General features: G+C 42.8%; 2 protein-coding genes and 1 pseudogene across 2 annotated transcripts; 1 reads left to right on the forward strand and 2 right to left on the reverse strand.

Annotated features, from left to right (window-relative positions):
* Nucleotides 1–754: 754 nt before the first annotated feature.
* On the reverse strand, nt 755–88,178 carry POU2F3 (POU class 2 homeobox 3). Its single transcript, XM_036744055.1, has 15 exons — nt 88,169–88,178; nt 84,988–85,194; nt 84,099–84,215; nt 73,269–73,337; nt 50,331–50,365; nt 20,135–20,239; nt 18,559–18,661; nt 16,005–16,087; nt 11,695–11,877; nt 10,939–11,080; nt 9,670–9,806; nt 9,207–9,368; nt 3,035–3,101; nt 1,982–2,111; nt 755–794 (listed from the first exon to the last, which is right to left on the reverse strand). The coding sequence occupies exons 1-15, from the start codon at nt 88,176–88,178 to the stop codon at nt 755–757; spliced, it is 1,590 nt and encodes a 529-aa protein (XP_036599950.1).
* Nucleotides 88,179–104,147: 15,969 nt separating this feature from the next.
* On the reverse strand, nt 104,148–130,083 carry OAF (out at first homolog). The gene is made up of 4 exons (XM_036745942.1): nt 129,371–130,083; nt 107,456–107,590; nt 106,408–106,588; nt 104,148–105,305 (listed from the first exon to the last, which is right to left on the reverse strand). Exons 1-4 carry the CDS (start codon nt 129,614–129,616, stop codon nt 105,028–105,030), a joined length of 840 nt encoding a protein of 279 aa, XP_036601837.1. The 5' UTR covers nt 129,617–130,083; the 3' UTR covers nt 104,148–105,027.
* A 25,847-nt stretch (nt 130,084–155,930) lies between these two features.
* LOC118838130 lies at nt 155,931–156,829 on the forward strand (annotated as a pseudogene).
* Nucleotides 156,830–214,773: the final 57,944 nt, after the last annotated feature.

Raw genomic sequence — 214,773 nt, forward strand, 5'->3', positions numbered from 1 at the left:
AGGGAAGGAGGGAAAGAACGAAACAACATTCTCAGAGTCTGGGCAAGGGAAAGAGATTGCTTTTGAGGGCACTAAGGATAGGTCAGTCTTCTGCAGACAGGAAGAGGGTGGCTAGCAGTGGGGAAGCACACACATGCAGGTAGATTTGGATGTTTATAAAAGAAAGAGAAAGAGAAAGGAAAAAGAGTGTACAGACCTAAAACCTTTGTTGAACAGATAAAAGAAGGAAGTAGAGGGGCTTTGTAGACAGCACCAGGTTCAAATTTTGATATAATTCTCTATTGAAATGAATTTGGTGACCACGGCTCAGTTTATAGTTCTCATATTGGTATAGCCCCATCAGTATTTGTGGTGTGGTATGCTAGGCAGACTGTTCTCATGGGAAACCCTCCTTTGAGCCTTGAAGGAATGACCAAGGCCTCCTTCCTCTGAAAGACCCTAGGCATGAGAAGTCATCTCAGGTATTTGGAACTACAAGAGAAAGTCCCAGGCATGGAAGGTGAAGTTGGCAAACTCCTAGAGAGAGGGGGGAATTTATATTTCAAGAGCATTAAGAGTCAACACATGGTGCAATCACAGTTTGAATCTCTTGAGCCTCTTGCTGCTGAAGAAGGCAAGAATTTGAGCTTGTTGATGGTGGAGTCTCCTCTCCTCTTCTTAGAGAAGTTGGTCCATAACCCAAAGACAAGAGAGTGACTTTCCTCCATGCAACGAGGGAAACGAAGTCAGATGCAGCGGCAGAGATCCTCTGGCTTCAATGGAGGTAGGTGGGGTGGTTCCATCGGTACCAAGATCTAGAGGATAGAAAAAAAAACACGTTAGAAAGAGATACAGATAACTATATGTGCATATATGTGTATATTTATATCCATATTGATGATGATACATATTTCTATAGATATATATAGTACTACCTGTACATACGTGCATATACATATACATGCATATATATGCATTGTGTGGGTATGCATATATACATATATGTATTTATACATACACACACATATATGTGTATATATATATATATATTTAGGTAGGTGAAACCTATAACCTATAACTATCATGCAAACAAATGCATGCCTAAGTAATATAGCATAGTAGAAATAGCGCTGGATTTGCGATGAGAGGAACTGGGTTTAAATCTTTGCTCGGCCACTTTGGATAAGCTGATTCTCCTGTCTGGGACTCAGTCTCCTCCTCTGTAAAACAAGATATTGGATGAGATGACCTCCAAGAGTCCCCTCCTGCTCTAGATGCCATATGGTCAGTTAGGAGGGTGGGCTCGCCTTTTACCAGGCTTCGCTAGTTGCCTTGCTTATCTATATCAGACAAAATTATCTGGACAGTTTTGGGTCCCTAACGGCTCTAGATCTTAAAACTGTCACAGGCCTTTGAACTTGGACAAAACCTCCCAGTCTGGGAATTATGTTTCTAAGCTGATCCTTTGGTTCATGAGCAAAGGAGTCCATGATTCCTTGATGAAAAGCCTCTCTCCTCTGGTGTATATGCTGGGAGAGGGGAAATTGAAGTTTAGAGGGGTAGGAAGAGGAAAGGGAGAGTCTGGCACCGTCCTGCTCCAAATTCAGTGTTTTCTTTGTGCCTAAACAGTGGGCCCATTTCAGAACAGCTTGGAGAATCCAGGGTTTGGCTTGAAATGAGCAGTACACTTGCAGAGCCCAGCACATGACCTAATCCTTTCTAATGAGAGTGTTTGGAAATTTCCATCACAGAACAGAGGAAAGTGTTGGCGAATCTGTTGACTTCAGCTACTAGCCAGAAACAGTGACTACGACTTCCCCTTGAATTCCCACCCTCCACAGGAGAAGCTCCTGAGAGTGACTGTTCAATCCTATACTGTGGCTACCTCCCTCATCTATTTTTTTCCAACACTTATGGTTTGAACTCTTTCTCACAGCATTGACCCCAGCTTCTCACCCTTTCTTGGCCCGATGTGGGGCATGCTGGGAATCTCCCACCTTACCCAGAAGTGTTAAAACTGGAATTCACTGATGCTTTTGAGTGAGTCTGAGATACACTGGGGCTGCTGGCATGGAGTCCTGAGCCAGGAGAAGAAGGTCTGCTGTTGTTCCCGGGGGAACAGGATGACGTTACTACAAAGAAAGGCAAGAACAAAGGTGAAATCTTTCCTGTAGATCCTAGGGAGCTCTTTTTCCTCCCATCAACTCACTTCTCCACTTGCCTCTCCCAGAAGGGATCTCATTCAGTGACAGCTGGTGTGTTAACAACCTTCCTTCCCACTCCCCAGCTCCTAGCACATTTATACCAACACCACCCTGAGCAGCCCCGAACATGGTGCTCTTTGCATCCTAGGGCTCGGAGAGTGGAAGAGCTGGTTCTGCAAGCCTAAGACTTGGCAAAGATGGATGCTCAAGTCAGCCTATTCCAGGAGGACACACCCAGGGCTGGGCATGTACAGCATTAGCCCCTCCACTCCCACCAGCCAAAGAGATGAAAAGGGATCTTTTGCTTAAGGACTAGCAGGCCATGAGAGAAAGGGAAAAAGAAAAGAGTCTGTAAGAACGGGAGGCCAGACTGTGGGGGTCTCCTTTAAGGCTTTTTGAACAAAATTAAGCCAGCCAACCTGTCCAGTTTTTCCACCCCAAAGATAAAAAAACAAAACAAAACAAGCACTGGGTTCGGTATAGTGCTGACTCTTGCTATTTGCTACTGTGTGACTGGGGACAAGTTCCTTCACCCCTCTAGGCCTAACTTTGCTCATTTATAAGATAAGAGTTGGACTGGATCACAGTTTTAGAACTGAGATGGAATCTAATCCAAACCCCTCATTTTACAGATGATGAATCAAGGCCCAGAGAGGTTAGATTATTTATCTGAAATCCCACAACTAATAGTTAACAGAGCCAGGGTTTGAACTCAGGACGTACTAACTCAAACTTCTGTTCTCTTTCCGCCATCACATGTGCCACTATTGCAGTCAGGATCCCTTTTCAGCTCAGATTCTATGATTCTCAGGATTCCTCAGTCTCTTTTGAAGCATCCTCCTAAAACTTACCTGCTCCAGGCATGGTGCTGTGAACAGGAGTAACAGAGAGGGGGCCAAGGGACCCTGTAGTAGAAACCTGAAAAGCAACAGAGTTTTGTTATATTCTAGCTCCTTTGTCTCCTTCCCAGAGATGTCCCTTGGCACTCAGCCACAGAGTGGGACCAGTTTGTGGTCCCATATAGACAGTTTGTTATTTCTCTCCCAGAAGGTCTTCCTCACTGAACGTGTATGAGCCCCCAGCCCGCATATCTGTCCATTCCCACAAACTGGGGCTACAGCAGACCTTTGCTCCACATACACACTACCCTAGTGTATTGATGAATGCAATGCCACAGTGCCTCTGGTGCCAAGGCAGGGACAGAAAGCTGGGTACCTCAATCCAGTGCAGCTCTTTCCTGGAAATGAGATGAGCCAAAAGAGGCTGAACCAAAGAGAGGGCAAGAGAACCAACACCCAGCTTCTAAAAGAAACACTTGGAAGACTTGAAATCAGACCACAAACCATCTCCAAACTGCCCTGAAGACTTCAAAGAAGCATAGATTCATACTTGTTGGAGCTGGAAGGGACTTGAGAAATCAGGCAATAAGTAGCAGAGCTTAAGGGGCTAAGTGGCATGGGGGATAGGGTAGCAGTCCTGGAATCAGAGGACTTGAATTCAAATCTGGCCTTAGACATTTACTAGCTGTGTGATGCTGGTAAAGTTGTTTAGCCCAAACTGCCTCCAAAAAATAAAAGAATAAAATAAGTAGCAGAGCTGAGATTAAAACTAAAATCCATAGCTCTTTAATCACAGACTCAAAGAGTTAAAAGGCTCATCAGTGTTCTACTTCTGTCTTCTACTCAATGCAAGATTTTTTCCCCCCTGAATACTGAATAAAGAACTGGACTTGGAGTCAGGAAAACCTGAGTTGAAAGCCTATCTCAGACCTACCGGTTATGTCACCCTGTGAAAGTCACTTAAATTTTATCTGCCTTAGCTCTGTCATTTGTAAAATGGGAAAACTGTAGCAATAATCTCACAGGCTTATCATGAGGATAAAATGAGATAATAAATGTAAAATGCTTCGCAAACACTGAAGTGACGTAAAAGTTGTCATTTTTGTTAGCGCCCTCCCCCATAAAATGCAGATAGTAATGGCATCTGTCTCCTTTTGTTGTTGTTCTGCCGTTTTTAGCTGTGTCTGACTCTTCCTGACCCCATTTGGGTTTTCTTGGCAAAGATACCAGAGTGATTTGCCATTTCCTCCTCTAGCTCATTTTAAAGATGAGGAAACTTAGATAAAGAGCATTAAGTGACCTGCCCAGGGTCACTCGGCTAGGAAGTGTCTGAGTCCTGCAGGCCTGGCACTGTTCACTATGCCACCTAGCTGCCCTTCCCCATTTCATTGTCAGACATTGTCACTGTCTTTAGTTGCTTCAAAGTCTGTCTTTATTCTGAGCTGAATCCTATGTAATGTTCCTTCCCTTCCCTTGTTCTTCTTTCTAGCCTGCCAGATGGGTCCCTAGTTGTCTAGATGGGATAGTGGACAGTGTTTTGGCTTTGGAATAAGGAAGCATTGGGTCCAAGCTCTGCCTCGTGCATTATTACCTGTGTGTCTGTGTGCATATCAATTAACCTCTCTCAGATTCCTTATCTGTAAAATGAAGATAATAATAATGAAGATAATAACAGCTACCTTAGAGGAAGATGACATATGTAAAGTGCCTTGTAAACCTTCAAATGCCAAATCAATGCTATTTATTATTTTGTTACTATTATTATCATTGGGTTTTGGAGACAATGGGTTAAGTGACTTGCTTAGGGTCATACAACTAGTAAGTGTCTGAGGTCAAATTTGAACTCAGGTCCTCCTAACCCCAGGGCTGGTGCTCTATCCACTGCACTATCTGGCTGCCCCTATTATTGTTATGGGTAAGAGACGGTGTGGTGTAGTGGAGAGAGAGCCAGTCTAGAAACCAAGAAGACCTGGGTTCAAATTCTGCCTTTGACTGTGGCTGACTGTGTGACTCTCGGCAAGTCGCTTAACTTCTTAGTACTCTAGGCAATTCTTTCCGACTACAAGTAGTACAGAAGGTGGCAATCTGCATTGGTAGAGGGAGTTTTCTCACCTGAGAGTTCCCTTTATTAATTAAATCGCAGGTCTAGTCCCTATGTCTTTCATTGGAATAGATCACTATTGATTGATTCTGTCTACAGACCTTTGAAGGGTCTATATGGACAGGGAACTATGATTTCTCCACCCCCACCCCCCATTCTATGATCCACAATTCAAATATTCCATTTCAGCAGGATGCAGCATGCTCTTGTTTTCTAATTTATTAGACCCAGTTCCAACTGTGGTTGTTCCCTTTTTCTTTTATTATAAGGCTCATCAGTAGGCTAAGAATGCACAGACATGGGAGTGGGGCCAGGGTAGGGGGAAAAGGTCCCAGTGGCTCCTTTGTGACATCCTAAGAACTTCTGCCAGATACTTCCAGACTTGTCATCCCAAGCATCTCTGATTCCTCTTATCTTCTTTGTCAAATCCCAACTCTGCCCCTAAAGAATTGTGTGACCTTGGGCAAATCATGTCCCATCTCTAGAGCCCAGTGTCTTCTTCTCTAAAGTGAGGATGTTGGATTCTTCTGGCTCAGACATTCTGTGATTCTGCCATTCCCTTCTCTCTCTCTCTGCCTCTGTCACAAGAGTAACCCACTTAGAGCAAAATGTCTTATGCCCTACAAAGTACAGAAAAATCAGGCCTGGCATGAAGACAAAGGGGAGCGAGGACAAAGGAACTAGCAAAAAAGGACCCTTTCCTCCAAGAAAGCAGGATAGGTTATCTTGGTCAAGTAGCAGTAAGAGAGGAGCTGGTGACATTGTCAAACATTGGGGAAGGGTGAAGGGAGAAATTAGATTTCCTTCTCCCTTTTCTGCTCCTCCCCCTTTCTGGCAGTCAAACCCAATAATATCATGTGCTGGGAGAGAACCAAAACTAGAACCTGCCTGGCATTTGCTCTAAGCAAAGTCTGACCCTGAGCTGCAGGCAGGGACCCTCAGACTGGCCACTTAGAAGCCAGTTACTTCTAAAGCACAGCCAAACCACAGGTACTGAAACAGAAGGAAATGGAAAGTGGTACTGTAGCTCTAAACAGAGACCCATTTGGGGGCTGGGAGAAGAGTTCCCACCCTCCTTTTGAGTCCTTTTTCTGTTTCCCAGAGGGCACAAAATTTAGGGGAGTCTAAAGGTCTAAAGCAAGACCATCTTACTTCCCTTTTCTCTTCTTTCCTCTCTCTCTCTCTCTCTCTCTCTCTCTCTGGTGAAAAAGTAGGCTATTGCCACCCTTATGACAGGAGTTGTTGTTTGTCCTTTGTACTCAAAGAGGACCAATGACATCAGAAGGGTGGTACCACGACTTGCAAGTGAATTGGATTTAAGTGAGGCAGGGCTGTGCAAAGTCATCAGCCTCACTCTGTCCTCCAGAGTCACTGGAGTCCAGTGGCAAGATATAGATCAGGACAGCTGGTGATGGCCCCAGATGCAGTGGGAGACGTTGGCCTTTTAAAGCTAAGATCTTTCCCAGGTCTCAGTTTATCTGACAGCACCCATTCAGCAAGTAAAGGCTAGTTAAGAGTAGAAGCAAAAGACAGTCTAGTTTGCCTTCACAAGTGAATCAGCCTGGGAGGGAAAGACCCTCAGAGTTTATAGGAATAATAGGCCAGGTAATGGTAGTAACCACAGAAGGGACAAATCTTGTGCCAGGTGCAAGGTAGATTAACTAGTCATCCCTGCCCAGAAGAGTGAGAAGGAAACTGGAGCAGATATGGGTTGACTTAATGGTCTTTCTTTCAGTGATCTCATCATCTCTAATTAATTGAATGACTATTTCTATACGAAGGACTCTTAAATCAATATCCAGCCCTAGTTTGTCTCCTAAATGGCAGTCTCTACCTCTAACTCAACATGTTTATGATGTAACTTGTTAGCTTCCTCATTCAACCTATCCCTAATGAAAATCTCCCTGTTTTTGGTAAGGGTCTCACCATCCTTCTAGGTACTCAGATTCATAACCTTTCCCTCACTACCAGACTTGTCATCCCGAATTGTGTGACCTTGGGCAAATCATGTCCCATCTCTAGAGCCCAGTTTCTTCTTCTTTAAAGTGAAGATGTTGGATTCCTCCCTTCCCCCCACTACCTAGATCCAATCAGATGACAAATCGTTAAGATTTTACCTGCACAATATCTCTTCCGTCTCTACCCTTATCTCCATTCACATGATCCCTACCATCATTTGGGCCCTAATCATACCTCACTATTGCAGCAGTTCCTTAATTGGTCCCCCAGATTACTGTCTCTCCTTTCTCAAATCTCTCTTCCACCAAAATACTTTTCTTAGAGCACTGTTCTGATCATGTCACTTTCTTTCTCAAAAACTCTTAGTGGTTCCCTATTATCTCTAGGATAAAATACCAACTCCTTAATCTAATATTTAAAGCTCAGCACAATATACCGCCAACCTGCCTTTTCAGACAGTCCATATTCTACATATACTCACTTTTCCAGCCAGATGGTACCCCAAACTTGACATTCCATCTTCAATCTCCATGCATTTTCACAAACTATCCCCCATGCCTGGAATATGCTTCTTTCTTATCACTACCATTTACTTTACTTCTCCTCCTTAAAGGCTTGGTTCAGGAATCACTTCCCAGCCAACACTTTCCCTGATCCAACCAATTGTGAGGGCTCTCTTTCTCCTCCAATCATCTTTTATTTCCTGTCTACGTACATGTTGAAAATCCACAGTCAAAGGCAAGTTCATGGAAGACAATGACTGTCTCTCATGTTTATGTCTCTATTTTCAGCCCCGTTAGAGGTCCTGTGCATGCATAGCACATGCCATGATGATGGAAATGAATGAATTTCCATTGACCCTAGGGAGAGGAACATGGAGAAAAGAAAGAAAACAAAGAGCAGAGAGGATAAAGTGGATTGCTCATGGCAGGGTCATGAACAATCAGCAGCTCTTCAATAGAGCTGAGCTTCCTAGGCTTTTTTTTTTTAAGCGGCTTGCCTTTAGGCCTTGGAGACAGAGAAGGTAGGAAGAGCTCCAAAGATGGGAGCTTCACAGATTCCTTTGCTGGGAGGCGCCACCTTGTGTTTCTTACTTTCTCTCTCTTTTTTTCCCCTTGGGAATAGCAGATTGTATTAGAAAAGCACTAGACCTGGAGTCAGTAGTACAAAGTTCACATTTTGGATCTTACTGCCACTTAATATGTGTATGACCGTGAACAAATCACTTAACTTTGTTATGCCTCAGTTTCTTCATCTGTAAAACAAGGGATTTGGACTAGATAACTTCTGAGGTGCTCTAAATCCTATGATTCTGCGGTCTCAGATTGTGGGTATTCACCCACACCCTCAAGAGACCAATAGAAATAGACTCGATGGTCCCTTCCATCCCCTAAAGGCTCTAGTATGTACCCTGGGTGGTCAAGGGGGAAGAGCACTGAATCTGGAGTCAGATGGCCTGGCTTCGGTTCTTGATGATGATACTCTCTACGTAGATGAGTCAGTCATATAGCGTTTTGAGTCTCAGCTTATTCCTCTATTAAATTATGAGGTTATACTCGGTGATCAGCTAAGTCTAAATTATGATTGTACCTTGTCCTCTCTTACCCTTGCCGCTTCATCGCAGGATCAGATTGAGAGCCAGAAGGGATCCTAGAGGTCATTGAGTTCAGCCTCCTCATTTTATGAATGAGAAAACTGAGGCACAGAGAGGTTAAATGGTTTGTCAGGGTCTCACAATTACTATGTATATGAATTTAGGTCTCCCTGACTTTAATTCAGGGCCATATCCAATATGTCATGCTGCCTCTCAGGAAAAAGAACAACAACTCCCTCTGTTGTTACCTTGAGAAGTTAGTTTTCAGCATTTATTGCTTATGTTCCCCACCCCTATATAGTAGGGTTGGGGGAGCACTGAGGCACCATATTGTAGGGCACCCCGATACCCAGCATCTTGTGTGCCTGGCTGTATTTCTCCTTAGAGGAGGCTACACTTTACCAGTCCCCGAATCCTCAGGAATTCAGGACCAGAACTGGACCAGAAGGTGATGTTTTCCCCCATCCTGTTACCCTGCAGGCATTATTCCCCTCAGACTTGTGTAGGCTGCCAGGCTTGGGGCCTCGTACCAGCCTCGAGTTGTAGATGGGCGACTTCATGGGGGTGGCCATGGGGCAGTTGATTCTCTTTTCTTTCTGGCGCCGATTGCAGAACCATACCCGAACCACCTCCTTCTCCATGGAGAGTTGTTCAGCAATTAAGGAGATCTCCTCTGAGCTGGGCTTGGGGTTCTACAAGGGAGAGGAAGGCCAGGAAAAGGCAGTATAAGTGGAGGGTCAGGACTGGGGGAATAGTCATCTCCCACTCAGTCCTGAAGAGGGGAGGCTAGGACTTCCATGGGGGTGGGAGGAGGGGAGATGGCATGGCAATAAGATACTTGGCTGGTGGTCTTAGGAGGGAAACTGAACTTATATTCTCTGCATTTTTCTAAATTGGGGAGGAATGAGCTTCTGAACACCCTTCCTATATGGATTGATATTCTGGAGATGGTTCACTCAAGGTGGTCCCGACCTAAATGAGAAGTGAACTTACATCTTGAAACCTCTTTTCCAGAGTCAGACGGATATTAGTCTCGATGCTGGTCCTCTTCTTCCTTTTCCGACCAAAAACCTCACTGAGGGAGGGGTAAGGGCTGGGGGTGCTCACTGTGGAGTCTGAAGGAGAGGATTCTGTAGGGAATAAAAAGGAAGCACAAGAAAAGTTCCATGAAGGAAAGAAGGGGTCAGTAGAGATCCCAACTCCAATAGTCTTATCATGTTACTCCTTGGCTCAAAAGCCTTCCGTGACTCCCCATTGCCTCTAGGATAAAATACAAACTCCCCAAACTGGCACTTAAAACTCTCCACCATTTCGACCCACCTTGCCTGTCTTAGCTCATATCACTCCCTCACTCCCAAACTCTGTATTCCAGCCAAACGGGACTTCTAGTTATTGCCTTTTCTTGCCTTCACACAAGCTAGTGTCCAGACTTGAAATGTACTCTCTCCTCCGTTTCTCAGAATCCTTGGTTTTTGTCAAGGCACATCTCAGGTATTACTGCCGAAGTGAATCCTTCCCTGATTCCTCTAGTTAGCACTTTCTCCCTCAATTTTCTTTACATTTTGTTTGTTTGGGCATATAATGCTCACCCCACCCTCAGGAGTCCTTGAAGGCAGAGCCTGTTCCATTTTTGTCCTTGTACCTCCAATTTTGCACAGTAGAAAGTGCTTAATAAATAGCAGTTGAATTGAATTGACTTAAGGCCAGATATCGCTGAATAGGTCCTGTGTGAACATGTAGCATCATTACCATTGCCAGGGCTGCCCAGCAGGGAGGAAAGGACATATTCAGGAAGAGTCTGCCAGATTCAGATTTTTCCTGGTTGGGTTGGGCCAAGGCTATCCCTGCTTCCTAATAGCAGTGGATCTCAGATTTGTAGTTCATGGTGCAAGGATGCTTCAGAAAGTGAGGGAAGGTATATATGTACACATGTGCACAAACATGCATGCACATGAGTATGTTTGCAATAGGCTAAACTAATTAATTTATTTTATTTAACACGCCTGGAAGTTTAACTAAAGGTAAAATGCAAACTGGCATTTCAAGCTAAGAAACCTAACACTTTGGAAGCTGCTGTTGTTGTTTTGCAAGATGACAACACTAGCATCACCTCCTCACTCTCCCAAATAACTCACTGAAACCTCCCCAAGGTATAGTCAAAGCTGTCAGACTCGAGTAACCATATTTATCAGGGTATCAAGGGCCGGGCACCACCCTCTTTGGGCCTCTGAAATTCCCATGTATGCCATCCGTGCCACCCACCTGCGTCATTGAGCCACTTTTCCAGGAGTGGCTTGAGCTTGCACATGTTCTTGAAGCTCAGATTGAGGGCCTCAAATCGAGAGATCGTGGTCTGGCTGAAGTCATTGCCATACAGCTTCCCCATGGCCAGCCCTACATCACCCTACCCGTTGGAACAAAATGGAGAACTATAAAAGAGACCGTCTTCTTCTTCATCTTTCACTTCTCCCAGCACCCCACCAGCTGCCCTCACAAGCCACCCATGATCCCATCTCACCACCCATATTGCTACGTTTCTTTACAAGCCAGAACATTAGTTAATCTCTGTTCACTCTGAGTAGACCTGTCCCCATCTATTCTGGAACCAGTGCCCACATGGTACACCTGCCTGGATCTGTCATCTCTATACATTTGAAGTCCAGCTTTTTCCTTATTAGTATAGCATTTGCTTGTTTGCTTTTTGTCAAGCCTTGAGCTAGTGGCATTTCCTTTGGCTGCCTGGGGAGGCAGAGCGGGAAATATATATGATGTAGAGGACCCGTAGGAAGAGGAGTAAACATGACTTTTTCATATGGCAAAAGGGATGAGGAAGGTAAAAAAGTCTTAGACCTTAAATGGGACAAAGGCAGAACCAATGATGATGCTTCCCCAAACAGCCCAGATGTCAACCCCTAAGCTGGCCACCCCTACTAAAATGTCTTCAAGGAGAGAAGTAACCTATCCACGTCCTTCCCTTTCTCAAAATTCCCTCTTCTCCTCTCTTCCCCAAATCCTGACCTGAGTGAAGCCGAGCTTGATGCGTCTCTGCTTGAAGGTCTTGGCAAATTTTTCTAATTCCTCCAGGTCACTGGGTTCATCTGGCCCTCCAGAGTTGGGCAAATGTTTGGAGACCTGAATATGTTGTGACACATCCAGATGGGAGTCTAAGGATGATCCTGGCAGCCCAGGGCGACCAACTGCCTGTTGGGGAAAGAAAATGAACCCAAACCCACAAATACTCTGAATTGCAGGAAGTATTTTGTCTGACACTTCTAAACAGACGGGTCCTGATGGAGTGTGTTAGCCTACTTGTATTTCAGGGGCAATAACGTTGCGGGATTTAGAATTAGAAGAGACCCCTCGGCCCTCTCACTTTACAGATCTGGAAACTGAGACACAGGTAAGCTAAGTGACCTACCCAAAGTCTCATGGGTAGTAACTAGCAGAACTGAGATCCAAACCTAGGTCCTCTGACTCCAAATCCAGTATTCCTCTCATTTCCCCATGCTGCTTCTTCCTGGCTGCAACTCAGACTCCAATTTTGATCAATAATTAACCAATCAATAAAGATTTATTAAGCACCTACCATGTGCTAGCCACTGTGCTAAGGGCTGAGTTACAAAAAGAGGCAAAAGACAACTCTCCAGGATCTCGCAATCCAATGGGAGAGACAACAATTTTCAAAGGAGGAGAAAAGGAATGTGGACGTCTGTAAGAAGCAGTGTGTTATCATGGGCAGAGCACTGGGGTCACAAAACCTCAGCCCTACAGACCAGCACCTCAACGGGTAATAATAATTCTTATAGCTAGCATTTACAAAGTGGTTTTTTTAAGGTTTACAAGGCTCTTTGCAAATACTATTTCATATTTCATTTGCTCCTCACAACAATCCTGGAAAGTAAGTGCTATTATCATCTCCATTTTATAGCTGAGGGGGCTGAGGCAGACCACCCTTCTTAAGTGACTTGTCCAAGGCCACACGTCTTTCTGATTCCAGATCCAGCACTCTATCTGCAGGGTGTCCCTAAAGTCTGGACACATAGGCAGAAATGCCTATTCTCAGGAAGTGAAATGAATGAAATTTTCAACCACATTTTGTTTAATTGGGATATTAACAAATGACATCTTTAATATGATTTCTATCATTTGTGATGCAAAGGTGGATGTGCTTTGCAAGATTCATGTGAACTCGATGCAATAACTCCATGTTTCCTACGTGTACTGTATCACCTAGCCACATAATAATAGCTAAGCATATAATCATTTAAGGTTTGCAAAACACTTTTCAAATTTTATCACATTTGATCCTCCTGACAATCCGGGAGGGGGGGGGTGCTCTTATGATGCCCATTTTACAGATGAGGAAATTGAGGCAAACAGAGGGTAAGTAACTTGCCCAGGGTCATGCAGCTAAGTGTCTGAGGTCACATTTGAACTCAGGTCTTAATTCCATCTGTTTCTTCAGGGCAGACTGAAGGTGTCCAATAAGTATTAATGGATGATGACAGAGGGAGGTAAGCCAGCCTGAGAGGTATCATTAGGTTTAATACTCAATTATCCTATTAGAAGCTCCAGGCTTCAGTGAAGACATTCTCAAACCATGACTACTCTTTTTATTTCCCAAACCACCACCCTCTTTTTCAGGTAGAGTCGATTTTATTGGTTTTGTCTTTCTACCGACCTTGTACCATCATATCATCACTTGCACATATAATATCTTTTTTCCCCTTGATTTAACCTAATATTAGCACAGAGGTGCGGCTAGAAGTTTGAACTTGAAGTCAGTAAGACTTGAGTTCAAATCCTGCCCCAGATGCTCACTTGCTGTGTGACAATGGGCAAGTCACTTAATGTTCCTAAGCCTCATTTTCCTTGTCTATAAAATAGGGATGATAATACCTCTAATACCTACATTTTAGGGTTCCTGTTAAGTTTAAATGATGTGATGATGTATGTAAAGTGCCTTGTACACTTTGATTTACCACATAAATTCATCATAAGATTTGTAATAATAATAATAATGATGATGAATAATGAATATAGCATTTACCATGTACCAGGCACTGTGCCATTATGATCTTATTTAATCGTTACAACAATCCTGAGAGGTAAGTACTAATATTATCCCCAATTTACAGGTGAGGAAACTGAGGCAAATAGAAATTAAGTGACTTGGCCAGGGTCAGACAGTTAGGAAGTGTCTGAAGCTAAATCTGAACTCAGGACTTCCTGATTTCAGGTCTAATGTTCTGTCCACTGTGTTACCTAAATCCCCTATATTATTATTACATTAAGATGTACCTTATACTTTACATGATACCGATGTTGGGGGGGAAGGAGGGGTCCGTGATATTGGTTCAACTTTGCAAAGTGTTTTTCATTCCCCAAATGATGCAAAACCCCATTGGCTCAGGATTCTAGAGTGGGAATCTATGGATTCCTAAAAAATTGAATAATCTGGGACAAGCCTCTTCCCTTTGACATTGAGGTAGGCGATACTTCTTTAGAAGAGACTTTGTGATTTAGTCAAAAAGGCACTTGATTTGGAGTCAGACAGTCTAGTTTTGAATCCTGGCTCTGCCCTTTAGAATCTACGTGACATTGGCCAACCAATTTTCCTTCTCTGTGCCTCAGTTTCTATATGTAAAATGATCACTAGGTGATCTCTAAGAATCTTTCCAACTTTTAAAAGTAGACTGAAGGTGTCCCATAAGTATTAATTGATGTCGATGACAGAAGAAGTTAAGTCAGCTAGAGAGCTATCATTAGGCTTAACATTCAATTATCCTAATAAAAGTTCCAGGCTTCAGTACCTCTGAATATGAGACTCAAGTTCCATTATTCCTTCACTGGAAGTTCTTTAAAATGGAATGGATTGGTACCTGTCTGGTCAGATTTAGATAAATGCCTGCTTAAGGATATAGGACGGACAAGATGGCTTCTCATGGTTCTCATGAATTTTATTTGGTGACTTGTGGGGGTCGACTAAGATCCCTTCTAGCTCTGGCATTTTGTGATTCTAGGATTCTACTTAAGATGAGCTAGAACCCAGTGTCCCCACTTTTTATTTAACCACCAGGTGGCACTCTTTGCTCTTGAAGGCTCAATCAAGGGGCAGGCTTCATAGAACTCATGTCTTACTTAAACCCTGACTTGGCTTGATTCCTAGAGCCTAAGGTCAGGAATAGGGCTCTTATTTTCCATATGCATGAGAATCCTAGGGAATAGACATTATGCTCTTTCTCTATTATATTATTTCTAACTGTTTTCCCCATCCATCTCAGGGTCCTCCACCAAGATCTAGTGGAAAGAACCTTAAATTTGGATTCAGAAGACTTCCTTTTTAATTCTAGTTCTGTTACTACCTATGTGACCCCAAGCATTCACTTTGGGCTTCAGTTTTACTACTTGTAAAAAGAGGGGGTTGGACTAAGTGATTTCTAAAGTCTCAGCTCTGGTTCCCATGATCCTTCTTTCTTGTGCAGCACCATCGGAGGATCAAGCCTAGGACAGTCTCTTTTCTGGCCTCGAAGGGGTTCCAGAGCTTAAATGAGACCCTAATACATTCCCACCTCCTGTGGCCTCGTGACTTGCCACACCACCATAGCTTCTAACATCCTTCAGCACAAATAGAAATGCGGAAAGCTGAGCTGGTGGTCACCAAGCAGGTCCCAACTTAGGGAGTCTGGGAAATTGAAACCTAGTTCCCAAGGGTGTGATACCAGTTCCAGATGTTCTTCCCAGAGGAATGGGACTCAATTATAGGCAGCTAGGTGGTGTAGGGGACAAAGCATTGAATTTTTAAGTCAGGATGATCTGAGTTTGAGTCCTGCCTCAGATACCTATTAATTGTGTGACCATGGATAAGTCACTTAACCATGTTTGCTTCGTTTCCTCATCTGTAAGGCAGGGTTAATAATAGCAGCTACCTCCCAAGGTTGTTGGGAGGGTTCGATGAGATAATATTTGGAAAGTGTTTTGCAAACCTGAAAGTGCTCACGCTAGCCATTACAATCTGAGCAGGTATGTGACTTAATGGGGAGAGTGCCAACCTGGAAGTAAAGTGTTTAGGTTCTGGGTCTAGATCTCCTATTGATGTTAGATAAGCCATTGCCTCCTTAATGTAGCTCTGGTTTTCCTATCTAGGACAGTAAGATCACAGAATTGAAAGGAACCCCAGAAGTCTTTTGGTTCACCCTCTTCCCCTTCGTTTTATAGAGAAAAACTGATGAAGAGAATGTTTCTGGCTGCTTTCTCTACTCATGAGGTATCAGGGTGAGGGCAGGACAACTGGGCTTCCTAGAGGAAATATGGAGAATGCTGATTACCTGAGATGCTAGGCCAGGTCCAGTCTGTGGGAGGAGGAAACTGCTTTGTTGTTGAGGAAATGGGAGAAGATTGGACTGTAGACCTGGTGGAAAACAGAGAGGGAGAAACGTAGTGAAGATAGGAAGGAGAGAGACAAGGAGAGAGAAAGAATGAAATATGTGCTTTGTGAGTTCTAAAGAACCTCTCTCATACCAGATCCCTTAGTGCATTTCACACCCCCTGGAGAGCCTGCCCCCGAGTGCTACCAGGCATTGATTGCCACATGCAGGCGGTGGTGAATTGATGAATCAGACAGGGGGACAAACAGGGATGGGAACAGCAGTCCCCAAACCAGTCCTGCTAGGCAGGGAGAGGTGTGCATAAGAGTGAGGGAGGGCTGAGTTGATAACTCTGGGAGTTATAAACAAGATGGGAATCAGATAACCCAGAGACTGTTCACTAAGAAACCTAAGGGGGTGGAGGCCTGAGGGCCCAGTCCTAGGGGTTTCTTCTGAGAATTCAAATGTGAGCCTAGGGATTTTGGCTTATCCCACAAGAAAACACAACTGGGCTAGTTATGAAGATGCTGCCTGTGCCTCAGGAAGCTTCTAAGCCTATACCTAATTGGTCCCTTGTATCACATCCTGAATGATAAATGTCATCTCAGACTCCTCTTTTTCCCTTTCCCCTCTAATGAGATTAACTATGAGGGGGCCGTTCTGACAATAGTGCTTTGGGATCCAGGCTGTCCCAGAAAATTGAAGCAATGGTCTCCTATGGCCTGCTTCAGGAACAGGGCCATGGAAGTCAAAATGTATCCCTGTCAATTGTCATAGGATCATTTTTAGAGCTGGAAGGAAATTTTGAAGTTATATAAGCCAACTTCTTTATTTGCCACATATAGAAGCTGAGACACAGGGAGGTTGATCCAGCATTAATTAAATACCTGCTTCTATGTGCCGGGCAAGAGGCAACATGGCACAGTGGGTAAGGAGCTGGTCTTGGAGCTAATGAGACCTCAGTTCAAATCTTAACTGCTATATACTCGCTGCATGACCCTCAGCAAGTCACTTAACCTCAGTGGTATAGGCCAGAGACGGAAGCATGAAGCCTGAAACACTCCCAGAATGAGGCCTAATGGATAAAATGTAATTGGGAAATATTTAACAAAATGAATAAAAATACAATAGGTAATATGTGGTTTTCTAAGTCACTATGCCTCCACAGAATGTATGGTTTTCTATTTGAGTCTGACACCACTGGTCTAGGCAACTCTCTAAAAAGGTAAATTACACCTGCCTTGGTAGAGAAAGCTTCCTTGCATGAGTATTCCTGAACTGATAGGTTGGGTCCCTATCCCCTAGCCCCTATCCACTATCCACTATGTGCCAGGTACCAAGTTAAGCACTGGTGAGGTAGTTTGTGTGATTCCAATTACCCTATAGAGGATGGTACCAGTGGCTGTCCTTACTGTCTACACTAAGTAGAAAATTGTTGATACTATAAAAACAAAAACAAAACAAAACAAAAAGGTAGGCAAAGATCACAAGAAGCAAGCAGTCAGGAACGCCAGCTGGGTTCCAGCCTCACAGATGCCGCTGAACTGGGGCAGGGGGGTGGGGGTGGGGGGTGGCAGGAGCTCACTTTTCCAGGCCCGTTTTCCCCTGTTGTCAGGAATAACAAGAACTAGCTGTCCCTATAGCCTATCTCAGCAAAGGGGTGAGGAATAGCTAAATAAACCCATGAAAGGAAGGTTCAGGGCATTGTCATTTTTCTTAGAAGCTTGGAAATGGAGTCTAGGTGGTATCCTCCTGACAGGTATGGGCAACCAAAGGGAACGATGAGTGAATACTTTTTTTCTTTGATTTTGGTTTCCAACACAGTCCTTTGGGATTTTCAGGAAGTGAAGGTAGAGGTAGGGGGCTAGGTAGTCAGAATATATTTATGGGACTGTGCTTTGCCTGTGTGCTTTCTGGCTACCCAGTGTGGGAGGAGGGGTGTGAGTGGGTGGAGGAGAGAGGGAGGGATCCAGGAAGTGAGAAGGCTGGACACAATGCTCAGGAACATTCTTCCAAATGACCCAGGACAGTCAAGTGTGGCAGTTTTCTCCACCCACCCCAGACCTCCCGGCAGACCTCCATGCTGCCCCTGGGTGGCACCATTGCTCTGCCCAAACACAACCATAGTCATTTTTTTCTCCCACCCTGGGGCAGTAAGGCTTGGAACAGCCTTCGTTCCCACTGTAGCCACAAGGAGGTCGAGATAGATTTCCGCAGAACTGGGATTTCCTGGTGCTGCAGTTGCTGATCTGCTCTTGGAGAAGCTTCTCTTTTCCCCTTTGCCCCTGGGGCTGGGGCCTAGAGAAGAGAGATATTGAAACCGATCTGGCAGGAGATGGGAAATGGGAACAGAATAGAACAGCCAGAATGAGGAATTCTAGAGCCCTTTTCTTGGGAATAGGCTTTGCTCCCCACTGGGGGGCAGGTGGCTAACAAGTGGGCACTCCACAAATATTTGTCCCTAGTTTGATAAAATGACATTTGGGTTCAGGGAGAGAACCTCAGGGCATCTTACCTTGTTGCCCAGACTGTGACTGAGACAGCAGGAACTGTGACACGGATTGTAGGTGGCTGGGAACCAGGACAAGTTGCTGGAGAGGATGGAGGGAAGCCATGTCCTATATGTGGGGAGACATAGTTTACAGAACGAATGAACTGGGGTAAACTGGCCCATCCATCTGCATCTAATCTCTAGCTTAACCACTCTTTTCTCTCCCTAGTGCTTAATCACACAGATCTTTGTGAAACCTTTTGTACTGTTCACCTCTGTTATTTGCCTTGTCATTTACTTTTTTTTAATAGGTGTTAGGTTTATCTGCCTAAACTCCATTATGCTCTTCCAGGGCACTGGAGGCTCAGAAGCATTCCCAAACATCTAAATTGATTCAGCCAGAGTCCAAAGATTAGGCCAGAAGCCTTGCTAGGAGTTAGTTATATGACATTAAACCCAGCAATGAGTAGCAATTTGGAGACATTAACTTTGGCTAGATCAGGGGTGAGATCATAGACCTGGGGTCTGTGAACTCCTTTAAAACATAAAAACAAACACATTTTGATCATTGTGCTTCAATATAATTGGTCTCCTTTGTAGTCTTGTATATTTTATTTTATGCATTTAAAAACATCATTCTGACAAGGGGTCAATAGGCTTCATTAGACTCCCCCACCAAAAAAAAATTTTTAAACTCTGGGCTAAATAGATGAGGGAATCTCATGGTGTACTGGACAGTGTCCTGAATTTGAAGTCAAAGGACTCAAGTTCAAATTCTAGCTCTTCTACTTACTATTTGGGTGACACTGGTCAAGTTACTTATTATTTGGGTCTCAGTTTCCTCATCTGTCAAATCCAGTTCTAATCCTATGATCTCTTTAAATAGGACCAAGTAATGAGTTATTGGCCTAGATCAGACTGATACTCCTTTCCATGGTCCCCTTTCCACCTTGCCATAAGATATTTGGGAAGCTCAGTGAATCTAGACTTCTCTGGTGCCATGTAGCTCTCAGAATATAGCAGGGTGCTATGCCTATAGCCAAGCGTTCAATAAATATTTGTTTAACAAACAAATGAAAGGCCTCCAGGAAAGGAGACTCCTATCTCCCCTAGTCACCAATACAAAGAATAGTACATTCCCTTCTGGTCCTCCCCCAACTTGAGTTAATTCTGAGGTAAGCTATGACTCTGACTTGAAAAACAAACAAACAACTGACTTAAAACCATAAAGGAAGCCACTGGGACTGTCAGATCATGCAGAAGTAACCCTTGATGGACATTGATGGTAGGCCCTCCTGAAGACATGGGCCATTTCTGAAATGGCTTTCCATTTACCATCTTTGTCTTTTAACTTTCCAAGAGAACCAGACTACTTCCTCCCCAACTTCTTAGCCAAGCTGATTCTTTGAAAAATCTCCTTCTCTCTCAATTTTCTAACCCCTTCCTAACACTCACTGCTTGGGGCTTCTTCAGACAAAGTATGGGTTGACTTCGGAGGGAGTGGGTCACTGGGTGCCAGGCTCTGACTTCAAGTCCCCTCTGAGGAATGCCACCTTCCCATTGAGAAGATCCAGGCTTCCTGAAACTGGCTGATAGTTACCCCAGGCATCTGGTTTCCTGACATCATGGCAGGTCCTTGAGACAGATGGCAGGGCCTGTGTGATAGTGGTGGCTGCAAGGAATCACTGAGATCTTCAGTTTTGATCTACAAGAAGAAATACGAGAAGAGTAAAAGTAAGCTTCTTCCAAAGGGGGAGGTCTAGAGTAAGCCAAGAAGGGGTGGGGGAAGAGGAGAGTAGAAAGTTATCAGGCTTTGTAAATAACTACTTGCTTTGCTACTCTGAAAAAAACATGATGAGCACTTGGTATGTGGCAAATTACCTTGCTTTGACTGTGTTTCCTACCTTATGCAGGCAGGGTGGTGGAGTGTTAAGAGGGTCAGACTTGGAGTGGATAGAGCGTGAGATTTAGAGAAAAGATTGCCTGTATTCATATCCCTCTGATGCTTTCTGTGTGACCATGTCTCTTCTGCAAAATGTAAGCTTCTTGGAGGCAGGGCTATTTAATTTTTTTTGTTTGTTTGTATATCTATCACAGTTCCTAGGGCATAGTAACTAGCTTGTCTCTTCTGAGGATATAAGCTCCTTGAGGGCAGGATTATTTCTTTCTTTCTTTTTTTTTTCTTTTTTATTTTTTTAGAACCAGCACAGTTCCTAGAGCAAAGTAACTATCTTGTTGATTTATATGAGTTAATTTTTAATGATTGTGTCTCCCTATCTTGCCCAGGCTGGAAGTGTAGCAACTACTCGTCGTGTGACCCAAAACAGATCTTCACAAGCTTTGACCCACTCCATTTCCCACCTGGGCCAGTTTGTCCCTCATTAGTCAGCCTGATGACTCCCAGCTCAGAAGAGCTGACCAATACTCACAAGAGTATTGGTGCCAGAATTAGTGTGGACATCAATTCAGCTTTAGTGGCGGTACAACTCAAAACACGCCAACTCAAGTGATCCACTACACTCAGCCTCCTCCCTCAGCAGAGCCTATAAGCATGGGCCAGGAGGCCCAATTCGTCGATGATTGCTTGATCAATCAAAGACAAATCATTTGATTTCTCTCAGACTCAGTTTCTTTATCAGATAAATGGAGATACAAAATTGGTAAACCCTCCCTCAAATGAGATGGTATATGCAAAGCCACATATAGATCATTATTGTTACGTGTGTGGGCCTCCCTCAGGCTAAGCAAGCCCATAGAAAAGGTGAGGGGGCTAAACACTGTGAGTACTTCTTTACAAGGCAAAGGAACGAGACTGAGATTCCCCGCCCCCAAAGGGTTTGTGTTCTGGTACATTTCTTGGTGTCCCTCTCCTCCCCAGCTTCCTTTCCCTCCCCAGCTTCTTGAGCTTTCTCCTTCTAAACTTCCCTTCAATCTACTCTGTATACATATTCTGCATGTATCTGATATGAAGTTATTTATTTACACATCTCTGTCTCTCTCATTAGAATGTAAGCTCCTTGAGGGCAAGGCCCGTCTTATGCCTTTCTTGGTATCCCCAGTGCCTCAAACTATTTAAAACTTAGGGAATGCTGGTTAATCCATCAATTGTCTAGGTCAGACTAGATTTAGACCTATGAAGCTCCTTCTAACTCTGATATTCTGCAAGTCCGTGACACTGTTATTTCCACTGCTGCTTGCCCTTCACATGTGAAGCTGCCACCACACCCCAATGAGTTTGGTAACAATCCCTACCATCCCATCCAGCCACCATCTTAGCCCCCTCCACCCTATTGCCTAATAGGCCTGCAAATGCAGGCATCAATGCATCTACTGACCACAGCAAGTGCCCCAGCAGCGGCCAAAAAGGTCTTTTTTTGTTTCTTGATCCCACCTCCTACCCTGACCCTACAATCAACATGACAGATTGGCTCCTAGGGGGTCTATCTCCCCATCCCATCAGAAGTTAGCCATGCTACTCCTTTAATTGCTGTCCACAGAATCAGCTTATGAAGTCCTACTTCAGACCATCACTTTGTTATATGGCCCTCTAGCACTCTGGGCTAGACCTGGGGACCCAAGATGTCTTGAAATTGGCTTTTGAGTCTACATAGGGTGTTAGCCCTCCCTTGCCTCTCCCAGTAATTACTTTGTCTTCATTTTCTATTTATTCATCTATGTTCATGCTAATCCTCCCAGCAGGGACTATTTCAATTTGTCTTTGTATCTCTAACACCTAGTACAACTCCTGGTCAATAGTAGATGCTTAATATACATGTATTGAAAGAACGAATGAATGAGGATCTCTTAAAAATAAAAAAGTACCTTGACACACTTCTAAGTGTGTCATTATTATATTTAATAAACATTATTTATATTTCTCTGTCTCTTAAGTCTAGACAATCAACAAAAATGATAAATGGAGACTTGATTTGTGGCATTTGCCATGTGAATACTCACACTGAAAATTTAATGATGGTGTGCCAGAGAGCCCACAGGCTGGCTCCAGGATACCTCTGTCTCCCTTCACACACACACACACACACACACACACACACACACACACACACACACACACGCACACGCACACGCACGCACGCACACCCCTTTCCAGTCCTCTTACATTTTACTTCCCCTCCATCCTCCCTCCCCCCAATATACTCTTTGATCTAATGACATTGTCCTCCATGCTGTTCCTTGCACAGGACATTACATCACCTGACTTGGGGCATTTTCACCAACTGTCCTCCATGCCCGGAATTCTCTCTCTCTCCTCATCTCTGCCTCCTCTGCCTCCAGTTTCCTCCAAGTCTCAGCTAAAATCCCACCTTCTACACAAAGCCTTTCCAGAACCCCCTTAATACTCTTGCCTTCTTTCTGTTGATGTATGGCTTGTTTGTTCAAAGTTGTTTACATGCTGATTAGAATGTCAGATCCTTGAGAAGAGGACTATCTTTTGCCTTTCTTTGTATTCCCAGTGCTTAGAACAGTTCCTGGCCCATAGTAGCCTCTATACAAATGTTTATTGACTGACTGATTGACAACTCCATCATTTATTAAGCACCTACTATATGCTGAGCACTCTCAGCATAGGTATTGGGGAAGCTATATAATTTAGCTGCAGTCAGATAAAATATGTTCACTTCCCCTCCCTCCCCTAGTGGAGCTTATACTAGATATTCATGGGAAGTTCCTATGTGAATAAGATTGGGCTAGGGCCAAGGCTGTTTTCTCTAAAACAAAATACACTTTGGCTGGAGAGACATGAAGATCTACCAGGTGACTTGGGTGTCTGAGAAGTGAATTACAGAGGTTCAAATTTCTCATCGTCTCCAGCATGGCACAATAAACTCGACTTGGAATTAGTACACCTGAGATCTAGTCCCAACTTTGCCACAGACTAGCTATGTGCACCTAGGTGAGTTAATTAACTTTTTAGGCCTCAGTTTCTTCAGTAACTCCATAGACTATTAGAGATGGGAGTTTAAGTATCATCCAGTCTACCCTGCCTTTCCCTTCATTATTCTGATGAGGAAACTGGGGAGCAGAGAGGTTAGAAGACTTTCTCAAAGTCACACATCAAAGTCTAGGATCCCTTCTTGCTAAAATTCTATGATTTTTAAGGACTTTTCCAGTGCTAATATTCCACCTTATTATTCCTTCCCATCAGCCTATGAAACAAAGATGGCAATCCTTAAGACACAGGAGACTGAAGGACTTGGTAAATGCAGGCTTTACCTGTGCTCTGGGGTTGTTGGGTAAAATTATAGAGTACAAAGGAGACCTGTCTTCACAGACAGCCTCTTTCTGGAATGGTCTTACTAATTTGCTTCTCCCTTTCCCCCTCCTCCTGCCACAGTGGACTATTCTTGGGTCCTGCCAATAAGGGTCAAGAACAGAGGGTGAACCTCATCCAGAGAAGAAAAGCAAGGCTTCAGGAACCATATGTTACTTTGTGTTGGCCCACTAAAAGAGTGTCTGAGACTCTTAGTCCAGTTATCCCTTCACCTTTTCCAACCCCGCCTTGGATGGCACCACCATCTTATCAGCTTGGAGTAATTTCTAAGTGTCCTACTGTTGCCCCAAGAATTTTAGATTTTTTACATGACAGATTCCAAGAAGACATTTGGTGGCTGGTTTTTTAAAAAAAATGAGTGAGAAATGGAGGGTTTTAAAAAAAAAAACTTAAGCCTTGCTCTGAAATTGGGGGGAGGTGATGGTATTGTTACTCAATCTAAGTGAAATCTTTCTGGTTGGGTAGTCAAGGTTCCATAGAGTTCTACGCTAGGATCTTTTTCGATCCCCCTACTCCTTGCTACTGTTGGTAACATTGGGAGTTTGAGCATTAGGATTGGGGGTGGGGGGAGGAAGGGAATTAAGGGAGGATATGGAAAATGGAGAGCCAGAATCTCTCCAGTGGAACCACCTAAGGCAGCTTGGCAAGGCTCCAATTTAGAAGGCAAGTAGTAGGGTTCCTTTATAGACTCATTATGCGCAATGAGAAGATAAGGAGGAGCAGCTATGACAAAGCCCCAAAACATGTGCTCTGCGTCCAAACTGGGTGCTATCTGTTAGAAACAGTGCCAGGTCTTCCTGCAACACTTTCAGCACCCAATCCCATCATGAAAGCAAACTCACCCTTTCTTCTGTTCCCTGGATCAACTGACCTCCAAACTCTTTCTAGGGGTCTACCAAGCCCCCAGTTGATTCCCTTCTGAAAGTGATGTCTACAGCATGCTGGGAAACATGCTTTTGATGTTAATGTGGGGGCTTTCTGACAGCAGTGTCTAATGCTCTTCTGATTCCCTTGCTTCATAGGGACTCTCTCAACCCTCATTATTTCATATTGATGTCTTGATCATCCGCTAGGCATGGGGTGGGGAAAGTCCCCCTAAAGAACAAAATCCCTATTCTCAAACAATCTGAATTTAAAAATTAAAGTGGTGGATGCTTTCTTCAGTTTCCCAATCAAGGTTGAGAACTGTGGCTATCTGGATTTTGTGGGTCTTTGACACTCCATAGCTGGAAAGGAAGGAGGGGTAGGGGGGATTAACAGCTTCCATTGCTGACTTCTTGAGTGTTCTCAAGGTGGTATCCGAAGAAGGAGCCAAGTGTTCAAGAAACAAAGTCCTTTCCAATGGGGGTCGAGGGGGGAGCTCGAGAAACGTTTTCACAGCTGCTGAGGGGAAAAGGCTGGATTCCTTCCAGGCAACTGGGTGTTGCTGTGGATTTGGGAGACAAGATAGAGACTTCAATTGGATCCCATAACTTCATAACATGAGAACCTGAGGCAAATTGGATGAAAACCTGATTCCTGCACCCACCCACCCCTTGCCATACATATTTGTGAAAACTAAACCAAACCCACAGTCTTACTGGAAACATAGAGGTTGTCCCCTGGCTCTGGCTCTGTCTTTGTTTCTGTCTATCTGTCCATCTCTCTTTTTTGCTCTCTCTTTAAGACTATACACACAGTGTAAAGTACTTCTTTAGGCTCTAATTAAGATTCGCTGAAGGCTAGGGACATGAACTGTGACATAGGGTCCAATCTTGCTATTTAGTCACTTGAGCCTGGTCACCCACCTACCAAGTCTCAGCTAAAATCCCACCCTTCTACCAAAAATCTTTCCTGGTTCCCCTTAATATTAACGCCTTACTTCTGTTGATTATGCCACCAAATAAGATGGATATTCTGGTACTCTATATCTTCAGCGGTGATCAGGATGGTTAAAATGGCATCATGTTTTATTTTCTTCCCTAATCCCAATGAATTCCCTGGCACCACTCATCAGAAAACAGTGAGCTCATCTTGGAAGGAGATTACCCCTTGAAAGGACCTGAAAACATTTTACATAACACTTGGCTTCACAGTCCAAAGGGAAGATAGAGAATGGGTGTTACCAGTCCCATTTTACAGATGAAGAAACCAAGGCCTGGAAATATTAAGAGAGTGATGTAAAATTTCTCTTCCAAATAGTTGGCTCAGCCACATCAATAACCCAGTCTCCAGACTTCCACGTTTAGTGTCTTCTCTACAAAACAACAATAACAACAAACAACAACAAAAACCAACCCTCCCCCCCCACCCCACCCCAAACTGAGAGAAATAAGATTGGTCTTGGAAATCAATTCAGGATCTTCTAGGAGTAGGAGGGAGAAGTTAAGGAGAGGAATGAATATTTCTACTAAGATTGTTCCCCATCCCTCACCCCCTGACATGCTTCGCCGGGCAGAGCCTAGCAGGTAGTCAGTCACTTTCCACAGGAAGAGTCCAATGACATTTTCACATGACCCACGCGGGGAAAACAACCAAACACTAATGAATATATCACTGGCGATGAAAGTGATCAAAGCTGTTGCCCTAGTTGCATAACTCGTTTGTGGAAAGTGTTTCATAAACATTTCACAAGAAGGAGAATTTCAAAGCGTGAACATCTCCCAACCTGCCTTCAATTACTGCCCAGTTTTTTTTTTCCCCTTCCCTCTCCCCCTTCTCTACTTCTCCCTACCAGTGAAGAACAGTTTCTGTTTTGTAAGTGATCTATAAAGGTTTGGCAAAGGTGCTGCTCACGAAAACATCCTGCAGACATATTGCAAGTGGTGGAATCCAGCTTCAAGGAGGTAGATAACTCATCATAGGTGAGCAAAGCCCCAAATGCCCGCAGTGACCGGCGCTTGTGCCCTAGTTCAGGGCACTCTCTCTCTGCTTCTTGCTCCACCCCACAGGCCCATTGTCCCGATCTCTTTAGATATCTGTGCAAACCTTGGCAAGTATAGGATATGGAGAAGCCCCCTTTTCAGTCCCTTCAGCTTGTATTGAAACCACCCTGAGCAGGAGAGACTCCTCTAATCATACAGATTTCTGATTTGTTGGAGTGGGAAGGGCAATGAATTGAGAACCAGGAACATTGGCATCTGGTCCTGTTTCTGCCACTAATCAACTACATGACCTTGGGAAGGTCACTTAACTAACCTCCCCTATAAAATGAAAGGACTAGATTCTATGATGTCTGAAGTTCTTTCCAGATCTAGAACTTTATGACCTTTAGTAATGCATGGTCTAGTGGCAATAATAGGGTAGCTAGGTGGTACAGTGGGTAGAGTGCTGAGCCTGGAGTCAAATCTGGCCTCAAACACTTATTAGCTGTGTGACCCTGAGCAAGTCACTTAACCCTGTTTGCCTCAGTTTCCTTATTTGTAAAGTGAGCTGGAGAAGAAAATGGGAAACCACTCCAGTATCTTTGCCAAGAAAACTCCAACTGGGGTCATGAAGAGTCGGACACAATTGAACACATAGTGGCAATAATTCTGTACCTGGAATCAGAGGACCTGGGTTCAAGAAGACTTGCTACTTTTACTGGCCACGTGACAGCTCTTCTCCACAAACTCTACAACTCAACTACACTGGCCTCCTCAAAGCTCTTCAAAAATGACAGGATACCCCGTTTCCTGTCTCTGTCCCTTTCTACTGGCTCTCCTCCATGCCTATGTGGTTCAATGCTTTGCTTCCTCTCCTGTAATTCCCTCTTGGTTCCCTTGTGTCCTTTAAGACACAGATCAAATCCTGCTTTCTACAAGAGGTCTTTCCGCTGCTTGATATGGTGCCTGGCACACAGTAGGTATTAATAAGTGTTTATTGATTGCTGGATTGATTTTCTGGCTCCTGCCCCCCGCCCCTGCCCAAATCTTTCAGATTATCTTTTGTCTTCTTTGTTTATATCTTATATGTATTAGTTTTTACATATCGTGGTCCCCCCTACATGCTTTTAGAATGTCCCCTCCTTGAGGGCAGGGACTGTTTTTGCTTTTCTTTGTATCCTCAGTGATGACTGTACCCAGATTTAGTATAGTGACAAAGCTTAAGTGACAACTTCTCTGAGATTTGGTTTACCCATCTGTAAAATGAAAGGATTGGATAATATCTCTGAAAAGCTTGATTCTGTGGAGCCTATAACTCTCATTACTTCTCCATCTTACACTTGAAGTTGACACCTCCAGGAATGAGATTCTCAAAATAAGAGACATCTTTATGTTATTTTTTCTGCTCGTAGTTATTCTGGAAATGCTACAAGCTTATTAGTCACAACATTTTAACACTTTTTCATTCTCTCCTTTGCACAAAGGGAGATTTGCGACAGCTGGCACAAGCATGAAAAATACCGCCATCTTATGTCTATGAGACTATACTACCTCCTAGAAAAAAAATACAGAAATCCACTAAATTGCATTCAGAGACCATAGGAGACCTCAACAATGGCCTATAGAAATGTTTCTTTCTTGCCTAAACCCAAGGTACAAAATCATAACCTGCATTGTTTTTTTTTAACTATTTCTGCATTTCAGGACTTCCATAATCCCCATGTCTGATTTTCCAGGAGTTGTAGGCAAGTGGTTCCATTATTCTAAGATGGGGATTCTTCTTGTTGATTCTTGTCCTCAGGGAAAGGAGGGAGACCCCTGGGTTCATTCCACAGTTTACTTGCCTGGAATAAGTGATATAAGAGAAATAAAGGAGTACAATGGAAAGAGGAACTGGATTTCTACCCTTATTCTGTTATTTACATGCTTGTGTGACCTTGGGCTAGTCCTTTTTCCCTTTGATATCATTTTTCTGATCTGGAAAGTGTAGAAATGTAGAAAATTTGCAAGACTACTTTCAGCTCTGAATCCTATGAACTGTTGGGTTACAGCTGCTTTTCCTGCAGAAAGAAATGACTTCCACCTTCTCTAGGGGCAGTACAGTGGACTGTATAATGATTATGGTAGCCATCAACCTCTGAAGACCATCCCCAAGACTTTTCTTGGATATACTTTGGTCAGAAATCTTCACCATTGCATCATGTCCATTGTCATGTTCCTATACTGCCTCTCACTGCAGAATCTTGACTTTCTTCTCTGAGTTGGGAATGATTAAGAGAAACATGGGAAAGGAAGAAAGGGAGAAAGAGACAAAAAAAGACAGGGAGACAGAGACAAAGACCAAAGGACAGAGAGACAGAGGGAGACAGAGGCAGAGAGACATAGAGACAGAAAGGGACAGTGAAAGATCCCTCCTTTTCTATTACCTAGCCTGGAGGGGGCCATCTCCAGTCATGGCTCCAGAGGAGAAAGTGAGGCTGGTGACCTTGCACAGCCCTCTCTTACTTAAATCCAATTCACTTGCAAATCATGGCATCACCTTCCCGATATCATGGTCCTCTTTGAGAACGAAGGACAACAGTAACAACAATAACCTAGCCTGGAAACTCTGCCCATAGTCTGCTTTTGCAATGTGCTATTCTCAACAGTCACACATGGTGATTCTAGTTTGAACTTGGTTTTGCTTTTTTTGCTCTTCTGGTCCCTAGTTTTAAGGGGGAAATATCAAAAAGAGGAGAATAAAATATGACCTTGAAAGAAATGCCTATCCTAGCATTTATCCCAGAGGGTTTTAAATGAAACTAATAAAAGGCAGAGCAAATTCACCACCTGATGCAGGAAAAAGGGGGGGGGCATAAAGGAATGGTCCCATATGTTTACAAAGCCACCACTCCCTCTTCTTACCACCCTGGCAGGCAGGTAGAGAAAGGGGAAGGAGTATGTCATTTAGAGCTGGATAGAACTTTGATGATCATCTAGTCTAGGGAGTTCTTAACCTTTGTGTTCATAGACCCCTTTTGACAGTCTAGTGAAGCCTATAGACTCCTAAGAATAATGTTTTTAAAGGCATAAAAATACAATCTGTAAGTTTACCCCCAAAAGATGATTATATTGAAATTCAGGTATCTATCTGTCTATCTGTCTGTCTGTCTGTCTACTTATCTATCTATCTATCTTTCTATCTGTCTACTTTAATTTTACAGGTCCTAGAATATGAAGCCCTGTTCTAGTCTGACCCTTTCATTTTACAGGTCAAGAAACAGAGGTCAAGAGAAAGGACGTGATGTCCCAAAGTCACTTAGATAACAGGGCCAGGATTAAAATCCATGTCTCTAACTACAATTCATCTTCCATAACCCCATGGTTGAAACCCCTGGAATGAGACCATTCCACCTAAAGAGACCCTTGGGTCTGTGTGTCACTCTGTGTAGCTTTTATCAGCATCCAGCACAGGCAGCTGCTTCAGAGGACAGTGTCACGTGGGTCTCTGAATGGACTCTTACTTTGCATTTCCCTGCTAACCCAGAGTTAGCAACAATTTGGGGTGTAGGGTTTTGTGATATTAAGACATGGCTATGCCAGGTAAATCTTTAAATATAGAAAACAAGGGAATCTTTCTCTTGTATGACATCTAGAGTTGTCACCTGCCTGAGGGATTTGAGGCCTTGGACCACTTGAAGATACTTAGGTCCCAGCAGGAGCCCCTCTCACATCTCCAGACCCATCCAGTGGTATGCTGATAAGAGTTTAACAACACACTCTCCAGGAAAAAAAAATAACACTTTTAGTTTCATCTGTGTTATTACCATTTCCTCCAACACGTTTTTAAGTCTAGATGATCAACAATAAATCAAGCCCTGATTTGTAGCATTTGTTGTTTTCTGAGGTGTAAATGCTCACAATGAAACTTTTTCTGTTTGATTTTTTGGATGATTCTAGCACACTAGTGGATATCCAGGGTTTGATCAACATATCCTTGCAAATGGCCCCATGAGGTCCAAAGAAAATAAAGGTACAATTCATACAGCTATCTTAAAAAAAAATCATGGGATCTTAGACTCAGAACTGGAAGGAAACACGTAGGTCATCATATTCAACCCCTTCATTTTATATGTGAAGAAACTGAGGGTTAGTAGAGGCTAATTGACTTTCCAGAAAGTTTAAAGGAAGGAACTAGGTATCACAGTAGATGAACCTGGAATCAGGAAGATCTGAGTTCAAATGTTAACTCAGATACTTAGTAGCAAATCACAACCTCTGATTTCCTCTGTTTCCCTATCTATTAAATAAGGATGATAATGGCACCACCCTTCCAGGGTTTTTGTGAGGATCAAATGAGACATTGCCAGGATCCCACTCATAGTAAGAGGCAGAACTCAGACTCAAACCCTGGTTCTCTAACTCCAAATCCAGTGCTTTTCCACCTTACCAGAGTTGGGGACTTAGAGGTAGATATCACCAGAGTGACTCAATAAAGGAGAAGTAGATCAAAGGTCTCTTTCCCTAAAACTAACTCCTACACAGTCTGGCCACAATGTTTAGGGTTCTCCCATTAGATATTTATTTAAAACGTTTTCATTTTAAAGAATCTTTTATTAAAATGAAAATAATGCTAGTAGGGATTAAGTCAACTGAATTCAGTAAGTATTTTAAGCACCTGCTATGTATAAGGATCTGTGCTAAGAGCCTTAGAAAAACAACAGTCCATCTCCTCAAGGATTTTTACTGGGTGTTGGGGGGTGTATAATAGGGATGGGGTGGGGAGCAATATGAAGACATAAGTAAAATCAAGGTAATTGAAGCAGGAAGAAACGAATAACCAGAGAAATCCAGAAAGGCCTTGAGCTGAATCTTGGAGGGAGTTAGGACTGCTAGAGGCAGCCAAAGAAGTAACCACATTAGCACACAGAGGGCTGGCCTTGTGGTTAGAAAGACCCAGGTCTGAGTCCTGCTTCTGATGCCTTAATGGCTGGCTGTCCACAGCCAAGTCCCTTAACCTGCCAGTGCCCCAAGCCACTCTCCAAGGCTAAAGTTAAATGATGCATTGCCAATCTGCCTGAAGGGAGTTTCCATGCTCATGAAATCACAGGCCCAGACAGAAAAAAAAAAGGAAGCCAGTATCCAATATTATCACTTTGTAGAGAGGCAACCTGGGTAGTACCTCACGCTGATGATTCACGTTGAGCTTGAAGTCCACTAAAACCCCCAGATCTTTTTTTAGATAAACTCCTGTCTAACTCTGCCTCCTCCATCTTGTTCATGTGAAGTTGGTTGTTTGAATCCAAGTCTAAGACTTTACGCTCATCCCCAATGAATTTCATCTTATTACACTCATCATATTGCTTTAATTTGTAAAGGTCCTTTGGAATCCTGACTGTCAGTTAGTATGTTAGCTGTCCCTCTCAGCTTGGTGATATTGGCACATTAAAAGAGCACTCTGTTCATTTATCCAAGTCACCGGTCAAAATGTGAAGAAGCACAGAGCAAGCTCAGGTTGCTGGGGACCTCCACTGGTGTCTTCCCGAAAAGGTGAACTTGAATCATTAATGATTACTCTTTGACTCCAGCTATTCAAACTCTTCCAAGTCCACCTAACTGTATTTCCATCTAGTCGGTATCGCTCTATTTTCCCTTTGAGACTATTGTAAGATACATTATCCAATGCTTTGTTAAAATCTAATAAATCTTATGTACTTTATTGCCTTGATCTACCATTTTAGCAGCCTGTCAAAAAAAAGGGGTTATGCTTTAGTCTGGTATGGCTTGTCCTGGTAGAAAAAGAAACTGCTTTCTTTGCTAAATGTTCACTAACTTTCTCTTCAATAAGGAAGGAAGAAGCATTTATTAAGTACTTACTATATGCCAAGTATTATGCTAATAAGCTATTTACAAATAGTATTTCATTTGATCCTCACAACAACTCTGGGAGGCTCTGGGTGGTGATTGAGCTGAGCCTCATTGGTCGGGAGCTAGGACTTCCAAAAAGCAGAAGTGAGGAGGGAGAGCATTATTGTTTGTCCTTCCTTCTTGAAGAGGACCATGTTTTCTAATGCTCAGGGACAGTTAATTCTAGCAAGTAGCTCCTGGAACTGGTTATTGTGTCTCTGTTTTGTTTCTCTCTTACTAAAAAACCGGGTGAATTTGAGTCAGATTGAGCGTCCAACCTTTGTGCCTCAGTTTCCTTATCTGTAAAAAGGAAGGAATAATCTCTACCCCATTTCTAGCCCTCAAGGATGCTCTGAGGACAAATGGGAAGATGCCTGTAAAACTTGTTAAAGATGGTGCTTATTTAAGTATAGTTATTATCAGCATTATTTTTACGGCCATGATACCAGCCAGACATTTTGAAGATCTACAGTGTGTTGATTGATCGACTGACACACAATCCTATAAGGTAAGTGCTAATTCAGATGATGTCAGACAGTCAGTCAACAAGCATTTATTGAGTAGCTATTATGTGCCAAGGAATGGGGACACAAAGAAAGGCAAAAACAGTCCCTGACATTAAGAAGCCCACATTCTAATGCAGGAGACAATATGTAAATAAGTAGGTATATATAAGATTTAAAGAGAACAGATTATGATACTTCAAAAGTTCTGTCATATAACAAGAAGATTCCTATCTAGCAATAGAAACTTGTAGGAGACTTAGCCATATTGTTACTCTGTGTCAAGACGAGGTGAATCCAAACCATAAAAATAAAATTAATTCATCAGGATGCCAGAGGAACCTGCAGAGGTCACCTTAACTATAATTGTTTTCAATTTGAGTCATTAAAATTGGCCAAGAAAGGCTGGCCCAGAAGCAACATTAAAACAACCTTCCTTTTTAGCTGGCAGGGCTACCATCAGCTCTTCGAAGGTCTTCCAAGGACCCCTCTGATCTGAGCCCTGCTAGGTCTGTGTGCCCTGCTCATTTGCTAACCTCAAGACATTGGAAAATGGCACCAAACAGCTTTTCCTCACACAACACTTTCTCTTCCCCTTTCTTTCCTACTCTATTGAATTCTCTGACCAGGCGCCATTCCCTCATTCTCACAGACCAAACAGCTGGGATGCTTCAGCAAACAGTTGCCAGGGCCAGGGCCAGTGGCTATAATGAATTGGAAAATATTTACCAATGGCTGGCTGGATTGAGTCCTTTCCACACCTCTCTTTGCATAGAGCCAACCTGATCCCCTCCTGGTAAATAAACGCTACGTTTTTGTGGCACCCCCCTGGATGGGTGTGGGCGTGGTCATAGGCCCGAGCAAAGGAGAAGTTCCATAGCAGACAATGGAAAGCAGAGGCAACATCAGTTTGGGACACTTGGGCAAGGTGGCCTAAGGCTGTATGTTGGGAATAGGGAATGTAGGTCCACCGTTTCAAATTGGACTCCTTTCTCTTATATTGTTTCAGTTCTTCGTGCCTTTCAAATAACCCATATCTCTATGATGCTTTGAGGTTGACAGAGCACATTCCTCACAAACCACTAAAGTAGCGCAAAGGTTATTATTGCCATTTTCCAAGGGAATAAAGTAAGTCTAAGTGGAAAGATTTAGAGACTCAGGATTTGTCGTGAGGAGGGACCTAAGAGCCCACCTAGTTTTTACAACTCATTTTACAGATAATAAGCTTGGGACTGGAAGAATGGTGCTATCCTCAACAGAAATAGGGGAGTTAGGAGGAAGACTGGATTTAGGGGGAAAGATGGCAGCAACAACATTTACATAGCATTTTAAAGTTTGCAAAGCACTTTACAATTCAGCAAACATTTAAAAGTGCCTCTTATTTACTGAGAGACAACAGTGGCATAGTAGATAAAGAACTGACCTCAGAGCCAGGAAGACCTGGTTTCGAGTTCCTCCTCTGATACAAATTGGCTATCGCTTAATATTTTTGTGCTTTTTGCTGTTATTCAGTTGTATCTGACTCTTCCTGAACCTGTTTGGGGTTTTCTTGATCCTTACAACAATCCTGTAAGATTATAATCCTATTATTATCCCCATTTAACAGATAAAAAAAACCGAGGCTGAGATTAAGTGATTTACCAAAGATCCCAGCCACCATTAACGTCTCAAGCTTGATTCAAACTCCTGGTCTTCCTAACTAGTTCTGCTCTCCAACCATTGCACCAATTAGCTGCCTCAGATCGAGAAACAGGCTCAGAATTGTTAAGTGGCTTCCAAAAAGTTGAACAGAGACAGACAAGGCAGGATGCAAACCCCAAACATCTGATTCCAAATCCAAGGTTCTGTCCTTTAGTCCTCTGATTCTTGACTTTGCCATGCTGGGAATGAAATCCAGATCTTCAGTATTCTGAATCTGGCACCTTTTCTATTAATATCTTTCCAAAGGGGGAGATTCTTCTCACCCCCTTAAATGGAGGTCATTGAGATAGAAGGAAAAAGCAGCTAGGAGATATTTGGTATTCCTAAGAGTATAAGGCCATGGAACAGGGGTGGAGGGATGGGTTGGGGAGAAAAGGGGAATTCCCCCAGAGCAATTAGGTATTTTTCCTCATAGCCTGTCGAGGAAACTACACTTTGGAAAAGAAGAAACAGTGGTACTAAACCTTAATACCTCCCAGGGACCAAGCCTTGCCAATGTGATTGGCCTCTTTGACAGAGCTCATCCAACTTGGTCAACCTCCATTCTCTCAGTAGTTCCATTCCGTCTGGGAGCCAGGAAAGACAGGCCCGAGTATACGTTTCGGATAGGATTAAGTAAATCTTCTTTTTCACCTTTGTATCTCCAGCACCTAGAGCAATGTCTTGCACATAATAGGGATATAGGGACCGAACTCCTGGGTGAGAAAGTTTCCTCTACTAGTGCAGGTCAGTGCTTTCCCTGAAACTTAGGTCTTAAAGAGTCACTGACCAGAGCAGCTAGGTGGTGCAGTGGATAGAGCACTGGACCTGGACCTGTTCATGAGTTCAAATCTGGTCTTAGACACTTCCTAGCTGGGTGACCCTGGGGAAGTCACTTAACCCTGTTTGCCTTAGTTTCCTCATCTGTAAAATGAACTGGAGAAGGACATGGCAAACCACTCCAGTATCTTTGCCAAGAAAACCCCAAACAGAATCAGGAAGAGTCAATCACAACTGGATAACGAAAAGGTTAAGTGATAGCCAGTATGTATCAGAGGAGGAGCTTGAAACCAGGTCTTCCTGGCTCTGAGGTCAGTTCTTTATCTACCATGCCGCTGTTGTCTCTCAGTAAATAAGAGGCACTTTTAAATGTTTGCTGAATTTGTTTGCTGCTACAATGATTCACATTCACATAGGACTTTTAAATTTACAAAGCACTTTCCCATTGGTAGCTGTATTATGAAGCACGTAGGTGGTACAGTGGTGGGACTGGTATAAGAAAGACCTGAGTTCAAATCCAGCCTCAGACATGTACTACTTATATGACCTTGGGCAAGTCACTTAATCTCTGCTTCAGGTTTGTCATTAATGAAATGGGGATAATAATAGCACCTACGTCCCAGGGTTGTAGCGAGGATAAAATAAGATTTGCAAAGTACTTTGCAAGTTTGAAGGCATTAAATACTAGCAATATTATTATTGTTATTGTGATTATGATTTCCATTTTACACACCATTAAGAAGTTATAGACTTATCCAGGATCACAGAGACAGAAAGTGTCACCTCCATATTTTATCAAATTTTCATATCAAATTTTATCAAAAGGCCTTTGATCCTGGATGAGGTGATAAATGATGGGCATGAGAGAATTAGGACATCTTAAACCTAAATCTTGGTTCTTTTGGATCAAATTTTCCCTTTCATGAACTTTACAGCAAAAGTATCTAACACATGGCCTATTTATTACTCCAGAGCGGAGCCTGAATCAGACTAAAATGTAGTTGGGAAATATTTAACAAAATAAATAAAAATACAATAAAACAGAGATAGCATTATATTTTAAAAATAAGCCAAGATATGGCCAGCAGGGATCTTTATTTTTGGTTGAATGATCTCTTTTTTTTTATTTGGGTCTGATGTCATTGCTCTATGACAAAGTAGTAGGTCGGGAGTGCTCAGAGTATCAGGTCATACTGGGTACAGGATCTACCTCTACTTCCTCTCTACCCTGGGAAAAACACAAAGAAGTGAATGTTCCCCCATGGCCACAGGGCATTTTCCTGACTCTTGGGGAGTGCCTTCTCTTGCCACATTGCCTAGGAATCCCAACTCAAGGCACTGCTGGTCCTACTGAGGGTGGTGGTGGTGGTGGCGGCGCCAAATGCTCATTCAGATGGTTGGTTCTGATTTGAAAATGGGACTTAGCCCAGACTTCATAGAACCTTAGCTTCCTCTCAGGTCCACTTGACAGGTCCTACATTAGGAGGTCTTCACTTGTGTTTTGTTCCAAACCATTTTAATCACCTATGTTAGAAATGCTTTTCTGGCATGAGGGCTCAAATCCTCAGAAATGAGTCCTTCAAAGTGCCTCTCCCCACCACCTTGACCAGGCATCCCCCTTTGGAGGGCATCACCATCAGTTAATAATGTCTATGCTCTCCAGAAATCACTCACCTTCCTGGGCAACTAGTTGAGTAGTTGTTTCCAAGGCTGGACTCCTCAGTTACCATGTTTGGACAAGAAATCATATCCAAAACTCCAATGACTGAAGCTGTATACTATGCCTGAATCCCACACCAGAAGGCTTGAGCTACTGTATTGAATAGACCCTGTTAGGGGTTTATGCTTTCTTTCAAAAGGTCAAATTAATTTTTTTAAGTGGGAATATAGGTGTACATTCCCACCCACCCCTGCCCCCATTTAGGGAATTCTGATGCGAAAATTCAATTTATTAAACAGATAACTTAAGAATACAAATTCATTCATTATTTTATATTAGGATTCACTGCAGAATTCCTTTAATTATCAAGTTCCCTTGGTGCATTGAAAATATGCTCTCATAGAAATTTAGTTTCCACACGACTTTTCAGGAATACCTATTATATAAAGTGAATTATGCTTTCAATTGTCTAGAAATACACCATTTCAGTAAATTCCTCTGTTGTTCTATTAATAGGCTATTAGGAATGGATATTTGGGCACAAGCTGGCAAGGGCGAGCATCATTTCAGGGAAGTTCATAGCACACCAAGCTAGAAGAGGCATCAGATCTGAGTCATCCACTCTAGTCCCCTCATTTTACAGATGAGGGAATTGAGGTCCAGAGAGATGGGGCAACTTGTCCAAGGTCACATGGGTAGTGAATAGAAAAGCTGGGATCTCATCTCAGGGCCTGGGACTCCCAACTTGGCACTCCTTCTGCTCTAGCATGCAGGCCCAGGACTGCACCCCCACTTAGCAGGAGACAGCTCAGTGGTAGGACTAAAGAATCTGAGCATAGCCCGTTTCTTCAATCTGGTAGTAAGGAACAAAGAGCAAACTGGACACAGGCCAATGTGAACTGGCAACTGGCATGCTGGAGAGGACACCAGGGACAGTGAGGAAAAGCAAAGCAGGATATGAATGAAAGTCCCCCAGGGTAGGGATCAGAAGCAAACTGGGTATTGACAGCTCCTTGGAGGTGAAAGGAGTATGACTGTAGGGTTCTAGCACTGGTGGCAGAGACCAGAGGCTGAAATCAGAACCAAGGGGCTATTGGCATAATAAGAAGAGGGAGACTGTAGAACAATATGAAATGAGATGGGAACTAATATCAAGAGAGGGAGAATGTTTGTGGAATTTTAATCAACAGGCAGCATAGACTCCTGATTGGAATACAGATGGGAAAGGGACAATTTATAATAGCTGGCATCAATAGAGCTCGTTGAGATTTTCAAAGCATTTTATATATTATTTCATTAGATGTTCATATCAATAGGGAAGGGGGGCCCAGTAGATATAGCAGGCAAGTTTTAAAGGTAGAATCCAAGGCCCTTGTGGGGCCAGGAGAGGGAGAGAAATCTGAACGAAAAATTGCAATGGTGAATGAAGCCTGTGATGCTGGGGAGGAGTTAATCTGTTCGATGTTGAAATTGCTTCCATAGACATTTCTGATGGAGAACAGAGGGAGCTCTGTGTACCCTCTCTGCCTTCCCCTTCCACTTCCCTCTCTCCACCCTTTACTATTCACACATACACACCCAAACATCTAGACTCCTTATCTCAGGCATCTGCCCCAGGGAGACTGGGTTGATGCTTGCCCCAAGGGCCAGGGGCACCCAAACCCTCCTTAACCCTACTCAAACCATTCCGTGTTTATTAAGTGCCTACCAAGTGTCAGACAGACATTATACTGTGCTAGGCTCTGGGGGTACTAAAATGAAAGTCCATGCCCTAAAGAGTTTATATTCTTTAAGGGGAGAAAACATATTCATGAATAAGTCTGTACAACCTCTGCACAAAATAAATGCAAAAGTGGGAGAAAGGTGGAAACTAGCAACTGAGATCATAATCTTTATGTAGGGCACTTGGGTCTAGTTTTCTTCCTGACACACTTTCCTGAACCTGTCCCCAATCTAAAGATGCTCTACCAGCCCCAGATGAATGAGGGGAATCACCCCTTGGAAAACCTCCCATTTGGGGTTGAATCAAATTGTCATTCAGAAATACAATCATCAAGGAATTTAAGTGCATTCCCACCCTGAAAGGATTGGGGGAGGGCTCAAGCCTTCAGTCTCATGAGTGTCCATCTACCAAAGGGATCTGCAGGTGACTCTGGGGAAAACCAGATTTTTTTTTCATTTCAGAAAGATGGGGGAAGGGCTCCATTTGCTTTCCTCTTTCAAGTTAAGTCTACATGATCTCCCCACCCTCACACCTGGTCCTAGAGGAAAATTCTATCTTTAGCCTAGGCTTGGAAACTCCCATTGCCTGGGGAACACGGCGGGGGGGGGGGGGGGGGGGGGGGGGGGGGGGGGTAGGGGGAAGGAAGCAGAAGTGTTGCTGGAACCAGGCTGGGTTTGGCCAGTAGTCTTGGGATCAGGGGAGTGGTTGGAATCCATAGGGGTTGTCTGTTGCACCAGGGATATATCTCATGAACAGCCAGGTTATCTCTCTCTTTCTCTCTGTATGGGTATATCTGTCTCTTTTTTGTTCCTCCTGCTTGCCCCTCCATTGCTCAGCTCTGGGAAGGCCCCTGTCCCTCCTCCTGACACTGTAGCTACTGCCTTAGCCACAAACAGGAAGCCACAGAGGTAGCACCTGAGCCTCAGGCCAAGGGGTTGGACCCAACTGGCAGAAGAAGGGCCCAGACTCCCACCTCTTCACATGCAATCACACTTATCAACAATTGCTTTCCCATGAAAGTAATGGTGGAGTTTAGGGAAGGAACATAGGTGTGCTAAAAAGACATCAGAGAAAGAGAAACTCTTATTATGACTCCTCAGTTTTTTGACGCCAACAGCTCAATTGAACAGAACAGGGTGGGATAATAGAATTGAGGGCTGAGAGATCATTTAGCCCAGACACCTAATTTTACAGAGGGGGAAATAATTTATCCCAGATCATAGAGACTGTAAGTAACCAAGGTTTTTGGACTACAAATCTAGGGCACTTTCCATTCCCCTAAAGTAACACTTAAGGGAATAATGTATAATAGAGTGGTAATTTGTATTGTAAGCGATCTTGGTGGAAGAGTGGGAAATTGGGGTATCATCTAATCCAACTTGTAACTAAACAGGAATCGATTTTGTGCCATCACTGATGGTGTCTTCCTCAAGACCTACACTTGAAGAATACAAATAGAAACAGGGGAGAGCTACCAACAAGCTACTTTATCAAGCTAGACAAAATATTGAATGTATTTGGAGAAAAAAATTCTAGAATATCAAAGGAAATACTCTTTAAAATTAGGAATAAGGTGAGAATAGTACATCTAGACCTCAAACTATAAAACATATATGTATGCATATTATATATATATATATTTACACACATATGTATGAGTAATCATTGAAACTCTGTAGTACTTGGTCAAAAATATTAAAATGGCTCAATGAAGCAGACTAGACAAGGAAGAATCAGAAATAATTGGATTTAATAACACAATATATAATACACCTGAAAAGATAAGTTAGGTAAGAATTCCCTATTTGATAAAAATTCAAGAAAAATTGGAAAGCAGTCTGGTGGAAAGTAATTTTAGACTAGAGATTCAAAAGTCTTTTTTTTGGGTCATAGATCCTTTGGGCAGCCTGGTGAAGACTAAGGGCCCCTCCTCAGAATAGGGTTTTTGAATGCATAAAGTAATATTGTATATTTGAAATAATGTATATTTGTTGCATATTCGAAAGGAATAGCAAGTTGTGCATAGCAGATTTGCAGTCCATGGATGATCATCTTTTTTATTGTATTATGTTATGGAAATGCTTGTTTTATTCTATAAATTAAAAATAAAATAAACTAGATACTGAATTTAAAGATGGATAGATTTTTAAAAATAAAGTAAAATACATAGAATTACAAAGAAAAGCAATTCTATTGAAGTACAGTTATTTAAAAAAAAAAGTTCTCATATCCTAAGTAAAAAAAAAAAACCAAACCACTGGTTAGACCAACATTTTGTACCATATACCACAACAAACACAAAATGGATATTAATTAATAAAAGTCATATCATAAAAACATTAGAATAGAGGCAGGTCAGGTATGTTTCACAGTTATGATGAAGTGAATTCTTAACCCCACAAGGAACAGAGGCAATTACAAAAGATAAAATATTTTGATTATATGGAACTGGGATAAGAAGAGAAGTGGTTGAGTGGGAAAAATCTTTATCTCAAATATCTCTGATAAAGGTTGAAGACATAAATAGGCAACATAAAGAAATATACAAGACCAAAAGCAGTTCCCCACGAGTTAAGTGGTTAAAGGATATGAAGAAAGAGCCCTTAAAAGAAGAGTTGCAAATTATGATCAACCATATGAAAGACTTCCCTGAATCAAGGAAAAGAAGAGAAATGTAAATGTAAATCCAAACAACTCAGAGGTTTTACCTCACACCCAACAAATTGGCAAAGATGATAAAAGGTGGCAATAGTCAATATTGGACAACTTGTGGAAAGACAGACAGTGTTTATGGAGCTCTGAAAGGTCCAGCCATTTGGGAAAGCAATTTGGAACTATGGGAAAAGGGATAGGGCAGTGACTAAAATATCTCTTTGTACCCTTTGATGTAGAGATTCCACTGCTAGGTATATACCCCAAGGAAGTCAGTGATGAAAAAGAAGGGCTCCTTATACACCCAAATATTTATGGTGGTGCCTTTTTGCATTAGCAAAAACTGAAAGCAAAAGTAGTTTTCCATTGACTGGGAAATGACTACACCAGCTGTAGTCCATAATGTAATGGAATATTACTATGCTGTTAAAAAATGAATACAGAGAAACATGGGAGAACATATGAACTGATATCAAGTGATGTAGTAAGCAGAAGGCAAACAATAAACATGATTACAACAATGTAAATGAAAAGAAAAACATCAACAAAATATTTGAAATGGAATGCTGTAAAATTATAATGACTAATCTTGGCCAAAAGAAGTCATATGAGAAGTCATCTCATTCCCTTCTTTCCAGAAGTACAGATTATGAGTCTGGAACATGGAGAGAATTTCATATCTTTTTTTTTTGATGTGTGAGTTTTTCCAAAGAAATTTCTCTCTCTCTCTCTCTCTCTCTCTCTCTCTCTCTCTCTCTCTCTCTCTCTCTCTCCCCCTCTTCCTTGTGATAAACTAAGGGTGGCTGTCTGGGAGAGGGTTGGGAGAGTACTATATTGGGAAATTAAATGGTGTAAAAATAAAACATATCAATATAAACTATTTTAAAAAGAAATAGTGGGGGTGGGCAGCTAGCTGTCAAAGTGGATAGATCACCAGCCCTAGAGCCAGGAGGACCTGAGTTCAAATTTGACTTCAGACACTTACTAGATGTGTGACCCTGAGCAAGTCACTCAGCCCAATTGTCTCCCCTACCCCCTACCCCCTCACCCCCACCTGAAAAAAAAAACTAGTAAAGATAGAGTCTTGTTCTCATTTTACCGGAAGAACATTCAGTTAAAATAAATAGGGGACCTCAGGGAAAGGAGCCATTACTGTCTACCAACCCCTTTTTCTCCCTCAAATGAAGTCTTTTAAAATTTCCTTCAAAAGCTACCACCTCCAGGAAGCTTCCCTGACAAACCCCATCCAGCTCAGGTCTCTCAAATCATTCTTTAACTCCTCAATATATGTAGTTAATACCAATTATGGTAACAGTCTTGTACTCATTTGTCTATTTCTTAAACTGTGTTCTTTTGCTTGCTTTATGTATTTTGTGCCTTTCTCCCTTACTAGGTTCTGAACAGGGATTATATTTTGTGTTGTTTCTTGATGTAGTGGGAAGAGGCCTGAATTTAGAGTCAGGAGGGATGTGGATTAAAATTCTACCTTCCAAATTTGCTTCCTGTGTGATCACAGGTAACTCACTTAAACTTTGTGAGCCTCAGTTTTCACATCTGTAAAGGAGAGATAATAATACCTATAGTACTTGTATGTTACAGGGTTGTTACGTGGATCAAATTAGATAATGCATATAAAATGTCTTGCAAACCCCCAAGCCCTTCATAAGTGTGAGCTACACTACACAAGGGTGATTGTTTTTCATGATGTCTGGGGAAGGACTGAGTTCATGGGATTTGGAGCAAGAGAGAACTCAGAGATCATCTCATCCAACTCCCTAATTTTGTATATTCAGAAAATGGAATTCCAGAGGGCTTCTGACTTCTCTAAGGCCACACAGGTAGTAAATAGAAGGACCAGGATTTGAACCTAGATTATCAGAATTTAGCTTCAGTGCTCTTTCCATTGCATCGCACTGTTGTTGGTGATTGAGTCTTCCTACTTTCAAGAACAGGAGAGAAGTACAGCTGGAATCAAGCTGTTCCCAATTAGAGGGCAGATGGAAAGCACCTTGAAGGAGCACAAACCTCTTGGAATCTTTAATTTCCATTTTCTGATGTCTTCATTTTTTTTTCCCACAGGAAAAATTTCCCTCTTTCTCACTCACTTCTCATCCCTTTTCATTCTGACTTAACTCTGCCTCCCCCCTCAGCCCTAATTGGAATTGCTCTCTTCTCAGCTATTATATCATCAACCCTTTCTTGGTTTTTCCAAGATATAAGACTTCTCCTCTGCAGGCTTAGCTTCTTCACCCCAACAGTGATCCTCCGTCCCATTACACACAGGAGAATCTTAGCTTTTCTCTACCTGGGTTGTTCTTGGGGGTGAAGGAGAGTGTTTCCTGAGACTGTGAACAGGATCATGGGATCATAGATGCTTAGAGGTAGAAGGGACCTTAGAGATAGATCATCTAGTCCAAGCCCCTCATTTTACAAACTGAGGTCCATAGGCAATGAATGATTTGCCCAGAGTCAACAAGAATCAGATAGCAGAGCTTAGATTTTAATCTAGACTCCAAATCTAGTGCTTTTTCCACTCCACTGTATTAGAATCTGGCATGGTGACTGATGCTATGCAAGTTTTGGTTTGCCTTCCTGACCTGAGCTCTCTACCATCTAAATAGCTTGATGACTTTCAATTTTCCAGGGGACTAGTCAAATCCTTACCATATACTTATAGACATTCCTCACCACTGAAGGTAATTTCCTCATTGTAGATCTACTGGGGCTGAGACTACTTTCCTGTGGTGTGATTTCTATGATTTTCTGAGACTTCCCCTTCCACACTATAGTCTGAGGCCTCTATGGAAAATAGAAGACTTCTTGACAATTGTTCAACCCTATCCAAGAAAGCCACATATGCAAATCTACTTCATTTGAAAGCTAAGTCAAAATGACAGAAACAGAGTAGCGTTGGACTAGTGCCAACTGGTATAACTGCACTAGGTGTAAGCCCAGGTTGAGGCTCAAAGAGAAACAGAGAGCCTTTAAGGATTCTTGAGTTTCTGTGCCCCAGAGATAGATTGTTTTGTCCTCATAGATTTCCTAGCTTTGGCCAATCAAGAGGACACACGATTTGCCAATTAATCAATCAATAAACATTTATGAAGGGCTCAGTGCCAGGCACTGTGCTAAGCACTAAGAACCAAAGGAAAACTGAGGTGTTAGGATCCTTAGAAGTCCTGTGGAGTATGAATCATAAAATCTAAACACTTTGTAAAACTGTTATTATTATGATTATAGAATCATAAAATGCCAGAATTGGCAGTGACATTAGAGATCTAGCCCACCCCCCTCCCCTACTTGACAGATGAAGAGAATGACTCACTATAGGTCACAGATTTCTTGTGTAACAGAGCTAGGGCTAGGCACCAAGTGCTCCTTGCTCTCAGTCTGGTATTATTTCCACATTAATATACTTTGTCTCACGAGGACCCCACAGCACTTATCATCTGTGATTCTCTACTCACCCTCCCAGTTACCTCACAAGGTCCAGAGAATCTTAATGGAATCATGGATTTAGAGATGGAAAAAATCTAAGGGGTCCTCTAGTCCAAATCTTTCATTTTATAGTTGAAGAAACTGAGGCCCTTCCCATTTTCTAGTGAGGAAACTGAGGCCAAGGAGATTAAGTGACTTGCCCAAAGTCACCTAGGTAGTAAGTGGCACAGCTGGGGTTCAAACCCAGAACGCTTGATTCCAAGTCTAGTAGTCTTTCCAATGCTTCTCAAGTAGTCAGTACAAAATGAAACTGGTATGGAGAGAATTGGATGGGTCTAATAAAATCTAAGTTCCCAGCCTTTGAAGACCTCTTGTCTTGTCCCTGTTCGTAATCCCTCTTTGCACCAGAGAAAACTTCAGATCTCAGGAAAGAAATTCCTGTTGCTTGTCACCCCCCTGCACTGTCAACATGGCAGAGGTCCTTTTGAAAAACAGCTGAGACTCTTCAACCTCGGGGAGCAGGAGGAATTCCCACCCATCCTATAAAGACCAATTCACATGTCACCTCCTCATGAAGCCCTCTGTTGAGTGGCTCACTTAGTAATGACCTCTATCCTCAAACCTTGCCTAACACTCTAGTGCATGCCTGAGTAATAGCTACAATTCATATGACACTTTAAGGCTTGCAAAGCGCTTTACAAGTATCTCATTTTATCCTAACAATGACCCTAGGAAGTAGGAATTATTATTATCACCCCCATTTTATAGATGGGGAAACTAAGGCAGACAGGTGGGGGTGAGGTTAGTGACTTGTCCAGGGTCACACAGTTAGTTTCTGATGCTTGATTTGAACTAAGCTTTTCCTGGCTCCAAGCCTAGCCCTGTTATCCATTGTGATGCCTAGCTGCTTCAATTCTTTAGTAAGTCATTGATTATTTGTTATTTTGATTGTGTCCCATCCCCCTACCAGACAGCAGGAGCTGTCTCTTATTGAAACTTTGTATCTCCCCCAGTTTCTAACACAGAGCTACTTCACGCAGAGCTTAATAAATATGTGTTGAATTAAACGCAACAGGTAGCATAGCATCCTGGTTGGAAAAGAGAATGGGAAAGTAGAAATTAATAATAGCTGACATTTATATAGGGTGTCTCAAAAGTCTTAGATTTTGGCACACCTTGTATATGGTTTTAAGGTGTTCAAAGCTCTTTATGTACATTGTTTCATTTGATTTTTGAAACAAGTTTGTCAGGTAGCTACTACATAGATTGTTATCCCCATTTTACAGAAAACCAAAACTCATCGAGATTGAATGACTTGCCCATGGTCACACGGCTACAAAATCTCTGAGGCAGAATCTGAACCCAGGCCTTTCTTGACTCAAAGTTCAGTGCTCTTTCTACTATGACATGTTGCTTCTCTGGGATGAAAGTCATTGAGAAAGTTTGAGACCAAAAAACCTTTCCCAGCCCCTACCATCTCCTCACACTGGCTTTCTACAGCTTCTGCTTTTCACTGCTGAAGTAGAAAGATTCATACATAATCACAGTCCTCACTTCCTTACCATCTATTCACTCCTCCTCCCTTTCCAGGCCTATTAAAAACCCCAATGCTCAACTGAAACTGTTTCCTCTCTTGCCGATGATATTTTAACTGTTACATCCGATATTCTTTTCTCCATCTCCTTCCTTCATCATGTTGAATCATTTGACAATATCAGTCACCCCCCTCCGCTTGGATATTCTCTTCCCATTTGGCTTTCGTAACGTTGCTCTCTCTTGGCTGTCTTCCTACTTTTCTTACTGTTCCTTCTCAATATCCTTTGTTGGATCACCACCCATCTCCTACCCCCTAAGCATGGGTGTCTACCAAGACTTTGATCTCATTTACCTTGTTGGTTAAATTATCTTTTTTATGTAGATACTTTCCCCATCAATAAAGCCAACTTTAATCAATCTTCTGAGCTCTAGTTCTGCATCTCAAACTGACTCCTGCATATATCCACCTGTATGTTCCATCTGAAGCTGAGTCCCACCCTTGAGCCCACCTCTTCTCCAAACTACCCTAATTCTGTGGAAGGTATCATCGATTTTCCAATAACCCAAGATCAAAGTCTTGTAACAATCCTCAACTCTTCTCTCTATCACCCCCTATATCCAATTGGTTGCTAAATCTTGTTGATTCTCTCTCTACATCTTCTCTCACATTCACACCCTTCTTTTCTACTCACACAGCCTCTCCCCATGTTCAGATTCACCTTATTTCTCTCCTGGACTATTGTAATAATCTCCTATCTTATCTCCTTGCTTCTAGGCTCTTCTAGCTCCAATTCATCGTTCACAAAGCTGCCAAAATAATTTTCTAAAGCCTAGGTATGACCATGTCACTTTTTTCCTTAAAACTCCTCAGTGGCTCTGTACTGCACCCAGCCTAAAATACATACTCCTCAGCCTGGCATTTGAGAAGCTTGGAGGTCAGGATCCAATATAGCTATCATTTCACATTACTCCTCATGATACACCCTTATATTCTTGCAAAGTCCGACTGTGTGCTCTCAGCAGATGGTAAACTCCTCGAGGACAGGGACATTTTTGTCTTTGAATCCTTTGTTCCAGTGCCTTGCACACAGTAGGTGATTAATAAAATATTTTTGAATTGAATTACTGAAGGAATTAGAGACAGTGGCCTCTCTGAACCTAGGCATTTAATGTTTGTAAAGCATAACACTTTCTAATGATCCAGCTCTCCTAATCTAGCCATCTGTACCTCCTGCTGCTTACCAAGGGCCTCATCTATTAACTCCCAATTATACCAGCTAACTTCCAAATTGTCCTGAGCTGAGGACTGAAGCTATCACTTTGCTGTGAGGTTTTTGCTGACACCTTCACTGTCTCATAGATTGAAACACCTTACACAATCACTCCCTGTTTTTTTCCCCTCCCTATTCTCTCTTCCCTTTCCACCTAGTTAGTAATGGTGAGGTCACACTCAGCCTCCCCAACTCCCATGTCTCACCTTACAGAAAGACTGATGATTTTCAGAGGTGAAACACAGACTTTACGTTTATTGGTAGGAGAGAGGGGAGCCAGGATAAGGGAGGAGAAAGATGGAGAGAGAAAATAAGAGTGTATATGAACAAGTGAGAACATGAGTGTGAAAGTGTCAGCATGAGACAGCTCAGGTTCATATTAATATAGAACCGGAATATGTGTAATGTGTGTGTGTGTGTGTGTGTGTGTGTGTGTGTGTGGTGTGTGTATGTGTGTGTGCATGCATGTGTTTGAGGGGAGTGGTGTTGAGAGGACTATGAGAAGTGTGGTACCATGCAAAGAGTGCTGTATTTGGAGTCAGGGGACCTGGGGACTAGTGTCTGCTACTTACTATTTGTGTGACCCAGGGCAAATCAGGTCCCTTCTTTGGGCTTCAGCTTCCTCTTCTATAAATGGGGAGGGCTCCTCTAAATCTATGATCCTAGAGCACAGCTCCAACTCTGAGAGTGTACTTATATGTGACAGTCCCACTGGGAGAGGAGGATAGAATTGGAAAGAGTATGAACATCTTTGTTGTTACACAGTGAGACTGTGTGTGAAGGGACAAGCATGAGAGCGAGTGTGGCAGTGCTAGCTAAATGTGTTTTCCAAACCCTCCCTTCCCCACTTCTTTTAGGGAGGATGAGACTGGTTGACGCTTGTCAAGAGTGATGAAAAATCCAAAAACCCCTCCCATAGGAGGGAGAGAGGGAGGGAGGAATCTAGGGAGGGAAAGACCTTTCCCTCAGGGCTTCTCTAAAGGAAATAAATGTAATCTCAGCACACTCAAGACAGAGAGGAGATACCTTTTTCAAGAATCCAGAGAACTGGGGTTTTAGAACCCGTGTGGGTCAGAGAGCCAAGGGCATCCAACCAAGGCTGGTCATAGAGTGGTGGAAGATGCCATTACCAGTCTCCTGCCATCAGGGTGAAGGTTTCGAAAGGCCTCAGTCAGACCACACAGGCAGTGAAACCTGCACAGCCTGTGGAGTGAGCTGGTTTCCCAGTGCTGCTGGCAGAGCCTTGGCTTGGTGTGGGACTGGTTCAACATTCTGTCTAGGCTGAGGGCCGGGAGGACATGGGGCCAGCAGACCTCCGGGCCTCAGGGTAGAAAGCACTGTGGCCAGGGCTCCTCCCAACCTGCTCAAGGCTCCCTTCTGGAATCCCAGAGCTCGTGGGAAGTCATTGAGCTTGTTGTTCATTTCCTAGGAAGGCTAGCAGTCAAGTCATACTTCACAGACACATCTGTTTTGCATTCAAACACTTTGAGTAAGAAGATGAGTCTGTAAACTCCCCCCAACTCCCCTAATAGTATTTAATAACCTTCACTGTTGGGAATTCCTTTATCACATTTCACCTAAACCTTTCCAGCTATAGTTGAAGATTCCTTATTTAGTGTAGAGTGAATGTGGAGGACTTTTCTATGAAACTCAGCAGACTCCTCAGATCTAACATGCTCCTTTCACCTCCATCCCTGTAAGTCAGTTGATGATAGTTAGGGGGAACCCAGAGGTGTTTGCTATGGGGTGTTTGCTATGAGGTGTTTGCTCAAGGCTTGAAATTTCCCCTGTTCCTATGTCAGAAGGCCTGACACTGCAGGGGATTTCCAAGATTAGGACTATGCTGAGAGGTGTCTATAGCCTCGTCAAGCCACACTGAAGACAAATGGGAAGAGGAATTGTCTACAGGCTCTTTACCAATTGTCTGCTCGTACCCAGGCTCCCAACTAACTACCCTTCTTGCTTACCATATAATTTATATTCTTCCCTCCAACCAAGTTAACTGGCTTCTCCTTTCTCCAAGCCTTCATAGAGGCTCATAGTTCTATGGGGAAGCCTTGCTCCATCTAATATCTCTCAAGAAAACCACAGCCCCTACTTGCTCCATCTTGACCCTGCTTAGAGAAATGATTTTCCCTATTAGATAAGTATTCCCTGAGCAAGATCAACCCTACCTGCCTCAGTTGCCTTCAGACACTAAAGACCTTATATTGGCACCATTGTTGAGTTGCTCCCTCAGGGCAGCTATCCTTCTCTGGGGCTTCTCCACAAAGCCAAGTATCAAGCATTAAAGGAGGCCAATGAGGCATAACTGTATTATATTGACTGAATGTCCTACAAATTTCCTCTGTTCTAAGCATGTTGGTTTGGGGAGAGTAGGAGCATATCTTTTTTATATTTTCTATTATACATGATTTACATTTGGTCTTAAGTTGATGCTCCATCTGTCTATTTTTCTTTGAGTGAACTAAGCTCTTCCTGCAACCTAAGCTTCATAGAATTACTTTTGACCTAGATAGGAAAGTCCTTACCTGTCTGTTGAAGTCCAGGCCATTTCGATCACTTCCTGGAATGGAAAGAAAACAATTAGTCACTTGAATAGCACCAGGAGAGACAGAAAGCTAGATGAGAAACAAAACATTATGGAGGAAGATTGTCTTCACTTTCAAAGAGAAATAAAAATCCATTTCTTTTTTACCCAGGTGCTTTCAACTTACCTCATTCCCCCAAACACAGAAACCCTGGAAGTCTCATCAATCTATCATATAATCAGTGAAAGAGAGGAGAAGGAAAGTGATTTTACCAAGGTCACATATTAGATTTGGGATTTGAATTTGAAACAACAGTTTCTTTTCTGTGGCACAGCCTACTGACCTATCTACTGCTACTCAGGAACCACTCTAAAACCTTTCTTCCATGCATGAGCAAGAACAAATTAATTGTAGGATCCTTTGGCTCAAAGGGATTTCTGTAAGTCATCTTGTCCCTCCTCCTCCAGGCGGGACTCTGCTGAAGCCACACCAGAGGGATGGATGTCAGTTCTGTTCTTACACATCTCCAGGGAAGGAGATTCTGTAACCTCCCTGTAGAATCAGATACAGTATTTCAGGATCTTTGCCATTAGGAAGTTTTTCTTTTCTTTTCTGGGATCTAACTGTAAATTATTCCTGTTTCAACTTAAATTCACTTTTGAATCCTGACTCTGCCATCTACTCTCTAAGTGACTATTGGACAAGTCACTTAACATCTCTGGGCCTCAGTTTCCTCATCTATAGGTAAGGTTGGGAGTGTATGGTTGATATCAGGAAGAGCACACTTTCTCTACTTCAAGGGCTAGGCTCTCTTTGGCCAATCTCCTCTTTCTCTCTCCCTTATGTAAAATGACAGATTGGATTAGATCATCTCCAAGATCCCTTCCATTCCTAAATCTATCGTTCTATACAGACAACAGTCTTGGAGATGCCCTTCCCCCCCTTTTTTGGTCTGTGTAAGAGTGATTTACAGAACAGTTAGGCCATCAAGCTGAAAATTGAAAATGGGCTCTATTGGGGCAGCTAGGTGGCACAGTGAGTAGAGCACTGGCCCTGGAGTCAGGAGGACCTGAGTTCAAATCCACCCTCAGATACTTGTCACACTTACTAGCTGTGTAACCTTGGGTAAGTCACTTAACCCAATTGCCTTGCTTTCCCCCCCCCCAAAAAAAGAATGAAAATGGGCTCTGTTACTCCTGAGAAAACTTCAGTGTGCAGAAGGAGCCCTGGAGTTTAGAGGTAGGAGAGCTGAAATTCTGCCTCTGATATTGACTGGGTAACACTAGGCAGTTCATTCAAATTACTCTGAGCCTTTGTTTCCTCATTAACAATAATAGGGACAATAATCCCGATAATACCTCCCTCATAAGGTTGTAAGTTGTAAAGAGCAAATGAGGTAACATATGTGAAGGGCTTTGCAAACCTTAAAACACTCTATCTAAATATCAGTAGTGGAGTCACAGAACATGGGCTTTGTCTCTGGCTTGAGCATTTACTAACTATATGTATGACCTTGGGCAAGACACAGTCTCCCTAAGCCTTCATTTTCTTTTCTATAAACAGAGGATAATAAAACTTTTCCTCCCTGCTTCATAGGGGCTTTGTAAGAAAAGTGCTTTATAAACCTCAAACACTAAATAAATATGAGCTGTTATTATTATTACTAATTGGTCGGTGTGGAAGATTGATCCCAAAAGCTAGTAGAAAAGTAAGTGGGCTTTGAAGATAATTAAGATGGTTTCCATCTGGCACCACTTCTCCAACCTACCTAGAAGACAAGGCCCCAGAGGGTAGAACTAAAATTTTGGACGGTGGGGCTTAAGCTTTAGAGGAATCTAGGTTAGTTATTTCCAGATCTCAGTTTACTCCTCTAGAAAACATTTTGTCCCAGAACAGGAGTAGGGAACCTGTGACCTCAAGGCCACATGTAGCCTTTTAGGTCCTTGAGTCAGGTCTTTTGACTGAGTCCAAGTTTTACAGAACAAATCCTTTTATTAAGGAGATTTGTTCTATGAAGTTTGGATTCAGTCAAAGAGCCATACTTGAAGACCTGGAGAGCTACATGTGGCTTTGAGGCCAAGGTTCCCTACCCCCATCCTAGAACTTTGAGGACAGACAATTACCATATTGTTCCAAATGTGAATCAACCTCTACTATAAAACGACCCATCTCTTTGTGATGCCTCTGAAAGGAGTTGGGAAGCTTCTTATTTGATTTTGCTTAGAAATAAAGTTGTCTTCAAACTTTAACAGATTTGGACAGACAAGTTTGATTATCAGTGCTCATGGGAAGGTGTGAACATTACACGTCACCTAGAGATCACACTTGTGTCTTTTCTTCAAATCTTTTCTTCCACTAATTCTTTCCCCAAGGGCGTCCACAAGTACTGCCATGAAAGTCCTAGCCCAATGTCTTCTAGTGGAGGTGACCTTGATTCTTAAAGGCTCTTTCACTGAAATGTAAACTCTGGTAAGGCCTACCAAGCTGGACAAGTTTTCAGCATGGGCCCAGAGATAATATGTACTCTTTCTGGGTTTAAAATTATTAGTTTGGGTGAGTAGAGCACCGGCCCTGGAGTCAGGAGGACCTGAGTTCAAATCTGGCCTCAGACACTTGACACACTTACTAGCTGTGTGACCTTGGGCAAGTCACTCAACCCCAATTGCCCTGCCTTCTACCCTCCAAAAAAAAATTATTAGCTTGGGTAATAATGCAAAAGACATAGGCTCATGGGATTAGATTTGGAAGGGACCTTAGAGGTCATGTAAAGCAATGTGGTAGAGTGGAGAGAATAGGATAGGGAATCAGAAGATCTGGATTAGATTTCCTATAGTAGAACATAAGCTTTTGGAAGGCAGGGACTGCTTCATTTTTGTCTTTATTTCTTCAGGGTCTGACCCAGTACCTTCCGTGTTTGTTGTCCAGTCATTTACAGTTATGTCCAACTCTTCATAAACCCATTTGGGATTTTCTTGTCAAAGACACTAGAGTGGTTTGCCATTTCTTTCTGCAGCTCATTTTACAAATGAGGAAACTGAGGCAAACAGGGTTAAGTGACTTGCCCAGGGTCACCCAGCTAGGAAGTGTCTGAGGCCAGATTTGAACTCAGGAAGATGCATCTTCCTTACTTCAGGCACTCTATCCACTGTACCACTTAGCTGTCCCACCTTACATATAGTAAGTATGTAATAAATCTTCATTGACTTTGTTGTTAAATTCCTGATGCAATCTTAGGGAAGACATGGTGGCTTTCAGAGCTCTAGTTTCCTCATCTGTAAAATGGAAGTGATAATATTTGCATTCACTCCTTCATGGAGTTGTTGAGGTTCAAAATTGAGAACACATATGATGCATTTTGTAAACTATGCTCCAAAAATGTCAGATTTATTATCTAGTCCAACCCAGCCTCCTTTTACGGATATGGAAGCTGAGTCCCAGGGAGTTGAAGCAATTTGCCTGTGGTCACATAGCTGGCTAGTAGACTCAACCTGGGTCTCTTGATTCCCATTCTCCCCCTCTTTCCATTACACTGAGTTACCTCCAATGTCTAACACAAAGCCAGTGAGTAATAAACATCAGTAGCAATGTTTTTGGGAAGAGATAGAAGACAAGCTTATTAAACTTGCTAAGGGCACAAAGGTTGGAAGGATTGACTGATATATTGAATGAGAGAGTCAGAATTTCAAAATATATATGAATTGAAACTAAGATCAAATTGTATAGAAAAAAAGGTTCTACTTTTAGATCCAAAAAAACACTTGCACAAGTACAGGACAAGGATTCGAGTCAATTTGGAAAAAGAAAACAGCCCCTTGGTTTTCGTGGACTACAGACACAATATGAATCTGCAGTATGATGCAGCAGCCCCAAATGCTAATTAAGTCTTAGGCTGCCGTGTCACAAGTATTGTGTTGAATTCTAGATGCCATATATTTACAAATGGAGTCCTTCCAGAAGAGAGTTCCTGGGATCTTGAGGACACTAGAAATCAGTCAACCAACTTAATACGTACCCTCTTTTGTACCAGGTACTGTGCTAGGCATTAGAGACACAAAGACAAAATTGCAACAGTCCCAGCTCTCTAGGAGCTTACATAGTAATGGGAGAGAATATATATTCTATATGTACATTATGGCATGCACATATAGAACACATAGAAGGCAGATATAAGATACCTTGGAAGGGAAGGCACATAGTTCAGGAGACTAGTGGTACAAAAACTGTGCTTGTACTGAGCCTTGAAGGAAAGCAGGGATTCTAAGAGGCAGAGGGGAGGAAGAACATTCCAACATTGGTCGGAGTCAGTACCAAGTTATGGAGATAGGTGATGGAGTCTTGTGTTGTGAGGAAGAGCCAAAAACCCTTGTGACTGGACCATAGAGTACATGAAGGGGAGTGAGAAGGCTAGAAAAGTTGCTGTTATTTGTCCTTCATTCCCGAAGAGGACCATGGTGTCAGGGAGGTGATGCCATGACATGCAAGTGAACTGGATTTAAGTGAAAGAGGGCTGTGCAAAGTCACCAGCCTCACTTTCTCCTTTGGGACACCCATCTGGGTTCAGTGGCCAGATATAGATCAGAAGGATGGGTGATAGCCTCCAAGAGGAGAGGGGGACAAAGTACTGAAGAGCTTTAAATATTAAACAGAAAAATTCATTGTTGATCCTAGACATAAGAGGGAACCCCTAGAGTTTATTGAGTGGGGAAGGGAGACATGGTCCAAACCGTTCTTTGGAAAAATAACTTTGGTGGCTGCATGGAGGATATTGGAGTGGTGGGAACCTAGAGGCAGGGAGGCCAATTAGGAGGCTAAGGCAATAGTCTAGGTGCTGAGGTGATGAGGGCTTGAATAAAGGCAGTGGCTATTTGAGCGGAGGGAAAGGGACATGAGCAAGAATGAAAGAAAGAAAATTTGGCAACTGATGCCATATGAGGAATGGTTGACTGGGAACATCCAGCCTAGAACAGAGAAGACTTGGAAGTACAAACCTTTGAAAGGTTGTCATGTATAAAGGAGATTAGACTTATTCTGCTTAATCTTAGAGGGCAGAAAGAAATAGGACTAATAGCAGGATGAAACAGAGACAATCATCAACTTAACATAAGGAAAAATGAAATTCTTCTTTTGATGTCTTAGTGTGGTGTGGAGCTGCCCTAAACCAAAATGTGCTACCTTGGGGATTCCCCATCACTGGAGGTCCTCAAGAAGACCTCTTATTAATGACTACTTCTGGTGGACATTCTAGAGAGGAGTCATGATTTCAGTAAGAGTTGGACTATATGTCCTTAAAATTTCCTTCTCCTGTCCAGTCTATGCATTTGTGATTGAAAGATTCTTCTTATGGCTTTGAACTATCTCACTATCCTGGTTGCCCTCCAGTGTAACTCTAGTTTATCAATGCTCCTTTTAGTGGAGGGTACCCAGAATTAAACAAAGTACAGCAATAGGATGATCACTTACCTTGTTCTGGATATTAAGCTTACAATTTTCTATTTTGAACCTCAACAATTCCATGAAGTAGTGAGTGCAAATTTACAGATGAGGAAAATGGGACTCTGAAAGCCAACATGTCTTCTCTAAGACAAAATCAGGAATTTAACAACAAAGTCAATGAAGATTTATTAAACACTCATTATATGTGAGTTGGGACAGGTAAGTGGTAGAGTGGATAGAGTGCCTAAAGTAAGGAGAGGAGTCCATTACACAGAATAGGTGCTTGATAAATGTTAATTGTTTACCCCAAAAATTGGAATGGCTTTTGGGGAGCAATTGCTATAATCATTTTTTATCATTGTCTAGGCACATCTCAAACATTCTTTTTCTTGTGTAATTTAATATTTGAACCTAAAAGTAGGACTTTACATTTATCTCTGTAAAATGTAATTTTTAAAAATTGTTATTTGGATCCTGATTCTGTCCTCTAATTCTTGTACATTGAAAATATATCACATGATTTTCTACCTCCATTCCTTTGCTTTAAACTATTCCCTATACCTGGAATGTCCTTTTTACCATCCTTGCCTTTTGATATTCTATTTATCCTTCAATATCCAACTCAAATGCCACCTCCCCCAAGAAAATGTCTCTTCTTCCAGCTGGAAGTGAATTCTCCTCCGTTTGAGTTGGTGGAAGCAGTATGTTATACGAAAATTCTAACTAGGTCTAGACTCTAATATTTCTTTGTGTTAACCTCCTTTAGCCTCAGTTTCTTCACCTGTAAAATTGGTAGATGGTGTTAGCTGACATAGTTCCTCAGGTGCCTCTCAGCTCTAACATTCTATGATCCCATATAACTTCATACTCCTTTATTGTACTTGTAGTCCTATATGTCTTAGATAATATGTAGCAGGGCTAAGATATTATGTAAAAGTTAATTATTATGAATGCTTATCTATGTACATGTTTCTTCTCTTTCACTAATAAATAAGTAAGTTAGTAAATGAGGAGCAGCTAGATAGCACAGTGGATAAACCTCTGGACCTAGTGTCAGGAACAAATTCAAATATGGCCTCAGACATTAACTAGCTATGTGACCCTGGGCAAGCCACTTAATTACTATCTGCCTCAGTTTCCTCAACTGTAAAATGGAAGTAAGAATAGCACCACCCACCTCTCAGGGTTGTTGTGAGGATCAAATATTTGTAAAGTATTTTGCAAACTTTGAAGTGTTATATAAAGGTTAGCTATTGTTAATAAATGATAAGCATCTTGTGTGGGGGGGACTCCATTTTATGTACTTTTGTAACACTGTCAGTCTTCTTCACTAAAGGACTGGAGAACCACTTGTAGAAAGGATTCTTGCTCAGGTATGGCTTGGATTAGATGCTCTTTGTGGTCTCTTCTAGCTGGGAGGGCTCTACATCAAGTTTTAAGGTTTTTCAAGTTTTTCTCACTAATATTCCTGCTGGGATTTTTTCCCCTTGTAGGAGGTACTGAGATGGAGTAGAAACCTTTGATGACTTAACACTTGGAGAGAAATGGGCCAATGTCAGCAAGTGAACAGGAAGGATGGAACAATTTGGTTTCTCCTCTCTTCCAGCTCCCCCAAAGTAAATAATGTGAACTTTAAAAAGCACCTCAAACAAGTCTCTCGTTTAACAGCAGACAAGGGAAACTTTTACTCAGGAAAGGGAAGAGACTTGTCCAAGGTCCCACAAATGGTAAGTGGCAGAAATAGGGCTTGAACCTAGATCCTGTGTGACTCTAGAATGTGAACTCTTTCCCTGAAAGTCAATCATTATGGGCAGGAGAGGACCACCTCCAGTAAGGGAGGTGAAGGAATTCCTGCTTCCAAAGAGCTAGACTAGAGGGTATTAATGGAAAGGGTGGACATCTTCCTGGGAGGCTCAACAGCTTGAGATTCCTGCTAGTTCTTTACATCTTCCTTGGGAAATAATAGGTAATTCCAAGTTTAAGAGGCTCCATGGCCTCCGCTGAATGGGGAGCTGAAAGACTCAGAAGCACCAGGGCCAAATGAAAACGACAGATCTCAAAGCTGAATGGAATCTTTACAGCCCCCTCACTTTATAGGCAAGAGAAGTAAGGCTCAGAAAGGATCTGTGCCTTGCCCATGATCACACACAACTCTTGGTTATGGAACCAGGGTGAGAGGAGAGAAATGATTATTCCACCTACCTTACAAATGAAACAACTGAATCCTAGATTAGTTAAGTGACTTGTCAAAGATCTTGTAACCAATAAGGAGTAGCAAGAAGTTTTACTGCAGAAGTTTGCAAATTTATTTGGCCTACTGCCCCCTTTTTTGGAAAAAAAATTACTCTGCTGAGCCCCCCACCCCCACCCCAATCTACTTGCTTTAACCCTTAACCATTTTTTTTACTTTGCATCATTTCAAGTTACTACACCCCCCATCATTCCAGCACCCCCCAGGGGGCTGTACCCCCTATTTTGGGAACCTATATAAAATTTAGAGGGACATCTGCTGCCTTTTGACTATAGTGCTTTCTCCTAACAATACCATGTGATGCTCAGAATCTTTTGAAATTCATGTGAGTTTCCAAAATAAAAGAAGATTTTTCATGTCTCAATTTTGGTTTTCCACCCTGCCCACCCTATTTCAGCTCCAAATGTTTCACTGACTGTAGCATATTAAGGATAACTGGCCTCCATCTGAAAAGTCAGCGAAGAGCTAGAATAGGCTTATGCTGCTGGTGTGAGAGATTTAGATTAGAACTAAGTAAAGACTTTCTAACCTGTGAGAAACTGGAATGAGGTAATTGAGAGTGGACATGGAAGAGTCCGAGGCTGAATCTCCTTCTCAAGGTGTTTCTTGGATTTTTTTAAAGCATCAGTGAATTCCCTTGGACCAGGATAGCTGCAGAAGGTAGTAGGTCACTGGCCAGTGTAGCAAGGCGTGGGGGAGGGTCAGTAAAGAAATGAGAGGATTCTTAAAGAATAGTTTCTACCACCATCCTGCCTCAGAGAGGCCTATCTAGTGGGAGCGTATCCAGGGAGCTAGCAAGATAGCTGTATCCCTTCACAAAGGGATAGGCTTCCAGACAACCCGGAGTGGAGGGAGTGGGGAGCCCCTTTGGGAGAGCCTCCTACCTTCCTAGCTCTTGGGTCTAGGAGCCTGCAGGCCCTGACTGATTTGCATAGCTCTGGCAGCTGCTGGGATTCAAGTTTGCCTAGGGACTTTTTTCTGGGTGAGGGAGGTGGAAGCAGGAAAACTGTTCGAGCCGGAATTTTTACTTTTGCTGGTAAACAAAATGCAGAGAGCACCCAGCAACTGAGGCCATTTCCCTCCCGGTGGTTCTCGGCTGCTTTCTTTTCTCACCAGGATTCTGCAGCTCCCCAGAACAATGTGGCATGATTTCTAGTTTAGTCTTAAAGTTGGAAACTGACTGGGACTTCTTGGAATTGCTTTTATTAAAAGAGAATAAGACCTTGAAGTTCTCTAGGGCACTCGCTAGAATGATCAAGAGAAAAACATTTCGGAAAGGCTGTAAGCTCCTAGAGGGCAGGGGTCATTTCGGTGTTGTTTTTGTTATCTCCAGTCCTGAACACAGTACCTGGCATTTAGCAGGCACGTAATCCAAGCTTAACGATTGCTTGGTTCTTACTAGCAAAGAACTTTGGGCATAAAGGCAGGACACCTGGGTTAAAATCCCGATTTGGACACTTACTAATGATAGCTGACATTTGTAGAGCGCTTTACATATATGAGCTCATCTAGGTCTTTGGACTCCAAAGCTAGTGTTAATTTCAGTATACTACTCAGATGTTGTTGATGATAATCCTTCATTTTTTGAAGAGGACTGACAACATTGAAGGATGATGTCTTGACTCCTGTGAACAGTATTTAAGTGAGGCAGAGTTGCGCAAAGTCATCAGTCTCACTGTCTTTTCCAGATTCATCAAAGTCCAGTAGCAGGACAAAAGTCACTATGACTGGCAATAGCCTAGGATGAAGTGCATAGCACTTGGACTAAGTGATCTCAAAGTCACTTTTCAACTCAGAGATTCCACAGGATTTGGGGTGTTTTTATGGTTTCAAAGGGGGCAGCTAGGTGGTGCAGAGGTTACAGTCCTGGGCCTGGAATTAGGAAGACTCATCTTTCTGAGTTGAAATCCAGCTTCAGATACTTATTTATACACACACACACACACACACACACACACACACACACACACACACACACATTTAGTTATAGGACCCTGGGCAAGTCACTTAACCCTGTTTACCTCAGTTTCCTTATTTGTAAAATAAGCTGGAGAAGGAGATGGCAAATCACTCCAGTTTCTCTGCCAAGAAAATCCTAAATGGGGTCACAAAGAGTTGGATGTAACCAAAATGAAAAACAACACAATGGTTTCAAAGATGCCAGGGACAGGAAAGTGTCAGCTTGGGACACAGCGTGCATCAAAGTGTCTACCAATGTTAATAGCAAATTATGAGGATTGAAAACATAAGGATGAAACGTATTTCCTTTCCTCACAAATTTCAGGGACTGAGGCCCTATAATCAGGAACAAAGGATGCTTCCAACTCTCCCAATTCTACTTTTTCTCAACCCATTCCCGAGGCAATGCACATCTCTCCATTTGTCAGTCAATAGTTATAAAACACCTACAACGTGTCAGGTACTATGCTAAGTGTTAGGGATACAAAAAAAAAAAACCACACACACAACAGTCCCCACTCTCAAGGAGCTCACAGTCTAATGATTGAGACAGCATGCAAACAACTACGTACAAACAAGATGTATAAAAGAAATATAATCAAAAGAAAGCAATTGAGAAAGGCTTCTTAAAGAAGGTACCTGTTCTTTCCTACTTTAAATTGTTTGGAAAATAAAGCACAGCAAAGTTTACACTGTGAGTAATTGGTTTTATTCTTTATCTCCAGCTCTGTTTCTGTATCCCCTGGCTCATGTCAGTCCTCTCTTGTCTTCTCTCCTAGGAAGCATGGGGCAGGACATCATGAGACAGAATGGTATGGTACAAAGAACGCTAGGATTGGAATGAAAGACTGAGTTTGGAATCCTGTCCTGCTACTATGTGCACCTGTGTATCCTTGAGAAAATCACTCAATCTCTTTGGCCTCAGTTTCCTTGCCTGTAAAATTAGGAGCGTGGCTTAGATGATCTCTAAGTTTCCTTACAATTCTAATCCTGTAATCCTATGACAACATCCTTGAAGTGGGCCAGGCATGTTTCCAAGGTGCCGGGTCCTGGGGAGAGTGTCTAGTGGCTAAGGCCGTAGCTACAGTACAATGGGAAAAGTGTTCCATTTGGGGGCAGAGGATGTGAGTTTTAATCCAAGCTCTGCCATTTATGAGCTATGGGACCATGGACAAGTCATTTAATCTCTCTGAGCCTCAGTTTCTTCTCCTGAAAACTGAAGGATAATGACATCTACTTAATGAAGTTGTTGTAAGAATCAAATGAGATCCAAGAAAAGGGTCATCAGTGCAGGTCCCCCTTTTGCCTCCATTCCTGGGCATAGTGTCCCACTCTTTCGGGAAGGCATGCAGAGAATTAAACAAACTGTGGCAAAGGTGGTCACCTCAGAACAATACAACAGCTTTTTAGGGTTCCTCTCAAACTTTACAGGCTACCTCTTTTCAGAGAAAGGTCATAGCATCTCCTTCATACTCAGCAGAATAGCCCAAGTAACTCTCATTCTATAGACTTAGGGACCAGAGGATTTCAAAATATAAGATAACAATGCTAGAAATAAAGAGGGAAGAGATGGTAAAGCTCTCCTAAATCTAACCTTCTTATTTTACAGACGAGGAAAGTGAGTTTCAGAAAGGTTACATGACTTAAGCAACCAGGATGGTGGAGGGAAGTAGAAAAGACTTAGGTGAGATATGGTGGCTGTCTTTAAGTAGTTGAAGGATAGTCATATTGACGAAATACTAAATTTGTTCTATTTGGCTTTGGAAGACAAAACTAGGGCAGATGAGTGGCACTAAGCGAGGTAGATCTGGGCTCAACAAAAGGGGGAAATACTTTTGATAACCATAGAGCTGTCTACAAGTTTAATGGGTTGTCTCAGGAGGGAACATATCCCCCACCCCTTGGAGAGTCTTAAGGAAGGCCCAGTGGCTACTTACTGGAGATGTTTCAGAACAATTTCTAGATGTTATTTGAAGTTCCTTCCAGCACTAAGATGCTGTGATTCTGACAATGTGACCCACTCACTGGGAAGGAGGTATCTTAGACACTTCACCAAGACATGGCATAGTGTAGCAGAAAGAGTAATGGATTTAAGAGTCTAGAGACTTCTTGTCTCGACTCTGGCACTTGCTAGCTATGTGACCCTGAGCAAGTCACTCTGTTTCCCCTGAGACTCAGTTTCCTCATCTGCAAAATGAGGATAATAATAGTCACATGATTTATCTCGACAGGTTACTGTGAACAAAATGCTTTGCTGATATTGAATGCTATTTAAATGCACAAGGATGTTATTATCACTAGACAGATGGGGACTTTTAGAAAGAGCCATTTGCCCAAGGTCACACAATGGGAAAAAATTAGGACTCAATGTCAATTCCCCTGTTTCTCATTTTGTATCTCTGAAAACATAAGGGTAATTTGATCATGGGAGTTACTTTTGGGGTCTTAAGAAGAGAGATGGGCCTTGGATGAAGAAGAAATAGAGACCGAAGTTAAAAGTAGAGAAACCATCATGTGCTGCTGGGGTGGGGCTTTTTGTTTAATGTTGGAGTGCCACCCTCCCCCAACCATCCCCAGGGAGTCTGCAGGGTGTGCCGGGCGTCACAGAGACCTCTTGCTCCAGTCTTGGAGAGCCCAGCCCTGACAAAGCTGAGATAAGCCTCAGCCCAGCCCTCCTCCCACCCTGCCTGCCACCCATGAGCGATTCGTTGGCAAAGGCTCTGCCATCCCTGGTGGGAGACAGCTCCTAGACAGGGCTGTGGCCAAAGCAGTCTTTTGATGAAGTCCCCTCCCTTGCTAGTTGATACTCCCATCAGCTTAAAAATGAGAAAGTCTTTAAAGGAGGTTAGGAGAGTCCAATGTAGAGTTAAAGAGACCTTATTCTTCCTTTCGAACCTAAGATCCTTGAGGGCAGGGATCATTTTTTGGTTTTGTTTCCTTGTATCCCCAGCACCTAGCTCAGCTCCTGACACAGAAAAAGCAATTAATAAATGTCTGGATGAATGGCATTGAAAGCATCAACCTTGTTTTCAGACGAGGCCAAGAAAAGGCCTCCCATTTGCTGTGTCCTTGGAAATGGGGTAAGGGCAAAAGCCTCTTCTGGGAGCTTGGGGACAAATGGCAGCATGGAAGAGAGACAATAGGACTCCAAGAGGCAAATTTTGAAGTCCTACAGTGGGACCTTCATGCCTGTGAGGGGATGAGCAAGATTTATTCTCTCCACTGGATAGTTGTCCATGCCTGTGGGACCCTGAAGAAGAAGGGTTCTGGTAGAGCTGGGGGAAGATGACGGGTGAGGTGTAGACATAATATGTAGGAACATGTTTACCAAAAGGGGTCAGAAGATGTGGGGCACTATGCCAGGAGTCACAAAGATGCCCTAGGAGATGATAGCCAAAGGGTATAGGTGCCCATGGGTGCCCAGGTGCTAGATACATTTGAGTTGGCAGCTGCTACTATCTAGCTGTGGCGCCTTGGGAGCACTGTTGTATAGGGGTAAGAACCCTTGGTTTAGCATCAGAGTATCAAAGTTCACAGGATCATGTGATCAAAAGTTTAGATAGAAAAGGGCCCTCAGAGATCATTTAGTCCAACCTTTTATTTTACAGAGAAGGAAACTAAGGTCCAGGGATTTTAACTGACTTTCCCAAGGTCATACAGCTAGTATGTCTTAGAGCTGGAATTTCAGCCCAGTTCTCTTTACTCCAGATGCAGTGAACTCTTCATTATACTTGTACTACTGACTTCACAGGACAGGTATGAAGAAAAGCCCTGTCAGCTAGAAAGCTCTACATAAATACAAACTTCCTTAAGGTTTTCACTCACCAGCTTCAGGACCTTTGTTCCTTATCTCTAAATGGAGGCAGTTGCATTAAATGATCTCCAAGGTCCCTTCTAGCTCTAATAAAGGATCCTTTACCCTTTCCCTATGCAGGCCAGGCTCTTCTCAGTGTCAAACCCTGGATCTTCCTCCCCTTCCTCATTTTCTTTATGACAATGACTTTATGTAAACAACAGCTACTTTAAGATGGAATCAATTCTTGACACAGATCATAGACTGAAGAGATTTTGAGAAGTCTAGAGCCTAAACTAAGGACGTAAGGCATTGAATATAGACTGGACAGTCTCTTATGTTTTAGGAGCTGATTGATAGATCATGGGACTTTCTGATCATAAATTTCTGAATCAATAATTTCTTTCTCACAGATCAGGAAACTGAGGCCCGGAGATGTGAAGCATATTGTTTAAAGTCATAGTAGAAGTGTTGTGATTTGAATCCAGAGTACACGTCGGTAGGGGAGCATAGCTATTGGACTCTTCAATGCCAGCTCTGCAGGATTACCCTTCTGGGAACATTTCTAGACCCTCTCTGCAGCAAAAAGAGATTCAGGAACTTTCTTACAAAGTCCCTATACCCACTCTTGGGACATGGATCTTTTATCCCTCAGAGTCTATACATCAGTGAATTGTAGGGCAGAGATCCCGTTCCTACCATATCTGGGGTTCTCTGGGGACCCAATCTTACAAACATAAAAAAAAATTCTTACGGGTGTCATTCTATTTGTTCTGGTACCATCATGGAGACAGGGAAGAGTCAGGGTTTTTCTCACAGAATGTCAGTGCTGGAGAGGACACTGAGATGAGTCAGTTCATTGCTACTGACCTCCCATTTTATAGATGAGAACCTTGAGGCCCCAGAGGTGAAGTGACTTACTTGTCATCACTCAGTAGCAAAACGATGATTCTGAGCTAGCTCTCTGACTCCCACTCTAGTGTCCAGCCCACTGTTGCCTACAGCATGTCTTTTTCAGATGGTGAAACTGAGACCCAGAGAGGCAAAGTGACTTGCCCACCCATGGTCACAAAGTAAGGCAGGGGCCAGAGCTTAAACCTGGACTCAGGGGCCCTAACTCCCAATGTTACCTGCTTTCTAATCACCTGACAATCCAGGCTTGTTTCTTTTAGAGGTTCAACATCTATTAATTCACAAAACCATAGGCTTTCGATCCAGAAAGACCTTTAGACAGAATTTAGCCCAGTTCCTGAGGGTTTACAAGACACTAAGGCCTGGAAACATGGGACTTGCCCAAGGCTGTTCAAGTAGAAAGTAGCTAACCCAGGTCCTTTGACTCCTGATGCAGAGCATTTTTCACTCCAGCACATGGCCTCTCCCATGATCACAAACCCCTCCGTGATACTGGTGAAGATACTAAGTCCATTACACCGACAGGTAAACTTAGGCATTCAGACCGTAGAGAGAATGGCTTGACCCTGTTTTCTTGGAGGGTCAGAGGCAGTGTCAGAAACAGGTTTCAGCTGATCGGTGTTCTGTCCAGAGAAGTTTCTGTATAGAAATATCTGTCTCAGAAAGATTGTGCAGAGATGGGGTATCGAGGGAGTTGGGGTGTCCTGGCCCTGACGGTAGGAGGGATGGCTGGCATGGGAGCGTGGGGCTTGGGAGACGAGCCAGCCAGGTGCACTCCTCCCATAGATAACTTTCGGTTATGGAGACTGGCATTTGCCAGGCGGCTTAACCCCTTTTGTCCTCGCTTCCCTCCTCGAGAAAACCTTAATCATCCTCATTTGAATTTCAAATGACCTCTCTCCTCTCTCCTCACACCCCCGGCAGGCTCTGAGGCAGGGATATGGAAATTTGCAGGGCCTCGCACTGGGCTGCAGTAGGGAAATCAGCGCCCTATGCAAATCGGGGCTGAAGCCCCGTCGTCATAGCAACCGCCAGGTCCCCTTCTCCGCCGCCTTGCGCTGCTCTGCGCTGCCCTGCGCGCTGCTGCTCTCGGTCCTCCCTGCGACCTCGCCTGCATCCTTCCTCTGTTGCTCCCCAAGCTGCGCTGGGCCTCGTGGTCTCCATCCTTGTCATGTGGGGGCTTCTCTTGAGCTGGCCTCGGAAGACGAACCCACAGCGCAGACCTAGGCTAGCCAAACAGGGCAGTGGAGTGAAGGCTGTGCTTAGGTCTGGACTTTGGAAGGCTTGGGTTCGGATCAGCTGCTCTGCTCTTCACTATGTGTGACCGTGAATCAGTTTATCCCTTCTGGGCCTCGGTTTCCTCATCTGTAAAATGAGGGGGTTGTACTTTGTGATCGATAAGGTCCCATCCGGCTCAAATGGCTACCAACCTAATATAATCAAATGAGGTGCTAACCTTTAATTTCTGCAACCTGGAACCAACCAGGGACATGGAGAGCAAAGAACCAGGAGCTGGCAGATGTAGTTCCGACGTGGAAGGCAGGCATGGGGATTTTTATTTTATTTTTTACAGAATGTGTAGGATGTTAGGGTTGAAAGGCACCTTAAGTAATCTTGTAGTCCAACCCCCTCATTTTACGGATGAAGAAACCGAGGCAGAAAAGAAAGGAAGGCCAGGATTGCAGAGCCAGTGATTCTTTGAGCTGGGTGTTGAACTCAGTTTTTTTGACTCCAACTTTAGGGCTCTTGCAGTCTAACATAAAAGGAACTATGGAAATTAGATGCAAACCAGTATACAAATTAACACCTATTATTTTTTTGAGTCAACAGCACCGACGCTTTTTGGGAGAGGCCCACAACGCTGTTTCCCATGCTCAGGACTTGGCAAGAGGGGCTTCTCTCTCCTGGGCCCCTAACTTCTTAGCAAACTTCCCTTTTTCACCCTGGAGGGCAATGGGACCATAGCCCAGGAGAGGGAAACCTGCATTTATACTTTTCTAAGGAGGAGGAGGAAAGGAAGCAGGAGGGGCTTTAGTCCCAGAAAATCACCCCTAGGGTGAGGAGGTCACTCCTCCCTCATTCTGGGGGTGATTTCTTCCAGGCAGAAGCTGGCCCAGCATCTGCAAGATGAGGCCGAATTAGACAACTTCAGGAAGGAGTTAGGTCGTCATCTTATTTGATGACTTCAAGATTCCCTCTTAGCCCACTAGCTTCTCCAGAGCCTTGGGCTAATATTGGAGGTAGGTGGTCCAGGCCTAGGTGACCTCAGCAGAAAGGAGGGAAAAGGGCTGAACAGAATATAGGACCATAGATTTGTATCTAAAAGAGACCTTATAGGCTATTTAATGAAATCCTCTCATTTTACAGATAAACTGAGAAATGTGAAATGACTAGAACTAACTAGGTAACACAGATACCATGCAGAAGAGTTTGGGTAGGAACCCAGGTTTTCTGACCCCAAATTCTGTGCTCTCTGTCTCTGTCTCTGTCTCTCTGTCTCTGTCTCTCTCTTTCCTTCTCTCTCTCTTCTCTCTCTCCTTCTCTCTCTCTCTCTCTCTCTCTCTCTCCTCTCTCTCTCTCTCTCTCTCTCTCTCTCTCTCTCTCTCTCTCTCTCTCTCTCTCTCTCCTTCTCTCTCTCTCTCTCTCTCTCTCTCTCTCTCTCTCTCTCTCTCTCTCTCTCTCTCTCTCTCTATCTCTCTCTCTCTGCCTCTCTGCCTCTCTGTCTCTCTGTCTCTGTCTCTCACTACCTCACATCTCTTCTCCCATGATTGAAAATCCTTTCAAGATACCAGTCTAAAGGGAATGGAGATACTAAGTATATTACACAGCATATTAACTGTATAATATAAACATATGTAATGTTAAAGCTGGAGGGAACCTTAGAAAGCATCAGTGCAATCCTCTTATTTTCGAAGAAAGAAATGGGAAGGTTCAGAGAGGTGGAAAGACCCAGGCCTTGAGGGTCCAGCTTTCCAATCTCCCAGGCTGATGCTCTTTCTAGAACATCAAAAGAATCATCTTTATCCATGTCTTTTCTGTGAGAGGGTCTATTTTTCAATATGCTGTCACAAAATGATCCCATCTCAGTAGGAGGTCAGGAAGAGAACCTGTCCATCCCTAATTCATTCATATCATTACTTCTTTCCCAAATCTCACTGCTTTTTAGCTCGTCATCTCCAGCTTTCTCTTTCCTTGAATGGATAATATACATAGTATAAATACCCAAACCCACATTCATTGGTTTTCATGGATCCTCCCCTTCCCCCTTGGCGCAATGTTTACTTCTTGTTACTGCAATCTCACTCTGAGCCAAGGTCAGGGGTTAGGCAAGGTAGGCATCCACTTAGGGCACAACACAAAGATGGTCTCTGAGACATAATACTTCTTATAAATGTGAATTTTTTAGTACTGTATATTTGTAAATTTATATTCTTCACTCTATATTCTATATGTGATAGATGAAATTTTCTTATCCATAAAATGAGAAGATTGGATTAGGAGATTCCTAAGGTTCCTTCTAGCTCTAAACTGTACAGTCTGAATTTCATTATTTTGGAAAACAAGCTTACAATTGAAGAATGATAAGATCTTCCTTCAGAAGATCCCAAACATCTTGAGGGGAAGTTATCATTTCACAGATGGAGAAGTTGAGGCTAGAGTATAATAGCTACAAGAAGGGGAGGTCAATTTGCCACCACTTCCCTCCTGTGATCTGCACTTAACTGTTTGCCTCTATCTTGGAACCATTTACCTTCTGGGATCTCCAAACACTTTGGAAAAGCCTGGGGTGAGGGGAAAGGTTGAGATGAGGAGGTAGAATCCTTTCCAAGTTCCAGGGGAGTATAAGAGAGAAATGAAACTACTGGCTCCACATTCAACTGCATTTAGAAAAATCGACCTGGCTGGGTCACCCTGACAAAGGACCACAGAGACTAGGTGTTGTGGGGGGTAGGGAGAGAGAATGTTGCCTTAACATCATTTCTTTCTATCCTCCATGACTCTGAAGATGGAAAAGGAAAGTGTGAGAGACCACTCCTAGATCTTTTTCCTTTCTTTTCAGGCAGTCTCAGTTAAAGACAGATAAAGCTTTCCATCTCCTAGCCTAGGCCAGCTCATATTTTCTCAAATCACCATAGATTTGACTCTTTAACCATCTACTCTCTACCACTACTGCCTTTTGCCCAAGCATGCCAACTGTCTGGCTTTCTGAGGTCCTCTCCCTCCCTGTCTCCTGACTCCACTTCCTTGCCTTGCTCTGCCTTCTCTCAGCTTCCCAAACATTCTGTTGGACCAGTGAAGAGGAGTGAAAGAGGAAGAAAGCAGGGGGAGGGAAACAAGGAAAGGGTGAGATGGAGAGCTGGGAGAAAACTTGGAGAAGGAAGGCAAGAGGAATGGTGCCAAGGAAAGGAGGGGAGAGAGAAGGCAATAATGTATTCAGAAAAGTTAAAAGAAATTCCTATAAATATGAGCTTTTCTTATTAGAATCTTAGCATGTTTGAACTAGAAGAAAATTTAGAGATTATCCAGTCCAGCAATGATTTCTGCCAGAGCACAAAGGCATTGTCAGAGCTGGGACTAGAAATCAAGTCTCCTAACTCCTAATCCAGTGTTTTGTCATTACACCACTCTGCTATTATTATTTTAATATTATTTTAACATGTTAATATTTAATAATATTATTATTTTAATATTTAGTAAATAATGTTGTCAAGACTATGCTGAAAGCATGGCCCATATAGGCAAGTAAATCCCTAACCTGACAATGTGCCTAACCTCTGTGCCTCAATTTCCTTGTCTAGAAAATGGGGGTAATAATACATGTACCCTACTACCCCAAAATGGAAAGACAATATAAAAGTTGGTGACAGACTTCGCCCTACTCTTTACCCTAACTTCTCTATTTCTGGCGAGGACACCAGTATCATTCCACTCATGCAGGTTCACAATCTTTGCATCAGCCGCCAACCTTCCCTTTCTCTTGCACTGTCCTTCTACCAGTCCTCTCATTCGCCAGGCCTTGTCCATTAGCATTCCACGTCTTTCCCTTCTATGCCCTCTGTGTCTACTCGCACAGTCCCCGCTCTTGTACAGGCCTTCATTTCTGCTCTTCTAGATGTTTGCAATGGCTTCCTAATTGGTCTCCCTGCTTCCAAACTTTCCCCTCTCTAATCCATCCTTCTTACCACTGCCACCTTGATATTCATAAAGGACACTTGTGACACTGTCACTCCTCTGCTCATGAAGCTTCAGTGTCTCTAAGATAAAATGCAAACTCCTCTGTCTGGTATTTAAAACTTTGAAGGTTTGGTTCCAGCCTCTCTTTGCATATTACCACAAGTTCCTCCTCTTCATGCACACCTCAATCTATTCCCAGGGTCTGCTTGCCTTCCCAGGTCATAACACATCATCTCCCACTTTTGTGCCTTTGCATAGGCAGTACCTCACGCCTGGAATGCACTTACTCCTCACCTCTGCCTCTTGGAATCCCTAGTTCCCTTTAAGACTCAATTCAAGTGCCACTCCCTATTCCAAGCCTTTTCAGATAACACTAATTTTTAGTCATTTCTCTGAAATTACTTTGCATTTTTGTTGTTCAGCCATTTCCAGTCTTCTCTGACTCTTTGTGACTCCATTTGGGGTTTTCTTTGCAAAGATCCTGGAGTGGTTTGCCATTTCCTTCTCCAGCTCCTTTTACAGAGGAAGAACTGAGGCAAACAGGGTTAAGTGACTTGCCCAAGGTCACACAGCTAGGAAGTGTCTGAGGCTATAAGATGAGTTTTCCTGATTCCAGTCCCAGCATTTGATCCACTGTGCCACCAAGCTACTTTGTATTTACTTTTTATATATTATGTCTTGACTTAGCTGCCTAACATGTCGGCTCCCCTAAGTAGAACATAAGCTTGTTGAGGGCAGGCACTGTTTTGTTTTGTCTTTGTATTCTCAACTCCTAGCACAATGCCTGACATATATTAGGTGATTAATAAATGCCTGTTGAATCACTTGAATGAACTGTGATTAATATTTACAGGTACAGCTACTCATGAAGCCCTCTGCTCAGCCACAGAGAGGTGCACCCATCTGGGTGAAACCACAAATCCTCGAAGTAATAATTACCCTAGCTCCCTTCTGGGATTGTTGTGAGGAAAGATCTTTGCTTACATCCGTAGCACTTAAACATGAACAGTTGTTGCAACTCTACTGTAGGTTCTATGGGTCTGGGGTGAGGGGACAAATGGGGGGGGGCGTGGAGTGGGGAACTTGCGGGGGTTAGAGTTTATTCTTAGATATTAACTATGCTGAGAACACCATAAAATATCCCTATTCCTCTCTCAGCCATCTAGGGAAAAGAAATGCCAGTAATTGGATAGGGTCTGAGAGTCAGGGAGGAAGGCGGAAGGAATAGATTCAGGAAACTTTGGCACTAAAAATGGAAAAACTCGGTTCCCTTTCCTCACTCCTTCCTCTAGGTGCCCCTTGGGCATTTCAGTGAGCACAGAAGTTGTTCTCAGGGAGTGCTGGGGCTTTCTAGGTTGTCTTTGTTTATAGTTCCTTTAAAACCACCCCTTAATTCATGAATTGCTGGGAAGGTGATTCGGTCTTTTAAAAACCCAAAGGAAGCCTTTAAACCAAATCAGTAACCATTGTGACTCATAATAAGCCTTCCTCTGTTAAAAAAAAAAAAAAAGGTCAGAATGACTTTCCAGGAAGTTTGGTTATTTAATTAGCCACCTCTTTTTTCAACCCTCCAAAACATGCTGTTAATTGGATGATCACCTCGTTTTGATCCAGGTCTGCCCTGGAGAGAAAAATCCTGGGTCCTTGAGGACCCTACCAAGTTTACTTTCATTGACACCTTGGTTTCTTAGACAATACAAATGATACACCCCCCTAACAGGAAAGGAGAATCTCAGAATCACAGAATTTTGAGAACTGGAAGGCACCTCTAAGGCCATCTAGTTTAACTCCTTAGGGTCCTGTAATAGAATGCTGACCCCTCTAAGGAGGACGGGATGAATAAAGAAGAGAACTGCTGTGTAGCTAATAGCAGAGGATCCCTGCGTAGCTTCTGAAATTCCACACCTGAGTCCCTAATGGCCACACATTGCAGGTTACACATAACATCTACTGATGCAATTGCATCAGAGAATGAGACCTTTCCCTTTTATTCCTTAGCTAAACTCCCGCAGATTCTAAAGCCCTGTTTGGGTTTTCTTCTCAAATAAGAGCTAGAGTAGATATTTTCTCTGAAGAAAGACTAGTTCTGGAAAGGGGACAAGGGCAACCAACAGATTAAGAACTCTGCAAGTCTATTAGAAAAAACACTGCCCTATTACGGTTCCCCACTTTGCCCAAGTACAGAAAGCTAAATCAAAAAGACTGCAAATGTCTATCCCTCAATCCTCCTAGCCTTCCCCCACTCCACTAAAAAAAAAGAATTAGAACACAAGGCCATTTCAACATTTGGATGGCGAGCAGGAAGGTTCATTTTTCTTCTAGGTGTATCTGACCCCCTGATGCTGAGAGATGAACTCTCGGAATGAAACTTTATGTTCAGAAAAAAAGGGAGGGGGGTGGGGAGTAACTCCTGGAGAAAATGAGAAAAGATCTTAGGCCTAGGGACACCCAGGGGATTTAATAAACCTTTTTGGCTTCTTATTTCTCTGGGCCCTAATGATCCAGATGAAAGGCTAATTGTAGTGTCTTTGAGATGCTCTAATGGTCCCATTACTTTACACCTACCATTTCAATCCATTTTAATAAACATTTATTAAGCACTTACCACCTGCAAGGCACCGTGCTAGGCTCTGGGAAGCAAAGACAAAAAAGAAAAAAAAAGCCAGTCTTCACCTCACCCTTAAGGAGTTTACATTCTACTTTCGTTAGACTTAAAAAAAATTCTGTAGGAGTTTTGCAAATAAAATTTCTACTACAAGTAAAAAGCTATCAAGCTAGGAAAATTTATTCTCATTTCTTAGACACCTTTTGACTGTCTTGATTCTATTTCATTCTAACACTGCCGAGATGACTCTCCTATGTCCTATGTGTCACCCTGAGCACATTCGGCTCACTCGAGAAACAAACACTCAGATGACAGTCTCTCTTTGGAGCTCCCCTTGAGTTGGACCATCAAGCGATCCCTCTTCTGCTAAGCCTGGATTTTCTTTCTTTGGCTTATTGCAGGCTGCCTGGTGTTAGTGATGTCAAAAGCACCAACTGAGTGTGAACCTCATCTTTAAGCTGTTTTTCCCAAATTCTGGCCTCTTTCTAGGACTAACAAGCATTCCCTAACTCCCAAGTGACTGCCTTCCTATTCAGAGCAGTGAAGAATCACTGAGACACTTTAGTGTTCTAGCATGGATTTCTCTTTCTCCTTTTCTAGTAGGCTCCATTTACCAAGATGTAGCAGGTCTATGTGACTGGGTGGGGGGTGGGGGTGGGGGAAGAGCAAGCAAGGAAAGGGGATACAATCCATGCATTGTATGTTTTCTGTAACTTCCAACTACCCTGTTCTTCCCCAGGCCTCATTGTCCCTTGTCCTCCACCCAGGCTGCTTAGGAATGATGGTGCAGGAGACCAAGAATCCCCTTACCTGTCTCCACCTGGCTAAGGGCATTTCGAGTGTCCGTGGAATCTGCTACATCCCCATTCATCTTGATATCTGCAAAGAACACACAGCTGATTTTAATGACAGGTCACAACTTGTCATGCAATGACATGTGTGGCTTTAACTAAACAGAAAAAATGAATGTGTAATTACAAGAACCATCAGACTTTCAAATGCCCTATTCCTGCATATACAACCATTAGAATATTCATAAGCTTGGGGTACAGCTCCCCTCCACAGTGGGTGAGCTGTGTTCTCTCCTCTCTCTCTGTTTTTTGTTTTCCCCTTTCTGCAGAGCCGCTTTTGGGTCTCTCACCTTTTGTAACATTCATTTTTCTATAACTCTCCATCACCAGGGCTCAGTTGGTAAATATTTTAAAAGGAGAGAGGGGTATGGAAGAAGAAGGATGCCCTTTTTCTTCACAATCTAATTCATCCTGTCCTCTTCTGGGATGGAGGGGTAGGGATTGATTTTGTTTTTGAAAAAGGGTTAGAAAACATTCCCAAGCTTTTGAACCCCAGCCATATAACCCTAGGTTGGAAAGTGAGTGTCTTATAGCCTAAACCCAAGTGCCCCATCATCTCACCTCTCTGCCCATGCCAATTCCTCCCTTGCCAGAGGAGGGTGGCTAACATGCTAGAGACTAAGCTCCCAATTCTCACCTTGGTCCTCTCCCAGGAGACTCCTGTCCCCTAGGAGCATTCTGCCCTCTCATTGTCCTATTCCTTCATTGTGTGTGTGTGTGTGTGTGTGTGGTGTGAGGCCCCCAACCCCATCTGAATGCCCATAGAATAGCCATAAACTGCCACGCCAGCTCTCTTCTCACTCCTCTCCTTCCATTCTCTCTCTGTCTCTGTCTCTGTCTCTGTCTCTCTCTCTCTCTCTCTCTGTCTCTCTCTGTCTCTCTCTCTCTCTGTCTCTCTGTCTCTCTGTCTCTCTCTCTCTCTCTCTCTCTCTCTCTCTCTCTCTCTCCAATAAATTAAACATTTACCCATAACTGACAGCTACCACCACCTATGAGACCCAAAGTCTCCTCCAAGGATCAGCAGAGTGATGGGGAGAAACAACTTTGAACTAACTCACTGTGTCTCCTGGCTCCTCTCCTTATTAAACCACCCAAATATTGAATCAGTTAAAGACAGAAGAATATTTTATTCAAATTATGCTGACCCCCCCCTTCCCTGGCCCCCACCCTTTTCTCAGGGGCAGCATTTTAACTCTTTCCAACCAGGTAAACTGTGGGTGAGCTGATTTGCATATACTAGGCAGCCAATCCTAGTTGAGCAGACAGGCCTTATTTGCATCTTGTAATCAGGCAGTTAGCAGTCTGGATGTCTGTGATCTGGAGAGTGCTGGGACAGAGGGAGCAGTATGGGACAAAGGCATCAGAAAGAACATGGAGAAAACGTAGCCTAGCTAGCTTCATGGGGGAAAGGCAGTGCCTAGCCAAGTCAGCCACTGGAATGCACCATCTCTGGGGTGCATGAGGTAGGGGTGAGTGTAAAAATTGATCAGCTACTAGGGTAAGAGGGATCCCTGGAGAATCAAACCTGTATAAGGAACTCCCAGGCAGGAAATGAAGTAGCTAAGTGGGGTAAGGGACCCTTGGATGTCAGAGTGGTGGCTTGAGAGCTTTTAGAGCAAACAAATCATAGAAACCCAGGCATGGATTTTTACAATGCCATCACCCTAACTTTGAGCAAGAACACAACAAAATTCCCTCCTGGACACATAGGAGAACAAGGCAGAGAAGACTACAATTTTAGAAGCAGCATGGAAACAGAGCTCTTATAGTCATGAGATCTAACTCTAAAAATGAGCAACCTCAGGCAAGTCAAAGTCACTTGACCTCTCTGTACCTCAGTTTCCTCAACTGTAAAATAGATATTAGTAATGCTTGTACTCTTCACAGGGTTGTTTTGAGGAAAGTACTTTGTAGCATTATTATAAATTTTCTCACTCCCTTCCCCCTTTTAAAGTTTTATATTCAGGAAATTCTTCCTATCCTAAGAGAACGTGAAGAATAGGTGATCTTATTTCTCTGTACCCTTTGGAAAGATATCTCCTTCTACTGCTCTGCTCCTTCTGCATGAGGCCAAGACCTCCTCAGACAATGAAATTAGCTATATTTCTTTTTTGGCCCTTTACCCAAACTTGAAGACTTGATATATTCCCCAACCCCTGCCCCTTTAGCTGATGTTTCCCTATCAGAAACCCCATGCAGCAGAGATGAAGCAATAGGAGGGGGGTGGTCCTTTTACATGGGGAAGAAGAAACCACAGGTTAAAATTTAGAGAAAATTATGATGCCAACAAGACCCTAAGGCCACATCATAATTTTCTCTAAAGGAAATCGGGACACCCTCAAACAGAGACTTTCAAATGAAAAGCACTGTGAATTATTCCTTGTCATAAATTTATGTCAAGCTCCTAGCTTAAGAAGGGTATAATGTAATCTTGTGCTTGTGATTATGTACCCTCACCTAGGTACTTTTCTTCAACCTCTATTCAACTTGGAGTGAAGAGATTTGTATTCAAATCCCTGTTCTATGTGATGCAATACTACTGTGCTGTAAGAAGTTATGAGCAGGTTGATTTTAGAAAAACATGGAAAGACTTGCATGAAATAATAAAGAGTGAAATGGGCAGAACCAAGAGAATATTGTATACAGTAACAGCAGTATTGTTCGAAGAAGAACTGTGAACAACTAAGTTATTCTTAGTATTATAAATACTGAAATCAACTACAAGGGACCTATGAAGGAAGATGCTATCCATCTCCAGAGAAAGAACTGATTAATAGAATAATAGAAGTATGCATAGTATGGTTTTACACATATATGTACATATATGTAAATGAATATCTATCTGTCTGTCTGTCTATCATTATCTATCTATATCTGTGTCAAATAGTGGCCTTCTCTACTGCAGGGGAGGGAGGGAGACAGTTTGGAATTTAAAATGTAACAAAAAAATTAAATTAATAAATTAATAAATCCTGGTTCTGATACTTTATAAGCGAGGTGACTTTGAAAAAAGCTTCTCTGAGGCTCAGTGTTACCATGGGCAAGACTGGGAAGAATCATATGTCATGCCATCATTGGGAGGGACTTTTGAGATCTGGTCCAACAATTTCATTTTAGAGATGAAGAAATTGAGAGACAGAATGGCTTGCTCCAGGTCATATAGCATAAGAACCAGGAATAGAATCTAGGTCTCCTGATTCCAACCATTCCCACTATGCCACATTGTCTTCTAAGAAAGTGCTACCTATCTCCTAAGGAAGGACTCTGTGAACCTTAAAACATTATAGAAACATAGCTCTTTTTCTTCTCTTTTTCTTTTTTTAACCTACATCCACTATATCGTCAAGAAACTAGGATTAGCAACATTGCATCACATTCATTCTCTGGATTGGCTTAACATTCAGTCCTAGCTTAGCTATGGCTAAGAAGACCTTTTGATGTGGTATCAGACACGCTTAACCATGACAAGGAAATGAGATTTTATAGACATAGGATCAATGATAGGTGTGAAATAACTGTAGAACCAGCCCCTACTGGGGAAGGGCCCAAAGTTAGTTAATGAAACAACTCGTGTAGTCTTAGTCTGTGAAGGCGCTGCTGCTATATTCTTAACTCTTTGCATGCGGGACAGAATTTGCCAGGCATGAATTTAAGAAGGGTTCAGGTGGCCTAGTCCTAACTCTTTTCTTATCACAGTCATCTCTTGAGTGGGTGTCCCCAATAACTCCTTTCCTTAGTCATGGTTAGGGAGAGATGACAAGGTAGAGAGGGTAGAGTTAGTTTCTTGACACAACAGATCTTCTGAAATGCTAGATGCTAGATATAACCCTCTCCCCCAGCTACCATTTTAGCCATCTTGGGGACATATTGGAGGATAGTCACACATATGAGCTGTTCTGAGATCAGATATTCACATTAGCCTTATTCAAAGCCCTCAAGAAGAGTTCTCTCGGGACAGCTAAGTGGCACAGTGAATAGGGCACTGACCCTAGAGCCAGGAGGACCTGAGTTCAAATCTGGCTTCAGACACTTGACACACTTACTAGCTGTGTGACCTTGGGCAAGTCACTTAATCCCAATTGCCATGCCTTCCCCACTCCAAAAAAAAAGAGTTCTCTCTTCTTACATATCTGTAAGCATACATATGCATGCTCTTACCAACACACAAACCTAATGAGCCCCTGCCCCACTTCCCACCTCCTTGGTATACTACGGAAAGCTCCTTTTCCAGTCTTTCCCTAAGGGGCAAGTGCCACCTGAGGTCTGACCTGCCCCTCCTTCTGCAGACTATGTGGCCTGTTTCTCCAGGATGCCTTGTCAAGCCTGTTTGGTTTCAGGGACAACTAGAAGTAGTGAAAAGACCAGTGGACCAGGGAGCCTGATTTCAAATATGAGATCTGCTTCATAGTACAGTGTGATCTTGGGTAAGTCATTAACAAAGCCTCCATTTTCTTAACTGAAAAATGAGGGAAGGGAAGATGCTAGAGTATAGGCAGCAACCCAGCTGAACTCTCCTAATATTTCCCTACAAACAACTCTAAAATAGTGCCTCAGATCAAATTCTGGAGTAGCAGAGCCATCAAAAGGTCAAGGTGAGACATTTTTCCAGCCTAAGATGACCTAGGAGTTTGGCAGGAGAGGTCTGTGACACTGGGGTGGAGGCCCATCTAGAGCATGCGCACATGGTAGCAGCACCAGTTTCAGGCCTTAGAGACAGCAGCAGTAGCTCCAGGAACTCTCAGCCCAGAGATGGTAAGGGGGTCAGACAGCCGGTCAGAAAGAGACTACAGGCAACCCATTCCTTGCACTGGGTGCAGCTGGTGTTGATTGGCCGCTGTATTGGGTTAAGCAGTTCTGGGTTGTGGTGCCAGAGTGGAGAGAAGCACTAGTACTTTTGGCTGCAGGAAAGTACGGTACCTGGTCACGATTCCAGGACCAAGAGGAACACTAGTGCTTGTGTCAGCAGGGGAGCAGGGACCCTTCTTGGGTAAACACTAGAGTACAGACCAAGAGGGTGGTGATCACACCTCTCCCTGGATCACACCATCTTGGAAGCACCGAAAACTTGCAGACCCCCAGAACTGGCTCTGAAACCAGCAGCATGAAAAAGCCTAAAGTTTGATACGGTGCCTCCCCAGTCCCAGGTGAGCAGAGCCCAACTTTAGCACAAAGTTCAAAGTCAAGAAATAGGCTGGAAAAGTGAGCAAACAACAACAACAAAAAGAACTTGTCCATAAAAAGCTACTATGATGGCAGGGAAGACCAAGACACAAACTCAGAAAAAGATAACAACATGAAACCAGCTACAACCAAAGCCTCAAAGAAAAATTCTCATTAGACCCAAGCCCAACAACAATTCCTGGAAGCATTAAAGAAAGTGATAAGAGTGATAAAGGGAAAATTTGGAAAAGAAATGAGAGTGACACAAGAAAATTATGAAAAAAGAATCAACAGGTCAGTCATAAAATCAAAGCAGATAGTAGAATGGATTAGAAACTAGAATCCAACAATATGTTGTCCATAAGACATACTTGAAATGAAAAGATACACAGAAAGTTAAAATAAGGGACTGCAGCAGAATCTATTATATTTCAGTTGAAATAAAAAAGGCAGAGGTAGTAATCATAATCTCAGGCAAAGCAAAAGGAAAAATAAACCTAATTAAAAGAGATAATCAGGGAAACTACATTTTGCTAAAAAGTACCATAGACAATGAAGTAAAATCAAAAAATTTTATAGCAAGTTTCTCTGATAAAGTCCTTGTTTCTCAAATATATAAGGAACTGAGTTGAATTTATTTTTTTAAAAATAGTCATTCCCCAATTGGTTGGTGGTCAAAGGATATGAACAGGCAGCTTTCGGAAGAAGAAATCAAAGTCATTTATAGTCATATGAAAAAAATGATTTAAGTCACTATTGATTAGAGAAATGCAAATTAAAATGGCTTTGGAGTATCACTTCATACCTATCAGCAATGAAAAATGTTAAAGGGGGTGAGGGAAAATAGGTATGCTAATAAACTGATGATAGAGTTATAAACTAGTCTAATTATTCTGGAGAACAATTTGGAGCTGTCAAAGAGCTGTAAAACTGTGCATATCCTTTGACCCAGCAATGTCACTGCTAGGTCTGTGCCCCAAAGAGATCAAAGAAAAAGAAAAAGGACTTATATGTACACAAATATTTATAGCAGCTATTTTTGTAGTGGTAAAGAATTGGAAATTGAGGGGATGCTCATTAATTGGGGAATGGCTGAACAAGTTGTGGTTTATGATTGTGACAGAATCCTACTGTGAAATGATGAGCAGGGTGGTTTCAGAAAAAACATGGGAAGACCTATATGAAAGTGAGAAGAACCAGGAGATCATTGTGTATAATGATAGTAATGTCATAATGATGACCAACTGTGAAAAACCTGGCTACTCTGATCAGTACAATGATCCAAGACAATTCTAAAGGACTCGTGATGAAAAAATGCTGTCCACTTCCAGAGAGAGAACTGATGAACTCTGAGTGCAAACTGAAGTATAACTTTCTAACTTTATTTTTTGTTACTTGGAGGGGGGGCAATGTGGCTAATATGGAGATGTTTTACATATGTATATTTGATATCATTTTGCTTGTCTTCTTAGTGGGTGGGAAAGGGGGTAGGAGGAAGGGAGAAAATTTGGAACTTAACATTTAAAAAATGTTAAAATAAATAATAATTTTTTTAAAAAGAGAGCCCATTACAGTCGTAACTCAAAATGGAGATCTGTCCAGTTGAGCACACTGATATATCCACTGTGGCTAGACTGGGGGAATGAGTCCTTTGCTCTTCAATATTTTATTTCAAAAGGATTTATATTGGTTAGGTATTTCCAACTTGTCTTCTTCTCGCTGGAATTTTATATGTGTATATATGTATCATATATATCTTCACTGTTTTGATGTGGTAAGGTTTAGAAATTGTGCCGTGAACCACTCTTTAGTCTTCATATTTAAAGTGAAGGCCCAATATAAGAGGTATTGTGCTTCAACTAAAAATTAAAAATACAGTATTTCCAATCAGGATTTTGGAACAAGACAAGGGTAAAAATGGATGCCAGCAGGAGATAAAACATTATGCTTGAAATATTAGGGGTAAAGAAATAATATCAAATAATTTGACTGATTAAATAGTGTAATTCTTCTAAAAAACAATGAGAGGTTGGTCTGAGATGATCTCTAAAATCCTTCCTAGCTCTAAATCTTATGACCCTGTGGCCAGAGATCTTAAGACCTCATCCTCTTCTGGCCTTTCCTTCAGAAGGGAATTCCCTTCTTTCATCTCCCTGAGAAAAGCTCACTCCCTAGTTGAAGAGGATAGGTGAGGGGGCACTTCTATAGGAAGGGACCTTAAAAGTTTTGCTCTTCTATCATCCATCACCTTCCTCTGAGAGCATTCTCTAAACCTCCCAGGAGGAGAGCTGGGCAATGAAAAGAGAGACGACCTGGGTGTCTGGAGACCCGAGGTTTTGTCCCAGCTTCTCTGCTTGCTACTTGTGTGACCTTGGGGCACATCATTTAACTTTTCCATGCCTTAGTTTCCTTACGTGTAAATAACATAAGTGCTTTGTAAACCATAACCAGAGATATGAATGTGAGCTGTTATTAGAAGGGATTCTACACCCTTTTATGGTGAGTGTTGCCTTTCAGTCCAAAAGGCATTTTTTGAGGTCTAACTGGCATCCCTCTGCTGAGACAACTGCTCATCCTCTTTTGTCTGAGTTTTGATGGAAACAGAATAGTTCACAGTTTCAAGACTGAACAGGGGAGCTGGGGGCAGCTGGGAAGGTCTCTCTGAAAGCAGTGGAGGAAATATTGAACTGGGAGTCTAGAGACCTGAGTTCTGCTCTCAACCCTGCTGCTAATTAGTTGTGTACCTTTGATCAAATCGTCCTACTCTGGGGCCTCGATTTTCTTATTTGTGTAATAAGATTAGACTAGATCAATTTTAGGATTCTTGTGGCTCTAAGACTATGCAGTCTTCTCTGTTCTTTATCTACCTTGTCTGTGATTAGTTGTTTGGCGCCTGCTTTTCTCTGACTGGGAGAGAGGAGCCCCCTTCCTTTGCCAGGGATGCTCCCAGGGCAGGTGACCTCATGCCTGCTCAGGCTTTAGGGATCCTTTGGTGAGAGATATTCTATAAAGTACAAAGTCCCTAGGCCAGCCAAGGCTGCCAGGCTGGAGTGAATCATGGCTTTAACACTAGACTATCAGACAGAGCTGGGAGACTTTCTAGAAATGAGAAAAGAGAATGATGATATAGCATGAGCTGACTCAGGGGTTACAGTTCGTTGAGTGGGGGATGGTCTCATGCCAACCCACTTCCAAGTCTTTCTGCCCCTGCCCTCCTGGTCATTTTCAAGACAGAAAAACAAAAAAGCAAACAAACTAAACATGACTTTTCAAAGTTGGCTGGAGCTTTGATGGAGAATGATCTTGGGTGGGCATGGGAGCAGGGCAATATAAAGCGAAATTAATATTTACCTGGCACATAATAAGGCCTTAATCAATGCTCTTTTGACTCACCAACTGCTTGCCAGGAATAGTAGGATACAAGACTAGTAAAAGCAAAGGAGAATTTCAACCTGATTACAGTCCTTGAGAAGGCTCAGGAGCTCATCAATTGACTTGAGAGTGGGATAGATCACATTGAATGTCCCAGCCAAGGGCCCTTTATAATTACAGAGACCTTACAGAAAAGACCCCAAAAGTGAGGCAAACCCCACAGAAGACCCCATACTGAGGGGGACTCTGAAGAAGAGTCCACCCATAGGAAAATATCACAAAGAACCTCAGATTGTGAGAAACTTCCCCAAAAAGGAGTTTGTTCATACAAAGCAAGAGACCCAACAAAGTCCAAAAGACTTTCCAGAGGAATTCAGATCAAGGAGTACCTCACAGCAGTCATAAGACAGCAACCCTTCAGAGGACTCTAGATAACTGTAACAAAATCTAACCAATTCCACAATGCCACAATTCACAAATTTATGAAATATCTACTAGACTCGAGACTTTGGAAGGGGCCTAGAATGTGAGAGGCCCCTCTAGAAGATCTTGACCCAAGGGAAATCTCATAGAGGGCTCAGACAAAAAGTAACTCTATCAGGAAGGTCAGTACTGAAGGAGATCTCATGGAGGGGCTTCCAACTGAGAGAAACTCCTCAGGGAGGAAACTCTGGACAAAGAAACTCTATGGAGGAGCCTAGACAGAAAGAGAGATCTCACAGAGAGGTAGGTCCTACATTGAGAGATCCCACAGAGAAGATTTCATGCATATGTAGCAAGAATTATCTGGGAATTCAACACCAATCCACGCTGCCTTTCACTTAGCCCCATTTCTCCTCCCTTCTCCCTGTCCCCTACCCTCTTTGCTACCAAAAACTATGGCTTGCAAATGCATGTGGCAAGAATAATGAGGTGAGTTTTCCTCAGGAGTTATAAGATGCCCTGAATGGGAATGCTATCCTTCATGTGTCCTCACCCGAACCCTCAATCTCCCCAGAATTCAAAGTTGACCACAGCCCTCTAATTCCTGATATGAAATGCTCCCAGTGCCGGCCTTGGCTCCAAGTTCGTGAGGATTCTCCTATGCTCAGTCTTGGCTCTCCCTCCACCTCCACTCAAGGGTTAAAGAGTTATATGAATACTACAATTAGTGATCAATAGTATGAGGAAAGCCCTATTTGCTCTCTGATCCTCACATTGAAGATCCCTAGAGGGATTTCCCTGGCCATCACCACCCACCCCATCTGCCATCGTGATAGCAATACCTGAAGAGAATCCCAGCTGCCATTCCAAACAGAGGGCTCTTCATTTTGAGGGAGGTAGGGGGAGACCTGCCTGCTTGCCCAAAGCTTACCTTCCCAGATCAAGTGGAATCAGCCCCCAAACATTCCCAGCCATATGTTTGTAAACAAATGCTATAAAGTATACGGAAGTACCTTGTAGACATTACGTGGAGAACTCTACATAGGCTGATAGGAATATTACTATGGTCATGTTTATTCTTTAAGGTCTAGGAACCACCCCCCAACAGCCCTCTGTCCTGGTCCTTGCTCACACTCAAGTTCTACAAGCCAGCTCTCTGGAAGAGAAAATGATTTCCCAGCTCGAATTATGCTTTTGTCCTTGGGAGCTGACCTTGACTCCTTGGCAGTCCTGACTAGTTTGGCTTCTGGAATTCATTTACTATCCATACCTCGCAAATGGTTCTGAGTCTCCCTCCCCTTTGCTTCTTTGGAGTTGTAGAATCCAGATGCTTTAATAACTTCCCTATTCCTATGGCTTGTATGAAGAGGGCAAATGTCTTTTGCCTACTCTAATTTTCTGCGTTGGGACTGAAGAACTGCCCTCTCTGTACTCTTTGGGGCAGGAACAGACATATCAAGAAGTTAGCTGCTCAAGCCCTGGAATCTAAAAGGTCATATAGTCCGGTTCTCAGCCTCCCAAGTCAATGGCATTGGAGAATCGAAGAGGAAAATAGCTTGTCTGAGGTGGGATCCAGCTCAGCGCCAACTCACAGTAAGATCTCTTATCTCCTTGGCACTTTTGTCTTCCTGCCTCTAGCCTCGACTGAGAAGTGGGGAGGGAATCAAGGTGAATGGATTTGGGCTTGATCTCTCCAGATCTCAGTCACTGTTTACCCAGCAAAATCCAACTCCAGGCTAAGTGTTCCCATTGACCCTCTGCCCCTGCCCAAGTCACAGGGACCCTGGGAATATGGTGGCCACCCTAGGACAGACAGATGGACACAAGTACCTACCCCACAGACCCATGTGCATGTTCTCCCCTAATCCGTGGCTCCGATCAGCTCCCACAAAGGACACAGACCCAGGCCAGAATATGCACACAGGCTCGTCGGCACCGCCATGCACTGAGCCTATCAAGCCAGCCAAGATCCCCACGGCACGTGGGCGGACACACCTCCCAACACATGCAGACACACCTCACACACATGTGCAGGCATCTTCAACCCCCGCAACCCACCACCTGACATATGGGCAAGCTCTTCAAGCCTTTGCCCCAGGACACACATGTGGATGTATAGTCCTCTGATATGTATGTGTAAGAAGGGGCTGCAATCCAGTGCACATGCCTCGCATCCACACATGCAGATGCTTTACCCCCTCCTATGCCCTTTTCCAGGGAGCCCTAATAGACACCTTCATCTTAGAAATGAGCACACATCTTCAATCCCACCCTGACATATGTGCCCATAACCTTATGAGTCAGAGGGGGTAGGTGGATTTCATATGTGTGCATTGGCTCCCAGCTTCTGAATCCCCTGAATCGTGTGAATACAGACACACCTCACAGAGAGATACCATCCCTACCACTATCCCACACATCCTAAATCAGCCCATACAAATGCTCACATCATTTCCCACCCCCTTTCCTCCTGCAGCATTCCCTCCACATTCTTCTTCCTGGTTCCCTTATCTCTTTCTCTTAGTCTGTCCCTTTCTCTTTGTACAGTGTGCTCCATTCCCCAGTGTAAGTCACCAAAGGCCGGATGACACCATTACCCCAACTGGTGGAAGGATAAGCCTTTGGGAAATCAAGCTGTCTTTATACCCACCCCCAGCCCTAGAGGGCTGCCCAGAACCAACAGAGGTGACACCTGTCACATCCCATTCTCTTAGTCCCCTCACCTGTGTGCATGGATTCCAAATTCACCATCCTGCCTGAGATAGGGCCAAAGCCAGTACCCACCCAGGCCCCGTTTGTTCGCCCCAGCTGGTCCCCTTGGGCAGCCAGGATCCCTTTACCCTCCCAGCAACCCTTACAATCCGCTGCCGACCAACCGCTGCTACCAGCCCAGAACTGCTCAGGATTCTTCTCTAGGTGAGCATGAGACACTGCAGAAGGAGCCGCCTTCCGGGACTGACTGGGGCCACACCCTCCCTGGCAGGGTCTCCTGGCCTGGCAGATGGCCCATGCAAATTGATCATTTGCATACAGGGAGCTGGGGGACCAGGTATGGGGATGAGGGCAAGGAGCTACAATGGTGGAAGTTCAGATGCTCTGGGCCAAAACCCAAGGCTAGAAACTTGCTCTGTCTTCACTCTAAGATTCATTCCTCATCTCTCTAATTCAGAAACTCTGGGTAGGAGAGCTTTTGGTCGAAGGTGAAGCCAATATAGTAGCGAAAAAAAACCCCATCGAATTGGGAGTCAGAGGACCTGGGTTCAAATTCCTGCTTTGTACTTACTACTTGTGGCATGTTGGACAAAATTGATTCCTCTGCCTGGGGCTTAGTTTATCTAAAATTGGGAGATGGTGCTGGACTTGATCAGAGGTCCTTAACCTTTTTATGTGTCATGGTCCCCTTTGTCAGTGCAGTGAAACCTAGGGGCCCCTCCTTAGAATCATATTTTTAAATGCATAAAATAAAATATGTAGGGTTATAGAGGAAGCCAATTATACTGAAATACAGTTATCTATTTTTTTTAACCGCAAGTTCATGTAACCCATGTTAAAGACTTCTGGACTAAATCAGGTCCAAAGACCCATTCAGCTTTGGATCTTGTGGAAAACAACAATTCAGCTCTTCTCCAAATCCCTGCTCTGATTCCATCTTCTTCTTTCCTAAAAGCTGAGCTGGAAGTGGCCCTGGGACAGCTGGGCCTCCTTTCTGCCCAGAGTGGAAATCTGGGCTCCCAATGACATTGCTAAGTACTGCTTATATGTTTCTATTATAGCCTTTCCCAGGATCAAGCATATTATAATAATAATAGATGAGAATTGTCTATTGCTTTAGTTTGGAAAGCATTTTACCTTCATCATTATTTTATCTCATCTGATTCTCACTTCTTGGGGAAACTGATAGAGTGCTAGACTTAGAGTCAGGAAGACCTGGGGTTGAATTCTGCCTTGAGTTACCTGTGTGACCCTAGACAAGTCATTTAACCTCTCCTGGTCTCAGTTTCCCCACCTATGGGGATTCACTTCAATGACTTCTGCCAGTTCTAAATCTATGATCCTATGGCCCCTGTGATGTTGGTAGTGCAAGTACAATTATTACTGTTTGATAGATTTAAAAACCAGACTGAAGCTCAGCAAGGTTATGTAACTTATTCAAGATCATACAGCTAGCACATGGTGGTCTCTTTGGCACCCTTAGAAGTCGCCTTCTTGCCAATTGCCTAGAGTCATGATATCTTTACTTCCCATTCACTTGGGAGTGGGAGGTGAAGGGAAGAGAGAAGAATTCTCCCATTAGTTAGGAGACAGAGGATTAAAAAAAAAAAACACAGCCAAAGATCATATGGAAGCATAGGGGGTTCATCATATTTTGTTTCAGAGGCATAGAGGACCCAAAAGCCTTGGTTTCCCAGTCAAAACGCTAGCTATTGCTCAATTCCTTTTCTCCTTTTCTCCTCCTACCCTTCCAAATGCAGGCTCCCTTCCCCTGGGCTGGCCTCTCTTACAGGACTACTGCCTTACAATTGTTACCTTAGAAAAATACCTAAGTTCCTGACTATGGCACTAATTTGCATATCACTTAAACTTGCATGTCATTTGCATATCAGCATTCATTGAGTGGCAACAAGTTCAGAAAATACTACTCTTGGCTCCAGAGCCTGACCCCTTTCTCCAATGCCCCCACCTCCTACTGGGTCAGCAGTGCTTTGGAAAAAACAATAGATGGGTTGGGCTCTGTCTGGGCGGGGCTGGCCTCGCTTGCAGGTGAGAGGGGCGAAGTCACTAGATGCAGTCTTCCAGCCTGCAGACTGTTTTCTTGCCAATTTGGAAAACCTGATGCCCCAGGGCCATCCTGACCAAGGTAGAGTTAAGTTGGGACAGAGGTCACGGTGGCGTGTTCCCCCTACCTCAAATCTCATTCTTCTCCCACAGCTATACACTTAGACAGAGAGGCAACCTTGTATAGTGAAGAGCAATGATTTCAAATCAGAAGACCTAGGCTGAAATCCAGGTTCTACTATCTCTGTGACTTTGGGCAAATCGCTTCACTTGTCTGGGGCTCAGTTTCCTCATCTGAAAAAAGGGGGGTGTGAACTAGATTATTTTCAAGGACCCTTTTAACTCTAGGTCAGTCATAGTATCAGAGTGCTTGAGGCACATCCCACTACTCAAGGTTAGGAATGCTTTATGCACAGGGGAAGGAGATGGGTATCTATCCTGGGTCTGGGGGCTTTGGACAAATCACTTCCTTTTTTGGCCTTTAGTTTCCTCCTATGTGAAATGAGGGATTTAGAACAGATATCTCCAAGTCTGTTTCAGCTTAATGCTAACTGTTAGCTATTCAGCTCCAAGATTCTCTGACCTTGTAATTCTGCTTGATACAACATAATGGCAGTCATCCCATTCCCACCATCCCCACATTTTCCTGGCCTGGAATTGCCGAGATTAAGACCCCTGTTAAAATGGACAAGTGCTCCCTGACAGGGGGAGGCAAGAAAGATCTTCTAACCCCGAGTAGTGTATAATAATAGCTAATATTTATATAACCCTTACTATGTGCCAGGTACTGTACAATGATTGTTTCATTATTTCATTAGATCAACTAGTTGACAGCTAGGGCCCTATGCTCTGGTCAAGCTGGACTGTTAGCCGATTCCTAATGATGCCCTGCCCTCTCCCACCTACCTCGATGCAGTCACATAGGCTGTCTTCGAGGCTGTCATATACTTCATTCTACATCTGAATCTGTTGAAGTTTTTTCCTTCTCCCAACACCCAGCTCAACGGCCAACCGCCATTATGAAGGTTCCCAACCCTCCAGTCCCCCTCCAAGGTGCTTTATACCCTCTAATTTCCCTTGTCTCTTTCCACGCTTTCTCTTTCACAGACTACCTTGTATTATACTTACCTGTGTTCATGTTATGTTCTCCCCAATAGATTGTAAGCCCCTTAAGGGCAGGAGCCATTCTACTCTCATTTTTATTCTCCAGTGCCTGATATAGTGCCTTAAATATAGTAGCCATTGAATTTTTTTTCCCCTTTGGATTGGAATGTGAAGGAAGGAAGAAAGGATAGAAGAAATAGGGGCAGGACTCTCTAAATCCCCTTTCTTGGGTCAGGATTTGTAGGAGTAGGTGAGGCACCCCCGTCAAAGCAATGGGCATTGAACATAGCGATGGAGAAAATAGGAGATGTAAGGGAGACAGGGGGCTGCACCAGATCTTCTCTGGGCAGCCTTAATACTGGTCTCCCATTTCTGAATGTCAAGGCCTACCTCCTCCTACTCTTCCTCTTCCCAGAATCACAGGATCTCAGCTTTGGAAAGATCCTTAGAACCTGTCTGGTCCAACCCACATTTGAACAAGAATCCCCTGATATCCTCAACACATGGTCATGCAATCTCTGCTTGAAGACCTCCAGGGAAGGGGAGCCCCCCCCACCTCCAGATACAGCTAATTCCATCTTTAGATGGCTCTAAAATTTAGAGTCTAAATGTTAGTAACTTTTCCCTTACATCTTCCTCTTCTCAGCTTCCACTCATTGTACCTGGTTCTGTCTTTGTAGGCTAAGCAGAAAAAAAACCCCTTCAAATATTTGAAGACAGTGATAATGTCCTCACTTGAATCTTCTCTTCCTCACCTTCAGTTCCTTCAAGGGATACTCATTTGCCCCAATCTCAAGGTTCTTTATTATTCTTATGGCCCTCTTATGGATAACTTTTCAGCTTACAAGTGTCTTTTCTAAATTGTGACTCTCTGACCTGGATGCAGTAATCCAGATGTGGTCTGGCCAGAGCAAAGGCAGAGGGAGCAGCACTTGCCCAGTGTTTGCTGCTAGGCCTGTCCTAATGCAGCCTAAAATTGCATTTTACCATTTACCGTTTTACACTGTTGACTCGTTTTGAGTTTCCATTTCACCAAAACCCTTAATTCTCTTTTTGGCCTTTTTAGCTGTGTTTCCCTCATCATTTACTTCCCAAGCTAATTTCTGAAACCAAGTGCAAGAGTTTGCCTTTGTTCCTATTGTTATCTTATGAGATCTAACCCAATATTACAGCCTGGGGAAGTTTTTTCGAATCTGCAAATTTTGATAAGTATAAGATTTATGCCTTTAACTAAGTCATTAATTAGAATCTTAAACAGCATATGACCAAATATAGACCTTTTTCTTTTATCCTCATGCCCAAAGTGGCAGATTGTGGTTAAGAGTGGGCTAGGGGAATCAGGGTTTGAGTGGGCCTTATAGAATCTTATAAGACTTTAGAGTTGGGTAGGTAGCTAGGTGGTACAGTGGAGTTCTGAGTCTGAAGCCAGTAAGACTCATCTTCCTGAGTTCAAATCTGGTGTCAGACACTTACTAGCTGTGTGACCTTGGACAAGTCACTTAATCCTGTTTACCTCAGTTTTCTCATCTGTCAAATAAGCTGGAGAAGGAAATGGCAAACCACTCCAGTATCTTTACCAAGAAACCCAAATGGGGTTACAAAGAGTTGGACACGACTTAAAACACTGAAAAGTTAAATGACTTGGACAAATTATGCAGCCCATAATAGGAGAGATTGAATTCAAACTCAGGTGTTGGTACTCCAAAGTCTGTGTTCTTTCCACTACTTCCAGCGCTTTCTTCCTGAACCACTAGTTCAGGTCAGGGTCTCAATCAGGACGAAGAGTATAGTCAGGATTTGGAGGTGTTTCTGTATCATTTTCCCCAAAGTTAAATTTGGCAATCTGTTTCCCTGGCTGTCAACAAGAAGTTCCTAGTTCTTTCTCCTTCTCTTTCCTCCTCCCTCCTCCCTCCTCCCTACCACTTTCTGAGATGACTCTAACTTTTGATCTAGATTGGAGAGATATTTGGGGCCAGATATCTAATGGTAGGGATATGTAAGGTTTGGAACCTCTTTTTCACTAGAGATATTTGGGAGGGGAAAAAATGGCTGGAAAAGGAGCAGAGGCTGGGGAATTTTCAGTGCTTTTAGACATCAAAAGAGCCTTATGCAAATGACAATGCAAATGAACATGCAAATTAGCCAGTATAGTTTTTTTATTTTTTTTGTCAACAGCTGGAGGACTTTTTTCAGAAAGGAACAGCAGCTCTGGCTCCAAGACATTACTGGTCAGAATTGTGATGATGTTTGACCCCTCAACAGCTTTCTCTGGTTCCTCTTTGGGACTATTAGTTCCCCCAACTCCATTCCTTCCCTTTCTACCTCTGCTTCATCCCTTGCTGGCTAATGGCCTCAGAAAAGGAAATTCCAAGAGACTGATTATCTCGCCCTCTGAGGCACATTTACTGGGGAGGCAGCTGTCTTTTAAGACAAGGGCAAAGCAAGTTCCCAGAAATTTCTCTCTCTCTCTCTCTCTCTCTCTCTCTCTCTCTCTCTCTCTCTCTCTCTCCCCCTCCCTACCTGTGTGTCTTGGCCACTGGCCCCTGCCACTCATTCCCGTTTCCTGTCATGTCAAGTCGATTGAGTTGTCAGACCAGGGAGGGAGTGAGCCGGGAAGGGCCCTGGAAGGCTGCCCAAGCAACAAGTCCCCTCTAGCTCTGCCAGTCTGCCAGCCAAGCCCTAAGGTTGGCAAGTATGGAGGTGGCAGGAAGGGGAATCAGCTCCAGAGTAGGCAGGAGATTTGGGAGAGAGAGTCAGGCCAACGTGATTACCTTCTTGTAAAGGTGGTAAAAGTAAGTTTGGATGACAAAAAAGACTTCCTATTTGGGAAGACTGAGTGATTGGGGATTGTAGGTTCTAGCTCATGTTCTAATGGAAAGAATGTAGGATTTAGAATCAGAAGACCTCAGTTCCAATCCTGGCTTTATCATTTATGTGCCTTTGGATGAGTGGTGTTGCTCCTTTGGGCTACACTGGATAAAAGACAATGGATGTAGTAAATCAAATGATGGACCTGAGTTCAGGAAGGCCAGAGTTCAAATCTCTGTCTCTTGCTAGCTGTGTGACCTTAGAGTCCCAGGTAATTCTCTAAGGCAATGGTTCTGAAAGTGTGATTTGAAGTTTACTGGGGTGGGGGTGGGGTGTCTCTGAGACTCTTTGGGTAGGGGCACGAGGTCAAAATTATTTGTATAATTTTTATATAATATTTTTGTAATAATGCTAAGATATTATTTGTCTATTAAAATGCTCCTCTCTTTTTTCAGGTACATGTCTGTGTTAGTTTGAATTTTCTTCATATGCCCCACCAAAACAATATATCACAACAAATCAAATGCTCAAACAATTTGAGTGTCCAACCATCTTCAAAACCAGATATGAAAGAGATTTACAAAATTATGGAGAACAATATCACTCTTCTCACTAAATTTTTTTTATTTAGAAAATAGTTTTCAAAAAATTATTTATATTAGCATATAATAGATTTTAAAATTATTTTAAATTAATGAATATTTTAAAAATTTCAGCTCTAATTTCTAATACAGTAAATTTTCTAATTTAAAATTAGTCATTAATAAATTAGTAATTTCTAATACAATAAATATTGATAGACATTTTGGAGTCACCTTAACCTCGCTCCTGAGAGACAAGTTTGAGCATTTATACCCAGAAATCAGTAAATGCTTCAAAATAGGGCTTCATGTAGTGTTTTATTTATTGTTTAGACTTAAGAGAGTAATGGAGAAAATGTTGATAATGTAGATTAAGCTTGAATACGTGTCCTGTGTACATTTTGTCCCAGAGAACTTGCTGTTAAACATTTGCCAGCACATCTTTGAATATAACCCATATAAACAGGAACTCTTTGGGTCTTCAATAAATTTCCAGAGTATAAAGGGGTATCAAGGCACAAAACTTTGATAACCACTGCTCTATAGCATCTACCGAACTATCTACCTACCTGTGTACCTATCTATCTCTGTATCTTTCTTTTTCTCCCTCCCTTCCTTCCTTCCTTCCTTCTATCCTTCCCTTCTTTCCTTCCTTCCTTCCTTCCTTCCTTCCTTCCTTCCTTCCTTTCTTTCTTTCTTTCTTTCTTTCTTTCTTTCTTTCTTTCTTTCTTTCTTTCTTTCCTTCCTTCCTTCCTTTCTTTCTTTCTTTCCTTCCTTCCTTCCTTCCTTCCTTCTTTCTTTCTTTCTTTCTTTCTTTCTTTCTTTCTTTCTTTCTTTCTTTCTTTCTTTCTTTCTTTCTTTCTTTCTTCCTTCCTTCCTTCCTTCCTTTCTTTTTTCTTCCTTCCTCCTTCCTTCCTTCCTTTCTTTCTTTCTTTCTTTCTTTCTTTCTTTCTTTCTTTCTTTCTTTCTTTCTTTTTTCTTCCATCCTTCCTTCTTTCCTTCCTTCGTTCCTTCTTTCCTTCTTTCCTTTCTTTCTTTCTCTCTCTCTTTCTTTCTTCCTTCCTTCCTTTCTTTCTTTTTTCTTCCTTCCTTCCTGCCTTCTTTTCTTTCTTTCTTTCTTTTTTCTTCCTTCCTTCCTTCTTTTCTTTTTTATTCCTTCCTTCCTTTGTTTCTTTCTTTCTTTCTTCCTTCCTTCCTTCCTTCTTTCCTTCCTTCCCTCTCTTCTTTCTTTCTTTCCTCCCTCTGTGTCTGTCTGTCTGTCTGTCTGTTTGTCTGTCTATCTCTCTCTGTCAGTGGTAGGAGTTCCCGGACTGAGAAATTCAAATTCTTGGAGCATTGACCCAATTAGACAATCTATAATTGTACTAAATTATACTAAAACTCCCTATTCCTAGAGTTGGATACACTGCCTGCTATTCTTTCTTGGCCAAGAGTTTTTCTTTTTCATCCATATCACAGGTGTAGTCCTGAATCATTCTTTAGGGGAGTGATACACAATGACAGTCTGGAGACTTGGGGGTAGGGGGCTAAGGGGAAGTGGGAACAGTGCTCAGGGCTACAGTTGGGGTGATATTTCTGAATGACCCCCTCACAATTGTCAAAGTGGTTGCAGAGTATCTTTATAGTCTTCACTGGAGGGAGCCTGGGATAATGGGATGGACACTATCTCGGCCACTTGCTAGCTGGGTGATCTTGGACAAATAATCTTGAAGTCTCAGGTAACTAGAAGGCAGAGGAACCTCAAAGTGTGGTCTGAGGACCCTTGGGGGTCCCTGAGATTCTTTCAGGGGCAATCATAAGGTCAAAACTATTTTTATAAAAATACTAAGATACTATTTGCCCATTAAATACTTGCTTTATTTGGTTTCAGGGGCTATTGTTGTGGTTGTTGTTGGACCTTTTCATTAAAGCAAATACCTGGGTTCTGATTTCTAGAAAATTGGTACTTGGGGAAACAGTACAATCAAGTGCTTTATTGTGATTAGATGTAGCAAACACACAAACAAATATCTCTCTCTATATGTATACATACACACAATGGATATATACGCGTGTGTGTATACACACAGCATGACATGCTATATATGGCACATGTATGTGTGTACATACATATACACACGCACTATGGCACTATTTATAGCATATACAGTATTATATATATGTATATGTGTGTGTCTGTATATACACATATACACTTTGACACTATAAGCAACCAATAGTTTATCCCCACATGCAAAAATAAACAGCCTAGCCAGAGGGTGAGGGAGACATATTAAGGGCAGAATATAATCAAAATTGGGGTTCAGGTGACAAGATCATATACCCTAAAAATGGGCTTGGTTGAGAACAGATAATTGGTGCCACATGTAGGAGGGCGTGTTCCTAATCAGACCTAGATGTGGTGGAAATGTTCTCAGGTCCCTAATCTATATCAGGCTTGGATGCAGCTTGTCCCCAATGTAGTGGGAGGGTTTAATGTTAACTAAGGAAGCAGAAGGAGAATGACTCAGGGCCCCCCTGTAATAGGTCAAGAGTTCATCCCATCAAAAACTGCAGGCCTCACCCATCTGTCACAGAATCAGCAGTGCAATAGTACAATTGTCTGTTTGCCTATATGTTTCAATGGGCATTAGGAGCGCTTAGCCTACATGACTCCATATTAGAGTCCTGTCATTATGGCATCAAATAATAATCAAATAACAACCTCAAACAACATAAAGCTTCTAATTACCACAACACTCCTTGAAGATCTGGATTTGAATTCAGGCTCTGATACTTCCTAACTTTGTGACCATGACCAACTCACTGAATTTCTCTGAAGCTTAGTAAAATGGGGATAAAATTTACTGCATTACCTACCTTCCAAGGTTGTGTGAGGAAGGAAGGACTTTGTTGCTAAAGAAATGTGATCATTTTCAAGGTAATGCTCCTGGGGAGCCACATGAGGCTGTTGAAGAAAACCCTGGGTTTTCATAGAATCAGAGCATTTTAGAACATTAGAGAGAGTATCTAATCAAGTCCCCTCATTTTACAGATATGGAAACTGAGGCCTAGACAGGCTAAGTAACTAAGTTTCTGGCATGTCTACTCTGGAGGCCCAAGCTCCGGCATTCTTCAGCCCCCCAGAAAAGTTATATGCACATGTTTTCCATTGCTCAATTGAAGGTCTAGAAGAAGTATATCATGCATTTAAAAAGCCCTCAGGATTAGCTTGTGTGCTCCCAATACCATCCCCCATCCCCCAAGCACTCAGCTAATATAATCACAGGCAGACTGGACACATTCTAGGGACAACCTTTGTCCATAGTATTCAGGACAGAAGGTGCCCCTTTCCTCTATGCTCCTACAGTCTGATTGAAGCCCACCTAGTTGTTTGTTATTTGTCCTTCATTTTTGAAGAGGACCATGACATCAGGAAGGTGTTGTCATGACTTGCAAATGAATTGGCTTTAAGTATCTTTCCAATGCTTGTCCCCTCAGGGCTCCATATCTGGGTTCGTGGTGCCCTCTTCTGGTAATGGGGAGAGGAAGATTCTGACTTCAGAATTTAGAGTGCAAGACATTTCAGAGATCTTCAGAGTTGTAAGGAACTTTGTTGTTGTTTTGTTGTTCGGGTGGTTCCAGTTGAATCCAACTGTTTGTGACCCCATTTGGGAATTTCACTGACAAAGATACTGGAGTAGTTTGCCATTTCCTTCTCCAGCTCATTTGATAGATGAGGCAAACAGGGTTAAGTGACTTGCCCAAGGTCACCCAGCTAGGAAGTGCCTGAGGCTGGATTTGATCTCATGAAGATGAGTCTTCTTGATTCCAAGCCTGGTGCTCTAACCACTGTGCCAAGGAACTTTAGTGTCCACTTAATAATTAATAATAGTGATATCTAGCATTGATATAGTGCTTTCAGGTTTACAAAGTTCTGTACATATATTATCCCATTGGATCCATTTGGCCCAACCTGTACTACATATATAAAAAAAATCTCTACTCTAAAAAATTATTAAAAAGCAGTTATCCAGAACTCAAAGTTCTAAAAACAAATGTTAAAAAAATTGTTTTTACATGCAACTGGGAAATAAGATATACAGGCAATGGGGTATAGAAATCTAACCAGCCCTACAAGAAAGTAAGGGGAAAGAGGACAAGGTGATGGGGAGGTGGGGAGTGGGGTGACAGAAGGGAGTGCTGACTGGGGAAAAGAGCAATCAGAATATATGCCATCTTGGGGTGGGGAGAGGGTAGAAATGGGGAGAAAATTTTTAACTCAAAATCCTGTGGAAATGAATGTTGAAAACTAAAAATAAATTAAAAAATAAAAAGCAGTCATCCAGTCATTGCCTAAGGACTCCCAGTGAGAAAAAATTCACTACCTATGGAAGCAGACTGTTCCACTTTTGGTCAGCTTTAATAAAAAGACCATAAATCAAGACTGTCTCCAAGGACCGAAGTATGTCAATTGATGCAGTGTATTTTTTTTAAATCCACAAAGCAAAGGAGATAGAGAGAGGGTGAAAACTTTTTATTTCAAAGGAAAATTATAGCAAATTTTTTGCATCAACTGATGCACCTGGTCCTTCTATTAATTGTAAGGAAGTTGTTCTTTTTTTTTGGTCAAATCAAATCAGCCTCTCCAACATTTACCCATTGCTGTGAATCTCTGGACCCACTGTTGCTGTAGCAATGGTAATTCACAACCCTGTAGCTCTTCTAAGCTTACAAAACTCTTTTCCTCTGCAAAGTAGATAGTACAAGTATCAAGGCCCCCATTTCACTGATGGGGAAACTGAAACTCAGAGATTAGATCAAGGTTGCCCAGCTTGTAAACTCCAGAGTCAAAATTCAAACCCAGCTCCTTTTGATTTTGCATCCACTATGTTTTCAATGACAATGCTACCTACTTCTAAGCATAGAGAAGCTGGGTCTTTTAATGTGTCCAAGGATTTTGAAGAAATTGGTAGTATGTATGGGAGCTTCATTCTGTGGATGGAGGAATCCATATTCTGTTTCAAACAATCCTGATTGAGAATTTTTGTGTGTGTGCAAGGGTGCGTGTGGGTGTATTAGAACTGTATTAAATTTGATATATTAGAACTCTATTAAGTTCTTTTCCAATCTAGAAGAGCACATCATAAATTTGGGCACTTGAAAGGAACCTGAGAGATCATCTTTATCTTACAAATGAGGAAACTGAGGAGAGTTGAACCAACTTGAGCAGCCTCATGCAACTTGTTAGTGGCAGATCCAAGGGCTAAGACCCAGGACCTCTGACTTCCCAGTCATAGGATCATCATTAAACAAGTACTAGTGCGATAATTATCATTACTACAACTCAAACACGCATCATCATTATCATATTATTGCCACAGCTCTAGAACCTGATGCTTTTCAAAGCACTACTCTTACAATTAACCCAGAAGGTAGATTGGTAGAGCAAGCATTTTACAGATGAGTATACTGAGGCACAGAAACTTGCTCTGGGTCATACAGATAATAAGGGCAGGAGCTAGGTGGCACAGTGGGTAAAGCGCTGGACCTGGAGTTAGGAAAACCCTAGACAAGTTATTTAACCCTGTTTGCCTCAGTTTCCTCATCTGTAAAAATGAGCTAGAGAAGGAAATAGCAAAACACTCCAGTATCTCTGCCAAGAAAACTCCGGATGGAGTCATGAAAAGTTGGACACGACTTAACAACAGCTTCTGGCTTTAAGCCCAATGCTCTTCCATTTCTCCCACTCTGCTACAGACTCAGAATCTTGAGGCTGAAAAAGGACCTCTTATAGTCCATCTAGTTCATAAGTCCTTAACCTTTATGCGTGTGTCTTGTGCCCTTTAGAAATCTGGTGAAGCCTATGGAGCTCTTCTCAGAATAATGAATAAAATACATAAAATGAAATACATAGAATTGCAAAGAAAATCACTAATATTGAAATATAGCTATCAAAATACATATTTTTAAAAAGTCCACAGACGAGTTGTGAACTGATCCAACTATTCTGGAGAGTAATTTGGAACTATGCCCAAAGAGCTATAAAATTATGCATACCCTTTGATCCAGCAATACCACTGCTATGTCTGTATCCCAAAGAGACCATACAAATGGGAAAAGGACCCACAAGCACAAAATATTTATAGCAGCTCTTTTTGTGGTGGCAAAGAACTGGAAATTGCGGGGATGCCCATCAATTGGGGAGTGGCTGAACAAGTTGTGGCACATGAAGGTAATGGAATATTATTGTGCTACAAGAAAAGAGCAGGTGGATTTGGGAAGAACCTGGAAAGACTGATGCTGAGTGAAGTGAGGAGACGCAAGAGAACATTGTAGAATGTTGTAGAAGTAAGAACATTGGAGAAGCAAGAGCAACATTGTATAATAAGCAACTTTGATAGACTTGGCTCTTCTCAGCAGTACAATGATCCAAGACAATTCCAAAAGATTCATGATAGAAAATGCTATCCACATCCAGAGAAGGAACTATGGAGTCTGAAGGCAGATCAAAGCATATTATTTTCACCTCTTTTGGTTTGTTTTTTTTTTTCTCTTGGTTTTCCCCTTTTGTTCTGATTCTTCTTTCACAACATGACTAATGTGGAAATGTATTTAATACAATTGTACTTGTATAGCCTGTATCAGATTGTTTGCAGTCTTGGAAAGGGGGGAAGGGAGAGGGGAGGGAGATAAAAGTTTGGAACTCAAAATCTTATAAAAGTGAACGTCGACAACTTTCTTTGCATGTAATTGGAAAATAAAATGCTATCAAAGTTCAAAAAAAGTTCACAGACCCCCTGGTTAAGTATCTTTGACTAGACAATCTCTACCTAGATTCTTATGATGCCGAATTCTGGACTGAATTTAGAGGCAAAGGACCAGGGTTCAAATCTATAAAACAAAGAGATTAGGTTAGATGGGGTCCCGTCTGGCTGTAACTTCCATGGTCCCTGACAAGTGGTTATCCGGACTGTACTCAGCACATAATAGGCACTTAATAAATGTTTCTTGACTGACTGATTTAAACATTCCCATTGATGGGGAACTTCAGCGCTCTATTCCCCCCACCAAGCCCAACTCGTTCCATCATACCACCTCCTTCGTAAATGCTTCCTAGGCTAACTTCAGAGCTTTTACTTCTGACCTCACACTCCCTGTCTTGCCCTGCTAGGAAAGTAACAAGATAAAAAGAGAGAAGGGAGACAGAGAGAAGAAGCCTCCTGGGCTGCCAGCCAAGCATGGCCAGTGTCCACATTCGCCACCTGGTCTGCAACTTTCTCAGTATCAGTGCCATCTTGTTCTTTCGCCTTAAAAAATCACCAAAAAATCCTTATTTGGACGATTAGTGATGGCTACAGAATGAGATTTTGGAAACAGATTCTCGTGACCTTCTTTGAGGAAACAGAGACACAGTCTCTCTCCTGTTCCTTTTTAACCGAGTTGATGGAAATGATGGGGGTTCAGTCCTTTGATAACTACAGTAAATCATTAAACATATATTAGGCACATACTATCTGCCAGGGATTGAGAAGAGCATGGGGGATTCAAAGAAAGGCAAAAGACATTCCCTGCTCTCAAGGACCCCAAAGTCTAGTGGAGGAAACAACATGTATACAATTATATACAAACAAACTACGGAAGGGATATCAGTAAATTATATTCTAGAGGTGTCAGACTCAAATAGAAACAGATCCCTGCAGGCTGCATCTTGACTTAGAAAAACACAAATTAACATTATCTGGGTTGTATTGTAATTTCTATTTATTTTGTTAAACATTTTCCAATCACATTTTAATCTGGTTCAAGCTGCATTTGGAGTTTTCTGGCCCACTTGTCTCCTGTGGCCATGAGTTTGACACCTCTGCAAAGCTATTAAGACAAAGGTGAGCACTGGAGCTTCTGAACCTAAGTATTATTGTCACCTTTGTCCTTTGTGCAGGAAGAATTTATAACACAAAACCCTGTTGCCTATATCAGACTTCTCCAGTGAGACTATCATCTTCGTCATCATCGTCATCATCATCATCATCATCCTGGGACCATTATCTAACTTACATGGTTAGGGAGGCTCATTATAAGAAGGACCTAGTGCATGTTTGCAAAACTACAGAAGGATGAGTTATGATGACGATGATGCTTCTATGAATGAAAACTCAAGGGTCCTGGGTTCTAATTCTGCCTCTATCATTAATTAGCTATGTAACCCTGAGCAAAGTTATTTCCCTTTCTAAAATGAAGGGACTTAGATTAAGTGATCTCTAAAGTTCCTTTCAATCCCCCTGAGTCAGGGGATGTTGCAAACTGCTTTGAGTTAAATACCTGAGAATAAATCCTTATATATACTGTCAAATGGTGCAACCTCAGCCTGTGGCTGTGGCCCTTCTGGCCGTAGGTCTTATTTCATTTCAGAACCTCAGAGTTGGAAAGAACCTTAGAGGTCCTCCAGACCAATGTTATTATGCCACCTCCAGTGGTCCTGATCTTTATCTGGCCACTGGACCCAAATGGCTCCAGAGGAGAAAGTGAGGCTGGTGACTTTGCACAGCCCTCCCTCACTTAACTCTAACTCACTTGCATGTCATGGCTTCACCTCCCTGATTTCATGGTCTCTTTGAGAACGAAGGACGAACAACAATTATGCTCCTGATTTCCTGTGGCTGCTCAATCATACCTTGGGCATTCTGAAATCAAGGTTTTCTGACTGGCCTGGTTCTAGTTCCTGGGAGCCCCTAAAGTCCTTCCCACCCAAATATCTCTCCTTCCTCTTGTCTGATGCATGAGTAGGCAGCTAGGTTTTGTAGAGTGTAGAGTGCTGGACCTTGAGTTAGGAAGATACCTATTACCACTAGGCAAATTAAAGTTAGTCTCCCTTTCTGTAAAATGAGGACAATAATAGCTGTCCTGCTTGTATCACAGAATATTTTTTTGGGGTGAGGAGCAGATGAAATATATATATATGCATATACATATATATATATGCGTATACATATATATATGCATATACATATATATATATATATTGCTTTGTAAGCTGCCAAGCACTATATAAATGTGAAGGATTATTAAGTAGTAGCCTAGGACATAGAAATTTTAGCTCAGAAATATACCATAGGCCCTAGAATGAACCTTCCAGGGGGTTCCCTTCTATTTGGGCTTGGAAAATTTGTCCGTGGTAGATCTAGCCCCATCTCTGCCCTCCAGGGAACCTATTTAGCTGCCGTAGAAGTTGGCAGGTTCCCCCTAGTCTGTTCCTGTACTCTGGGGTGGGGACTGACACATGGGTGACCTCTTTGGGGATGCTTGACCCAAAATGGAGGAAGCTTTGATCCTCTCTTCTCAATTCTCAGAATCCTCCTGACTCCTTTGGGCCCAGGAAGCTTACAGTGAACCCTGCCCCAGCCTCTGTGGGTGTCCCTCTCCCCCAGCTCGCTCTGTCCAGTGTCCACTTTTAGTTCAGAAATTCTAAGGCAGAGACTGAAGTCCAATGAGAAGGACCAGAGCCCAGAGAACCTCAGACTGTGTAATAGTGTAGTTATGCCTGAACTTGTCAAGACCCTGAGAATACATTATAACATGGGGAGATTGGAGGCAGATGCAAATGAGATGCAGATTTATGTTAATGTAGGCAGGCCCCCTTGATGATTTCTTGCACCTGGATGCTACTCTGGGAGAGTCCCAGTGGAGACTGGAATCACTATACTCAGGTTCTGAGCACTGAGCCTTAAGTATCTGCACAGACAGGGCAGGGGTTGGGGAACACCTTGCAGAGAGCCACAGGCTGAAGGAAAAGTTTCTTGCACCCTGTGTTGTTTGTACACATCTCAATTATCTTTCTCTGTCTTTTCCATGCTCTCCTCCACTCCATGAAGCCATGTTCCTGAATACAGTGCCCTCAAACTGACTTCTACTGTAAGGACATTCCCCCACGTCCTCCCCAACTTTGAATTATGCACTTTTTCCCCTCAGGACTTTGCTCCATGTTAAGTGACAGCTGGCTAATCAGATAAACCAACTTAGGTTAGTGGGGGTGGTGGATTAGTCCATTACCCGGGTCACCTCTCCCAGGTAATGTACATACATCTTCATAGAGGCCCTCCTGGAGATGGTACTGCTATAACACAAAGGAATAACCCCAACTGTGAGAGCTTTAGACATTATAGCCTTTTGGTTATGGAGAGATTTGGGGTGGGGCTTTCCCAGGCTACTGAAATTGTACCAGGTAGAGAGTTTCCTGCTTGGCTACATGTGAGGTTGTACCAGTGCCTTTGCTTGCTAGGCACAGCCCTACATATAGGCCTGCCAGGATGGCACAAGGAAGCAGCAGGGGCAGAATATTCAAAAGTTACTTGGTGTCACTGTGGGCAGACCTATGCTTAGGGATTTCTGAGGCCCCTGTCTATGAGTCTTCCCTTGTTTCCCCTCACCTCTCGTAGGCAATCAATCGGCTCTGGGGCCGAGATTTGCAATTGTTTTGGATTGATCCATGGAAAACATAGAAGAAATTCTCCAGAGATTTGGGAAAGCTTTGGATTGGTACATGGAGGGTGCAGAAGAAATCCTCATACCCATCTGAATAGTCCTATGCTGAGGGGAGGGCCCTCCTCTCAGACCACTTTGAACTTAGTTCACCAGTTCTAGCACAGTCTTCATGCCTGGTAAGGCTTGAGGGAATGGGGTAGCATTGGTCCATGGCCAGCTAGCTTCCCCATATGGGGGATCTCTAGAAGGTTTTTCTAAACAGCCACTCCCTGTATCTACCAGGTAAGATTTGATTACTTTGAAGGTCTTTGGCAATATTGGTGTGAATATTCACTCTCTTAATCCTGATTATATCCCTCCTAGACAGTGTCATGAATTATTGAGTCCAAAAACCTCATGAACTAGCATCCAGAAGACTTCAAATCTTGTCTTTAACATAGGCCAGTGGTGGAGAACCTGTGGCCTCAAGGCCACCTGTGGCCCTCTAGGTCCTCAAGTGTGGCCCTTTGACTGAATCCAAACTTGACAGAACAAATCCCCTTAATAGAAGGACTTGTTCTGTAAAACTTGGACTCAGTCAAAGGGCCACACCTCAAAGTCCCAGGTTCCTCATCCCTGAAATAGGCTTAGCATTTCATTTTATTAGGAGAGGTTAGATGACCACTTGTATTAATGCAAATATAGTCAGCATTTTCTCCCTAAAATTTGTCCTGTATAAGCAAACCTGAGTGCAACCTATAAATGGTGATGTTCTTTTTCAGTGTATACCTACACGTACACATAAAGTACACACAAACATATATGCATGTATTATATGCATGTATATTACAGAATCACACATGTGCATATATAGTTTTTTTCTTTTTCAAATAGATATCACTTAGGAATTGAATGGTAGGTTGGAAGGAGCATTGGCTTCAGAGGCAGAGGGCCTTGTTTGGAATTCCAGCTCTTCCACTTACTAAGTTGTTTGCTTCCCATACTCTGAAATGCTAAGGTTTTTTTGTTTCTATTTTGAAGTTTTTTGGACTATCAGGGCCAAAAATTGTAATTTTGTCAACATGGAAGATTCCTGGTATGGAAATTCCTTCCACTGATGCAGATTGGCAAGACAGGGGTCTTAGAGAGTTGCCTGGGGCCGGAGAGGCTAAGTGAATTGCCCCTGGTCACACAGCCTATGTCAGGGATGCGGAACCTGGGACCTCGAGGTGCGTCCCTTTGACTGAGTCCAAGTTTTACAGAACAAGTCCTTTTATTAAGGGGATTTGTTCTGTCAAGTTTGGATTCAGTCAAAGGGCCACACTTGAGGACCTAGAGGGCTACAAGTGGTCTTGAGGCCACAGGTTCTCCACCACTGGCCTATGTTAAAGACAGGATTTGAAGTCTTCTGGATGCTAGTTCATGAGGTTTGTGGACTCGATAATTCCTCCTTGATAAAGATGACTTCCATAGTGGCTTCCAATTCAGTCCTATGAGGACAGCTTATCTTTAGACTAACATTGAATTATCCTGTATCGCTCACTGCTGTTTCATGAGCGTCTTTCTGTACTGTAAAATGGGGTGTTAATAACACCTACCTCCTAGGGTTATTGGAGGATTAAGTGAGAGAATATTTGTAATGCACTTAGCTAGATGGCAGTGGATAAGAGCACCTAGCCTGGAGTCAGAAAGACTCCAAATTGGCCTCAGGCACTTGTTAGCTATGTGTGACCCTAGGCACGTCATCTAACCTGCTTGCCTCAGTTTCCTCAACTGAAAATTGGGAATAATGATAGCACCTACCTCCCAGGATTGTTGTGAGGAACAAATAAAATAACAGTGAAGTGCTTAGCCCAGAGCTTCAAACCTAGGAGGCACAATATAAATGCTAGCTGTTATTACAGTTATAACCTTCTAGACTTAGAGCCCAGACATCTGCTTATATTTCCTTGTGTAGCTTCTATAACTTCTAGGTCAGTGTGAGCACATAGTAGGCTTTAATAATAAAACATAACACAAATATTTGATAATTGATGAGCTTTTCTGGCCCAGCTGCCAAGAGGCTGCATAGCATTCTGTGGACACCAGGTGGCAGCATTGGCTCAGTTATGTCCAGTACATGCCAGAGCTGTGGAAGACTCCCCACCCTAAAGTGAATAGAACAATCATACTGGTAAAGTAAAAACTTCTTTTTTTTTATTTCTGATACAAATGATAAATACTTTGCATTAAAAATCTGGAATTCAACCCTTCCTCTCCCCCTCCCCCCACCCTTACAAAAATAATCTTATGAAATGGAAAAAATATTGCTGGCAATGGTTAGCTAGGTCCTGATCTGGAGGATGAAGGCACTGCAGTTGGGTAGGGGGAGGGCTGGGGAGATCTCTCCACCCCACCTTACCCCCTGCACCCATAGACTGCTGGCTTTCTAGGGGGTGGGAGCTATGGCTTGTGATCCTCTCTGGCCCTCACCCTTCTTTCCTTTGTTACCCGTGGGTAATTCATTGATGTCACTTGCTGCTCCTACCCCCATGCCTTTGGCAGAGGGGAGGGGAGTGTCCTCAGAAGATCTCTTGCTGGAGTGGGGCGGGGAGGGCAGACAAACAGAAGCCCCTTAAGGAAGGGATTTGTATGGGTTCCTTCTAAGTCAGGGAGGAGAAGTGTGGGAGGAGAGGGGCAGAGCAGACAGGGGATTTATTATACTTCCCTTCCCTCTCCCCCACCCCAGTAGGGTTTTATTGAGGTTTGAACCTTAAAAGATTTAAATAAAAGAAATGGTCACATTTTGGTTACTTGAAAAATGACATACTTTAAGGGGAGGGGGCTATATTGGGCTCTTCCCCTACCCTCAATAAAGGAGCAGGGAGTAGGGATTGGGGAGGAGAAGGGGAGGTTTTCTGTTAACCTTTGTGTTAATCTTTTCACAGTAGTAGAGCAAGGGGTCTGAGACTCCAGAAGGGATGAGGAAAGAAGAGGCTTTTCAGCCCCTTTCTCTGCTTCTCATAAGGGAGCACTGCACCTCACCCCTCCCTAGCTCAAGGCCCCCGGCCCTGGTTAGGTGTCCTCATCCCAAAGGCAGAGTTGCTTCTGGGGCACATAATAGTCAAAATTATAGCTCTTCTGGCAGCTGCGGATGCCACACTTATAGGAGGAGAGGCGGCCATTAGGTTCCCGACTGTGGCAGTACTTGAGCAGGCAGGGGTACCAAGCTAAGTTGAGCCCGTAGTGACAGAGACAAGGTTTCCATCGGTCACCGACTAGCCGACAACGTTGTAGGCTGGAGAGGTCCATTGGCTGCGAAGGCAGTGCTTCAAACATGGAGCCATCCACACCTGTGGGAGAGTGGGAGGGAGAAAGAGGAGGAGGTTGTGAGGGGAAGAGCTTTCCTCTTCTCAGGCCTCCTTCCATCCCCCAGTCATTTCCTGGCCTTCTTTTATGACCTTGAAGCTGTATCCTGAGGCCTTGGCCTGGACTGTGCATGCCTACTCCCAGGCTCTAGGCCAACCCTACCTCAGCCAGGAGTCTAGAGGATCTAATCAAAGGAGAGGAGAAACTGACTTATGACCTTTGTGTTAGGGAGTGTCTTACTCAACCCTTGCCCTGAAAGCCTAGGTGCTGAGAGCCCTGGATTGGGTGTCAGAAGATCTGAGATTGAACCCTGGTTCTGTTACCTCTTGGGCCCTCTCAGATTCCTCAGCTATAACATGGGAAAGTCTCTTTTTAGTTTTAGATCCTTATGAGCTTTCTGAGCAGCCAGAACCTGAATGAGAGGAAGGTGGGGGTCACCCTGACTTAAACCTTGAGTTAGAGTTGTTGGCATTTCAATTTCTCTTTTGCCTCTTTTTGGAGAGAGGAAGATAGCCAGAGTTTGGGGTGAAGATGTAATGGGCATGCAGCAATACTGGGAGGAGTTAGAGGTGACAGGAACAAAGATGAGCTGAATTTGGGTAGGTGGGAGCAGGGGAAGGTAAGGTTCAGTGGGGGAGGGCCAAGAGGATGATAGGAAGGCCTTCTGCTCCAGGGCCTGGTGCCCACTGCTCTCCAAGAGTGGGTCAGTGAAGTCCCAGCCACCATGAAGGTGGACATGGCCCCTGAGGTTCCCCACAGGTCACTGCTCCCACTCTCAGCAGCCTGCTAGCCCTTGGACCTGTTGTCCTTCTGAATACTGCTCAACTCTCAGTTTCTCTTAGAAGCATTCTCTGTTTTGCCCCTTTTTTCTCTGCAAGCATTGTGTAACAACCCATCTCCTTAGCACTTAAACACTGTTTTTGTACTTTGCCTTTCTGCATGAATTTCCAAGTCTTTGTTGTTTTTATTGTAGCCTCCACCCTTAGAAAGCTCCCCATGGCCAGGGCCTGTGTGGCCTCCTCCCTCATTTTTCATAGCTTGTGACTGGGGTTCCAGGCCTGGTGCTGCAGAGGTTATCTGCCTGACCTCTCTCTAGCCAGAATTTGACGTCCTCTTCCCGGGTGTAGATGGCCTCTTGGGCTTCAGCACACACATTATGGATGTGGGGGCTCAGCCATGCTCCCTTGCTGAAATTGACTGCCACATCCATGTGAAGTTGTTCCAGACTCCGTACCTCTTCAGCCTGACGTACCGCTCGAGGGTTTTTCTGTTGGGGGTGGATAGGATGGAGAGGGGAGAAAGTGGAATAAGTGTTTCTATAGTCCCACATGATCCCTTTTCCCTTGCACACTTCACACCCCCTCCCAAAAGCCTCATCTGTGACTAGTCTTCATCTCTCACCATTTGGATTCTGGGACTACAAACATTCTTTTGGGGACGTAGTTCAAGGAGGTAGTGTGGCTCCTTCTTCCTGCTGTTCCTCTCCTCTTTTCCCCCTCCCCTAGACTTGGATGTGTTTTGGATGGGGAGAGAGGCAAGTGGGGGTGGGACACTAGCAGATGAACCTATTCTCTATATTGGGCTATTAGTGGGATTTATAAGAGCTTCTGATAGGGTTGGAGAACGAGAGATATCATTTCCACCCCTTTTCTTTTGCCCCATATACCCAGCCCCACCAATATCTGAATACTCTTGGGGAATCATTCCATTCTGAATCTGGCAAAATAGACAGGTGGTAGTTTAAGGTAAGGATATACTTATGTATAGTCTTAGGACTAAAGAAGTGCTTAGGGCAGGGGTGGGGAAGAGTCCAGGAATTTGAGACCAAAAAGGGATGGACTGCAGAGGCATTTACTTGGAGCCAGGGATATTGGTTTAATAATGGAAACGAGGGCTGGAGTATTGAGACAAACTGGATTGAGGGGGAAGTTTGGGGCCCAAGGTTTGGGGGCCAGGATGAGTTGGGTGGCTGGTCCTGGTTGGGCTGGACAGTTGAGACTGTTGGGTGAGTATGGGCTTGGGCCTGGGTGGGTAGTTGGGCCGTCATGGATCGGGACCCTGGTTAGTGGAGCCAGGGTAGGTTGGAGAGCTGCAGGGCCATGGGGCAACAATAGCCTGGATTTGGGCCTCTCACCTGCCGAAGTTTAGCCATAGCCTCACTGGGGATAATCTCGTTATGATGTAGCCTTGTGATGAAGCACAGGGCCTGGAACTGACTCTGGCCTTTCTCCAGCTCACCCAGGATCAGGGCTCGGAAGATCTTTACATCCTGATTGACGAGAGGAAGAAGAGGAAGAGAAAGGCAGAGGTCAGTGGGGCCCATCGTCCTCTTCCTCAGATACCCCAGGAGAGCACACATCTCAGGACTGGACAAAGGTGTCCTAGAGGACAGAGAGAGGTCCCTGCTTAGCTGTGGGGGAAGGCCCAGACCCAGTACCAAGAGACTCGTCACTAAGTTGATCTAAGGGTGATGAATTTTTTTTAATGACAGTAATTTCTGAAATGGTTAACTGAGGAATGGGGGTTTGTGATCTGCCCATCCAGGCAAATTCCATTGAAAACAAGAGCTAGAAAAAAAACATACTTCCAAGAACTCCAGATCCTCCTGGGTCAGACCATGCCACAGGCTTTTCAGTCTGGAAATTTTTCCAATGAAATCATTTAGGAGGGCAAAGCTTCCACCAGAAGAAAATATTTCATTTTCCAAGTATGTTATATTCCATCATCGAGACAATCTCTCAGGTCCCTTCTAGTGCTAAAATTCTATGACTCTATAACTTTCAATTATCTGCATATCAATTATTCATAGCAAATTCATTCACTCAACAAACATTTATTTTACTCGGGGATTGGGTTCCCCACCTCCCTTTGTCACCCTGCTCACTGTAGCTGGAGGGTGAGGAGAGGTCAGGGTGTCTTAGACAAAGGGCAAAACAGGCTTTAAGTGCAGAGCCCGGAAGGTGTGGCAGCTGCCGCTTTCCTTCGAACCCTGATATCAGAGTCAGTCACTTCAGAAACATGGCCGGTATAAATTACCTTCCCTTCTACTTCCCCTTCTCCAGATGGGGCTGTTAATGGCATTAGCAGCAGGTCAAGAGCTCCTTCCTGTTCCTGATTCACAGTCTGAACTGTGGCTCAGGATGGGGGGGGCAGAAGGAGGGCATGGGGAGGGGAAGAGGCTCTCCATTGCATTCAGCATATACCATCTAAACTTCTTAGATTGATGTTCAAGGTTTCAATATCATAGCTGCAACTCAATTTTTCAGCCTTGGCAGAAGCTACCCTCTTACATAAATCCAGATCTAGCCAAATTGGTTTATTTCCTCCAATGTGTTACGTGCAGTCTGGGCATCGTTCATGTTTGGCTGGTGTCTCCCTGTCCACTCGTCTAAATTCTAGTCAGCCTTCAAGGCCCAATCCAGGTCCACTCCACCCATGAAACACTGGCTATTTTCCACTCTTTGCTGAGGCCTCATTTCTGGATGTCTCTGGCATCACCGTGTGTACCACTGATCTGGCCTTTAGCACATGGGATTCATAGGATTAAGGGACCATAGAGGTCCTTTGGTTTAAGCTTAGAGATGAGGAAAATGAGATTTGGGAATGGTAAGCAACTTACCCAGGGTCATAGGCAGGATTTGAACCCAAGTCCGCTGACCCCAAATCCAGTGCTCTTGCCCACTGAACAACATTGCCCTGGATTCAGGAAGACCCACGTTTGAATTCAGCCTCAAATATTTATTAGCTGTTTGCCCCTGGGCAAGTAACGTAACCTCTGTCTACCTCAGTTTCCTTATCTGGAAAATGGGAATAATGCACCTCCCTCACAGGGTGGTTGTGAGGGTAAAACGAGACATTTGTAAAGTGGTTTGCAAACCTTAAAGTGCTAGATAAATGGTAGCTATTATCATTATTACTAACCACAAGTTCCCTGAAGGCTCCCCTTTACCTAGCACTGTATGCCCTTCTTCCAAAGGCCCAGCCCACTTCCTGCTCAGATCCCACCAAACTCACCCTGTGCCAACAGTTGTGGGCCCCACAGATCCTGGGTGAACATGCCCACTCCCATGGATTGCCATCTGGAAGGACCCCTGGGCCTTTCTGTCTGTCCTGATGCTCCATGTTAAGGACCCCTGGGCCTTTCCATCGACTGCAGCTAAGCTCTTCACTTATCTGTGCTGTCTTCCCCGATTAGAATGTGAACTCTTTGAGAGAGGGAACTGCCTCATTTTTCTATTTTTATTTCCAGTGCTTGCTTGGCGTGTAGTAAATACTTAATAAATGCTTTCCCACTCTGTTCCACAGTGCCTTCTACCTAGTATGCCCTCAAAAATTACTGTTAATGATAATTCTATCGGAAATGTCAGTGGGTGTGGGAAGAAAGAAACAATTGCTGTAAACCAGTGAAACCTAGTTTAAGTGCTGTTCACTTTTGAGCTACTTTTACCCTCACGTTCCTGGGAGTGTGGGAGCAGTGTTTCTTTGTTTTTTGTTCCTTCTTTCCTCCCTCCCTCCCTTCCTTTCTTTTTCTTTCTTCCTTCTTTTCTTTCTTTCTTTTTTCTTCCTTCCTTCCTTTTTCTTTCTTCCTTTACCAGTTTTAAAGATGGTGAAACTGATGGCCAGCCAGGGTTCTTTTCCCTCCCCCCCTCCCAAAACATCCTAACCAAGACAATCTCTCCCATACAGAAGGAAAGGTTCCAAGTCCCTCATGATCCTGGAGACCTGAGAGGAAGGTGAATCAGAGCTGAGGGCTTATCCTGGCCTCCTCTCAACAGGAAATCCTTTCTCTGATAACTAGCTCCTGGAATCTCCCTGCCCAGCCAGTCTGAGCCATCTGATCTCTTTCCCTTCATTCAGGTCACCAGGAGTGACAACCAGGGGCAAGGCACTTGAGATGGCTAGATTTCATTTCCAGGGCTCATCTCTTGCCAGGTGAATCCAGAGCCAGATTTCCTATCCCAAGTCTTGAGCCAGAAGGTTATGCCAAGTGGTATCAAAAATCCATCTCAGCATTAATTTCAGCTCCTTCCCTTTAAAAATAGCTCTTCTCAATATATTTATAGCATTTTTTTTACATTGCTTTGGGTGCATTCAAATCATCTGAGGCACAGGGAATATGGACACAGCTCTTTTCGACATCATCCATCCTTCCCAGCCTGGAAGAGGCATCAAATAAATTTCAGACTAGAAGGTGCATAGAAGAAACTAAATTGTCTTTTTCTCCTGTTTTGTTAACAAGTCTTACAGAAAATCTTAGCCCCTTAGGACTCTGCTGGGGGTGTAATGACATTTTTAAGGCAATTGGCCTTTTCTTTCCTTAACTCCAATCTAAGATATAAATTCTAATGTAGCCTTCTGTCTTTATGTCCTCTATTGTTCTGTGTAAATATTAATAATCTCATATTTACATAATACTTTAAGGATCATAAAACACATTGCTTACAACAACTCCAGAAGGCAAGTAGTATGTATAATCTCCTTTTAACAGATGAGGAAACTGAGGCTCAGAGGGGTTAAATAACCTGTCCAAGGTCACATAGCTAATAAGTGTCAGGAGAGGATTTGAACTCAGCTCCCCTGTCTCCAAGACTAGTGCTACAGCATGGTGAACTTATAATTTCTGATTGAGTGTATGTATATTGAATAATTTCCCAATTAAGGACTTAACATCAGGATTCTGGAGAAGATGAGACACCAAAATGTCTCCTCAGAGAGAGGAATACTTCCCTATTCTAATTTCCCTCCCTCCCCTAAGCCTCTCCAAACACTGAAGCCACTCTTTTTTCTCTTCTCTCCCTTGGGGAACCAGTGATTCTCCTCTGAAGAACAAGGCAGTTTCTGCTTTGAAGGGATATACGTTTGGAAGCTATGCCCTATCATCCTGGCCTGTCTCTGAAGCATGTTCCACTCTATGACTTTACCTCCCCCTTCCCCCATGACTTTTTCATCCATCACTTAGTACTGATTTCCTTCCTCACAAAAGGACCCCAGGGACACTGAAAATATCCAGCTGGATGAAGAGCTTGCCTGGTTCCCGGCCTCCCACAGGGTTCCCAACTTCCTCCCTGATGGGGATTTCCCAGGGCTGATTCAGAGGGAAGTAGCCCCAGAAGCCCATGCCAGGTAAGACCGACAGGAGAAGTGGGTGGTTTTTTGTTTCCAGAACACAGAAGGTAAATTGTTGGTTTTCTACCTGAACGTAAGGAGGACATACCTGTAGGCAGGTGGGAAGGGCTCGGTTAGCTCTCTTTCCCTAGACATTTCCAGGCATCTCCAGAACAGAAGAAGAACCACGTGGACTTTGTGTAATTGGGAAAGAGGGTAGAAGTGTAGATGCTACCCAGGGATGAGGTTGTTAGGTGTTATTAGTATAATGGGAGTAATCATGAACCTTCCCTTATTCCTGAATCAATGTGCTCTGGAATTGAACTTAATTTCCCTGGGGGAAGGAGGAGAAGAGACAACAAGCATCTATTAAGCACTTACTGTGTGCCAGGCACCGTGCTAAGCACTTGACAAATATTATCTCATTTGATCCTCACAACAACCCTGGGGGGTAGGTGCTGTTATTATCCCCATTTTCCACTTTTGGAAACTGAGGCAGACAGAAGCTAAGTGACTTGCTTAAGTATCTGAGGCTAAATTTGAGTTCAAGTCTTCCTGACTCCAGGCCTAGCAGCAAGCACTCTATCCACTGCACCACTACCTAGCTATCTCCTTGGGTACATCAAAGGGTCAGGAATTCTAGTTCAATGCTAAAGGATTTGGTGTTCTGAGATGATGAAATGATACCCTCATTGGCCACTTAGCCAAGAAGAGCCACCTGCTTAGTAGACTTTAAAAGAAGAGAAAACTCTTACTCAGATCTCTTCTTCATGTCTCTAAAATATGCAATATAAAACTATCTCTCTGGGAATTCTCTGACCCCTTCCTTCTCCACCCCCCTTCCTTCTCCACCCCCCTTCCTTCTCCAACCTTCCTCAGTGCCCCCCACCCCCAGCCAATCCCAGGCACCAATGGTGACTGCTTGTACATGGTAGCTAGAGAAAATGCAAATCCAGGTGAGTCTGAGTCCAGACCTTAAGGCTGGTGCTGTATTTTTTGCCTTGCATTTTCTCCCTTGGACAGAGGTGATTAAACAGTGATCTTGAGATCAACATTTCCATTTTAGAATGAATGTGAGAAGTCCAGAGCTTCTAGGTGCCTCCTTCAGTACTGGTTTCATTGTAGGAGGTATTCTCTGTAGCTACTACAAACTTCTCAGAGAAGATGGCCACTGACAAGAGGATAAGCTGAAGCCCTAGTATTTCTTAAGTGCCTACTATTCATTCATTCAATAAACATTTATTATCCTAATCATTTTACAAGTATATTATCTCATTTGATCCTGGACTTTGAGGAAGTTGTTTGAACAGTGGAGAATTGTTGTAAAAGTGAAATGCCTATTTGACAGTGTCACCAAGTGTCTCATGTTTTATCATTTTAAGTATCAACCTCACAGGAGAGTATAATGAGAGTTATAGGTTACTGTATTGTGTCTTAAGTCTTTTTCAATGTGTGCTGATGAATCTTTTGCATTTTAAGCATTTCCTCTTAGCAGAGGAAATAAATAACTGTCCTCTACCTGATCTATATTGTACTTTGGGTATCTCTCTATTCCCTTTCAGAGGGAGGAAACCATAGACAGGAACCAAAACTAAATTGTCTTTAAGTGATATTTCCTAGGACTCCCAGGGTGGGGATTCGAGGAGATGACAAGAAAGAGAATAACTTCTTTCTTTTGCAGCTGAGCTTCACCCTCATATGAATTTGGTCCAAATGAGCACAGAGAACTGGGGGGTTGCTCAGGGGGCCAACATTTTAGCTTCTCTGGGCTCAGCACTAATCTGTGATACGCTACTTTAAATGGTGTTAAATAGGGGAGGAAATCATAGATTTAGAACTGAAAGGAACCTTAAAGACACTTTCACCCAACACCTCATTTTACAAATGAATAAACAGAGGTTCAAAAATGTCAAATAACTTGACCAAGGTCACACAGGTAAAATGAGATTTAAAATCAGGTCCCCGGATTATAAATGCAGTCTGCTTTAGAGTATACCAAAAAGTTCTAAGAAAAGCGGTTCCCTCTACAGCAATAACATAGCTATTCATTTCTGCACTTGATTCTCAAAAGCTCAAAGCACATAAAGTGAAATAATCATCAAATCGATTTCATGCCAGTTAAAAAAAATGGAAGAGTTCAATGAGTTCCATTGACTTCTAAGAGTTCAAAGAGGTTTCATCAATGGGACAGATAGACAGGCAAGACCTAGAAGTAACTGAAGAGAGGTGCCTAGTGTTCCATGAATCCAAGAAGAAAAATAGCTGGGGGCCAAGGACTCTCTATTCTTACAGGAATTGCTGGGGAAAATGGAAAGCAGTTTGAAAGTAATTAGGTTTAGAACAACATATTATACCATATACTATAATAAGCTCCAAATGAATATGTAACCCAAATTTAAAAGGTCACATGATTTTAAAACATTATAAGGAGGCATGTAGAATAGCCTCAGGGAAGAATTCTTAAACCAAGCAAGGACAGCAGAGATACAAAGATAAAATAGACCATTTTGATTACCTAAAATTAAAGAGCTTTTGCAGGAACAAAATGTTGTCAAGAGAAGAAGCTATTGATTCAGAAAAAATCTTCGCATAAAAATCTGATAAGATCTACGTTCCAAAATACTTACAAAAGGGAAAGATTTTAGAGGGGGAAAATAATGAATTGAGATTAAATGAACAAGAGATATGATATTCCCAGGAGATAAACAGTCAAAGAATATGAACATTTTTCAGAAGAAGAAATGTAAACTATCAACAAAGAATGCTCCAAATTACTTATAATAAAAGAAATTGAAATGAAAACAATTCTAATGTTTCACCTTCAGCCATAAGGTTGGCAAAGATGAAAATGATAAATGTTAGAGAGGCTGTGGGAAGACATGTATAATAATGCACTGCTGGTGGTACTGGGAATTTGCTCAACCTTTCTGAAAAACAATTTGGAACCATGTGAGAAAAAGTCACTGAACTGTACATACCTTTTCACCCCATGATATTACTAGTATATTATTAATGTACATGATATATCGTAAGGAGGTCAAAGACAGAGGGGAACAGTCTAAGGGGTGCCCATCAAATGAGGAAAGGCTTAACAAATTGTGGTTTATGAATGTAATGGAATATTACTGTGCTGTAAGATATGACAAATATAAAGAATCCAGAGAAACTTGGGGGAACCTTTATGAACTGATACAGAGTCCAGTAATCAGAACCATGAGAACAGTTTATACAGGATTGTAAAGGGAAACAACATTGAGAGATATTAGAATTCTGATCAATACAATAAAAAATCACTGACTCCAGAGGACTAATGGTGAAACACTCCTATTTCCTCTCAATGGAGAGGTATTTGACTCTATTTGAAGAATGAGGCATAGGTTGTCAGATGTGGTTAATGTGCTAATTTGTTTTGCTTAGCTATATTTCTTTGTTGTAGGAGAGGGTTCTGTTGGCAGTGAGAAGGTGGGATGGAGGTGAGGAATATCATTGAGAAGTGATGTAAAAACAAAAAAGAATCAATATAACTTATTTTTTTAAAAGTTCACAGATCTTTGCCCTCATTATAGACCTTCAGAAAGAGCAACTGAAGCTCAGAGGCTAATCAACATGGCCAAGGTCACATAGTGAGTCCATGGTCCAGAGATGAAAACATGAATGCCCAAAACCAGTAACTCAGATTTCTATGGTGTTTTAAGGTTTACAAAACACTTTGCTCACAACAATCCTGTGAGGTAGGTGGGTGGAGTATTTTTATCCTGATTTTTACAGATAAGGAAACTGAGATTCAGATGTAAGCACTGGGTGACATAATTACTAAGTGTCAGAGCTGGTATATGAACTACAAGTGCACTTCTCTTTCTATTATGCCATGCTACACCCTAAAGTCCAAGTCTGCACAGCACAATGCCTTTCTCTCCACCCCCTTTTTTGTTATAGACAGGGATACCCATCCCTATGCTAATGATGCTCAACCCAGTGTGTCAAAGGTCAGACTCTGCCATTCCTTCCCATTCTGGCCATGTAAATTTAACCAACCCGTGCCAAATTTATAGCTCCACAACGCGCCTAATTTCCCCACATGTTCAAAGACACCCCTCTGCTAGAGGGTGAGCAGGCTCAGATCACTTTGGTCTCCATGAAGAAGGCTCCCTCCTTACCCCTCCCTTTCTGTCAGTTGTCTATTGCCTTCCCTGAAGCCTCAGAGTTGGTGGTCTCCCAGTTGATATTACATCTTGTCCTGCCATCCCTTCATGCCTGGAAGCAAGGACTTCATGGGATTGATCTCATGCTTCCAATGTAGGGAGAAGCTTTCTCATCTCCTCCAGCCTACAGGAGGTAGCTCTGTGCCAAGGTCTCTCCCAGGCTTCAAATGAATTTGCTAAGAACATGGAGTAGCCTCTTCTGCTTTTTCTGCACTAATGCTCTTTTCTATTTAAACAAGAGGCTATATTTTGGGTGAACCTTTTCACAGAACTGCTTGGTAAACTCTCTTTGTCCTACACACACACACACACACAGAGTCTCTCACACACTTACAACTTTTTATTATCTTTTATTTTCATGCTACCTTCATCTTTCAATGTTTCCTTCTCCCTAACCCAGAGAAGCCTCCCTTTTTGATAAATAATCAAAACAAAGAGAAATAAAAAGCAGTTCAGCAAAATGAACCAACACATCAACTAAGTCTGACATTGTCAACAGTGTTCCACACCACAGCAGCCCCTCCCACCTCTGCAAGGAAGGGAGGGAGCCCCACACTTCTCCGCATGCTCTCATATACCCACAGCCTGCCACAGAAGGTCTCTAACATTTTGTTTCAGAAACAGCCTTGCTCACCCAGTCATTAATAGCCCATACATGCTCTTTCACACTCCTACAGAGAGTCTCTGTCTCAGGCACATTCTCTGAGCTGATCTCTCTCTTGCCCATTCTCTCAAAGCCTGTCTCACATAATGTCTCACACATACAACCTCAGATACAGTCTCACATGTAGTCTCTGTCTTAAAGTCTCATTTAACTTCTCTCCCACAGTCTGCCTCACATACACATTCTCTCTTCTGCACTATCTCACTTTCAGAAAGTTTATCTCAGGGCTAGATTCTCCCAAGCACCCCTGAGCACTCTCAAATACTTTTCCTCTTATGGTCTCATACAAACATTCTCTCTCCTCTTTCATACTCTCATTCTTGTGTCTTCCTTCTCAAATAAATACCCCCAGGTGCTCCCAAACATACTTTCTCTCATCTGTCCTCGATTTTATACTGTCTCTCTCTCTCTCTCTCTCTCTCTCTCTCTCTCTCTCTCTCTCTCTCTCTCTCTCTCTCACATTGATCTCTCAGCCCCTTTACCTCCCACCCCCAACTCTCTGCTATTACCTCCCCTGGCTTGGAGCTACCCCCGCCACAATCTATTACTCTTCTCTCTCCTTAAGTCCATGCCAGACCCAGTCCTCCAGGAAACTTATTCTGATAGACAACTGCTGGAAATAGGGTCTGTCCACCACAGATATATCATCTCACAAAAACACTTTTGACAAAGGAGTATCAGATAGAAAAGGGGTGCTTGGCATGCCTATATGTGTATGTCTGTATGCACATGTGCATGTGTGTGTGTGTGTCCCTACTTACAGTCCACCATTTTGTCCTGTGGGTTTTGAGCCATTGTACCAAGACTCCCATCATGCTTGCAGCTCAGCTTTCCTTCCCATCTCCTCTCTTCCCCTCCCCCTCCAGCTCTTCAGCTACAGTTCTCTTCCCCTGGGAATCTTCTTTGCTGTCTTGGGCTCCTTCCCATCACACTGGAGCGCGTGATTTCTGTACCAGAGTTGAGCCAATCTAAATATTTATTCACTCTTTTCTGGGCTGGGGCTGCTTTATAGGCTGGAGGGGTAGGATGGTCAGGGGCCTCTCTTGGGGTAGATAGCTATAGTCGACCTAACTGGGTGGTGACAGAGAGGGAAGAGGGAAACTCCCAAGGGCAGCCATAGGCAGAGCTGAAAGACACATGGGAGTCACTGAGTGATGGGTTGGCAGCCTGTTGGGATGGCAACTGAGTTGAAGAACATAGAGATATCTCAGATAGTTCTGCTCAGCCCCTTCCAGAAAAGATAGGGTGAGGTTTAGGACAGATCACTCTCCTAAGGATGCCAGGTCACTAGGATGAGTGTCTATGAGCTCAGGTCACTCCTCATCACAAAGAAGTGGTTTATCAACTCTAAGCACAAATGTCCACACATCCTTAGGGCAGTCTCACCCAAGACAGAGGCTCTTTGTAAGGGGGCTGTGCCAGGATGAGTGGTGTTTCAGAGACAAGGGCCTGGAGTGGTGCCCCCTGGCCTCTAGAAAACTTCTCCTCCCCCAACACCCCAGTGCTCTGTCAGCCAAATCTCAAAGGTCGCTCCTGTCCAGACTGTTTTGTCAAACAATGTAGGGCTTTATGTGGATCAATTATGCCTCATTGTCTTGCTGACTCAGGGCTTCCCAGATCAAGGCCTTCACTCCTCTCTCTTGCCCAAGTTCCCAGCATGGAAGCCCCCTGCATCCCCTGCTGAAGTGACTTGAAAATTTTTAGTTAGGCAAATCTGATAATTTTCAAGCTAACCAATTTCTCATCATCTTAATGTATGAGACAAATAATTCCTAAGTTTTTTTCAGAATGGAGCAGAAAAAGAAAATGCAACTTCTAAGGTCACCGGTGACCTCATAATTGCTAGATGCAATGGTCTTTTCTAAGCCATCATCTGCTATGAGCTTTCTGTAACATCTGACATGTTTATCACCCTATCCTTATTGCTCTTTCCTCCTTTGGTCTTTCACAAAACTGCCTTCTACTGGCTTGTCTGTCTGCATCTTTCTTATCCTCATTTCTTGGTTCATAGATCCTTGAATGTTAGAACTGTAAGAGACCTTAATAATCATCTAATGACCCAACACCTTTATTCAATTAAATAAGCCATTGTTAAGCATCTATTAAGTGCCAAATAGGGTGCCAGGTGCTGTGCATGCAAAGAAAAAAAGTTCCTGCTTGCAAGGAGCATACATTCTACTAAGGGGAAATCACATGAACATAGATATATCAATACAAAACATATACGGGGGTGACTAGAAATGCTTTTTTTTTTTGGATGGGCAGGAAGCACTAACCACTAAGTGATCAGAAAAGATCTTATGTAAGAGGTGACACTTGAGCTGAGCCTCTAAAATAAATTCCACATTAGCCATGTTGTGATTTTTTAAAATCAAGAAAAATAAAGAGAAAAAAAATGCTTCAATCTGCACTCAGACTCCATCAGTTCTCTTTCTAGAGGTAGATAGCATTTTTTCTCAGGAGTCTTTGGAACGATTGTGGATCATTGTGCTGATTAGAGTACCTAAGTCTTTCGTAGTTGATCTTTATTACAATGTTGCTGTTTCTGGGTACAACATTCTCCTGGTTCTGCTCTCTTCCCCTTGTATCAGTTCATGTAAATCTTTTCAGGTTTTTCTCAATCATACTGTTTATTATTTCTTACAGCACAGTAGTATTCCATCACAATCATAAACCACAACTTGTTCAACCATTTCCCAATTGATGGGCATCCTCTCAGTTTCTAGTTCTTTGCCATCACAAAGAGAGCTGCTATAAATATTCTTGTATATATGGGTCCTTTTCATCTCCCTTTGATCTTTTTGGGATGTGGACCTTTTAGTGGTATTGCTAAATCAAAGGGTATGCACAGTTTTACTGCCTTTTGGGCATAGTTACAAATTGTTCTCCAGAATGGTTGGACCAGTTCACAGCTTCACCAATACTGTATTTCCCAATCCTCTCCAGCATTTGTCATTTTCCTTTTCTGTCATATAAGCCAATTTGATGATGGGTATAAGGTGGTACCTCAGAGTTGTTTTAATTTGCATTTTTCTAATTATTAATGATTTAGTGCATTTTTTCATGTGACTATTGGTAGCTTTTATTTCTTCTTCTGAAAACTGCTTGTTCCTATCTTTTGACCATTTATCAATTGAGGAACGGTTGAGCTGAACCCTGAAGGGAGCTAAGGCCTCTGAAAAGCAGAGGCAAGAAGAGAGAACTTTCCAGGCATGGGAGACAGCTTGTACAAAGACATAGAGTTTGGAAATAGACTATCATGAGCAGGGCTAGCAAGTAGGGTAGTTTGGCTGGAAGGGAGAATACATGAGGGGAAGTGACAAAAACTAGCCTGGAAAAGTGTTTAGTGTCAAATTGTGAAGAGCTTTGAATGACAAAGAGAAAAGCTTATATTTTATCATAAAAGGAATTAGGGAGTCACTGAAGCTTCCTAAGCAGGGGGATAATATCATCTGACTGTGCATTAGTAATATCAATTTATCACAGTTAACATTTATAAAGTGCTTTAAGATTTACAAAGTACTCTTCATATGTCTTCTCATTTGATCCTCATAACAACCTTAGGAGGTTATTATCCCAATTTTACAGATGAAGAAACTGAGGGAGAAACAAGTCTGAGGCAGGAATTGAATGCAGATCTTCTTGACTCCAGGCAATGAGGTGGCGAAGTGGATAGAGCCCCAGGCCTGGGGTCAGGGCTCTCAGATTGCCTTCAGTTTTTGTACTTTTGTACATGTTGGCTCTCCCCAGCAGAACGCATGCTCTTGGAGGCCAGGGACTCTTGTTTTGTCTTGATGTCATCAGTGACTAGCTCAATGCCTTTTACTTATTAGGTGCTCAGTAAATTTTTGTTGAACTGGAATACAGTGGAGATGATAGGAGGAAGCCGTATGGAAACAGGAAGAAAGGAAGAATGGAAGGAGGGAAAGAAGGAAGAAAGGAAAGAAGGAAGGAAGGAAAGAAGGAAGAAAGGATGGTAAGAAGAAAGAGAGGAAGGAAAGGAGACAGGGAGGAAAGGTGAGAGAGAGGGAGGAAGGGAAAGAACAAAGAGAAGGAAGAAAGGAGGAAGAGAAGAAAGGAAGGGAAAGGAGGAAATAAAGAAGTGAGGGAGAAAGGGAAGGAAGGAAAGAAGGAAGGAAGGGAAGAAAGGAGGGAGGGAAAGAAGAGAAGAAGAGAGGAAGGGAAGGAACAAAAGAGGAAGGGAGGAAAAGGGGAAGGAAGGGAGGAAGTAAACTTATTTATAGGAGCAAGTTGTAATTACTTAGCCTGGCATTCAAAGTCCTCCATATTTTTTGACTGCAATCTATCTTCCCTGAAGAGAGAACTAGAAGCAAAGAGGGGAAGCTTCAGAGGCAAATCAGGGCTCCATGCTATAGCAGAGGGAGCTCTTGGTCAGGCAGAGGTTGGATCGCATGGCTGCTGAGGTCCCTTCTGACTCAGATTCTATGACTATATCTTATACTTCTCTTTCCCCCTAGTGTGCCCAGAACAATGTCCTCCCCGTACAAAGTAGAAGCTCACTAAGTACTTACTGATTGATTGAAAAAAACTGCCCCAGTTTCTCTCTAAAGGCTGATGGGGCAAAGAACCCTAATCATTGTTTTGTCAAATGCCCAGAGTCCTAAATACCACTGGGGGTGACATGGGCCAGGAGTGGGACCTGAAATGACAACCTGCTGGAAGGCCTTTCCCTGCTACAGTGGAAAAGTTGCTACATTTATAATCAGAGAACCTGGGTTCTAATCTCATCTCTCTACTTACAATGTAACCTTAGTCAAGTCCTTTCCTCTCTCTGAGCCTCTGTTTCCTCATCTGTAAAATGAGAGAGGTTAGATTCAGAGACTTGAAAATCAATGATCACTTGATCCCAGACAGAGGAGAAAGTCTGAAGGGTGCTGAAGAAAACAAGGCTGTAAAGATGTACAATTCTCCCCAGCTTCTACCTTGCCTTGCTCCAATCTGCAGAATTAGGTCTACTGAGGCTATAACAAGAGGAAGTGCGCTTAGAGGAGGGACACATGTAAACTCCTCGTGGGCAGGGACTGTTTCATTGTAGCCTCGGTACCTAGCAGAGTCCCTAGCGCAGAGTGAACATTTAAAAAATGTTTGTAGAATTGAATTACCTTCCAAAGTTAGAAGTGGCTCTCAAATTCTCTGACTACAGGACCTTGGAGAGGTCACGGCTTCACTTTTCTGAACCTGTCTCCTCATTAATAAAATGGGGATAATAAGATTAGAACTGCTGGAAAAGGAAATGGCAAACCACCCCAGTATCTTTGCCACAAAAACCCCAAATGGGGTCGTGAAAAGCTGGACATGACTGAAAAGAGATTGAACAACAATATTAGAACAGCTTACCTCAAAAGGAAAGTGCTTTGTAAACTCTGAGGCAGCACGTGAATGGGAGTTACTTCATACAACAATACGAATAATGATGCTGGTGGTAGTGTCATGACTGGAAAATCTTCTGTGGTGAGCTACTTGGGGGAATTCTCCTAGCCTTACAATTCTGAAAATCTCCTTAGACATCCATAACTTCCTACCTTAAGCCTTAAAGTACATTAGGGGCTCTGGGCCTGGATTCAGGAAGACCTGAATACAAATCCCACTTCAGAAACTGCCAAGCTGTGGGACCCTGGATAAGTCACTAACTACTGTCTGCCTCAGTTTCTTCATCTGTAAAATTGGGATAATAATAGCACCTACCTCCCAAGGTTGTTGTGAACAGAAAATATTTGTAAAGCACTTTGCAAACCTTAAAATATTATATAAATACTAGTTATTATTGTTTTCCATCCATCCCAACTTCCCCTTGGGGAGCGCCACTTATATATCCGCACACCTACACCCACACAGCCTTTCCCTGAATTCTCCAGTTGTTAGTGCCCTCTCCACTCCATCTGGAATCACTGAGTGTACTTTGTATTTATCTGGGTTCATGTTGTGGTGTTCTCTCTCCCTGCTTAAACCTCCAGTAGAATTGAAACTACTTAAAAAAGCAAGGACGACTTCTTTGTAGTACCAGGCATATAAAGTACTTTGCACATGATCTTAATTGCACAATATATTAATAAATGCTAGTTGAGCTAAACTGAATTGAATAGGGGGAGCTAGAGCATATCCTGAAGTTTCGCCTCTTTGAACCTCCAGCCCAGTCCCCTCCAAACTGTCTTTCAGTATTGTGTACCTTGCTTTCTCTTCTACCAGCACCCACCACCCACTTTGCCTCTAGCAGTAAATGTACCAATGCTTGAACCAGGAAGAGTTGTTATGAACCTGCTTATTCCAGGCTTTGGTGGGGGGTGGGGGTGGGGGGACCTCAGGGTGTGGTGGTAGGAACAATGACTCCCAAGTTCCAAGGGAAAAGGAACTGGATCTCACTGCCCCATGGAGGTTTTCCAAAATTAACCCTTAGAAACTTTTAGCAACAACAGAACTAAAGACCTTGCCATGCTAAGCCCAAAGATTCCTCTTTTGAGGGGAAACTGGGTGGTGCCCTCACTCCCTTTTATGTGCTAATTGCCAACCCTGTATTCTGCTTCCTAGGGGCACTGAGAGAGGAGGAGGAGTTAATGAATCAAGTCTATACCGGGTGCCCCTGAGGTACATAGACCAGTGTACAAGAGCTGTTTGGGAGGCAAGGGGTAAAAGAAGATTGGGTACCACAGTTTAGAAGGTCCCAGTATGTTTGGGGACACTCACAGGGAAAATGATTGAAGAAAGAAGAAAGGCAGCAGAGAATCAAGTACTTGCCTGGTTCAAAGAAAGGGGAGAGTTCTAGGCAGACTAAGACAAAAATCAGAGAGTCTAAAGTGGTGCTTTAGGTTGACATAGGAGGGAAATAACAAATATTTACATAGAGCCTACTATGTGTCAGGCACTGTACTAAGTGATAATATTGACAAACATTATCACATTTGATCCTCACAACAACCTCCAATGTTATTATTCCTTTTTATGGATAAGGAACTCGAGGCAAACAGGAGTCAAGTGTTTTGCTCAGATTCAGGCAGCTAGTGTTTGAGGCCAAATTTGAACTCAGGTCTTCCTGACTCCATGTCCATTTCTCTATCCACTGTACCACCTCACTTCCTTTAGAGGCAGCTGCCCAGAAGCCCTGGGCTCGAATCTCAACTCTGCCCTTTGCCCCCTATTTGACCTTGGGCAAATCACTTAACTTCTCTGGATCTTATTTTCCTCATCTGTAAAAGGAGAGGTGATGATAGCTGACCGCTAAAGCCCTTTCTAGCTCTAAATCTAAGACCCTCAATCAAGAGCCCAGGGTCTCAGGCCTTCCATAGGTCATCTCATATGCCCTGTGTCACTGTCTAACTTACTACATATTGGTTGCCATGGATGAGAGGGAAAGTGGAGGAAATATCTCCACTTTAAAAAACAGACAAAACCAAACCACAAAACTCCAAGAAGTCTCTCCCATTAACCTTCTATCACAATGTGATTTTTTTGTCCCCTGTGAACTTAGGTAACCATGAACTTAGTTTGTATTGAATTAATTTTCAATTCATAGATCCATAGAGCATCAGCACTAGAAATAACCTTAGGCGTCATCTAGCTAGTTCTCTTAACATTTCTGTTGTTTTTATTTTGATCATTCCTTGTACTTTCCAAACCTTTCCTATCAGTCAGAGGTCCCCAAAGGCATTTATACCTCCTTTCTCTGATCTCTCCCCTGTATATAGGATAAAGATCATAAAGGCCAAATGAGTTTCCATTCTCCCTAAGTCATTCAACAGACTCTAGCCTTAATCTGGCCTAAGTGACATTCACCATGTGTCTCTTTTGACTTTGGTTTCACCGCAGGTCTCTTCAGTCAGCTGGCCTCAAGAATCATCTTTGGGAATCTCAATGAACCCTCCTCCCCAATTATGCAACTCTCTTGCCTCTGTCCCAGCCATCCTTGTCCAGTCAGCCAAGTTGGGACATGACTCACCCCCTTGTCAGCAGCTAGTCCCATTGCCCCCTTGAGGGGGAAGGGAGGGAAGGGAGGGAGGCTGAGAGCCTCCAAAGCATTTACAGGAAAAAGATGAGTTGGAGGCCTGAGGATATGGCTGTTATGAGGTATGGATTATTAGATGTATATATAATTACACACACATGCGTCTGATTACATAAGAGGGTTATTATGAGGAGTTTATACATTATGAATTGGAATTATTGTACAGAAAGGATTTAAGACCCAAATCCTATAGGGTCTTTATCTGAGGGTTACTATATGTAGGACAGCCTTGCCCATAGGCTTTGACTATATTGAATTTGTATTGACTCCATTCATAAGTAACATGTATTCATATCTCAGAGAGAAGGAAAGCTCAGCTCTAAATCCTATGATCATACCATCAAAGTTCATCTAGCCCAACCTATATGTGAGCAAGAATCCCTTCTAAATACTCTCAACAAAGGGTCTAATCAAATCTTTCCTTGAAGATTGAGAGATGGGGGCAACTCATTCATTTTTGGACAGCTCAAATTCTTAGGAAGGTTTCCCATATCTTGACTTGCCTCTCCATAGCTTCCACCAACTGATTATGCCCCCTGGGGCCATGTATTACCAGTCAACTCCTCTTTCTTTGGACAATCCTTAACATTCTGGAAGGCTATTCAAATCCTCTCTAAATTTACTCTGGGCTAAATATTCCCAGTTTCTTCATGCAAGTCTTATTTGGTATAGCTTTGAGTTGTCCCACCAGCCTAATCATCTTCCTCCATTTATACCCTAGATTAAAAGTCCATCTCTAGTCCTCACTCTCACTATTCCTACCTTCCTTCCACAATAATAAGAGAGGAGAAAGAAATCATTCTCAACTAAAATGTCAGAGTCATAGGGTCTCAGCATTGGATGGGACCTCTGAAGTCATCTAATCTAACTAGTATCTGAAGCATTAATTTCCTCTAAAACATTTCAGACAAGTGATTATTCCACTTTTGACTGAATAGTTGGAAAACTTACTACTTCCAAAGATAGTCCATTCTACTTTTAATCATTAGGAAGGTTCTTTCTTATACTGAACTCTTTTAATCACCAGGCTCAGAGAACATGAATATCAGGCTGCAGCCAGCAGTAAGGATGTGAGGCCATGGAGTCCAATCCTATCACTTTGCAGATGAGGAATCTGAGGTACAAAGAGTTTAAATTACTTGCCCAAAGTCACATCCAGTAAATGTCTGAGATGGGGTTTGAATAAAGGTCTTCCTGACACCAAAGTCTGGCACTCTAACCTCTATACTGTGATAACCCTCAAATTCCTAATGGAACCAAACAAAAATAGAGAAATGAGAAACAGGGCATTTCATTTTTCTTCAGATCTACTGTTGAATATTCATTAGGTCCTTTCATAGGATCACAGATCTAGAGCTGCAAGAGATCTATTTTAACACCCTTATTTTACAGGAGAGGAAATTAAGGCACAGAGAAGTTAAGTGACTTGCAAGTCACAGAGGAAGGGTTAAAACTTAAGTCCTCTAACTTCAAATCCAAGTACTCTTTCCACTGTTTATATACTTTGGACCTGGAGCATAGGAGCAGGCTTTATCTTCCTTGTCATTCCAGGTTAAACACGATAAAGGGACAATTATGATAATATTGATTCTAAGACATGGCACAATGATGATTATTGCATAAATTCTAGGGCATGTCACACAGTGGATAGGTCATTTTTATTACATACCAATTTCTAGACGTTAGAAGCTGGATGGGACCTTGAAGGTCATCTGGCTCTTTTTCAACCATCCATTTTATAAACGATGAAACTAAGGCCCAGACAGAGGTTCAGTGACTTGCCCAAGAGGTCATACAAGCAGTGCTAGAACCAGTATTTGAACAAAGGTCTTTTGACTCCAAACCAGTTTTTTCCACTTTACCCCAAAGCAGGTATGTTCTATGTATTGTGATGATTATGAGACTCATACTTCAACACTGTGATCTCCCCCTATACTTCTAATCAAAAGTTTAATGAACCACTGTGAGAAAAAAACCATTCTCAAATTAATACTCTTCTGGCAATAAGCCTTTACAAACTGAATGAGGGTCCATCTATCATAAGATCTATACTTTGAAGCTTTCCAAGTTGAACCAAACTGTCCCACTGGCATAGCCTTTGTACCTCTATACCACCATCAGGCATTAAAAGGAATGTTTGAGTGGAGATATTAGAATTAAAATATAATGGGATGCATCATAGGTGAACAGGGTGGTTCTGGCATCGAGGTGGGCCTGCTCTGGGCCAGGAAGCAGTCAGAGGAAAATGGAAAATTGGGTTCACTATACTAAGGGCTGTGAGCTCATGGTACCAACAATCCAGTGGAGTTTCTGAAACTAAACCTATTGAACAAGAAGAGAGTTTAGCAAAGAAGAATTTACTCTCTCTTTTTGTTTTTGTCAGGGTTAAAGTAACAAGGTGAGATTAGAATTACTCTTATATTCTTCTAACCTTAATTGCAGATTTTGCTGGTTGACCTTGGGTCAATCACTAAAGACTCTCTGGCCACAACCAAAAGGGAAGGAAAGTGCTTTTAAAAAGATGCTTCACCATGAAACATAACTAAGTTCCTAACTCCATTGTTTCTCAGCAGTTTGGGAAATCTTAAACACAACTTCCAGAAAGATGTGCATACACAACAAAACCAAATATTCTCATGGCTTTCTCCATCAGAGAAAACTAGTTCCCCAGGACAGAACTTTCTAGTGAATAGCACTCTGGCCCCTCATATTCCACCCCCCCCCCAAAAAAAGGAAGCAAGGGGCTGGAGACTCCAAGAACCAAACGAGCAATAAATCCAAAGAAAAAGTCAGCTATCCAGCTTCAAGGGAGAGAGTCCAAAGTAAACATACTTCCATAGCCAATGGACAGGGGAAAAAAAAAGACCTGGGCTTCCACCATGAGTGCCACTAAGGTCTGCCTTAGTAAGTAAGAGAAAGCTCAGTCTCCCTTTCCAGTCCCCTTCGCCCCAAATTCCCTTACTTGCATTAGCAAGCAAACTGAAGCCGCCAAGTTTATGAAGCACCAATTTCTGGGTCAGAGGCTAACTTGAAAAAGACTTTGTAAACCTGGATAGCAAAGCCCCAGGCTCAGAGGTTGCAGCACATCAGGGGTTAAACAAGCTCAATTCAGATGGACTCTGCAGCTGGGCCTCGGGCTCTCGGGGCTACTCCCCCAATTCCCTGCCCCCTGCTCCCATCCCACTCCTCTTGCCACGGCCTCCACCCCCACTCTCTCCATTCTCCAGGCCTCTCCTCTCCCTTTCCTCCAGGGCAAAGCAGTAAAAAGATTAAGTGTTGGCAGCAGCCAGTGGTTGTAAAAACTAGGCCCAGCTTCCCCATCCCGCCCCCTTTCACCTCGGCTCCAGTGCCTTTCCTAAGACATGATCGACCGCTATAGGGAACAGGAGGCTCCCACTGCACTGGGAAAGCCTCTCTCTAGAATTCCTGCTCCTGGGCTTCCAGTGAAAAGTACCTGGGAAGGTCCAAGGGATGAGAGGAAGCTAAGCAAGAGGGCTACAGCAGCCCTCTGGGGCCAGCCTGTGGGTAGAAGAAGGCTCTGAGCCAGATCTGAACAATTGACAGAGAAGGAGGGCTGGATTCTGTTGTTTCTGAACTTCAGAGAGGTCCCATCACTTCAGAGCAGAGTGCCCAGGGGCTGGCCATCCCCAGGCTTTTCTTCCCAAAGGAAGTGTGAAATGGGCAGCTTTGGCCCAAATTTTCCCACTTCCAACTAGCCTGCTTGGTCACTGCTAGACCTTGGGTTACTATGACATTCTAGATCCCACCACTCATATAGTGATAGGGTCCTCTGAGGGTTTTATTTTACATAGCCAAAGTTCCATGAGGCACGGGCTTGAAGAGAGGTCTGAAGGGATGTCCTAAGACTCCCAGCCTCTCTGATCACCTCTTGGACCCCAAGGAGCTTTCATGCCACACGGGATGAGGAGGTCAGAGGGAGCCTTACATTTCAACTTATCTCTCCACCTATTTTATTTTTGTTTAGGATTTCTGCTTGGCTATAATTAGATACTCACCACAACATCTAAGCTGACTAGTTTCTTCCCTCCCTCCAGCCTTCAAATCCCAATTCTTTCCAACTTCAGGGCTAGGCCCGTCTAAGCCTCTGTCTCCACTTTCTACCTCCCTCTCTCCTCCCCAGTTTAACCATGTCTCATCCTTGGACAATGCCAATGGGTATGTCACCCCAGGAAAGCTAATAGTAGTATGGACTGCCCAATGCTCCCTGAAGGAAAAAAAAAAAGAATGTCTCTCCTTCAGGAAAAAAGGGCAGAGTCTGGGTCACTCTTCCCAGGTGTAGTGGCTGGCAGAATTAAAACACTGCTTTAATCCAGAACAAGATAAGAAAGAGTGTGTCTACTGCTATAAACAAATTCTGGAAAGAACCATGGGGGAGAGTGATAGACCATTCTTAATCTCATCCAATTTCTTCATCCTTTATGGATGAAGAAAACAGGACCCAAAGCACTTTATCTAAAGTGCCTTACAAGTGGTATATTCAGGGCACCAATGGTCCAATCCCCCTTTCTCTCCCCCCCTCCACCCCATCCTGATTCCTTATCTTGTTCTTGACTGGATTCCTTTTCCAATTCCGATGTAGTCATAGAAATTTAGTATTGGAAGGGACCAGAGACCCTTTAGTAAAACTCCCTCATTTTACAGGTGAGGAAACTGAGGCTCAGAGAGATTAAAATGACATTCGGAATGTCAAACAGCTAAGCTGTTGCAGAATCAAGGTTGGTCCTTGATTCTGGTCCTTAGCCTTGGAATTCACCACCCCACCCCACTGGTACAGATGGAAGGAATGAGGTTGGTGGTGATGTTTTAATAGGTGAGTAGTTGTGTGTGGGGGGGAGGGTGGGGGGGGGGCGAGATTTAGAAGGCAGAGGTCTCTTTCCGAAATCCCTGAAGGGAATGTGTGTATTGGAGTTAAAAGGAAGGAAATTGAAGCAGGAGAGGACTGGTTTGAGTTTAAGAAGGAGAGGAGAGAAGACGAAGTGAGTGAAAGGGAAAGAGGAGTCCCAGGTGAGAGGGAGGTAGTGCTGGGGGTTGGTCCCTCACCCTTTTGAAGTCTGCAGTGAAGGAGATGAGGGTCCCGTCGGGTTTATGCAGCTCCAGGCTGATGCAGTCTGCATCACTGTCAGCCTGCAGGCTCTCCTCCGTCACCTGGCCATCTGGCAGCCGCACCCGGACCTTCAGCTCCGACAGCCCCGAGGACCCCCCGGCCGGCGCCTGCAACCCAGGGATCAGCAGCAGCAGGAGCAGCAGCTGGGGAGGATGCGGGACTCTGCTCCCGAGGGAGCGCATCCCCGGGGGCAGCAGAAGCGGAGTCCACCGCTCCCCTTCTTAGCCCGGTGGGCCCCCTCCTCACCCCCGACGCACGGGTCGGGGGAAGAGGAGTTGCCAAACTTCGGCTGAAGTTGGTACCAACTTAGGAGCTGGGAGTAGGGAGGGGAGAGCTGGACCCAGAGGGGGCTCTGCCTCTATCCAGCGGTACGCGCTGGGCACATGGGCTGAGCCCGGGAATGCTGCCAGTGCAGAGAAACCGCGCGGCCGTATCAGAGCGGGAGCCCCCAGGGCATGGCCGGTTGGCCAATCTCTCCCCAACCCAGCTGTTGCCTCTGTCCCCCACTCCCGCCCGCTTTAACTCGGTTCTGCACTTTTCATTCAATCCCCCGTCACTTCCTTCAGAAAACAGAAACCACAAGGACCTGCCTTAAAGAGACAGCGCACCTCCTAGTCCTTAAAGGGCCAGCTATGGTCCACGTAGCTGATCCCCAGAGCTTAGGCAACCTGCGGGAGGGGAGGCGGGTAAGGTTAGGGCTGAGTATGCCAATAGGGCGGAGACTGGGAGGGGGCAGCTGGAAAGAACTTTTCCCACAGAACTTTCTCAACTAGCGTCCCTCCCCGGTGTCTCAGTCATCTACTGGGGCGGTGTCAGGATTTCACTTTTTTGGCATATCTTTTACTTTCAGCCTGGGCGGGGCCGGTGGGTTCAGCTTTTTTCCCCTTAGGACAGCGAAAGACTCCTCTGCGGACAGACTGCTGCAATCTGCCTCCATCCACCTACTGTACTCTACTGATCCTTCCTTATTTGCCTGGCCTCCTCCCCTTCCCGTTACCTTCTTGCTCCATACACAGTCCTCCCTGTCTCCATCTCCCTCTTTCTCCCTCCCTTGGGTAGCACTACCCGAGATCCACGAGTAAGGGCATTTAATGAATTGAGGATCTCTCCTAGAACAAGCTGAACATACCTGGGCATAATTCAGAGATGCCAGGCCATGAAGCGGGGTTTCCAGGGGTTTGGGCAACTGCCGATCCACCGCCATCCCGGGAAACGGAAAAGTACTCAAAGGCAGATTTCCCCCAGGCTTCCAGGAAAACCTATGGTTGATTTTTTTTTCCCGTACTTTAGCCAGTAACTGGACTAAATGTCTGGGCAGTCAAGTTCTAGTTTAGACTTTGCATCATTCTAGCTGTATGACCTCGGAGAAGTCATATCACTTCGATCGGTCTCGGTTTTCTCATGTGTGAAAATAAGGGGAAAAATACCTGCTCTTGCCTACAGTAAGGGGGCAGTTCTGAGGATGAATGAGAATCTCTGTTAAAATGCTTGGAGTTTAAAGTGCTAACGATTACTGGAAAAAAGCACTAGACTTGGGATCCGAAGATTTCGGTTCTAGTCCCAGGTCTGATATATACTAGTTGTGTGGCCTATAGGGAAGTCTCTTATTTTCTTGGATTGTTAGTTTCTTCATCTGCGAAATGGAGATAACAGCACAGCACTACCTTTTTGGATTGTTTTGAGGAAACCACTTTCTAAATGTAAGTCACTATCTGGGTTATTATTATGAAACAAATATAAAGGATTATTATCCCGCACTTCTGCATTGTGGAACTTCAAAGGAGACCATAAGATACCTTCCTCCTCCTAAGGAACACAGAGTCTAAGTGAGGACACAAAACTAATACAGATGAAATTATGCTAGGACAATCAATAGAAGACAGAATATAATTTAGTTCCAGAATGTGTAATACTTTGAGGGAGTCCTGCCCTTGGTTGGAGAAGTGGAAGATGGAGACATTCTTTCACTTTTCCGATTATGCAGTGTCCCAGAATCCCCAGGGGAAGGGGCATGTGGCCATTGACCAGAGCTCTTATAAATTAAATCCATTTTTTTTTCCTCCTAGAAAGTACTATATTTCAAAGAGGCTAGATCTATAGGGCTCCTTTGTTTGTCGACTTAGCCTTGGAAATGGGATTTCCTGAGTGTATCTACACATGGGCCTCACCCACATTTCCTAAAGTCTCCACCCTATCCTCATGATCCTTACGTTATCAGCATCTATCTCCAGCTAGCTGTTTACTGTACTTTTGCCTGGAATGCAACCTGGTGTGTGATGACTTCCTGTATTAAATATGTTTGTGTGTGTGTGTGTCCCCAACATATAGTGGGTTTTTGTTTTTGTCTATCTGAACCCATCAGTCCCAGAGCAAAGTCCTAATGCTGGTGAGATTGACTCCCACAAGGTGAGGAGAAACCAGAGGTGGGCTTTGGCCTAAATGACTGTTTCTGTCTCTATTCCATATTCTCTTCCCTTTCTCTTCTCTTGATCTCCCTCTTCCTCCTACTTGACCCCTCTACCTCTCCATATCCATCTTCTATGGCTGGATAACAGTCACAATAAGTAGCATTTATACAGCACCTACTATGTGTCAGCTACTGTGCTAAGCATTTTACAAATATTGTCTCATTTGATCTTTACCACAACTCTGGGAGGTAGGTGCTAGTATTATCCTTATTTTACAGTTAAGAAAACTCATGCAAACAGAGGTTAAGTGACTTGTCCAGGGTCACACAGCTAGTAAGTTTCTGAGATCAAATTTGAACCCAGGTCTTCTTGACTCAAGGGCCGGTGCTCTATCCACTGCACCACTGGCTGCCTAGATGGGTCAAACAATTGGTGTACGTGAATGTAACAGAATGTTCTTGTGAAATAAGGCATGATGAAGATAATGAATAAAGTGAAGTGCGGGAAACGTTATATGAACTGATAAAAAGTAAGCAGAACCAGGAAAACAATGTATACAATTACTACAATCATGTAAATGAAAGAAAGAGAAACAAAATAACTGAAACTGAATGCTGTAAAATTATAGTGACTGAGCCTGGCCCCCAAGAAAAGATGGAAAAGCACCTCCCTTTGCATTCTCTTTGTAAAACACAGCATAGAATGTTAGACTTTTTCAATATGTTACTTAGTTTTGCTGAACTTTTTATTTTTTATTTTATTTTTTTTGGCAGCTGGGTTGTACAGCGGATAAAACCCTGGACCTGGAGTCTGGAAAATGGGGCTAATAATAGCACCTGCCTCCCAGGGTTGTTGGGAGGATCAGATGAGATAAGATTTGTAAAATGCATTGTAGCCCTTAAAGTGCTACATCAATGCTAGCTATTATTATTTCTCCCTCTTCTTTATTCCTAGTTATAAGGGGTAGCTCTCTGGGAGGGGGAGAGAAAAGGAACACATTGGAAAACGTAAGTAATACCAAAACAAAAGATAGCAACACAATTGAATTTTTAAAAGCAATTCCAGCTCTCCCAAAGTGGATTCCCAGATACTGGAGGTCTTCAAAAAGAGGATAAGGATGATTTGTTTGGGATATTTGCCAGGGGCTTCGAGCTTGCGGCAGGGATTAGACTAGGTAACTTCTGAGTTCCTTTCTAACTTCTGAGTTCCTTTCTAACGGGGGTTCTATGATTCTAAGACTCTTCTAGCTGATATCAGTCTCTCATTAACTGCCTTCTATTATCAGCTGACTTTTTCATGTGAGTGATTCTTATCTCCTCATTGAGATTATAACGGAGTTGGAGGGCAGGGGTGATTCACAGAGTCTTGCCCAGGTTGGCTCAGCCTGTTCTTGAGGGGGTCCTCAAATCTAGCCTATGTTGCCTCTTCATGGGATCTTGGACTATGATATTCTGGAAGGAGGAAAAGAGTGGAAATGGAGAGACAAGAGATGAATGAAGCGGGGAAAGGAAGGACAATGAATGGAAAAATGGGGCAGAAAGACCAGAGGAGACCCATAGTGGAGGATTGAAAAGGAGATAAGGGCAGAGCAAATTGCCCTCTGAATGAACTAAATTCAATTTCCCTGACACTAAGTAGGCTTTACCTAAATCATCGGAGACTCAGTGATGTCTATCCTGCCTTCAAAAATCCTCAGAGGAAGAGAACTCAAAAACTTAATTATATAACCTAGGACTTTTCATGAGAAATTCTTTATGCACACTCTCTATCCCTCTTACTAAAGTTAGAGCGATTCAGAAAAATTATCAGATTTTAGAACCATAAGGAATGTTTGAGATCATCCAATACTCTCTCTTCATTTTACACATTTGGAAATGGAGTCCCAGAGAGGTTGAGACTTGCCCATGATCACATCGGTAGCACACTGCAGAGCTAGGGCTTGAACCCAGGTCTTCTGACTTCAAATGCAATATTCCTTTCACTGTACCAGTTCTCTCATCTCACTGGGGTGGGGAAACTACAAATCTACCTTCTAAAGTACTCTGAGTACCTTGAGTTAGAAAACACGCATATACACCGCCCCCTCCCCCACTCCACACACACACCCCCTACTCTTCTTGGCTATGGTTACTCCTTAAATCGTCCAGTTTTCTGGGGCTTGAGATCTCTGTTTCTGAGATGCAAGCAGGGTAACCTTCTTTCCTTTGTTGAGGAAGCCTCTAAGTCAAAGGAAAATAAGTGTCATGCTCATCAGCCAAACCCTAGGGGATTCAGACAGCATTCTGAAAAAGGACAAGAAGGAAACTGACCCAACTCACTAGTAAGATAGATGAAGTATGTATATGTGTGTATGGGGAGGGAGAAGAGGAGAAGATGGGAATGGGGGATGGGAGGAGGGGGAGGGCATTGCATTTTCATAACAGCGGAGAGACTTTTCTTTCCATTTATTTTTTGTGGTTTTGTGTGTTTGTTAACCTTCTTACACTAATCGTATTACCACCATGTCTTTACAGTTAGTTCGGTCTCTCTGGATTGTTGAAAAGGAGAGGAGAGATTTCAGGCTTGGAGAGGAGGGGGTGGGACTTGCCTTTCTGACACAGAAGCAGGGCCCCAAGTTTCTGAGCACTTCACTGTGGGAGTAAAAGTGCAAATTAGTTTTATTAAACAGCATGATTTTTATTACACACAGCATAATTATCAGGTTATGTGAAAAGATAAAAACTGCATAGGGAGAAATGAATAGGGAGGCCTCTGAAGGAAAAAAATCTGACAAAGGTTATGAAGCTAAGAGGGGGTCAGGAGACACTTCACTATCCCCACACAGGTATCCCAACCCTTGACACACACACACACACACACACACACACACACACACACACGCCAAGGGGAAGTTTAAATAAGGGTGGGGTGAGTCAGTAACTCCAGGAACAGAGGAAGGATGTTTTGTGTCAGACTTATTTTTGGCCGCTGTTTTATCTCCTCCAGGAGATTATCAACTTCTTGAAGACAAGAACTATGTCCCATTTTCCTTTGTATCTCCCAGAGTGCCAACCACAGGTTGTTGTCTTTAGAAAGGACTTACAATGTTTAAGTGAATTGAATTGATTCCTCATAGAGCTGGAAAGGAATCTCCAGTGGTCACTGGATTCATACAGTTAGAAGGAAAAGGGAACTTCGAGATACAGTCCAACCATATCTGACATTTTACAGGCTGGGAATAGTAAAGAGATACCCAGGGTCACATAGCTCATTCATGGTAGAGATATGACTCTGACTTAGATCTCTTGACTCCAGGGCATTTTTCAAAGGAAGTAATCTTTTGATATGACAGGACTTGACCTAACTGGTTCGAATAGAAAACAACTTCCCTCTTTACCTGTTAGATTCCTGGGTATCTTTTAAGTCACACCTTAAATGCCACTTCCTCCATGAAGCAGTTTCTGAGGATGGCCCCCAGCTGCTCACACCCTTCCCCACCAAATTATCTTATTTATTTTGTATATTGTTTGTACATGTTTTCCCTGATAGAATGTTAACTCCTTGAGGGCAGGGACTCTTTCTGTACTCTTTGCAATTTCTTAGATGAAAGAACTGAGAAGAGGATCAAGAAGATTTGAAAGATGAATGGTACAGATGGTTATTGGGCACAATATCCTTTTCTTTAAATAATCAAAACTTAGTGAAAAGATTTTTTTAAAGGTAGGTATTTTAGCCCAATTGTTTATTGTTTTTGCAGAATGGGTCTTTTGATATGGCTCCATCACTGTTTGTGCAGGGAATTGAGTGTGTGTGTATATGTGTATACATGTTTGGCCTGGACAGATGCCACGTATGATCCACACCATTATTTATTCTTTCTTTCTCTGACTCTCTTACTGAAAGTCATTCAGTGAATTGTCATTTTGCTCTGACACAAACACAACAACATTCAGGCTAGAGAAGTAGGTGGTTTAAGTCCTCAGCCTGAGATTTTAGCAGAGCTAAGATTAGAATCCAAGAGCTCCAGTCCTCCTTATCTGGCTGAGAAGAAAATAATCCTTACCCATTGTTGTGTTGAAAAGGAGTTTTCAAAAAAGATCAAGATTTGATCCAGTTACTTCTTTTAAAGTTGAGCTAGGATCACAAAATGTCCATTGAAGGGTCATTTCTAGGAAGGCTGGAGATTCAACCATCTCTCCTTAATTTCAGTGCAAGAAACAAAAGACGAGCCACAATTGTGTGTGTGAGTGCATGTGTGCACATGTGTGTATGCATGTGTGTGTGTGTGTGTGTGTGTAATCATAGGGTCTCCATACTCTCATGACAGGAAATTCTTTTCAATGTGTAACCTAGAATCAGATGGCCAGATTTACATAGAGTTAGATCAGACCAAAACTGTCTTGTAGAAAAATGAAATATTAAAAAATACTTAAATATAAAAAAGAGCATTTCCATACACATGGCAGAACACAAAAAGAGAATCCTGCATGAAACCAAAATTTTCTAATTCCTATTGCTAGCTTTTGTGTTGAGTACTATCTGGGGTCTCTATTTCAGTCAGGTTGGCTACCATCTTCCCATCAGAGTTCCAAGGCTTCCCCTTAGGGGTGAAATGTCTCTTTCTTTAACAACATTGGCTTAAGCCTCCATTCTGGGTGTGTTTCCCTTACTGTTGGATATGAGGCCTAGTACCCTGTTTCCATTTAACCAAATAATGTCAATTACCTTTTAGAAATAGAAATTTAATTAAAATATATAGTAAAAACAGAAGTATAGACATTTTTTCTCAACACTCAGCATACTCTTCCCCACCAGAATCTCTGAGAAGATGGGGCCCAAACTTAGCATAATTTCCATATAGCATTGCTCCTAGTAAGTTCAAATTCAAATGCAGCTTTGCTGCTGGAAGAGTGCTAGTGTCAGCTACTTCTGGAGTTGGGTCTGAAGGTTACTCCTCAGGGCATTGATGTTGGGTTGGCTGCAAAACCCAGTATAGACTCTTTCTACTTTAGGACTTCTGAATCCTGAGACTTCCAGACTCCTGGATGGCTCGCTTTCCTGATCTTTTGAAACTTACAAAGTTGCAGCCTTCAATTTCTCAACTTAAAATGAAAGAATGAACCAAAGGAACTGAGACTCATATTCCCATGTGAGTCTTAGAAGGAGAGGGCTTAAGGCATTAACTCTTACCAAAACCAGCAGCACAGCAGTCTTATCAAGGGCAGAGATACAAAGAGAGAAGCTGGGGCTAACTTAGGCCTTTTGATGGCATCCCTAGTTCTGGTTCCACAATTGCAACTAATCAAAGAGGCTGCCATTTACAGACCTGAGCTAGTCACAGAATGTCTACACCTGCTCCAAAGATTCTGCAAGACATTTCAATTAAGCATCATCAGGACTCTCTCAGAAGGCCAATCTCCATATGGGGTATTATATCAGAAACACTTTGAGCAGTGCAGTCACCCATTATTCCTCTTTTTTTAAAAAAAAAAGCACATAAATTCTACATGTTACTTTAAAAACTGTCCTGCTTATCTCTGCTTCCTTCTGAACTTCCTTCTGTTTTCTTCTGTACATTTTAAAAGTGTTATGAGCCTCATTTTTTTTGGTATCACTATTTCTATACCTCTCTCTCCTGACAATCCTCCTCTTTCCCCCATCTCACAATGAAAGAGGGAGAGAAAGAAAAAAAATCCTTGTAGCAAAAAAATACAGTCAAGCAAAACAAATCCATGCAGTGGTCATATCGAAAAATTGTGTGTGTTTTTGCATTTTGTGCGTTTATCCCCTCTCTGTCAGGATATAGGTAACATGCTTCAACAGAGGTCCTCGGGGGACAGGATCAGTCATTGCATTGATCGGAGTTGAGAAATCTTTCAAAGTTATTTTTCTTTGCAGTGTTGTCCTTGCAAAAATTGTTCTCCTTGTCAATTCATGCTACCCAGTATTCTCTGAAATTGTCTCTCTTGTCATTTCTTTTGTGCAAAATTATTCTATTACATTCATATACCATAATTTGTTCAGCCATCCTCCCAACTGTCTAAAAGGCAACCTAAGGCACCCTCTTAGATTCTAGTGCTTTGCTTTTCTTCCCCCTCCCTCCATCCCTTTTCAATCCTCTCCATGATCAGGAAGTTTGCTTTACTTGTGAATGTTTCCTACCAGATATTATCCTACATGTTAGGCCCTACCCCCTCCCTATCCCTCTTTATTTCCTTATTGAGTTTGATTTTTTTTTACACCAAATTTTGCAAGGGTTCAACCCTTCTTTGTCTATTTTAGATAAGACTAAGATTCATCCCAACCCTTTTTTCCATGTTTGCTTACTCTCCTCATGCACCCCAATTATGAGATACATGTTCCATACCTTCCATATCCTTCTTCCTTCCTAGACCAGTATGTTCCTTTTACCCTTCCTTATATTTTGCTTCTTCAAACCCTCAGAACTAGTCTACCCCCTAGGAGTTACGATTTTCTTATTCTAGTCCCTCAATACCCTTTGAAGACATTAAGGTTCTGAAGGTGTTGAAGTCTAGGGGTTCTGGGACCCCGAAATTCAAGAACAAGCGATGCAGTTCCGGCCTTGAATTAATTCAACCTAAGCCTTCTTTCAGCCAAAGACAAGTTTTATTAGAACACCAGTTGGGGTGGGCGAGATTTTAAAAATTTGCACTATTGTCCAGATTTTAAGACTCTGAGCATTTATGATGCTTGTATTGACAAATGGGCCAGACACTTAAGGAATCTGAACAATTTAATGGGGGGTAAGATGGACCTTATATATAGAAAGACTGTGGGAAAAATCTAAGAGTGGCCAAGTAGTCTGGGGTGACTAGGAGGTAACAGAAGGACCCAGAAAATGCTAGGGATGTGGGCCAGGTGGGAAAGTCCAGGGGCTTTTCCTTTTTTGGGTCCAGATCCCAAAGGCATGGTCTTTTCCTTTTAGTGGTTCAGATCCCATCCCTAACAAAGGGACACAGATAGTTCTCATTTTTTGTAAGTTCTGCAGACCTCTATGTAAAGGATTTTTATGGAATGTGAATTGCCCAAAGATGCAGGTAAGGGAGGGAGGGAGGGAGAGAGGGAGGCAGGAAGAGGGCCTTATAACCATGGAGGGAGGAGGCTGGCATTCTACTTTTTCCACCTCTGGACTAGCTTGTAGGCTATATATAGAAATGGTGATTTCCAGTTACACTGGAAAGCTACTCAGCTCTAGGGCTAGCTTTGCTGATTAAAGGGTCCCTTTTTTATTGTCCTCAGGCATCTGGTTGACCTTTTGTACAGATTTAGGGTTAAAGAAATCAGAGATTATAGTTTTTGTGGCATTATTATTATTTGATCTTGTGTGAATTTTAAGGTTTTTCTGGGTCAGGTATATTGGAGTTGGTTGGTCTACCTCTCGTTCAGGGGGCCATCTTGGCCAAAGTCCTCGATTGTTTTCTAATTCCATGAATACCTAAGTAGGAATCCCCTCTACATCTGTTGTTGTTCAGTTGTGTCTGACTCTTCATTACCCCATGGACCATACTGACCATGAATGGTTTCTTGATGAGGATACTGGAGTGATTTGCCATTTCCTTCTCCAGTGGTTTATGGCAAACAGAGATTAAGTGGCCTACCCTGGGTCACACTAGCTAGTAAGTGTCTGAGGCTGGATTTGAATGCAGGTCTTCCTGACTCCAGGCCTGGTGCTCTATCCACTCTGCCACCTAGCTGCCCAGTAGGTATTATAGAAATGCTTATATTCTTCTTCCCCTTGTGAATTTGACTTTTTAAAATCGAAGCATAAGACATTTATTGGATTTCATCTTATTAGATTGAATTCAATGCTCTGGCCTATCAAGATCTTTTTAGATTCTGCCCTTGCCATCCAGTTTGTGTGTTGGTAGGGTGGAGTGAGAGGGATGGATGTGCAGAGCCAAGTTGGAGGAATGATAGAAAACAATGCAGCCAGCTCCTCTATACAAACTTCTCCAGACAGATCTAGAAAATGCACCTGACCAAATCCTGATGAGGAAATCCAGAAAAAGTCATGAGTCCTCTGTCTAGCCTGGCTTGGCATAAGGAGCCACAGAGAGGTCTGCGGACACTGGGACAGGTCAGGGCAGGAGAGCTCTTCACTTGGAGTGTTCCAACACCCAGGGAAAGGCTGTGAATCAGGGCAAGAGGAGATCCTATGCCTGTGTAAGTCAGCTCCAAACCCGCACCAGGACATTGTGATGGAGATGGGCGCAAACTGGTGGTTGTGTTACATACTCGCCAGTCGCAGATCCAGGGTAGAGTGAGAAGGTGATCTACTCGGGTCAGTAGTGTTCCTGGGTGGGAAGACACTGGGCAGTGTCCAGAGAATAAAGAAAGTTCAGAAGCCAGCAGCTGCTGTAGCTTGTTGTTGTTCGTCTTTTATTTTCCAAGAGGGTCAATGACATCACAGGTTGATTTCTTGACTTGGATCTATGTGAGGCAGAGTTGCTCCAAGTTGTCATTCTTATTCACTCTTCCAGAGTCATTGGAGTCCAGTGGCAAGACAAAAGTCAAGACAACTGGCAATGGCTTGGATTGCAGTGGATGACCTTGGTGTCTTTGATGTCTGACCAAGCTCTAAGCCAGGGGTGGAATACCTGGAGCCTTGGGACCACATATGGCCTTGAGGTTGAAGGTTCCCCACCTCTGTCTAAGCACTCTACAGCACCTGCTTCAGCCAGTAGTGGTATGGCTCAGACCTCAGGTACAAAGTGGGGTCTCACTTTCAATATCTAGCCCATTCTACAGATTGATAACCAGAGCAGGAATCCCAGACAAAAGGGAAACCTAAAATTCTGGTTCCCTGAGCCAATAGAGCATTGCAGTTGGCTAATGGGGTTGGAATCCAGTATCATTTTACTCTTGCTCAGACCCAAACCCAGGTTGGAAACTTGCAGAGCTCACACCAGGGCAGACAGCGACCAGACTGTGCCCTGATTAGGACCACTTTGGGAGCATTGAAAGTTTGCACATCTTCAGCCTGTCTCTGAGATCCTGGAACAACACAAGCCTAAATGCTCCAAGAAAGCAGGAACAGAACCAGCCCAGACCTTTCCTCCAGAAGTGCCAGGGTTCCAGAGAGAGCCTGGCCCAAACATCAAATCCAAAAGTCAGGAAGTATGGTGGAAGAATGAGCAAACAAACAAAGCAAACAACCCCACCATCAGGAGCTCTTTTGGTGACAGGGATGTTCAAGACACAATGGCAAAAACAATGACTCCAAAACATCTATAAGCAAAGCCTCAGAGAAAAAATACAACTGGGACACAAAATCAACTAGAATTCCTAGAAGAGATGAAGCAAGAGTTAATAATATTTTTATATGTAACTTCCATCCTAAAACCCATTGGTATGGAACTCTCTCTTTATTGGTAAAGGTAAAGGCCCTGCCCTGTGTGAGAGGTAGAGCAGAGTTGGTGAGAAGCAAGAGCTTCAGTTCTCAATCAGTCCCTTTTTGGGGATCCTTAAAAGCCAGAGTTTTCTTTGAGACTTTGGGGAGTTTCCCCCTTGGGTGAGCTCAAGGATACTCCACTGAGAACAAAGTAACTCATCTTAACCAAGAGAGAATGTCCTAGATCTCACTGAAGGTTAAAACTCCCTGAAGTCTCTAGAGTAGCAAACTGGGAAAAGGGATGTGATAGAGACTACCCAATCCTCTGATGTTTTCCTATAGCAGCCTGAGATGGGGTTGGCCTCTTCCATCTTCTCTCTCAAAGCTGGAACCTGACTCAATACTTCACTTGAGGAAGACTCTTGCTTAAAGAGTCCCCAAAGTAGGATTGGCCAAGAACTGAAATGACAACCCCATTCCACCCCTCACCCTGGTCAGGGTCTTCATCTCCATCAATGAGAGAGTCCCATACCAATGGGCTTTGGGATGAGGGTTACATATGGATGGGATGAGAGTGTTTGAGGAAAAAAAAATGGAAAAGAAATGAGAGCTATGGAGGAAAGAATTGGAAAGGGAATTAACAGCTTGGCATGAGATGTAGAACCTTGCCCAGGCAATGAACTATCTGAAAAGAAGAATGGACCAACTAGAATCCAAAGATTGACTTCATGAGGTATCGAGACATTTTTTTTGGAGGGGGGAAGCCAGGGAAATTGGCATTAAGTGACTTGCCCAAGGTCACACAGCTAGTAAGTGTGTCAAGTGTCCAAGGCTGGATTTGAACTGAGGTCCTCCTGACTCCAGGGCTGGTGTTCTACTCATTGCACACCTAGCTGCCCCTTGGTAACAAGAAATTCTAAACAAAGTCAGAAGGCTGGGAAGAAATTAGAAGAAAATGTAAGGCATCTCATAGTAAAAGCAACTGACCTGGAAAACAAATTGAGGGGAAAAACATTTAAGAATCATTGGATTATCTGAGTGACATGACCAAACAAAGAGCCTAGATATCCAGTGTATTAGCTATGCTTCCCAGCTTTTTGTCATCTGCAAATTTAACAAGTAGACCTAGGGGATTAGAAAAGCCCTTGTGTAGGAGATGGCACCTGAGCTGTGCTTTTAAAGAAGTTAAGGTTTCTGTGAGGTGGAGGTGAAGAGGAAGTGCTTTCCAGGTATGTGGACAGAGCACTGAGCCTGGAGTCAGGAAGACCTGAGTTCAAATTCAGCCTTAGATACTTACTGGTTGTATGATCTTGGGTAAGTCACCTAACTTCAGTTTGCATGTATTTCCTTAACTGTGGGAATAATAATAGCCCCTACCTCCCAGGGTTGTTGTGAAGATCAAATGAGATAATATTTGTAAAGTTCTTAGCATAGTGACTGGCTGGCACAGAGCAGGAACTTAATAAGTGCTTCCTCCCTCCCTCCCTTCCTTCCTTCTTTCCTTCCTTTTTTCTTCCTTCTTTCCTCCCTTGCTCCCTTCCTTCTTTCCTTCCTCCCTCACTCCTTTCTCTTCTTCCTTCCTCACTCCCTTCTCTCCTTCCTTCCTCACATGTGGTACCACTTATACAAATGCAAGGAAATGGGGGATAGAATATCATGTACTCAGAACAGCTAATAGACCACTTTAACTAGAACCAAAAGTACTTGAAAGAAAATAATATGATATAAAACTACAGAGGTGAATGTGGAAGACTTTAAATGCCAGACTGGGGAGTTTTCATTTTATCTTAGAGGCAATAGGAAGCTACTGAATATTTTAGAGTAGGTAGATGACATTTGGCAAATATGTGAAGGATGAGCTGGAGAAGGAAGAGGAACTGAGGTAAAGGACCATTAGGAAGCTACTGTAATAGTCCAGGTGAGAGGTTATGAGGGCCTGAATTAGGGTAGAAATTGTGTGAAGGATAGAAAGAAGGGAACAGATGAAGGAGGTATTGTAGAGGTAAGATCTAGATTCCACAAGACTTGGCATTTGATTAGCTATGAGAGTTAAGGGAGAAAGAAGGTGGTGAATTCTGGTGTGTAGAAGAATAGAGGTACCATTAACAGAAATGGAAATGTTTGGAAGAATGTTTTTTTTTTTTTAGTGGGGGGAGAAGTATAATGTAATGAGTTCACTTTGAGACATGTTGAATTGGAGACACCTCTGAAACATCCAGGTGGAAATGTTCAGCAGGTAAGGTGGGGCTGACACTGAAGAGGAAGATTATGGCTAGCTATCTTGATTTGGGAGTCATCTGCATGAACATGTGGGAGCTGATGAGGTCACCTAGAGAGAGAGAGAGTGAAGAGAGAAAAAGAAGAGGGTGCAGATCAGAGGCTTTGTAACACCTACATGTAGTGAGCAGGATAATGATGATGATGATAAAAGACTATATAAATGCCAAGCATTACCATCCAGCAAAGGAGAGTGATGAGGGGCAATCAGACAGGCAGGAGGAAAACCAGGGTCACAGAAACTAAAGGAGAAGAAAAATGTGTCTAGGAGGGAGGAATGGGATTGACACTATCAAAAGCTGCAGAAGTCGGATGAAGAGAACACTATGTGAAGCCATTAGGCTGTTTCATTTTTGTCTTGGTATTCTCAGTACCTAATGCAATGCCTGGCACAGAGTTGGCACTTAATAAATGCTTTTTGTTTGATGAATTGATTTAACCGTTAAGAGAATGATAGGAAATTCACTCTCTCCCAAAGGAATGCATTCTTCTTTTGGACAGCTCTAATTGTAAGAAATTTTTCTTCACAGGGAACCAAAAACTGCCTCTGCAATTTCAACTCTTTGCTTTTTCTGGGCAATGATTTAATTAAATATTCATTAAGCACCTACTATATGCAAAGAATTGAAATCGAGGGTCACCTAAAAAACAATGGAGAGGCACTCAGTGGACACAAACAGCCTGAAACACATTACAAAGGAGAAATAGTGTAAAGGATGTCCTCAAAGATCGAAAAGGAAAATGAGCTTGTCATGTGGTAAGAGTTAACCTATGAAACATCGGGAACTGTATTCCATTGGTAATCTCAATATGTCAAGGGAACTTGAGAAAGGCCAATATTAGTAAACTTATCAGAGGACGTGGACATATCACACATGATGGGCAAACCAGAAAGGGATGAAATCTGCATTGTTGGATGAAATACCCGTATGGCTGGTATAATAGTTCCATTTGGAGGAAATCCAAGGCACTAAATTAAACCCTGGAGGAAAAAACAAACAAACAATCTTTGCCCTCGGTAAGCTCCCAGATATAGTATGTACATTAATAAGTATAGTGCAAGGAAAATTGAAGAGGGTGAGAAAACTAAAAATGGGGGGACCAAACATAACAAATGTGATCCCTTGTCTATCCCAGTGATGTCAAATTCACATAGAAACAAGGACCACTAAACTATACATAAGGATCCTTGTGGGCCACATATTGAATATTTTTCATTTACTTTTTGATCTGGTTTGGGCAGCATTGGGAAGTGCTGTGGGCCACAAGTGTCTCCTGAACCGAATGTTTAATAGCTCTGGGTAGATGATGCCTTTCAGGTATTTGAAAGTATCTCATGGTTCAGCCTAATTCTTTTCTTATCCAAGCTGGATGTATTCAGTTCCTTCAAGTGGTCTTCCAGGGACAGTCTCCATTTCCCTCATGATCCTTGATGCTATCATCCAGTCTATTGATTTCTCTCTTAAAATTCGACTACAGGGGCTGCTGGGTGTCACAGAGAGTAGAGCACTGCAGGAGGACTTGACTTCAAATATGGCCTCAGACACCCACTTACTAGCTGTGTGACCCTGGGCAAGCCACTTAACTCTGATTGCCTTCAAAAATAAAATAAAATATGGTTACAAAATTGGCACACATATTTCCTGATTGGGTAACCTAATCAATCAGACACACAGCACAGTTATTACCGCCATCATCCTGGACATTATTCTTTGGACATTCTGGACATTATGTTAACACATCCTAAGGTGATGTTAGTTTTTTTGGGTTGCCACATTGGACTCTTGACATAAACTGCTGAAATTCAAGACTTTAAATTTCTATCTGCCCCTACCTCCCTAAGGGTAGCTAGGTAGTACAATGGATAGTGTCGGGCCTGGAGTCAGAATGACCTGAGTTTAAATGTGGCTCCAGACTCCTACCAGCTATGTGACCCCGGGAGAATCACTTAACTTGTCTGCTTCAGTGTCCTAACAGTAAAATGTGGATATAATTGTATGTACCATGTGAGGATCATTTGTAAAGCTCTTAGCACAGTGCCTGGCACATAGCAGATGCTTAATAAATATTCCTTTGCTTTGATTTCCTTTCCTTTCTTCCTTTCTCTTCCTTTCTTTCCCTTTCCCTCTTTCTTTATCCTCCTTCCTCATTTCTTTTTTCCTTTCCCTTCTTTCCATTCTCTTCTTTCTCCTTCCATCCTTCCGTCCATCCGTCCTTCCTTCTTTTCTTCCTTTCCCTTCTTTCCCCTTCCATCCTTCCATTCATCTACCCTAAAATGTGCTTTTCACCTTCCCTCTTATAGGATACCTTCCTAGGACTTAAGAATGTGATTCAATCACTTCCCAGACTTCTCTTTTTTGCGCTAAAAAACAAACAAAACAAAAAACCCCAGAGCAAAACAGTTTCTTTTGCCTTTTCTCCATAGACACAACTTTCCACAAGCCCTTAGTCACTTTCTAGCCTCTCTTACTTTGGCAAGCATGCCTGCTTCTCAAAGTTGTGAAGCCTGACTTCTCTGATTGAAAATCACCGGGGCTCATTTGAGGGCTCCCTAGTGCCTCTGAGCTCACCTAAGCTGTTTTCATTGGTTAAGGCTTGTACAGCATTCTCTTGTGATTCTTTCTTTTCTAGAGGATAATCCCAATCACACCTGCCAAGGGCAGATGAAGACTTCAGGGCTGCTATAGAATATATAGCCTAGAGGTCTCCATTTATCTAGTCATTGGGTTAATCCTGGGTAAACTGGCACAAAACTAGCAAACCTACTGAGGGGCAGAAGCGGGAGGGCAAGCAGGAGTTGGCATCTTGAATTTAAAAAGCCAGCTCTCTTTAGGGGAGCAGTGGGCCTGAAATTTCAGCTTCACCACTGCCTTGTTGTCAGGGGGTGGGGCTTAACATCAAAGAAACTGTTGCCTGTCTCAGTTAGGATGACAGAATCCTTACACTGTTTCAGGAAGGGGGAGTATGTGTAGCACCAAGTTTGTAGCTTCTCTCTTCCTCCTCTGGAGCTCCTCCAATTTCTCCTTGTCGTTCTACCTGGATCAATGCTACACAACGAGTTAGCCTTCCAGCCACCTGCCTGCCGTCTGTTCCAGCATCTCCAGTTCTCCAAAGCTGCAGTGGCTTCAAGAGTATCAGAAATGGAGTTAGCTAAGGTTAGGACACAAGGAAAGCTGTGTGGGGTATGTTTCTAATCTGCCAAGCAGTGCCCCAGCCTCTCTATTCACTCCTATCCCCTGTGACCTTTGTTCCATACTTCATCTGCTTCCTTCAGTTAACTTGGGCCCACCAGAAACACTGACTTATCAATCTAAGGGCTAGAGAAAAAAGAACACATGCATGAGACACGGAGAACTAGAATAGAAGGGAGGAGTTCCTGTTCGTACGATGAGATTCTGAGTCCCCATGGGGCAGATCTGATCCCAGAGATATGGAGCAAGTAAACCATCAATGCTTTGACTACTTCTTTGTCACGGGTGGGTTTCCTAGGGAAGGTAAGCTTCTCACTCTAAGCAACCTTTGCCATCCTTTAACTTTTTGGATAGCTATACCACACTATTGATTCGTGTTGATGTTCCACTAAGATCTTCAGATTTTTTTTTCATTGATTACTATCTGACCTCAAAGCCCTTTCTTCCTGCTGTCATTCATTTACTTTTTTTTAAAATAAGCATTTACTGGATGCCTATGATTAACTTTTTACTGTGGGTATACTGAAGAAGTACACAATGAGGTTCTTTTCCTGTCCTTGAAGACCTATTCTTCTTTCTCTCTCCTTTGTGCTCCTTTTTAATCTGTCTCCTTCCTTCCTCTTGAGGACTCACTGAAAAGGAAGTACTCTGTTCTCAATCTTTATCCCCAGAGCTCTGATACAATTTCCTCCTTCGGTGCATTTTCTAGGGCAGATTGTTGAACCCCAAGGGCCGATATGGCGTCCCAGCATGCACTTCACCAGTAAAACTGGGCAAAAATCAGACAGTGCCAATTAACAATAACGAGGATCCCTCACTGCCCAGGCCTGTTTTGAAGCTTTGGTAATTAATACCTTTGCCATCCTTTGGGTTCCTGGAATGAAGAGCTCTGGTTGCCTCAGGCTATTGCCAGATAATACCTTATAATCCCTCCCAAAAGGTTTTTTTTTTCTGTCCATTGTACTGATGGAAAGACTGAGCTCTAGGAGTTAGTAGTGGTGTTGGGACCAGAAATCAAGATTTTGGATTCCCAGTCTTCCAAAGTAGTAAGAGATAATAATTTACATATACCACTCTTCAATCAGCTGCCCAATTTATTGGTCCCTGCCAGAAAGGCTGGACCAGGTGAGATGCCTATCTGGCTGATGGATGCCCTTAGCACCCTTTTCCCAAGTCTGCACTCGGATTTGGAGAGTAAAAAGGAAGTAGAAGCTAGGGCAGGTGGCTCCACTTTTTTTTTTGGAGGGGGGAAGGGAGGGCAATTGGGGTTAAATGAGTTGCCCAAGGTCACTCAGCTAGTAAGTGTGTCAAGTGTCTGAGGTTGGATTTGAACTCAGGTCTTCCTGACTCCAGGGCCGGTACTCTACTCACTGCCACACCTAGCCGTCCCAGGGGGCTGGCTCTACTTTCATCCCCTCTCTTCCCCCAACCTTATGTAATTTTCTTGTTCCTGGGGTGAGTAATTGGACATTTTGTATTCTTACTGCAGTATTATCTAGGCACTTGATGAATAGTTGCTGAGTGAAAGAATTTGGCCAATGATCTTTAGGAACTTACATTTTCTATAAGAAGGCTTTCTTGACCCCTCTCTATGCTACTGCCTTTCCTTTGTTGATTACTCCCAATCTATCCTGCATAAGGGCAGTTAGGTGGAGTAGTAGATAGAGCGATGGCCCTAGAGTCAGGAGGACCTGAATTCAAATCCACCCTCAGACACTTACTAGCTGTGTGACCCTGGGCAAGTCACTAAACCCTGTTTGCCTCAGTTCCCTCATTTGTAAAATGAGAAGGAAATGACAAACCACTCCTGTGTCTATGCCGAGAAAACCCCAAATGGGGTCATGAAGAGCTGGACACAATTGAAACAACTCAACAATAACAAAATCCAATATGTAACTTTTTTGTGCCAAGTTCTTTGCATACAGTCTCTCCCATTAGACTGCAAGCTCTTTGAGGGTAAGGACTGGTTTTTTGCCTTTCTTTGTATCCCCAGCTCTAAGCACAGTGTCTGGCACACAGCAGGTAATCATTAAGTGTTTATTCACTATCTCCTCCCTAGGCATTGTCTAGCCTCAGTTTAAAGGGAGGAAAACCTTTTATTCAGATGCATAGTATATGTTGGGCAGGAGCAAGCAGGAACAAGGAGGAAAAAGGGTACAATCTTTGCTCTCAAGGAACTTATATCCTAGCAGGAATATGAGAAATGTTTATGAAGAACATACAAGTTAGAACAGATCAATGCCTAACCAGGGCCACCAGACTGGGGTTAGGAATTAGTGAGGGAGGAATTATCTCTAGCTTGGGAGGTAGTGCCTTGGGGTAGTGCCTTCCAGACTTGAGTGGTGATAGTGGGGTGACCTAAACAAAGACATAAAGGAGAGGCAAGGCAGGATGAGACTGAGAAACAGGGAAATGGGTTTAAGTCTGGTTGGAATGTAGAATTGGTAAAGGGGAGTAAAGTGAAATAAAAGTAGAGAGGTGAGCTGGAAACAAAGTCAATAGTTAATAAACATTTATTAATCACCTACTATGTGCTAGGCACTGTGCTAAGAGCTCGGGATACAAAGACAGGCAAAAAAGGGATTTTGAGGGGTCCTTAATGCCAGATTAAAAAAGGTCCCCCACTGCATCCAGGGCCATCTTCGATCATTCTGATCTATATCTGGCCACTGGACCCAGATGGTTATGGAGGAGAAAGTGAGGCTGGCAACTTTTCACAGCCCTCCCTCCCTTAAATCCAGTTCACTTGCACATCAAAGCATCGCTTCCCTAATTTCTTGGTCCTCTTCTCCCCGGGTGTTGTCTACAACAACAACATCATCATCATCATCAAGAGGTTTGTATTTTATTCTGTAGGCAATGGGGAACTCCTGAAAGTTTTTTGAACAAGAAGGTGGTATGGTAAATATTCATATAGTTTACTTTGAAGGTGATGGATAGATTCAGAGTGAAGAGCCTGGAGACAGGGAAGACAGTTGAGGGGAGGGATAATTAGGACCTGGATGTGAGAAATGCTATGGAGGTGGAATCAACACTCAATTAGATATGGGGGATATAGGACATGGCAGTCAACGATGGCTCCAAGGTTTTAAGGCTAGACTAGAAGATGATGCCAGGCAACAGTAGAAATAGGAAAGGCAGTTTCAGAGGATGGGGTGGGATGAAGATGATGAGCTCAACTTTGCGCATACCGAGTCTGAAGAACTGGTAGGACATCTAGGATTGGAGGTCCAATAGGTTGTTGCAATTTTGCAACTAGAACTCAAGTGAGACTAGAAGTAAAGATTTAAAAATAATCTGCATAAAGATGGATGGAATAGGTTAGATTGCCAAGGGAAGGGCTGCATTTCCTCTATAAAACATATAAGATGATATGATATGATATATAATGCAAATAATATTATTATTAATATAGTAATACATACTATATAGTAATATATAGTAAGATAGCATACTATATTGTTAATAATATTACACATATACATCATATACATACATATTGAGAGAGAGAGAAAGTGAGAGAGAGAGAGAGAGAGAGAGAGAGAGAGAGAGAGAGAGAGATCATGGAGGTTAAGAGCAGAGTCTTGAGGGATGCAGTAGGTTTAGGGGGAAAGATAACAACAACTATAAGAACAGCCTGATGATGAAATTTATATGGTGCTTTAAGATTATCAAAGCACTTTACACATATTATCTCATTTAATCCTTACAAAGACCCTATAAAGTAGGTGCTATTTTTATCCCCATTTTACAAATGGAAGAAGTTAAGTGACATCATATAGCTAGTGATTGACTGAGCTGGAATTACAGTTCAGGTTTTCCAGATTCCTTGAAAAGCATTCTATTCCCTAATACCAAGTTGTCTCCCATAATTAGGTGTGTTTTAGACATTGAATATGAGATATTTTGGGACATCGAGGTGGTGATGTCCAGCTGGCATTTGGAGTTAGAGAACTGGAGCTCAGGAGAGAAATAAATGCTGGATATAAAGATTTGGGAGTCCTTTGCAAAGATAGGTGAATTTATATGAGACATGATGAGATCACCTAGAGAGAAGAGATAGAGAAAGATAGAGAAGAAGAGAAGGCCCAGGAGAGAACATTGGGATATAGGGGGTGGTACATGGGTGATGAATCTTCAAAGGAAACCTAGAAGGATTGATCCACTAGGTATGAAGAGAATTATAGCAGAGCAGTGTCATGAAAACCCAGGCAGGAGAGAGTATCCAGAAGCAGTGGAATAATCAACAGTGTCAAACCTTGCAAAAAGCTCAAGAAGAATGAAGGCTGAGAAAAGGACTTGAGAGATATCAGTGGCCTTGAGACAGCAGTTTCAGTAGAGTGGTAGGGACAGAAGCCAGTTTGTAAGGGGTTGAGAAGTAAGGGGGAGGTAAGAAAGTGAAAGGAATCAGTATAGACAGTTTTCCTAGGAGTTTGGCCATGAAAGGTGTCGGAGGAGAGGGGCAGAACAAGTATTTATTAAGCATCTACTTACTATGTGCTAGGCATTGTGCTGAATGCTTTAGAAATACTATATCATTTTATCCTCACAGCATAAGTGACTTGTTTAGAGTCACATAGCTAGTAAGTGTCTGATTTGAATTCAAGTCTTACTGACTTGAGGCCCAGCTCTCTGTCTTCTGTGCCACCTACCTGACTGGGATGTTAGGTCATAGCTTAAGAGACTGGTAGGGCCAAGTGAAACTTTTTAAGGATCGAAAAGATCTGGCTTTGTTTGAAGGTAGCAGGGAGAGAGCTAATGGACATGTAGAGGTTAAAATTAGGGAGAGAGAAGGAATTATCAAAGGAGTGAGCTGTCCAGGGAGAACATGGCAAAGACTGAAAGTGACAGTAATGAACCAGTAATGCTCTGACAGCACCTCCTGGCCCGAGAAGAGATCAGGAAAGATGGCAGCAGAACTCTTACCCTTTTCTACCTTAATTGGTGAAGCTCAAAGGTGGGTGACTTTCTCCCACAGAAACATCCCAATGTGCTCTCACCCTCCATAGATATCTGCTTGCGATCTTGATTACTCAAGGTCAAGACCAAAGAGAATCCTAGCACATCTTTGTCCTTCTCCCATCCCCAAGAGGGGAAGAAAAACCACCCACTGGGGTATTCTAATGATAAAAGTAACCTCAGAAATGCAAACCTGATCCCTCAGGTCCTGCTTTCTAGTTTTCATATTAATTTTAGATTGTAAGCTAATTGAACAGGCATACAGGAAAGATCAAGTAGATGAAGAATGTCTATTGCCCAAATCAAAACATGTACTTGGAGTGACAGCCTAAAGATATTGTCCGTACATACACACGTACATACGTATATACTTCCACATCATGACTTTCCCCATCAGGGTTTTGATGGCATAAAAAATTAAATGGGAATTTTGGGGGAGTTTTGCAGAAGCTGCAGATGAAATGCGAAAGCCAGCAGACACAAAAAGTTTAGAAACTCAGAAACGAATAATGTATGTAATATAGTATTGTATAATATCAACATATTTTATCTTTTAATACCATAATAATTCAGACTTCTTCTCTGGTACAAAGGGAGGCCCAAAATTTTTTACATGGATTTTCCAGATCAAGGGGGCACTGCATCCCTAACTCCCCTGCAATGTGGAAGGGATAACTGTACGTAAACACACATACAAACAATACATGTGTGTATATATACATACTTGCATACATACATACATCTGGGACAGATAGCATAGAAGGATGATGGGTTTGACCCAGATTTGAACAGAAGAAGAGAGCAGGCTGGATTGTCTTTGGGAAATTGTAAATGACTCCAAATTTCTTATGAAGGCAAAGGGCCATGTTTTTTAATATCAAGATTTTACCAGTGCTGCAGTACAATAATGAGACATGGAATATAGCAGTCTCAGAAGAATTAAAAATGAACATCAAATAGAGGCCAAGAGAGACATACATGGCAAGTGTAAGCAAACTGCAATATAACAAGTGAAGAACTCTGAAGATGAAGGTGAGCAAAAGATGCCATCTAGGAATTGTATGATAGGAAGAGAAGATGGGCTGGTCACACGGTGGGGGTAAGGAATGCTAAATGAATAAATAGCTAAAGAGTTCTATTGTGCCTTGATGATGTCAGGAGAAACATAGAAAGGTCTCCTATATATTGAGTGGACCCTTTGGGGCAAACTTATGGGAGGACATGGACAAGAGTTTCATAAAAAGGGCAGACATGGATGCATTGTCATCTGTATCATTGGAATGAACTTCCAAATTGATGAGATCACTGGGCCATTTGAGTAGGTTTTTTTGAGATCCAGGGACAGTGTTGCTCTTATCTTTGTATCCCCTGCACTTAGAAGTGTCTGGTACATATAGTAAGCTTTTAATAAATGATTTTGTGATTGATTTGAAGTAGTTTGGGGTACCAAGAGTCTTATGCTAGCATAGTAAGTCTAGCTAACTCTTTACCCTGTCCCTAAGGCATTCTGTTTTCTGACTACTCACTTGATTGTTAATCTACCAGTCTGTTCAACAATTTATTTAGCTTGGTTAAGAATGTGCAAAATGCCAAATTCATGGATGGGCTAGGCATGAAGCAATATTATCACTACCACCACCACCACCACCTCCACCTCCACCACCACCACCTCCACCACCTCCACCACCTCCACCTCCACCACCACCTCCACCACCTCCACCACCTCTACCACCACCATCACCACCACCGCCACCGCCACCGCCACCACCACCACCACCGTGGCAGCAGTGTTCTGTTGGAAAGAACAATAGACTATGGGTTGAACCTGAGTTCAAATCCTGACTCTCCCACTCACTTCCTGTGTGATCCTAGGTAAGTCCTTTAACCTCTTTGGGCCTCAATTTTGGCCTCTAGAAAATTTGGTTGAGCTGAACTAAAGGATTTCTAACCTCTATTCTAATTCTAGATCTGTAATTGCTATCTTGCTGTTTATCAAAAGTGGACAACTGAGTTGAAATTTGGAAAGTTCTTTGAGATCTCAAGTTGAAGACTCGAATTCAAACACTATTCCTGAAAGCTGCAGGCTCATATTGAGCCTTTACTTTTCTGTATTTTCTGTTTCTCTCTTTCCCAGCTGCATCTGGTTCCTCCTTTAGCAGTCCCACCCCATCCTCCACATCTGGATTCAACTAAGAAACAACAGACTTACTGTAAGTGGTCTCCGCCTCCCTCTGCCCTCTGCTCTATGGTTCAGAGCTTTGACTTGAAGGGATGGGAATGAGATGGAGGCAGCACACATCTTGCTCTCTCTAGCCTAACTCATGGGGGCCAAGGAAGAAAGGTATTCTCAAAAGGAAGTGTTTCAAGGTGCTGTTGTCCTCTAAAAAGATCCAAGCTGTAATCCTGGCAATTTACTCAAGATCTGTCCCAGACAAAATCCCACTTCTCTTTTCAGACGTGGGCAAGAGGGAGTGGTCCCAACACAGAGAAGAAATGTCAATTCCCTGGGGTACCTTGGCCAGTTATCATAGTCGTCCTTCCACTGAAAACCAAAATTAAAGTCTAATTCAACAGACTCTAGGCTGAAGGAGGAAAAGGATATAAATTGAAATCATAGCTCTCACAGTGGAAAGCAGCTGTAATTCTCTTTAAAGCAACATACGCCCAACTCTAGCATTGAGCTATAAATTCAGGGAAAAGAGGTATTCATCTATGGACAATGGCAGGAGCAGATCAAAAGCTCTGCAAATAGAAGGAATGCAATATGTGGGAATAATGGCCCAGTTCTAGCTCAAGCAATCTATATGCTTTAATAATGACTTTCTATGAACCAACCTCTAGGCTAGATGCTGTAGATACAAAGACAAAAGAGAAAATAGTCTCTGCCCTCAAGGAATTTATAGTCTAGTAAGGTTAGACAGTATGTACATGTGTATATATAGACAGAATAGACACAAGATAATTTAGGGACTATGGGAAATTATTGAATTTGATGGGCTGATCAATGTCTAGAGAAAAGATAGGAGGAGGTAAACAGGCTCCAAGAGACTCAAAAATAATTTGGGGACATTTGCTAGGGCCTAACAAAACATTCTTCTGCCCTTTTTGCATTTTTTTCTAGGAGTGCTAAAGGTATGAAGTAACTGCAAAATCCTGAAAGTTCTCTTCAATGTCCAATGTATGCTCTTGTCTGATATTGAGGGAGCACTATAAATTGACCCTTAAGTTCCATTTCCTTAGTGTCTAGGTCCTGTAGCAGGACTATGTTTTTCTCTAGCTCAATCTTAACTTTTGTTTTACACAGCCCCATCCAGGACCCATCCCTCTCCTCAAAGTTTGTGGTCAACACCACCATCACTACCCTTTCTTTTGGGCCCTAGTTTGACTTTTCCCTTTCTAGCTTTGGTGGTGGTGTGATTTAGCAATCCTGTTCTGGAGAATGTCCTCAGGTGAATGTCTGGTAGATGAATTAACAAGCAGCGGGAGGTAGAAATTTTTAAATGCATCCACATTTTAAAATACATCCAAATTTTAAATACATCCAATGACTTGGAGCTGGGTCCGTCCTTCCCTGGATTGCCTCTGTGGCCCTAGACTTTAGCATCCTGAAGGACCTACACTATGTGTCCAAGACCCAAAGTTTCCTGTTTCCCTTCTCTCTGTCCTGTCCCTAATCACCGTAGTGCGTGTTGGTTGTCTTGAAGATCGTCTATGGGACTCCATCATTGAAAAATCAAAGGTAAGGGATGGAGAGAGAACAGAAGACTGAAGATAGTCTGAGCTGTGGACCTCAGGTAGATTTGTCTGAAAGGAAGAGACAATAAATCAACTTTTAAAATGTCTGGAAGAGATGTTTAGGAAAGATAATAGTGCCTTTTAACAGTAGTCTCTTTAACAGAAGTGTCAGTATTTTATTTGTATTGTTTTTTGAAATTTTCAAAAATTCTGAACTTAAAAACCAACAGAAAAGCATTTCCATGCACAAAAAGAGCATTCTCTATGAAACCACAAATCTCCATTTAATATTGTTTGCTTTAAAAAAAAACAAGTATATAATAAATTCTTAACATTACTTTCAAGACTACCTTGCTTGTCTGTGCTTCCTTCTGAATTTTCTTTTGTTCTCTTCTGTGAATGAATAAATATTACAATGACTCTCTTTTTTGGGGGGAAAACCATTGATAATTTATTTCCCCCTTTTGGGATCACTTTGCTACTCCCATTCCTCAATTAAAAATAGAGACAGTGCTGGCAGCAACAAGTTCCCCAGCTTTGGCCCCTTCTCACTGGCTTTCTTTCTCCAGCTCCAACACCTTCTCCCTCTGTAACCATGACAGAACGGGCCATCTCCTTCTCCAAGGACTTCCTGGCGGGTGGTATCGGAGCTGCTATCTCCAAGACTGCGGTGGCCCCCAACCTCTCCCTCCTAAGCTACTATTGCAGGTGCAGCATGCAAGTAAACAAATTGCTGCAGATTAGTAGTACAAAGGCATAATGGATTCTGTAGTCTGAATTCCAAAGGAACAAGGGATGCTTTCCTTCTGGCGGGGAAACTTAGCAAATGTCATCAGATATTTTCCCACCCAGGCCCTTAACTTTGCCTTTTAAGGCTAAGTATAAGCAGGTGTTTGGGGGAGGAGTGGACAAGCACACACAATTTTGGAGGTATTTTGCTGGCAATCTTGCCTCTGGTGGTGCAGCTGGAGCCACTTCTCTCTGCTTTGTCTACCCCTTGGGTTTTGAGAGAACGGGCTTGGCAGCTGAAGTTGGGAAATCTAGCACTGAGAGAGAATTCAAAGGCCTGGGAGACTACCTTGTGAAAATCACCAAGTCTGATGGAATTCATGGCTTGTATCAAGGTTGCAATGTCTCAGTGCAGGGTATCATTATCTATAGAGCAGCTTGCTTTGGAATCTATGATACAGCAAAACGTATGCTCCCAGATCTGAAGAACATTAGTATTGTGATAGTTGGGTGATTACGAAAACAGTGACTACTGTAGCAGGTGTGGTCTCCTACCCCTTTGATACAGTAAGGTGTTGAATGATGATGCAGTCTGGGTGCAAAGAAACTGATACTATGTACACTGGGAAGATTGACTGCTGGAGTAAGATCACTAAAGAGGAGGGTGGCAAAGCTTTCTTCAAGGGTGACCAGTCCAATGTTCTTAGAGGCATGGGTGGAGCTTTAATGTTTGTCTTGTATGATGAATTGAAGAAAGTCATCTAAGTACATCCTAACTAAAAAAGGAACCAGTGCATATAGATCATATAGAATACTTAACTGGACTTAGCATTTTGGACTGCTGACCTTCAAGAAATTCCTGTTGTCTTTTTATCCAGGCTAGATCATGTTCGTAGAGGAGCCAGGAAAAGCTCTTAGAAAAAAGGACTCATTTATTGTGATCCATTATTTACATAGTGAAACTGATGATGATTCAGTATATTGATTCTATTGGTTTTGGGGAAAGTCATTGGGACCATAAATTTGTGTTTAAGTATCTATTTTTTAAAAATCTTGTCTCTCATTTGTACTTAAGTGCCACATATATTATTTTGCTCAAAACACCAAAGAAACAAAAAAAAATCTTGTGCTGAATAAGCCTAGCAAAACATTAGTTTCAAGTAGTCATGTCCAAAAACATGTGTCTCATTCTGAACCTTGTGTCCTTGGCTTCTCAGTTAGGAGATGTGGGGAACATACTTCATCCCAGGTCCTTTGGAAGCGTACATGGTCACTGCATTGCTTAGAGTTCTAGTTTTTCCAAGTTGTTTTCTTTACAATGTTGCTCTCTTTGTAGCAATTGTTCTCCTGGTTCTGTTCCCTTCAGCGTGTGTCAGCTCATAGTACCCAGGATTCTCTGACAATGTATCTTTCGTCATTTCTTTGGTGTCATGATATTCTATGACATTCATAAACTACAATTTGTTCAGCTGTTTTGTAATTGTCTAAGAGGCAGTCTAAGGTGTTACCTTAGATTCTGGTTCTTTACTTTTCTTCTCTTCCTACCTCCCTTCTATTAATCATCGCTTCAGGATCAGGAAGTTTGTTTTGCTTATGAATATTTCCTCCAAGGTGTTATCCTACCACTTAACAACCCTGTCCCTATTCCCACTTGTTTCCCAGTTGAATTTGATGTATTTCTATACCAAATAGTTTTTTGAAAATTTTGATAATCACACAATTTTTAGTACACACACATATACCACACACACACACACACACACACACACACACACACACACACGTATATGTTCAAACCTTTGTCCATTTGAGTAATCTCTAATGAGTGAGGTACCCTGATACCCACTCCTTCCACTAATCCCTCAATGTTTGTATGTTTCTGTCCTCATACATCTCACTTATGAGAAATAAATTCCATCCTCTTTTCCCTCTTTTCTATGCCAGTGTATTCCTCCTTTTATGTTCCCTTCTCTGTTCCTCTTCAAACCCTCAGAACAAAATCAATCCACTCTCAGGTCCCCTGTTTTTCTTATTTCACTTTCTCAATGCCCTTTGAAGACATTAAGTTTCTGAAATGACATCTGTATCTTGTCCTTCTATTAGAATCTCATCATTAACTTTATCATTATATAGTTGATGATACTTCCAACTGATCAAATGAATTTATCTTTCTTGGTTTCTCTGGACTCTTGCATTTCAAAATGCCTATTCAGCTTTGATCTTTTCATGAGAAATGCTTGAAAATCCATGATTCCATTAAAGACCCACCCTTCTCTGAACCCCCATAAAATTATACTCAGTTTTGCCAAGTAAATTATTCTTGGTTTTAGATCTGTATCTATTGTCTCTTGGAATATTGTATTCCAAGATCACCTCTTCTGCCTTTTAGTAGCATCTACCAGATCTTCTGTGATGCTGACTATAGTTCTTTATAACTCTCATCTGCTGCTCCAAGAAGCTATGGCATACACTGCTGTCACACTTTGGTAAAAAAAAAACCAGGTTCAGGGTATCTGATAGGTCTCAAACCCATCAGTAAGTTAGGGATCATCTATCCCAAACATGTGAAGACTTCTCCTGTTGGAACTGGAGGAATATAACAACTTGTTCCAACAGCCATGGCTGAAGTAGATGCTGTGGAGACTTAGCGCTTAGTCAGACATTGAAGATACGAAGGTCGTCCACTGTATCCCAGGCCATCAATAGTCATCTTGACTTTTGTCTTGCCAGTGAACTTTGATGACTCTGAAAGAGAGAGTAAGGCTGATGACTTTGAGCAACTCTGCCTCACTTAAATCTAAGTCAAAGAATCACCCCTGATGTCATTGGTCCTCTAAAAAGCAGCAACAAACCAACAACAACAAGAAGTTCCATATTATTTAAACGGCCTTTTATTCCCCCCTGGATGCTTGCATACATTTTTTTCTTTCGTGTGGGAATTCTGAATTTTGGTTATGACGTTCCTGGGATTTATTCTTTTGGGATTCCTTTCAGGAGGTGATCAGTGAGTTCTTTTCATTTTTACTTTTCCTCTGGTTTCAGTAGGTGTGGTTTATTTTCCTTTATGATTTCTTGAAAAATAGTGTACAGGTTTTTTATCATAATTTTCAGAGGGTCCAGTTATTCTTAAATTATTTCTGTTTGACCTACTTTTGGGTCAGTTCTATTTGAAATCAGATTTTACATTTTTTTTTCCTATTTTTCACATTTTTTTGTTCTAAGATTTCTTGCTGTCGCATTAAATCATTGAATTCTTTTTGTTCAATTTTTGTTTTCAGGGAGCCCATTTTTTGAGTAAGGATACTGCTTTCTTTTCTTTTTCTTCTTTAAAAAAATTAATCTGTCCTTTTTATCATCCCTCTTCTATATTGAGCAAATTTTTAAAAAGAAAGAAAAAAGTTCTTAACACATACATGCATAGGCTGTTAAAACAGATTCCCATGTTCTCCATATTCGAAAATGTATGTCTCTGCATTTTAAGTTCTTTATCTCTCTTGCAGGAGATGAGTAGCATGCATGTCTTCATTCCTTTAGATTTGTGATTTATGATTTTGTTAATTCAAGTTCTAAAGTCTTTCAAAATTGTTTTTCTCCATAATGTTGTTATCATTGTATAAATTATTGTAGTTCTGCTTAACTTGCTCTGCAGCACTTCGTGTAGCTCTTCCCAGTTTCCTCTGGAAGTTATCTTTATAATTTCTTATGGCACTATAATATTTCAGTACATTCACGTATTACCACTTTCTCTTCTAAGATACTTACTCAGCTTCCAATTCATTCTTCAAGAGCTTTTATTTAAATATTAATATTTTGCTTTATTTCTTCTAGGTATTCATATTAGTCTTTGTGGGAAATCCATTCTTTTTCCTTTGAGTCTCTGCTTGTTAATTTTTATTCTTTTCTTTGGAGATCTCTAGACTGGCAGTGTTTTTTGATACTGGTCAGTGCTTTCTTTGATTTATTCATCTTTCCAGTTCTTGGGTTTCTGTGCAGGGTCAGACTCTGTCTCTCACTGTCATTTTGGTTGGAATGGTCAGTCCTGACAATCTGCCCATGGTTCTTCCGGTTTTGTGTGTTCATCTTTACCTCCTAGAGTGAGGTCCCCTTGGATCTTTGAAGTTCAGAGAGCTGTATCTTCTGTGTTCTTCCTGGCATCTCAGAACAGCTGGTAAGTATTGTGAGATCTCTCTGGCCTCACTATCGCAGAGCTAAATTGGCTATATCTTTTCCTTAAGGCTCCATGGATACCCTTGACAGGTTGGGGTCTCTCTTCTCTAATGCCATTGACTTGACCCTCCATTCTCGTGTAGTACCCCTGCTATCAACCTCCAGTAACCAGTGCTCCAGTTCCATTTAACCAATTAACAGCAATTCGATTTTATAAAGGGAAATCTCCTTCAAAGATGTGGTAAGAACAGAAGTATAATCATTTCCTCTCAACACCTTAGGAGCACACTCTCCCTTATACCACGTCAGTCTCTGGGGAAATGGGCTAAGACATAATGCAATTTCTATATAGCATTGTTCCCACTAAATTCACATCCAAATGCAGCATCACTCTGCATGAGACTTTTATGGGCTGTCTCCTGAAGGCTTCTTGTGGCATTGATGCTGGTTAGTTGCAAAACCCTGAATGGACTCAACTTCTAGGCTTTTATTGCCACTCAAGAGCATCCTAGGATAGAGATAAAACTCACAGAGCACAAAACTGATAGCCAGCCTGCCACAGCTGTCAACCCAGGTGTAGATAAAACAAGTTTAGAATGATCCTGATGGTCAGCCCACATCATCTACTATCTCAGGTAAAGGACCAGTGACATTGGCCAAAAAGAGAGGAACTAGACCCATCAGATGAGTCACTAGACCAATTTATGATGTTACAGGGAAGCTGAACTAAAGAGTTACTTGTATTCAGACTATGATAAGTGCTACGCATACAAATAAGAAAAATAAAGGCAGTTCTTGCCCTCAACGACCTTACAATCTAATGAGGGGAATACAACATATGAAAGGAGGCTGAAAAGGGAGAGGGGGAAGGAAGGTACCAGGACCATGATGGTGTGCAATTCAAAGGAGTAAATGCTGGAGACTGACCATGTGAAATATATGTATGTATGTATGTAATTGCATTTATTACCGCACATATTAACTAATGCACCTTGGAGTATGTGTGTTTATTATTTTGCTATCATGTTCATTCGACTATCATTGTTTCTCTCCACATGGTTATAGTCACACCATATTTTTATATAGGCCTATTGACAGTGGTATTATTATAACTAATTAGCTTTGGTTTGTTAATTGGCCATGCTTTGCTTTGTTATTTATGATTATTGTTGCATTCTGTGGATATTCATATAGCTCTTGAATGTGCAAAGTTCTATGTCCTGCATGTAACAGGCATGTTGTAGTTGAAGTATCCTGTCAGGTCTTTGTATGGTGCCATGACTATTGCATGTATCACTAATGGGCATTTATTTCAAATGTACCATGGGCTAGCTACCAGGAAACCAAGAAAGTTGCCCTTGTTTAAAGCACTAGTGTTTTATTTATGCTACAAGTTTCAAGTTTACCTTGGTTGATTTTTGCAAATGATTGCAAGAAATTTTGGACCATGGGAAGTATATTCTTCTCCCACCTTGCTGAGCACAGGCAGTTTCCTGAAGGACAGCCTTGTGACATTACTTATGTGTAAGGGGATATGATTTCTGATTAGTAGAGATAAGTTGGAATGAGGGAGAGAGAGGTAGGAAGGAAAGAGAGTGACTTCCTCCTTTGGGGTCTTTTGTATGTACTCTATGTTCTGTCTCAGTAAGCAGTCAATTAGAAATAAACATTTATTAAGCAGTGTCAGGCACAGTTAGGTGATACAGTGGATAGTGCACTGGGCTTGGAACCAGAAAGATTCTTCTCCATGAGTTCAAATCCAACCCCAGACACTTCCTAGCTGTGTGACCTCGGACAAGTCACTTAATAACTTTCTGGCCACCCCCTGGTGTCTCCCTCCCCAACCTGCTCTTTGGAACCCTCAGGAGCTGCTCCCCCGGTTCAAGGTACTGTGTGTGTCTGCATTCCTAAAGTTTACCTCAGTTTCCTCATCTGTAAAATGAGCTAGAGAAGGAAATGGCAAACCACTCCAGTATCTTTGCCAAGAGAACCCTAGATGGATTCACAGAGAGTTGAATAGTACTGAAAAATGACAACAGAAGTGCCAGGCACTATGATAAGTGCTAGGGATACAAATAAGAAAAATAAAGGCAGTTCTTGCCCTCAAAGAGCTTACAATCTAATGAGGGGAATGAAACATACAAAAGGAGGCTAAAAAGGGAGAGGGGGGAGGAAGGTACCAGGACCATGTTGATGTGCAATTCAAAGGAGTAAAGCCAAGTGAGAAATGAAGAGATGGCAGTCCTGGGAGCCTTCTTTAAATGAAGACTTTGTTCTTTGTTCCACCCTCCAGCTGTCCAATCAGAAGGGTAGAGAGTACTGAGAATGTACTGATGAAGTATGAATACCAAGGCTGATGCAAGCTCAAAAGATAGGAAGTTTCTGATGATGAGGATGGAGCACAGGCCAAAAGAGTAGAGTTGATGGGAAAGGTCCTTTTCCCCCACTGTAGTAAGCAGACAGGAAAGAGTCATAGGATATGATGCGAATTATGAAGGAGAAAGCCAGGCGCCTCTATTCTGTATCATCATGAACTTGAAGAATCAGGCTTACCAAGCATTGACATGAGTCCTTTGCACATGCTCCCAAGATTGGGCCCTCACTGGCTACTGATATAAAGTTAAGTCATAAAACAGAAAAATGTACACTTGCTGAAGGTATATTCCAGCATAGTGGAAGATGTCCAGTATAGAGTATAACTACAAAAAGAAATCCCAAAAGAAATTTAGGTCTTCCAGATGCTCTTTCTTGAAGATGACATCGTGCTGATTATATCAAGCCTGGGAACAGAGCCTCCTAATGAGGCAATCCATCAAGAATTTGGCCTAATTATGAATAACCGAATGGAGGAAAAAGACCTGTTGTCCAAACTGTGACAGAGTTGGAACTCAATGGGCAATGAAACGCACTCCCTGACTCCCTCTTACTTGTTGTTAGATAGCTGTACAAGGATGGGGCTTCAATAAAAAAGAATATTTCACATGTGGTTCTGGAAAAATATTGAACTTGTAGCATTGAAAGGTGGGCACTGGATTGAGAGGTAATCCAGATTTCATTTGTAAAATTTCATAGTGATTTTTAAAGACCCTAGTTTTTCCCTGAAATAAAATAAAAACTAACACAGAACAAAAACACTTTAGTTCTATTGCTGTTTTGGATGGATACTGAAGAGATCCAAGAAACATATGTTTTTAAAAATATAGTTTGGCATTTCATTTGGTCTTTTATATGAACAGAAGTCAGTTTGTAAAGCAACATGAAGTACCAAGTATTTTGAAGAATCACACAAAATTAGGAGCTATGAAACCTAACTCATTTTGATAGTTATGTTCCTGATCCTCCTCCCAACCCCCAAGCTCTTAGCTGTTAGTGCTAGTCCCCTAAGGATTTACCTTGTATTTATTTCTATATAGTCTGCATTTATGTAGGTCCACACTGTCCCCAGATTGACTGTAAGCTCATTGAAGGCAGGGATGATTTCATTTTTGTCTTTGTTCCTCCAAGGCTCAGAATCTAGAACTATTCCTATTTATTACATACTGAAACCTCCAGTGTAATTCCCATTGGAGGAGATTCTCAGCCCACACCACTCTGCAACTGCTGCTCTTTGGGATTTCAACTCCTTGGAACAAGGTCCTGGCTACCCCCTGGTGTCTCCCTCCCCCACCTGCTGTTTGGAACTCTCAGGAGATGCTACCCCAGGTTCAAGGTACTGTGTGTGTGTCTGCACTCCTAAAACCACAGCTCATGAGCTCCCCACTGGTGTATTTTCATTTAATAGCCAACCAGTAGACATTAGCTGAAAACAAAAGTCTTTAGTGAGACAAAAATTTCCCTTATGGATACATACAGTGTCAATGGGAAGAGTGGGCACATAAATGGAGCACATTAATTGAAAAGTACATTTTTAGATTCATTTTTTATTTTAATTTTTTGTTTTCAACATTTACTTTTATAAGATTTTGAGTTCTAAATTTTCCCCCTCTCTCCCTTCCCCCTTCCCCAAAATGGCATGCAATCTGTTATAGGTTATTCATGTATAATCATATTAAACATATTTCCACATTATTCATGTTGTGAAAGGAGAATCAGAACAAAAGAGGAAAACATGATGAAGAAAAAACAAACAAAAAATAAAATAATGTGCTTCAATCTACATTTGGACTCCACAGTTCTTTCTCTGGATGTGAATAGCATTTTCCATCACGAGTCTTTTGGGATTGTCTTAGATCATTGCATTGCTGAGTAGAAGCAAGTCTATCAAAGTTGGTTAAAATGTTGCTGTTACTGTGTACAATGTATTCCTGGTTCTGCTCACCTCACTCATAAATTCATGTAGGTCTTTCCAGATTTTTCTGAAGTCTTCCTGCTCATCATTTCTTATGGAACAATAGTATTCCATTACTTTCATACACCATTCCCCAATTGATGGGCATCCCCTCAATTTCTAATTCTTTGCTATCACAGAAAGAGCTGCTATAAATATTTTTGCACATGTAGGTCCTTTTTCCTTTTTTATGATCTCTTTGGGATACAGATCTAGTAGTAGTATTGCTGGATCAAAGGATATGCACAGTTTTATAGCCCTTTGGGCATAGTTCCAAATTATTCTCCAGAGTGGTTGGATCGATTCACAACTCCACCAATAATGCATTAGTGTTGCAATTTTTTCCACATTTTCTCCAATATTTATCACTTTCCTGTTTTGTCATGTTAGTCAATCTGATAGATATGATGTAGTACCTCAGAATTATTTTAATTTGCATTTCTCTGATTAATATGAATTAAAGTGTGAAAAGTACATTTTTAAAGAATGCACTTGGCCAAGGTGACTCATGCCTCTAATGCCATGGGGCCCCAATATTCTTTCTCTTCTCCAAATATTCTGTTCCCCATGGATAGTGTCTGCTGGACATGTTACTCTGCTGGGCACCCTGGGCATGCTTCCTGATGGGAGTGGTACTAGCAGATACCACTCTGGATACCCTAATGGTTGAGTAGCTTCACCTCAAGATGCAAAGGTTGTTGGGGATGGGTGGGGAGGAGAGAAATCTCTTTCCCCCAAGAGATAAAGAGTGATTCACTTTCAAGAGTTCTTCCAAATCTAGTTCTCACCCTGGCCTCCCAGTTCTTCAATTTCCCCAAGTGTCCTGATCCAGTGCTTGGGTCCTCATGCCTCAGGTATATGCAAGAACTATCAATCCTCAACTAAACCTTCAACTAAATTTGCCCCAAGAGCTGGAATTCTTAGTTTTGGTTCTAGATACAAACCAAAGTACAATGTGAAGTCTGAAGGGGCAGGTCACAGGAAAAATCAGGGAGGACTTCATTGAGGAGGCATTACATTTAAAAGTATTGGTATTTATTGATTTCTATATCAGTCATTTCCAAATACTGCTTGTCACTCCCCCTTTCTTGCCCAGTGAAACTTCTCTTGTGAAAAAAAGAAAAAAAACACAGAAATTAAGCAGAACCAGTTGAGACACTGGGTACATCAAGGAAAAAAAAGGAAGAAGTATTTATTAAGCACTTACTATGTGCCAGGCACTGTGCTAAGTGCTTTATGAATATGAATACATTCGATCCTCACAACAACCCCGAGGGGGTAGGTACGATGTTTATTCCCATTTTACAGATGAGGAAACTGAGGCAGACTTGCCCAGGTTCAAGCAGCTAGTCAATGTTGGAGGCTAGATTTAAACTCAGGTTTTCCTGACCCTGGTCTTAGCCCTCTCTATCCATTGTGGCAGGTGGCTGCCTCAACAGGGTTTGTGATATTCCACAGCTCTTGTCTCTCACCTTTCTGTCAGAAGGAGGGAGTTCTATTTTTCTTGTCTCATCTCCCAGGCCAAAGTTGGTCGCTGTGATTACAAAACATTCATCTTCATTTTATTGTTCTTTTCATATCTTGTTCTGGTCATATAATTTTCCTGAGTCTTCCTGCTTTACCTCACATCAGTTCATGCAGAGCTTCCCCATGTTTCCTGAAAGTGCCATTTATATTGGAGACAAATGGATGGTAGGGATTCATCTCAAGAACAGAAAGAATGAAGGCGTTTCAGGCGCAGCACATTCTGGGGAATAGGTCAGCCTGGCTTATGGGGAGTGGTATGAGATAAGGCTAAATATGCAGGGTGAAAACAGATTATTTTGATCCTTGAATGCCAAGCAAGACTGTGAACTTTACATAGTAGACAATGGTGATGATTTGGGGGGCAGAGGAGTGACAAGGCCAGATCTAGACATAAGGACATGCCAACCTACCACTTTTTGGCTGTCCCTAGAAAAACCCGTGTCTGCAAAGTTCAAACCTACAATTTAAAGAGCTTTAACTAGGGTGGGACAACTTTGCTTTGTCCCAAGGTGATAAAATTTTATAGGGTGCTGACAGCATCACTCCAGGGCATGTTTTCTTCCAACCTGCAGCCAAGGTGAGCTCAGTTCCCCTCCTCCCCCCACCATACTCTCGGCAATTAGCAGAAGTATAATTATATGGGCTGGATACTTCTCTGTGGGTCAGGTCACTGAACAGTGTCCAGAGGCTCAGCTCCTCCCTGCCCTGCATAAATATGGTAGCAGCCATAGATGAGAGAGCAAATGCAGACTCTGGCCTTAAGGCATTTACATTTCAGATGAACTGATGGGCTACGAGACTACCTGAAGGGCATGATATATACAAAGTTAAAAAAACTAAAAATGAAATAAACACAAACAAGCGAGGTTACCACAGGCAGGGCAGGCCAAGGAGAGCCCCCCAACAACCAGTAGAACATTTTCCCACAAGCTGGGAAATTTAGCTCCACCTTGTGAGGTGAGCCCTGCCTTAGAATCTGGGACTAGCCAGGGCCTGAGTCAGGGAATTAGGAAGAACCCTAAAGAAGTAGCTTGCTGGTTCACCATCGGGTCAGTCTGGTTTTAGGCCCCCTCTTATGTTGTACCACTACTCAGGGGTCAGGTCCTGGCCTACCCCAGAATCCTACTCTCCATGTGATTAAATCCCTTGTATCTTCTGCCAATTACTTCTTTGACTCTTCCTTCTTGCCTTCCCACCACTGGCCTAGTGGATAGAAGGCTGGACTTCACTTTAGAAAGACATGAGTTCTATTCTTGCTTGGCATAACTATTAGCTTAGTGACTTTGGACAAGTCACTAAACCTCTGAGTCTCAGTTTCTTTATCTGTAAAATGAAGAGTAGGACTAGATGGCCTCTAAGTTCTCTCTCAGCTCTAAATCTATTATCCTGCGAACACCTCACTTGTTGCTAGATTATATTCCGGATGCATTTGGGAATGTTGTGGCTCCTGTGGCCCTTGGGTTCTATTTGACACCTCTGGCCTAGAACATTAAAGGTTAAGTGCCTTGCCAAGGGTCACACACCCAGTATATGTCAGAGGCTGACTGGAACCCAGGCCCCTCTTGGCTCTGAGGCCTTCTATCTAAGCCAAGCCACTCTGCTTCTTGGAGTAACAAACAGTAGAAAAAGAACACATGCTCCATCAGTAGTGCTCTTCCTACTAAGATCAATACTCCAATACAATAATGGTTTCATTATCATGTTGACATGGGCCTATTATCCAACAGTACAGATCTTTCCCCATCCTTGCCTAGCCCTCTGGTGTAACGCTTGTCCATGTCCTCCCCTAAATTCACTATGGTAAGGACTGTCCAGCCAAGATACTGGGCACCTTCCTTGTGTTCTCCCTACATTGTGCGAATTCCAATCTGTGACATGGGCTGCCACTCAGTTGTCCCTCACTGTTGTCATATTGCCAGACCATCTGGTTTTTTTCCCTTTCTGATAAAACATTTTTCTGACCACATTCTTTCCACCCTCCTCCTGTGTAATCCCACATTTGTAATGTTTGGCGCCTGTTCACACCCACCATGAGCTTCTCCACTGCCTTTTGGGTGATCCTTAATTTCAACTCTTTAGAGACTATAGTAATCCATGACTCACAGTCATACAATTTGCTGGAAAAAATATTGATGATAAAAAGATGTGCTTTTGCTTCAGACTCATTTTCCAGCCCATCTTTTACCTCCTGTTCAATTCCGAGCCCTGCTTACTATCCGTTTGTCATGTCCATACCAAATATATGTTTTGGTGGATGAGTTGTATAGATTATTCATCCAAGTGTGTATCATAGTCAAATATTTATTAAGCACCTCCTATGTGCCACCTACACTGTGCTAAGCACTGGGGAGACAAAAAAAGGCAAAAGTTGTCCCCTGTCTCAAAGAGCTCATAGTCTAATGGAGAAGACTGTACAAATAAACTATATTCAGGACAAATGGGAACTAATCAACAAAGGGAAGGCCCTAGAACAAAAGGGGATGGGGAAGGGGGGATTTTTAGCTGGGATATGAAGGAGATCAGGGAAGTCAGGAAATAGAGATGAGGATCAAGAGTGCTTCAGTACCGGAGGATGGTGAATGCTCAGAGTAGAGAGAGGGAGTGTGTCACGGTAGGAATAGGAAGGAGGCCAGTGCCTCTAAATCATAGAGCACATGGTAGGAAGTAAAGTGTAAGAAGACTGGAAAGGTGGTGAAGGGGACAAGTTATGAAGGGCTTTGAACACTAGACAGATGATTTTATGTTTGATTGTGGAGATGATAGGGAGCCACTGGAGTTTATTGAGTGGGGGGGGGGGGTGAATGGGTGACATGAAGATGATATGGTCAGAATTTTAAACTCCGTATGTCTAAAATAACTCATTATCTTCCCCCAACAAAACTTCCCGCCCCCCTCCACTTCCAAACTTCTCTATTATTTTCGAGGGCACTGCCATTTTCCCAGTCACCAGGCTTGGTCACCCAGTCACCATCGTACTTGACTCTTCACACTCTCTCACCCCTGTACCCAATCTTTTGCCAAGGCTCATTTATTTTACCTTTGTAATATCTCCCACATATGCTCCTTCCTCTCCTCTAACACTGCCACCACCTTGGTATGGATCCTTATAAGCTATTGCCTAATAACTGAATCCTCATAACATATTGCCTGTTGTAATAGACTGCTGGTTAGTCTCTCTGCCTCAAGTCTCTTCCAGCTCCATTTCATCTTCCATTCAGCTGTCAAAGTGTCCTTCCTAAATCAGATTTCTGACTGTATTACTCCATGTCACCCCATTACTCAAGCTCTAGTGGCTCCTTATCACCTTCAGGATCAAATATAAAATCCTCTGACTGGTATTCAAAGCCCTTCATAACTGGCACTTTCCCTGCCTCCAACCTTTCCAGTCATACCCTTATTCCCCACTGCCATGTACTCTGTGATTCAGTGACAACGTCCTCCTTGCTATTCCTCCTGTGAGACACTCCATCTCCAGATTCTGAGTATTTTTACTAGCTTTCCCCCCATGCCTACAATGCTCTCCTTCTTCATCTCTCTCTCTCTCTGGGCTTCCTTCAAGTCTGAAGAAAATCCTCCCTTATATAAGAAGCCTTTCATTCTGCAAGAAGCCTTTCCTCATCTTAATGCTAGTGCCTTTCCTCTGTTGATTATTCCCAATTTATGCCATCTATGTATCCTCATACATAGTTTTTTTGCATATTGTCTCCCCAATTAGATTGTCCATTCCACGAGGGCAGAGGCCGCCTTTTTCCTTTCTTTGTATCCTCAGTGTTTAGCACAGTGCCTGGCACATAGTAGATGCCTAATAAATTCTTGGTAACTATTTGATTATCCAGGATCACAAGGCTGAGTGTCTAATTTGAACCCGGTTCTTCCAGACTACAAGTCCAGTGTCCTCTTCACTATTTATGTTGCCTTCTTAAAGGAAGAAGGGATGTAGCTTTGTATGTTTGTGGAGGTAGTGGTGGGGGTGGGGGTGTGTGTGGGGTGGGGTGGGGTAGGGTGGTGGGGGGGGAAGGGAACACTAAGCAAATCATAGATTGAAAGCCAAAGAAGATCTTAAAGACCATCTCATTAAATTCCCTGCTCTGCAGATGAAAAAAATTGAGATTAAGTCATGTGCCTGATGTCACCCAGGTAGCAATCAGCAGAGGCAGCATTCAAACCCAGATCCTCTGGCTCCAAGCCCAGGGCTCTTTCCATTGCATCAACCTTTTTTCCCCTCCTCAGGGTAGAGACAGAATGGCTTTGGATTCCAGAGACCTGGGTGAATCCTGACTTTTTCAGTGAATTATTTAGGACAGTCCTCCAACCTTTTAGCCTAGATCTCCTCATTTCTTTAATGAGTAGGATAAAGGTATAAGTAGGAGGCAGTGGTCAAAGTGGGGGAAACTAAGGACAATCTGGAAGTTGAGGCAAGACTGGGAGAGTTGTAGGTAAGGATCTTGCTGTCCCATCCCTTCACCTACCTTCTTCCCCTCCTCTGCTATTCCATCCACTGAAGGTCATCAATTATTTCCCCCACGTGGACATGGGAGAGATATCATCACATGTATGCCCAGATCTCACGACCACTGATCAACAGGGACTCATCACACACACACACACACACACACACACACACACACACACACACACACTGGTGAGAAGAGGGAAGTCTCAGGAGGTGATATAGGGCAATCAGTTTTCACAAACCTCGTGACACAGAGTCATCACTATGCACGTGTTTGCAGTCATCTGCACCCAGAATTTCAAATAATTTGCAGCTCAGGGCAACAGCCAAGATTTTTGCCAGGGATACATACAACATGGATGCATGAATGCCAACACCCCGGCCAACAAATTCCCCCAAGGCATAGTGGTCTCCCCTGGCTCATTTTTTCTCCTTCTTCTAAAACACACAGTCCTACCACCAGAGATCAAGGGGCCGATCTACAGGCTGACAGAGGGGCAGGTCTTTCTTGCTCAGTGGAGCCTAGGACTGCATCAGAGTTTGGGGGCTGGTCTATTTACAGTGTTGACGTATTGAGCTAATATTCCACTAGACTCTCTAAATTTTAATTGCCTAGTTAGTCAACAATCCTAGCTCTGTCACTGCCTACATGGGTTTCCTTGGACAAGCTATTTAACATTTTGTGGGCTCATTTTCCATGTGTGTGTGTGTGTGTGTGTGTGTGTGTGTGTGTGTGTGTATGTGTGTGTGTGTGTGGCCTGTCAGTCACCCTTAACCTGATTTAGGCTGTCTGATGTGGCTGCTGCACTCGCTACAGCTTCTTGGAGTCACAGGTGAGAGTCGGGTGACAGGTGGACAGCAAAGGTGGATGAGCAGACTCCAAAAGGAGGTGCTAGACTTCCATGAACACCCCAAGCAGATACCATAACTTGTTCAGCCATTCCCCAATGGATGGGCTCCTCAATTCTTTGATACCATAAAAAGCTGCTAGAAATAGTTTTGTACATGAGCCCTTTTCCTCTTTCTTTGATCTCTTTGGGGGGTATAGACCTAGTGGCAATATTGCTGGGTCAAGGGTATGCACAATCTAATAGCTATCTGGACCCAATGCCAAATGGCTTTCCAGAATGGTTGAACTAGTTCGCAGCTTCATTATTCTAGGAGAACATCTGAGAAACCTGGGGGCTCTGCCATCTTCTGGCATCCCTAAAGAAGGTGAGTGAGATTTCTATCTGAACAGTAGATTCTATGGATAGACCTGTCAGGCAGGGACAATTAACAACACATTAGTCTAAGCTATAAAAACAAAGAGTAACGAGCCTTTCTCTCATTTGCCTGCTCTTGGCCCACTAAAACAACATAGGCACTTGCCTGGTACAATAAAGTCTTTCATTGCAGAGATAGAAATCTCCTGGTTATAGGACAGGTTTTCAGAAGCCTCAACCTTAGAATTGACATTAGTTTATCAGGCCTCCTTAGCTCCTGTTTAACTATTGTTTACATAAACACTCATTATCGGATACAGAGATAGCTACCTTTAAAGTGGTGTCCAGAAGACCAGAATCTCTTAAAGGGCCAGTCAGGTCCTGCAGCCAGGGACTGAATATTTACCCAACATTGAGAGTGGGGTGGGATGTGTATATGGCTGGTGAATTATTTTATTTTCATGAGCAAAATCCTGTGATTAAATTTGTTTTCTCCAAGCTATTTTGTTAGCTGAGGTGTTTGCATGCTTAGTACCACACACTAATATTTTCTTCTTTAGCAAAACATTAATTATCCCACCCAGCTCCCTTTCCCCTAGCTTTTGTCTGGCTCCACTATCACCAGCTGTTTGGCGTAAAGCAATTTCTGTGTTTTTCCATCATCTCCCTGGCTTATTGTAATGGAGAGACAGCCTATTTGACATCTGACTTCATGGGTGAGCTCAGCTCTCATTCATAAGGAGATCATTAATTTTTAGGGGGAAGGAGAGAGGTGAGGGCTGCAGACTGAGTCTGAGGAAAGCAGACAAAATAGAAACCTGAAGGAAATAATAGGAATACTGATCTGTCAACCATACCTTTCTCTCCTTGATTTCAATCAGTCCACATTGGGAGTAGCTGGGGAGATCACTCTGGGTGCCCTCCAAATTTCATATTTCCCTCATCTGCTCCTCATTGTCTGCTATGTTGGGCTAACTAGGCCCTGGACATCTGAACAACTCTAGCTTATTCTCCCTCTGGTTGAGAGTTCTCCATTTTATAGTTGAGGGAGCTGAGACAGAGTAAGTGACTTACTCTCAGTGACAGATGGAGTAAGCGTCCAGCCTTACAAAGCTAATAAGTATCTGAGGCTGGATCTGAACTCAAGTTTTCCTGACTTAAGGTCCAGTGTTCTATCTACTATGCCATCTGGCTGCCTAGCATGGTAGTGGTTTGGTCCTTACTTCCTTGCTCTCCTATCTTCAAGAAGGGCACCAGGCTGGAATTATATCATCTATTGCATCTCAAATATTTGAATTCTAGGAGCAAGGCTTTTTTGTGCTTCCAGATGAAAGGAAATTTTTATGGTTGCTCAACATTACTTTCCTTCATGTCTGTGTTTGCTAGTTAGGGCATGGATTGGTGGGGAGGTGGGGTAGGAGAGTAATTCTGCCCCAAATTTGGAGGGTAATTGTTAGTTTAATCTTGGCTGGTTTAAGTTGTCCTCTCACTTTATGCTCATTACACAAAAGATAATCATAGATAGTGATCAAACATTTATCAAAACAAGCAGGAAAAACAGTAAATCAGGAAATTCATATAGATTAGTCAGGCAATGGAACATATAGGAATTAGGGGACTCTTTACCCTAGACATGAAATGAAATCATAGTTTAACTAGGGAGGGCCCTGTTTCACTCAATGACTCTTCTCTTAGCAGTCTTAGAGTCCAAGGACATGATGGCGTGTCAGCTTTTCCCCATATATCTGCTGTTTGGGGGAGGGGGTGTCTCTCATTCACCATTCAAAGTCCACACTTTGTCTCTTCTTGTCCTGTTTGCCTCTCCTTCTTCCTCCTGTGATTCTCTTTCCCAGATGTTTCTCAGCCAATGAGGAGTAATGTCTCCCTACCAGTAGCATTATCATAGGCCTGTCCTTCAGGGGACCTTCAAACCTGTAGCAGAGGGGATCCCTACAGGCCCCATACCTGTGACGTCAGGAAGTTCTGTATGTACATTAAAGGCAAGCGATCAGGATCTCACCTAGAGAGGTAGACAATGCAATTCCAGGGCCTTCCTGCCCTGGAAAAAAATCTTTTTTCTGAAATGTATTTATTGGATAATCAAAAAAAAAATTCTAGTCCAACTGTGAGAAAGTTTAAGTAGACACTTGAAAACCAAATTAATTCTAGTGAGGTCTTGGGAAAGGCCTAGAGACCAGAGCTCATCAAATTTAGGGTAGAAACACAGTATGGACAATGAAAGAGATATAAAAGCATTAAGATCTACCAGAGCAGGGAAGGATACCTGCGATACCCTGGATCCAAGTGAGAATTTTCCTTGCAGTCTGATACCTCCCTTCAGACATTCTTGGCCGTCCTGCTCTAACCTTGTTCCTTTGAAAGGGGGTAAGGATCCCCTTTCATACACCCTCAAATTAGACAGTATAACCAGAGAAGCCTTACCCCTATTCTTCTCCTACAGAAGCCTTAGATTTAGTTCGGACCTTGTTTACCAGGTAGAGACCTCTGTTGTTTGGAAGTCAGCCCCCCTCCCCTCCCCCGTAGGTTTTTCCTCTCACTCCATGAGTTATGAAGCCTGGTCCTGTTCCCCTGTCCTCTAGCCCAGAGCAGATATCAAAATATTTCTGTGTTTCCTCTGGAAAAATTCTGGGAGGTCTGTTTATGGCTACATCAGAGGCAGCACACATCTGTCTGTCCAAGGGCCTGGAATGCTGCAGCTCCAAACACAGGAACTGGAATTCTCAAACCTGGATTAGGGTGTGTAGTTGTACACACAGACACACAGACACACAGACACACACACACACACACACACACACACACAAACATACCCTCTCTCTCAGTCTGTTGGAGAAGGGCACTTCATGATTTGTATGTTTGTTTAGGTTCACCAGCTAAGTTAAAAATGAAATTTATTGATAACATTTAAAAGTAAAATATTCTACTAGATTTTTTTTTAAAAAAGATCAATTCGGGGACTACCCTGTTTCTCCACTAATTCGCTGGGTTTCATAAGACCTTTCTCCTCTAGACGGAGCCTAGCCTTGGGGCAGCCAGGTGGTACAGTGGATAAGTGTGAGAAGCATGAAATCTGGCAGATCTGAGTGTATATCTTACCTTAGCTATTTACTAATTGTGAGATCTTAGATAAGTCTCTTAGCCTGGGTTTCCTCACCAATAAAATGGGGATAATAAAAGCATCTATCTCGCAGGGTTGTTGTGAATAACACATTCAAAGCCCTATAATTAGCTATTAGTATGTGCTATTATTGAGAGGCAGCTTCCATGATGACTGCCATGATATATTTTTGTTTCTTTGTCTGTTCTGTTTGTTTTTCTGTGTTCTTTGGAACCAGCAGTCCTTGTCTCACCTTACCACCAAACAGCCCCGAATTTCCTTTGGACTTCTTCCTGTCAACCTTGGAAATTTGTGTACGGACTCTCTCCCTCTTTGCCTTAAAAGATTCGGGCACAGGGGACAAAGAGGCTGGGGAAGGTGAAGGGCACAACACTCCACTGGAGAACTCCAATAAGCTTTCATTCTGGTCAGTTGGCTGAGGCCTGAATGGGCATTTCAATGCACACGTGCTGGTGAGGTGGCGGTCCCTGGCAGGGAACAGAGAACAGGGCATGAATATTCTAAGACTCAGAGTAGTCTGAATCCCCGAGGGCAAGGCAGGTCTGGTCTCACCTGAAAGGGCCAGGGTTGCCAGAAGTTAGGGTGAAGGGACCATGACTGGTTGTGGCTGAATTTCTGCTTAGTTATTTTATAATGAATCACACGTTGTGTGTGTATGTAGGTTGGGGGTGGGAGGAAAAGGCAGGGGCTGGGGTTGCTTGCTACATATCTATGTATGAGTGTGCTGTGAGTTGATATGTGTTACTTCTGGGTGGCAAATGGGTGTGTAGCCTTCATATGTCTGTTAAGCATGTGTTCAAGAGGAAGTAATGGAAATATGTGAAGGGGCTTTTGGGGGCTGCTCCCTGTGCCTATGGACTCTGTTGGGGGGGTGGGGGAAGGGAGAAGGCAAGATTACATGCTCTGTATGTGTGTCTGCCTACATGTTAGCTGGTGTAGCTGGAGCTGAGTATGGGCAGCAGTGTCCATGAATGTCTGCATGTACTTGTTCATGTGTATGCACGTGTGTGTGTGTGTGTGTGTGTGTGTATACACCTTTGAGCTGTGTGTCTGCATCAATTACTGTTACCTGGAGAGATGAGGGACTCTGTTAAAAGAATCACAGTGTCCACAATTCTTTGTTCTGGTCATACCACGTTGGGATTATTATGTCCTATCTGGGCATCATATTTAGAAAGGGAGAGGGGAACAAATATTTATTAAGTGCCTGCTATTTGTCAGGTCCTGTGAATACAGAGGAAGGTGACTAGGATTTGAAACCATGCCACATAAGCATTTATTGAAGGAAATAGAGATGTTTCACCTGGAGAAGAGGAAATGGAGAAAATATAATACTTTTTTTCAAGTCTTTGAAGTACTCTCATGTGAAGGAAGGATCAGGCTTGACTTACCTGGCCCCAGAGCACAGAACTGGGAGCAATGGATGGAAGTTAAAGGAGGCCGTCTCAGATTTAACATAAGAAAAAGCTTCCTAACAGTGTCAGCAGTTCCAGAGTGCAATGAGCTTTCTTAGGAGGTAACTGGGCTTCTCTTTTCTGGGGGCTTCAAGTGGAAGCTGGGAGATTATTTGCTGGGGAGGTTATAGAGGGAATTCTCTCTCCCAGTCTGGTTAGATGAAATAACATCCAAGGTCCTTGCAGACTCTGAGATGCTAGGATTTTACGGTTCTGTGATTCCTAGGGAACAGAGTAGGCTTCAGCCCAGCTGTGCGAGGGTTAACCCCACCAGGAGGAATGTGGACGGTGGGGTCTACGCCAGGGCTGCAGATTGTTCCCAGATGCAGATTCTGGCAAAGGGGCCTCTTGCCCTGAGACAGGGACAGGCCTCCATTCCCCGTAATCAGTGCGAGGCGTGAGGAAGTCTGCAACTGTTTTCTCTAGTTAGAGCGAACCTCTTTCCAGTCTCTGTCTCTGCTCTTATTGCCAGGTCCTCCTCCACTCCCTCTCCTTTCCTAATTCCCCAACACAGATCAAGGCTCCTCCCTCTGACTGGCTCTGCATAGAACCAACCAGGTCAATCCTGTTAGAGGGAGGAAGGAGTAGAAACATCCTTTAGGTGCCCACTTTTTGCACCAAGACTCCGGAGAAACCAAGTTGGACTGGAGCAGCAGATCTAAGGCTTCCAGTTTACCCAACTTCTTCCTTTTGTCCATGGGAAGGGCAGCAAATCGGATGAGGTGGAGAATTGTGCTGCGTGTTTGAGGACTTTTGCCTTTTCCCAGTGTACTTTCCTCTTACCGGATCCCTCTTCCATTACTAACCAGGACATCCTCCAGGCGTACAGACAAACAGCTGATTGATAGATTTTTATTTTGCCCTACTTTGGTTTCTATTTCTTATTCCTTCTTCTGCCCTCCCCTCCCCCAATTCTTGTTTCTTCACTCAGTTCTGTCCCCTCAGTTCCACCTCACTCATTCCTAGCTCCTGATCTTTGGGCTCTCTGAGATTCCAGCAAGCCATCTGGACTGGATAAGAATGCCTTCCCAGAATAGTCAGTGGGGGCAAAGGAGGAGCTAGGGAGGGTGGGGAGCAAGTGGCAGGATAGTGGGGGAAAAGCTTGGAAAAGGTAAGATGAGGTGTGGTGTGGGGTGGGAGGAGAAGCTAAAGAGAGGGAAAAAACGGGGCAACTCCAGTAAACTCTAGTCCATCTTCCACTGTCAAATTAGTCTTTCTAAGGTACAGGTCTAACCATAGTCAACACGTTCTAGGGGTTCTCTATTACTTCCAGGATAAAACCTAAAATCCTTTTGTTTTTAAAGTCTTTTATAACCTGGCCCCTTTCCTGTCTTATTGATGTTCTTATACCTTCCTTCCTTCCTTCTTTCCTTCTTTTCTTCCTTCCTTCGTTCCTTCCTTCCTTCCTGCCTGCCGGCCTTCCTTCCTGCCTTCCTCCCTCCTTTCCTTCCTTCCTGGTATTCTGCCATGAAGTAGCAGTGGTACCCTTACAGTTCTTCACCCATGACACTTCATTTTCCAAGTCTGGCCACTTTCTATGGCTGTCCCCCATGCTTGGCACCCTCTTTCTCCTCCCCTTTGCCTCCCAACTTCTCTGGCTTCCTTCAAGTCTCAGTTAAAGTATCATCTTCTGCAAGAAGTCTCTTCTAGCCCTCCTTAATCTTAGCACCTTCCCTCTTAGATTATCTCCAATATATGTGTGTATACATATACATATATGTATACACACAAATGTACACACATATACATGCATAAGCAAGATATAGATAAGTGCATCTATGTATATGTAGATACCCATATCTAAATCTTATTTATTCATAGTTGTTTGCATGTTTTCTCTCCCATTACACAGTGAGTTCCTTGAGAGTAGGGACTGTTTTTTCGGTGGGGGGAGGTTTTCTTTATACTCCTAGAGCTTAGTAGTTGCTTAATAAATGTTTGTCCACTTGGTGTAATGCAATGAGCATAAGTTTTGAGCCAGAGTACCAATGTCATATCCTTGGGCAAATCATACACACACACACACACACACACACACACACACACACAAACAGATATATACAGACACACACACACACATATATATATGTATACATACATATGTATGTATATGTGTGTGTGTGTGTGTGTGTGTGTGTGTGTGTAATGGACAGCCTCATTATAGTAATTATAATATTAGCATTTCTTCATAGAGAAAACAATGACAAAGAGCATAAATTCTGGACTTCAGTACTTAAATGGACTTGTGATATCTTCAAGGGTACAGTTTAGAATCCATTCATGCTTATCTTTGTCTTCCCATGGATCTTCCACATTGCTTCAAGTCAGATGGAAAGGCTAAGGGATGAGCTGATAAATGTTTTAGCAACTGGCTTGCAAGAAAAAAATGTGTGCACAACAGACTTTTAAGTTTAATATACATTATCATCATTTTCATCATCATTTTCTTAAGTCTAGCCAACAAAGAAAACAAATCAAATGCTGATTTGTGGCATTTGCCAATTTCCAAGTATAAATGCTTGCGCTGAAAGTTTAATAATTAGCTCTTGTGAGCTGTAGGAGCTGGCTCCAGCACATTCCTGGAAAGGTCCCATGATTCTTAAGACGCAATGGCCAAGCAGATGGTAATGAGTCTTCTTTAATGTTCCTTTAATAATAATGTGTCTTCTTTAATTTCCACTGATAAAACAATGTCTGTTTGTAATGTTGAACCATTTCACAGTCCCAAGGTGGTAAGAGTCTTCTTTTCTGGGCCTTCTGTAGCTGTGGTTGCTGGGGAATTGCTGGGGCATGTGGGCTGTCCACTGGTCATCCTTTTGCTACCCTACCAGCCTACGGCTTTCTCTTTAGTAATATTTACTTTTATGTCCCTTCTATGCAAAGTGACATTGTAATATGCTGTAGCCTTCTTATGTCCACCTCCTCCTTCGTGGTGAGACCCATTAATTCAGTAACACTTTTAAATGAACTTATATTTTATTCATCACGACAGCATCTATATGCATCTGAAAACAGTGATACATATATGTGTGAGTCACATTCCCACTACAGAAAGTATATTTAATTTTTATTATTCTGAGTCACTTCAGGAGAAGGATCCCTTATAATAAATGAGACCCAGAGCCTCTGGGGTCCCTAGGTTAGGGGATCGAGTACCAGAACTCTTTCCCATTCCAATTCTGCAAATCTAGGTATCCAACTTCCCTGGGTATCCTTCTGAAGAAACATGTCTGTCTGCTGTGAATTTTAGGGATGACCCGTGTGTTGGTGTTGATTTTTTCTGATTTCTGAGATAATTTGATGAGAGGGGAAAATTTGTTAGCTCAGTGATTAGAGAGGAACATGATCAGAACAACCAAAAGCCCACTAGGCCAGAAGGTTGCCTTGACTGGCTAAAAGCCAAATAAGGATTGTAGATTAGTCCCTGAGTTCATTCCAGTGAGTGAAAACTGATGGGTGAATGTCAACCTTGACTTTTGAGGTACAGGTGTACTGCATAGATATTGAATGTTCAGCTCCAGACCACCATAATAAAGCAAATATTTCAGTAAAGCAAGACAAGCGAATTTTTTTTATTTCTCAGTGCAAATAAAAGTTATTTTACACTGTACTATAGTCTACTAAGTATGCAATAGTACTGTCTGAAAATGTACATACCTTAATTAAAAAATACTTTATGGCTAAAAAAACTAAACATCATCTGAGCCTTCAGCAATTGTTATCTTTTTGCTGGTGGGGGGTCTTGCTTTGATGTTGATAACTGCTGACCAGGTGGTACACTGGTTAGAACACTGGTACTGGAGTCAGGAAGACTCATTTTTCTTTCAAATCTGGCCTCAGATACTTTTAGCTGTGTGACCCTGGGCAGGTGTTTAACCTTGTTTTGTCTCAGTTTCCTCATCTGTAAAATAAGCTGGAGAAAGAGATGGCAAACCACTCCAGTTTCTTTGCCAAGAAAACCCGAAGTGGGGTCATAAGGAGTTGGATATGACTGAAAAAATGACTGGGTAACTACAAAAAGACTGATCAGGGTGGTGGTTGCTAAAGGCTGGATGACTATGGCAATTTCTTAAAAGAAGACAGCAATGAAGTTTGCTGTATTGATCAACTCTTCCTTTCACTTGGACACTTAGAGGCCGTTGCAGGGTTTTTAATTGGCCTCCTTTCAATATTGTTGCTTCTCAGAGAACAGGGAGGTCCGAGGAGAGCAAGAGATGGGGAGCCATGGGTTGGTGGAGCAGTCAGAAGACACAGGACATTTATTGATTAAGTTCACCATATTACATGAGTGTGGGTCATAGCTCCCCCTCCCCAAAGCAATGAGAACAGCAACATCAAAGATCACTGATCATAGATCATCAAAACACATAGATAGAGTGATAATGGAAAAAGTTTGAAATATTGCCAGAATTGCCAAAATGTGACAGACACAACGTGAGCATATGCTGTTGGAAAAATAGTGTCCGTAGACTTGTTGGATGCGGGGTTGCCACAAACCTTCAATATGTAAAAAAACATGATATCTGTGAAGCGCAACAAAGCAAAGTGCAATAAAAGGAGGTATGCCTGTATTCTGGAAAGGAAGAGACCTGGGTAGCATAGTGCCTAGAGTGCTAGACTTGGAGTCAGGAAGACCTGAGTTTGAATCCTGCTTCAGGTATTTACTAGTTATGTGACTTGGAAGTCATTTAACTGCTCTGAACTTCAGTTTCCTGAGTTGTCAGATGAGGATAATGGCACCTACCTCACCAGGTTGTTGTCAGGATCCAGTGAAATAATATATGTACAGTGCTTCTCAAACTTTAAAGTGGTAGATATATGTTAGCTATTAGGGTCCCTGAGGGGGCATAGCAGATTCTTTGTTAAATGCTTGTTTGATTTGATTGTCAGTGGAAGAAAAAGAGGTGTGTGTGTGTGTTTGTGTGTGGCTGGGGGAGTATAGGTAATTAGGGTTTGACTACAACATTTCTCTTACTCCCAGGAACCAAATGTCATGTTTAGGTGGCTGGAAATCTTGGGTGAGAGAGGTGAGAGGGGTTAGGAAACAATGAAAGTTTAGAAAGTAGTGAAAGGGAGCCTTGGGAGCCAAAGGAAAAATTACCTGGACTTGCTCTTGGAAACTGAATGAGTCCCACAGGGTTGGATCATTCATACTTTTCTGTCTTCTCCAGTGAAAAGGGGATAATGACCTCTTCCACCCCTCTGTCTTCCACCAATTCTGTCTCTGTCTCTGTCTCCATCTCTCTTTGTCTCCCCTCCCCCTCTTTATTTTCTGATACTGAAGGGAGACTTGTTCCAATGATTTAGCTGTTGCCTTCTAAGGGCAGAAGCTTTAGGGGTTCTTTAGAGCAGCACAGAGAGTAGGGCTGGGGTAGCAGTTGGTCAGTCTGTAATTGGGATACACTAGGGCATGACTGCCCTCCACAGGCTGGCTAAAAGTCTGCTTCAGACTGTACGTTACAGACTGGTCCATATGACTCAGTGAGAATGTCCATCCCAGAGAGTGACTTCATTGACTTACCCTTCTTAGCACATGTGCATTGAGGCTTCCACCCAGTTGTGGGGATGGATTTGCGTTGAGCCACCCACACTCTCTAAGTCAGTTTTTCTTATGTCTGTAATCGCCCATTTGCAAAACTGTTGGTCAAGTTCAGAATACAACTTATGAAGCTAAAGGTCCCATCTGTTTAATCTCTGTGGGTATGGGCCCCACTAGCAATGTGCTCTAACAATTGTGGCTACCAGTGAAATCCAGTCATCTGGGTTTGGGCTGCTTGGAACTGAAGCCACAACGCTACTCTCTGATGCACCATGTTCCCTTGGCTATGTCTTGGGCAAAGAGATCACAAGATCATAGATTTAGAGTTGGATGGTCCATGGAGGCCACCTAGTTCAGTGCCCTCATTTTATAGATGTAGAAAATAAGACATAAGATGTTATGTGCCTACGGTCATACAAGTAGTAAGTGATGGAGCCAGGATTATAATCCAACTCCACTGACTCGAAATCCATGCCTCTACCATCAGAATCTCTTTGCACCAATTTCCTGTTCTCTAATGCCCATACTTTTTTGTTGATATAAAGATAATGCTCATTTGTCCTTATTATCACCCACCCACCCACTACCCTAAACCATTTCCTTTTCCAGCTAAAAATCATCTCAAAACTATTCAGCTTTCTCCTATATCCCGTTTCCAAACCCATTCATCATCCACAGGGCATCTGACCACAGTGTGGTCATTGTGACCATAATCCTTATGTCCCTTTTATGATCATATTGTTCTTAGCCTGGAGCAGGACCACAAATGGTAATCTTGTCTACCCCACTGCCTTCAGGTGGTCCTACCCCTCAGACTAATGTTCCTGCTTCCAAGCTGTAAAACCAGGAAGGACCTGGGCCCAGTAGGGGATAGGGGAGAGATGGCTGCCATTCAAGGGACAAAGTGCAGTAGTTTTTCATTAACTCAGAAAAGCTTACAACTTCCAGCATCCTGGTTGCTTTACTTTGGGGGTTGGATGAGGGAAGATAGAAGGATAGGAGGAGGGAAAAGTCAAAAGACTGAGGAAATGTTCATTCTGCTTGAGAGGCACCCTTCCTCATCTCCCCTTTTCATCCAAAGGTGATTTTGTTCCACTGCCTCCCCCCAGTCTCCTGCAGTTTGCTTCCTCCCAGCCCTTCCCTGGGCTGCATTGGCTGTAAAAAACCAAGCTGTATTTGCTGGAACTGAGTGGGGGGCTGACTCACTACGTTAAAGCCTTGAATTTGTCTCCTGTCAGCCCTCCTCCACCCCCAGCCTACATCAAACATTTTCTCTTCTGGACTCTGAGCAAGGTCAGCCACACAGACACAGCTCAGGGACAGCTTCTGCATCATCGGGGCTAATGACCCAGAGGACAGGAAACAGTGGATTTAGGCTAAGCTGAACAGGGTAAGAGAAAGAAGATAGACTAAGAGATGTTTCCTAAGGAATCCTGAAATCCCAACAAGCTTAGTATCTAAAGGGCACTCAGGGGGTCATTGAATTCAACCCCTTGGCTCTATTCTGAACTGTCTTTAACTCATTCCAGAGAGGAGACAGCATGTTTTAGCACTAAGGATCCCCTCAGACGAGGATTCCTTAGCTCTACAAAGAAATATGTTCTGCCTTTATGATTAAGAAGTTCTTCCCAATTTTTTAACCAAAATCCCCGCATTGTATTTTCAGACCATCTTGATAAAATTGTCAAGGCTGGAAGATATTACTGACTAGTGAGAAGAGCTTATTTCTTCCCTTCAATGTTGAGATTCTAAATGCCTTCCTGTGCCCTCCCTTCATTCTCTCTCCCCAGAGCCAACTCTAACCTCCACCCTCCAAGCACCTCTTCTCCCCCAGCCACATGGGAAAAGCCATCGTTAGCACTCCCAGCCGTGCAAAGAGGCCAAAGACAAAGGCAGTGAGCCAGGGAGGAGGAGATCACGGGTGGGCCAGAAAGAACCAACCCTTTGTGCTGAACTTCGATCCTTGGGGGATGAGTGTGTTTGGGACATATTTAGAAAGATTTTGTTTTATAATGGGCAACAGAGGAGAAAGGAGAAGGGAGGGGAAGAGAGGCCAGGGCTGAGGGGAATGGATGAGGCTTGAGAAAAGAGATGGGGGTGGTGGTGGAAGGACTTAGACAGAATGATTTTATGAGACCTTAAGAGTAGCAAAGAGATTAGAAATAGGGAAAAATGGGAAACTGAAGAGAAGACTGAAAAGGGTGAGGGTATGGTGGGGGAGAGGGATAGATCCTAACAGAATTGTTATCCAATTTCAATTTGGCTATATTCCACAAATACTTATATAGCACCTGGGGTACCTCTACTTGCAGGTGAATTTCCCCCTCACCCCACACACACACCTAGGCTACCCCAGATTCAAGATATTCTGTGTATTTATTCATCGTTGTGTTTGCTTTTGCTTGGCAGCCAGAAGATACAATTCAATTCAGTTCAAAGACATTTAATGCGATAGTGTAATAAAAAGTTGCAAAAGAATATTTTCCCCATAAACCTGGGACACGCTATCTCACAAATACACATACCATCGGTGAGACAGACTAGACCTACTTAGGGAGCCAGGGTAAAGGCACATGTATGTACATATGCAACAAGTGTGGAGGAATCCAAACAGAAAGTATGTGTGGTCAGGGTATACATGGAAGAACGCACATGCAGAGAACACAGGTGGCCACGGTTTCTTTTGGGGAGGGACAACTCATGGCTCTGGTCACTCTGCTTATGGCTGCCAAGCTAATGATGTCTCTTCTCAATTTCTTTGCACTGCTTACATTCTAGTGAGGGAAATAGTATTTAGGCAACTAAGTAAACACAAAATATATACAAAATAAATATGAAATAATCTTCCAGGGAAGGAGGGGAGTACAGAAAATTGAAGCGATCAGGAAAAGCCTCTTGTGGGAAGTGGTACTTGAGCTTTGAAGGGAGGTCGAGTTTCCAAGGGACAAAAGGGGAATGAGGCATGGGGAAGAGTCTCTGAAAGGTACTGAGATGGGAAATGGGATGTTGTATGTGGGGTGCATCAAGTAGGGCAATTTGGGTTAGAATGTAGAGAAGGTATGGGTGATTCAGGCCTAATCATTGTGTGAAGGGAAGCTGGAGCCAGATTGTAAAGGGTTTTAAATGCTAAGCAGAGGAGTTTGCATTTGATCACAGGGGTAATAGGGAGTCATTGACACATCTTTAGCAGGGGAGGGACATCGTCAGATCTGTGCTTTTAGAATTATCAATTTGACAGCCATGTGGAGGATGAATCAGGAAGGGGAAAAGCTGTATAGAATGAGTAAAAAGATCACCACGGGGAGAAAGAAGCTTTATACTGCTGTAGCTGAGGGAGCAATTTCTTTCAAAGGGGTTGTCAGTGTTTGGTTCTGGGGGACTGTTACAATTTCCAGGAAGCACCATCTAATAGGGGGTGGTTCCCAAAGATTTGTTAGGGGACGACTAAGCACACTGAAGTAGTCTGGTTATAGTAATAATTAACAATAGCAATATATCTATGTAATACTTTATGCTATAAAGCACTTTCCAGAACATTATCTCTTTTATTCCTCAGAACCACTGTGCAAGGTAGGTGACACAAATCATGAGTCATTTATTATTATTCTAATGATTCTGGATGCAAGAGAAAGAGTAGCAAGCAATCCAAGCATCTAGAATTCTCATCCAGGCTCTTCTATTTACTGCTTGTGTTACCCTGGGCAAGTCACTTCCCCCTCTGGACCTCAGTTCACTTCTCAGTAAAATGAAGGGGTTGGATTAGGTGATCTCTCAGGTTCTTTCCAGTTCTAATATTTTGTGATTCTGAGCCCTGCATTTGGCATCAAGAGACCGGGATTAGTTATAATAATTACTGTTTGACTTTGAACAAGTCACAACCTCTCTGGGCTTCATTTTCCTCATGTGTAGAAGGCAAATAACAGAATTTATAATACTACCTCACCAGGTGGTTGTGAGGAAAGCATTTTGTAAACTATAATGTGCTCTATGGAATAGTGAGCTATTATCATTCCTGTTTTACAGAGTAGGAGGCTGAGGTTTTCAGAGACTAAGTGATTTGTTCATGGTCACCCTGATGCTCTGATGTTAAGTGCTGGAGACAGGATGCCCACCCAAGTTTCCAATATGGGCCATAGGGCAAAGGCCACGTGTTTTGTCTGCAGAAAAGAGTGAGTGTTTGTGTAGAGTGCATGTAGGTAGTGTGTGGACATATGCCCAAGGGGTCATCAAGGCGTTTTCTTGCCTTGGTGCCCCGGGTATCTGTAATCTCCTGCCTTTGCAACTTAGCTTTGTACTAAATGCCATTAGCGGGTGAAGACCAGAATGGCCAGAGAAAGCCCTGATCCCATCACCATGGTGATGCTAATTCAAGCTGAGTTCAAAGGAAGCAGTTCCAGGGAAAACTGACAAGCTGGAGCCAGCCAGGGGAAGGAGCAGAGCCAAGAGGAGAGAGACTGGCTATTAAGTAAATAGGAAAAACAAACCTATGTACTCATGGTCACATACTCCCCCTCCCTCTTGCATCCTCCCCAAAGATTTTGGGTCCTACGTGTCACTATAAGGAAACTGGAGAGGTCATTTTGTCCTTCCCCCTGTACCCCAGTTGAATGACCCCAGACAGTCAGCCTGGTGAAGTGGCAAAAAAGACTGGACATGGGGTCAGGAGACCTGGGATTCAATGCCAGCTCTGTCCCTGACTTCCTGTGTAAACTTTAGTTAACCTCTTTGAAACTGTTAATTGGGGACACTAGAGTCTATTTTAACTTAGGTTTTTTTTACTCAAATGAAATAATGTCTGAAAAGGACTTTCTGCAAACTGTGTAAATGTCAGCTATAATTTGACAGGATAAGTCCACTCTGCCTTCCATATGACGGCCCTTTAAATACTTGTCATGATCTATCATGCCTCCTCTAAGTCTCTTCCTTTGCAGGATAAATATCCATCTCTCTTTCAAATGGTGCCCAGATGACATAGTTTTCAGAACCCCCTAGGATGCTGGTCATCATCTTCAGGATGCTAAATGGCAGATACAATCAGATGGATAGGGTGAGACTAATGGCTCATATGGATAAGAGAATTGCAAGGATTGGAGTGAAAAGAGGGAAAGAAAGCTGGTTGGAATAAAGTACCTTAGAAGCAGGCTCCTGGGAGGGGCCAATGGAAAATGCTTGAAAAACTAGTTAGCAGGAAAGTTTCTGTGACCCAATGTATACTAGATGTGCAGTGAAGATTTTTTGACCAGAGAAATGTTAGGTGCATTGGGCAAAGTAGTGTCTACCCGGAGAACTCAGGCAAATAGGACCTTGGTTCTTCCTTAAGCAGAATAGCTAAGGTCATGTAATCATGACCTCTCAATTTACAGATAAGGCCCCCCAAAGTTAAATGACTTGTCCAGGGCCGCACAGAATATATTGGACCTCAGATTTAAACGCAAGTCTGTATTACTTCAAGTCCAACACTCCATCCACTATTTCACCCTGCCAGAGCAAAGGGAGCTTAATTCGGGCTAGGGAGAAGGCAAGGGGTGAAACTAGACGGTGAAACTTGCAGTCACAGCTTAGTGAGGCCAGCCTGATTCATGAACTGAGCCATGTTAAGCTATAGTAATGACAGTGATAAGGCATAAAAGGCAGGCTCCTCACATTTTCAGATGACACTAAGCTGGGAGGGATAGCACCACACTGGATGACAGATGCAAGATCCCAAAAGGTCTTGACAGATTGGAGCAGTGGGGTGAATCTAATAAGATGCAATTCAATAGTGATAAATGTAAAGTTGTATGCTTGTGTACAAAAAATTTAACTTCCTAAGTAGAAGATTAGGGAGGCAGGGTTAGGTGGCAGCTTGTCTGCAAAGGAGCTGAGGGTTCAGTGGCCTGTAGGCTCCATGTGAATCATCGGTGCGATAGGGCAGCCAAAAAAGCGGATGCCATCTTGGGCTGCATGGAGGGGTACAGCCTCCAGGAACAAGGATGGACGAGCGCTCCACTGTACCGGGCCTTGCTCATACCTCACCTGCACCTGCAGTGCAGTTCTGTTCTGGGCACCGCAGTGTACAAAGCACATTGACGTTCTGGAGGACGTCCAAAGAAGGACTATTAGGATGATGAAGGGCCTTCCCTAATCCAGGTCATATTTGGAGAGACAATAAGAATTGAGGATATTTAGGCCAAAGAAAAGAAGGCTCGGGGTGGGGGCATAAAAGCCGTGTTCTAGTATTTGTTTTGTTAAAGAGGCATTAGACTTGTTCTGCTTGGCCCCAGAGGGCAGAGCCAGCAGCCATACAGGTGGCAGTCACAAAGAGGAGAAGGAAGAAGTGATGCCAGGAAAAACCTCCCAATAGTGAGAGCTGTCCAAAAGTGGAACAGGCTTCCTCTAGATGTAGGAGGTCCTCCTTCCTTGTAGGCCTTTAATCAGTGGATGGATGACCACCTCTAGCTGTGCTTTAGGGAGGATTCCTTCCAGGGTGGGTTGGACTAGGTGGCCACCATGGGCCCTTCCAACTTTAAAATTCCATGATTTGGTGAGTAATAAAAACAACACTAGCTTGCATTTATATGGCATTTTATGGTTACAAAATATGTTATATATATTATCTACTTTAAGCCTTACAATCAGTTTTTGGACCAGAGGCAGGTAAGATCAGTAGCTGTCTAGACTGCAATATGAAGGGGTTGGAGAAATGTCATGTACATGTCATAGCATGTCCTAAAAGTCTTAGTGCATCTATATCTACAGCTATACCCATGCCTATACTCATCCTTATATCTATGCCCATATTTATACCCACACCTATACTCATATGTATGCCCATACCAATAGTATGCCCATACCCATATCCATACCAATAACTACATTCATGCCTATACTTATGTTCATACTTTTGTCTATACCTATACCCATGCCAATACCTTTACCTATTCCTGTACTGATACCAATATTGATATCCATACCCATTCCTATGCCCATTTCCTTACCCATATCTATATCTATTACCATAAATATACCTATACCAATGCCCATACCCATATCCATACCTATGCCTATGCCTAAACCCATGCCTATATCTATACCCTTATCTATGCCTATACCTGTCTGTATCTGTCTATATAATTTATTAGCATACCACTGAATATAGATATATTTTTATCTGTCTATGGATTAAGATGCAGAAAGGGATAGAAATATTTACATACAGCTTAACAACTGATTCACTGAAAACAATGTATGCAGGGCACACTTTCAAGTTTAATCTGCATTCTTAACATTTTCCCCATTGTTTTCTTAAATCTAGTCAATCAACAAAGCAATAAATCAAGTCTCGATTCGTAGCATTTACCAACTTCTGTGGTGTAAATGATCTCACTGAAAATTTGAGCTGGTATAAGCTGGTATAAACTGGTATATGAGCTGGTATAAACACATGTGCTCTCTATATATGTGTACATACTTCCCTCTCTGCCTTCGCCTTCCTTCCCCCCAATTTCTTTGTGTTCATTTTCTATTAACTTGCTTATATTGTTTTTCTCCAGTATAATCTAAGCTGGTTCAAGGTAGGGACTATTATGTTTTTTTTTTATCCTTAGTCCCTGGCACATAGTAGGTACATAATAAATGCTTATTGCATTGAGTCAAATTGTTTCACGAGTTACCAAGACCAAATCATTCGGCATCTATTGGCCAAGGCTCTATGATGAGCCTCCAAATACTCAGCTAGTCTGGTCTTTGGCAAACAGACAAAGTCTGTTGTTCAGCCTGTGCTTGAGGCCCTTCCAGCTTGATGGGAATAACCATAACTCCCAATTCTATAGTGCTTTAAGGTTTACTAAGCACTTTCTCCATGACAACCTTGTTGGTCATGAAATTATCGCTCTCCACATTTTACAGATGATTCCTCTGGGCTTCCGTTTTCTCATTTGCAAAATGAAAGAATCGGATGGGACTTCCAGTTCTCAATCCTCCGTCTAAAAGTCAAGTTTCACGAGTCACAGAGAAGAAAAGCTGCCAGTGGGCACAAGGGCACAGTTTTCAGATTTTGCTTGTGGTGCATCAGTCTCTTCTGCTAATTTGGCCCGCAACACCTGGGTGGGACAGGTGGTACAAATACTGTTGTTACTCTGCCTTACAGATAAAGAAACCTGCTGCAGGGTCACCTAGCTGGTGGTAGAGATGGAAATAAAACCCATGTCTTCTGCCTCTTCCATCTATTGTGCCCCTTAGTAAAGGTGATGAGGTTGTAGGTCTGCAGCCATCTTGATTGCCTAGGGTTTGGGTCCCTTCAGTAATGAGGGGATTGAATGGCTGGCAGCAAATGGTATCAAGGGAAGCCAGAGAAAGGTGAAAGGGCAGGAGGGCCATGATCTTAAGGGAAGAAGTATAGACAGCTCCCTGTTTTAGAGTTCAGAATTCAAGCTCTGACACTTATTCACTATATGACCTAGAAGAGTCATTTTACTTCTTTGAGACTCAGTTTCCTCACATATAAAATGGGGAGAAAATATTTGCACTATTTACCTTATAAGGTTGTTTATAGGAAAGCACCTGGTAAACCCCGAAGTGCTGTACAAATGCGAGTCATTAATGGTTTGAAGATGCACTGAGGCTGTTTCATCATGGAAATCAGATGAGGACAGTGCTTCCTGGGGAAGGTCATCGGGAGCTCCTTTTGAGATGAATTTCTTTCCCTTGGGCAGATCCTAAGGCTAGGAATTGGGTATCTTGGATCTGATTTCCAAATGACCTTAAGTCATTTTAATTTTCAAGTTTTAGATCTTAAAGCCACTAGGATCCTACCTCAACATATGGGAGGATCTTACTTTCACCGGGAGCTGAGTTCCTGTGTCTCATTCTTCTTTAAAAAGTGGTGCCTATCACCATGCTTTCTTCCATAAATGTTCAAATGGTTTGGGGAGAAGACCATGGGAATTGGAGGGCCTGGCAACTGGATCTATCTGCCCTGTGATCTTCTTAGGGTCAATTTACTCCTTCTGTTCATGTTTTTGCATTTTTAACAAAAAGATTATAATGTCTAGCCCAATTGTATTTCCAGGGGCTCTTAAGGGGAAAGATGAAAGAATATTCAGGAAACTCCTTAGGAGCAATTGATAAATTTAAGCCATCTTTACCTTCTTCCTCTTCTCTTTGCTCTGTCTCTGACTCTTCCTTACAGATATAGGCCTTTATCTCTCCTTCCCACCCCTACCCCCATCCTACTTGTATTATTTTTCTTATTCTGGGTCATGGGCCCTTGGCAGGGATTCTAGGGCTCATGCTAGGTTCTGTGGCCTTAACTACTTTTTACAAACTCTTTATGAACCCTGCCTCACCCAGTAGCTCCAAGGTAGTAGTTGAACATCTGGTTTACAGAGAGGACTCCTAGGGCCAAGGGGGAGGAAGTAACTTGGTTAAGACAACGCAGTGACTAAGCATGAGAGCAAGGAGCAGAGGCAGGAATCCAGCGCTCCCATCCTGGGATCTGTAATAACTGTACTTTATACTCATCTAAGTGGCTTTTATCCTAGGATCTCAAAGCACCTTTTATGCTAGCAGCAGCTCCAGGAATTGGGTAATCGGCCTGTGTCATCATTCCAATTAGCAGGAGAAAGCAGAGACTAAAACTGGGTCTGAGATACTTTCCCCGCAAGGTATCCAACTGAATCACTCATTTGGGCAGGGAACCCAGAACTCACCCAATCCCTAGGCCCCAGTTCTAAAGTCTGGAGAGAGAGGTTACCTCATGTCAGGGTTAGGGGCCCAGGTAGGCGGTATCTCTAGGGACCCAGGAATCAGGAACTGTGGGTTCAAATCCCCTTTCTGCTGCTTAATCCCTGCGTAAGTCTAGGAGGCTGTTTCTGAGTGTTTCCTCTCTTGTCTCTATTCCACAGAGGGGAACAAAGGGTCACACTGCCTCAGAGGCAATGGTAGGCACTGTGACCTTCTGGTATGTGCAGATCTCAGAGGGCATAAGCCTCTGAGAGGGCCTGGGGGAAAACTCAGTTTGTATTTTCCCGAGATCTACATGGGGTGGAAGGGAAAGGAGGAAGCGAATGTCAGAATTGGACATCTGGTTTCCCTGGTAGCCACATCAGCAGAAGTGGGAGAAGGGTGAAAAATCTCTGAACCAAGTAGTCAAAGACTGGGGACTAGGAAGATCCAAGAGGCTCAGTACCTTGGGGTGGGGTTGAAAGCACTGTGGGGTTTAGAGCTTGAATGGACCATAAAGATCACTTAGTTCAACCTCTCTCATTTTATAGATAAAAACTATGGCCCAGAGAGGTTCAGTGACTGGCCCAAAGTCACACAGGTAAGTAGCAGAGATGGGGTTTCAACATAGGTCCTCTGATTCCAAATCTAGTCACGGTGCATAGAAATTAATAAAAGAGAAAGCCCTGGGACCAAATGTAAGGCCCTCCATGGGCGGGTCCTGAGAAGGGACTCTAATTCCCTTGTCCACGGCACTGAAATGACAGAGCTGGAAGGAACCTTATCAATCAACCAGTCTAATACCCTCATTTTTAAGGAGAGGAAATTGAGGCCCAGAAAAGGGACTTTAGTCCTTGTGGCTAAAGTGACAGAGTCAGGACTTGAATATTAATCTCCTTATTCCCAGTTCAGTGACCTTTCTGCCCACCTGGCTGTTTCCCATCATCAAAACAAGAAATAATGATGGAGTACCTAGCACGTATGTCAGAACTGTGCTTGACGCTCCGAGGGAGACAAGAATCATTGAACGTTTGCATCTCATAACTAGAAGGTATTGTAGAGCTTTTCAGATTCAATTTTACAAATGAAGAAACTAAAGATCGGGTAAATTAAGACTTGACTGAGGTCACAGAGTAAGTTAGTAGCAAGGCCAGAATTTAAACTCTAGTATTTAAGTAGACAATGCATATGGTACTTGCTCTTGAGAAGTTCCCAAACCTCCCCTTCATGACTTTTATGGATAGGAGAGGGATCCTCCTCCATATGCTGTGAGCTTCAGTGACTCAGGACAGGAAAAAACTTCTGGACTGCTGTTCTCAGCAGATTGGGTAAGAGGCAGCTGCCCTGGGAGGCGGGGAGGAGGCTGGGGAAGTCGGGGGCAGAGGAAAACCCCAGATGTTGCATAAGGAAGAGTGGGAGTAGGGGAGGGTCCATTTTAATGAGTCGGCCAAAGAAGAAGAGTGGACAGAAGGCAGGCAAACCTGGTGATGACTATGGATGGATCAAAGCTTGGCCCAGTGCATCATGCTCTGGGAACAGCGTTGGCTTCACCAAGTCCCTGACTTTAGGACATGGCTGGTTTTGATGTCACTGCCTTGTTTTTCTTTTTCTCCTGCCCACCACCCCCAGCTTTCCTCTGAAGAGCCTCATCCCACCCCAACAGCTTTTGCTTCCCACCACTGACTCAGGGAAGCTGGCTTGCCTTCATTAGGAGTGGTGATTCCCAGATGCCTGTCAGGAATTCCAAACTCCTTTGTCCAGTCTTCAGGCCCTCTAGACTATGTGCACCTTCAATCAACAACTCATTTCTACTCACTCTCTGACTTTTGCCCTGAGTCTCCAGTTCTGGCCAACTCTTTTACATGGACTTACTTATTCTCACAAATGAGTTTTAGCACTGGCAAATTGCCTGCTATCTACTGTGGAAGAGACTACCCCCTCGCTTCCCATCGCCCCCTCACCTGCCCCAATCCATGTTCTTCCCATATTCAAAATCTGATCTAAAAAGTTTTCTTTGATTAAGTTCAGCCAACTCTGATTGTTTTCCTGCCCTATGTCCTCTCAGCTTCTGGGGTCTTAGTTTTTCATCATATTAATTTGCAGTGGTTCTCCTATCAGCTCTAATGATTTTCATGTCTTTTTCCTGTATATTTCTTTTCCCTTCACTAGACTGGGAATACCCCCAAACAAGGAGTTATAGCTTCACTTTCTTCTGCAGATCTAAGGAGAGAGTTTGTCTTGTGAACTTTGTTGGTGATGTGTGCATTGGGCTGAATTATTCTGATTTGGGAGGAGATGTGAAAACTGCCTGTCTTTTCTTCTTCTACTTCTTCTCCTCCTCCTCCTCCTCCTTTCTTCACCTTCTTCATCTTCATCATCATCATCTTCTTCTCCTCTTTGTCCTCCTCCTATTCCTCCTCCTCCTTCTTCCTTTTCTTCATCATTAATAAGCTTATAAAGCTCTTACTATGTACTAGTCACTATGCTAAATGCTGGGGATATAAAGAAAGGCAAAATCATGGTCTCTTCCCTCAGTGAGCTCATGTCTAATGGGATAGACAATGTGCAAACAATTATGTTTATTCAAAATATATGTAGTGTAAATGGGAGATAGTCTTTGAGAGAAGGCACTAGCATTAAGTAGGACTAGGAAAGGACTCTAGTAGAAGGTAAGATTTGAGCTGAGTCTTCAAGGAATCCAGGAAGTAGAGGTAAAGAGGAAGAGCATTCCAAGCATGGGGGACAGTAAGTGAAAATTCCTGGAACTGGGAGATGGAGTGTTGTGTGGCGATACTGATAAGAAGGCCAGGGGTAGTAATTATTATCTCACATAAAGTTAAAGTTAAAACAGATTTAATCAAAAGAGAAAAATAGTGAAACTACATGATATGTCAGACATGTTAGTCAATATTGTTTTAGACTATTTAAAATTACCAGACAGTATAAGATTGGAACACTGCTGTGGTGTAGGAAATGATGAGTTGATGGACTTAGAAAAATATGGAAAGACTTGAACTTATGAAGGAAGATGTTATCCACCCTCAGAGAAACAGAGGACAAACAAGTATAGCATGGTCTTACATGGATGCATATGTCTATATATGAGGATGATTATAGATGTCTAAGCATATGTATGTATATGTAAGTGTGTTTGTATATGTATGTATATACATTTGTGCATGTATGTATATATGTATATTTATTTGTGCATACACACATATATATGGCTAAAATTAAGCACTGATACACATATACACACATACACACACACACACATATATATACACACAGATATAGACATAGACATAGACATAGACATAGACATCAACATAGACATAGATATATATCCTTCTGGGGCAGGAAGAGAAAGGTGGAAAAAGAACGAAGTAAAAGTACACATCAGAGAACAAAAGAAAATTTACAAGGAAGCAAAGAAAAGATTGACAGATCTGGACACAATGCATAGTATTTATTATACAGGCTTTCTTGAAATTGAAATTTATTTGCTGTATATTTTGAATCCCCATATGTTCTGCTGTGCACATGGCAAGTGCCTTTTCTCTTTTCTTGTTTTGTATTTAACTTTATAATATGCTTCTTTTTCTTTTTTCTTTTGTATTTAAATTTTAGTATTTAAGTTTATAATATGTTTCTTTTTCTTTTCTTATTGTGTATTTAAGTTTATTTAAGTTCAAGTTTAAAAAAAATTAACTTAAATTTTTTTTAGAAAAGGCCAGTGTCCCTGGTTTGTACAGTATGTGGAAGGGAGCAAAGTGTAAGAAGATTGGAAAGGTAGAAAGGGACCAAGTTATGAGGGCTTTAAAAGCCAAGTAGAGGATTTTCTATTTGATACTAGGGATAATAGAGAACCATTTAAGTTGAACGATATGGTCATACTTGTGCTTTAGAAAAGTTACTTTGGCAGTGGAATGGAGGATGGACTGGAGTAGGGAGACTTGAGTGAGGGAGACCAACTGGCAAGCCATTGTAATAGTTCGGGTGTGAGATACTGAGTGTCTGTACCAAGGTGGTACCTGTGAGTGGAGAGAAGGGAATGTATATGAGAGATGTGATAGTAGAAACAAGAAGACTTGGAAATGAATTGTATGGGTGAGGTGAATGGGAGTGAGTAGAGGATGAGACTGAGGCTGCAGACATGAGTGACCAGGGATGATGATGATGTTGCCTTTGATAGTAATAGAGAAGTTTGGAAGACAGGAGGGTTTGGGAGAGAAAGATAAATGAATTTTGATTTGGACGAGTTGAATTTGAGATATCTATGGGATATCTGGTCTGAGATGTCTAAAAGGCAGTTGGTGAAGTGAAACTGGGGGTCAGGGGAGAGGCTGGGACTGGACAAATAGATCTGAGTATCACCTTCCTAGAGGTGATAATTGAATCCGTGGGAGCTGGTGAGATCATTAATAGAAAGAAGGCAGTAAATTAAGAGGGATCAGCAAAGATTTCTTGTAGAAGATTGGGTTTTAGCTGGGAGTTGAAGGAAGCCAGGAAAGTCAGGAGGTGGAGATGAGGTTCCAAGAATGGGGAACAGCCAGTGAAGATGCCTGGAGTTGAGAGATGGAGTGTCTTGTGTGAGAAATACCAGGGAGGCCAGTGTCACTGGATGCAAGAGTACATGGAGAGAGGTATTGCAAAGGTAGAATGAAGTCATTGACTTTTTCATTATTGGAGGGAAGAATGATGTCTATCTAACAATCTAAATGCAAACTTTTCTGAAAAAAGATCATAGACTTGGTGTATGTAGGACAATGGTTTTGCAATGCTGTAGTGCATATGCTTTATTCCATGCCATCTTCACTCTCACTCTTCTGGGATGAGTCCTGTGTTTTCTTTGTGCAAAGCCAAACAGCCTGTGAATGCATTTACCCCATAACTTTGGCCTCATTAAGACCATACTCTAACCTACTGAATGACCTGGCCACTTGATCTCTGTAACACTTAGAACAACCACAGGCAAATAGGTGCTTATTAAATGCATGATGAATGTATAAATGGTCAGTTGATTCATTTATTCATGTTTATGGTCCCCTTCCCTTTGTCCTAAGCCTACCCCTTTGCTTTTTATTACAGCACATTCCAAAGTGTCCCTGTGAAAGAGATGTTGGTTACTACTCCCAGATATAGCTTCAGTTCTCAAGCTTTTTTTTTTTAATAGTAGTTGTCCTGACTCCTCTCTGTAGTCTACACTGACTTTGACAATGGCATGCTTTCTATCAAAGGCTCAGAGCAGACAAAAATGATGCCACTTTCTTAACTTCTTTCACTTCTTCCTGGAAGTGAGGCATGATGCAGGGTCCTGCAAATAAATGTTTAACAGACAACTCTGAAAAAAAAGTATGTATGGCACATTTTAAATTTTAATCTGTATTATTAACATTTCTCTATCATGTTCTTGAGCCTAGACAATCAATGGAACAGCAAACCAAGTCCTGATTTATCACATTTGTTGATTTCCAAGTAGCAAATGTTCATAACTAAAGACACTTGGCTCTTTGGGTGCTCAGAAGAAATAGTATCTATGCCCTACCCTCAAGAAGACAGAAGTCACTCTCAGTCTCTTTCCCAGGATTATAGCATTCCAAGCCTTAAGTATTGATGGGGGCTGAAAAAAGCTTCTAATAAATTCCTAGATAACAGTTACACCGAGAATTCCAAGGAGAGATATCTTGGGGCCTATTCCTACCGTTCTGAGGGTAAAACATTGAGGACAACAATGGGATTTTCCCTCAGTAACTCAGACACAGCACAGGGATAAATATACATGGACCATGGAGCTAACTCAAGTTGGTGACTACCATGTTCTTAGATTTTAGTCAGAAAATCCCACAGCTGGAAGGTCCCTAGATGTTATGATGGTCATCCCCCTGCCTTCAGGAAGGCCAATTCCCACATCCAAACCACACCAGAAATGTAGTGCTCCTTCTATTTTTTATGGTCTCCCAGGAATCTTATTCTATTTCTTCCCCATTCAGTTTGATACAGTATCATCTTCGACCGCTCTAGACTCATTGTAGATACTCCATTAAGGCCATTAACATCTCCACTCCCTCCCCTCCACCCCACCTCACTCCAGAATGGAGCTCCACCCCTGGAGCCACCTTGTGTTTGGTTAAGCCAGCTTTGACTCCCTCCTCCCCTGCTTGGTTCCAGGTTTCCATCCACACTTCCTGGGCATCTCCAGCCAAGGTACTATGTACCTCCTCTACCTTCTAGCTTTCCTTTATGCGTTCATTGTTTTCTTCCATTAGGACATAAGTTCCTTTAGGAAAAGGACTGTTTTGCTAGCTTGTATTTGTATCCCCAATGTTTAGCACAGTACCTGGCGTATAGTCAGTCAGTCAACAAGCATTTATTAAAAGCCCACTAGATGACAGGCACTTTGTTAAGGGCTGGGAATATAATTATAGGCATACCTCACAGATATTGCAGGTTCATTTTCAGACTACCACAATAAAGGAAACATCACAATAGTGATACAAATTTTTTGGTTTCCCAGTATATGTAAAAGTTGTGTTTATACTATACTGTAGTCTATTAAGTGTGCCATAGTATTGTGGCTAAAAAACCCCAATAATGTACATACCTTAATTAAATAATATTTTCTTGCTAAAAATGCTAACCATCATCCGAACCTTCACCAAGTCATAATCTTTTTGCTGGTGAAGGGTCTTGCCTTGATGTTGATGGCTGCTGATTGACCCGGGTGGTGGTTGCTGATTTCTCAAAATAAGACAGCGATGAAGTTTGCTTCATTGATCGACTCTTCCTTTCACTCGAACATTTAGAGGCCATTGTAGGGTTATTAATTGGCCTAATTTGAATATTGTTGTGTCTCAGGGAATAGGGAGGCCTGAGAAGAGGAAAAGAGATGGGGGAATGGCAGGTCAGTGGAGCAGTCAGAGCGCATACAACATTTATTGATTTAAGTTCATTGTCTTATACTCGGTCCCAGGTACCCTAAAACAATTACAAAAGTAACATCAAAGATCACTGATCACAGATGACTGCAAAATAATAATAATAATGAAAAATTTGAAACATATTGAAAGATGACAGAGATGTCATGTGAGTACATGGTTCTGGAAAAGTAGAGCCCATAGACTTGTTTGATGCGGGGTTGCCTCAAACTTTCAATTTCTAAAAAATAAAAATAAAAAAGGAAAAAACCCAACATGGTATCTACAAAGAGCAATAGAGTACAATAAAATGAGGTAAGCTTATATTAGCAAAAAGAGAAGCCACACTTGTCCTCAAGGAGTTTATATTTTAATGTAGAAAACAATATAGAAAAACAAACTGAAAGGTAGGAGAGGCAAGGAATTAAGCTGGGGGTGGTGTTGTCATATAATGAAGTCCAAGGCGATGTAGCCTGGTGGGACACAAAATGGTAACTGTCCTGGGGGATCTCTTTAAATGGAGGTTCTGGGAGGAGCCATCTAATCAGTGGGAGGGGCCCTGTGGACAGAATAAGGACTTGATCAGGGTGGGGAACCTTTGGCCTTGAGGCCACATGTGGATCTCTAGGTCCTCAAGTGTGGCCCTTTGACTGAATCCAAATGTCGTAGAACAAATCTCATTCACGTGGCCTCGAGGCTGCAGGTTCCCCACCCCTGCCCTGGACCTTTCTGTGTGCCTTTCTGGGTAGCTGTGGGCTGGGCTAAAAGTAAGGGAGCTGGCAATGTGTTAGGTAGCCCAGTGGCATGTCGGCTCTGGCTTTCTCACTGTCCAGAGCTAGAATGCTTTCCTGGGAAAGGGAAGTAGACAGCAATGACAAAAGTGACGGAAGGAGAACACTAAAGCTTCCAGCCTTCAGTGAGAGTGAGAGACCAGGACAATGTGGAAATGCACAGATGCGGAGAGTCCTTAAGAAGCCTCAATAGCAGAGGAGAGCTCCAAAGTAGAGGGTAGAGGCAGAGATTAGTAGAACAAGGGACCTTGGATCCAAGAACCAGAAGGCCTGGAATTGAGGGGGAATGGGACATACAGGGCCATAATGTGAAGGAACAAACTCAAACCATGCTCTTTGCTGGTACTGTAGGTCACGTAGACTGTGCGTGTGTGTGTGTGTGTGTGTGTGTGTGTGTGTGTGTGTGTGTGTGTGTGTAAATTTAGCCAACTCTTTCTTTTAAAAAATATTTTATTTTTAATTTATGGAATAAAACAAGCATTTCCATAACATAGAACAATAAAATAGATGATTCCACATGAGACTGCAAATCTACCATGTACAACTTACTATTTCTTTCAAATATACAACAAAATTATCATGTAAATTTATTTTTCCCCTTTTTTTCTTCTTCCCTAACCCACCGCCACCCTTCTCCTGCCCTAGAGATGGCTACCAGTAGACACAAATAAGTATATATATATGTATATACACACACACACACACACACACACACACACACACACATATATGATTATTCCATATATACTTCTATTTATCGGTCCTTTCTCTGGATGCAGATAGTATTTTTCTTCACACGTCCTTTACAGTGAATTTGGGTGTTCATAATAGACAACATGACTTAGCTGCTCAAAGTCGTTCTTAAAACAATGTTGTTGTTGTTGTATTCAATGTTCTTTTGGTTCTCCTCATTTCACTCTTTTTGGGCAAGTCTATCTTTTGTGTTAGTCAATTTTCTAGCCACTCCACCCACCCACCCCCAACCCCTGGAAGAAACAAACTACAGAGATGATTAATTATTGAGAAGATTCCGGTATTGAACCTAATCTATGTGCACTCAGTTCAGCGGGTTCTGAGCCCTGGGTTATAGTGTGTGTGTGTATGTACATATACATATATATATAATATGTATGTATGTATATACATGTATACACATATATACACATAGAAAACCACTTCACAGATGGAGGAAGCTTTAACAGTGAACAATTGAACTCAGATTGGCTATCTGAGCTGGGACACAGGAGTCCTCTCCCCTTGGAGCGTAATTCTTTCCGATCCATTTCTAAAGAAATGGACATAGTGGTCTCTTTTGCCTGAACTTGTTCCCCAGCCATTCCTTCAGGCTCCCCCTTCCCCTCACTTCTCCTTTTTTTTGACCCACTAGGCTTCTCCAGCTACATCAAGACTCCGTGGGAGTCCTGGGAAGGCTGTCATAAAGTACTGCCTCAGCCCCCACCTCCTTCTTAGCCTCTGCAGCCTCCACCTCCACTTCCATCTCTACTCCTGGTACATCAAAGGGAGTCAGGGCTGATCTATCAGCTCTAGGGGATGGGCAAAGGGAGGGATAGAGGAGAAGAGGCTTTCCAATGTTAGCAAAGAGAAAGACAGTTATTAAATATTTCATACCCCAATAAAACTGTTTCCCCAAAGCCAAACCCTGGGGCCCTTTGAAGCCTGGACTTGACCTGACTCTCCTTCCTTCTGTTTCATAGGAAAACAAGCTCTTTGGGTTCTTTGGCTGAGTTTTCCTGGGCAGCCCATTTCCCAGGAGGGTATAATAACCCTAGAGGCTTCCCAAGGTCTAATAATGGCTAACATTGGTCTAGGGCTTTAAAGTTTGCAAAGCTCTTTATATGGATTATCTTATTTGATCTCCATAACAATCCTATAACGTAGGTGCAACTCTATAGCCCCATTTTATGGATGAAGAAACTGCATCAGAGAGAGATGGAGTGACTTCTCCAGGGTCACACAGCTGGCAAGTGTTTGAGGCAGGATTTCAACTTAGATCTTCCTTCCTCCAAGTCCACTGCATTGTGATCCATAGTTGCTAATATGAAAGAAAGGACCCGGACGCATTTAGGGAACATTTATGTAGGATGTTTCTAGAGAAAGGTGTTAATATGCAGACTTCCCTCTCTAGCTGGTTTTTACCTGGACCCAGATGTAAATAGATGTTCATAAACTGGAGTGTCTTAAACTTGTCAGAAGGGAAACAGGGAAGGACCCTATTTGAATCACCTTACCTCAGTCCTTTCTTATCTTCCTTTTCTTCCTTATCTGTGAGATGGAGAGATCAGGCCTTAAGAAGAGATCTTTTCATCTGTTCTGGTTTTAAATCCTAGGATTCTTTAAGTCTAAAGGTGGATGGAGTTGAAGTTGGGGCAGTGGGACAAAGAGGCTGAGTCAGTCATTTTTTAAGGCTGCTCTAACCCAATAGGGATATCAATATAGGGTCATCTCCCCATTATCCACCCTGACTGGGGTGGACAGTAGTGAGTATAATCTCAATCAGTGGATGATTAAAAGTTGTCTCTGTTTGGCTTGGGGCTGCATGAAATGAGTTTCTTCTGCTGCAACTTTACCCTCCTAATGGTGTTTGCTCACATTAACTAAGATTGTATTCTGAATGCACAGGCTAGCTGACAGCAGGATCGGCAGGCTGAGCAGCCTCAGAGCAGGCTGGGTGGCAGATGGAAGGACATCATCTTGGGCCTCAACATCCATCACAGCTCATCCACAGCAGGTCTTACCTCCCAGGGAACCAAAGGCTGAAAGCGTGAGGATACTAGCTAACCTGAAATTCCAAAATTGTTTTGCTGTCTCATATTTGTGCCTTTTACTTACCAATGCCTTCACTATCTCTGATCTCAAAGCCTTGTCATTCTATTAATGGGAGGTTGTCAAGTCAGAAATTATTATCTTGATCAGACCACATCAGATGAGAAACCTGAGGCCTAGTAAGGCCTTGTGTAGAAGCAGGCAAATCACTTGGGCTGGGAGTCAAGAGGTCTGTGTTTAGTTCTTTCTTTGGCAGGTGGAGGATAGAGCGCTGGGCCTGGTGTCAGGAGGACTCCTCTTCCTGAGTTCAAATCTGACCTCAGACACTTACTAGCTATGTGACCCTGGGCAAGTCACTTAATCATGTTTGCTTTGGTTTCTTCATCTGTAAAATGAGCTGGACAAGGAACTGGCAAACCACCCTAGTATCTTTGCCAATAAAACTGCAAAGGGGACACAAAGAGTCAGACATGATTGAAACACCTAAACAACAAACATTTATTAAGTGCCTGCTATGTGCCAGGATGCCATTAAGCACTAAAAACCCATAAGACCTTGGACTAGAAACTTCTCTCCATTCCTCAGTTTCCTTATCTGTAAAGGGAATTGTACTAGACAGACCATAAGGTCGCTTGTAGCTCTGTTGTTGTATGATTTCATTCAGCATTGAAGCAGCATTGTACAGTGCAGGGCTTAAAACCCATTTTGGCAGTTTGTTGATGTTGCGTGGCCTGACAGCAGGCACAGTACAAAGTGTGCATGCTTTGTGTTCAGAACCAAGGCTGCAGAGAAGTTCTGTGACTTAACATGCCCAAGTGCTGCCAGAAACACCTCGTTTCATTATGTGTTTGATTTTTAATTAAGTTTTGGTCGTTGCACATTCAGAAACCTTTTACTGTTGCTACCTTTTTCACCACTCCAATACAGGGTTTCAACCCACAGTTTAAGAAGTGTTGGAGGGGATCTAGCTGGTCTTGAAATCAGGAAGAGCTTGGTTCTGGTTCTGCTTCAGACACATGTTAGCCACGGGACCCTGGGCAAGTCTCAGTGTTAATACTTTAGTTTAAAAATCAGTTTCCAGTCTATGGAAGCTCTTCTGTACTCAATGAATTCCTTATATAGATGAAGTCACAGGTCTGGACTACCCTACTCCCCTCCCCCCCCCAAAAAGTGCAAGGCCCAAATTGCATAATTACTTAATGGTAAAGCTGGAATCAGAGCCCAGTTCTCTTATCCCCTCCCTCTCTAGTTCAGTCCAGAATTCCTTCTACCGTATCAGATATCAAAATAGAACATGCATTGGGCACTTACAATGTAATGGAAAAAGGGTTAGAAGGAGTCAGAGCTGTGTTCTCCTTCTGGCTCTTCTATTTAAATTAGCTGTGTGATATTATGCAAATCCCTTTACCCTTCTAGGTCTTAATTTCCTATCTATAAAATGGGGAGTGGGGGGATTGGAAAAATTAATCTCTAAGATTCCTTCAAGGACTTAAGTTTCTATGATAATTTCTCACATTTCTGCAGCATTAGAGAGCTTACAAGGCTTTTCCTCACTTCAGCCACTCAAGATAAGTAGGAGCACAAGTATTATTATCCCCATTTTACAGATAAAGAAACTAAAACTCGTAGCTATGAAGTGGTTTTCCCACATTCACGGAGCTAATAAGTGCTGGAGCCTGTACTTGAAGGCAGGCTTTCAATGTTCTCTCCATTAGCTAGTCCTTTGGGGGGGGGGTTGGATAGGATGGGGGGACTCATAGTCCTTGTAGAGAAGAAAAGCCAAGGGAGAAGGCAATTTTCCAAACAATTAATTAATTGATTGTTGCAAACATTAGTTATTTTCCCTGTCTTCCTTCAGTTGGACAATGGGAATAAAAACCCCTCATAACCCACATTTGCCATGTCCGAACACGTGTCTCAGTCTTCATTTTAAGTCCATCACCTCTCTGGCAGGATCTGGGTGCCATGTTTCATGTCAGTCCTCTGGACTGGGGCTTATTGCCACATAGATCAGAGTTCTAAAGTTCTTTAAAATTGTTTTCCTCTATAATCTTGATATCATCATACAAATTATTCTCATAATTCTGCTCACTTCACTCTGAATCAGCTCACAAAGGTCTTCCTAGTTTCTTCTGAAACTGTCTATTTTCAAATTTCTTATGGCACAATAATAATATTCCATTCCTTTCATATACCATAGTTTCTTTAGCTATTCCCAGATAGAAGGGCAGCCCCTTGGTTTCCAACTTGAGGCTACTATGGAGAGAGCTACTGTAAATAGTTTTGTACATATAGGTAATTTCTCTCTGTGTCTCTGTGTCTCTCTTTTTAATGTTTTGGTAGTTTATGCCTAGTAGTGGTATTGCTGTGTCACATTTTAGTGGCTTTGGGGGCATAGTTCCACATTGCTTTTCAGAATGACTGGAACAACTCACAGTTCCATCAACAATGCACTGGGATACCTATTTTCCTACAGCCCCAGGAGGAGGTGTTCTCCCAGAGGTCTGCAAAAGAACCCTAACTCGTAGAATTCTTTCTTGGGACAGGATGGCGGGGATTTGCCTAGTCTGTGCAGGGGCAACTCATTGAATCTTAGCTCCAGACCAGGTGGGATGGGGAAAGCATCTTACCATCCCCCCAAGCTCCCCTTTTGCGGAACAAGAGGCTGTCCACTCCCAATAAAACCAACGCATTTCCTAAATTGGTCTTTCCAGATGGCCCTAAAAGCCTAATCAAAGCCAGATTCCCTTCCCTTGGCCTCTTCCTTTCCTATGCTGGCTGGTTAATAGCCCTTCCTCAGCCTCACTGGCTCTGGGGTCCCCTTTAACCATTTCATGACTGGCTTCTACTACATCAGAAGTACCTTTGAACCGTCACCTCTCACTTTCCTGAACCGAAGTCAGGGAGACCATCTGGTAGGAGCATAGTGTAATGGGAAAAGCATTAGACTGGGAGTTAGGAGACCTAGGTTTTTAATCCCAACTCCATCACCAATTTGCTTTGTGATCTTAGTTAAGTTAGGTCGTCTCTGTGCCTTACTTTACCTATCATTTGTAGAGGAATAACTGTTCCTGTCCCATCTTCCTCAAAGGGGTGAGCAAAGCTATCACTAGGACTTTTTGCACCTTGGGCAAATACTGCAAACCATATCAGAGGCAAGAGACATTAAGCAAGCCCACGACTGAGGGGAGGAGGTGGGGGAGGAACTTACCTGGTCCCACAATCTCATAGCTTAATAGGACAGCAGAGCTAGTGACCTCAGAAGTCACGTTTTGTCCAAACTGCCTTAGAGAAAAGCGACTTCCCTGAAGCCATGGGACTGGAATCCACATCCTTTGTCTCCAAATCTACTATCCTTTCCAAATGTACTAGTTTACCTCCCAAATTAACATCCATTTTAACTAATTATTCTGGCTAATGAGATGCTAAGCTCTATTGTTTCTAAATCATTGGACTTCAGGTGCGATCATGTCCTCTAAATACAGCAACCTCTAATTTCATTTATTGGGACAAGGCTTTAGTTCCCCTGCCCTAGTAATGGCTCTTGTTGCGAGGCTTAAATAAGGCCATAGAAGGTAATGGGCTTAGAAAAGTATAAAGTGCTATGGAGACAGAAGATAATATTATTATTTTTTATTGTCACTATTATACCAGACTGAGGCTAGAGAGATTGTGTGTGTGTGTGTGTGTGTGTGTGTTGTGGTGGGGAGGGGTGGGGCAGGGAGGGTGTCCATTTGAGCAAGGTGATACATGTCTATACCTAAGGCTTCTGGAAACCTTAGGAGCAGGGAGACCTTAATAAAAGTCATTTGTAAACTCTGTATCAAATAGGTGAAGTGCTGCCTGAGTGTCTCCTCAGAAGACAGAGAACCTACTCCATGAAGAGGGTCATGGGGAGCTGGGAAAAGGTCACATAAAGAAAAGTGAAAGGTGACAAGGTCATATAATCTAGAAAGGAAAAGACTAAAGCGTGATTTGATATTCTAGTGTGTTTTCTTCAGTGCTTCAAAATATCTGTGGTCTCCTCTGCATATTCTTGCACAACAGCCCCCAGCTGAAACCTCTGTGGCTCATTGTTTAGGATGGCTTAGGATGAGTGTAAATAGCAATTGTTTTCTGTTCTGGCCAGAAACTTTGAGGGTCTTCCCCTCCCAGATTAATATTTTTGTGATGGTAAACTAGGACATCTTTTGTTTTAGTTTTTACCTAGTCCCCTAGTCATCCAATGGGCATTGTCTCAGACAAACTGAGGCCTGGGAAAGACCTTAATTTAGAAAGGCCAAGGTCTCCCACTGCACCCTGGGCCACTGCCAGTCATCTTGTCTTGCAACTCTGAAGGAAGAAGTAGGCTGATGGATGACTTTGCACAGATCTGCCTCCTTTAAATCCAATTTGAGAAAGTCAGGACATCACCCTCATGATGTCATTGGACCTCTTTGAGAACGAAAGAAGAAAAAACAAACAAACATTCCTTCCATGGATATAGATCTCAGCCTTTCTCCAACTTAGCAGATGGTTTTGATATGTTGCTGTGAACAAAAGCAGTCCCCACCCAGTGATCAGCCTTCCAATGACGCGCCTCTCTGGACTTAGATGGGTTAGTCCTTGGGTGACAAAGTTATAATCTATCTCTGAGCCCGACCTTAATCTCTGTCAATTCTCTCTCTTTCTGCAATTCTCTCTCTCTCTCTCTCTCTCTCTCTCTCTTTCTTTCTCTCTCTCTCTCTCTCTCATACTATGTCTATATGTTATATATAAAAAATATATATTTTTAAAACTCTATACAAATATATTACACAAATGCTATATAATGCTATGCATTGTATGTAATGTATATCTATATGAGAATGTGTATAGATGTAAATATACCTATACACATGTGTGTATATGTGTGTTTATTTTGTTGTTGTTCGGTTCTGTCTGACTCTCTGTGACCCCATGGACCATATGGTCCATGGGGTTTTCTTGGCAAAGATGCTGGAGTGGTTTGCCATTTTCTTCTCCAGTAGATTAAGGAAAACAGAAGTTAAGTGACTTGCCCAGGGTCACATAGCTAGTAACTGTCTGAAGCTGGATTTGAACTCAGACCTTTCTGACTCCACGTCCAGTGTTTTCGATACACTGAGCCACCCAGTTGCCCTGTGAATGTTGAATCATTGTCAATAGCCTTTCAATGATCATGGAGAATAGGAATGGTACGTAGGGCTGGAGAAAGACAAATTTTAGATTGATTTCAAGTGAAATAAGAGAGTGGAGCCTGCAAATTTTAAGGCAGGGCTCTTGACTTTGGCTGCTGGCAAAATTCTAGAATGTATTATTAAAGGGATGGTTTCTGAATATCTAGAAAAGGTGCCAGGAGAGCACCACCAGTGAAATATCATGCCAAACTAACCTAAGTTCCTTTGTTGAAAAAATGATGAAGTGGGCAGACTGGGGAATATTGTAGCCCTAGTTCACCCAGACTTCAGCAAAGCATTTCCTGTTAACCTCATGGAGGATATGAAGAAATGGGCCAGATTATAACACTGTTATGTGAATTCCACTTGGAGAGAGGCCTCTCATGATATGTCTTGGTATCTGACCTCAGCGTTATATCATTAAACATTTTAACCAGTTCTTTAAATGGAAGTTTATTGAATTTGTAGATGATACATTGGGCAGTAATAATAGTATTTGAATAGCATTTTAAACTTTGCAAAAACACTTTACATCTTATCTCAACTGATTTGTACAATGACCCTGTGAGTTAGGTGCCACTATTATCTCTACTTTACAGATGAGGAAACTGAGGCTGACGGTCTCAAAGTCACACAACCACACTTATCTCTTCCACACTGTGACTTTCCCCATTTGTTTCCATATATTGCGGGTTGGCTTAAGAAATTAAATGGGAATTTGGGGGAGTTTTGTGGAAGCCACAGACATCGCATGAAGGCCAGCAGATGACACAAAGCTTATGGCCCAAATTTTACAATGAGGTAGACACCCCATAAAAGAAAAAGAAAAAAAGAAGGGACGATCAAAAAATTTTGCATGGATTTTCTAGATTGCAGGGGCACTGTGCTGCTAACTTCCTTGATGTAGAAGGAATAACTATACTGAGTATCTAAGGAAGGATTTGAACTCAGGTCTCCTTGTTTAGCACTCTATCAACTAGGGTACTATGATCCCAAAATATTTCAACCATTTATACCAATGGGTTAAATCTAATAAGAGGGAATTTCATAGAAGTAAATAAAAAATCATACACATGAACCAAAGCATAGATTTCAAAAGTATAAGATGGAGCAGGTATGCCTAGACAACAGTTTGTCCAAAAGAAGATCTTGCAGTCTTAATGACTTGTAAGCTCAATAAGCAAGCCAAGAGATACAACAGCCAGAAAAGCTAATGGGATTATTAAGTTGTATTTAGAGAGGCATAGTTTCTGAGACTAGGCAGTGTTATATAGTCAGACTACATAAGAAAGATGGTGTTTAGGTTTGAGCTTCACTTTTTCAGGAGGACATTGATAAATTGGAGTGTGTCCACAAAAGGGCCCACAATATGATGAAGAGCCTTGTAACCAGCCAGGGCAGTGTATGCACACACACACACATATAGAGGTATATATTAAAAATAAGCCCAAGACGATCATGTACATCTAACACATTTTTGTCTTGGATTTTTTTTAACAGACTCGTAATTTCTTCAGTATAGGAAACACCCCATGGAAACCTTATAAGTTGAAGGAAATGGAGAAGGGAAGACATTTTTCCTAAGCAAACATGATAGCTGTGCTTATATATTTGAAGAGCATATGGAACAGGGATTGGATTTTCTCTGCTTGGTTCCAGAGAATAGAGAAGCAATGGTAGAAGCTGAAAAAAGGCAGATTTAAGCTCTGATAACAGGAAAACCTTCTTTATAATGAAAATTATTCAAAAGTTGCAATGGCCTATCTTAGAGATGGTGGGTTTCCACTTGTCAGAGTTTTCCAAGCAAATCCTGTTCTGGGTATGTGGTAGAGGGGGCTCCTCTTCAGGTGTGGATCTGTTTTAGATGACCTCTGTAGTTATCTTCAACTCCGAGACTCAGTGATTCAGCGACACCCAATTTAAAGATGAGAAAACAGGCTTAGAAAGAGGTGATGTGACTTGCCATGATTTCATGGCTGTTACATGGCAGAGGCACAAGTCAGACTCAGGTGGATCAGTCACACGTCCTTCCTTTGGAGCTCAGTTACCTGATCTATATAATTCAAGACAAAAATGTGTTAGGTGTACATGATTGTCTTGTGCTTATTTTTAATATATGCCTCTATGTGTGTGTGCATACACTGCCCCGGCTGGTTACAAGCCTCTTCATCGTATTGTGGGCCCTTTTGTGGACACACTCCAATGTATCAATGTCCTATTGAAAAAGGAAAGCTCAAACCTAAATGAAATGGGGGGTAGACTTGGCCAAGATCTTTTTTAAGGTTCTTCAAGCTCTTTACAATCTATGAATTATTGAATTTTGGCTCTATGTCTAGTGCTTTCCCCTCCAAATCAACAGCATTTATTAAGTGTCTACCATGTGCCAGGCACTGTGTTAAGTGCTAGGGATAGAAACAAAGGCAAAAGACGGTCCCGCTCTGGAGGAGTCCACAGGCTAATTAGAAAGACAACATGCAAATTACTATGTACAACATATGCATACATACATATATATGTATACACATACATACATACACATATACAGATAGGTAGGTAGATAGATAGATAGATAGAGGTAGGTAGATAGATAAATAGATAGAGGTAGATAGATAGATAGATAGATGGATAGATAAATAGACGGACAGATAGATAGATAGATAGATAGATAGATAGATAGATAGATAGATAGATAGGTAGATAGATAGATAGAGTTAGGTAGGTAGATAGATAGAGGTAGATAGATAGATAGATAGATAAATAGACAGACAGATAGATAGATACATAGAGGTAGGTAGGTAGATAGATAAATAGATAGAGGTAGATAGATAGATAGATAGATGGATAGATAAATAGACAGACAGACAGATAGATAGATAGATAGATAGATAGATAGATAGATGTAGGTAGGTAGACAGATAGAGGTAGATAGATGGATAGATAAATAGACAGACAGATAGATGGATAGATAGATAGATAGAGGTAGATAGATGGATAGATAAATAGACAGACAGATAGATGGATAGATAGATAGATAGAGGTAGATAGATAGATAGATGGATGGATAGATAAATAGATAGATGGATAGATACATAGATAGATAGATAGATAGATAGATAGATAGATAGATGGATAGATAAATAGACAGACAGGTAGATAGATAGATAGATAGATAGATAGATAGATAGATAGATAGACAGATAGAGGTAGGTAGGTAGGTAGATAGATAGATAGATAGATAGATATTATAATTGGAGATATCCAATAGAAAGAAGGCGCTAGCATTAAGAGGGGTTTGGAAAAGGCTTCTTGCAGAATATGAGAATTTAGCTGGGACATGAAGGGAGCCAGGAGATAGAGATGAGGAGAGATAGCATTTCAGGCATGGGGGTACAGCCAGTGAAAATGACTGGTGAGAACTGTGCTAAGAACAATAGAGGCCTGTATCATTGGATTACTGAACATTGCTTCTCAAAATGATTTTCACATCTAGGATGGGGTTGGGGTGGATTTGTTGGGAGGGATGACGCATCTCAACAAAATTGCCTCCTCCATTCTGCCCCCTTTCTGCTCCCCCCAAGTCCATTCTATTTTCTCTTGCGTTTAACTACTGCAGACATGGTAATTGGTCTATTTGAGCAGTGGCAAAGAGACATCTTGTGGTACATGTTGGGAACAGCAATTCGCTGTTTCTTAAGAAAGGAACCCTATATATACAACACTCCACTCCTGGGGCATTTGGAAGCTTTTCTCGTAGTGTGTGTCTTTTTAAAGGAGATCTGAAGAATATTTGTACTGGAAAAGACCTTAGATATTTTCTAATCTGATTGCTCCATTTTTTAAAAATAAGGACACAAAGACCCAGAGTGTCTAGCTGCCCAAACAAGATCAAGAAACCTTTATTATCATTTATGAAGGGCCAACTATGTGTAGATATTGTTCTGGGAGCAGAAGGGAGAGCAATGTTTAGATAAGACACAGTTCCTACTCTTGTGGAGCTTACAGTCTAGTTAGTGGCAGAGCCTGGATTTAAATCCAGTTCTAAGTCTAGTATTCTTTGTGCCATATGATATGATTCCTTTCCTGGAAGAGCAATGCCTATTATTTTTAAATAAAGATGCATAATACGTGTTTGTGACAATGTAAAAATGTGGGTAAATCTTACGTACATGCACACATATGAGTACTTATATTGAGAGGCAGAAAGGAAGAGTGGTGGCCTTGGTATGTATCAGGAAGACTGGATCCAAGTCTCATCTCCAGCACATACTGACTATATGATCCTAGGCAAGTTTTTCAACTTCTTATTGACTCCCAGAAACTGTCTAACACCCTAGGTAACAGAGCAGTCTAGAATTGTATTGGCAGAGGGAAGTGTCCATGAGGTATTTCCTACACCAAAGAAATTACAAGTCTATTAAAAAAATCCAAGACAAAAATGTGTTAGGTGTTCATGATTGTCTTGTGCTTATTTTTAATATATACCTCTGTGTGTGTGTGTGTGTGTGTGTGTGTGTGTGTGTGTGTGTGTGTGTGTATACTCTCCCCTGGCTAGACTAAGCCCTTAAGAACAGGGACAATTTTCAATTTTGTGTCCCCAGAACCTCATACATCACCTAGCATATAGTAGGTATTTAAAGTCTTGCTGATTGATTGGTTGAGATCTTCAGTACCTTCAGTACCAGGAAGGCTTGGCACATAGTGGGCACTTAACAAATGCTTGCTGATTATTTATGTTGTATGTATGCAAATGTGTACATTTGTGAGGATGTAATGTGAATGTTTGTATATGTTAGTGAATGTGTGTGTTACAAGGCTCAGGTCTGTTCTCATTAGCATGGGCCAGGTGCCCAGCTCTGGTTCTCTGGGTTTCTGTTTCCCATGCCACATTGATAATACATATCCGTTCTATGGATTTTCATTCATTAATTCAACAAACATGAATGAGGGCCTACTCTTTGTAAGAAACTATGGAAAATTTCTAACTTCTTGAAGTTTACCATCTAGAAGAGTGATAAGAAATGCATTTACAAACAATAAGATAGAACATGAGGTGTCCAATAGAGGTATGAATAAGGTGCTATGAAGAATCACTGGAGGATGAGAAGGCTTCTGGATAGTTAGGGTGTACATTTGAATAGAACCTTACATCATCAGTAACACCATACATTAATGATGAATGGATTTTTCATGCATGAGTTGAAGGTAAAACACAGGATCATAGATTACAGTCAACTTCTGCATTTTACAGGTGAAGAAACTAAGGCCCAGAGGGGATAAGTGACTTAGCCAGGGTTGTACAAGCAGTGGCAGAGGCAAGATTCTTCTAACTCAGGTCCCCTGACTCCAAAGCCAGTGCCCTTTCCAATGTACCACTCTGCACACAGCCTGATATGGTGGCTAAAAGGTATTTACCCTCACAGCAATCTGCCTTGTCAGGGGAAAGAGAAGGAAAAATTATTTAGGACCAAGTGTTAGGCCTGGGAGCATGGAGTGCTTATATACTTATCTCCCCCCCGGAGGAGATTTTAGATATCATTGGTAGCATGGTGAAAAGAGGATTAGAACCAGGACTCAAGAACCCTGAGTTCTGGTCCTGGTCCTGTCACAGTTACAGGTTACTCTAGGTAAGCCATAGATTCCTAGAATCTCAAAATCTGAAGGGACCTCAGAGGTCAGTCATGTGGCCCAGCCCCTACCTAAAGGCATGAATCATCTTTACAACATTCCTGGTAAGTGGTCATTCAGCCTCTCCTTGAAGACCTCCAAAAACTGGATCTCGCTAATTTCTGAGGAAGCTCATAGCTCCTTCCACTGGTGGGCCACTCTGATGGTTATATTTACATAAAATTGGTCTCCTTGTACACTCCATCTATTGCCCCAAGGGTCTTAAATTATCTGGGCCTCTTTCCCCTCCCTTCCTCCCTCCCTCCGTGTCTCTCTCTCTCTCTCTCTCTCTCTCTCTCTCTCTCTCTCCCTCTCTCCCTCCCTCTCCCTCCCTCTCCGTCTTTCTCTCTATCTTGTCCTCTCTTCTGCCATCTCCAGCCCTCCTCTCTCTCTCCCCCTCATCTCCTCTCTCCCCTTCTCCTCTCCCTCTCTCTCCTCTCGCTCTTCTCTTCCCTCTCATCCCTCTCCTCCATCTCTCTCTCTCTCTCTCTCTCTCCCCCCTCTCTCCCTCGCTCTCTCTCTCCTCTCTCTCTCTCTCTCTCCCCCCCTCCTCCCTCCTCCTCTCTCTCCCTCCCCCCTCCCTCTCTCTCTCGCTCTCTCTCCTCATCCCTTTCCATCCCACCTCCCTCTCTCTCTCCCTCTCCCTTCTTCTCGCTCTCTCTCTCATCTCCTCTCTCTCTCTCCTCTCTCTCTCGCTCCCCCTCTCTCCTCCCTCCCTCTCTCTCGCTCTCCAACCTTGTGTCCTCTCTCTCTCTTCCATATCTCTTTCTCTCCCTCTCCCCTCCACTCTCCCTCCCTCTCTTCTCTCTCTCCTCTCTCCCCTCTCCCTCCCATCTCCTCCCCAATCTCCTCTCTCTCCCGCTCCCTCTCTCCCCTCCCTTCTCCCTCTCTCTCCCTCTCTTTTGTGTCTCTCTCTCTCTCTCTTTCTCTCTCATCTCCCCTCTCCCTCCCTCCTCGCTCCCTCAGCGCTCCTCGCTCTCTCTCTCACTCTCTCTCCTCTCTCTTCCTCTCCCCTCCCGTCCCGCCCTCCCTCTCTCTCCTCTCCCTCGTCCTCCTCTCCTCTCTCTCTCGCCTCTCCTCCATCTCTCTCTCCCCTTTCCCACCCCCTCTCTCTCTCTGCCTCCCTCCTCTCCCTCTCTCCCTACTCTTCCCTCCCTCTCCCTCCCTCCTCCCTCTCTTTGTCTATCTCCCTCTCGCTCACTCGCTCTCTCCCCCTCTCATCCGCTCCTCCTCTCTCGTCCTCTCTCTCTCTCCTCCTTATTCTCTCCCATTCCCTCGTCTTCTCCTCTCCCGCATCCCTCCCTTACAATCCCTCCCCTCCCCTCTCTCTCTCTTCTCTCTCTTCTCTTCTCCATCTCCTTTTTTTCCCCCACCCCTTTCCTTCCGCCTCCTGTTCCTCTCTCCCTTCCTTTCTTGTTCTTTTCCCCCTGTCTTTCCTTCTACTGCTCTCCATGGTGGATAGAAAGCCAACCTGAAAGTCAAGACTACCACTACTAGCTAACATTTATATAACACTGTGCTAAAAGTTTACAGTCATTATTTTATCTGATGCTCATCACAGCCCTAGGAGGTAGATGCTGTTATTATTGCCATTTTACAGATGAGGAAACTGAGGCACACAGAAGCTATGTGACTTGCCCAGAGTCAAACGGCTAGGAAGTGTCCGAGGTCACATTTGAACTGGTGCCTTCTCTACTCCAGGCCTGACGCTCCATCCGCTGAGCCGCCTCGCGTCCCCAGGAAAGCCCAGGTTCAAGTCCTGTGTGTATGTATACTGTTTATGTGAACCCAGGCAATTTGCTTAACCTTTCAGTGCCCCAGATAATTCTCTGAGTCTCAGAGGTGCTGACCTGCGTTGGTAGG

This window comes from Trichosurus vulpecula, chromosome 2, assembly GCF_011100635.1.
Source record: "Trichosurus vulpecula isolate mTriVul1 chromosome 2, mTriVul1.pri, whole genome shotgun sequence".
NCBI lineage: Eukaryota > Metazoa > Chordata > Mammalia > Diprotodontia > Phalangeridae > Trichosurus > Trichosurus vulpecula.

Coding starts and splice junctions, on each gene's coding strand:
- OAF (XM_036745942.1), bottom strand. CDS start 129,616: ATGCGCTCCCTCGGGAGCAGAGTCCCGCATCCTCCCCAGCTGCTGCTC. Junction 107,591..129,370: donor TCACTGCAGACTTCAAAAGG/GTGAGGGACCAA, acceptor CTCGTCAATCAG/GATGTAAAGATCTTCCGAGC. Junction 105,306..106,407: donor CAAATTCTGGCTAGAGAGAG/GTCAGGCAGATA, acceptor ACTCTCCCACAG/GTGTGGATGGCTCCATGTTT.
- POU2F3 (XM_036744055.1), bottom strand. Junction 18,662..20,134: donor CAGGAAACCAGATGCCTGGG/GTAACTATCAGC, acceptor CCCCACATATAG/GACATGGCTTCCCTCCATCC. Junction 9,807..10,938: donor AAAGTGGCTCAATGACGCAG/GTGGGTGGCACG, acceptor TATTCCCTACAG/AATCCTCTCCTTCAGACTCC.